Source organism: Myotis yumanensis, unplaced genomic scaffold (genome assembly GCF_028538775.1).
Source record: "Myotis yumanensis isolate MYYU_CA2020_CCGP unplaced genomic scaffold, mMyoYum1.0.hap1 SCAF_3, whole genome shotgun sequence".
Lineage (NCBI taxonomy): Eukaryota > Metazoa > Chordata > Mammalia > Chiroptera > Vespertilionidae > Myotis > Myotis yumanensis.
In genome coordinates this window covers 121,124,030-121,410,084 of record NW_027223754.1, presented here as the reverse complement: position 1 = coordinate 121,410,084, position 286,055 = coordinate 121,124,030, and the positions used below count along the sequence as shown (strand labels likewise).

The 286,055-nt window shown below is 48.1% G+C and overlaps 4 protein-coding genes and 1 pseudogene across 19 annotated transcripts; 3 read left to right on the top strand and 2 right to left on the bottom strand.

The window, feature by feature from the left end:
• The first annotated feature begins 21,545 nt into the window (after positions 1–21,545).
• Positions 21,546–67,284, top strand: LOC139006817 (putative ATP-dependent DNA helicase DDX11-like protein 8). Its single transcript, XM_070409526.1, is given in 27 exon segments — positions 21,546–21,702; positions 28,376–28,523; positions 48,365–48,613; positions 49,379–49,465; positions 49,795–49,952; positions 51,656–51,701; positions 52,660–52,767; positions 52,987–53,074; positions 53,430–53,638; positions 55,196–55,348; positions 56,310–56,356; positions 56,691–56,770; positions 57,556–57,600; positions 57,719–57,786; positions 59,376–59,414; positions 59,705–59,816; positions 59,968–60,099; positions 60,598–60,710; positions 62,947–63,019; positions 63,365–63,468; positions 64,333–64,482; positions 64,726–64,794; positions 64,888–64,988; positions 65,402–65,486; positions 65,780–65,858; positions 66,028–66,227; positions 66,229–67,284. Coding segments are annotated over 26 exon segments (2,805 nt in total). The 5' UTR covers positions 21,546–21,702; positions 28,376–28,379; the 3' UTR covers positions 66,295–67,284.
• Positions 67,275–87,281, bottom strand: WASHC1 (WASH complex subunit 1). 4 transcript variants are annotated; one of them, XM_070409529.1, is made up of 11 exons: positions 87,150–87,281; positions 82,332–82,485; positions 70,873–70,984; positions 70,513–70,659; positions 70,185–70,321; positions 69,796–69,931; positions 69,403–69,604; positions 69,166–69,330; positions 68,704–68,862; positions 67,876–67,944; positions 67,275–67,726 (listed from the first exon to the last, which is right to left on the bottom strand). In XM_070409529.1, the coding sequence occupies exons 2-11, from the start codon at positions 82,478–82,480 to the stop codon at positions 67,587–67,589; spliced, it is 1,416 nt and encodes a 471-aa protein (XP_070265630.1). In that variant the 5' UTR covers positions 82,481–82,485; positions 87,150–87,281; the 3' UTR covers positions 67,275–67,586. The 4 variants fall into 4 exon arrangements, with proteins under 4 accessions (XP_070265630.1, XP_070265629.1, XP_070265628.1 ...); XM_070409528.1 differs by lacking the exon at positions 87,150–87,281 and adding an exon at positions 86,918–87,033; XM_070409527.1 differs by lacking the exon at positions 87,150–87,281 and adding an exon at positions 74,660–74,765 and having other exon boundaries at positions 82,332–82,467.
• Positions 87,282–130,657: 43,376 nt separating this feature from the next.
• LOC139005257 (cyclin-C pseudogene) lies at positions 130,658–131,519 on the top strand (annotated as a pseudogene).
• Positions 131,520–134,381: 2,862 nt separating this feature from the next.
• On the top strand, positions 134,382–246,850 carry IQSEC3 (IQ motif and Sec7 domain ArfGEF 3). 9 transcript variants are annotated; one of them, XM_070409522.1, is made up of 15 exons: positions 134,382–135,031; positions 171,477–171,560; positions 193,809–194,073; positions 206,181–207,325; positions 209,347–209,508; positions 224,277–224,399; positions 224,899–225,065; positions 230,323–230,462; positions 231,627–231,752; positions 233,689–233,788; positions 233,932–234,093; positions 237,303–237,395; positions 239,824–239,873; positions 239,957–240,036; positions 243,279–243,360. In XM_070409522.1, exons 1-14 carry the CDS (start codon positions 134,478–134,480, stop codon positions 240,029–240,031), a joined length of 3,246 nt encoding a protein of 1,081 aa, XP_070265623.1. In that variant the 5' UTR covers positions 134,382–134,477; the 3' UTR covers positions 240,032–240,036; positions 243,279–243,360. The 9 variants fall into 9 exon arrangements, with proteins under 9 accessions (XP_070265623.1, XP_070265622.1, XP_070265619.1 ...); XM_070409521.1 differs by having other exon boundaries at positions 243,262–243,351; XM_070409518.1 differs by lacking the exon at positions 239,957–240,036 and having other exon boundaries at positions 243,262–246,850.
• Positions 246,851–256,866: 10,016 nt separating this feature from the next.
• On the bottom strand, positions 256,867–285,201 carry SLC6A12 (solute carrier family 6 member 12). 5 transcript variants are annotated; one of them, XM_070409513.1, is made up of 17 exons: positions 285,063–285,084; positions 284,632–284,731; positions 282,720–282,803; positions 280,474–280,752; positions 273,018–273,152; positions 269,562–269,702; positions 269,161–269,248; positions 268,117–268,249; positions 266,468–266,602; positions 264,814–264,917; positions 264,343–264,467; positions 263,687–263,799; positions 262,779–262,916; positions 261,935–262,037; positions 259,925–260,025; positions 259,240–259,410; positions 256,867–258,009 (listed from the first exon to the last, which is right to left on the bottom strand). In XM_070409513.1, the coding sequence occupies exons 4-17, from the start codon at positions 280,685–280,687 to the stop codon at positions 257,866–257,868; spliced, it is 1,845 nt and encodes a 614-aa protein (XP_070265614.1). In that variant the 5' UTR covers positions 280,688–280,752; positions 282,720–282,803; positions 284,632–284,731; positions 285,063–285,084; the 3' UTR covers positions 256,867–257,865. The 5 variants fall into 5 exon arrangements, with proteins under 5 accessions (XP_070265614.1, XP_070265616.1, XP_070265615.1 ...); XM_070409515.1 differs by lacking the exons at positions 284,632–284,731; positions 285,063–285,084 and adding an exon at positions 285,114–285,201; XM_070409514.1 differs by lacking the exons at positions 284,632–284,731; positions 285,063–285,084 and adding an exon at positions 284,019–284,180.
• Between the last annotated feature and the right edge of the window lie 854 nt (positions 285,202–286,055).

Below are 286,055 nucleotides of genomic sequence, written 5' to 3'. Positions count from 1 at the left end.
GGTGGGCGACTTTGGTTTAACCCCAAATAGGCAGTTTTGATCTTAGAAGATATAGTATATTCCTTGTTCTTTATCTCCCCTAGGGTACTGTTAGCTATCAGTATGCACATTTGTAAATAAACAGTACTTTTTCATCCTAAACAACATGGCTTCCATCCTAGTTTGGGGGGTTAGGGGATAAACCTGAGTGACAGCAACAGCTCTGGAAGCAGTTCCTTCTACCTTCAGGTAAAGTTTCAAATGGCAAAAGGGAGGAGTAGGGTGGTAGAATCACAGGGTACCTAGTTTTCAATCTTTCCCCCACCTCTGCACAGGTTGCAGGAAATTCACATGTTTGACACATTTCCACGGGTGTATTCAGGTTTCAGGTTAAAGCATAAAAGGCGGGCTTCGAGTTACATACAGTGGAGCAGCAATAACTCTAACTCTCACTCAAAAAGCACATCAAAAAGCTTTTAGGAGGGGAGTTAATGATTACTGAGTTAGTATCAATAATAGTTGCTTAGCACTTTTTATTGAATTCATTTGGCACTTGAAATGCATTCAATCACTCAAGGGTCCACTGTGTTAATATTTGCACCCTCAGATACTACTCATGATAAATGACTGAAAAATAATGATTTAATGATCTCAAATATTTCTACAAGATGATAAGAAGACAATCCTATTTACTAGAAGTGGTAGGGAGGCTTTTGAAATTGTTGATTGCTGTTGCATGATAGGTTGGCATTTCCTAATTCTAAACTTGAAGTTTTAATAAATTCCTACTAGGTGGACAAAGTCATGTGGGCCATGGCTCACGGTCTAAATAATGTACTTCTTCTAGGTGTGAGTAATTGAAAGAAAATCTATAATAATAAAAGTGTAATATGCCAGTTAGACCAGACGTCCTTCCTGACGACCTTCTGGACAAAGCCACAGTGGCGGGGGCTGAGGCAGAGGCAGCCACAGTGGCAGCAGGGACAAGCAAGCCCCTTGCATGGATTTTGTGAATCAGGCCTCTAGTATAACAATAAAAAACAGTGGGGACTGTAAGCCATGGTGATAAACATTCTATTCATTTTCTTATCATACTCTTTACAAACCTATGAAGTACATTTTTAGGAAAATTTTCTTTTGTGGAAAATTTTACACATATGCAGAAGTCAAGAGAATAGCATAGTAAGCCTTTTGTACTCATCACCAAATTTCACCATTTATTAACTCAGGATTAATCATGTGTCACATATACTCCACCCAGTTCCCCCCCTTTCTTACTATTTTGAAGCAAATCCTAGGTCTCATATAATTTCATTCATAAACACTTCAGTATATATCTGTAAAAGATAAAGTTGCTTCAAAAAAACATAACAGAGTATCATGATCACACAATCATTCGTTAACTAGAGGCCCGGTGCAAGAAATTCTTGCATGCATGCAGTCCTTAGGCCTGGCCAGAGATTGAAGCACAAGTGTCTGGCATGGAAGGACAGGTCCCAGCTGACCTCTGGGCCATGGGCCACACCTGGGCCTCCTGGGCCCTCACGTGCCCCCCTCTGCTGAGTCACAGTGCCCGAGTCCCCACGTGGAGACCCGCTGAGTGCAGCTGGACACCACAGGCCAGAGCACAGCGTGGGCCTCTAGGCCACCAGCGGTGCCATACAGAAGCTGGGAAGGCAACACACTCTCTCCTGGCCGGCCTCACAGACCAGCTCCTGCATGAACCCACAGGGAGCCCGACTGGCCCCAGTGGTCCCGCCGCTTGCGTCCCGGCTCACCCAGAAGAGGCCTCATGGGTGTGGAGCAGGCACCAGGCACCTGAGGGCAGGGGCTTCCCCAGTGTGTGAACCCTGGCATCTGGGTGAGGGCAGCAAGGGGATTGAGAGCAAGTTTGGCCTACACCCCGCATTCTCACCACACCTCTGTCCCTCTCACCCTGCCTGTGAGAGGTCGAAGCCCCCAGCTCGGGTACCTTGGGAAGTTGGTTGCTGCCACCCACCCCCAATTTCCCATGTCACCCTAGACCCCAGACCTGATTGGGTGATCAGGGCCTGCGGGCTGCTGGTTGCTGTCTGTTGAACAATAGGTCAGGCTGGTAGTGTCCTGGGGGGAAAGGTGGGGGCAGGGGGTGGGAGGATAGAGTGGGGAGGTAGAGGAAGGGGAGGCCCCCCCTTCGCCTGGCTCCCTCAGTGCCTGTAAGCTGGGCCGCGGCCCTGCTCCTTGCCGCCTCAGCTGGTTACCCTTAGCATCAAGATTGTGGCCTCAAAACCCCACTTTCCACCCGCCTTGGCCTGGCACCACCTGCTCACCTGTTCCACCATCCCACTGTGGTCCTGCTCTCATGGAGGCTCATGAGGGTTAGCACCGCCTCCATGGCTGCCCACTGCCAGTGCTGCATCCCTGATGCCTGCCATGTTCCACGCCGCCCCCTGGTGGTCAGCGTACATCAGGGAGTGGCGGAACTCCTGGTCGAGGGGACAATTTGCATATTATGCTTTTTTTTATATAGGATATCTTTAAATACTCTAGTATTCCAAATTTCCAATGGTCTTACTTATTTTGTACAATGTGTTTTTTTGAACCACGATCCAAATAAAGTCCTACTTTATGATTTTTAAATTTGTTTCCTGGCATTTTTAAAACAATTGTTTTTATTTTTAATTTTAAAAACTTTTAGAAATATGGTTTTATTGATTTTAGAGAGAGGGGGAGGGAAAAAGAGACATAGAAACATCAATGATGAGAGAGAGTCATTGATCAGCTGCCTCCTGCATGCCTCACACTGGAACCACAACCCAGGCATGTGCCCTGACTGGGAATTGAACTTTGACCACTTGGTGCCTGGGTTGATGCTCATCACTGAACCATACCGCCTGGGCTTCTTGGATTTTTTTGAACTTTGGTTTGTACTTTGATCTCTTGTTTTTCTTCCCTTACAATTTATTTATTGAAGAAACGAGGTCATTTTTCCATATTTTGGATTTTGCTAATTATGTCTTCATGAAGTTGTCTAACATGTTTCTCTGTTCTCTGTATTTACTGTAAATTAGTAGTTTGATCCAAAGGCTTGATCAGCCTGGCCAGTGTGGCTCACTGATTGAGTGTCAACCCATGAACCAGGAGGTCACAGTTTGATTCCTGGTCAGGGCACATGCGGGAGTTGTGGGCTCCTTCCTCAGTGGGGGGTGTGCAAGAGGCAGCTGATCGATGATATTCTCTCATCATTGATGTTTCTGTCCCTCTCTTTCTCACCCTTCCTCTCTCTGAAGTCAATGAAAACATATTAAAAATATTTTTAAACATAAAGGCTTGATCAAATTCAGGTTAAATATGGAGGGACAACAAATATTTTGCTAAATTCTTCTATCAGGAGGTACACAATGTATGGTTGTCTATTTTTTTTTTTTGGTGATATTAGCTGTTGATCCATTATGGATTGAAAAATAGTGGTATTCTTATATTATTTCTTCTTCATTGATTAGCTGGCATACTTCTATAAAGAGATACTGTCCCTTATAAACTGTTTTGTTACCCAGTGGTCAGATATATATAGAAAAGTCTGTATATAGCTTGATTTATTCTTTTTATTTACAATTTTTAAAATAATTGGTTGTTTCATACCCTTCAATTGCAATCAACTTTATTTTTTCTTAAGAATCATTATGAACTTTGAGATTTAAGCATTTTGTTTTGTTTTGTTTTTTGTTAATCCTTACCCAAGGATATTTTTTCATTGTTTTTTGGGAGAGTGGAAGAGAGAGGAAAAGCCAGAAAGAAACACATTGATTGGTTTCCTCCTGCACCAGTCCTGACGAGGGCCCGGGCCAGGGAGGAGACTGCAACAACGTACGTACCCTTGTCCGCAACCGAACCCAGGACCCTTTGGTCCGCAGGCCTACACTCTATTCACTGAGTCAGACCAGCCAGGGTGAGATTTAAACATATTTGATGTATTTCAATTGATTGCAATTACTTTCCTTATTGTGCAAAATGTCTCATTTTTGGCCAGGAGTCCCTTCAAATTTGCTCTTGAGACTTGTTGACATCACCCTGATAATCTTTGCTCCCTAGAGTGGCAATATGTTCCAGGCTCATCTCATATATCTTTGGCTCTAGGCCTGGAATCAATAATTTCTCCAAGTCCTGGTTTCTTTTAGTGGGAAGTGGGATTTGGAGGCCACAATCTTGATGCTAGGGGTAGATATGACCATTTTAAAACATTAAAAAAATTAACAGCTTTATTGAGGTTTGATTTACATATCAAAATGTATACACTAAAAACTATAAAACATTGCTGAAAGAAATTAAAGACCTAAACCAGCGGTTCTCAACCTGTGGGTCGCGACCCCTCTGGGGGTTGAACGACCCTTTCACAGGGATCACGTAAGACCATCGGAAAACACATATAATTACATATTGTTTTTGTGATTAATCACTATTCTTTAATTATGTTCAATTTTTAACAATGAAAATACATCCTGCATATCAGATATTTACATTATGATTTATAACAGTAGCAGAATTACAATTATGAAGTAGCAATGAACATAATTTTATGGTTGGAGGTCACCACAACATGAACTGTATTCAAGGGTCGCGGCATTAGGAAGGCTGAGAACCACTGACCTAAACAAAGAGGAACGCAGCACATATTCATGGATCAGAAGACTAAAATTATTAAAATGGCAATACTCCTCAGTTGGTCTGGAGCAGTGGTCAGCAAACTGCGGCTCGCGAGCCACATGCGGCTCTTTGGCCCCTTGAGTGTGGCTCTTCCACAAAATACCGACTTCTGTGCATGGGCCACAAAGTTTCAGTCGCACTGTACATGCTCGCCCACACGTGGTATTTTGTGGAAGAGCCACATTCAAGGGGCCAAAGAGCCGCATGTGGCTCGCGAGCCGCAGTTTGGCGACTACTGGTCTAGAGATTCAACACAATCCCTGCTCCTTTTTTCTTTTCTTTTTTTTGGCAAAAATTGGCAAACTGACCCTAAAATTCATATGGAAATGCAAAGGACCCAGAATAGCCAAAACAATCCTAGAAATGAATAAGGTTGGAGGACTTACACTTTCTGATTTCAAAACTGACTACTAAGATAATCAATACAGTGTAGTACTGGCATAAAAATAGACATATAGGTCAATTGAAGTCCAGAAATAAACCCTTATATTTAGAGCCCTGGTCGGGTATCTCAGTTGGTTAGAGCATTGCCCTAATATGCCACAGGTTGTGGCTTCGATTCCCCATCAGGACACATACAAGAATCAATCAGTGAATGCATAAATAAATGGAACAACAAATTGATATTTCTCTCCTCAAATTTTAAAACTTTGAACCTTATATTTATAGTCAACTGATTTTTTATAGAAGTGCCAAGAATTGTATTAAATATTCATAGAAGCGCTAACCACAAGAGCCAAACTGTGGCAACAATCAAACACCCATCAACTGATGAAAGAATAACCTAAGTGTAGTATGTCTATATAATGAAATACTATTCAACCATAAAAAGGAAGTACTAATACATACTACAATAATGATGAACCTTGAAAATGTATGTTCCATGAAAGAAGCCAGACACAAAAGAACACATATTGCAAACTTTCATTTATATGAAATGTCCAGAATAGTATATGTACTACTTGGTGTGAATACTGCACCATGTGGATATGTTACCATGTTGATGTATATCCTTCCAGTTTTTTCCTGCATTTCTGAATGATGATTGTCTTGTAGTTTAGTTGTAATTTTGATGTGGTTGTGGGAGGATGCGAGTACTGTGTTTCCTGTGCTGCCATCTTGACCATAAGCCCCTCTAACCTCTTTTTTTTATTTATTTATTTATTTATTTATTTATTTGTTTGTTTGTTTGTTTGTTTGTTAATCCTCACCCGAGGATATTATTTTCCCATTGATTTTTTATTTATTTATTTATTTTTTTTTATTTTTCGCTAAAAGTATTACAAAGTGTATTACATAAGTGTCCTTTTTTCCCCCCCGCCCTTGACAGACCCCTGCCCTCCCTTACCCCCCAGTGTCTTATGTCCATTAGTTATGGTTATATGGATGCATACAAGTCCTTCGGTTGATCTCTTAATCCCCTCCCTCCTCCCCCCCAACCCTCCCTGGCCTTCCCATTGCAGTTTGACAATCAGTTTGAGGCAGCTCTGCCTCTGTATCTATTATTGTTCAAAAGTTTGTAATGGTCTTTATTATCCATGAATGAGTGAGATCATGTGGTATTTTTCCTTCATTGACTGGCTTATTTCACTTAGCATAATGCTCTCCAGTTCCATCCATGCTGTTGCAAATGGCAAGAGTTCTTTCTATTTTACCACAGCATAGTATTTCACTGTGTAGATGTACCACGGTTTTTTAATCCACTCATCTGCTGATGGGCACTTAGGCTGTTTCCAAATCTTAGCTATGGTGAATTGTGCTGCTATAAACATAGGGGTGCATATATCCTTTCTGATTGGTGTTTCTAGCTTCTTGGGATATATTCCTAGAAGTGGAATCACAGGGTCAAATGGGAGTTCCATTTTTAGTTTTTTGAGGAAGCTCCATACTGTTCTCCACAGTGGCTGCACCAGTCTGCATTCCCACCAGCAGTGCACGAGTGTTCCTTTTTCTCCACATCCTCTCCAACACTTGTTGTTTGTGGATTTGTTGATGATAGCCATTCTGGCAGGTGTGAGATGATATTGAATTGTTGTTTTGATTTGCACCTCTCATATAATTAGTGACTTTGAGCATGTTTTCATATGTCTTTTGGCCTTCTGTATGTCCTCGTTCGAAAAGTGTTTATCCAGGTCCATTGCCCATTTTTTGATTGGATTGTTTATCTTCCTATTGTTAAGTTTCATGAGTTCCATGTAAATGTTGGAGATTAAACCCTTATCGGTAATATCGTTGGCAAATATGTTCTCCCATGCAGTGGGTCTTCTTGTTGTTTTGTTGATGGTTTCCTTTGCTGTGCAAAAGCTTTTTATTTTGATGTAGTCCCATTTGTTTATTTTCTCTTTAGTTTCCATTGCCCTAGGAGCATTATCAGAGAAGAAATTCCTTCGGCATATGTTTGCAATTTTGCTGCCTGTGGATTCCTCTAGTATTTTTATGGTTTCCCATCTTACATTTAAATCTTTTATCCATTTTGAGTTTATTTTTGTGTATGGTGTGAGTTGGTGGTCTATTTTCATCTTTTTGCATGTATCTGTCCAATTTTCCCAACACCATTTATTGAAGAGACTGTCTTGACTCCATTGTATGCTCTTGTCTCCTTTGTCGAATATTAATGGGCATAGTGGTTTGGGTCGATTTCTGGGTTCTCTATTCTATTCCATTGATCTATATGTCTGTTCTTGTGCCAGAATCAAGCTGTTTTAAGAACAGTGGCTTTGGCCCTAACCAGTTTGGCTCAGTGGATAGAGCGTCAGCCTGAGGATTGAAAGGTCCCAGGCTCGATTCCGGTCAAGGGCATGTACCTTGGTTGTGGACAAATCCCCAGTAGGGGGTGTGTGGGAGGCAGCTGATCGATGTTTCTCTCTCATCGATGTTTCTAACTCTCTATCCCTTTCCATTCCTCTCTGTAAAAAATCAATAAAATATATTTTTTAAAAAAAAGAACAGTGGCTTTGTAATACAGCTTGATATCTGGTATTGAGATTCCACCTACTTTGTTCTTCTTTCTCAGGATTGCTGCAGCTATTTGAGGTCTTTTTTTATTCCAGATGAATTTTTGGAGCGTTCATTCTAGATCTGTGAAATATGCCGTTGGTAATTTAATGGGGATTGCATTGAATCTATAGATTGCTTTGGGTAATATGGACATTTTGATGATGTTGATTCTACCAGTCCATGAACACAGTATGTTCTTTCATCTGTTTATGTCTTCCTCTATCTCTTTTTTCAGTGTCCTGTAGTTTTTTGCATATAAGTCTTTTACCTCCTTAGTTAAGTTTATTCCTAGATATCTTAATTTTATTGGTGTGATGTTAAATGGGATTGCTTTTTTAGTCTCACTTTCTGTAAGTTCACTGTTGGTGTAAAGAAATGCCATAGATTTCTTGGTGTTAATTTTGTATCCTGCTACATTGCCAAATTCATTTAATAATTCTAATAATTTTTTGATGGAGTCTTTAGGGTTCTCTATGTACAGTATCATGTCATCTGCAAATAAGGACAGTTTTACTTCTTCTTTTCCAATTTGGATGCCTTTTATTTCTTCTTCTTGTCTAATCACAATGGCTAGTACTTCCAGTATTATGTTGAACAGGAGTGGTGAGAGGGGCCATCCCTGTCTTGTTCCTGTTTTTAGGGGAAATGGTGTTAGTTTTTGCCCATTGATTATGATGTTGGCTGTGGGTTTGTCATATATGGCTTTTATTATGTTGAGGTATGATCCTTCTATTCCCACCTTGCTGAGAGTTTTTATCAAAAATGGGTGTTGGATTTTGTCAAATGCTTTTTCTGCATCAATTGATATGACTATGTGGTTTTTATCTCTCAATTTGTTTATGTGATGTATCACGTTTATTGATTTGTGGATATTGTGCCATCCTTGCATCCCTGGGATGAATCCTATTTGGTCATGTTGTATGATCTTTCTGATGTACTGCTGGATCCGATTTGCTAGGATTTTGGCATCTATGTTCATGAGGGATATTGGCCTATAATTCTCTTTCATTGTGTTGTCTTTGTCTGTTTTTGGTATGAGGGTGATACTGGCTTCATAGAATGGGCTTGGAAGTGTTCCTTCTTCTTGAATTTTTTGGAATAGTCTGAGGAGGATAGGTTTTAGTTCTTCCTTGAATATTTGGTAAAACTTCCCTGTGAAGCTGTCTGGCCCTGGACTTTTGTTTGCTGGAAGCTTTTTGATGACTGCTTCAATTTCTTCCATAGTTATTGGCCTATTGAGATTTTTAGATTTTTCCTGATTAAGTTTTGGAAGGTTGTATTTTTCTAGGAATATGTCCATTTCCTCCAGGTTGTCTAGTTTGTTGGAGTAGAGTTGTTCATAGTATTTTTTTTAACAATCCTTTGTATTTCTGTGGGGTCTATTGTTCTTTCTCCTCTTTCATTTCTGATTTTGTTTATTTGGGTCCTCTCTCTGTTTCTTGGTGAGCCTGGCTAGAGGTTCATCAATCTTGTTTATCCTTTCAAAGAACCAGTTCTTGGTTTTGTTGATCTTTTGTATTGTTTTTTGGGGTTTTTTGTTTGTTTGTTTGTTTTGGTCTCTATGTCGTTTACCTCCGCTCTGATCTTTATTATTTCTTTCCTTCTGCTTACACTGGGCTTTTCTTATTGCTCTCTTTGTAACTCTTTGAGTTGTAGGGTAAGTAAATTATTATCATTGTTTCTTGTTTTTTGCAGTAGGCTTGTAGAGCTATGAACTTCCCTCTCAAGACTGCTTTCACTGTGTCCCATAAGTTTTGGATTGTTGTGCTTTCATTGTCCTTTGTTGCTATGATGTTTATTTCTTCTTGATCTCTCTGGTAACCCATTCATTGTTTAATAGCATGCTATTTAGTCTCCATGTGTTTGATTTTTTTTGGATTGTTTTTATTGTAGTTGATTTCCAGTTTTATGCCATTGTGATCTGAGAAGAGGCTTGATATAATTTCTATCTTCTTGAATTTGAAGAGACTTTGCCTGTGACCCAATATATGGTCTATCTTTGAAAATGACCCATGTGCACTTGAGAAGAATGTATATTCTGTGGCTTTGGGATAAAATGTTCTGAAGATGTTAATTAATTACACCTGATCTAGTGAGTCATTTAGGATTGATGTTTCTTTGATGATTTTTTGTTTAGAGGATTTGTCCAATGGTTATAGTGGGGTGTTAAAGTCCCCTACTATGATTGTATTGCTGTCAATCTCTCCCTTGATCCCCTCCAGAAGTTTTCTTATGTATTTGGGTGCTCCTATATTGGGTGCATATATGTTTACCAGAGTTATTTCTTCTTGTTGGATTGCTCCCTTTAGTATTATGAAGTGGCCTTCCTTATCTCTTTTTATGTCCTTCACTTTGAGATCTAATTTGTCAGATGTAAGTATTGCTACCCCAGTTTTTTTTTTCATTTCCATTCACCTGAAAAACCTTTTTCCATCCCTTCACCATCAGTCTGTGTGTGTCTTTTTTTCTGAGGTGGGTTTCCTGTAGACAGCAGATATATGGGTCATGTTTTCTTATCCACTCAGGTACACTATGTCTTTTGACTAGGGCATTTAATCCATTTACAGTTATTATTTAAAGTTATTATTGATAGATACTTGTTTGTCACCATTTTTATTCTTTACCCCTGTGTTCCTTCTTCATTTCCTATTTTTTCTTTTTGCAGCAGACTCTTTCGGATTTCTTGCATTGCTGGTTTGGTGGTAATAAATTCCCGTAGTCCTTTTTTGTCCGTGAAGCTCCTGATTTCACCCTCAATTTTGATTGATAGCCTTGCTTGGTACAGTATTCTTGGATTCAGACCCTTTCTTGGCATGACTTTGTATATTTCATTCCATTCCCTTCTTGCCTGATGCGTTTCTGTTAAGAAATCAGTCGCTAGCCTGATGGGGGATCCTTTGTAGGTAAATTTTTGTCTCTCTCTGGCCGCTTTTAAGATTCTTGCTTTGTCGTTGGTGTTTGCCAATTTAATTATAATGTTCCTTGGCATTGGTCTTTTGGGGTTCATTTTGTTTGGGACTTTGTGAGCTTCTTGGATTTGTGTGAGCTTTTTCTTCCCTATATCAGGGAAGTTTTCTGTCATTATTTTTTCAAACAGGTTTTCTATTCCTTGCTCAGTTTCCTCTCCTTCTGGCACCCCTATTATGCAGATGTTGTTTCATTTTGTGTTGTCCCAAAATTCTCTTAGGCTCTCCTCCTGCTTTTTAATTTTTTTTTTCTAGAAGCTGCTCTGCTTGGGTATTTTTTCCTACCTTGTCTTCTAGCTCACTGATGCGGTCCTCTGCTTCTTCTAGTCTACTGTTGATGCTTTCTATTGAGTTCTTTATAACAGTGATGTCATTTTTCATTTCTTCTTGGTTCTTCTTCATTTCCTCTTGGTTCTTACACATATTGTTGAATTTGTCTTCCATTCTTTTCATCCATCTTATGACCATTTCTCTGAATTCTTTCTCTGACAGGTTGCTTGCCTCCATTGCCTTCATTTCGTTTACTTCCTTTTCTGGTGATGCCTGTTTTTCTTTCATATGCAGGCTGGTTCTTTGTCTCACCATGAACTCTCTTTTCCAGTTGTTTGGTTATGTAGTTCTCTCTCTGCTGCGTTGATTTAAAGGCACAAAATACAATACAACAAGGCACAAAGCACAAGGCACTGAACACAAATGTATTCACGATACTAATAACCCCAAATAAAGGTGACCACCAGATCAAAGAGAATTAGGGAATAAGGAAGAAAGAAGAGAAAAAGAAAAAAGAGGGGAAAAAAAGAAAAAAAAAGTGGTGCAAAAATGAAATTGGGAAAAGGAAAAAAAAGTAAGAGAGAAAAGAAAGAGAATGAAATAGAAGAGGGGAAGAAACTATTTATATGTGGAGAAAACTCCAATAGAACAGCCACTAATCCCAACAAATTCCAGCAACTGAATGCAAACTACAAACAACAATTGATATTAAGTGAGGTGAGGGAAAACAGGAGCAAATAAATAAATAACCAGAAAAGAAAACAAAAACAAACAGAAAAATAGAAAAAGCAAAACAATCTCACAAACAAGCATTAAAAAACCCCAATATACTGAACAATCAAGTAAACAACAACCAAATGACAGAGAGAGAAAAAAATTGGATAGTGAAGAAAGAGAAGAGAGAGGTGTATATGGATTTAGAGCAGGGGATTGGAAATTAGATATATAAGTAGGTTGAAATTTTAACAGGGGGGAAAAAGAAGGAATAGGGAAAATCTAAAGCAGGAATAGGGTAAAATAAACAGGGCAACGAAAGGGGTAAAGTGAGGAGGAGAGTTTTGGTGTAAAGGTAAAGTTGAGGTAGAGTAAAATGATGCTAAAGGAAAGATGAAAATAGAATTTAGAACACTAATGCCAAAATAGGATAAAGAGAAAATATAATGACACTTTAAAAAAAGATAAAATGGTAGTAGTAATAATAATGGTTAAAAATAAAAATGTAGTAATTAAAAAGGTAAAATCAGGTGATGAAAAAAGAAAAAAATTAATTTCTTAAGTAAAAGGTGAAAAAAATTTTTAAAAAATGTGCAGTAGTGAAGGTCCTTCAGTTCCTCTACTCTTCTGTTTGACACGCCTTAGTCCTGTCAGGTATTCAGGGGAGTGTTGAAGTTCCCTGCTATACACTGTTCCTCCGTGTTGTAAACCACAGTCCTGATTTTATTGCAGGCTGTATTTGTTTCCCAGACTGCCTTTATTTGTGTTTACAGAAGAGTCAGTTTGTGGTTCAGCCTCTGGGTGGCAGTGTTTCTGGAGAGGGTATAAGTCCTCTCTAGCCAGTAGTTTGGGAGAGCTGTTTCTGCCACAGAGCTGTTTCTTTGATTGTTACTCCCAGCTCTGATTCCCAGGTTCCACAAAAACAACTTTTCCCTGCAGTCTCTGCGAGTGACCCCAATTGGGCGATCCTATGTATTGGGTTTAATAATCAAATGCAAAGTTTAAGGGGGAGAGAGGGGGAAAAAAGGGCCTGAGGAGGTGCACAAGCTCTTGCAACACTCCACCGTCCAGCTCTGTGTGCAGTCTCTTCTGCACGTCCTCTCTCACCTGGCACTAAGCAGCCGGTACACTGGCAAAATTCGAGGTAGCCTTTTTGCACCCAGTCCAGCTATGGGCTTATTTTTAGCGTTCCCTTCTGGCGGCAGCCCTGTGAGATCCCTTCTGCACTCACAGATCACGCTGGCCCCAAGGCCGCGGACCTCGTGGGGCACAGACTACCCCCGCGTGTGTTCCTCTCTCCAACCTGAATTGCAAACCGCACCCTTATTAAGGCAAAATCTGACCTTTCCGTGAGGAGGAGCAGGGCTCCTCTGAGTCCACGTATTCGCACTGCTTTAGATCCAGTGTTTCTGAGTCAGTAGCCGATTCCTGGATGCCGTGGTAGCAGGGTCTCTGGATGTATACGCTTCCGAAAACAGCCACTCAAGATGGCGTGGACTCTGCGGCTGAGCCAACCATTCCGGAAGAGTTTTCAGCTGCAGTCTCCAACAACTTATGGAAGAAGCAAGAAGAAACAGATAAAAAAAATCAATACCGGGAGGAATCGAAGATGGCGGCATAGGTAAACACCGGAGACTGCCGCCGTAAACAACCACTTCAAAAATACAACTAAAAGTCGGAGCGGACATCAACCAGAACCACGGGAAGGCTGGCTGAGGAGAGTCTCTTCAACTAGAAGCAAAAACAACAGCATTCCGACGCTCAGCGGAGGCGCAGTGTGGAAAATTTAAAGGTACGGCGGTGCGGTGGTGAGGGTGCGCGCGCAAAGCGGGCTGGCGGCTGAGGGCGCGATTGTCGTTTTCAATCAGGAGCGAGTCTCAGACTCTGGGCTACAGATCCGGGCGAGTCACTAGGGACCCAGACTCAAACGGGAGGAGCGGGACTGTCTGGCTACGGCCCCTCCGAGGTTTGCAGCGATTGCTGGAACAGAGAGGCAGAGCCCCTAGGGACGGACTGAGAGCGGCCATAGCTGCTCCCTCCCCCCGCCCTGTTGAGCCCGCCCCGCCCAAACCCTGCGCACAGCCATTTGCCGATCGCCTCAGGCAAGGGCTGGACTAGCGCCTCCCCTGAGGACTGAAGTTTTCCCACAGCTGATTTCCACAGCCAGTCGGCCTGGTGGTCAAATCCCTCTAGTGTTAACTACAACAATTAAGGCTTGGCTAGAACAAGACTGCGCACAGAGACCACAAGGGGGTGCACCAAGAAAGCATAAAAGATGCGGAGACAAAAAAACATGACAGAAATGGAGGATATGGAGCTAAGAATCGCAATTTTGAGGGCTTGCCATAAATTTGTGCAGAGCCTCACGAAAACTAATGAGACCCTCGATGCTACGATAAAGAAATTAGAAAGTAAGCATACACGGACTGAAATAAAGAATATTATACCCAATAGCAGACCAGAGGAGCATAAGAATCAAACCAAAGATTCAACAAAAAACACCCAATTGGAAAAGCAAAATGAAAAAAGAATCCGAAAGTGTGAAGATAGTGTAAGGAGCCTCTGGGACAGCTTTAAGCGGACTAATATCAGAGTCATTGGAGTGCCAGAAGATGAGAGACAGCAAGATATTGAAAACCTATTTCAAGAAATAATGGCAGAAAACTTCCCCCACCTGGAGAAAGAAATGGACTTACAGGTCCAAGAAGCGCAGAGAACCCCAAACAAAAGGAATCCAAAGAGGACCACACCAAGACACATCATCATTAAAATGCCAAGAGCAAAAGACAAAGAGAAAATCTTAAAAGCAGCAAGAGAAAGAGGCTCAATTACCTACAAGGGAATACCCATACGACTGTCAGCTGATTTCTCAACAGAAACTTTGCAGGCCAGAAGGGAATGGCAAGAAATATTCAAAGTGCTGAATACCAAGAACCTACAACCAAGATTACTTTATCCAGCAAAGCTATCATTCAGAATTGAAGGTCAGATAAAGAGCTTCACAGATAAGGAAAAACTAAAGGAGTTCATCACCGCCAAACCAGTATTATATGAAATGCTGAAAGGTATCCTTTAAGAAGAGGAAGAAGAAGAAAAAAGGTAAAGATACAAATTATGAACAACAAATATGCATCTATCAACAAATGAATCTAAGAATCGAGTGAATAAATAACCTGATGTACAGAATGAACTGGTGACTATAATGAATCAGGGACATAGAAAGGGAATGGACTGACTATTCTTGGGGGAAAAGGGGTGTGGGAGATGCGGGAAGTGACTGGACAAAAATCATGCACCTATGGATGAACTCAGTGGGTGGGGAGTGAGGGTGGAGGGTGGGGTGGGAGCTGGAAGGAGGGGAGTTATGGGGGGAAAAAAGAGGAACAAATGTAATAATCTGAACAATAAAGATTAAAAAAAAATCAATACCTTATGTAAGAATCCAAAAGAAATGGATGAAAAAATCAATAACTTAGGTAAGAACCAAAAAGAAATGAACAGTGATATAGCTGCAATAAAAAACACCATTGAAAGGTTCAATAGTAGACTAGGAGAAGCGGAGGACCTAATTAGTGAATTAGAAGATAAGGAAGCAAAACACACCCAAACTGAACTGCAATTGGAGAAAAAAATTAAAAGACAGGAGGAGAGCCTAAGGGAGCTATGGGACAACATGAAACGAAACAACATACAAATAATAGGGGTGCCAGAACAACAGAAAGAGGAACAAGGATTAGAAAACCTATTCAAAGAAATAATATCTGAAAACTTCCCTGAGGTGGGGAAGAAAAAGGTCACACAAGCACAGAGAGCCCCAAACAAGGTGAACCCAAAAGACCCACACCAAGACACATCATAATTACCATGGCAAATATTCAGGACAAAAAGAGAATCTTAAAGGCTGCAAGAGAGAAACGGAAAGTTACATACAAGGGATCTCCCATTAGATTATCAAATGATTTCTCAACAGAAACACACCAGGCCAGAAAAGAATGGACAGAAATTTACAAAGTGATGCAAAACAAAGGACTGAATCCAAGAATACTCTATTCAGCAAGGCTATCATTCAGAATTGAAGGGGGAATAAGAAGCTTCACAGACAAAAAAAGGCTAAGGGAGTTTATCACCACCAAGCCAGCAATGCAAGAAATGCTAAAGCGACTGGTGTAAAAAGAAGAAATAAAAAGCTAAGAAAAAAAACAGCGACACAAAAAAAGAAATGGCTACAAACAAGTACCTTTCAATAATAACTTCAAACGTAAACAGACTAAATGCTCCAACCAAAAGACATCGAGTGGCTGAATGGATAAAAAAACATGACCCATACATCTGTTGTCTACAAGAGACCCACCTAAGAAGAAGAGACTCACACGGACTGAAAGTGAAGGGATGGAAAAATATCTTTCAGGCAAATGGAAATGAAAAGAAAGCTGGGGTAGCAATACTTATATCAGACAAAATAGACCTCAAAATGAAGGCCATAACAAGAGATAAGGAAGGCCACTTCATAATACTAAAAGGATCAATACAACAAGAAGAGATAACCCTGGTAAACATATATGCACCCAATGCAGGAGCACCCAAATACATAAAAAAGACTCCTGGAAGATATCAAAGGAGAGATTGACAACAATATAATCATAGTAGGGGACTTCAATACACCACTGACATCACTGGATAAATCCTCTAGACAAACAATCAGCAAAGAAACAGCAATCCTAAATGACTCACTAGATCAGACGGACTTAATAGACATCATCAGAACACTTCACCCCAAAGCCACGGAATATACATTCTACTCAAGTGCTCATAGGACATATTCAAAAATAGCCCACATATTGGGTGACAAACAAAGTCTCCCAAAATTCAAGAAGATTAAAATCATAAAAAGCATCTTCTCAGACCATGATGGCATAATATTAGAAATAAACTACAATAAAAACAACCCAAAATACTCAAACACTTTGAAGCTGAATAGCATGTTATTAAATATTTATTGGGTTACCAATGAGATCAAAGAAGAAATTAAAAACATCCTGGACACTAATGACAATGAAAACACAACAATCCAATACATATGGGACACAATGAAAGCAGTCCTGAGAGGGAAGTTTATAGCTCTACAGGCCTATCTCAAAAAAACAAGAAAAAAGGGTAGTAAATCATCTAATTCTACATCTCAAAGACTTAGAGAGAGGGCAACAAGAAAACCCCAGAGTGAGCAGAAGGAAGGAGATAATAAAGATTAGAGCAGAAATAAATGACATAGAGACCAAAAAAAAAAACAATACAGAAAATCAATGAAACCAAGAGCTGGTTCTCTGAAAGGATAAACAAGATTGACAAACCTCTAGCCAGGCTCACCAAGAAGCAAAGAGAGAGGACCCAAATACACAAAATCAGAAATTATAGAGGTGAAATAACAAGAGACCCCACAGAAATACAAATGATTGTTAAAAAATACTATGGACAACGCTACTCCAACAAACAAGACTACCTGGAGGAAATGGACATATTCCTAGAAAAATACAACATTCCAAAACTCAATCAGGAAGAATCTAAAAATCTCAGCAGGCCAATAACTATGGAAGAAATTGAAGCAGTCATCAAAAAGCTTCCAGCAAACAAAAGCCCAGGACCAGACGGCTTCACAGGGGAGTTTTACCAAACATTCAAGGAAGAACTAAAAACTATCCTCCTCAGACTACAACAAAAAATCCAAGAGGAAGGAACACTTCCAAGCTCATTCTATGAAGCCAGCATCACCCTCATGCCAAAAAACAGACAAAGACAGCACAATGAAAGAGAATTATAGGCCAATATCCCTCACAAACATAGATGCCAAAATCCTCAACAAAATCTTAGCAAATCTGATCCACCAGTATATCAGAAAGATCATACACCATGACCAAGTAGGATTTATCCCAGGAATGCAAGGATGGTACAATATCCGAAAATCAATAAACGTTATACACCACATAAAGAAATTGAAAGAAAAAAACCACATAGTCATATCAATTGATGCAGAAAAAGCTTTCGACAAATCCAACACCCATTTTTGATAAAAACTCTCAGCAAGGTGGAAATAGAAGGATCATACCTCAACATAATAAAAGCCATATATGACAAACCCACAGCCAACATCATACTCAATGGGCAAAACTAACACCATTTCCCCTAAGAACAGGAACAAGACAGGGATGCCCACTCTCATCACTCCTGTTCGATACAGTACTGGAAGTATTAGCCATTGCAATTAGACAAGAAGAAGAAATAAAAGGCATCCAAATTGGAAAAGAAGAAGTAAAACTGTCCTTATTTACAGATGACATGATATTATACATAAAAAACCCTAAAGACTCCATCAAAAAACTATTAGACTTAATAAATGAATTCGGCAATGTAGCAGGATACAAAATTAACACCAAGAAATCTATGGCATTTCTATAGACCAATAGTGAACTTACAGAAAGAGAGACTAAAAAAAAATCCCATTTACCATCACACCAAAAAAATTAAGATACCTAGGAATAAACTTAACTAAGGAGGTAAAAGACCTCTACTCAGAAAACTACAGGATGTTGAAAAAAGAGATAAAGGAAGACATAAACAGATTGAAGAACATACCATGTTCTTGTATTGGTAGAATCAACATCATTAAAATGTCCATGCTACCCAAAGCAATCTATAAATTCAACGCACTTCCCATCAAAATACCAACGGCATATTTCACAGGCCTAGAATGAACTCTCCAAAAATTCATCTGGAATAAAAGAAGACCCCGAATACCTGCAGCGATCCTGAGAAAGAACAAAGTAGGTAGGATCTCAATACCAGATATCAAGCTGTATTACAAAGGCACTGTTCTCAAAACTGCCTGGTATTGGCACAAGAAAAGACATATAGATCAATGGAATAGAATAGAGAGCCCAGAAATCAGCCCGAACCAATATGCTCACTTAATATTTGACAAAGGAGGCAAGAACATTCAATGAGTCAAGATAGTCTTTTCAATAAATGGTGTTGGGAAAATTGGACAGATACATGCAAGAAAATGAAACTAGACCACCAACTTACACCATACACAACAATAAACTCAAAATGGATAAAAGACATATATATACGACGGGAAACCATAAAAATACTAGAAGAATCCAAAGGCAACAAAATCTCAGACATATGCCGAAGCAATTTCTTCACCGATACAGCTCCTAGGGCATTGGAAACTAAAGAGAAAATAAACAAATGGGACTAAATCAAAATAAAAAGCTTCTGCACAGCAAAAGAAACCAACAACAATCAAGCCCACTGCGTGGGAAAACATATTTGCCAATGTTATATCTGATAAGGGCCTAATATACAAAATTTATAGGGAACTCATACAACTTAACAAAAGGAAAATAAACAATCCAATCAAAAAATGGGCAAAGGACCTAAATAGACACTTTTCAAAAGAGGACATTCAGAGAGCCAAGAGACATATGAAAACTAGCTCAAAGTCACTAATCATCCAAGAGATGCAAATCAAAACAACAATGAGGTACCATCTCACACCTGTCAGAATGGCTATCATCAGCAAATCCACAAAGGACAAGTGCTGGACAGGATGTGGAGAAAAAGGAACACTCCTGCACTGCTGGTGGGAATGCAGACTGGTGCAGCCACTATGGAAGACAGTACAGAGTTTCCTCAGAAAACTAAAAATGGAACTCCCATTTGACCCTGTGATCCCACTTCTAGGAATATATCCCAAGAAACCAGAAACACCAATCAGAAAGGATATATGCACCCCTATGTTCATAGCAGCACAATTCACCATAGCTAAGATTTGGAAACAGCCTTAGTGCCCATCAGCAGATGAATGGATTAGAAAACTGTGGTACATCTACACGATGGAATACTATGCTGCTGTAAAAAAGAAGAAACTCTTACCATTTGCAACGGCATGGATGGAATTGGAGAACATTATGCTAAGAGAAATAAGCCAGTCAATGAAGGAAAACACCACATGATCTCACTCACTCATGGATAATAAAGACCATTATAAACTTATGAACAAAAATAGATACAGAGGCAGAGCTGCCTCGAACAGACTGTCAAACTACAGCGGGAAAGCCGGGAAGGGTTGAGGGGCGGGAGAGGGGGTGGGGGGTAAGAGTTCAACCGAAGGACTTGTATGCATGCATATAAGCATAACCAATGGACTTAAGATACTCGGGGGTGGGGAGGCCGGGTGATTGTTAAGGGCAGGGAAAAAAGGAGACATATGTAATACTCTTTGTAATACTTTAAGCAATAAAACAATAAAATATCCCCAAACAAACCAATTTAAAAATGTGCAATGGACCCGATTAGACACTTATCCAAAGAGGACATACATATGGCTATTAGACATATGAAAAGATGCTCAACATCATGAATCATCGGGGAAAGCAAAATAATTAAATTTAAAACCACAATGAGATATCTCCTCACCCCTGTCAGAATGGCTATCATCATTAAATCAAAAGACAAATGTTGGCAATGATGTAGAAAAGGGAATCCTTGTGCACTGTTGGTGAGATTGTAAATTGGTGCAGCCACTGTAGAAAACACTAGTGAGGGTCCTCAAAAAAATTTAAAATAGAACTACTTTATTACCAAAAAATCCACTTCTGGATATTTATCTAAAGGAATCCAAGACACTAATTTGAAAAGATATATGCAGCCCTATGTTCATTGCACCATTATTACAAGAACCAAGAGATGGAAGCAGCCTAAGTGTCCATCCATAGATTGATAAAGAATGAATAAAGATGTGGTACATATATAATGGAATATTAATCATAAAAAGGAATGAAATCTTGCCACTTGCAACAACACGGATAGGCTGAGAGGGTATTATTCTAAGTGAAATAAGACAAACAACAAAGGATTTCATTCATTTGGGGAATTTACAAAACAAACGAACAAGCAAAACCGAAACAAAATCACATAGAGAACAAATTGTTGATTGCCAGATGGAAGGGGGTTCAGGGAAAAGGTGAAGAAATTAAGTACAAATTGACAGTTATAGCCCTATGTGGTCTGGCTCAGTGGATAGAGCATCCACCCTTGGACTCAGAGTCCCAGCTTTGATTCCCAGTCAGGGCACATGCCTAGGTTGTGGGTGATCCCCAGTAGTGGGTGTTCAGGAGACAGCCAATCAATGATTCTCATCATTGATGTTTTTGTCTCTCTCCCTCCCCTTTCCTCTCTGAAATCTATAAAAATATATATTTAAAAAATTGCCAGTCATAAAAACAGTCAAGAGGAAGTAAAGTAGAGCATACAGGAAAGTCAATAACATTATAATAGGTAAGTATGGTGTCAGATGGGTACTACATTTAATTGTGTGATCACTAGGTAAGTTACATAAATGTCCAGTCAGTATTGTTGTACTCCTGAAACTAATATCATATTGCATGACAACTGAAATTGGAAAAAAAAGACGTCCAAGTTCCTGTACAGCCCAGTTGAGGCGAGTACTGTTCATTCAGAGGTAGAAATAACACGTTCACATATTAAGGCCTGGCAAGAGGGAGAATCAGAATACTGGTTTCTCAATTCTCTGCTAGCCTTTTTGCCAGCAGTGCTTGGTAAATATGAGCCCATTTCTTCAAGCCAATCATCTGTGGAGGTTAGAACATCTGCGCCAATACGGGGAGGATCACACATCCTGCACCGGGCAGGACCGCGAGGGAGGTCGCAGGTTGGCATTAAGCCCAAAGGCTGTGTGTGGTTAGAAAGGCTGGCCCAGGGTCCATCACCTGCAGCTTCCCTACCGCCAGGAAACAGTCCCGCCCTGAGCCAGCCGCGCAAGCGCAGTGGTGCAAAAAGAGACCACGCCCACGTCCCCAAGTGAGCACGCGCAGTGGCGCGGGGCGTGGCAGCGCTGCACGCTCCTCTGGGGACGGGGCGCAGCCAGGCTTTTAAGCTCCGCGACCTTATCTCTCATACCTCAGCCGCCTGTCCTGAAGCGAAGCTGTCTCGCCCGGGAAGAGAGTGGTCACGGTGTCGCGTGGTAACAAAGCTAAGGACAGGAGAACCTACATGAGAAAGGACGTCCTCCGGTGTAAGTGCTAACCAGTGGCTGTTTGCGGAGGGGCGGGGGGCGTCGGGAGCGGGAAAAACCTTCGCGACTTGGAGGGGCGGAGCTAACGTGTGATTGATAGGCGAGAAACCTGTGCAAGGGCGAATGGGAGGTGAGTGAGGGCGGGATCTGCAGTTGAATTGGAGTGGTGCTTTGGAGTAATAATAACTAACACGCACCAGGGACTTCAGTAACCCATCTGTGCTAACCGCTTTTTATAAATTACTTATTTAGTGGTCACTGCAGCCTTATGGATATGCAGTTTTATCTGTCTCTCCTTTACGCGCGGGGAAACTGAGGGTTAGGGCTATTAACTTAGGCAAGAATACAGCTGGGGTCCCAAATTTAGAAGCCTGACCTCAGAGCCCATACCGTTAATGGCTCTGCCCTTCAGAAAAGCAAGGTGGAGTGGGGTCCAGTCAAGAGGGTTCGGTTGAATGGAATTGACCAGATTGTTGGAGGATGTGCAATGAAAAGTGGAAAAAACACCAAGTAGCAGGTTTTTCCTACAGGATGTGAGAGCTCTGAGGATGGAGGTGGGAGGCCGGGCCATGTCCCCTGCTGTGGGAGCATTGCAGCCCCGCTGGTGCTGTGCCTGGATTAACTGTAGGTGCAGAAAAGGTTTTCTTTTGTGGCTGTGTTGTCTCCCAGGTGTGTGAAGTTAAAGCATTTTAGGGGCTTAAAATGGGGATTGTGCTTTTAAATTGTTTCTGTCTTCTCTGGCTGCCATAACAAAACGCCATACATTGGGTGGCTTAAACAACAGAGTATTTTGTTTGTTTGTTTTTGTTGTATTTTAATTCTCACCTGAGGATATTTCCCCATTGATTTCTAGAGAGAGTGGAAAGGAAGTAGGAGGGGGGGGCGGAGAGAAACATCGTGGGAGAGAAACATAGATTGGTTGCCTCCCGCCCCTACCAGGGCTGGGGAACTTGCACCCCAGGTACCCTTGACCAGGAACCTTGGATCTGCAAGCTGATGCTCTAACCACTTGGCACACTGGCCAGGGCCAGAGTTCTTTTCTTTTTTTTTTCTTTTTCCTTACAGTTCTAGAAGCTGGGAAGTCGAAGATTAAGGTCCCAGCCATTCTGTTCCCTGCCCAGGACCCTTTTTCTGTCTTGCAGAAGATTGGTCCCCTTCTTACTAGTACTTGTCCTCACGTGGCTGGTAAAAAGAGAGCTCTCTGCCGTAACCGGTTTGGCTCATTGGATAGAGCGTCAGCCTGCGGACTCAAGGGTCCCAGGTTCAATTCCGGTCAAGGGCATGTATCTTGGTTGTGGGCGCATACCCAGGAGGGAGTGTTCAGGAGGCGGCTGATTGATGTTTCTCTGTCATCGATGTTTCTAACTCTCTTTCCTTCTCCCTTCCTCTCTGTAAAAAATCAATAAAATATATTTTAAAAAAAGAGAGAGAAAGAGAGCTCTCTTACTCCTAGAAGGCCACCAATCTTAATAAGGATTACGCCCACTGTTATGCCTTAATTTAATCTTAATTACCCTTTTCATTTTATGTTAATTGCCTCCTAAAAGCCCTTCCTCCAAATAAAATAGAGTCTCATGTTGGGGGTTAGGGCTTTAACACATGAATTTGAGGGAGGGTGGGACACAGTTCAGTTAGTAGCAATAGTTTATCCCCAAGTAAATAACAAGTGATAATTGAAGACTGAAGAAAATGAACACTTTCACATAACCTCTTACTACCTCATTTAATGAGCATGAGGTTTGTGCCTTAGCACTGGTGGGGAATTCTAGGGAGAACTTGTGTGGGAGATCATGGTTGTCCTTCAGGCAGCCAATCTGAAGAGGTCAGAAAAAGCTACACTAAGCATTCTTAAAGTGCGCATAGTGTATCTACTATTTGTGGGTTTATCTAAACCCTTCTTTAACTTCTGACTTAGCTTGTGCCGTTTCTGGAATAATGAAATCTATGATTACCGTCCATGGGGAGTGAAATAATTACTGCTTCTTCTTTTTTTAATTTTTATTAAATCTTTATTGTTCAGATTATTACAGTTGTTCCTCTTTTTTCCCCCCATAGCTCCCCTCCACCCGGTTCCCACCCTACCCTCTCCCCTTACCCCCCTCCCCGCCACTGTCCTCATTCATAGGTGTACGATTTTTGTCCAGTCTCTTCCTGCACCCCCCACACTCCTTTCCCCCCCAAGCATAGTCAGTCCATTCCCTTTCTATGTCCCTGATTCTATTATAATCACCAGTTCATTCTGTTCAGCAGATTATTTATTCACTTGATTCTTAGATTCACTTGTTGATAGATGCGTATTTGTTGTTCATAATTTGTATCTTTACCTTTTTCTTCTTCTTCCTCTTCTTAAGGGATACCTTTCAGCATTTCATATAATACTGGTTTGGTGGTGATGAACTCCTTTAGTTTTTCCTTATCTGTGAAGCTCTTTATTTGACCTTCAATTCTGAATGATAGCTTTGCTGGATAAAGTACTCTTGGTTGTAGGTTCTTGGTATCCATCACTTTGAATATTTCTTCCCACTCCCTTCTGGCCTGCAAAGTTTCTGTTGAGAAATCAGCTGACAGTCGTATGGGTATTCCCTTGTAGGTAATTGAGTCTCTTTCTCTTGCTGCTTTTAAGATTCTCTCTTTGTCTTTTGCTCTTGGCATTTTAATTATGATGTGTGTTGGTGTGGTCCTCTTTGGATTCCTTTTGTTTGGGGTTCTCTGCACTTCCTGGACTTGTAAGTCTATTTCTTTCACCAGGTAGGGGAAGTTTTCTGTCATTATTTCTTCAAATAGGTTTTCAATATCTTGCTCTCTCTCATCTTCTGGCACCCCTATAATTCTGATATTGGTACACTTGTAGCTGTCCGAGAGGCTCCTTACACTATCTTCGTATTTTCGGATTCTTTTTTTCATTTTGCTTTTCCGGTTGGGTGTTTTTTGCTTCTTCGCATTTCAAATCTTTGACTTGATTCTTGCGATCTTCTACTCTGCTGTTGGAACTCTGTATAATATTCTTTATTTCAGTCAGTGTATGCTTAATTTCTAGTTGGTCTTTTTTATAACCTCGAGGGTCTCACTAGATTTCTTGAGGTTCTCACTAAGTTTATTGGTGATTTCTAGAAAATTCTTGAAAAACCTTAAAAGTGTGGTTTTGAACTCCATGTCCAATAGTTTGCTTTCCTCCATTTCTGTCATTTGTGACCTGTTTCTTTGTCTCCACATTTTTTATGCTTCCCTGTGTTGATAGAGTGGCTTTCTGTGCTAGTTGTCCTATAGGGCCCAGTGGTTCAGCCTCCCCAATTACCTGAGGTGGACACTCTTGGTGCACCCCTTTGTGGGCTTTGTGCACAGTCTTGTTGTAGTTAAGCCTTGATTGTTGTAGGTATCACTGGGAGGAATTGACTTCCAGGCCAATTGACTGTGAGAATCAGCTGTGTCTTCAGTGGGAGAACTTCTGTGCTGGAGACACCCTTCTGGGGCAAGACTTGCTTCAGTGGGGCTTTGGTGCTCACTGAGTCTGCCCCCTGAGTATGTCCCTTATGGATCTGAGGAGTTGTAATCTGGATGGTCCCACTCTGACCCCTGAGTACACTGACTCTTGGATCTCTAAGGAGGTGCTAATTTAGCCTCTTCCTGAGGCTACCCAGCAGGAGCCCAGCTGTGAAGCAATGCAAGCTGCTGTGGGGCCTTGGGCCTTATTTTGGAAGGGTCTCTCTGACCCAGTTTGTTAGGTAATTTTCAGATTGCAAAGGGCCAGGTTTTTCATATGCAAAAGCCTCTCCACACAGCTTGGGTGCGACAGGGTTTCTGGGGATCAACAGGGCGGAGCAAGCAGCTATGGCTGCTTCTCAGTCCTACCCTAAGAGGCCCCGCTTCTCATTGTCCCGGTAATCACTGCAAGTACTTCTGAGAGAAAGCCGCCCTCGAGTTCTGACCGATGCCAGACAGTCCAGTTTGTCCTGTATGAGTCTGGGTCCCCAGAGACTCACCTGGAACTGGAGTTCAGAGCAGTCAGGAGCTTGAGACTCCCTCCCGATTGAAAAAGACAACCGTGTCCTCAGCTGCCAGCCCTTTCCACGTGCACCTCTGTACCTCTGCACTTTACTTCCACACCGCACCTCCTCTGAGTTTCAGTGCGCTTTTCTCTTTCCTTCTAGTTGTAGAATTTCCACTCAGCCAGCCTTCCTGTGGTTCTGGATGATGTCTGTTTTGTCTTTTAGTTGTATTTTTGAAATTGTTGTGTGAGGCAGCAATTTCCTGTGTTTCCCTATGCCACCATCTTGGTTTCTCCTTTTTTTTTTTTTTTTTAATCCTCACCCAGGAATATTTTTCTATTGATTTTGAGAGTAAGTAGAAGAGAGAGGGAATGACAGAGAAATATTGATGTCAGAGAAACATATCCATTGGTTGCCTCCTGCACATGCCCCAACCAGGGCCTGGACCGTGGAGGAGCCTGCAACTGACGTATGTGACCTTGACTGGAATCAAACCTGGGACCCTTCCAGTCCACGGGCTGGGGAAAACATTACTTTTTTTCTCTATTGTTTCCTGTTGTTATTCTAAAGTTTGGTAAACAAGTCTATTTTCACCTTACCCTGTTGAGAGAAGAGTGTGGAGAAATACAAGGCTTAGGGGCTTGAAGGTCTGGCAGATGTGTGTTCAAATCTTGGATTCAGGCAATTGTTTTATGACTGTGGGCAAGTCACTTAACCTTTCTTTTTTAAAAAAAATTATGTTGATTTCGAAGAGGAAGGGAAAGGGAGAGAGAATCATTGATAGGCTGCCTCCTGCATGCCTCCCACTGGGGATGGAACCTGCAACCCAGACATGTGCTCTGACCAGGAATTGAACCGTGACCTCCTAGTTCATAGGTCAATACTCAACCACTGAGCCACACCGGCCGGGGAAGTTACTTAACCTTTCTGACTGTCAGTTTCTTCATTTATAAAATAGAGCTAGTAATAATACTGACCACATGGTTGTTGTGAGGTTATATGAAAACAGTTTGAAACTACTAAGGAACTGGCCTTGCACTAGATATTTAAGTTATGGGACATCCTCCACTCACGCCTCTGAAGAACAGAAACCTCCACCTACAGTTCCCATGTCAAGCTGGCTGTTTATTTATGCATCAAATTTTTATTGAATCCCTGATAGTTGTCAAAGCACCTGGCATTTTGAGTGCTAGGGGCAGGGAAGAACAAGACAGACAAAATTCTTTCTTTTATGCAGCTTATACTGTAGTGGGAGGACTGGATGAATTGAGTTGAGTGCTAAAAACTATGAAGAAATTAAATGGAGGGTAATGACATCAAAGAGTGACCATAGAGCGGCCTGTGTGTGTGCATGCACACGTATTTGGAGGGAGGGTGTTTGACCACTGTAGGGTGGCCAACTAAAGGGAGAGACTTCTGCCCTAACTGGTTTGGCTCAATGGATAGAGCTTTGGCCTGCTGCGGACTCAAGGGTCCCAGGTTCTATTCCGGTCAAGGGCATGTACCTTGGTTTCGGGCACATCCCCGGTGGGGGTGTGCAGGAGGCAGCTGATCGATATTTCTCTCGCATTGATGTTTCTAACTCTCTATCCCTCTCCCTTCCTCTCTATAAAAAATCAATAAAATATATTTTTTTAAAAAAATAAAGGGGGAGACTTCTCTGAGGAGCTGAGCTGTCATTGAAGACTGGTCATTCCCTCTGGAGGGACAGAAAGTGCAGGGCTGATGAGATTAGGCTGGATGCCTTAGATGTCTGTAGGCTGACCAGTGATCTGTTTTAAAAGGGCAGGAGCCAGACAAAAGGCTCTGATTCTTGAGGCCAAAACTTTTTTTGGAGGCAGCTCTGGTTTGTACTGGAAATGGAAGGTAGGATGAACTCAGAAGCAAACTAAAGGTGTCTGTAAAATAAGGTTTTGTACATTAACCTGTGCCATGTCAGAGAAACTGTAATTGTACTTGTAATTCTCTGCCTGTGTGTCATGATTTTACTTACAGGTCTCCCAACAGGATAAAGTGGCATTTGACATGCACATACCGCCCTGTGCAGAAGTGAGGGAAGACTGCTGCAGAAGGGAATACAGGCAACATCTTTGATCCCAGGGCACAGGTCTTTGAGAGGAAATCTCCAAGCCTCTCAAGGAGGCATTAGAAGGCTATCCAGGCAGCAAAAGTACCTCAGGCGAAATGCAGGGAGTTTCTGTATAAGGGCTTTCGTATTCTGCATTCTTCTAGAGCAGTGATGGCGAACCTTTTGAGCTCGGCGTGTCAGCATTTTGAAAAACCCTAACTTAACTCTGGTGCCGTGTCACATATAGAAATTCTTTGATATTTGTAACCATAGTAAAACAAAGACTTATATTTTTGATATTTATTTTATATATTTAAATGCCATTTAACATAGAAAAATCAACCAAAAAAATGAGTTTGCGTGTCAGAGGTGACATAGGTTCGCCATCACTGTTCTAGAGCCCTTTGTGATAAATGTCGCTGGGTGGATTACATGATTTGGTGTGGCTTCATGGGATATGCACATGATGGAGAGAACCTGATCTCTGCTTGCCAAATAATGTAGAGCCTAAGGAGAAAATCCGTAATCAGTATTGAAACTGCTCTTATGAACTGTTCTAGATTTCAAGCCGGTTCTTCCTGGCTCATCAGAGAACTACCAGATATTTTTCTCCCCTTAGGATCATGGCTGATAAAAACCAGGAGATCGGTGGCATCCATTTCCCTTTTCCCTTCACACCCTATTCCATCCAGAAAGACTTCATGACAGTGCTGTACCAGGTGTTGGAGGATGGCAAGATTGGGATATTTGAGAGTCCAACTGGCACTGTAAGTATGAACAGTTGGCCCAACAGGGTTCTTGGGAGACCCTGATTACAACTAGTCAGAGGTTTATTTGCCTCTGCAGAGGTTTTCATGGTTTGGAGTTGGGCAAAGTAGTTCTCTCAGTTTACGTTTCTGAGTAATGCTCACTTCCCTCTATTAAATTGTTAAACACAACCCCGGGTTCTAAGGAAAATTAGGCTACAGGCAAAGGAGAATTTGAATGGCAGTAGAAGCATAGCACTGAAACTTTTAAGACTTCTCTGGGCACTCGCTTTGATATTGAGCAACATAGAAATTACTTTGGCTTATTCACAGATTTAACATGTTGATTTAGTCTCCGGGCACTTGGTTACTGAGAGCTGGAGGGATCCAATCAAGGGCCCCTAAGTTTTTTCTTCCTGGCCTGGAATGAGGGATTCATTAGACATTGGTTGTTGAGGTTGCTAGGGCTGTGGTAATCAGTTCCTACTTCTCTCTTGCAATTTACTTACTTTTTTATAGCAAGTACTCTGTGATAGTGAAATGCATGTGTTGCTGTGAAGATCCCTCAACTAGGCTGTGACCTCCTGGAGGATAAGGACTTTGTGGTCCTCACCTTTGTGTCCCTATCATCTAGCAGAACTTGGCCCATTTGGCCCATAGGAGGCTCCTAATAGGTGTGTGGAATGAGTGAATAAAAGTAAGTGACTCATTCTTTTTCTCTCACTTGCTGATGGAAGCATGTCACTCTCTCCTGAGATGACATGATCTCCTGGGACAGGAAAAGTGCAGACTGGGGTACTGTATTGTTTCGTTTTGTTCTTTCATATATGTGTAGTGAGTGGGAGAGAATTAGTCCTGCAATTAACAAAATGTGGGTCATAAATATAATGTGCAAAGGTATTTTTTCAGTAGTATTCTAGCATTTTTACCTTCCATTTAAACCCAGTGCAATATGACTTATTGCCCTACCAACCCACTGAAATCATTTTAGGGTCAGTAATGACTACCTGTTTAATAGATCTGGATATCTCAAGCCCTTATTTTGACCACTCTGTAACATTTGACATTGTTGAACTTATCCTCCTCTTTTGTTTAAAGCAATATAAAAATTTCAATCAAAGATAACGCATGTTATTTTAAAAGTCAAATTTATTGCCCTGCAAGATTGGGCTCCATTGGTTGAGCATTGTGTCATGTAGCAGGAGGTTACTGGTTTGATTCCCGATCAGGGCACTTGCCTGGGTTGTGGGTTGATCCCCAGTAGGGCCATGCAGAAGAAAACTGATCGATGTTTCTTTCTCATTAATGTTTCTATCTCTCTCTCCCTCTCCATTTCTCTCTCTGAAATAAATGAAAACATTATTTTTTAAAAAGTCAAATTTAGCCCTGACTGGTTTGGCTCAGTGGATAGAGTGTCAGCCTGCGGACTGAAAGGTCCCAGGTTCTATTCCGGTCATGGGCATGTACCTTGGTTGCGGGTACATCCCCAGTAGGGGGTGTGCAAGAGGCAACTGATGGATGTTTCTCTCTTATCATTGTTTCTTACTCTCTATCCCTCTATCTTCTTCTCTAAAAAAATCAATAAAATATTTTTTTTTTAAAAAGTCAGTTTTATCAAATTTGCTGTGATGGGCTGGTGCTTTTAATTCTTTTGTCTGTTTCTTAAGAAATGTACTTTTCTCATAGCACATTTTGAAATTATAACCTATGTACTCTTATTTCTTGATTTGTGGATTTTAGTGATTGGTACCTTCCCCTTGTGATGGATAAGATGTAGCTTTCTTACTATCCTTTTCCTTGCCTCTCCTGATGTAATTAGCTGTTTTTAGTCTCTGCTAAGTGATTATACTATGACTAGAGGCTCAGTGCACAAAAATTTGTGCACTCGGCAGGGGGTCCCTCAGCCCGGCCTGTGCCCATTTTCAGTCCAGGACCCCTTGGGGGATGTCCACCTGTCGACTTAGGCCCACTCCCTGGGGGATCAGGCCTAAGCTTGCAGTCAAACATCCTTCTGGCAGCCAGGGAGCCCTTGGGGGATGTCCGACTAAAGGCTTAGGCCCCCAAGGTATCGGGCCTAAACTGTTAGTTGGACATTCTTAGTGCTGCCACGGAGGTGGGAGAGGCTCCTGCCACCACCTCTGCACTGGCCAGCCATGAGCCAACTTCTGGCTGAGTGACACTACTCGGTCTGACCTAAACCCTAGAGATTAGTACTTCATTTTACAACTTTTTCTCGGTTTATAGGCAGCAGCAAACTCAGACCACACAGTCGGGTGTGCGAGAAATGTTGCTTTCTTTATTGTTTAGTAACCAAACCTAACTTCAACCTCAGCCCCCATTCTGCCAAGTGAAAAAACAAAAACAAAATATTATTTAACTTAGGTTCCCCACCCCCTTCTCTGGAGTTGTACTTCCATGTCAGACAGTTTATATCTCAGGCAGAGGTGCCAAAGAACCAAGCAGGGTCAAGAACATGTGGACCTCAGTCTTCTGTCTGGGCTGGTCCCCACCCAGCTGCCCTTGACCCTCACCTCAGAGCTCAAGTTCATGCTGATCTCTGTTATATTCTCCTCATCTGGGCCTTGAGGCCTCTTGAGTCCAATTCGCTCTCTTCATCCCTCCGGGCCACCTTCTCTCTCTCACACAAAGAGGTATTGGGCTTTCTGGATTGAGGTCCTCTGACACCTCCTCAGCCCCATTGCACGGACACCATCTTGGCGCCTGGGTCACGGCCACAATGCTGTGTGGCTACTCTCAGACCCTTCGTCTCCTGCTGCCTTAGGGAGTGACTCAGCGGGAGGGGAGGGTCACAGTGCTTTTGACATGGCCGCCAACAAACACTCAGTGTTCCTTTCCTCTAGTCCTCCTTCTCCTCCTCACCCCAGTCCCGGCACGTCTATGTGCAGGGCAGGGGAGGGTGGGAGGCAGGAGTGTCTCTGACCCAGCACACAGGCTTCCAGATCCACTGCTCCCCCAGGAGGCCTTCACGCTCTGGACCTTGACACCCAGAACCTGTCCCCTCTCAGCTGCAGGTCTTTGCCCACAGTGGTCAAGTCTGTTTAGAGCAGTGGTTCTCAACCTTGGCTGCACATTAGAATCACCTGGGAATCTTTTTAAAATTCTGATTTCTGGGCCTCATCCTCTGGAAATTCTTTCTTTGTTACTAATGTTGTGGCCCTACCCTATAACAAAGAAACAGAATTTCCGGAGGATGAGGCCCAGAAATTAGGATTTAAAAAAGATTCCCAGGTGATTCTAATGTGCAGCCAAGGTTGAGAACCACTGGTTTAGAGTCTTGAGGTCAAGAAGTGCCTCTTTGTTCTCTGCTTTCTGGAGGCGGTCAGCGTGGAACATTCCTGCCTGGGTTGGGGAGGGGTCTCTGGGTGTTAAGAATACCAGGAGGGGGAGCACAGACTCCTCCTAGAGCTCCAAGATGGGAAAGGCAGCACCCCCTCACCTCTAACCCCAGGACGTTTGTTTAGAAGCAGAAGCCTGGTCCCGTTCAGGGGCCTGTGCTGGCTGCCTCAGTTTCTCAGAGACAAAGAATTTGATGAACGTCTTTTCCCCACTGGAGTAGCTGCTTCATTTGTTCATTCTCACATTTTTCATTAGCTGCTAAATCGCCCCTGTGGCTGCAAACTTGTTGTGCCTGACTCAGCCAGTGGGGAGCTATGGGAGCTGTACAGGGACAGGGGAAGGGGGAGGGGGGCCCGGCCTGCAGGGAGGGTCAGTGGTGCCTACCAGGTGGTCTCAGAGGATGTGGCTTAGGTTAGGTCCTGTCCTTTGGCGACTTTAGGGGGGGAGGCCAAGTCCTCCGCTCCCCATTTTGACTCAGGAGTGGAAGTTCTCCTTGCTCTCTGGCCTCATAACTCAGTGGATCATGGTAGGATGCGGCAGGCAGGCGGCATCTGCAGCTGCACACGGGCGCGGGCAGGTGGCTTCCGCAGCTGCACACGGGCGCCAGCCTGTGGTTTCTGCGGCTGCACACGGGCGCGGGCAGGCGGCTTCTACAGCTGCACACGGGTGCTGGGCCACGGGCAGGTGGCTTCTATGGCTGCACATGGGCGCTGGGCCGCGGGCAGGCGGCGGTTGCGGCTGCACATGGGCACCGGCCCCTGGTTTCTGTGGCTGCACATGGGCACCAGCCTGCGGCCCGGTACCCGATCAGGTCACGGGCGTGGGTAGGCGGCTTCCGGGTCTGCGCACGGGGGCCGGCCTTCGGCCCTGGACCCGATGGGGTCACGGGCGGCGGGCAGGCGGCTTCTGGGACTGCCGCACAGGGGCCTGGATGGCGGCTGGCGCTGTCCCGCCCTGCCTGCAGTATGCAAATTAGCCGCTATCTTTGTTGGTGGTTAATTTGCATATCATGCTTATTAGCCAATGGGAGGCGTATCGAAGGTATGGTCAATTACCATGTCTGTCTATTATTAGATAGGATCGTTTTTTCATGGAATAATTTTATTTTTCTAGAGTTAATAATTGCCTTTTAAAAGTTTGTTTAAGTACCAGCTCAATGTTCAGCACCTAGTAAGGTACTCAATAGAGGGTGGTGTGAGGCTCCCACTGCACACGGCCCAGGCCCACGCAACTCGACATTTGAACCATCGGGAGATAATCAAAATGAAGAGACGACACAACACCCAGAGGAAAGACAATGAGGAGTCGCCAAGAAAGGAAATTAATGAAGTTGAAGCATGCAACATGACAGAAAAAGAATTCAGAATAATGGTTGTACAATTCATTCACCAGATGAATGAGAAAATCAACAACCTATGCAAGAATCAGGAAGAAATAAAAAGTGATATAGCTACAATCAAAAACACCATGGAAAGTTTCAACAGCAGACTAGAAGAAGCAGAGGACCGAATTAGTGAGTTAGAAGATAAGGCAGAGGAACACACTCAATCTGAACAGCAACTGGAGAAAAAAATTAAAAAGCAGGAGGAGAGCCTAAGGGAGCTTTGGGACAACATGAAACGAAGTAACATATGCATAATAGGGCTGCAAGAAGGACAAGAAGAGCAGCAAGGATTAGAAAATCTATTTGAAGGAATAATGACAGAAAACTTACCAGATATGGGGAAGAAAAAAGGTACACAAGTGCAGAGAGTCCCAGGCAAGATGAACCCCAAAAGACCCACACCAAGACACGTCATAATAATGATGGCAAATGTACAATACAAAGAATCTTAAAGGCTGCAAGAGAGAAACAGAGAGTTACCTACAAAGGATCCCCCATCAGATTATCAAATGATTTCTCAACAGAAACACAACAAGCTAGAAGGGAATGGAGGGAGGTATACAAAGGGTTGCAAAGCAAAGGACTGAATCCAAGAATACTATATCGAGCAAGACTATCAATCAAAATTGAAGGGGAAATCAGGAGCTTTGCAGACAAAAAAAGGCTAAGGGAGTTTATCACCACCAAGCCAACAATGCAAGAAATGCTAAAAGGAATGCTGTAAAAAGAAGAAATATAAAGGTAAGAAAGAACACAGGCACGAAAATAGAAATGAATCCAAGAACATACCTTTCAATAATAACTTTAAATGTAAACTGATGAAACGCTCCAATCAAAAGACATCGAGTGGCTAAATGGATAAAAAGACATGACTCATATATTTGCTGTCTACAAGAGACCCACCTCAGAAAAAGGGACTCACACAGACTGAAAGTAAAGGGATGGAAAAATATCTTTCAGGCAAATGGAAATGAAAAAAAAGCTGGGGTAGCAATACTTATATCAGACAAAATAGACCTCAAAGTGAAGGCCATAACAAGAGATAAGGAAGGCCACTTCACAATATTAAAGGGATCAATACAACAAGAGGATATAAACCTTATGAACATATATGCACCCAATGCAGGAGCACCCAAATACATAAAAAAAACCTCCTGGAAAATAACAAGGGAGAGATCAACAACCACACAATCATAGTAGGAGACTTAAACACACCACTGACATCACCGGATAAATCCTCTAGACAAAAAATCAGCAAAGAAACAGCAATCCTAAGTGACGCACTAGATCAGATGGATTTAATTGGCATCTTCAGAACATTTCACCCCAAAGCCACAGAATATACCTTCTTCTCTAGTGCACATAGGACATCTTCAAAAATAGACCACATATTGGGTCACAAGCAAAGTCTCCCCAAATACAAGAAGATTGAAATCATACCAAGCATTTTCTCAGATCACAAGGGCATAATATTCGAAATAAGCCACAATAAAAACAATCCAAAAAACTCAAACACTTGGAAGCTGAATAGCATGTTACTAAATAATGAATGGGTTGCCAGTGAAATCAAAGTAGAAATTAAAAACACCTTGAAAACTAATGACAATAACAGTACAACAACCCAAAATCTATGGGACACAATGAAAGCAGTCCTAAGAGGGAAGTTTATAGCACTACAGGCCTACCTCAAAAACAAAGAAAAAATGATAGTAAATCATTTAACTCTACAACTCAAAGAATTAGAAAGAGAACAACAACAACAACAAAAAACCAGAGAGAGCAGAAGAAAGGAGATAATAAAGATCAGAGCAGAAATAAATGATATAGAGACAAAAAAAAAAATACGAAAGATCAATGAAAGCAAGAGCTAGTTCTTTGAAAGGATAAACAAGATTGATGAGCATCTAGCCAGGCTCACCAAGAAGCAAAGAGAGAGGACTCAAATAAACAAAATCAGAAATGAAAGAGGCAAAATAACAACAGACCCCTCAGAAATGAAAAGAATTGTTAAAAAATACTATGAACAACTCTAACAATCTAGACAACCTGGAGGAAATGGACATATTCCTAGAAAAATACAATCTTCCAAAACTCAATCCAGAGGATTCTAAAAATCTCAACAGGCCAATAACGATGGAAGAAATTGAAGCAGTCATCAAAAAGCTCCCAGCAAACAAAAGCCTGGGGCCAGATGGCTTCACAGGGGAGTTTGACCAAACATTCAAGGAAGAATTAAAACATATCCTCCTCAGAGTACTACAAAAAATCCAAGAGGAAGGAACACTTCCCAGCTCATTCTATGAAGCCAGCATCACCCTAATACCAAAACCAGATAGAGATAAAACAATTTGTTTATGTGATGTTTATGTGATGAATCATGTTTATTGATTTTCGAAAAAGCTTTCGACAAAATTCAACACCCTTTCTTTATAAAACCTCTCAGGAAGGTAGGAATAGAAGGATCATATCACAACATAATAAAAGCCATATATGACAAACCCACAGCCAACATCATAATCAATGGGCAAAAACTAACACCATTTCCCCTAAGAACAGGAACAAGACAGGGATGCCCACTCTCACCACTCCTGTTCAACACAGTATTGGAAGTATTAGCCATTGCAATTAGACGAGAAGAACAAATAAAAGGCATCCAAATTGGAAAAGAGGAAGTAAAACTGTCCTTATTTGCAGGTGACATGATATTATACATAAAAAACCCTAAAGACTCCATCAAAAAACTATTAGACTTAATAAATGAATTTGGCAATGTAGCAGGATACAAAATTAATGCCAAGAAATCTATGGCATTTCTATACACCAATAGTGAACTTACAGAAAGAGAGACTAAAAAAGCAATCCCATTTACCATCGCACCAAAAAAATTAAGATACCTAGGAATAAACTTAACTAAGGAGGTAAAAGACTTATATGCGAAAAACTACAGGACACTGAAAAAAGAGATAGAGGAAGACATAAACAGATGGAAGAACATACCATGTTCATGGATTGGTAGAATCAACATCATCAAAATGTCCATATTACCCAAAGCAATCTATAGATTCAATGCAATCCCCATTAAATTACCAACGGCATATTTCACAGATCTAGAACGAACGTTCCAAAAAGTCATCTGGAATTTTTTAAAAAAAGACCTCAAATTGCTGGAGCAATACTGAGAAAGAAGAACAAAGTAGGTGGGATCTCAATACCAGATATCAAACTGTATTACAAAGCCACTGTTCTTAAAACAGCTTGGTTCTGGCACAAGAACAAACATATAGATCAATGGAATAGAATAGAGAACCCAGAAATCGACCCAAACCACTATGCCCATTAATATTCGACAAAGGAGGCAAGAGCATACAATGGAGTCAAGACAGTCTCTTCAATAAATGGTGTTGGGAAAATTGGACAGATACATGCAAAAAGATGAAAATAGACCACCAACTCACACCATACACAAAAATAAACTCAAAATGGATAAAAGATTTAAATGTAAGATGGGAAACCATAAAAATACTAGAGGAATCCACAGGCAGCAAAATTGCAAACATATGCCGAAGGAATTTCTTCTCTGATAATGCTCCTAGGGCAATGGAAACTAAAGAGAAAATAAACAAATGGGACTACATCAAAATAAAAAGCTTTTGCACAGCAAAGGAAACCATCAACAAAACAACAAGAAGACCCACTGCATGGGAGAACATATTTGCCAACGATATTACCGATAAGGGTTTAATCTCCAACATTTACATGGAACTCATGAAACTTAATATTAGGAAGATAAACAGTCCAATCAAAAAATGGGCAATGGACCTAGATAGACACTTTTCGAAAGAGGACATACAGAGGGCCGAAAGACATATGAAAACATGCTCAAAGTCACTAATTATACGAGAGATGCAAATCAAAATGACAATGTGGTATCACCTCACAGCTGTCAGAATGGCTATCATCAACAAGTCAACAAACAACAAGTGTTGGAGAGGATGTGGAAAAAAAGGAACACTCGTGCACTGCTGGTGGGAATGCAGACTGGTGCAGCCACTGTGGAGAACAGTATGGAGCTTCCTCAAAAAACTAAAAATGGAACTCCCATTTGACTCTGTGATCCCACTTCTAGGAATATATCCCAGGAAGCCAAAAACACCAATGAGAAAGGATGTATGCACCCCTATGTTCATAGCAGCACAATTCACCATAGCTAAGATTTGGAAACAGCCTAAGTGCCCATCAGCAGATGAGTGGATTTGAAAACTGTGGTACATCTACACAATGGAATACTATGCTGCGATAAAAAAGAAGGAACTTTTGCCTTTTGCAACAGCTTGGATGGAACTGGAGAGCATTATGCTAAGTGAAATAAGCCAGTCAGAGAAAGATAAATACCACATGATCTCACTCATTTTTGGAATATAGAGAACAACATAGACTGATGAACAGGGACAGATCCAAAGACAGAGAAACAGCGATCAGACTATCAACCCCCAGAGGGAAAGTAGGCGAGGGTGGGTGTAAGGGGAAGAGATCAACCAAAGGACTTGTATGCATGCATATAAGCCAAACCAATGGACATGGACAACAGGGGGATGAGAGCAAGAGTGGGGGGGGGGGCGGGGGGATGGGGGTTAATGGGGTGGAATGAGGACACATTTGTAATTCCTTAACTAATAAAGAATTTAAAGATAAAAGTTTGTTTCATTTTTAGTATGCTTAGGCTAGTTCCTCACAGATCATCCAATAGTCTCTCAATATGATGCAGATTTTCACATTGTCCAAAAGTACAGTTGGCCCTTGTCTGTGGGTTTTTCACCCAGGGATTCAACCAACTCTAGATCAAAAATATTGGGGGAGAAAAGCTACCTTATTGCTGACATGTACTATGTAGTTAGACCTATGACAATTGCTGAACATGTAGAGACTTTTTTCTTGTTATTATTCCCTAAACAGTGTAGTATAGCAATTATTTATATAACATTTACATTATATTAAGTATTATAAGTAATCTAGACATGATTTAAAGTGTATGGGAGGATGTGCATAGGTTACATGCAAATACTAAGTTATCTATATGTATAAAAGCCTAAGCAACCGGAATACCAGAACAACTGGAATGACAGTCACTATGACACCCACTGACCACCAAGGGGCAGATGCTCAATGTAGGAGCTACCCCCTGGTGGTTAGTGTGCTCCTATAGCCAACCTCCCATGGCCGGTCAACCTCCCTTGGCCCCTCCCCGCTGCTGGCCAACCACCCACGGTCCTTTCCCCTGGCCAGCAGCCAGCAGGAAGGCAGGCCCTGGCCGCAGCTGGCAGGAAGGAAGGCTCTGGCTGGCACCCAGAAGGCCCCGATTGGCCTTGATCACAGGCCAGGCCTAGGGATCCCACCCGTGCATGAATTTCCTGCATCGGGCCTCTAGTCCTATCTAATAATAGAGAAACATTGTAATTAACCATAACTTCGCTACCCTTCCCATTGGCTAATCAGTGAGATACGCAAATTAATTGCCAGCCAAGATGGCAGCCACGCAGCTGAAGCGAACATGAGGCTTGGTTGCCCTGGTGATGGAGGAAGCCAAGGTTCCCCGCCTGCCTTCACCCAGCTCTGAGTTCCGGATGCAACAATGTTGCAATTATAGAAGCTAAACAAACTCCAGATACCTGCTTTCAGCCTCCAGGGGCTCAGAGCTTAGAGCGCCAGTGATGGTAACAGAGTTTCAATTATAGAAGCTAAACAAACCCAGATACCTGCTTTCAGCCGGCAACAGCCTCAGAGCTGGAGCCAGCTCTCAGCTCCAATGACAGCTATAGAAGGTAAATAAATCCCAGAATAAAAAAAAGAAAAAAAACAGAGGCTGGGAGCTTCAGTCACCCGCCAGCCTGAAAACGGCCCTCAGCCCCTCACCCAGACTGGCCAGGCACCCCAGTGGGGACCCCCACTATGATCCGGATCACCCTTCAGGGCAAATCAGCCAGCCCCCACCTGTGCACCAGGCCTCTATCCTATATAGTAACAGAGTGATATGCAAACTGACCCTAATAGCAGAAGGACTGGGAATGACTGGTCACTATGACACACACTGACCACCAGGGGGCAGACGCTCAATGCAGAGCTGCCCTCTCGTGGTCAGGGCGCTCTCACATGGGAGGAGCTCTGCTCAGCCACAAGCCAGGCTGATGGCTGCCCGTACAGCGGTGGTGGTGGGAGCCTCTCCTGCCTTCTCAGCAGCGCTAAGGATGTCTGACTGCAGCTTAGGTCTGCTCCTCGCTGGCAAGTGGGCATCCCCTGAGGGCTGCCCGGCTGCCACAGGGATGTCTGATTGCCAGCTTAGGCCCAATCCCCCTTGGAGCAGGCCTAAGCCAGCAAGTGGTCACCCCCGAGGGGTCCCAGACTGCGAGAGGGCACAGGCTGGGCTGAGGGACCCCCTACTCCCGAGTGCACAAATTTTTGTGCACCGGGCCTCTAGTTTTATATAAGAGAAGTGAGCATATTCAGATTTTTGTATTCTTGCGGGTCTTGGGACTAATAGCTCATGAATACTGAGGGACAGCTGTAGAGCATGCCTATGAAACCTTTCATAAGCCCAAATGGCATAAAGTGGAGAGTATCTTCCAACTCCCAAAAGTTTGCTTTCTGGAAGTTTGTGTTATACCATTCTGCTTTTTCAAAGGAGCTCAGTTTGCCTAATGCAAACTTTCAGAAAGTGGGGGATACCTGTGTTCCCTATGTAAAATTATCATCTTAGTCTGCCAGAGTTGCTAGAACAAAATACTATAGACTGAGTGGTTTAAATGACAGAAATTTATTTTCTCACAGTACTGGAGACAAATGTCCAAGAGTAAGGTTGCAGCAGGCTTTGGTGTCTGGTGAGGATCCTCTTCCTGGCTTTCAGACGGCCATCTTCTTGCTGTGTCCTCACATGGCAGAGAAGGGGGGTGGGGGTGGGAGAGAGAGATTTGATGTCTCTTCCCCTTTTATAAAGACACCACCAGATCTATCAGAAGATCAGGGATACCTTTATGACCTCATTTTACCTTAATCGCCTCCTTAACGACTTTTTCCAATATGGTCATGAGCGGGTTAAGGCTGCAACATATGAATTTTTGGGGGGATAAGTTCAGTCCATAACAATCAATTCCATTTTACCCTGGAGACTTTCTTGAAGTCCTTCATCCATTTGTTCTAATCTGAATTAGTTGTTTCTTAGACCTACTTCACAGCGATTGCTGGAGGATTTCCCTTTGCTCCTTTTTTTTAAAAAAAAAACACAACGTTTTTGAGGACAATTGATATATAGAAATATGTACCCCTTTTAAGTCTACAATTCCAATGAGTTTTGAAACATGTGAACACCCATATCATCATTGCGATCAAGATGCAAAACATATCCATCACCACAGAAAGTTCCCTGTACCTTCTGGAAGTGGCTCCCTGCGGCTGCCCCTCCATTCCCACTTTATCAGCCTCAGCCATTGATCTGATTTCTGTAGATTAACTTTTCCACTATTCCACAAAAATGGAATGATATGGTGTGTACTCTTGTGTAGCTGGTTTCTTTTATCCACTCAGCATATTTTTGAGATTCATCCATGTTATGTTTATTTTTTTCCTTATTTTTTTCTGTAATGGAGTCTCTGTTTCTTGGACCCATATCTTCTTAGTTTATTTCCCTGTTTTGGTAGAGAATCTTCCTGAAAAGGGCTGTCTAGGAAGTAAGTGTTTAAGACTTTGCTGGTCTGAAAATGTATTAGTTCTACTTGGTTGGTATTAATAGTTTGGCTGGATATATAAGTGTAAGTTCAAAATAATTCTTCCTCATAGTTGCTTCCTCTATTCACTAGTTTCCATTGTTGCTGTTGAGAAGCTCAGTGGTAGTCTGCACTTCAGTCCTCTGCGCCCTGATCCCACCTCATCCTCCAAAGTTTTCAGGGTCTTCTCTTTATCCTTTGTGTCTGAAATTGCATGCTGATGGACCTGCTATGCGTGTTTAATTCCTTGTACTGGTTACTTGAGCACTTTCCATCTGGGACATGTACCTCTCATCCTGAGACATTTTCTTGTATCCTATTAAATAATAGACAGACATGGTAATTGACCATACCTTCACTACACCTTCCATTGGCTAATCAGTGCAATATGCAAATTAACCGCCAACAAAGATGGCGGCTAATTTGCATACTGCAGGCAGGGCAGGACAGCACGAGCCGCCATCCAGGGCACTGGGGCCAGCCTGCCTTGCCGCCCGGGATCCGATCCAGACCCAGGCGGCAAGGAAGGCTGGCCCCAGACACCTCAGAAGCCCCAGAAGCCCCAGAAGCTGCCTGATAATGGCAGTAACTCTATCAGTAAGCACTCTGAAAGTCAGTGGCATAAATGCACCAATTAAAAGACAGATTATGAGGGTGAATCAAAAACAAAACCCACTTTAAATATAAAGACACATATAGATTAAAAGTAAATGAATTAAGCTGCAGCCTGTTTTGCTCAGTGGATAGAGCATTAGCCCGTGGACTGACGGGTCCCAGGTTAGATTCCAGTCAAGGGCATGTACCTCAGTTGCTGGCTTGATCCCCAGTCCCTATCAGAGCATGTGCAGGAGGCAACCAATCAATGTGTCTCTCCCTTTCCCTTCACTCTCTCTAAAATTCAATGGAAAAATATTCTTGGGTGAAGATTAACAAAAACAAAGTAAATGGATTAAGTAACATTAAAGAGATTATAAGAAAAATATATTCCAAATTTTGTTAGTTGTATAATGGTTATGTTTAAATTATTAACACCTAAGAAATTGGGTGAAGGGTACATATAATATGCTGTAGTATTTTATAGTTTTTTTTACATGTATGAGATTATTTCAAATTAAAAAATTAAAAATTAATAAAATATTCATTGAAATGTATCTGCATTACATGAAAAATCTCCTAATTACTTCTAGCATAATTTATTAAATTGTACTAAAATTTACAAGGGTTCATTTAAAAAATATCTTAATTCTAAATGATATAACAAAAAATATATAATAGTGCAGTTATAAGCACTTATCTAAAAATAAAAATTTAAAGAAGTGAATTTAAAGAAGGAATTAGCCAAAGAAAATATATGCACAACCCATGGACACAGACAACAGTATGGTGATGGCCAAAGAGAAGTGGGGGGCAAGAGCTTGGTAGAGGGGGGAAAAGGGAGGAAATAGGGACATCCTATCTACACTAATAAAAGAGAAACATGGTAATTAGCGTACAACCGCTACCCTTCCCATTGGCTAATCAGTGAGTATATGCAAATTAACTGTCAGCCTAGATGGCGGTTAATTTGCATACTCGCAATGATGGGAGGCAAAAGGGGAAGGACTGAAGAATGGTGATCAGCAACCTAGGCGGCAGGCAAGAGCTGGGGGGTGGGCAAAGGCTGCCTTCCCCCCCCCCCCAGCTGGTGGTGCATAAACACACAGGGCTTCCATCAGGCTCTGCTGATCCCAGGCTGGGAGGCCTCTCGGCTCTGCTGATCCCGGGGAGCGACTGCAGAGGGAGAGGGACAGGCAGGAGCAGCGAGCCAACCAGGGCCCACGGGCTGCAGGCCCGGGGCTGCGGAAGTTGCCAGAAAAGAAAAAGAAGAAAGATGAAAAAGGACCCCAGCCCTGGATCTGCCCTCCACGGAGGACTTCGACGCCCTGGTCTCGGCCGCCATGAAGGCTGATAACACCTGTGGTCTCCTCAAGTGCCGGGCAGCTCGTGACTCTGGGCCAGCTCTGCCCACACTGCAGCCACCGCTACTGCCTCAGCCACTGCCCGCCTGAGATCCATGGCTGTGGGGAGAGGGCCCGCGCCCACGCCCAGCAGAGAATCAGCCAGGAGGCAGTGCTGTACGCCCGGCAGTGGGGCCAAGGACCGGTCCCTGGATCCCGCCAAGAGGGCCCAGCTGCAGAGGAGCCTGGATAAGAAGCTGGGCAAGCTAAGCAGCCAGAGGAGGAGCAAAAGGGAGAAGGAGATGTGAGCCATCCCTCACACCCTCTGGCCTTGTCTTTGCAAATGCAGGTGGGGGCAAGCGGCTGTCCCTGGTGCTTTCTGTGCCTTGTAGCTGCTCCGGTGACATGACCAGGGCTGCATGAGCAAGCGAGGGGCCTCTGGGAGGAGGTGGGTCCTCGGGCCCAGCGTGCCCTGCCTTGCGCTGGGGTGGGGGCGGGCTGCAGTGGCTGTTCCCTGGACCTTGCTGGGGAGAGCCGCCCCAGGTCTCAGTTTTGCTGGCACCAGGGCCCCCTGGGGCTCTCCGAGGTCCCTGCCAACTGCTTTAAGAGAACCTTTTTAAGAGGTTCCGGGAGTCCAGGGTTGCCGCCTGGCCTGCGACCCGGCCCTCCCGCCCTCCGATCGCCATGGTGGGGGTCCGTGGTTGCCGCCTGGCCTGTGGCCCGGCCCTCCCGCCCTCCCATCGCCATGGCGATTGACAGCTCAGGCCACCCGCCAACCCCGCCCCCAGGGGTCCGGGTTGCCGCCTGGCCTGCGCCGCCCTCCGATCGCCATGGTGGGGGTCCGGGTTGCCGCCTGGCCTGCGCCGGGCCCTCCTGCCCTCCAATCGCCATGGTGGGGGTCCGTGGTTGCTGCCTGGCCTTTGGCCAGGCCCTCCCACCCTCCAATCACCATGGCCGGACGGGTTGCCTCCTGGCCTGCTCCCCGGCCCTCCCGCCCTCCTATCGCCATGGTGGGGGTCCTCGGTTGCCACCTGGCCTGCGCCCGGCCCTCCCGCCCTCCAATCGCCATGGTGGGGATTGGGTTGTCTCCTGGCCTGCTCCCCGGCCCTCCCGCCATCCGATCGCCATGGTGATCACGGGCTGCAGGCCTGCCGGCAACCGGGGCTTTCCGATTGTAATCACCAGCTGGGGGGTGGGGAAAGGCGGCCTTTGCCCACCCCCCAGCTCTTGCCTGCCGCCTAGGTTGCTAATCACCATTCTTCAGTCCTTCCCCTTTCGCCTCCTCATTTTCAGGAGGAGACTGCTGGCTCTCTGACCAGGCATCTGTGCCTGGGACACTTATATTGGGGACGTCTCTCCTATTCCTCGCTTGATGACAGCTGAAGCGGATGGCTCCCCATTCCCAGGCAGCACAGAATGGCTGCCCCAGGTTTTTCTGGCATCTGCTGTCTGCAAGTCTTTGTCGCTCAGTCTCTATCAAAAATGGACAGAAATGGAACGTATGGGGCTTTTCTAAACATATGTGAGTCATCCATTCTTCAGAAGTAGCCATCATTCTCAGGGCCTTCTGAGAATTTGATGAAAACAAATAGATCCTCATCCCAAGTTAATAGTACTTTTATTATCTATACTAATAAAAAAGAAACATGGTAATTAGCGTATGACCGCTACCCTTCCCATTGGCTAATCAGCATATCCTTATGCAAATTAACTGTCAGCCAAGATGGCGGCTGGCAGCCATGCACTGAAGTGAGCAGGGAGGCTTGCTTGCTCCAGTGACGGTGGACTCGAACATTCCCCGCCTGCCGCTGCCGGCCTCTCCGCTGCAACTCTAAGCAACTATGTACTATGTTGCAAATAAGAAGCTAAACAAAACCCCAGAAACCGGCTTTCATTCAGCCAGGCTTCAGCCAGCCGGACAGCAACATTGTATCGATGTTTTCAGCAGCGAGGCCTCAGAGCTAAAGCTGGCCCAGAATAGAAAAAAAAAAAGAAAAAAAGGAGTGGTTGGGAGCTTCAGTCACCCGCTTCCTGAAAACAGCCCTCAGCCCCTCAGCCAGACTGGCCAGGCACCCCAGTGGGGACCCCCACCCTGATCCAGGACACCCTTCAGGGCAAACCAGCCAGCCCCTACCCATGCACCAAGCCTCTGTCCTATATAGTAAAAGGGTAATATGCCCCCCGGCACCGGGATCAGCGTGACGGGGCAGTGCCCAAACCCCCTGATCAGCCCTGCTCTGTGCCTGATAGGGGGGAGCTCCCCAATCCCCTGATTGCCCTGAGGCTCTGTGTTTGACAGGGTGCGGCGCCCCAACCCCCTGATCGGCCCTGCTCTGTGTGTGACAGGGTGCGGCGCCCCAACCACCCCCTCCCACGGGCCCTGCTCGGTGTGTGACAGGGTAGAGCCATAACCTCTCCATCGGCCCTGCCCTGAGTGTGACAGTGGCGGCGCCCCAACCCCCTGATCGGCCTTGCTCTGTGGGTGATAGAGGGTGGCGCCCCAACCCCCCTCCACTGGCCTGCTCTGTGTGTGACAGGGTAGAGCCATAACCTCCCATTGGCCCTGCCCTGAGTGTGACAGGGTGCAGCGTCCCAACCCCCTGATCTGCCCTGCTCTGTGTGTGACAGGAGGCGGTGCCCCAGCTCCCCTATCGGCCCTACTCTGTGAGTGACGGGGGAGCTCCCCAACCCCCTGATTGACCCTGCTCTGTGTGTGACAGGGTACAGAGCCCCAACCCCCCTGGTGGGCCCTGCTCTGTGAGTGACAGGGGGCAGCGCCCCAACCCCTTGATTGGCCCTGCTCTGTGAGTGACGGAGCAGCACCCCAACCTCTTAATCGGCCCTGCTCTGTGCGTGACAGGGGGTGGCGCCGAAACCTCGCCATCGACCCTGCCTTGAGTGTGACAGGGGGCGGTGCCCCAACCCCCAATCGGCCCTACCCTGAGTGTGACTGAGGGTGGCATCGCAACCTCCTGATCCACCCTGCTCTGTGCATGACGGGGTGGCGCCCATAACTCCCCAATCGGCCCTGCTCTGAGCCTGACCAGGGGCTGCACCTAGGGATTGGGCCTGCCTTCTGCCACCCGGGAGCAGGCCTAAGCCAGCAGGTCGTTATCTCCCGAGGGGTCCCAGACTGCGAGAGGGCATAGGCCGGGCTGGGGACCCCCCCCCCCCCCCCGAGTGCACAAATTTTTGTGCACCAGGCCTCTAGTCCTATGTAATAAAAGTCTAATATGCTAAGTGTCTGGTTGTCTGGTCATCCGTTCAACCAATCAAAGCGTAATATGCTAATGATATGCTAACGCAGCTCAACCGCTCACTGTGACATGCACTGACCACCAGGGGGCAGACAGTCGACCGGTCGACCGGTCGCTATGATGTGCTGACCACCAAGGGGCAGATGCTCCGACCTGAGGTTAGCTTGCTGCTGGAATCCAGGCAATTGGGACTGAGCAAGACAGGCAGGACATGCCCTGGAGCCCTCCTGCTGTCCCTCCTCGGCTGGCCAACTTTCCACGTTCCTCCCTGGCCTGATCGTGTACTGGTGGGGTCCTTCGGCCTGGCCTGTGCCCTCTTGAAATCTTGGACCCCTCAGGGGATGTTGGAGAGCTGGTTTTGGCCCCATCTCGCAGGCCAGGCTGAGGGACCCCAATGGTGCACGAATTCATGCACAGGGCCACTAGTTACTTAATAGTTGGAAAAAACAGGCCCTGGTTGCTCATTTATGTACCAGGTGTTCCCTCTAATCTTGGTCCAGGTATTACCCTTTATGTGTATTAACTTATTCAATGCTTGCAGCAACTTTGAGGAAGGTCCTACTATTACTGGTATTCCCATTTTGCATTTTTAGAAACAATCCTAGAGAAGTTAGCCTAAGGTCACAGAGCTGATAGGTGGAGAAGCCTGTATTTGACCCAGACAAACTGGCTGTGGAATCTAAAGCTCTAGCCACTGTGCTCTGCTATTTCCCCCCAACAATAGACACACATGCATTTCACCTGCAGTTCATTCAAGCCCAAATTAGGCTGAGAATCTCGCTCTGGATACTCTGAGATCACCCCTGGGTTAAGCAGGGTTGGGGGAATGATGGCCTGGACATGAAGGTGTTGGCCTTCCTGAGACTCACCTGAAATGACCTGCCCTTTGGATCCTAGAAGCAGCAGCTTTGTGAAACTCACGGCAGCAGCCTTTCTAGGAGGATTGTTATAACAAATCGTGCAAACTTGGGTGGCTTAAACAACATAAATTTGTTCTCTCCCAGTTCTGGAGGTCGTAAGTCAGAACCAAGCCTCCCAACAGTTTGGTTTCAGGGTTGGTTCTTCTGAGGGCCGTGGGAGAAGGATGTCTCCCACGCTCCTTAGATGTCTCTTTTCCCTGCTGATCACCTTCCTTTGTGGCCTGTGTGTCCAAATTTCCCCTTTTTATAAGGACACCAGTCATATTGGATTAGGGCCTACTTCATCTTGACTAAATACACCTGCAATGACTCTGCTTCCAAATAAGGCCACATTCTGAGACACTGGAGGTTGGGACTTTGACGTGGATCTTGGGGAGACAAGATTCAACCCATAACACCGACCCACAGGGAGAATTCTTGTCTTTAAATCAAGAATTGATTTAACTGAATCTCTGAATATGCTTCATCTTATTCAACTAGGTGTGCATTCCTAGTTGAAACTACAGTGATAGTTTGGCTCAGTGGATAGAGCGTCAGCCTGCGGACTCAAGGGTCCCAGGTTTGATTCCTGTCAAGGGCATGTACCTTGGTTGCGGGCACATCCCCAGTAGGGAGTGTGCAGGAGGCAGCCGATTGATGTTTCTCTCTCATCGATGTTTCTAACTCTCTATCCCTCTCCCTTCCTCTCTGTAAAAAATCAATAATTAATATATATATATATACACATGTGTGTGTATATATTTATATATATATATATATATATATATATATATGTATATATATATATATATATATAAAGAATTGTGTTCTTTTGCTTCAACAAAGTTATGAATGCCGGACTACAAGACTGGTCATGTTCTACCTGCACACCAGCTGCTTGAAAGGTGTCGCTCCTCCTCAGCACGTGGGTGGCATTTCATGCTCCACATGTTTTTTGCCTTAATTCTTTTGGGGGCCATTTATCTACTTTCTCACTTCTAATTATGTTGACTTACAGTAGTTATGTGAAACCTGATAAGCCACTTCAAATTCTTTGAGGAGCAGTGACTTGTATAACTAAGCTAAGAGCTTCGTTTTTATTCCTTCCTTTGTCCTACTTTTCCTGGCTATTTTTCTTGCTAATTTCCTGTTCTTTCTTCCCCAGGCTGGTCTAATATTTAAAGTCAGACTCTTTTTGAAGCTTTAGTAAAACGGAAAGGTCATTTGGGAAGCTTGGTTTGTTCTCTATTTCTGAAAACATGTTTTTCCTGTAGGGAAAATCCTTAAGTCTTATTTGTGGGGCCCTTTCCTGGCTTCGTGACTTTGAAGAGAAGAAACGTCAAGAGGAGGCACGTCTCCTTAAAACTGGAACTGCCCCCTCCAATGATGGGAAGGACCAGCCCCCATGTATTTCATCCTCACGTCAAGAGACTCCAGACACCCTGGGGCCTACTGGAGAACCTGACTGGGTTACTCAGTTTGTGCAGAAGAAAGAAGAAAGGGACCTGGTGGACCGACTAAAGGTGAGATCCAGGGTAAAAGAAGTGGGAGTGATCTAGGAAACAGCACTTCAGTGATTATTTTGGGTTGATTCCAAGATTTAAATATGTGTTCTTTGGCTTTGCAATGCCTCTTAGTTCTCCTGGCAGCTTTGTTGAGTTAATGGTGTTGCACCCGTGCTGTCTTTTTTGTTGTTAATCCTCACCTGGGGATATTTTTACCATTGCTTTTCAAGGAGGGTGGAGAGAGAGAAACACCTATGTGAGAGAGACTCTTACATCAATCGATTGTCTCCTCACACATGCTGCCCTGACCAAGGGCGCATAGTGAACACACAACCCAGGTACATGCTCTTGACTGTGACCCTTTGGTGCATGGGCCGGCGCTCTAACCACTGAGAAACATTGGCCAGGGCTTTGCTATCTTTTTAAAGCTGATGTCAACAGGCCTTCTCTAGATAAGGGGTTGGCAGGTCCCATTCATTACCCACCTGGGAAAGGAACCTATCTCACTGTTGCCATTGGCAACATGGTTTCATGGCTGCAAACTCAATAAGGTATGCATTTTATTGTGAGAGTATGTGGCTTTGGCAGGGGGTATACAGACTTCCTGCAGTGAGCAGCGAGGCGGGGACCTGGCGAGGCTCCGGGTCTGGTGATGGGTGCTGGCCAGGGGAGGAGAACTGCCTTGTGTGAAGAGGCACTAGGCTGAGCAGCCCCAGACTCTGTAAGAAAGTCTTGGTTTGGGCTTCCTGCAGGAGTCTCCTTTACGGCTTCTTTCCTCTTTAGAAGGAGCAGATCAGGAGGAAGAAGCGAGAAGAACGCCTACAGCAGCTCCGTCACAATACACATCTCAAGTATGCAGCCAAGCGTGAGGTGAGTGTCATCTCCCAGGGTGGCTGCTTGGGGCCTCGAGGTGTGTAGCTCCTTTGGGTGAGTGGCCAGGTTTTCAGGTTCCTCTCCCTGACCCCCACTCCCTAAGTCCTTATGACCCAGTGGATGGGAACTTGAGCCGAGGTAGTGATACCTAGGATATTGATGCCAGTAAAGCAGCAAGGCCCAAGTTAATGGCGTGTGTGTGTGTGTGTGTGTGTGTGTGTGTGTGTGTGTGGTCCTTGGGGATGGCCACACTGAGGCTGACTCTGTCGAAGGTGGGGGCATCAGTACTGAGGTTATCTTTCCCCTCCTGCACTGCTCCTGTACAGAGACAGGAAGAAGAAGAGACAGAGCGTCTCCTCCGTCTCAGCAGGGACATACTGGCAGCAGGAACAGAGGCTGAGCCCCTGGAGCAGCTGGCATCTGGGGAGGAGGAGCTGGTCCTCTCAGAGTACGAGAGTGATGAAGAGAAAGGAGCCCCTAATGGGTAAGATAGCACTTCTGTTCCACCCACCACCCTGCTGAGCCCACATGGGAGGCAGCTCCTTCCTTGTGCCAAGAAAGAAGCAGGCTTCCTTGTCACTCTTCGGGCATCTGAAGGGATGGAATGCCAGCCACTGCCTCTTCTCTCAGACAGGCTCCTCTTTAGGGTGCGTAAGTGATAATGGCAATGATAGTCGGCCCTCTCTCTCTGCCGGGCACTGGCTGCATGTCTGTTAATGCCATTATTCTCGCATCAGTATTTGTGTCTTCCCTTTACACCTGAGGGAGCTGTGGCCCAGCCAGGTGTGATGCCTTGGCCAAGGCCACAAGGCCAGGTAGCGGGGAGCTGAGACTTGAACCCGGTCACCCAACTCTAGATCTCAGACTCTTAAGTACCAAACTGCATTGGGTTCAGGTGCTTACCCACACCACCATCTTGGTTCCTGTGGCCTGTAATTTAAATCCAGGCCTTTCAGACAAAGCTGACTGAACAGTTCTTTATTGACCAAGAAACTAACACTGTAACTAACTCCTTTTCTAATAGCCCAAGGCAGTGAGCATTTCTGCTTTTTAAAAAAACTGAATTGCTAGGTGAACAAAAACAAAAAAATCCATCTGATGTCCCCACCTTATATACAAGGTAGAGTATATCTGAAAAAGGATTTTGTGTTTTCTAAGAAGCTTAGACTAATAACGTTGACTAAACAACCAGCCAAGTAATGCAGGTTGACTTACAGTCCCCAGTGCTGATGGGCTCCTCATTCATTCCCAGGAAGGGCAGACTTCGTTTATTCACACATCCAGCCTTGCACCCAGATCCTGCTGAGTCTGTGCACTATGTGGCATATGATTTATTTATTTAGTTTTTTAATTTAAGTGGTTTTTTTTTTAATTCTGAGGGGAGAAGAGATTGATATGGTCATGAGTGACAGCATCTTTTATTCCCTCACCCTGTCATTTGGGGCTTCACTTAGGAAATGTGCGTGGAGTTGCTGCTGTTTGCAGGCTGTGGGGGTGCTTCGTAGAAACAAGACACACCCAGATCCACCTGTGGACAGGATAGGGTGGTTGAGGAGACAGAAGAAGAAATGGTTTTTGAAAGAGATGAATATCACAGGGACCATGGCAGTGTGTTACAGGGCAGGCAACCCTGCCAGGGGAGATTGAGGAACGCTGCCCAGAGCAGGTAATGTTTATGAGGAGGTCTTGAAGTTGACTAGCAGTTGGCTAGGTAAAGGGAAGAAGTGAGGGAGAGAGCATTCCTGGCACAGAGCACAGCATGCCCAAGCTCTGATAGAGTGGTAGAATCAAGTTCTCTTGGTGAATTGAGAGAAGTCCCATTTGCTGGAGGTTAGACAGTGAGAGGAGAGTAGCCTTGGATGACAGTCAAACATTGACCCTAGGGTTTTGGGAATACCATGTCCTTTCTCTCTCTGTCCTCTCCTGAGTGGCAGTGGGAGGATGGCCTTGGTGTTAGCCTGGGGTGTCTCCCTGACCGAGAGCGCAAGCGACCACCTGCTGCTTTGGTGGAACTTCACTGCTGGGATGTGTCCGTCTCCTAGCTCAGAGCTCAATCTTCAGTTTGGTTCTTAGTTGTTTAGGTCTAGGGCTGATCGCTGGCACGTGATAAGATGCTCAGTAAGTGTGTTTCTAGTTGGCCTGCGTTTGCTGAGAAGAATGTTTTTCTGTGTTTTGTTTTTCTCTCAGATTAGATGAGGATGAGGATGACCTGGAGGAAGAACATGTAACTAAGGTAAGATGCCATGTCCTAAGCTTTGTGCTGTGATTGGCCTGGAGTCCAGGGAAAATTCGAGGGTCCCTCCTGTAGGTGAGGAGCCTCCAGCCCACTGACTCCATCTCCCCAGACCCAAACCTGGTCTCTAGGTGTTCACCTGGCAAGTTGGTCTGGGCACCTGGGGAGACATCTCGTGGGAGCGATGCCCGGGCTCATGTGCCACAGGACTTGGGAGAACAGCCATTCTGGGCCAAGGACCCTGGATCTCTCTCTGCATTAGGAGTTGGGGAAGGCCAGGGCAGGTCAGAGTGAGAGTTCTTTGTCCTTTGGATGTTCTGATGGCATGCTCCTCTTTTGTTCATATTTTCATTTGCATGGAGAGCTATGAGGCATATGTGGTGCCAACACTTCTCAAATTCAAATCATTTTGTTTCATTCATGTAATACCTTTGTTTTCTCTGTTGAAACTAGACACCCCCCACCCCTTTCTCTTTTTTCCTCTCCTCACTCTTCTAAATCTTAGCGGAGTTCAGAGAAAGAGTGTTCAGCTCAGCCTCCTCCTGCTTTACTGCCAGCCCCCCCCCCCTCCATGCCCTTGGGAGGTGTGTGTGGAACAGCCCCTCACCACTCCCCAGAATCTTAGGGACCTTTTCCATGTCAAGAGTCACCACCCAGGGAAATACTTTTCCTAAGGTGTCCAAGCCCTCCAGAACAGTTGGATTAGGGGCTGAGCATGACTGACGGGAGGAGTCCCATCTTGTGGGCATTCTCTTGAACTTTAGGAGTTGAGGGTGAAATGGGGAACCCTGGTATTTCGGTAAGGTCTTCTCTGGGACAGTTACCTTGCTGTAGGTTTGTATATTTGTGACCCCTTTCCCCATTCCCTCAGCCCATCACCCATGGCATTCCTTGATGTGCAAAGAATACTTGAGAATGTTATACCGTCTTTGAAATCCCCTGCTTTTCCTCGGCGCAGATTTATTACTGCAGTCGGACCCACTCCCAGCTGGCCCAGTTTGTGCACGAGGTACAGAAGAGCCCCTTTGGCAAGGACACCCGGCTCGTCTCCCTTGGCTCTCGGCAGGTAGACAGAGCAGGGTGCCTCAGCCCTGGTGCCCTCTACTCCCTTCCCTGTGCCTTCGTCTTCCTCTTGCAGGCAGGCTGAGGAGGGGAGAATCGCCCCTATCGGGCCTTGCTGACCCTTGGAAGGAAATGGGGGAGGGCTGGTCTGCGAGGCCCTGGTGGGCTGCTGTGTATCATGTAGCAGCACCATTTCTTTACCTCTTGTTCCTCTGTCTCATAGAATCTCTGTATAAACCAAGACGTGAAAAACCTGGGTTCTGTGCAGCTGATTAACGACCGCTGTATGGAGCTGCAGAGGAGCAGACACGGTAGCCACCTGCACCCTTGAGCTAAAGAAGCAGCCTCTGGGACCATCCTTTGGCCTCGGGCAGCTGGGAGTGTGGCGCGGGAGGGGCAGGGGCCAGCACAATACAGACAGTATCTTAATGGAAATGATGGTTCTTCCTAAAGAGCCTCTCCTTGGGAGAAGGTGTGTTTGCTTTCTGGGTCAGAGTTAATTCCGAAATCCGGGTTTTGAACACAGAGTAAAGTACCAGAGTGTTATGATGAGACCAGAATAAATAGTTCACGTAAGGGTTTTGTAGACATGACCTTACTGGCCTGCTCCTGGCCACAGGCCCGTTACTGTTCTTTCTGCCTTTGCCCCTGTGCTGCCACCCGCAGAGAGCAAGAGCAGAGCTGAGGACCAGGAACCCAAGAGGAGAAGGCAGGCACCCCAGGCTGCCTGTCCCTTCTACAGCCATAGGCACTTGCAGCTCCTCCAGGACCAGGTGCTGCTGGAGGTGAAGGACATCGAGCAGCTGGTGGCCCTGGGGAAGGAGGCTGGGGCCTGTCCCTATTATGGGAGCCGGTTTGCCATTCCAGCTGCCCAGGTGAAGACCACAGAGGGTTGGGCGGTGGCTCTTGGCTTTAACTGCAGCCTAGGCCGTGAGGGAATTCCTTACTCCTCTTAGTTTGGGAAGATGTCACTGTCCACGGTTGGACTGACCGACATACTGCACATCGATGACATGTAACCCACTCTCCTAGGGCACAGGGTCACAGGAGGCCCCAGGTCCCTTGGTGGCTGTTCTGCAGGCACTGTGGCATTATGGGGGGTCAGGCCCAGGAGAAGGTGTGCATTCCTAGTTGAAACTACAGTGAGAGATGCCAGGGCAGACACCGGGAGGAATGGGAGCTACAGAACATAAATCTATTTTTAAATGGCCATTCAGAGTGACTGTCCTGACTGTGCACTTACTGCACCATTTGAGAGGACTGTTTTCTAGACTGGGCATATGGAGTATTATTTAAACAGAAAAGCTACCAATTTAACAGGTCAAAAATTATACTGTTATTTGGTTGTAATGATTTGACATTTCTTGCTACTTCCTTCATTTGAGTGACTTTTGGAAATAGGATATTATTTGTGGAGAATTCCATATAATCAAGAAAAGGTTAAAATTGATTTTAAAAGATGCAGGGAACTAACTGTGTTAGTAATAATTTCATGTGGCAGTAATTGCTCATCAGTCTATTTCCCTGGACTGCGTGTGTGGTCCTCGGAGCAATGCAGCAGCGCTCCCAGCACTTTCATGTCCTTCCCAGGGCCTGCCACAGCGAGGGTCAGCGCTGTAGACACTGTGTGCCAGTGCCGTAAAATGTCCTGAAATTCTTATGATCTTGACTTTTTAAGGCACTTTTCACCTCATTTTTGCTTTTATGGTATCCCATTGAGCTAGCTAAGGCAGGTATTTTCCATATTCTACACCTGGGGACAGTGGGGTCCAGAAAGGTTAAGTGTTTTATCTGTTTTCTCACAGCAGGTGAGTAATGGAACCATATTAAAACTTGGGTCTTAAGTTTCCAGTTTTCTGAATTTTCACTTAGTTTTTCAGTATTCTTGTAACTGGAAAATCGTCATAACACCAAAGCCACTAAAAAATGTACAGAATGTTTTTATTTTTGTCACCCAAGCCCACTTCTTAACCCTGTTTTGACAGTTTATCAAGCCCATTTTGCAGATGAGGAAAATGAGGCTCACAGGCCCCAGAATCACACAGATAGGAAGTGACAGCTCCTGGACCAGAGCCCTGGGCTGCCTTCTGCTATGCTGGTGGTTTTCACCGTTTTTTGAGGAAATTTAGGTGCCTCAGGGCCTACCTTGGGGGCATGGACAAGGCTAAGCAACTGGGGTTCCCCTCCCCATAACCCCACTCTTGGTTCAGTCAGAAGTCAGATCAGCTTCACTTTTGTTTCATATATTTGATGTTACACATAAAACTTTTGAGGAAAGAGTCTGTTGTTAAAAGCACATTACGATGCTGTCCTTTCTCTACACCTGTTCTGGGCAGGAAATGAAACTGTTCACACCAGGAACTTAGAGCAGGCTGGTGACCCTGCTCTAGGAGGGAGTCCCGCCCCACTCACGTGGCCCCATCTCCTCCCAGGTGGTGGTGCTGCCCTACCAGATGCTGCTGCACACGGCCACCCGGCAGGCCGCGGGGATCCGGCTGCAGGGCCAGGTAGTGATCATCGATGAGGCGCACAACCTGATTGACACCATCACAGGCATCCACAGTATGGAGGTCAGTGGATCCCAGGTAGGTCAGCCTCTCCCTACCGGAGCCAGGGTTTATCATGGGGCAAAGGAACATTTCTCTAACTGCCTGGACCCGGGATTCCTCCAGAAATGGCGCTTGGTAGTGGTGCACTGTGGCAAGGTGGCAGCCTCGTGAGAGGTGGCTGCTTTCTAGCAGATCGCAGAACTGGGGTCTAGCTCAAGCAGAGGAACTGGTGCCTTGGTCTTCACTGGCCTGTGTGGTCTTGAGTCCCTCCAGCCCAGGATGCTACTAACCACTCCATGATCCAGGGTAATGGCTTGAGAGAAGTAGGGTCCTCGTGTAGTTAGATGTCATTATTATTGATATTGCTTTGAGAGGATTTAACTGAAAAATGCTCAAGATTTCTGAAAGCTATTTATTTATTTCCTATTATGTGCCATGCACTGTAAGAGTTATCTCTGATGTTCACGTCTATTCTACATTGGGCTGGTATTCCTATTTAACATTGAGAACTCAGTCAGAGAGGTTTAAGCAGTACCTAAGGTCACATAGCTAGTAAGTGGGAAACTGGGATTTGACCACTGGTTTCTGACCCTGAAACCCACATGACATTCCACCACCTCTACTGAGTAATGCATGGGTTGATCTTAGGCCAGGACATGATGGTTACCTTGAACTATCACTCTTAGTAGGCAACACATCTTTTCCCAGCCCAGTAAAAACTAGCAGGGAACTTCATTATGGAGATTCAGCCTCTTGCTTTTTCCCTGGCACAAAGTGGCCACTGCAGCAGAACCTGCCTTCCTTCCCCTCTCTCAGGTCCCACCAGCCCATGGGCCTTTAAAACCCACACCTTTAGTCTGTAACCAGCCCCACTCTCCTCACCTTGATTGCCTCCTGTGTGTCCTGGGCTGGCATTTTCTAACCACAATCTAGACAGTTGTCACAGCCCTATGCCACTTGCCCAGACCCTAGTCATGCCCATTTCTTCTCTCCTTAGCTCTGCCAGGCACATTCCCAGTTGCTCCAGTACATGGAACGATACAGGTGAGACACTACCTCCAGAGGGGAAGGGAAAATCCTGCTCAGCCTCAGCACCCCAAGCCAGCCTCCAGAGGAGGCACTTAGGTTGGCATCTCTGCGGGCTGGCCTAGCGTGCTGCTGTCTCCTGTGTGTGTGCACCCACATAGGCCAGGGGTGCTCAGGACACAGCACCTGGCTTTGAAGGCCTTGGGCCACAGCCAGCCTATTTTTCTAGGGGAGTATTTGTAGCTTGTGACCCAGTTTGAAAGACACCAGCCAGAAGGGCCTCAGCTTGGGGCACTTAGAAGGGAAGGTGCTGTTGGAGTAACCCACTTGCTGTCTGTTGATTTGTCCTCAGGAAGCGTTTGAAGGCCAAGAACCTGATGTACATTAAACAGATCCTGTACCTGTTGGAGAAGTTTGTGACTGTGCTGGGTGGTAAGGAGCCTCGCGACCCCTAACTCCATCCTGCTTCCGCTCGCCAGACTCGGCTCCCTGGACGCTGTCAGGACATCTAACTTAGATCTTTTTTAGGACCCTGATTTATTTCACCGTTCTGAGGTAGTAATAGCACTACAGTACAAGTGAATGCCGTTTTACATGATAGAGTGCTCCTGTGAGGACGGCAGCATGGGTGTGTTGACCCTCAGTGACCTGAGTGAATGAAGCTAGAGCCTCTGGTTGCTGAGCCCAGTGAGAGGAGCTAGAACCCACTGGCTCCAGGTCCCGTGCACCTTTCCAGCATTCTGTGCAGAATGGACCTGGTGGTTTCATTCTTTTGTTGAATGAATGAACTGTCCTTCCCGGGGACCCTTTTGAAGGCTTTCATGGAAGCAGAAGTCCAGGACGCCAGCCCGGTGGTTCTGAGGGGATTTTGTCTCATATTGGTGTTCTTGGCTTCCATCTCTGCCTTGCCTCTGTCACCAAGCAGCTGGGCGTGTCCTGTTGGCACCTGCCTAAACTGGGGTGACTACTCTGTCCCTGCCTCCTTAGAGGAGGTGTGAAAAGAATGAAACCACCAGGCTTTGGGCTCCATATCACATGTGGGTCAGACTTTGAGGCTTCCTGGAACATCTGTTCTCAGTAGGGGGTCTATGGGTATTAAAACTATCAAAAAGCCGGTTCACAGACAAATGTTCTTATTTGACTAGTATACTGTGGAGTGTGAGAGGATGGGGCCAGAGGACCACCATCTTGACCTGTCTGTTTGAATTCTCTTTTAGGGAACATTAAGCAAAATCCCAATACACAGAGCCTCTCACAGACAGGTAAGAAGATGGCCCTCATGGGCCCAGGGCTGGTCTGAGCCAGTTCTGAGCTTCCCTCTGGGACCCCAACACCATGGTCTTCAGAGCAGGACCCCAAGGCTTGTTTGTTTACCCTTAGGGACAGAGCTGAAGACCATCAATGACTTTCTCTTTCAGAGCCAGATCGACAACATCAACCTGTTCAAGGTAGAGGTTTTACTGGTTCATGTTAGCTCATCAAATCTTATCCTACCCCCACCTGTGGGCAGAACACTGTTAACACTGTGGAATGAATAAAAAGGAAATTCCTTCAGTCCTCAGTCAGTCCAGAGGGCTGAGGATCTACAGCACAGACATGCCATTAACCCTGAAAAAAAAGAAAAGAAAAGTAATGTCAGTAACAAAAGAGGATCCTGGACCTAGGGTTGAAGGGTCAGAGAGATTAGGGGGAGATTAGATTAATAAGCACAACTAGAGATGCCCCGGCCCTCCGCTTTACGCCATCTTTCTTGGGGCACGGTCTTTCCCCTGGCTGCTGGGTAGAGCTGGATGTTAATGTTGTGAGTGTGATCCTGCTGTTGGGCTGAGGTGAGTGAGCTCACAGCTGGGCCACTCTGCTTGTCCTTTCTCTCATCTTTCCACTCCAGCCATAGTTTATTGCAGCCTCACATCTTTGCTTGCTCCAGGCCTACATATCGGTGCTCTCCCCGGAGGCCAGGAGGGGTGGGGCGGGGTACAGCCACTGCTACTAGACTCACAACCTTATGATTCTCGTTTACTAACAGTAACGGAGCAATTACTGTGTTTGAGGCAGTGCACCAGGTTCTGTGACTGTAGAGTAGGGTGTGCCATCTCCATTCTAGAGCAAAGGAAAGCCGAGGCTCAACGAGGTCACCATAGGAGGACACCACGCACAGGCCACACGAAAATGGTACATGCCGAGCCAGTGTGCCAGCCCAGCCACACAGACTCAAGACCCTGCTTTCTTTCCATTGGGCCTTTCCTTTTCAAACCAGCTGCCCTGACTGGTTTGGTCATGGTTACTGCCATCACCCCCTCAGACAGGCTGGCAATCCTGTCATCTTTGAGTCCTTTCTCCCATTGCGTCTCACATCCAAACTGTGGCCAGGCCCCACAGCCTGGAACGGCTGTTGAATTTACCCCACCTTTTCATCTCCACAGCTGCTACTTCAGTGCAGTCTTTTCCTTTGCCTCCTTTTTGGTCTTCTTGATTTCATTCTGTCTCCCTTCTAATAACTTTTACAAACTATAGTCTAGTGAATCTTAACTGAAAGATACCATTCTTATGAGAATTTTTTAAAGGCTCCGAAGTCATCGTCTTGCATTCCAGCCTACACGCCAACCTAACTGCACTCCAGGTGTCCCTTGAACAAGTCCCAGGCTTTACCTCCTTTATGCCTTTGCTCATAGGGTTTTTTTTTTAGGACTAACTCTTAATCCTCCAAGGTCTAGCTTCGGTGCCGTCATGGTGAAGGAAAGCAGAGGGACACAGCCATCACCCAGGACCTTTAGGAGGGGTGGAGCCATGCAGACTTGCGAAGGCTGTGCCTGAGGCCTGGCAGAGGCCCTCTCGTGGGAGAGCACTGTGTGGTGTGGGGACAGTGGGGGCGGAGTGTCCTCAGAAAGGAGGGTGACATGGGTGGCCTCAGGAGGCTTTGGGCTCCTCGGAAGGTGGTGGTGACTGATGCTCCCGGGGTTTTGGAGAGTGGTTATCTGTTTTTGTTTTCCATCCTGATTAAGTTTTCCATGTACCTACAGCGGGTTTGGTTTTGCAGGTGCGGCGCTACTGTGAAAAGAGCATGGTCAGCAGAAAGGTACGGCTGCCCTTCCTTGGGGCCTGGGTGGGGTCCAGCTGCACCTCTGCTTGCTGCCCTCACAAAGCCTCTCTCTCCTGCCCTGTGGAAACTCAGGCACCCTCATCTCTATTGTCCTCACTGGGGAGCATCCTTGCCGGGTTGGGGAGGGGCTGCCAAGATGCCTGGTGTTGGGGTGGCGGGAGGGTGGGCCCTGGTTGAGATGCAGATGAGAGATGGAAGCCTCTTGTCCACCCTGGCCTCCCTCTCTGCTGCCCTCATTTGTCTCTGTTGCTCTTATTCCTGCTTAGCTCTTTGGCTTCACAGAAAGGTATGGGGCGGTCCTCGCACCCCCCAGGGAGCAGCCCAGACTGACAGGGTTCCAGCACTTCCTACAGAGCCTGCAGCCCGGGGTGACTGAGGGTGAGTCAGGTGGTGGGGGCTGGGCTGCAGACCCTGGGCAGGAATGTTCCTCACACGTGGACTCTCCCCAGAGAACCCCGTTAGTCCAACTGAAAGGAGGCTCTCTGCTCTCGCCTGTGGTCCCAGACTCTCTCCCTTCTACTCTGTGCAGCTCCCACAGCCCCTGTGGAAGAGGGGGAGGCCAGGGTGCCTCGACCTGCTTCTCCACTGATGCACATCGAAGGCTTCCTTGAAGCTCTCACCACTGCCAACCAGGACGGCAGGGTCATGCTGAGCCGCCAAGGTAATCCAAGGGGGAGCTAGCCTGGAGCTGGAGGCCAGAGCATGAGAGGGGCCTTTACTTCCATCCCAGCACCTCCCAGGGTCAGGACAAAGAAACGTCGTGATGCCAGCCTCCTGTGACCTGGGCAGGCAGTGGGGGTAGTGAGGAGGGATGCAGGTGTGTAGGATGGTTGGTTGTCTCAGGCAAGGATGTGAGGAGCCATGTAGCCTAGTGGTTAAGGCAACATGGGCTTTAGCTTGAGCCTTGGTTCCACCCCTACAAGCCGTGTGTCTTGGACCAGTTTCTTTGTCTCTGAGCCTCATTTTCCTCATGCAAAAAGGGAGCTAGTAGTACTCTACCTCATGGTTGTCCTGCAGATTAATTAGGATTTGATTTAAAGAGAAAGTGATTATCTCTCATGCCTCCTACATGGACCCCTTTGCCTCGGAGGATAGAAGTGTTTCTTGGGCCTGTACCTGCCCCCTTCCCATGTAGCTCTTTTCTTTGTCTTTTTATCAGGCAGCCTCAGTCAGAGCAGCTTGAAATTCTTGCTGCTGAATCCAGCGGTGCCTTTTGCCCAGGTGGTGAAGGAATGCCGGGCAGTGGTCATTGCGGGGGGCACCATGCAGCCGGTAAGGACACCGGGTCCAGACTCTTGTGCCCAGGTGTGGATGGGACGGTGACAGGAATGGTGCACAGTTAGGCCTCTTCATCTCATCCCTTGGGTTCCCAAACCAGAAAGGGCTTGACTTGAACAGGCCAAACAATGTCCACCGGGTGGCACTGCTGTACTGTCTCACTGCTGGGCCTTGTAGGCTTGGGGACTGAGCATTGCCACTGCTCCTGTGTGTCTGCAGCGGTGGGATCACACTTCTCCAAAGAAAGTCCTGTTGGAGTTTCTTCCTCACACTTAGTGCCTTACTGCCACTCCCTTCCTGTACCCACTATAGATATAACTTTCTCTCTTTTACAAATTTAAATGTATTTTTAGGAAAGTATTATATTTTCATTATAGAAATCACAGATAAACAAAAACAGGAAGAAGGTTCATAATTTCACTAGCAAAAGATTCATTTGGTGCATATCATAGTTGTATGCATAATTTTTACAAATATACATACGTATTTTTAAAACAAAAATATGGCATTATCTGTAAATGCTATTGTAATTTGCTTTTTCTTACTCAGAAACAAAATGTCATACACATTTTTCTTGTCAGTAAGTAAGCACTTATTTCGCCATACTTTCGCTGTAACATGAATGTATTATATTTTACTATATATAACCACTTTTGTTAGGTATTTAGGTGATTTCTAGTTTTTCTCTAGAAAACAACAGAGTTTAAACAATTGAGTGGTAAATGTAACCAGTCCCTGCACAGTGGTTATTTCCTGAGGAGATGTCCTACAACAGCGGTCACCAACCGGTGGTCTGCAGACCACTGGTGGTCCGTGAGGTCCGAAAGGTTGGCGACCACTGTCCTGGAACAGGACTTCCTGCATGAAGAGCTACTTGGCATCCTCAAGCAGTCTGTTCCCAGCCTCGGCTGCCTGTTCGATCGCCCCTGTAGCTTTATTGTTTTTCCATTCTTTCATGTGTCTAGACCCGTATAGTTTTTTCATTCGTGTATTAAAATAATTGGTAGTCATTATGGGGCAGTGCTCAAATCCATTGTGGCCTGTGGGAACCTCCCTGCTGCTGCTGGTCCTTGTGATGTGGCCCCCTTAGTCTTGGGATGCTTTCCTGCTGCCTGGCACAAAAAACACCCCAGACCACCTGGTGCTTTTTTTGCCCCAGATCTGGAATCATTCATGTCTCCAAGATGCCCTAGTTTCTTTTACTGGGGATGGGTACTTAGAAACCAAGATCTGGGTGCTGTGTGCATACAGTGGATGATTACTATTTGTGGGTCTTTTCAGTACTGACCTGGGAAATATGTTTTCAGACATCATGAGACCTTATTGATATTTCTGATTCAAAAATCATTTTATTTGACCTTATGCTGTATCTCATTTCTCAAGCTAAACTTCTGTTTTTTTATCCTATACTAGAGGCCCAGTGCACGAATTTGTGCACGGGTGGGGTCTGGCCGGCCCACCCCAATCAGGGTCAGTCTGGCTAGGGGGAGAGGCCGCAGGTGATTGGCCAGCAGGCCCCGCCCCCAAATGGGGGCGGGGGAGCCGATTGGGGGTCAGCAGCCAGGGGAGGGGCCATGGGAGGTTGGCTGACCACCCCTACTCCCTATTGGTATGTGGGGGGTGATTGGCTGGGGAAAGGGGCCGCAGGCCGATCAGGGTGGTGGGGGCTGATTGGGGGTGGGGCTGGCCAGGGGGAGGGGCCATGGGAGGTTGGTCACGGCCCCCCACTCCACCCCCCGATCTGGCCGGTCATTCCAGTTGTTAATGGTGTTCCAGTCGCTGGCTTTTCATATATGATAGGTAAAAAACTTGGATGGAGCTTTTAAAAATACAAAAGCATATAGTCCTCATGCTAGAGATTCTTATTCAATAGTTTGGGCTGGGCCCTGGCCATGTGAATATATATATTTTTAAATTCCCACTGGTGATTTTGTTGCATATCCAGGGCTGAGAGCCACTGTGCCAAATTTCCTGTGCTATTTCCCACAAGTAGTTAAATGAGACTGCCAACACTGGACACCATTTAATTGTTTTATCCTTTTGCTAATTTCTTATCAGCTTTTCTTTTTACCTCTTCTCTGTTCTTATGTACTTGCTGCCTCTCACCCAGACTCTGTCTTTCCAAGCGATTCTCTCTTCCCTTCTCTGTCAAGACCCCTGCCTGCTCAGACCTGAGGTCCCGTCCCCGGACCTCAGGGAGGTCACAGAGCCTTGACATTGTGGTCTTCAGGTTTCTGACTTTCGGGAGCAGCTGCTGGCATGTGCTGGGGTGGAAGCCGAGCGACTGGTGGAGTTTTCCTGTGGTGAGGATCCATGTCCCGGGTTGAATGGGCCACATAGTCAGTCATGACCCCGTGTTGTCATAGTTGAACCATGTGCTGTTATCAGTCCTCCGGGGCTGAGGAAACACGAATGGGCATCTCATCCTTTGCCAGCTCTCTCTGAGCTTGCCATCTCCATGCTTCATGCTCTGTGCCCCCTCTGTCTACCTGGGAGAGTTCTGAGCATTGCTGTTTTAGTGTGGAAACTGGTGGGTGGGTAAGTGATAGAAACCACTACTCCTGGTCTGGAAGGCAAGGGTTGAGCAGTGCTCCTTTTGGACTCAGCCTTGCACTTCCAGTTCTCAGCCTCTCTCTGGGTCTCCCCAGGTCACGTGATCCCTCCAGACAACATCCTGCCCCTCGTCCTCTGCAGTGGGCCCTCCAACCAGCAGCTGGAATTCACATACCTGAAAAGAGAGCTGCCTCAGATGGTTAGTACCAGCCATCCTGCCTCACCTTGGCCTTTGTTAGGGCAGGAGAGAGATTTCTGGGGTGGGGATATGCTGGCCAATCCCAAGTGTTGAAGCATTGTGGAAGTTAGTACTGGTCCTCATCACAGCTGTTACAGGATGAATAGTGTCTAGGTGTTTATCAGGAAGGTCTGAGTTTCCCCGCACCCTTCACCTCTGAGGCTGCTAAATAACTTTTCTTGTCCTGGCCACTGTGGCTCAGTTGGTTGGAGCATCGACCTATGTGCCAAAGGGTCCTGGGTTCGAATCCCGGTCAGGGCACATACCCAGGTTGCAAGTTTAATCCCTGGTGGGGGCATGTATGGGAGGCAACCAATCAATGTTTCTCTCTAAAGAATCAATGAAAGGTATGTCCTTGGGTGAGAATTTTTAAAAATAGTTTTCTTGACACCTCCAGCCATCTCTTTAGGATGAAGTTCATGAGAAACCATTTCCTTTTGCCATTGGGTCATATCGAGCCCTGCCTAGCAGGGATGCCAGTACTAGGGATACTTCTCTAGTGGCATGCCTGGGTTTCCAGTGCCCGATTTGTCATAGATGGTGCCTAATCTCCAGTTGCCCACAGGACGTTGGGAGTTGGGGAGGAGGACTTGGCACACCAGTAACAGGTGCAGCTCAGTGTGCTGGACTGCGGTGTGTCAGATGCTGCCAGGCACCAGGAGCAGCAGTGGAGTGTGTTTGGAGGGAGGGTGGCACATTCCAATCTGTGATTCCCAGCCAAGGGGCGCCACCTGGTGCTTGGTTCTGAGCCCTAAGGTTAGGAGATTTTTTTGGGTGTGGCTTCAGGAGTGGCCCCATGGAGGGGCTCTTGTCTTCCTTTCTTAGATGGACGAGACAGGTCGCATCCTCTGTAACCTGTGCAACGTGGTGCCTGGAGGGGTGATCTGTTTCTTCCCCTCCTATGAGTACCAACGCCAGGTCCATGCCCACTGGGATAAGAGTGGCCTGCTGGCCCGCCTGGCTGTCAGGAAAAAGGTGAGTGACCCCTCAGCTGGACCTTCCACTCTGGGGATGGTGACCCAGAATTCCCGTGGGATTTCTCCTGCACATCAAACTGGGTGGTTGGGCCTCCCATATGGGGGCGTCTCCCACCACTTCTAATCCCTGATCACTTCCCAGAGGAGTCCCCAGAGCCCAGGATGGAAAACAAGGTCTGGAGCAGATCTATGAGCCAGGCATCCTGAAACCCTGTTCTGGGAGATGTCTGTTTACTTTCAGATATTTCAGGAACCCAAGCGAGCAAACCAGGTGGAACAGGTGCTGACAGAGTATTCCAGGTGCATTCAGGTGAGAGCTGGAACCCAGGCCTTGGGTCCAGACCTGTGGGGTTGGCAGCTGAAACCCTCTGGATGGCGTCCCAGCTTTGCGCTGTTCCTGCAGTGCCATGGCCAGGCAGGAGGCATGGTGAATGGGGCCCTGTTGCTTTCGGTGGTTGGAGGAAAGATGAGTGAAGGCATCAACTTCTCTGATGACCTCGGGCGGTAAGTAGTGGGCTTCCCATCTCCCGGGACTCTGATCCCCACCTACCCCTCCCTCCAAGCAGCCCTCCCTCCCCCTGCAATCTGCTGCCACCCGAGTCTGCACCTGGGCTGACTGCACAGTCAGCTGCATGGGGAAGTGATTCCGAAGCTTTGGGTGTGGCCCCTTGAGGCCAGGTGGAAAATTAGGCAGATGGTAACTTTATCAGAACTCAATTCCCTGGCCTAGATTGGCTCTCTTAGCTGAAAAACCCCTTTCCAGGTGGTATAGGGTAGGGAGGGAGAGGGAGAGCCACTGAGCACAGTTGAGAACTGGAGTGGTAGGCGCAGCAGCTGTCATGTGGGTGAGGACCCGGCCCTTCGCCCTGGGCCTTGTGAACCCCAGGTGCCTTTGACTCCTGTGTGCCTCCACCCAGATGTGTGGTTATGGTGGGCCTGCCCTACCCCAACATCAAGTCTCCAGAGCTCCAAGAGAAAATGGCCTACCTGGACCACACCCTTGTGAGTACCTTCAGGTTCTGGAGGATGGGCGTGGGAGCGGGGAGAGTGCTGTAGCCTCTAGGGCTAAGATAGGCTGTCACTTCCCCACTGCCCCTGCTGTGTGCTCTGGAGGGAATGGCAGCATCCTCCATACCCTCTTGAGCTTCTCAGGACATCTTCCATTCTATCAGCTGTTGGCATTGTGCCCCTGAAGCCGACTGGTCTTGCTCAGAGCCTGGCAGTGTCGTTTTCTCAGAACACTAGGCAGGGGACAAGAAACAGTTCTGATAGGTCATCTCCTTTGCGCTTCCCAGCCCCGAACCCCAGGTCAGGCCCCCCCAGGAAAGGCTTTGGTGGAGAATCTATGTATGAAGGCTGTCAACCAATCTATAGGTAAGTCGGAGACTGGCCCTGGATGAATAGTTGGGGAGGGATGATGAGGAATGAGGTGACAGGATGGGATTTTACTTACCATCTCTCTAGTCTGAGGTCTGAGGGGGGGAAAGGGACACAGTAGAACGTACTGTCGGGTTTAATCAGAGCCCCAACCTGTCCCATCCAGGGAGAGCCATTAGGCACCAGAAGGATTTTGCCAGCATAGTGCTCCTGGACCAGCGGTATGCCCGTCCACCTATCCTGGCAAAGCTGCCAGCCTGGATCCGAGACCGTGTGGAGGTCAAAGCTACCTTTGGCCCTGCCTTTGCTGCTTTGCGGAAGGTCAGTCCTGCCTTTTCCTTCCTGAGAACACTTCCACCAAGATCCCCACCTAGTGTCTCACTGTCTTTCCCTGTCTCCCCAGTTTCATCACGAGAAGTCTGGCCTTTCCTGAGGGACGGCTGCACCCATCTAGAATGCAGACCAGCCCCTGTGGAATCCCTGGTTGCAGGATCCAGGAACAGGTGCTGAAGCCAGTAGGCGAAAATTAGGTCGATCCTGAACAAGCAGTGGCTCCTGGCCATCCTTGAGCCCGTCCCAGGGCAGTTCCCCTCCCTGAAATTGGGTCTTTCTTCCTGTTCACCACACCCAGTTGAGCCGCCCCACCCCCCACCCCCCCGCCCCCAGCCACTTGGGCAGCTGTGGAAGCTGCACCTTCCACTTCAGCATCTGCCCGCGCTCGTTTCTCAGCACCCACTTTCTCAGAGGCAAGATGGAGCAGGCCTCTCCTGCCTCTCCCTTTTCTCTCCCCTTTAGCTAAAATTGTGTTCTAGACCTTTACTTTTCCCTCCAAATTAAGAATATTCCCCATTTCCAGCCCCTGGTGTCCTGGGCTCTTCCGCCCTCTGGCTTCTGGTTACTTTGACCCACTGCCACCTGGGGATTAAGCACCATCTCTGACAAGTCAGGCACTGAAGTCATTTGGAAGTGGGAGCAGAGCCCTGTGCGGTGCTCCCCGCCTGCTGGCCCCTAACCTGTCCCACAGCCCTCCACAGCATGCTACCTCCTGGGCTGGTTCCAGGTCCCTCCAGTCGGTGGGGCCTCACTCCCTCTCAGCCACTTGAGCAAACTCCAAGATACCTCTTCCCCTGGCATCGGCAATTACACCAAGGGCCATTAGGCTCTCAGCAGGACTATTTTTAGATACGCTGTCTGTCACTGAGACACTTTTTCTGTGTGAAAATATCCCTCCCTCCATCTGCAACAGCTGCCCTGTTGACTACACCTCTCTTCCCTGGTCCCAGAGAAAGGGGGCTTGGTCCACTCGGCACCTTGCCCCATTGCCTGAGACCAGGGGGAGCAGGACAGGCCTTGGCTTGGAGATGTTTGCATTTCTGCACAGCTGTAGTTCCATAATTAAAAGTGCACTGTTGGTTGATGCTCAGTTATATTTCTTTATTGATTTGTGTACTGCTGTACCTCAGTCTCAGGGAATAGAGGAGCATGCTAGTGAAGGAGGTGGGTGGGGCACAAACAGAAAGCGAAGGCCCCATCCCACCACCCTCAGAAGCCAGCCTCCCTGCTCCTTGAAGATGGTCCAGGCACAGACCTGGGTAGTCCTCTGTGACCCCCATCCCTCCAAGGGCAGCAGGGGCTGAGAGATCTGCAGGCCAAGGAGCCCATCCCAGCTGTTTCCATGTGAGGGCAAGAGCCTCAGCCTGGGTTTGGTGAGGAGCTGTTGAGCCGCTAGGATTCCCAGTCCTCCTCGTCCTCCTCTCCAGGTGGCTGCTGTGGTGGAGGCAGAGGCGGGATGGAGTCTGACATTCGGGCGAAGGCTCCTCCTGGCCCCTCGCTGGCCTCGGCCCCAGGTCCTTTCCCAGAGATACCTGGGAGGGAAAAGGTGGAGGGTGAGGGGGGTTGTTTGGGGAACCAGTTCACTCAGCCCCTAAAAGTCTTAGAAACAGGAAGAAAAAGGCAGAGTGTGTATGACACACCCCAGTCCCTGGCCTTGGGAAGCAGTAGTGCTTTGTCCTACCTTTGCGCCTCATGACCAGCTTGTTAAAGAGATCCGACATCAGGTCGCCACCTTGGCCTGTGGCTCTCACTGCAACAGGAAAACTATGGGTGAGGGAGGAGGAAGGGACCCGTGTGAAACCTGTTCCTGGGTGACAACCTCAGGGTTTAGTCACATTTGTCCTCTTTTTCTTCACGACTGACACACCCCAGCCCCCCACAGCCATCATGTTACCACCAGCTCTTGGACCCAGCACCAGGGCACTGATGAGAACATGGGTAACATTTGAGTAACACTGTCACAGCCACCCTGTGAGACAGGGCGTGAGTTAGCAGCCCACAGTATGGATGAGGAAACCAGCTCGGAGACGTTAGGCAGTTTGCCTGGGTCACAGTGCAAAGCTCAGAAGCAAAGCGAGGACTCGAGCTCAGGACTGTTGCCATCCAGGACACGGCAGCTTTATGCAGGTGTTACACTGATGCAAGCGTCAGAAGTAGTCTGTGGCCCCAAGGGGCTTGGAAAGCAGGACTGAGCCATCGGTCCAGGTCCTCTGTCTCTCAAGTATCTCGGGTCCTGACCGTTTCCTCAGACAGCTGGCAGGGTAGATTTTCTCTTGTTTGGGCCCTACCAGCTTAGAGAGGAAAGCAGGCTCCAAACCCCAGCAGGAACCCTCCCCCAGAGGCAAGGACGTTAGGGTGGCCACCCAGGGTTTACAGCAAACACCCTGGGGAATAGGGGGCAGGAGTTTGGACACTTGGGTGGCAAGGAGCACCCTACTGGAGTCTGGTGGTGGTTAAAGAGGCGGCCCTTTCCTTAGAGCCCTACTGGAGGGGTGTAGGGTCCCCTCACCTTGCTCCTGCTCCTTCTGTTTCTTCTTTTCCAGCTTGCGCTCCTTGACACTGCGGAGCTTGGCCTTGCCGATGCCCCCAGCCTGGCGGATAGACTCCAGCAGGGTGGCCCGGCCACTGGAGGGGTCCACTACTTCCTTGGGAGCCCCCTGGACTGGAGCTGGGGGTGGGGAAAGAAGGCTGCTCAGGCAGGGCTAGGCTGTGGGACAGCCCTGCCCAGCCCACAATTCTAGGGTCCAGAGAAAACCTCAGCAGCTGGCTGTGAGGAGGGGCTGTTCCTGAAGAGGAACCCAGCTGGTGGAGCCGGGACTTCGGTGAAGCCTGAGCTCAGGAGGTCCTGGGTCCAGGCACCGGTCCCTCTCCAATCCCCACCCAGCTTAGGTGCCACCCTGCAGAGGTGGACCCTGGGAATTACTCATGTGCTGAGGATCTAAATGTGACACGTGCCCGCTGCTGCTCCTACCTGAAGGAGACATGCTGCTGTCATCCTTGGCACCTTGACCTGGAGAGGGCACAGTCTGCGGTGGGGGTGGGGGCGGGGGAGCGCTGGCCAGCACCGCTGGAGCTGGGGGAGGTGGGGGTGGGGGAGGTGGTGGCGGAGGTGCTGTTAGGACCCCATCTTCTAGGTCTGAAACAAGTAAGAAATGTGAGGTGGCTGGGGAAGAAAGAGGCCCAATTCCCATTCGTGGTTCTCACTCACCTGGCTTGAAAGGCCCAGCCACCTCTGTGTGGAAGGCGGGCAGCTCTGGAATGGTGCCAGGGGCAGAGGGGGCAATGCCAGGGCCCAGATCAGCGCTGTACATGAGGTCATCAGCGATGCCTGGCAGGTCGGGCAGGTAGGACGGCACGTCGATCTCAGGTACTTGGCCCAGGTCAGGTACATAGAAGTAGTTCTCTGGAACCTGCAGAATTAGGTGGGGGTACGTGAGTTGGGGTGCTGCAGGGGTCATGGGCCCTGCAGTTTGACCTTGGAACAGTCAGTGGGGCTCAGGTGGGATAAGGGGCTCCATAGACCCCTTGCCTAGAAAACCCTAGCAGGGCCCCACATCCTCAACCACCTATATCCCCCACCCACCCAAACAGTCATCTCTACCTGTTGCTCCAGCTGCTCTCTCTTGCTGATGGACAGAGGGGCATCGAATAGCTTCTCCTCTGTCTCTGCCCCCAGCATCACATGGGTCTTTGTTACAGCACCAGCCAGGGGGTCCAGGAAGACATACTTTTTGTACCTGGAGAGGTGAGGTGGAGGTCAGGCGATCTATCATCTGTTCTAGGCCCATGGCCCTGACCTACCTTTCCTACTTCATCAGGGACCACAGTTAGTTTGTACGGTGGATTCCCAGGCCTTACAAGGCAAAGCAAACTGGTCCTGGCCTTGCAGGCTGCAGACTTTTGCTACATCTGAGTCTGATGTCCCTGGGGCCCCCCACTAAGCCAGCCAGGACTCCCACCACCCCTTTGTAGCCCCCCTTCTGGCCATACAGGTTCTCAGTGGTGTTGAAGAGCAGCAAGGAGCTGACGGAGTTGATGTTGCTGGGAAGACCCCCGAGCCCCTCCTCAGCCTCATCCTCAGGTTCCAACTTGGTGTTCACACACACAGGGAAGTATTTCAGCTTCTCCTGGGGGTAGGGCAGAAATGTGACGGGGATGGTGGTTACAGGGCCAGACCAGTGACCTCCACCCCATCCCGTCAGAATCCTCTTGGGGGACGAACCCTCTGGTGGGCCCTTAGTTCCTCCCCCACATCCAGTACTGCCACTTGCCACTGGTCACACCCTGCAAGTGTGTGAGCTGGGCGTGCCCATCAGACCTGCAGGGCCCGCTCATCCAGGGGGCGGTGCTTGCTCTGGATCCGGTGGCGGGGGTGTCTCTGCAGGCCAAAATCCTGGGCACCCGTAAAGATGGAGCTGTACTCCTGCAGGTGCTCTGGAGCGGGGTACTTGGCACTGGAGAACACCTGTGGACATGGAGAGTCTGACATCACTTTTTCAGGGGCCCCGAGAATTTCCAGAGAGCCTAGGTTTGGGATGAGGGGATTCTGAAGAGAAGGAAAGCTTGAGTTGTGGCTGGACAGTAACGGTAGGGATGTGGGCAACCTCAGAGGCACAGGGATATGGTAGAGAATGGGATATCTGTGATGGGCCGTCAGCCACAGGGATATATGGGCTACCTTGATGGCCTTCTTGCTGCCTTTGATCTTCTCAATCTTGGCCTGGGCCAAGGAGACCCTCTCCCCAATGGCCTGCAGCTGGCTCCGGCTCAGCTCTACTCGCTGGGAGATCCTGTCACGGAAAAAAATGACAGGTCCAGGGGCTGCTCCTCAAACCCCTGCAGCCTCCTGCATACCTCCTGCTTCTAACCTGCAAAAACCCAGGGACTTAAGCAAAGGGTCTTAAAAAAAAATGTTATCTGCTTATCAGGGTCAATCTTGGAACTCTCAGGTGACCTCCCAAAGATCATCCAAACTGAAGGGTCTAGAATGTACTGCATTATGTTTCTTGGAGCTCTGGGGAGGGCTGGGCAATTACCCTGGTGCCTACACATGTCACCTGAAGGGACATTGTTCCTGCCTTCCAGAGTCTGCAGCCTCAGGCTGGGGCAAGCAGAGACAGAATCTTCATGAGTGACATGGACACAGTCACCTATTTACAGACAAGGAAACCAGAGTTCAGCAAGACTGAGTGACAAGGCTGGACCTAAATTCAAGTCCTCGACCTGTTCATGTCTCTTGTGAGTGCATCCCCAGTCCACACCAAGGTTTTCAAGGCTATGGTCTGGCTGCTCATGGGCTTCCTCCCCTTCCTTCCTACCCCAGTCAGTTGGCTGCAGCAACACCCGCTGCCCGGGTATTCCCCAAACATGCCAAACTCTTGTTGCGCGGCGTTTGCATCAAGTGGAATGCTGTCCCCCAACATCCACACACTGGCTCCTTCACTTCACTGCGCCCCCTCACGAAGCCTCTCTGACCACAGAATCTGAAAATGCAATGTCACTTCTCAACTCCCACCCACTCTTTCACACAGTCACTTGACATTATGTGTCACTTGCCTACATGTGCTCCGAAGGACTGAGGACTCTGCTTTGTTCCTGGGTATTCCCAGTGCCTAGGGCAGTGCTGGACCTCTCAGGCCCCTCTGTGGTTCCTGATGACTGACACCCATGTGCCCTAAATGTAAGTGCACAGGAGCCCCACTTTCGCTGTCCCCACGTTACTCAGCAACAGCAAGGGTCTTCTCACTGCAGCGTTAACCCTGGCTCTCGTGTGCCAGTCTATCCTTCCTCCATAGGCTCCCCCACCTCCCAGAACACCAGTTCCTTCCATGACCACCACGTTCCACATTCAGAGCGGCCACATCTCTGCATTCACCTGGCAGGAGTGAGCACACAAGTGAGGCAGGAGAAATGAGGCAGAGTTGCAAGTTGAGTATCTGGGGAAAAGTGGGGAGGATATGGTGGGTGGCAGAGTGGCCTCACTGCCTCTGCGGTGGGGGACTGCAAGGTTAAGGACTCTGAGATTTCTCTAAAAGTTGAAAGGAGCAGTCAAGACTGGCCCAGCCTTCGTAAAGCATCCCCACCCACTCTAAAAGGGTCTTGTCCCTCCAAAGAACCCACCTCTCCATCAGACAATTTCACAACCCAAGGGTCTCTGTCCTGACGAAGTCTCCCTGATTATGCCTGGCTCCTCAAGTGCCAGAGGTGGAGTGGGGTGGAGGCTGGGATACAAGCAGGCACCAAAGCAGCTTAGTTTTCCTTGACAGACTAGTCTGAGTGGGGCAGCAATGCAGACAGACGGGCAGTTTCCTTCCAACGAGAGAACGTAAAACCACCCATCTTTCCAGCATGGGCTCCCTCTTTTCCGCAGGGAGAAAGGTCTTCATCCACTGGGAAGGCATACTTGATCAAGCTGTTTCGTCCAGTTCCTTCCTCTGTCACTCTGGCCCTGGGTGCTGAGGCACCTTAGTGGTTATGTAACCACTCCTCTTGGAGTCAATGTGGAGAGGGAGGGACATGAAACCCGGAGAGAGGCTACTCTGTTCTGCTTCTTCCATTAAGGAGAGAAGGGCCAATTCCTTAAAATTGTAAACATCAAGCTTAACAACAAACCCTGGCAAATACCCAGAATGGATTATTAAATAGAGTGTCTGTAAGCACTTAGAAAAGGAAGAAGCAGGTCAGGGGGGCCAGCACTGTTCTAAATTCACAGCATTTCTTACTTAGACAGGGTTATTAGACTCGTGTATCAGGGGGAAACCTTAAACACAGTGCCTCTCGAGTCAGCAAGGATTTCAATGGCTTCTCACAAAATCCTGCAGACAAGATGGAGCTATGGGGGTTGGGGGAGAGAACACTTGAGAAAACAAGGCCAGATGAACAACAGTCTCTGAAGGGCACTGCAGAGAATGGGCTGATTTCGGCTGCACCAAGGTATCTGGCAGGGTCCGGTCCAGCTCAGTCAACACTGGGGATATCAAACGGGGGATGTCAAACGGGGAGGGTCAAAAATGGTCTGCATGGTGGAACCTAGGCTCACATAATCTTGCGGCCAGAAGGATGAAATGCAAGAAACAAGATGAAATTGACAAGGCGTGAACGGGAAGCCCAGCATTCAGGTTAAAGTCAAGCGCACAAATACAGAAGGTGGAGGCTGAACAGTAGCTCAGATGAAGAAAGGCCTAAGGTTTTGGTTAACTATAAACTCAGAATGGGCTAAAAGAATGTTAAGCAGCTTAAAAAGGAAAGACAGCCCTGGCTGGTGTTTCTCAGTGGTTAGAGCATCGGCCCGCCCACTGAAGGGTGTGGGTTCAATTCCCAGTCAAGGGCACATACCTGAGGTGCAGATTCAATCCCTGGCCCGGTTGTGGCACATGTGAGAGGCAACCAATCGATGTGTCTCTCTCACATCGATGTTACTCTCTCTCCCCTCCCTCACTTCTACTCTCTAAAAATCAATGGAAAAAGTATCCTCGGGTGAGGATACATAGCTCCTGGTCTATCTTCTCCATTTTTAATTTTTTTTTTAGAGACGAGAAATATTGATTTGTTGTTCCACTTATTTATGCAATGGCCACCGTAAGGGTGGGGGATGGTGGCAAAAGGGCAATTGTTTGCCATTCCTGATCTACAGCCCCTGGCTTGGTGGCAAACTTCAAAGTAGGTCGGTTTCCAAGCTTATGACTGAAGCCTTGTACAATGTCCCACAGACATGGGTTAACATCTACTTAGTAGCAGAGTGACCTTGGGCAAGTCAATAGGCCTATGCTTCAGTTTCTTCGGCTGAAAAGTAGGAGTAGCAGCTTCTATATTATGGAATTATCATAGAAGTTAAAACGAACAAATGTAAGTCCAGTGTTCCTGTATTAGCTGACATATCCTAAGTACTTGGTTAACATTTGCTCTTACTAAGATGCAGAGAGGGATGAGAGACTCCAGAAACTCAGGGGAAGCCAGAAGAGGCAGCGATGGGCAGACAGAGAAGAAAGTCCCAGCCAGGAAATAAATACTTTGCAAGAGACCACCATGGAGGGCAGAAGGCAGAGCAACAATAAGTCGCTCTCCGGGCTGGGGTGGGAGGCATCAAGGAGGCACCTAGGGACCACTCTGCTCCTGGTGTGACAGAGGGAGGGTGTTAGGTCGGAGGGAGCCCGGGATCGGATACATGCGGACATGGGATGAGACAATGGACTTCCTCTGGAATTTCTCACAGATCTGGAATCTCTCACGGGTCAGCGTGCCAGACACAGATACCTGCTTCTCCTTGAAGTTCACAGAGATCCCCGCACAAGATACTGACCCATTCCTGAATGTGCCGCCCACCCCCTGCGGCCGAGACTCCCTCAGTTGAATGTGTGATGATCCCTGCTGCGGGCACTTCCTCAGTTCAGGCCCCCGCCCTCACCAAACACCTGAATAAAGAGATGTCCCTCCCTCCCTGAAGTCGCGAAATTCACTGGCCCCACCTTTTGGGCCGGTGGGTCTCGCCCGAGAACGCAAATAAACTTCTCCTTTTTCTTTCTGATTCACTCGATTCTCTTTGCTTTCCTCGCCGCCGCTTTCCTGGGTCACCTAACAGAGGGGAGACAGATTGGCCAGGGCAGTGCTTGGGCTCCCTGTGCAGACTCTTCCAACACTGACTCTCCATCCCCCTGTTTATGAAGCCAGGCAGGCCCCTGGCCCCTGCAGTGCTGCCCTGGCTACTCACAATAAGATCAGCTCTTCACAATCAGATCGCACGCCAGTCCGCAGAGGCAGGCTGCTGAGGGGAAGGAGGCACCCACTCCTCCATAATTGCTGCCTCTCCTGCCCTGCCTGCCCTATCCCCAGGCGCAGCAGACCCTGAACCTGGGCTCTTGCCTTAACCTTTATCTTCTCTGCTCACAGGGATAATTTACAGGGATAATTAAGAATGATCTGCTAATTATGCAGGCAGCTGATTGAGTGCTTCCTAAGCTGGAGAGTCACCAGGTGCCAATCAGTAGAGAGAAACTGGGGGGCGGGGGGGGGGCAGGCGCGTTAAGAAGTAGAAAGACAGAAAAGGAAAAGGCTTTGCAGAGAAAATGGATCCTTGCCCAGGAGGAAGGGGCTGCAGCTTCCCTGGTGGGCTGACAGGAATGGCAAGTGACAGCACCCCAACTTCCACTGCAGAATCTGCCCAGCTCCTCTTCCCCATGCCACTGCAGCACCCTCTGCCTCGCCACCTAAATCTTGTGAAGAAGGTGACATCTCTGGGCAGATATTTTTGGCCTGGCTTCTCCCAGGTGAAAAGGGCAGAGAAGCCAGGGACTGGGCTGGAAGGAGAGGCTCCAGGAGAGCCTGTAAGGTACTTGTCATTCTCTCCAGTCTCTGCACAGCTCCCACTGCGGCAAAGCAGGAGAAAGGAACACCAGCTTGGAATGCTAATTTGCCATGAGCTCACCTACCTGCAGAAGTGCACCCAGGTTCCACTGGGCCAAGGGGCCAGGTCTGGGCCTGAAAGGGGAGAGCAGTGGGGAGGAGAGATAGAAAGTGTCTCTTTTCTGCAAGGTTTACAAGCAGGAGGAGCATGTTTAAGGGGGGAAATTTCTAAGCTGGGGTCACATCCCACCACAAAAGCCCATTAGAAATGAAAAGCCCCCTTGCCTGTTGATGGCTACAGGATGGGGTGGGGCAGAAGAGAGAGGTTAGGCCTAGGCACTCCCACCCCTGTCCCAGTCATCCCAGTCATCCCTTTCCCTCATCCTCATTCCCATTTTGTCATCATTGTTCCCTTTGAAATGTCTCTTATCCATCCCTCCCTGTCGGCAACTCCCCTGGACTGCAGCCTTATCCCTTCCATGCCCCAACCACACAACAGTCCCAGAATCCACTCTCGCCTCTTCTTGTCCACTCTGTGACCACTGCTTGACGAACCTTCCCAAAACTCTTCTGTCCCATCACTCTGTGCTCAAACCTATCCAGGCTCCCTAAAACTCCTGGATCAAGCTCAAAGTCCTGCCTTGTTCAGAGAAGCCCCCGTGGGCCCTGACTCACTTATCCCAACTTTTCATGCACACAACCTCTCCCCTCCCACCCCACTGCATGGAGCATGCCCACACTGCAGAAAAGAAGCCGGAAGCAAACTCTCAAGGGCACGAGATCAGAGGGGGAAGTGAGACCCATAGACCCACGGCAAGTTGAGTTCACACCCTGTTCTGTTCTGACTGTATGAGACAGGCAGCAATGTCTGTACTCTGGGAGCCAGGACACACCACATTCTGGCCTCTAAGCCTTTGGCACACATTTCTAGACCCTACCAAATGGCCTGCAGGCTCACATTCCCAGTCCTGCCCAACCACACACCCTGTCTTTCCTGTGGCCTAGTTCATGCCCCTTTCCTTCAGGAGGCCTTTCCTGACCACATGTAGTAGGCATGTGATTCTCCTCGCTACCATCTACTTTTTCTTGTTCAAGTAACAGCCTCTGTTTTCGTGGCAGAACCCTTCACTCCCACAGACTCAGTCCATGGACTTCAGGGGGGCTAAACCCAGGGCTTAGGATAATGGTAATACATGTGACAGGTCGGAGCCAGTCAGTGTGTCATGCCCCTCTCTCCCCAGCATTCAGCTCTGGCATAGACAAGAGAACCACGCTGTGCCAATGGGACTTCTGAGGAAATGCTGGACTGGAACTAGAACCTGGGAGCTCTGACCCTACTGGGGTGACCTTGCCACCACAAGAGCAAGGCCTGTCTGGGAATGGGGCCAACCCAGAGGCAGAGAGCAGAGATGGAGTGAAAGCAATTCCAAGTCCTGATAACAGCATCACACCCTTCGGCTCCAAAACCTGCTCTACTGATGGGTTACTTTTTACCTAAACTACTTTAGGAAGTTCTAATTGATAAATATGCCATCAATTCTTATTTATTTCTCTCTTCTCTAGATCCCGGGAGGCCCACAGTTTATGCTATGTAATTAAGAAACAGCCAAGACCTACTGCTTTCCTATTCCAAAATACAAGATCCTTGAGGACAGGAACCATGCCATACACATCTTTGGTATCCCTCAAGATCCAGCAATAGGGTGACCTGAAACCTGGTTTTGAGGGCTCCTCAGAGACATTCTCCCCTCCTTCAGATACTTGGAGGGCCCATACCCACTCTCAACCAACTCACCATCCCTGCCCTGGAGATCATCCCACTAAATTGTCTACAGGAGCCAAATACCAGGAAGGGAAATTAACATATGCTAAAAATCCAATGCCCTCCTTAGAGAAAGGCAAGCATGCTGTCACAATTCCAGTGAGGAACACAAATATTCAATCACTGGGCATGGGGCAGCCATAATCTCCGACTGTCAGCTCTTCAAGGCCTGTGTCCTCTTGCTTATGTGTTCCTTGAAAATATTTAACACAAAAATAAGCTCAAAAGGGGCACCAAGCACTTTCTATAACTATTGATAGCAGCTTAATAGAGGACCACCATAGGCGGCAAATGAGCAGAGATGATATTGAGAGTGAGCACTGACTGCATACTTACTATATTCCAAGCCCTGTAATTTCTTTGCAAGTTTTAATTAACTTAATCTTTACAATAATCCTATTTGTAAGATGCCATTGTTATCATCACATTATAGATGAGAACACCGAGGCTTAGGGAAGTTAAATAACTCTCCCAAAGTTACAGAGCAAGCAAATGGGGAAGCCAGCTGGAGCCCAGGCAGCCTGCTCCAGAGTCAACCTCCTGAACCACTTGGGCATCATCCCCTGATTACATTTATATTCTGGACAGGCTCGGGCAGGCGGGCACATCGGTGGGAAGGCAGCATGCAGAAGAGTCCAGTGGATCTGGTGTTTATACCAAATCCAACTGAAGACGATGACGCCATTCTCTGTTCCCACTGGGGAGGACTTTAGGAAGAGGTGGACTCACAACTGATGGAGGAGGAAGAGGTCACCTGGTGATGCAGAAGGGGATTCCTGGACTGGAGTGCAAGCAGGGTGAGGGTTGACTTGGACCATGAAATCAACCTGAATCGGGCAGTCAAATACTTTACACTGGGTGCAATAAAGGGTTCCTATGTGAGGCATAATGTGGGCACCCAGGAAGATCTAACTAAGCCCATCTCAGGTTGCTTATGGCCAGAGAAAGACAGGACAAAACCTGGGACCTTTGCAAGGAAATAGCAAACACCAGTGACTCATGTTAAATAGACATTGAGTGAAAAATCTTAATAGCTTAAAAGGATTGTGCTAGATTAGCACTGGAATAAACAAAAAGCTGCCACTCACCAACTCAAAATCGCCGAACACCTCTAAGGCTCTGCCTCTTCACCAGCTTCATGAGGTGACCCCCCACCCCCTTGCCCCAGCCACACTGGCTTCCATTCAAGTCCTTCCCACCTCAGGGCTTTAGCTCATGTACTTCTTTCTTTCTGGAACATTCTTCTTCCCAACCTACCCATTCACAATAACTCCCACTCACCCTTCAGATTTTACCATGCATCTTCTTCCCTTCATATGCCTCCTCTGATTCCCCCAAGCCAAGTCAGGCCTCCCGTTAAATAACTCTCAAGGTAACCTCCTTCCCAACACAGAAAGACAGTAAGAACTCCAGTGTCTGGAGCCATAATACCTGGGTGTGACCCCTGGCTCTGCCACTTGGGCAAGTCTCTTAGTCATTCTGTGCCTCAGTTTCCTCATCTATAAAATGGAGGTAACAACAGTAGCTCCTCATAAAGTTGTTGTGAGGGTTAAATGAATTAATGCACTTTGGATCAATGATGGTACATGGTTAATGCTATATAAATATTACAAAATTATTTAAAAATAGATCTTATTGCATTCGACAAAATCCAACACCCATTTTTGATAAAAACTTTCAGCAAAGTGGGAATAGAGGGAGCATATCTCAACATGCTAAAGGCCATATATGACAAACCTACAGACAACAGTATACTTAATGGGCAAAAACTAAAAGCATTTCCGCTAAGAACAGGAACAAGACAGGGATGTCCGCTTTCACCACTCATATTCCAACATAGTACTAGAAGTCCTAGCCACAGCGATCAGACAAGAAGAAGAAATAAGAAGCATCCAAATTGGAAATAAAGAAGCAAAACTCTCATTATTCACAGATTACATGATATTGTACATAGAAAACCCTAAAGACTCTACCAAAAACTACTAGATTTAATAAATGAATTTGGCAATGTAGCAGGTTACAAAATACCCAAAAATCAACGGCTTTTTTATATACCAGTAATGAATGCTCAGAAAGAGAAACTAAACAAATAATCCCACTTACCACTGCAACAAAAAAATTAAGATACTTAGGAATAAACCTAACCAAGGAGGCTAAAGACCTGTACTCAGAAAACTACAGGACGTTGAAAATAAAAGATAGAGGAAGATATAAACAAGTGGAAGAATATACCGTGTTCATGGGTTGGTAGAATCCACATCATTAAAATCTCCATAGTACCCAAGGCAATCTACAGATTCAATGCAATCCCTATTAAAATACCAACGGCATATTTCACAGAGCTAGAACAAACTCTTCAAAAATTTATATGGCATCAAAAAAGACCCCGAATAGCTGCAGCAATTTTGAGAAAGAAAAACAAAGGTGGAGGAATCACAATAACAGATTTCAAGTTATACTACGAAGCCACTGTAATCAAAACAGCCTGGTACTAGCACAAGAACAGGCATGTAGGTCAATGGAACAACAGAGAACCCAGAAATCGACCCAAGCAATTACGCTCAATTAATATTTGACAAAGGAGGCAAGAGCATGCAGTGGAGTCAAGAGAGTCTCTTTCAATAAATGATGTTGGGGAAATTGGACAGATACATGCAAAAAAAAAAAGAAACTAGACCACCAACTTAACAGCATACAAAAGAATAAACTCAAGATGGGTAAAAGACTTAAATGTAAGATGTGAAACCATAAAAATCTTAGAAGAAACCATAGGCAGCATAATCTCAGACATCTCTAGTAGCAATATGTTTACAGCTACATCTCCTAAGGCAAAGGAAACTAAGGAAAAAATAAACTAATAGGACTACATCAAAATAAAAAGCTTTTGCACAGCAAAAGAAACCATCAACAAAACGAAAACAGAGCCCACTATATGGGAGAACATATTTGGCAATGATACATCTGATAAAAGGTTAATATACAAAATATATGAGGAACTCATATAACTTAACAGAAGAAAGACAAACAATCCAATTAAAAAATGGGCAAATGACCTAAATAGACACCTCTCCAAAGTGGACAAAGAGATGACCAAGAAACATATGAAAAAATTCTCAATGTCACTGATCATCAAAGAGATGCAAATTAAAATGACAATGAGGTATCTATCACCTCACACCTGTCAGAATGGCTACCATCAACAAATGACAAGTGCTGACTAGGATGTGGAGAAAAGGGAGCCCTAGTACACTGGTGATGGGAATGCAGACTGGTGCAACCATCATGGGAAACAGTATGGAGTTTCCTCAAAAAATTAAATATGGAACTGCCATTTGACCCTGTGATCCCACTTCTAGGAATATAGCCTAAGAAACCGGAAACACCAATCAGAAAGAATGTATGCACCCCTATGTTCATACCAAGCACAATTTAAAATGGCTAATAATTGGAAACAGCCCAAGTGCCCATCAGTAGATGAGTGGATAAAAAAAGCTGTAGTACATTTATATCATGGAATACTATGCAGCAGTAAAAAAGAAGAATCTCTTTACCCATTGAGACAGCATGGAGGGACCTGGAGAGTACCATGCTAAGTAAAATAAGTCAGTCAGAGAAAGACAAATATCACCTGATCTCACTCATATGTGGAATCTAATTAATAAAATAAACTAATGAACGGAGTGGATCCAGAGACATGGAAGCATGGAACAGAGTGTGGAATTTCAGAAGGAAGTTGGGGGGTGGGGGGGGAAGGGGGAGAGGTAATCAACCAAAGACCTTATATGCATATATGCATAATTCATGGATACAGACAATAGGGTGCTGAAGGCCTGGGGCGGAGGGGGGTGTGGGCTGGAGGGAATCAATTGGGAGGGGGGGGGGAGGGGATATATGTAATACTTTCAACAATAAAGAATTATCTATAATAAAAAAAGCATAATATGCAAATCGATCAAACAATCAAACAGTAGAATAACCGTCCGGACGACCACGCTATGACACACACTGGCGCCAGGTCAGCCAAGGTAATGCAATGCGATTGGTGGGGGACACCGCCATCGCCCCACAATTGCCCTGCAGAGAGAGGTCCAGGCCACCCTCTGTGGGGCAATCGATGGGGGGGGTTCCACGATCGATCACCCTGCAGAGGAAGGCCCAGGCCACCTGGCTGGCAGTGCTGCGGGGGGTGGGTGGGGCCTCCCTCTGTGGGGTGATCAATCTGGGGGCCCCGCGATCGATTGCCTCACAGAGGGAGGCCCAGGCCACCAGCCAGCAACACTGTAGTGGGTGTGAGGAGCTAGCCAGCAATCACCCTGCAGAGGGAAGCCCAGGTCAGCCAAGCGATTGCACCCCACACCTGTCACCCGCAGAGGGACCCTACCAGAGGGGTCCTGGATTGCAAGAGGGCACAGGCCAGGCTGAGGGACACCCCCAGGTGTCCAGGCTCTGCTCACCCGTGCACAAATTTCATGCACCGGGCCTCTAGTAAAAAAATAAAAATAGGTCTTATTACAATTGTAATTTAAAACTAACACATAATTATTAATTACAGTCTATCTTTCCTGCCAGAGCATATCCTCTAGTTGGCCAGGGACGCTGCCTTATTCACCACTGTGACTAAGGAGAGTAGCAGTGCCTTGCACACAAGAAGTATTGAATATGTATTTGCTAACTGCAGGAATAAGTGAAGGAATAGGGCCCCCAGTGGGGGAAGAGGATGAGTTAGGAGAACAGTGTCACCACCAGGGTCTGTGGGGCCACAGGGAACCCAGAGGGCTAAGTGGAACATTAGATAGCTCTTATGAGCACTTAGGAGAACAAGCTTCTAAGCTGGGCCCCTTGGGCACAGGGAAGCCACCTGGGTGCTCCCAGGGCCAAGAATCACCAGAAGGGCTGCTTCTAGAGGATGCCTTGAGAATGACTGCACAGGGTAGGGAGAAGCCCCTGATCAGGTGAGGATGGGTGGCAGCACCCACCTGCTAAAGATGTCTCCGGAGATCTTCTGTAAGTACTGCAGGGCATCTGCTACCTGCTGGATGGCCTCTTCCCGCCGCAGGTCTGGCTGGATGAGGGGCACTGTGTAGGTCTGCCCTGCCAACGAGTGCTGGGTCCTCATGGGAGTCATGATGCCTGTGGGTGGGAACCAGAGCATCAGGGCCGCCACACACTCACCCACCCCCACCTACCACAGGGCAAGGTACAGAGAGAAGACAGCACAGCCCCACCCCACAAGTTCAGCCTGTACAGGTGGGGAGTTGGGGACAGCATTTGGTGGGAAGCCAGGAACCCCACAGGAGCTGGTCTTCTGTGCTTACTGATGAATGAAGAAGGGAAATTGGTAGGGACAACAGAGGCTGATGAAAAGGGTTCTGAGAAGGTGCAACACTGACTGACCCCATAAGGTGCTAGGGACCCTGCTACACACCCTCATTTTACGTTATGTCATTCTAACCCCCTCAGCCTGGAAAACAAGAAAGAAACCCTTGTTGCAGAGTGAAAAAAAGCCTGGAAGCAGGAGGATGGATTTGGGTGGGAGGAGGGGGGATTGCCACAGTTAACTACCAAATGGTACCCAGGTCCGGAAAACCACAGAGAAGATGGACTCCTGGGTTCCTCTCACTTTAGCCTCTGAGGGACTGAGGGTCTGTTCCTGAGATAGGACAGGCAATGGCTCATGACTCTAGGTCAGTGATGGTGAACCTATGACACACGTGTCAGAGGTGACACGCGAACTCATTTTTTTGGTTGATTTTTCTTTGTTAAATGGCATTTAAATATATAATATAAATATCAAAAATATAAGTCTTTGTTTTACTATGGTTGCAAATATCAAAAAATTTCTCTATGTGACACGGCACCAGAGTTAAGTTAGGGTTTTTCAAAGTGCTGACACGCCGAGCTCAAAAGGTTCGCCATCACTGCTCTAGGTATAGGTGTCCAGGCTCTGCTCACCCAGGCTAGAGCTAAGGGGGGCCAGGAAGAAGAAGGGGCATGTGGGGGTGGGAAACAGGAAGGAAAAACACTCCTTCGAATTGTAAGACAGGGCAGAGTCTATTTATACTGGGTTTAATTAACTCCACTCCCTGGTGTCACTAAAGCAGCAATCACACTGCAGACAGCACGGATTTGATTGGCAAGAGATGCACCAGGCAGAATATTAAGGCAATGGGCCCCTATAAATAGGCCTAATCACAGCCCCTTGGTAGAAGATGGTGAGGAAGACACAAATCAGGCCTGGCACTGTGCCCCAGACCTGTTTTCCTAGGCACCATGTTGGAACCCCTGGTTGCAAGGGGTGTGAGTGGGGCTGAGTGAATGGCAGGGAGGGCTTGAAGTGCTATGTGACCTTGTGTAAGTTGCTTGCCTTCTCTGAATATCTGATTCTATTTCCCATTCTACACATGGAGAGGGTCACTGCTAAGTGGTTAGTCCTAATGTATCACACCAACATCTTCAACAAGCAGGTGTGCTCACTCCTTTGCTCCCTCTGCCCGCTTTCCTAGCCCTTCCTTCCACCCTACTTGTTCTCTCCTACCCTTCCCAGGCCAGCACTTTTCGTCATCTGAGATGATCGTTCTGCTCTCCAACTTGTTTTCCAGTAATGACATCCTCAGCTTCTCAGACCTGAACCTGCCTTGAATCCTTATCAGAGCCCAGTGTTACCTCCTCATCTCCTCACTTCCCTCCTATCAAATGACCAAAGTGGGGCCAGTTATTCTTATCTGAAGAATCTAACCCGCTGAGACTCCCCCCACTCCTTTCGAGGAGAATCCTACCGTGTGTGTGTGTGTGTGTGTGTGTGTGTGTGTGTATTTTAAATCCTCACCTGAGTATAATTTCCCATTGATTTTACTAGGGCCTGGGCTGGGAATGAGCTTGCAACCGAGATATGTGCCCTTGACCAGAATCGAACCCAGGATCCTTCAGTCCTCAGGCTGACGCTCTATCCACAGAGCCAAATTGGCTAGGCTAGGGCCTTTGTATTTATATTGATGCAAATTTGCTGGCCATCCTAACAGTTCTGCACTTCAGTTTTCCCTTCTGTAAGATGGGGAGGGGATTAAAAGCAGAAGACACTTTTCTGTGCACATCTTTTTTGTTGTTGTTGTTAATCCTTACCAGAGGATATTTTTCCCATTTATTTTTTTAGAGAGAGTGGAAGGGAGGGAAGAAAGAAGAGAGGGCAAGAGGGAGAGAGAGAGAGAGAGAGAGAGACAGAGAGACAGAGAAGTATCGATTGGTTGCCTCACACACTAGGTGCTGGGGATGCACGTGCAACCCACGTACGTGCCCTTGACTAGGAATCAAACCTGAGACCCTATGGTGTATAGGCTGGCGCTCTAACCACTAAGCACACTAGCCAGGGCAGTGCACATCTTGAAATGCATTCCTTGTGGTTGTTTATCACATGTCTGTGAGTATGTACACATATGTACAAGGGGGTGATTCAGGCACAAATCTCCCAAACAAGAAATTAACAGATCCATTCAAAAATTTAAAAAATGAGTATAACTGGCAGGTAGTTTACTCATTCTGTCTGCAAACATCTACTGATCAACTATTAGGTGCCCGCCATGATCACCACAAAGATGAATAAGACAGTTTAGTAGCTATGGAGATAGCCTCAAGAACAATTCAATAGCATAGGATAAGTGCTCTAATCCAGCCATGAGTAACACTGAGGAAGGTGTAATAAACCCCTTAGGGGCCGTGGGAGTCAGGAAAAGCCTCTCAGTAGAAGTTCTACGTCCCTAGTAGGCCCAGAGAGAGCATTCCAGGTAGAAGGACAGCCTGAACAAAGGAAGTGGTTTGGTGGTGAGGGTATAACTATCCTTGACCAAGTAGCAGAAAAAAGAAAGATAAGGAGGGGCCAGATTGTGAAAAACACAATACCATGGCAAGGAGTTTGGACTGAGATCCCCAGGCTTGTGCTGTCCAACATGGTAGCCACTAGCTACATGTGGCTTGGAGCACCTGAAATGTGGATAGTCTGAACTGTGCTGTAGCTTAAGGGTACAATATACATAGAATTTAAATACTTAATAGGAAAAAAGAATGCAAGATATCTCAAAGTATTTTACAGTCCTCATTCATGAGGGGTATGTTTCAAGACCGTGGATGCCTAAAACCACAGATAGTACTGAACCCTTATATACATGATACTTTTTCTATACATACCTGTGATAAAGTTTGATTTGTAAATTAGGCACAGTAAGAAATTAACAACAACCATGAAACAATTACAACAAGATACTGTAATAAAAGTTAATGTGAATGGCTTTGGGGCAAAATAAAGGTTACTTGAACTCAAGCACTGTGGTACCTGGCAGGTGACCTGATAACCTAGTCAGCTGTTAAGTGACTAAGGGGTGGGGAGCAACCACAGAGTGGGACACCTGCGAGGTTTCATCAGGCTCCTCAAAATGGGGTGCAACTTAAAATTTGTGAGTTATTTCGGAATTTTCCATTTAATATTTGCAAACTGTGGTTGACCCAGGATAACTGAGACCATAAAAAGCAAAACCGGGGATAAGTGGGGAACGACTGTATATATAGCAATTACATGCTGAAATGATCATATTTCAGCTATACTGAGTTAAATAAAACATATTACTAAATTAATATCACCTGTTTCTTTAACTTTTATTTTTATCCTCACCCAAAGATAAGTTTTTATTGATTTCAGAAAGAGGGAAGGAGGGGCGGGGGAGGGAGGGACAGAAAGAATAAGAGACCCATCGGTTGCCTCCGGCGCGCGCCAAGGGATCGAACCCACAACCTAGTTCGGTGCCCTGACCGGGATGACGCTCCAACCAGCCGAGTCGCCGGCCTGGGCTCTTTTTACGTTTAGAATCACATTTGTGGCTCACATATTCCTAACGAGCAGCACTACCTTGGAGAATCGGGTAAGAACCACGGACTCTTTCAGAACATGAACCTACACCATCCCGTCTCTCCAAAGCTGCTTATAATGTCGGAAGCGCATGGATCCTCCCGCACACCCTCTCGGAACACCGGCCCCCAGGCCAGGAACCCGTGCGCGGGCAGCGGGGACCGCGCGGAGGGGCCAGGAGGCAGGGCGAGCCCGCCCGCGGGGCCCGGGAGCGGCAGAAGGTCCGGGGACTCGGCCGCCGCTTCCGGAGCCCCGCCCGCGGGCGGAAGGGCGCGTGAGGGCGGGCGGGGCCCGCAGAGGAAGTGAGAGCGCGGCCTGCAGCCCGGCCGGGTCCCCGCGGGGCCTCGGGCGCCGGCTCGGCCTCACGCCGGGAAGGGGGGCCGCGGGGGCTCGGCATGCGGGGAGGGGAGCCGGGGCCCACGGCGGTGCAGACCCGTCTTCCTGGTGGGCAGAGCCGGGACGCCGCTCCCGGGCGGGCAGCAGGGCGAGCCGCACCGTCGGTAGTCCGCTCGGGCTCAGGGCCCCGGTCCCACCCGCCTCTGGAGGACGCCCGCTCCCCTGCGCCAGGCCCTGCGCAGCCCCGCCCCCCGCCTCCCCGCCCCTCGCCCGGCGCCCGGCGGCCTCGCCGTCCCGGAGCTCCTGCGGCGGATGGGCGGCCCCGCTCCTCACCTGCGCGCCGCGCCCGCCGCCGCCGCCGCTCTGGCCCCCGAGTTCGGGCCCCGCTAGCGGCCCAGTTGCGCAGCCCGGCACGGAACCCGCACTCGGCTGCCGGCGGACGGCCTGGCACCGCCCCTGCCCCCTCCCCGCCCTCCCTCCGATGGGGCCGGGCTGCCGGCCGCCCGCGCTCCGCGCGCTTCCTGTGCCCGACCCCCAGCCCCTCCTCTCGGCCCCACAGACTCACTGGTTTGAAGCGTCTTTTATTGTCTTCAATTCTGTGGGCTGTTCTCCCCATAGGATTCACTTCGTTTCCATCCCCCTTTAAAAATAAGATAATGTCAGACACAAAAGGAAAAACTCTGTATGACTCCGCTTATAGACGCGGTAGCGGGAGTAGTCAGGTTCGAGGAGGCGGAGGAGAGTGGTGGTGGCCGGGGGAAGCTGTGTGGGGTGGGAGGTGTTGTTGGACCGAACTGAGTCCGGCTCCTGTGCCCCCGCTTCCAGAGAGAGGCCTCTACTTGCATCTCCGAGTTTTAGCGAGAACCCCCCACCCCCCGCATCCAGCATAGCTGACCAAATCCCCCGGTGATACCTGGTCGCCCTGGCCCGCCTTCAGCGAGAATCCCGTCAGGTCACTTCTGCAAAAAATTACTTCATGTTCTTAGTATTTCCCATCCAGAACCACTGCCCCGGCTCTTGGCTATAAATCCCCATTTATTCACGTTATATTCAGGATCAACTCCGGTTCTATACCGAGGTCTCTTTTCCAATGTTGCAAAGTCCTGACAAAAATCCGTTTTCACCTCTTTAACTGCTGTACAGCTCTGGTTTTCTTTTTCTTTTTTCCTTTTTTTGTTTTGTTTTTGTTTTGTTAGCTCTGATTTTCTTTGACATGCCATCTTGGGATGATGAAAAAGTTCTGGAGATTGGTGGTGATGGTTGCAAAACAATGTGAGTGTACTTAATGCCACTTAAAAATGGTTAAAATGGTAAATTTTATGTTATGTAAGTGTTCCCTCAAAAGATCAAGCTAGATAGTTTTAAAAAACAGGATTTAAAATGTTTAAATATATAAAGGAAACGGTAGTGCAGAGATCCTGCAATAGTTCCTCCTTAGTTCATTGGCTTGTCTTAGAGTTCTAGGCCTTTCTTTTAGGGTTGCCAGAGAAAAATACAGGACACCAAGTTAATTTGAATTTCAGATAAAATTTACATTCTTATAATAATATATATTATAATTTTACAAACACCAATATATACATATGTCCAAAACTAAGTATTAGGTTTTATGCCGCCGCAAGGAAAAACCGTGAGTCCAATCAGAGACCAGATTAAACAGGCTTTATTGGGAGCACACGGGCGGGTTCACCAGCTCGGAGAGGGGAGCTGGAGAAGCCGCGCCACACCGGAGCAGGGGCAAGTTTTTATGCTGGCAGAAATTGGTGGCAGTGGGGGTTTTCCGGGGTCAGGTGAAACCTGCGGTCTGTCCTGCGGTTTTGGCCATTTCCAGGAGCCGTTTGTCCGGCCGGGACTTTCCACCGGGGTGGGGCAGTTTCTGGACGTCAGTGTGGTGAGGTCAGTTTCTCACCGGCCCAAGAGAGGGAGGGGGTCTTTTCGACCCCGGGGGCAGGGTGCCAGCGAATACCGGACACTAAGCACAGGACATACTTAAACTAAAAAATTATTTATTACTTATTTGAAATTGAAAATCACATAGACATTTGATATTTTTATTTGTTAAATCTGGCAACCCTACTTTCTTTCTAATACTCCCTGAGTTTTATCCTCCTTCCCTGCCCCTCCTTCTGGGGGAGTTAGGTTGAATAGTCTTTTTTTTTTTTTAATGTATTAATTTTAGAGAAAGAGAAGAAGAAAGGGAGGGAGGGAGAGAGAGAAACATTGATTTGTTGTTCCACCCATTTATGCATTCATTGGATGCCTCTTGTATGTACCTTGACTGGGGATGGAACCTGCAGCCTTGGTGCATCGGGATGATGCTCTAACCAACTGAGCTACCCATCCAGGCTTGAATTGTCTTTTTTTTTTATGGTTTTTAAAAAATTGATTTTAGAGAGAAAGGGAGAGGGCAAGAGAGAGAAACATCAATGAGAAAGAGAAACATCAATTGGTTGCCTCCCTGGGATCAAATCTGAAACCTAGGTTTGTGCCCTGACTGGGAATCGAACCCTCAACTTTTTTGGTATATGGAACGGTGCTCCAACCAACTGAGCCACCCAGCTGGGACCTTTGCTTCACATTTTAATTTAGGGACCCAGGTTCCTTCCATTAATGGCTCTACTATCTAAAACATAGGGTTTCCGCCCTGGTTGTTGTTTTTTTGTTTATTGTTTGTTTGTTTGTTTGTTCTGTTTCAGTGGTTAGAGCATCTGCCATGCACCCAAGAGTCACAGGTTGGATTCCTGGTTCCAGCTCCAGCCCCAGCCCCTATCAGAGTGGGTGCGGGAAGCAACAGATTGATGCATCTCTCTCACATCGATGCTTCTTTCTCTCTCTCCCTCCCTTCCACCCTTCTGCTCTCTCTGAAAATCAATGGGGAAAAATATCATCGGGTGAGGATTAACAAAAACAACAACAAAAATAAATAAAGCCCTAGCCGGTTTCCCTTGGTCATTAGAGTGTCAGCCCAACGACTGAAAGGTCCTGGGTTTGTGCAGGCTCGATCCCTAGCCCTAGCCCTAGTTGGGGCACATGTGGGAGGCAACCAATCAATATGTCTCTCTCCCATTGATGGTTCTCTTTGTCTCTCCCTCTCCCTTTCACTCTATATAAAAATCAATGAGAAAAATATCCCCGGGTGGGGATTGATAATAAACAAACAAACAAAACATTGGGCTTCCAAGGTTGGAAGGGGAAAGAGCATGAAGAGGATGTGGGAGGTTCGCTGGAACAGGCCTGGAAGCAGCATATAGCAGTCCACTCCATTGGCTAGGTGAGGCTGGGAAAGATAGCCTATCTACATGCCCAGGAGGAAGAGCTAGCCAGTTTCTGCAACAAGGTCAGGAGGTGAGAAGATGTACAGTTCAGTGTGTAGTGGGGAATGAAGGAGACCATAAGCAGGTTGGTGTTGCTGAAGTTCAAGGCAGAGAGGAGTGAGATGAGATTAGAGAAGTAAATAGGAACCAGACCACAATACTAGGTACCATTTTTGGAGCCCACATATATAATCTCAGTTATGACAGAGTGCCTGAACCATGGAGAAGAGGCAGGAGATCTGTGTGTATTTGTTTTACATAACAATCCTATTTCCTAACAAGTGTATAGAGTTTCATTGTGGAAAATACATGTACATATACAATAGTTAATGCTTATTAAAATTGGTGAGGAGAAGATTCTGTCATTTATATGTACAGTTGGAAAAAAATGAGGCTTTGGGAGATTTAAGACCTTATCCACGGTCAGATAGGTTCATCTCTTTCTAAGCACTCTTATCCACTATATTATATTACCTCTCTAAGAGGGTCTCATATGTCATAGTAAAGAGTCTAGACTTGAGCCATCTCTTCCTGTTGCCAAACTTGGGCTCCCTCAGATTTATGTCTAAGCAGTGGCATGGAGGGGCAGGTAGGGAGGGGCCAGGAAGGACTTCATGAAACCATAACTGAATCCTTTGGTCAGCACCTGCCTCACCCAGGTGCGGAAGGTCTCCATTTTCACAGGGAACTTTTGTGCCCTTCTCTGAGCCCAAAATGACCCATGTGAGGACCTTACAGCTCTCCTCCTCCCTCTCCTTCCCCCCCTTAATTCTGGCCTCCTCTACAGCCAGGAGGACCATGCCTGGGAAAAGAAGGGGGAGCATATACGGGACCATGACTTATCCATTAGTCACAGTAGACACAATATTTTAGGGGCCCACAAAAATATTTTAATTAAAATCAGAAGAAGAAAATGAACTTTAGATTGAAGAAGATATTTTAATATAGAATCCTATATAATAAAGAGGTAATATGCAAATTGACTGTCATGCCCTTGCACAAGATGGCTGCCCCCATGTGGTCACAAGATGGCCGGCAGGGGAGGGCAGTTGTAGGCAACCAGTCTGGGAGGGGAGGGCAGTTGGGGGTGACCAGGCCTGCAGGGGAGGGAGTTAGGGGTGACCAGGCCTGCGGGAGAGGGCAGTTAGGGGCTATCGGGCCGGCAGGGGAGCAATTGGGCATCGATCAGGCTGGCAGGGGAGTGGTTGGGGGTGATCAGGCAGGCAGGCAGGTGAGCGGTTGGGAGCCAGCAGTCTCGGATTATTAGAGGGATGTCCGACTGCCAGTTTAGGGATCGGGCCTAAACCGGCAGTCAGACATCCCCCGAGGGATCCCAAATTGTAGAGGGTGCAGGCTGGGCTAAGGGACACCCTTCCCCAGTGCATGAAATTCGTGCACTGGGCGTCTAGTATTAACATATTCATCTGTGAGCCAGCATAAAGTATAATTTTTAATATTTTTTTAATAGAATAAGGTTGGCCTGGCCTAGTGGCTCAGTTGGTTGGAGTGCCATCCTGTTACCTGAAAGGGGACCTGGCCCATATGTGGGTAGCGTGTGGGTTCTTGTCTTCGTGCAGGAAAATTTCACAACGCAAGTCCAGATGACTATGAGGGAGTGCTTATTAAAGCTGGGGCTATGAAACAAGAAAGGGCTTAGCATAGAGGAAGCAGCAGGAGAGCCAAGGCTGGGCTGCTCGAGCTCTCTGGGAAGTCAGAGAAAAGGGTCCTTGGGAACAGATTCAGGGGACAAGCTGCTGCTGCCCATTGCTGCCTGGTTGCAAGTCGAATGGGGTCCCTTAGGGTTTAGGAGATGCATGTCTGTGGGGAAGAGTGGGGGAAGAAGAGGGGAAATGGAATGGTGGGGGTTCCCAGAGGCAGAGCAAACACTAGGTCCTTTGTCTTGAAGCTTTATCTCTTTCTCAAAGGTGGGAATTGTAGGAGAGGTCGCAGGGCAGGGTTTCAACAGAGTATTAATCAGTTTTCTAAGTGTGCTCCTCCCAGGCCGTGGTCTTCACTGATTGGTCAGTGTCAGGGCAAGGGGTCATCAGCCATCGCAGCTGGTCCTGGTATTGCCTACCTGGTTTTGCTGCTTTTCTGGGTCTGGATCTGAAATACTATTGAGGCCTACATGATATTTCTAGGGAGGTGACCTTCTGTAGCTGCTGTAAATTGCTCTGTCAGTTTGTTCAACTGTTTGTCTCAGTTTCCCTATTCCACTTGCCCTGGCTTACCAGACTGTCTCCATCCCCTACACCAAAAAGGTTTGATTCCCAGTTAGGGCATACACAGGTTGCAGGTTCAATCTGCAGTTGAGGCACACATGGGAGGCAACCCATATTTTTTTTTTCTATCACACTGATGTTTCTCTCTCTCTCTCTCTCTCCCCTCTCTCCCTTCCTCTCTCTCTAAAAATCAATACAAATATATCCTCAGGTGATGAATTAAAAATTAGAATAAAGTCCCCATGAAGGCAAAGTCTATAAAAGTCATAATGAGGTTTGGTGTGTGAAAGTAAAGGGTGAGCGGGAAAATAAGAGGTGTGTGTGCGTGTGTGTGTGTGTGTGTGTGTGCGCGCACGCGTGCGTGTGTGTGCATGTGCGTGTGTGTGTGTGCGTGTGTGTGTGTGTGTGTGTGTGTGTGTGTGTGTGTTTCAAGGCCAAGAGTGAAGACCCAGGATGGCTGGTTCTCAATTCTCCAGCTCTTGGATTTAGGATCCCAGGCTGCCACTGAACTCCACTGACCATGACATGCTCCAAGGAACCTGGAACCTCCAGCCCGGTGCCCACGGCCCTTGTATGTGCATCACAGAGTCGTGCCCCTCCCTTGGTGGCATGGTGTCTACAGCGCTGAAATCCCAGTAGTGTGGGAGCTGGGGACAGGGCAGCAGGACTTATCCTTGAAATAGCTCAGGGAGGATTATCCCAGCCTCTCAGCGGCAGCACAGCAGGCTCATTCCCAGGAAGGGGGAGGCCAGAACTGGGCGGGGGGTGGCGGCGGGGGGTGGGGGGGGGGGTGGGGGGGGGGGGTGGTGTGCGGGAGGCTGCCAAAGTGGGAGGACTGGGGAAGGCAAATGCCCAGCAGAGGCATATGGGCAGGGCATGGCAAGGAAGGGGTCCTACGGGGTGGGGCTAAGTCTCAGAGGTGGGGTTGTGCAAATAAAGCCAATTCCCTCCAGTGATCTGAAGCTTGAAAAAAAAAAAAAACAGCTGGAGGGAAAGAATTTAAATTATAAAAAATTTAAAATATGACTGTGAAATAATTCTTTAAGGTGTTTATTTAACTACCAGATCATTCCAACAAATGAGCCATATGTGAAACATCCTCCCCACTCCCACAGCCCCCACACAGGCACCCTCTCCCCCACCCACACTACTACCCATGCTCAGGTACCTTTTCTGGTTCTTCCCATCTCTTAAAACAAGCAAATACTGAAATCCCACCTCCTCCAATAGGTGACAGGAAGACAAGATCCAGCTTCCTGGGGCCTCATTCAGTGAGGGGAGAATGCCTCCTGATCCTGAAATTCTGTGAATTTGACCAGGGCAGAAGTAATTAGTATGCAAATTGGCTTTCCGACATGCTAATGTTTATGCATAGAAGTGTTAATCTAGCAAGGAGGAACAGGTCAAAAGTGGGCCAGGGGAACCAGGGATGGGTATGAGTCATGGGTGCCTCCTGCAGGCTGGAAATGGGGGTGCAGGGAAGAAGGGGAGGCATTAGGGTCCTGTGTGTCTGGATAGAGATGCTGGGCATAGCAGGATCTGGGTGAAATGGGTGACTAGAGAAAGCAGAAGCTGAGTGGTGACCTGGGGCCCAGAGAGGAGAGGCCGATGTTCTGGTAGCTACTAGTCACATGTAGGTATTGAGCACTTGAAATGTGGCTTGTGTGTGTTACCGAGGAACTCTTAAGGCGCTTAATTTTAACAAATTTAAAAGTAAATTTAAAAATTGATATTCTATTGGAAAATTCAAGTATGTATGAGATAGCTTGGGGATGTGAATTTACTTTTTCAATCTAATTTTTTGAAATCTAAATACAGACCACATATTCCCAATAAAAATTCAGAATCCAAATTGAAATGTGTTTCTAAATTAGTATGAAAAAAAAGTTTTCAAGTACCACATTAATCATTTTTCTGTTTTTAAAATATTTTTTATTGATTTCCGAGAGGAAGGGAGAGCGATAGAAATATCAATGATGAGAAAGAATCATTAATCAGCTGTCTCCTGCACATCCCCTACTGGGGATAGAGCCTGCAACCCGGGCATGCGACCTGATGGAAATTGAACCGTGACCTCCAGGTTCATAGGTCAATGCTAAATCACTGAGCCACACCAGCCAGGCTACATTAATAATTTTATATAATTACATGTTGAAATGATAATATTTTGGATATGTGGGTTAAATAAATATATTATTTAAATTAATTTCACTTTTTAAAAAATGTGGCTATTTAGAAATTTTAAAATCACACATGTTCTCACATTATATTTCTAGTAGACAGCTCTTCTCTAGATGTAAAGGCTGCTAAGAGGGACCTAACTCTGGCTTCTGGTGGAAGCAAAGAATTAGAAAGGTGGGTGCAGAAGGTTCTCTGGGGTAGGGCCAAAGGTAGCTTGGTGGTGGGGTTGGGGGTAGGAAGAGAGTGGAGGCTGGGGTGGGGAGGTAGAGACTACTCAACCTGCCAATGTTAAGAATGTGTTTCATGGAGCAGGCTATGTCTGTTAGTTTATATCATGGGGCTTAGGTATCTCTTAGCTCCCCCTAGGTCAGTGGTCGGCAAACCGCGGCTCTCGAGCCACATGCGGCTCTTTGGCCCCTTGAGTGTTGCTCTTCCACAAAATACCACGTGCGGGCGCGCACGTACAGGGAACGTTGTGAAGTGAACGAAGATGTAGTGTCGAGGACTGAGAAAGGTATGTTGAGATGGTTTGGACATATAGAGAGGATGAACGAAAGGAGATAGACAAAACAAGTATACAAGACGAGTGTGGATGGGAGAGTTGGAAGGGGTCAACCTCAGCGAACGTACCTCAATCAGATTGAGGACGTTTTTTGCAAAGGCCAGCTTAGGAGTACCCTAATTAAGTTAATAACAATGTACCTACTATATAGCTTAAATTTAAAAAATTTGGCTCTCAAAAGAAATTCCAATCTTTGTACTGTTGATATTTGTCTCTGTTGACTAATGTGTTTGCCGACCACTGTCCTAGGTCTTCACCCCTGAATAACCCCTGCATCCCCCATCCTTGTTCATGTGCTGGCAGAGTGTGCTCACCTACAGTGGCATAACCATCACTGGACCATAAACTTCTCCAGCACATAGATCATGCCTTATTTCTCCTTGTATTTTCAGTATTAGCACCATGCTATAGTTACTTAACAATATTTTGCTGATAGACGGAACAGCAGTTCAATTGCAGTCTGCTTTAGTGGGCTTGTTAGTGTGTGCGATGGGCTGAAGAGACCTTAAAGAAAGAGGGGGCAAATCCCTGAGAGAAGGCTAAAGCCTGCTGGGGGAGAAGAATCCTCATCTCCTGGGGAAACGCTGAGGACCCCTAAGGCGTGGAAGAGAACTTTGTCTGTGTCAACCCAATAACATCCCCTCACCCCACTTTTCATCTGTATTATTTTTTACAGTAGCTTTCTAACTCTTGCTTCCTGCTTCTACTCTTGGCACCTTCAATCTGTTCTCAACATGGTAGCCAGAGATGTCCTTTTAAAACATGTCAGATGATGTGACTCCTCACCTCAAAACCCTCATCTCAGAGTAAATTAGTCTACATGGCAGCAGACTCTAAGGTGACCCCCACACCCCCACTACCTGGTATTCACACCTTTGCACAACTCCCTTCCCTTGAGTGTGAGCAGAACCTAGGACTTGCTTCTAACCAAGAGAATACAGCAAAGGGGACAGGTTGTGGTTGCATATACGTGACTATGCTACATAAGACTGTAAAACTGTAATGCCCACGGGCAAGCCCTTGCTGCCTTTGAAGAAGCAGGCTGCCATGTTGTGAGCTGCCATACAGAGAGGGCCATGCAGAAGGACCTGTGGAGGCCTCCAGTCAGCATCCAATGAGAACGGAGGCCTTCCTCCCAGCAGCCTGCAAGGAACTATTGCTGCCATGTGAGCTTGGAAGCAGATCCTGCCCCAGTCAGGCTCCAGTGAGAACCCAGCTCTGGCTAACATCTCTTTGTAATTGAGAAGTAGTTCACATACCATAAAATTTTCACCTTTAAAGTGTATAATTCAATGTTTTTAAAATATATTCACAAAGTTAGGCAACCATCACCACTATCTAATTCCAAAATATTTTTATCACCCCCAAAAGAAACCCCATACCCATTAGCAGTCATTCCCCATTCTTACTCCCCCAACCCCTGAAAACCAAGCTATTTTATCTCCATGGACAATGTTATTGCAGCCTTTCAGAAGCCCCGTCAAGCCCTCCCCAGACTGCTGACCTACAGAAGCTGTGAGGTTCTCACTGTGTGGTGTTTAAAGCCTCTAAGCTTGTGATGAAATTATTGCATGGCAATAGATAATGAAGATTTTGGTTCCTGAAATGGGGTGCTGCTATAACAGGTATTAAAAAGGTGGGAGTGGCTTTGGAACTGTGCAGCAGGCAGAGGCTGGGAGAATTTTGAAGAGAATGAAAAGAAAGCCTAGATTGCTTTGCTTAGACCAGTGGTCAGCAATCTGGTCCCTTGGGTGTGGCTCTCCCACAAAATACCACGTGTGGGCGCGCACGTACAGTGCGATTGAAACTTCGTGGCCCATGCCACGGGGCCAAAGAGCCGCATGTGGCTTGCGAGCCGCGGTTTGCCGACCCCTGGCTTAGACTGTTAGCAGAAATGTGGACTTAGAGGACTTGCCAATGAGGATTCACAGACAGTGGGGTTTTATTAATAGCAACTGGAGGAAGGGGACCCTTGTTGGATAGTGACAGAAAGCTTAGAAAAATTGTCTCCTGCAGTTATGTGGGAACAGAATGTGTAAGTGATAAATTGGTTAATACTCTCAGGAGATTTCTAAACAAAATGTTGAGGTGCTGCCAGATTTCTTGCTGTTTATAGTAAATGTGAGAGTAGAGAGATAAAGTGAGGAGAAAGCTCACTTAAAAACTATTGAAAAGAAATCATGACTTGATGATTTTGAAAATTTGCAGCCTCTCCACATGGCAGAAGATGCTAAAATTAGGAAATGGCCCTGGTCTAGAGTGTGATACAATCTTTTGTTAAAACATCATGAAGATGAAAGGATCAGAGTAGAATTGAGTCAAAAAGAGGACTGTTCAAGAGATTAAGGATATGCCTCCCAGAACCTCTTAATCCACCACAGCCTCAAGGAAGCTTAAGTGAGCTATCACTCAGTGATTTCGGGAGGAGCTTCTCACAAAGATCTTGGGTGTGGCTTTTGCCTAATGGAGTGAACCCCGCTGAAATCAACACTAGACACACAAAGCCTTTTTAAATGTTATCTTTATTGTTGAAAGTATTACAGAAGTTCTCCCTTTTTTTTCCTTCCCATTGACCCCCCTCCACCCTGCACCCGCCTCTCCCAGGCCTTCACCACACTGTTGTATATGTACATGGGCTATGCATATACGCATGTAAGACCCAGGTTAATCTCTCCCCACCCCCTCCTTCCCTCTGAGATTCAAAGTTCTCTTTCAGAAAGAGCACTGCTATCTTGAACTGTGAGGGACAGAGAGAGTGCACAATTAAAGGAGGCTTTAGGATCTCCCAAATTCTACTGGAAAGAAGAAAGCTGATAAAACTACTCAGCTGCAAACATGTGCTACCTTTTATGAAAAAGGAAGGATGAGCTTTATGGAATCTTGGGAGGTGGGGTGATAATTGTATTTGGCAAGTCCAATGGACATCAGTCAATGGGGGACAGAGGGCAGAGTGGACAGACTCCAAGCTGATACCAATGACCCCCACCTCATATTCACACCCTTGCATAATCCCCTTCCCTTGAGTATGAACAGGATTTGTGACTTGCTTCTAGTCAATAAAGAACAACATAGGTTACAGTATACAGGGTGTCCCCCAAAATGTATACATACTTTGAATAATTATTAATTCCAATGGGTTAAATCTGAAAAGAAAGAAACATCAATTGAGCTTTCAGCTGTTGGGACACCCTGCATATGTGATTATATGTCCATGATCACATTACATAAGATCATAACATCTGTCTTGCTCAGGCACTGTCTCCCTGGCTGGCTTCAGAAGCAGGATGCCATGGTGCAAGCTGCCTTATGGGGAGGACCATGCAGCAAGGAGCTGAGAAACACCTCCCGCAGCCTGCAAGGAACTGCATGCTGCTATGTGAGCTTGGAAGCAGACCCCTCCCCAGTCAGGTCCCAGATTAGAACCCGGCTCTGGCCCACACCTTGATTACAGCCTTGCAGAGGACCCAGTTAAGCTATTCTCAGACTCCTGACTTATGGAAATTATGAGATAGTATGTGTTGTTTGAAGCTGCTAAATTCATGGTAATTCATTGCACAGCAATGGGGAACTGATACAGCCTGCAAGGCCTTTCTCAATCTGAACTTCACCCCACCTTTTGGACTTTGTCTGATGCTGTTCCATCCCTGGCTCACTCCACTACCACCACACTGGCCCCTTGCTGATCTTCAAAACCACCAGGCTAGCATTTGTACTTGCTGTCCCTCTTCCTGGAATGTTCTTCCTGCACATAGCTGCATGACTCATTCCCTTACCTCCTTCAGATCATTGCCTACATTTTGCCATCATAGTTACCTCTTTCCTGGGTCACCCTTAAAAAAATTGCAACTAATCTCTATTCCCATTCCAAACACTCAATATCCCCCTTTCTTCTTTATTTTTTCTCCAATGTTGTATCATCATTTTTGCTTTTTTCTTTTTTTACTGCTGCATCCCCAGATCATGGGACGTGTTCACTAAATACTAGGAGAGAAAATAAATGAACCGTGGAGGTTTGTGGATGTTGGGGATGGTTAGGATAATGAAGAGGAAAAGACTTTTTCTGGAGACTTTTTCTGTCTGGCAGATTTCTATAGAGTTCAACTTCTAAAAAACTTTTTCTGGACACGCTCCTTTTTATAGAAAACACAATCGTGCAAGTGAGGAATGGACTGTGGATCTATTTCCATGTTCTACAAAATAGCAATGACTGTATACATCTAATTACTTGATGTACATAGAAAAATAACATAATATTATACCTTGTGAGTGGTCCACAGTGAGGAATACCCTCTCATCTGACCCTCACTATGCACATGAGGACGGCCAGATCCAGGAAGTCAGCAAACGTCACCAAGGTCACTCAGTTATTTATTTCCACATCCAGGAACCAGAAAGGAGGTCTCTTGCCTCCACCCAGTGCTGGAGAAAGTGGCTCCTGGAAAAGCTCCCCTAGGAGCATCAGTCCCCCAGAGGGAGAGGCAGGAGCTGTAGATTCAAATCCATCTCTGCCACCAAAGTGCCAGAGGTCCTAGGCCAGCTTTCTCCACCCAGGCGAGGAGCTGACGTTGCCCACGAGCTGAATGCTGGTCACTTTCTGACCAGATAAAACATGAGGGAGCTGCCATTTGCCAGATGCTAGAGGCCCCTGGTGAATACACAGAAGGGAGGACAAGAAGCCCTGAGCCAGAGTAGCAGGGCAGAGAAGAGACTAGGGAACCACAGTGGTCTCTGTCTGGCCCTCCAGCACACCTTCTTCTCTCCCCTTCCTTCCCTCTTCTGCCTTCCTTCCTCCCCTGTCCTCTGCCCTTCCCTCTCTCTCCTCTCTTTCTTGCCTCCATCTCTCTGGGTTGTTCAGTCCCTTTTGGTATCCATCTCTGCCTCAGTTTCTGTATTTCCCACCTTCCACTTACTGCACTCTTCTTCCCGTCTTTCTCAGCCTCTCCTCCAAGCCCAGGTTCTGCCAGGGCAGCACGACTTCACCCACTCAAAACCCTAGAGCTGGGAGGGGTCTGTGGGAAGCTTTGGCAGACTCTGTGGAGAATGTATGTATGGACTGGAGTCATTTCTATACATGGGGAGCGCTTTGCTCAGACCTCTTTCTGGCCAAGCCAGTGCCTGAGGAGTCTGCACTGGGGTCCACACTCCAGAGACCAGGTACAGCCAGAGGTCAGGATTGGTGTGGGAAAACTGATTGACTTGTTCTATTCCACTGTTCCACTCCTGAACAAGCTGTGTGACATTGGGAAAGTCGCCTGACTTCTCTGAGCTCCACTTTTCTTATGTGCAAAATAGTAATACCTGCTTCATGGGGTTGTTTACGGATTCATTTTAATTGAATAAGCATTGTCCTAGTCATTGCAATGTGTCAGGCACTCTGTTAGTTGCATTTCTAGTCAGTACATAAGTAAACACATATATGTATGAATATGTAGATCTAACTGAATAAAAAATTTCAAAAGATAATATTTAACCTTATCACATGGGATGCATTCTATTTTCTTTTCTATTTTATTTCATATTTTTAAATGGCCCATTATATTGACATTATGATCTACTACTCCCTTTGTTTTGCAAAGCACTATTTAGGCAACGGGGAAACATTGATGATGTTTTGAAGAACACAGTGACACAAAATGAGAAGTGAGGTGGGTTGGGAGTCAGAGTAAGCGATTGTGAGGCTGTGGTAACAGTCCCAGGGAGAGATCAGACCCTGAGAGCTAGGATTGATCAAATGAGCCAGGGCTAGGAGAGGGCTCATGCAGTTGTCTTCAGTAGATATTTCTGGAGTTGGAAAATATAAAGAGCTGTGGCAATGTGGAGATTCCTGGCATGACGGGGCAGGATATGAATTTTCCTTTGGAGCAGATCTCACCCTGGCTCTCTGGGTGTCTGGCAGACCCAGGCAGAACCCCCAGTCCTGGCCGGTCATTTTGCTAGGGCTCCCGTTGGGTACAGTGAGGACTGGTGCAGTGAATCGTGATAATCCTCATACCCTGTGCAGTGAGTTGGTGATGGGTGAGGAGCATCATCTTCATATAAAAGGACAGCACGTAGCTTTCCAGATCCAGGCCCAACCTTCACATCCTCTCTCCCTCAAAGAGTAGGAGCTGGGGTCTGACTCCATACTTGGCTATTATGCTCAGCCATGGGCCCAGCCTGGTTTATGGGAGGGACTGAAAAGAACATGCACCTTAATACAAGATGGCTCTGGCTTTGAGCCCTGGCCTTACTACTTAACAGCTGTGTTCTTGGGGAAGTCATGTTGGTTCTCTGAGCCTCGTTTGTCTCATGTATAAGATGGGGATAACACCTCTGACCTGCTGATGAGATTAGCAGCCCCTGGTTCTCTTCTCACTCTAGCCTCTTCACTTAGTGAATCTTATATTTACTCATGGCTTCAATTAAAAAATATTTTTTATTAAGGTACTAGAGGCCCCATGCACGAATTCGTGCACCAGTGGGGTCCCTCAGCCTGGCCTGTAGGATCAGGCCGAAACTGGCTCTCCGACATCCCCCGAGGGGTCCCGGACTGTGAGAGGGCACCGGCCAGGCCGAGGGACCCCAATAGTGCACGATCAGGGCCGGGGAGGGATGCAGGAGGTTGGCCAGCCTGGGAGGAACTGCAGAAGGGCTCCAGGGCATGTCTGGCCCATCTCGCTCAGTCCCAATTGGCTGGACCCCAGCAGCAAGCTAACCTACCAGTCGGAGCGTCTGCCCCCTGGTGGTCAGTGCACATCATAGCAAGCGGTTGAGCGGCCTTAGCGTATCATTAGCATATTACGCTTTGATTGGTTGAATGGATGACTGGACGACCAGACACTTAACATATTAGGCTTTTATTATATAGGATAACTCACATGTAGTAAAAGTCATGCATTTTAGTGTACAGTTCTGCTAGTTTTAACTCATATGTGTAGTGGGGGAACCAGCACAATTAAGGTATGGAAGGGTTCCATCACCCACAAAAGTCTGTGTTCCCACCCCTCCTTTGCAGTCAGCCCACCCCAACAACCACTGATCTGATTTCTCCCCACAACTATTGATCTGATTTCTATCATAAAGATTAGTTTTGCCTCTTCTAGAATGTCAGATAAATTGAATTAAACATATGCACTCTTTTTTTATCTGGCTTCTTTTACTCAACATAATATTTTTGAGATTCATCCATGTTACTGCATGTACCTATAGTTTGGTTCTTTTGAGGAATAAGCAGGGTTCCATTGTATAGATATTCCACAATTTATACATTCCTTCACAATTGATGCACATTTTGGGTTGTTTTCATTTGGGAGTTATTCTGAATGAAGCTGTGATGAATATTATTTTCCAAGTCTTTGTGTGGATGAATGTTTTATTTCTCTTGGGTAAATATCAGGAGTAGAGTTGCTGGATTGTATGTTTATGTTTAACTTTTGAAGAAACTACCTGTTCTCCAAAGTGGTTGTGTAATCTTATGTGTCCACCATTAATGTATGAGAGTTCTGGTTTTTCCACATCCTGCTTTTGTCACTCTTAAAATTTTAACCATTTTAATAAAATGATATCTCATTATGGATTTAATTTTGCATTTATTTAATGACTATTGATGTTGAGCACTTTTTATGTAGTTATTGGTGATTTGGACAATCTGTTTTGTGAAGTGCTCATTTAAGCCTTTTCCATGGTGCCAATTTTTATTAGCCAGTTTACTTCTTCTGTCCAAACCTTACTCCAGGGCTCTGGATAAATATGCCAATGGCTTTTTCTTTAATTTAAAAATTTTTACATTTAATATTATTTTGTATTAGTTTCAGGTGTACAGTATAGTGATTAGATAATCATATAACTTACAAAGTGGTCTCCCCAATATTTCAAGTACTCACCTAGCACCATACAGTTATTACAATATTATTGATTCTATTTCCTATGCTGTACTTTACATCCTGTGACTATTTTGTAACCACTGATTTGTACTTCTTAATCCCTTCATCCTTTCACCCAGTCCCCCAACAATCCTCCTCTCTGGCAACTATCAGTCTGTTCTCTATCTATGAGTCTATTTCTGTTTCATTTGTTCATTTATATTGTTCTTTAGATGCCACATATAAGTGAAATCATATGGTATTTATCTTTCTCTGACTGACTTATTTCACTTAGCATAATATCCTTTAGGTCCATCCATGCTGTTGCAAATGGTGATATTTCATTCTTTTTATGATCAAGTAATCTTCCATTGTATATATGTACCACAGCTTTTTTATCCACTCGTCTTTGATGGGCACTTAGGTTGCTTCCATATTTTGGCTATTGTAAATAATGCTGTAATGAACATAGGGTGCAGCATTTTAAATTAGTGTTTTGGGTTTCTTTGGCTATATATCCAGAAGTGGAATTGCTGGGTCTTAAGGAAGTTCCATTAAAATTTTTTTTTTATTAATCCTCATCTGAGGATGTTTTTCCATTGATTTTTAGAGAGAGTGGTAGGAAGGGAGGAAGAGGAGAAAGAGGAGGAGGAGGAGGAGGAGGAGGAGGAGGAGGAGGAGGAGGAGGAGGAGGAGGAGAGAGAAACATCAGTGTGAGAGAGACACATTAATTGGTTGCCTTCCGCCCACAACCCGACTGGGCCAGTGATTGAACCTGGGTGGAGGTACTTGCCCTTGACCGGGAATTGAACCCTGGGCCCTTTGGTATGCAGGCCAACACTCTAACCACTGAGTCACACCAGCCAAGGCTCTATTTTTTTAATTTTTGAGGACCCTTCATACTGTTTTCCACAGTGGCTGCACTAATCTTTATTCTCACCAACAGGGCACAAGGGTTCCCTTTTCTCTACATCCTTGCCAACATTTGTTTGTTGATTTATTGATGATAGCCACCAATGGCATTCTTGAGACCCATGCTTAGATGTCTCAAAGGGACCTCAACTGAGCATAAAGGTCAACTCATAACCTTCTTCCTCACTCTTCCTCCTCTCTCAGATGTTGGCCTCCACCATTGATATATGTTTTAGTAAATGACCTCATAATCCACACAGTGGCACAGACCAGAACTCAGAAGTCATTCCTGATACCTCTTCTTCTCTAGTCTCCTCACCCCCACCCACTCCATCACTTTGCCTCCTACCTATCTCTTCAACCCATTCAATTCTCTCTCAACCCACCATAGCCTAGGCCAGTGGTCAGCAAACTGCGGCCCCTTGTGTGTGGCTCTTCCACAAAATACCACGTGCGGGCGTGCATGTACAGTGCGATTGAAACTTCGTGGCCACACTCAAGGGGCCAAAGAGCCGGATGTGGCTCGTGAGCCGCAGTTTGCCGACCAATGGCCTAGGCCACTAGCATCTCTCACCTGGATTACTGTAATAGCTTTCTTTCTACCTGGTCTTGCTCTCTTCAGGTAGTTCTAACATGTAATAGTCAAACTTTTTAAGAAACACAGACTTTATCACATTACTTTCATGTTTAAATTCTTAATGGCTTCCCATAACTTTTCAGATAGAGATCAATTCCTTAATGTGATTTAAGGAATCCTCTGGGCCATGAGTCCCTCAGCCAGTTGGTTATCTTTTAGCTGTAATACCAGGCTTTCTCCTGTCTCAGGACTTTAGCACTTGCTGTCCTCTCTGTCTGGAACACTCATTTCCTTTTCTTTACTCACTCGCTCATTCTTCATACCTCAATTCAAACATAACTCCCCAGACCCCAAGGTTAGAGTGGGTCCTGCTACTATATGCCTTCAGATAACCCTATAATTTTATAACTTGGTACTTATCAGTTTACAACATATATTTCTGGGATTATTCAATTACCATGTTTCTCTCACTAGACTAGTAGGCTTTATGAGGACAAGGACTGTATTTTGTTCATTATGATCATAAATTTTACCATTCATCTTTATATTTTATGGTGCAAATTTAAAATGGAAATATGAGCATTTAACTCATATGTGGAATCACCAAAATGACACAATTCACAGTTTGTAGCTCATCCATGTGTATGTATTTTGTGTCTAACAGAACAGTGGAAATGCTGCACAAAATAAACTCAGATGTTCTATTTCACTTCTTGACACACACACATTCTACCCACACACTCTACCTTTGAGGTACAGATGAGTGAGGAAGGAGTGAAGGGAAAGGAGCTATGTATTACTCTAGGCTTCCTTTTCCTTCTATGTAATCATTTTGGCATATGTGTTGGTTAATACAGGGATTATCAACAGTAGGAAAGGAGATGATAGGGTTCCTTGGTCATTTCTGTTTCTTTAAATGCCATTGTCTTCTTCCTGTGAGCAGAGTAAATTCTGGTTTGAATGGGAAGCATGGCTTCATAGGCTTTTGAGCATCCCACTCAAAAGCCTATGAACCAACACCCTTGTTCTCAGTTTGAGTGTCCCAGCACTCCCCTAGAAGCCTGTGCTCGTGGGATATGGAGAAGGCTATATGTGGATTGGGCGGCAAGGAGTGGCGGACACTCACTTGACCTGAATCTCCTCTATTGGTGTAACTGCTCCACTATCCCACTGGACTTCACTTACAAATCACAAATATAAAGGTAAATTTATTAATAATCTTGATATGGTAATAGCAGAGCATTTAAACCAAGTGGTGGGCCCTTCTGAGCACAGGACCCTATGTGACTGCACATGTCCCACACTCATGGGGGCAGCCCTTCCTAACACGTATAGTAGATACTTAATACATGTATTAAATGAATAAATGAAGGGTTGTTACTTGATAGAAGATAAAGCATTCATTTGGTTTTGATAAAAGCCAAAGGCCTCTCTCCTCTATCACCTTGGAGATTCATCATAAACACCACTGCTTATAATTGCATGTCTTGGGGAGAGACACTTCCTCCAATATTTAACAGCGAGAGTGAGAGAGAAGGAAGTGAGGGGGCAGAAGAAACCTGTCAATTAATCACTGCACTTTGCACATACAGCATGTAACACCTTGTAGCCTTAGCTCTTAAGACATGGCCTAAGTGTGAATTAAGCTTCACAGCTCACTGCCTTCATCCATACCCTCTCACCCCATTCAGCCTCCACCCCGACTGCAAGATAGAGCTGAGGTTGCTACTTCATTAGCAGAGGACCTCTGGGACCCACCCTGGAGGGAAAGGCAAGCAGGGCAGCTCAGCCAAGGTCAGGCCACTGGTTGCTGGGGGATGCTCAGATTCCTTGTCTCTGGCCTTGACTTCTGGTCCACAGTTTGGCACACACAGAAAGATCTCTGAGAACTGCAAAGGCCAAGAGTTAAGAGGCCTCAGCTCAGGATCTGGCTTTACTATACACACTCCATTGTGACCTTGGGCAAATGATGTTCCCTCTCTAGGCCTCATTTTTTCCTCTATTAGATGAGAAAGTGAACCACATAACTGGTTCATAAGTAGTGTTCCCAGGCTTCCCATGTCTCAGGAGTCACAGTAGTTGAAGCAAGGGGAGTCTCCCCAACTTTAGTCATTGGTGGTAATAATAATAATAATATAATAATAATAATAGGAAATACAGAGCACTCACTGCTCCAGGTGTTTCATAAGTGCTTGATATACACCAACTCATTCAGTAGTCACAATATTCCTATAATATAGTTTTAACTATTTGTCCATTTTCAGATGAGGAAACTGAGGAGTTAAATGGTTAAGTGACTTGCTCATGGTCGCACAGGTAATAAATGACAGCTGGAATTTGAAACTTGTAGTCTGGCTCTAGAGTACATCTTCTCAACTACATTATCCCCATTTTATCTACCTACTTATCCATCCATCCACCCATCCATCCACCCATCCATCCATTCATCTGAGTTTCATGTAAGAGTTTATTTGATAAAAGTATTCTTCTAACAAATAATAAAAATTTAAAAACTACTATTGCCATTCAAATTGGAAAAGCCCCAAGGGGTGGGGTGCTGTGACTGCTTCCCATTTCCTGGGTCATTTATAGAGCAATTTCTGTGGTGGGGATGAGGAGGAATTGGCAGCAGTCAGAAAAAGAGAATATTTTAAACCAATTTGTCAAACATGATACCTTCAGCTCGTGTGTAAACATGCTACATAAGAAAGCTCAGATGGCTTGGATCTGTCTTCCTCTCTGCTTCCCTTTTTCTTGTCTTTCCATCTCTTCCTGGAAGGCAGAGCTGGAAGGAGTTTAGGAATTGACATATAGGATGAGACTTCAGAGGGCTGACCTCGGCCAAATGGGAGAAAGGTAAAAGAAGGCAGATCACAACTCAATATAACAAAAATCTCCCTAGCCCTTTCATCATCCTAAAACTAGATAACCATCCTGTGACGCAGGGACCTGTTTGTCCTGGGAAATGTTGGCAGAGTCTGGGATCAGGAACGATGTGGTGGGGATGCTGGCATTTGGGTGGCAGGATGTCCCGTAGGTGAGCTCCCAGGTCCTTCCTTCTCCTCGGTCCAGGGATTCTGCCCAGCCCCGGAATCCACTGTGGGACTGCAGAGAAGGGTGGGCCTTGGCCCCAGCTCATGCAGCTTGTCAGGGGCAAGAGGGCAGGTTAGAACCAGTAACCAGGGTTCCCAGACCTGTGGCTCCAGCTTGAAACTTTCTCATGTACTCTCAATGACAACCCACAGTCCTCCCTCCCCTCATCCCCCCAAAAAGAAGGAGGAAAATTCTCTCCATGCCCTTTTCACTACAGGGCTTTCTGGATGGTCACAATGTGCCTGTGAAATTTGTAACCTTTTCCAAATTTGAGGCCGGCTTTGAATGGGGCTGGAATGGGGGAACCATGAGGAAGGGGAACTCTCAACTTCACCTGGGCCCACAGGTTCTGTGTGGATCTGGGTTTATGCCTCCAACACTTTCCTGTTCACATGGAACATTCACAGGTGTGAGTTCAGGGGATTCCCATTTCACAGATGAGGATGGGGAAGCTCAGAGAGAGTAGGTGACTCACCCAGGTACCATGACCAGCAGTGTGAACTTTGTCTTCTGACTCTAGGGAGATATAACAGCTCCTATTAAATGCTAAAAACAAATAAGCATGGATATTGTTCTACCATAACAACCCCATGATACCCATTGCATAGGTGAGGAAACTGAGATTCAGACAACTTAAATAACTTCCCCAAGGTCACATAGATAGGGAGGAGCAGAGTGAGGGTTCAAGCCCATGTCTGCCTTTTCTAAAACCCATGTTCCTTTTCTAGACTCTATTCCATTCCTAAATCCAGAGACCCCCCCCCCCCCCTAGGAAATGGTATCTTGGGAGAAGGGGTGTGAGGACTCTATTCAAGCCACAAAGCTCAGGGTGCCTTCAGAATACCCCCAAATCTGGTAGGACTGGCTTGATCCATCAGGTGGGCAATTAGGTATGAATAGGGCTTTCCCAATCCAAAATACGACTGTGAGACAGCCTCAGAGGCTCCTTCTGAGGCCCATGCCATGAACTGTATCCCTTCAACAGACCTTTGCTAGGCAAGGTGTGGAAAAGTCACCTCCACGGCTGCATTTAAGAGGAGCTCTGGTTGAAAAAACCTAGAGCAGCCTTGCCTGAGTGGGATTCTGCTCTATATTTACTAGTCTTGCTGTGTCACTTCTTTGTGTGTCCCTGTTCCTTTTTCTGTAAAATGGGGTGAGTCAAAATACACCATAGGCTTTTGGTGAGAACTAAATAAGATCATGGTTGGCAAACTGCTGCTCGCGAGCCACATGCGGGTCTTTGGCCCCTTGAGTGTGGCTCTTCCACAAAATACCACATGTGGCGTGCACGTACAGTGCGATTGAAACTTCGTGACCCATGCGCAGAAATCGGTTTTCGGCCTGGGCGAGTCTATTTTGAAGAAGTACTGTTGATATTTGGTTCTGTTGACTACTGAGTTTGCCGAGCACTGGTATAGCCTTAACCACTTAGGAATAAAGCTGATTTTTACCGAACATGTGTTCTTTGCCAGACCATTGTTCTAAGTAAGGTAACTGGAGTTACCTCATTTAATCACACACACACACAAGAATAAGGCCATTGCTGCCCCCCATTTCTGTCCCCAGCTTATCTGCTCCATGTTGGATGTCCTAACATGTGGTGAAGAAGAAAAGACAGTGGGGGCTTAGGAGATTTGAGTTCCAGTCCTGGTTCTGCCTTTGCCGGCTGTGTAACTTCAAGGAAGCTATCCACCCTCTCTGAGCCTCATTTGGCACATCTGAAAACATACACGTCTTGCTCACCACTCACCAAGAATCAAATACAATGAAAATGTGTGACTGTGCATTACATGCATTATTTATTTATCCTTACAGTAACCTGTGATGTGGGCTCATGTCTGCCTTTTCACAGAAGAAACCAATGCCTAGAGATAAATGCTGGCTAGGAGTTTCATCACTATTATTATATAACAATAAGGCAAGTTTATGTGAAAACAGATCCGAAAGGTCACAAGGAGAGACAGTATTTGCTTTACTTCCCTGTAGGCGGATAGCCTGATTTAGTTCTAGTCCTGGAAACAGAGTACAGAAAAGCATGTGTGAGCAAGGAGTTCTGGCTGTGTGAGGGCAGAGGGCTGGACGAAATGATCCCGAATGCCCCCTCTAGTCTAGTCTAGCATCCACCAAATCTTCTGGGCAGGAGCAGAAACAGCCACTTGCTTCCCCGGCCCCACATGCCCATCTGGACAACTGTCCAGTCAGAGCCAGGTGTGAAACCTGTGAGCCTTCTGTGCTGAAGTGAGAGGGTTTCCCCTCAGGGTGATGCAGCTGGTGGGCAGAGGTGGCAGCACCTTCTGTTCTTATCAGTTTGTTGGGGGAGAAAAGAGACTGAATTATTAACCCGAGCCAGAAAAAAGAAAGCCTTGCTGTTCCCGCAGGTGGTTATTAGACATCAAAGCTCTCATCAGTATCCCTTCTGCTCCCATCAAATTACCCCAGGATTACAATTTTACAAATATATATGTCGTAGCTAAGAGGAAATGCAGAAATGACCTTGCCCCATAGTGTCAATTTTGAAACAATTTATTGTTGATTATATATATACACGTGTAAACAAGTACACATACACGAGTCCCACCAGATGTCCCACCATGTCATTTTATTTTGTTTATTTTCCTATGTAGCTTCCCTTGGCCTGGATTTTGCTAATTACATTCCCTAGGTGTTTTTGACATGTTTCTGTTTCTTATAAAAATTTTTGGTAAATTAATAATTGAATCTAGAAGCTTGATAAGGTTCAAGTATGATTTTTTTTCACCATGTTATTTTAAAAGAGAGACATCTGAGACCTAAATGGGTAAAGTGCCATTTCTATGGATGAATTCTTCTCTTTAGCTAAGCATAACTGTTCATTGTCCTCTTTCCCCCTCACTTCCATTTGCTACTTTATTCTTTCCTTGAATACTTATTGTGTCCAAGGCCCTGGGATAAGGCACCAATTCTTGCCCTCAAGGAGTCTGCAGTCCAGGAGGAAAAGGAAAAGAGCGACACAGATAACCACACGACAGTGATGAATGAGAGAGAGAGAGAGAGAGAGAGAGAGAGAGAGAGAGAGAGGAATAAGGTGCTATGAGAATCTAAAGAAAGAGAAAATGGAAGATACTCATGGCGTAAGTGGCATTTATACTGAGCCTTGATGGGACAGGGTTTGACATGTAGGGATTCAGGAAGAGCACCTAAGACAGTAGAAAATACTTTTTCAGGATAGTGAGAAGCTAGGAAAATTCTAGGGTAGGAGGAATAGGAAACTGAGACAAGAAAATTAAACAAGGCCAAACATGCAGCCAGCTTGCTGCAAAACCTTATCTTGAAAACAAATGACACCAAGGAATGCCAGAAAGCAAGGGAGAAGGGAAGGAGAGAAGGGGAATTTAATACTTCTTCTCCGCAACCAGAGTCTACATAGCGTAAATCACCCTGGAACTGCCAAGGTTGGAAGGAAAGAAGGAAGAGCCTATCTCACTAAACAAAGAAGTCAGCCATCGTGGGGAAGGAGAGAGAAAAGGGAGTGATTGTGTCACTGTTTAAACAGTAGAGCCAGCAGACTCTGGGCTTGTCAATATAAAATTGCCAGGTACTTCTCATAAATTCTAGGAAAGCCATAACAAAATAAAAGAGGAGACCTTGAGAGTTAATCTGTACCAAGATATTTGGCAGAGGAATTTTGAAACCTACAGGCAGAAGGATATATAACCCATCGAATCCCTCCTAGACTCACTCCTCAAATTAGCTGAGAGAGCCCATCCCCGCCTTACAGGTCGGATGTATTTTGATAAATTTGCTTGCCTTGCTTCTTTAATAAAATTATTTGCTTTATTTCTTTAATAAGTTACCTTTGTTACAACACTGCTGCCACTAGTTTGAATTCATTCCTATGAGACTAACAAGAACCGAGGAGGGAACAGCCCTCTCCCTTCAACTCAGGGGCTGTCTGATAGCACCTTTACTGGTGTCTGTGAGGTGCCTGTAACAATATGAGAAAAACAGAAGAGTGTGGGTGGATCTGAAAGGAGCAAATGGTCCCATTTGGTTGAAAGCTAATATTCATTGGGAGGCGCGCGGGCGGGGGCGGGGGGGGGGGACGGGGGGGGGGGCACAATGCTGGAGGAGAGGCTGGCATGCAGTGGCAGAGAAAGGCAGAGCAGCCAGAGTTCTGGGAAGCAAACATGGGGCATGGCTCAGGGAAGGTGAATCCCAAGCTCACTCGTAGGCCTTTTCCTCTAGGACTCCTCACTTCCTCACTTCTGACAATGTGTGGGAGACAAGACTGCATTAAGGTCTTAAGACTAGAGTTCCAGTTCCAGCATTCCACCTATCTACAATTCTGTTTCAGGAAAGTTAAGATTTCCTTGGGCCTCAAACTTTGTGTCCTAAGAGGGTAGTAATAGTTTCTTCCCTGCCTTCCTCAGAGGGTGGATGTGAGGGTTAAATAATAATAAATATGAAAATGTTTTGCAAACTGGGAGGTGCTACACAGATGTAAGTCATTAATTTTTTTGCCCTCTGTCTAGCTCAGGAGTGCACAATATTGAGGTGCATCATAATCACTTGGGTGCTTGTTAAAAATGTAGTTGTTGGGGTTCTGGTCAAGATGGCAGCATAGTTAAAGATGGTACTCGCCACCTCCCACAACCACATCAACATTACAACTAAACTACAAAGCATACCTGAAATATAGCTGAATGGAAGTCCTACAACTAGGGAATTAAAGAAGAAACACATTGAGACTGGTAGGAGGGGCAAAATCGTGGAACTGACTGTCCCCACACTCACATGTGGTGGTTTAAAATCAGGAGGGATGTCTTGACTGTGGAAGTTTCCCTGAGGAGTGCCACACTCAGGCCCCCCAGCCCAGGGTTCCAGTGCTGGGAAGGGAAGTACCCACAACTTCAGGCTATAAAAACCAGCAGAGATTGGTTTAAAGGGCCCATGTATGGACTTACTTGGACTCACACCCTCTGAGCTCCAGTACTAGGGCAACAGCTTGAAAGGATCCAGGGACATACAGGAAGGACTAACTTATCTGGAATCAGGGCAAGAGTTGTAGGGGCAGCTTTCTTCTACCAAAGTGCTGACAGAGACTACTGTTCCTTTGCTGAACCCTCCCCACCAAAGAACCCAAAAGTAGGAGCCATATCTGCATCTCCATCAACCTGGCTCACACTTTTTGCCCCACCCTGGTGATTCCCTGAGACCTCTCCCCTTTCTGCTTGCCAGTTCATCCATGCCATTTCCAGTGGCTTTCCCATACAACTGGCCTCTATTGCCTCATGCTTCAAACTTTCCTAAAATCTCTCAAACAAATAGCAGATGGCCTCAGCATGCCCTGTACCTCTCAATAAGTGGCCCCACGCTGGGCACTAGTGGCAGCCCACCTAGGTTCATAGCTCCTGCTAGACACCTTCAAGCCCAACACAAGTAGAAGCCATCTGTAGATTGCTCTGTGGCCCGGGGTAGGGCACAGGCAGTGGCTGACTTTGTACCTCCCGGGAGGCTCCAGAGCCAGTGCACCCAGTAGTCAATTTTGACCACACTGGATTACAACCCTATCATCTTCATGAGTGACACACTCAAGGGTGGACTTTGTGAGCACCAAAGCCACACTGAAGCAAGTCCTGCTCCATAGGGTTGGATCCTGAACAGCAGCTCTTCTGCTGTAGTTGCAACTGGTCTTCACAACCAATTGGCCTGGGGGTCAGTGTCTCTCAGTGAGACCAACATCAACCAAGGCTCAACTACAATAAGACAGTGCACACAGCTTACACAGGGGAGCAACTGGAGTGCCTAGCTCAGGTGACTGGGGAGGCTGAGCCACTGGGCCTTACAGAACACCTACTACACAAAGCCACTCTACCAAGTCTAGGAGACATAGCAGATCTACCTAATACATAGAAATAAACACAGGGACACAGCCAAAATGCAGAGACAAAAAAATGTCACAAATGAAAGAACAGGAGAAATCTCCAGAAAAAAAACTAAATGAAATGGAAGCAAGAACAGTATCAGATGTGGAGTTTAAAACAATGGTTATAAGGATGCTCAAGGAACTTACTGAGAACTTCAAGGAATTTAGTGATAATTCCAAGGACCTTAGTGAGAACATCAACAACATAAAAAAGGATCAGTCAGAAATTAAGCATACACTAACTGAAATAAAGAATAATTTACAGGGAATCAACAGCAGGGTAGAGGACACCAAGAATCAAATCAAGAATTTGGAATATAAGGAAGCCAAAAACACCCAATCAGAATAGCAAAAGGAAAAAAGAATCCAAAACTATGAAGATAGTGTAAGGAGCCTCTGGGACAAGTTAAAGAGTACCAACATTCAGAACATGGGGGTGCCTGAAGAAGAAGAGAGGGAGTAAGAAATTGAAAACCTATTTGAAAAAATAATGACAGAAAACTTCCCTTACCTGGTGAAAGAAATAGACATACAAGTCCAGGAAGCACAGAGAGTCCCAAACAAGAGGAACCCAAAGAGGCCCACACCAAGACACACCATAATTAAAATGCAAGGGTTAAAGACAAAAACAGAATCTTAAAAGCAGCAAGAGAAAAACAGTTAGTTACCTTCAAGGAAGCACCCACATGACTGTCAGCTGATTTCTCTACAGAAACTTGGCAGGCCAGAAGGGAGTGGCAAGAAATATTCAAAGTGATGAATAGTAAGGACCTACAACCAAGATTACTCTAGTCAGCAAAGCTATCATTTAGAATTAAAGGTCAGATAAAGAGCTTCACAGACAAGAAAAATTTAAGGAGTTCATCACCACCAAACCAGTATTACAAGAAATGTTAAAGGGTCTTCTTTAAGAAAAAAGGGAAAAAAGATTAAAAATATGAATAATAAAATGGCAATAAATACATATCTATCAACAATTGAATATCAAAATGAACAAAAAAGCAGAAACAGACTCACATATACAAAGAACATGCTGATGGTTGCCAGTGGGAGAGGAGTGGGGGATGAGTAAAGGGATTTAGAAATACAAATTAGTCATAGCTCATAGACAGACAATAGACAGGTGAAGGTCTGGGATAGAGTGGGAGATGGGTGGGTGTAAACAAAGGGTGGGGGAGGGGATATTTGTAATACTCTCAACAATAAAATAAAATTTTAAAATGTAGTTATTAGCTTCTGGCTTTTAAAAACTAGCCAGAAATAAAAAATTGGGATTACATTTGCCCTCCTATTATCAACAACTAGATATTGTTATATGCCAATATAGTCACACTAGAGGGCCTGTGCATGGATTCATGCAACCGTGGGGTCCCTGGCCTGGCCTGCACCCTCTCGCAATCTGGGACCCCTTTGGGGAGGTCGGAGGCCTGGTGCACGGATTTGACCCGATCCCCACAGGCCAGGCTGAGGGCCCCCCCGGTGCATGAATCCATGCAGCAGGCTTCTAGTATGCATATAAGATCTTTGGTTAATCATTTCTCGCTCTCCCCCCCTCCCCACTTCCCTCTGAGATTCATCAGTCTGTTCCATGTTTCCATGCCTGTGCATTGAGTGTCTGCCCCCTGGTGATCAGTGCACATCATAGCTACCGGTCGCATGGTCGCTTAGGCTTTTATATATATAAATATTTTTAAACCAATTTTCTGACATTGGAGAACTAGCTTCATAGGACTATGATCCCTAAGAAAAGGAAAACTAGGAGAGCCCTACAATCCCCTTGGCTTACTTACTGCCTGAGGACTTTCAACATTGCATTCAGGGGGAGGGAACCAAAGCAAAGCATAGCAGACTTTCTGAGTTGAAGTCACAGAGACTGAAGTTTGGGGAGGCTGAGGTAGCTGGAATTTATAGGCCTGGGTACCAGAGAAGAGGAATATAAAGAAAGAGCTCTCTCTACAGAGAGCCCTCCTTTAATCTGAACACTAAACTGCACACGCGTAGTATAGAATTCCACAAGCCAGAGCAAATAATGACTGAGGGATTTAGACTCACACAAGGCTGGAAGAGATTAGAGTTCTAACCAGCCAAACTGAAAAGACATTGATGTCATTCAATCAGATGACAGAATGATCACACTATAGTAGTAGAAATAAATTAGTCTTGGAATAGTGATTACTCTAGACTTGCCCTAAAAACAAACAAAACAACAACAACAACAACAACAACAAAAAACCTTAAAAATAAGTCTTTTGAAAGTATCAAGTGGATCCTTAACTACTTGCAAAAACAAAGTACAAGTCCAACACTCTTTAAGGGAAAACAACAAAATACAACATTCAATAAAGTCACATGCAAAATGCCCAACAGAGAATAAAAAAATTACTAGACATGTGAAAAAGCAGAAACATGAGAGCCCAAACTGGGAGAAAACATAAACATAATGAAGTGAGAAATGGAAGATACAAAAAAGAAGTAATTGAAAATTCTAGAGGCGAAATTATCCAAATTGAAGCACAGAGAGAAAAAAGACAGAAAGGAAAAAAATGAATAGAGACTCAGTGACCATAAAGCAATATTAATCAGTTTAGTTTATGTTGTATCTTTAAGTATACTGACTTTTTTAAAATTCTGCAATATGTATCTGCTCTTTATCCCATCCAGTAAAACTTTCATTTCAGATGTTATAATTTCACCTCTAGAAGTTCCATTTAGTTCTTTTTTGTATCATCCATTTCTCTCCTCATTGTGTTCATATATTTATTTAAATCTTTAAACATACAGGGTGAGACAAAAGTAGGTTTATAGTTGTTTGTATGGAAAATAATACAATAATTAATAAATAATAATACAAGAATAAACTGTGTTCCACGTACTCAAAACTATAAATCTACTTTTGCCCCACCCTGTATTTATGATAGCTATTTTAAAATCTTTGCCTGCTAACTCCACCTCTCTGTCATTTACCATTTCATTTCTATTAATTCCTTTTCTCTTCATTCTAGATCATAACAATGGTAAGAATGATTACAAACTTCCTGCCAGAAAATGCAAGCCAGAGACATTGGAACAGTATCTTTAAGTGCTGACAGAAAACACAAGTCAACTTAGAATTCTATACCCAGAAAAAAAGAAATTTCAACAATTAAAAGGAAATAAATATTTTTTTAGCATAGAAAAAGACCTAACTTGCCAGCAACAGACCTGACTATAAGAAATGTTAAAGGAAGTTCTTTAGGTAGAAGGACAATTAAACTACATGGAAACTTGGATTTACAAAGAAATAAAATGACAGAAATGGTGTGTATGTATGGGTAAATATAAAAGATATCTTTTCAATTTATTGAAAAGATAATTGATTATTTAAAACAAAAATGATAACAGTGCAGCCCTTACCAGTATGAGTGAGTGGTTAGAGCATTAGCCTGCAGACCAAAGGGTCATAGATTTGATTCCCAGTCAAGGTCAAGTACCTGGGTTGCAGGTTCCTCCCAGGCCTAGTCAGGATGCATGCAGGAGACAACCAATTGATGTGTCTCTCCCATATTGATATTTCTCTCTCTCCCTCTCTCTCTCTCCCTCCCTCCCTCCCTCCCTCCTTCCCTCCTTCCCTCTTTCCCTCCCTCCCTCCCTCCCTGTCTTCCACTCTCTATAAATCAATGGAAAAAATATCCTAGGGGGAGAATTAACAAAAAATAAAAAAAGGATTACAATGCATTGTGGGACTCATACATAGATGTAAATCTATAATGATAATAGCACAGAGGATGGAAGAATGGAAATAAACTGTTGTAAGATTTTACATGCGAAATGTTATCATATTTGAAAGTAGAAAATGAAAACTTAACAAGTATTGTAAAACCTAGAGCAATCACTAAAGAATAAACAGGTATTGTCAATATGGCGATGAAATGGAGTACCAGAAAATACTCAATTTAAAAGAAGGCAGGAAAACTGAACAAGAACAAAGAACAAATGGGACAAATAATAACAGCAAGATGGTAGATTTAAATCTAACCATATTGATAAATTAAATGAAATGTAAATGATCTAAGCACCCCATTAAAAGACAGATTATTAGGCTGGATTTTCAAAAAGCCAGATCCCACAAAATGTTATCTATAAGAAAAAAACACTTTAAATTTAAAGATTTAGGTTAAAAGTAAAAGGATGGGGGAAATGTAATGTTCTGTATTAGTTTTCTGTTGCTGCCATAACAAATTAACACAAACGTAGTGGCTCAAGCCATTCAAATGAATTATCTTACAGTTCTGTAAGTTAGAAATCCAACATGAGTCTCACTAAGCTAAAATGATGGTGTCGGCAGTGCTTCATTTCTTTCTGAAATGCTCGGGGAGAATCAGTTACCTTGCTTTTTCCATCTTTGAGAGGCCACCCCATGCCTCATGGCCCTTTCCTCCATCTTCAAAACAAACAAAGTAAGTCTAGTCCTTTTCACATCACACAACTCTGACCATTCTTTTGTAGTCACGTCTTCCTGTGACCACAACCAGAAACGTTCTTTATCTTTAAGGATCATACAGTTAGGTTGGACAACCTGTATAATTCAGGACAATCTCCCCATCTCAGAGTCTTTAATTTTTTTCTAGTATCTGTGAATTTTTTTGTTAAATTTATTGGGGTGACATTGGTTAATAACATCATGTAGGTTTTAAGTGTACATTTCTATGATACATGATCTGTATATTGCGTTGCGTGCCCACCACCCAAAATCAAATCATTTTCCATCACCATATATTTGGCCCCCTCTACTAACCCCCATACTGGTAACCACCATACTGTGGTCTGTTGATGAGTTTCAGTTTAATATCCCACATATGAGTGAAATCATATGGTTCTTAGCTTTTTCTGACTATTTGGCTTAGCATAATATTCTCAAGGTCCATCCATGTTATCGCAAATGGCAGTATTTCATTTGCCACACTGTCCAGAGCGATGTTAAGCTCTTTACTTGGGATTTTTCTTGTTTCTTGAGATAGGTCTGTAATGATAAAAAACTTTCCTCTTATTACTGTTTTTGCTGTATCCCAGAAGTTTGGTATGTTGTATTGTTATTCTCATTTGTCTCTATATATCATTTGATTTCCTCTTTTATTTCTTCTTTGACCCAGTAATTTTTTAGTGGTATTGATAGTGGGGAAGGGCACATAATAAGAATAGAGCCACAGTTGTTTAATAATTATTCACCTTACTAACTATAGATAAGAAGTTTTCTTACAGACCCTGGGAAACTAGAGGATGAAACAAGGCTGTAAAAAGATAAGATGCCTCGATGAGTCCATTACTCAGAAAGGAAATACATTTGAGAACAGATCAAGGACAGAACATGCTTTGATTTGGTTGCTATGCCCAGACCCTGACTCCCTTCAGGAGTGTGCCTCAGGAATGGTGACCACTCTCCGGTCCCAGGAATGGGCTGAGCTGTTTGTAACATCATAGAAGCCACCTTGTTATTGGACTTTTAGCTACTGAAGTAGCTACTGAAGGCCGGACTGCAGACCTTCCTCTCCCCTTTCACTGTGACACTCGGAGCTCAAAGCTGCATGTAGTTATCTTCCCCCTTGCCCGTATATATTCAGCCAACTGGCGAGGGGGGTCAGAACTGAATTTCCAGGGTGACTGACTGCTCTCTCCCCATACTGCCGGCATTATTGGAATAAATGCTCATTATGATTCAACCCTGTCTCTGCTTAATTTGGCTCAAGTAGTGACAGTGGCCTCAGACCCACAGTGTCCAATATCAATATGTTGTTTAATCTCCACATATTTTTGCATTTCTATGCTTCCTTTTTGCAGTTGATTTCTAATTTCCAAGCATTGTGGTCAGAGAATATGCTTGGTATAATTTTAATCTTCTTGAATTTGTTGGGGCTAGTTTTGTGACCCAATCCACATATGGTCTATCCTTGAGAATGTTCCATGTGCGCTGGAGAAGAATGCATAATCTGATGCTCTGGGATGAAAGTCTCTGTAAATGTCAATTATGTTCATTTGGTCTAGTGTGTCATTTAAGGCCAATATTGCTTTATTGGTTTTTCTGATTGAATGATCTATCTAGAGCAGTCAATGGAGTATTTAGGTCTCCAACTATAATTGTGTTTTTGTCAGTGTCTCCTTTAGTTTTGTTAGTAGTCTGTCTTATATATTTTGGTGCTTCCTGTTGGGTGCATATACATTGAGAAGTATTATATCTTCTTGATATATTGTCCTTTTTTAATTATAAAATGTCCATCTTTGCCATGGCCAGTGTGGCTGTTGGTTGAGAGTCATCTTGTGCACTAAAAGGTCGCTGGTTTGATTCCTGGTTGGGGCACATGCCCAGGTTGCTGGATCAGTCCCCTGGTCCAGGCTGTGTGTGGAAGGCAATCAATTCATGTTTCTCTCTCTCTCTCTCTCTCTCTCTCTCTCTCTCCCCCTCCCTCCCTCTCCCTTCCTGTTTCTCTAAAATCAATAAAAACATATAAAAATAAAATGTTCATCTTTATATCTTTTTACCTTTGTTCTCTTGAAATCTATTTTGTCAGATATGGCTATACCTGCTTTTCTGTGGATGCTATTTGCTTAGAGAATCATTTTCCACCCTTTCACTTTTTAGTCTATCTTTGTCTTTGCAGCTTAGATATGTTTCCTGAAGGCAGCATATTGTTGGGTATAGGTTTTTGATCCAATCAGCTACTGTGTGCCTTTTTATTGGTGAATTCAGTCCATTTACATTAAGTCTTTAATTTTAATGGCATCTACAAAGTCCCCTTTGCCAAGTCAGGTAACATACTCACAGGTTTCCAAGATAGGAACCATTTGGGAGCCACATGCAAACATTATGTATTATTCTTATTATTCTTTAATCCTCACTCAAGGATATGCTTATTAACTTTAGAGAGAGAGAAAGGAGGAGGGGGAGAGAGAGAAAGAGAGAGAGAGAGAGAAAGAGAGAGAGAGAGAGAGAGAAACATTGATGTGAGAGAGAAGCATCAATCAGTTTTCCTCCCATATGCACCCTGACTGGGGGTCGAACCCAGAACCTTTTCAGTGTATGGGATAACGATACAACAGAGCCACCTGGCCATGTGATGCGAACATTATTAATGAGCAAGCTGGAGTAGATATCAGACAATTGTACATGAAGCATTCAGCAAAATGGACCATAAATTGCACCATTTAAAAGTTCCAAAATAATGTCAATAAATTTAAAAAGATTAAATTAGAACTCAATAATAGAAAAATTTGAAAGTAATGGGGAAATTATTAAATATTTGGCACTGAATGAAAATGAAAACATTTCTGGAATGCATCTAAAACAATGCTTAGTGGTGACTTTAAAACTTTTAAAGTGTTTAAAAAGAAGAAAAGTCTAAACTCAATAATGTAAGCTTTCATCTTAAGAAGATGGAAGAAGCCCAGCCAGTGTGGCTCAGTGGTTGAGCATCGACCTATGAACCAGGAGGCAGGGCACATGCCTGGACTCAATCCTTAATATGGGGTGTGCAGGAGGCAGCTGTTCAATGATATTCTCTCATAATCAATGTTTCTGTTTCTCTCTCCCTCTCCATTCCTCTCTGAAATCAATAAAAATATGTATATTTTTAAAAGATGAAAGAATAGCCCTGGTCAGTTTGCTCCATGGTTAGAGCATCAGCCCATGGACCAAAGCATCACAGGTTCAATTCCAAGTCAATGGCACTTACTTCAGTTGCAGATTCCCCAGACCTGGTAGAGGTTCATATGGGAGGCAACCAATCAATGTGTCTCTCTCACATCAATGTTTCTCTCTCATGTTGATGTTTCTCTCTCTCCCTCCACCCCTGTCTCCCTTCTACTCTCTCTAGAAATCAATGGGGAAATATCCTCTGGTGAGGGTTTAAAGAAGAAGAAGGAGGAGGGGGGGAAGAGGTAGAGAAGGAGGAGGAGGAGGAGGAGGAGGAGGAGGAGGAGGAGGAGGAGGAGGAGGATAAGCAAATAGACACAAAAGTAGGTAGAAAAGGGGGAAAATATAAAGAAAAGATATTGGTGAAATAGAAAATGAACAAACAATAGTGAAAAATCAATGACACCAAAAGCTGGTATCATAAAGATAGATAAATCTCTACCCAGTATAATTTTAAAAATACACAAATTAGCAATATCAGGAATGAAAAAGGAGACATCACCACAGAGACTACAGACATTAAAAAGCTAATAGAAAACAACTTCATGCCAACAACTGTGACAACTCAGATGAAATAGATACATTCATGGAAGACACTTGGACACATTTCCTACTACTGCTATTCAATTACTATAAGCATAGTGACTTAAAACAACACAAAGTTATTATCTTACAGTTCTAGAAGTCAGAAGTCTAAAATGGGTTTCACCTGGCTAAAATCAAGGTATTGGCAGGATTAAATTCCTCCTTCTGGAGGTTCTCAAGTAGGATCTGTCTATCTCCCTTTTCCAACTTTTGTAGGCTACCTGCATTCTTTGGCTTCTGTTTCCCAGATAGCTATTGCTTCACTCTAACCTCTGCTTCTGTTGTCACATCCCCTTTCTGACATTCTCACCTCACTCATAGACTCTTGTGATCACATTAGACTCATGCAGATAATCCAAGATAATCTTCCCATTTCAAGACCTTAACTCAACCATACATTTAAAGTCACTTTTTCCTAGTAAGGAAATCTATTCACAGGTTTTGAAGATTAAGGCATACACATTTTGGGATGTCATTCTGTCTACCAGCAACACAAATGAACAAAATAGATACACAAAGAAATAAAATATTTTAATAACTCCATATCTGTCCAAGAATTTGAATTTGTAGTTAAAAATATTCCCATAAAGAAACCTCCAGAGATTCCAAAACGGCAGCAGAGTAAGTGGAACTTACTGACACTAACACTCCAAGTTCCAAACTAGAAATACAACTAAAATTTGGAAAACCCACCCTGAAAAATCAATTGAGGACTAGCAAGAGAGAACCCTAATAACCAAGGATGGAAAGTGGAGACTGCATAAAGATAGGTAGAAGTGTGGAGGCACGAAAGGGCTGGTTAGGCTCCCACAGACAGCAGCTGAAGTTTGGAGCGATATCTCAGCTGTGGGGGTTCCCACTGAGAACTCTACAGTCTAAACCCAAAGTTGGGCTCCCAGCCCAGAGCACCTGAACTGAGAAAGGTGCCCATATAACATCTGGCTGTGAAAAGCAGCAGGGTTGCTGTCTGCCAGGGAGAAACAGCTAAAAATGCAGGCACCCTCTTAAAGGGCCAACACACAAAATTTTGTGTGCAGCCACTCATCTTGGGCCTGACAGAGGTGGGGCATAGTTGACTGGAGCTGTGCAAACAGAAGCCAGGGTTGGGGGCTATGAGGTTGGAGCTTGGAGGAAAGCTACCCATTTCCTGTGCTGAGCCATTCCCTCACACTGAGGAGTACATCTTTCTCCTTGGACATTTGCTATCCAGGTGGTTTTTGCCTGGGGAGAAGGCAGTTGCTCCACCCTATTGGAAGACCTCTCCCACTATGCTGTGGTAGCTGGAGGCTAATCAAGACTGAGTGTCAATTGAACTGCAGGCAGAGGAGGACCTCTGTAGGCTCTGAGTCTTTGCCTGATCTCCTTCTGGGCCCAGGGCTAGGAAAAGCAGACCATGGTGCACATCTTGGTCCTTTCCAAAGACACCCAGACCCAGCAGAGGGAGCCATAAGCTGTGGATTGCTGATAGCTCCAAACAGGGTACTCGGGGCTAGTCACAAATAGTGTCTGACATTGTCCTGCATTAGAGATTGGGAGTCATAGCAGATCTACCTAACACATAGACACAAACCCAAACAGACAGCCAAAATGGAGAGACAAAAACACAACCTTCAAATGAAAGAACAAGAGATTTATCCAGAAGAAGAGCTAAACAAAATGGAGATAAGAAATTTATCAGATATAGAATTAGGAATCATGATGGCAAAAATGTTCAACAGCATGCATAAAGATATAGTAACTATGAAAAAAAGCCAGTTGGAAATAAAGAATGACATAGCACTAATAAAGAACACATTGGAAGGAATACACAGTAGCCCATACACAGAAGGTTAGGGGAAGCTGAGGATCCGATCAGTGAATTAGAAAACTGGGTAGAAAAAAAAATCATTCAGTCAGAGAACCAAAAGAAAAAACAATTAAAAAACAGAAGGACAGCTTAAAGGAGCTATGGGACAACATGAAATGTAACAACATTCGCATAATAGAAGTGCTAGAAGGGGAAGAAAGTGAGTAAGGTATAGAGAATATGTTTGAAGAAATAATGGCAGAAAACTTCCCTAACCTGGTGAAGGAAAAAGTCACACAAGTCCAAGACCCACAGAGAGTTCCAAGCAAGAAGAACCCACACTCAGACACATTATAAGTAAAATACAAAAAATTAAAGACAAAGAGAGAATCTTAAAGACAACAAGAGAAAAGCAATTTGTTACCTACAAAGGAGCTTCCATAAAGCTGTCAGCTGATTTCTCATCAAAAACTCTACAGGCCAGAAGGGAATGTCATGAAGTAGTCAAGGTAATGAAAAGCAAGGATCTGAAACCAAGATTACTATTTCCAGCAATGCTATCATTCAAAATAGATGGTGAAATAAAGAGCTTCCCACACAAAAAAGGCTAAAGAAGTTTATCATCACCAAACCAGCACTGCAAGAAATGCTAAAGGGCCTGCTGTAATGAGAAGAAATATATACATGTATACATACTAGAGGCACGATACACAAAATTTGTGCAAGAGTAGACCTTCCTTCTCCTGGCTGTCAGCACCAGTTTCCCTCTGGTACCCAGGACCTAGGCTTCCCTTGCAGTCCCGGCCTCATCCAGAAGGTCATCCAGAAGGACATCCGGTCTAATTAGCATATTATGCTTTTATTATTATACTAGAGGCCCGGTGCACAAAAATTTGTGCACTCGGGGGGGGGTCCCTCATGCCGGCCTGTGCCCTCTCACAGTCTGGGACCCCTTGGGGGATGACCACCTGCTGGCTTAGGCCCGCTCCCCAGGGCATTGGGCCTAAGCTGGCAGCCAGACATTCCTCTGGCAGCCCGGGAGCCCTCGGGGGATGTCCACTTGCCAGTGGGGAGCAGGTCTAAGCTGCAGTCAGACATCCTTAGTGCTGCTGAGGAGGCGGGAGAGGCTCTCACCACCACCACTATACTGGCAGCCATCAGCCTGGCTTGTGGCTGAGTAGAGCTCCCCCTGTGGGAGCACACTGACCACCAGGGGGCAGCTCCTGAATTGAGTGTCTGCCCCCTGGTGGTCAGTGTGTGTCATAGTGACCAGTCATTCCCAGTCTTTCTGCTGTTAGGGTCAATTTGCATATTACCCTTTTATTATATAGGATAGAGACCTGGTGCATGGGTGGGGGCCAGCTGGTTTGCCCTGAAGGGTGTCCTGGATCAGGGTGGGGGTCCCGCTAGGGTGCCTGGGTGAGGGGCTGAGGGCCATTTTCAGGCTGGACACACCCCCTTCAGGGTGGGGGGTCCTGCTGGGGTGCCTGGCCAGCCTGGGTGAGGGGCTGATGGCTGTTTACAGCCTGACCACAGCCCCTTCATGGTAGGGGTCCCTTTTAGGTGCCTGGCCAGCCTGGTGAAGGGCTGAAGGCCATTTTCAGACTGGACACACCCCCTTCAGGGTCGGGGGTCCTGCTGGGGTGCCTGGCCAGCCTGGGTGAGGGGCTGATGGCTGTTTGCAGGCTGGCCAAGCCCCCTAGCGGGGACCCTTACCCCATGAGGGTGTGGCCAGCCTGGGTGAGGGGCTGATGGCCATTTTCAGGCTGGCCACGCCCCACGGCGACCCAAGCTCCCAGCTTATCCTTTTTTTTTTTTTTTTTTAGCGCCTCCTTGAGAGAAGGCCAGGGCAGGCTGGAAGCAGGTATCTGGGATTTATTTATCTTCTATAATTGAAACTTTGTAGCCTTGAGCAGAGCCCAGGGCCTGCCAGGGCAGGCGGGAAGCTTGGCTTCCTCCATCGCCGAGGCAACCCAAGCCTCCTGCTCGCTCCAGCTCCATGGCCACCGCCATCTTAGTTGGGTTAATTTGCATACTCACTCCTGATTGGCTGATGGGTGTAGCAGAGTGGCGGTTAATTTGCATCTTTCTCTTTTATTAGTGTAGATGCATAACATATGGATTTAGACAATAGGGTGATGAAGGCCTGGAGCTGGGGGTGGGGCAAGCTAGAAGAGTTCAATTGGTGGGGGGAAATGGGGACATTTGTAATACTTTGAACAATAAAGATTTAAAAGGAAATGTGACATAAGTGTTTAACATATCATCCCAGCCCTCAAGGAGTTTAAAATCCAATAGGATTTGGTACTAAAAGAGGAGAGATAGGTAGATAAGTGGATGGATGGATGAATGGAAGGGTGGTTGGGTGGGTGAATGGATGGATAGATAGATAGATATAGACAGAGTGACCATAAAATAAAGAAGGCTGCTCCCTACAAGCCACAGAAGAAATGTCTTGTTCAAATCCCAGACACTGACAAAGAGTAGCTCCTAGAGCACCAATATACATATCCCAACATTTTATCTGGAAAACTAACGAAGCAAGCTAGGACGTATGTCATCACCTCTGAAACCTGTTCAAGAATAACCCATCAGTAAATATCCCCAAGACAGGGCACCCATGTTTGCCCAAGCCTGTGATGTCCATGAAGCTCTGTTCTTACCAGGTCATAAGTCCATCAGTACATCTTACATTTAGGAATGCCTCTGAGTTACCACTTGCAGAAAAGTTCCCCTGCTCTTCCAAGATAAAGAAAGAGGGTAAACAATCCTATTTCCATCACTAGATCATTTTATTTTTCAAGAGAAAAGAACAAGTTTTACACAGCTCTCCATCCTTAGAGCACAACACAGTGCCAGAGTTGGTACCATGCTAATGAACAGCCAAATAAAGCTTTCAGAAGAATGTTCTAGTTACCCAAAGTAAAAAAGGGAAATAATATTCTCATGCCTGGGAAGCTAGAACTCCTTACTGGAAATGGCTTCTGAAGAGAATACAATCTGAGATACATGTACCTGGTCAATGGACACGTCTCCCATGGAAGCTAGCATCCCTCTTCTCAGTGCCTCCTTTCTTCATGCAAATTCATGCACAAAAGAGAATAGCAGCAGACAAGGTAGGTTGCTATTCTGAAGAGAGGAGAAAGTAAAAAATTCAAGGAAGGCTGGACACTGGACAAAAGAAAACAATAGCTGGAAGGCAAATTGTCTTAAAGAATCCAAGTGTTATAAAGTGACACAGAGAGACATCTGTAATACTGTCAACAATAAAAATAAATTTAAAAAGAAAAAAGAAAGAAACCTCCAGGTTGATGTGGCTTCAATGATTAATTGTCAAGCATTTAGGGAAAAATGAACTTCGACTGTTTATAGCAAACACAAAAATTACACTGAAATGGATCATAGACCTAACCATAAAAGCAAAAGTGATAAAACTTCTAGAAGTAAACATAGGAGAATGTGCTTTTGGCTTTGGGATATTCAAAGAATTTTTAGATATGGCACAAAAAGCACAAACTATAAAATAAAAAATGGTAAGTTTTTCTTCATCAAATATAAACCTTTGCTCTTCTAAAGACAATGTCAAGAAAATAAAAAGGCAAGCTACTGACTAGAGAAAACATTTGCAATGTATACATGTGACCAAGACTACTTTCCAGAATATATAAACTACACTTACAGCTCAATAAGAAGAAAAACAATTCAATAGAAACAGTGGGCAAAGAAATTATACAAATAAGTAATAAGCATATGAGAAGATGCTCTACAGCATTAGTCACCAGTAGTATATTAATAAAGCCATATTAATATACTACTACTTTCTTAAGTTAATAAAGATAAAAATAAAGTTTTAAAATATCAACTGTTAGCAAGGCTATGAAATAACTGAACCTCTCCTACATAGCTGGTGAGAATAAAAAATAGTATAACCACTTTAGAAAATAATTTGGCAGTTTCTTATTAAGTTAAATATATACTTTGTATATGATTCAGCAATTCCAATTCTAGATTTTCCTCCAGATAAAACATAAAAATACATGTTCACACAAAACATATTAAACAAAACATATGTTCACATAAAATCTTGTCCATTAATGATCATAGCAGTTTTATATCCCATACCATAGAATATTACTCAGAAATAAAAAGGAACAAACTATTGATACCTATAACAGAAAAGATGAACCTCAAAAGCATTATGTTGAGCAAAAAGGAAAAACACAAAAGAGTATATTCTCTATGATTGCCATTTATATAAAATTCTAGAACACAGGCAACATTTATTTATCTTGTCAGAAAGCAGATCAGCAGTTGACTGGGGCTGAGAAAGAGAGTAATTTACTTTCTGCAGTGATGGAAATTTTGACTACATGGGTGTATATATTTATCAAAATTCATTGAACTGTGCACTTAAAGTGGGTGCATACTATTACATGTAAATTGTAATTCAACAAAGATGATGTTTCTCATAAAAGAAAAAAATCTATAATAATAAAAGGGTAATATGCTAATTAGACTGGGAGTCTTCTGGACGTCATTCTGGATGTCCTTCCTGACAAAGCCAGGGCTGGAGGAAAGCCAGCCCAGGTCCCGGGTGCCTGCGGGCAGCCTGAGGAGGGAAGCCTGGGTCCCGGGTGCCAGAGGGAAGCCAGTGCCGGCAGCTGGGGGAAGGAAGGCCTACTATTGCATGAATTTTGTGCATCAGGCCTCTAGTTAAAAATAAAAACACTTGGGCCCCATCATAGCAGGACTCATATGGGGCCTATAATCTGCATTTTAAACAAGCCCCATGGATAATTATATTGCAAGATGTTTCACTTATAGAAATTGTATTGGTTTCCAAGTACCCAACTCTTGGACAACAAATCAACCTTGCAAGCAAAGAAAATTCAGAAGAAAAGTAAGTTTTTGTGTGCCCTCTTTCCATCCCCCAACCTTTACTCTAGCTGGAATACTGATCACTACCAAAGTATCCTACTGGGTGCTCTATTCTCCCAACTGCTGGCTCAGCTGTGAATAAGCTTTCTTCACTCATTCTTTACAAAAGGAAGTTTGCTATGAAATTAAGTGGGAGAAAATAAAAATAAAAACACATTACAAGATGGAGGAGCATGTTGGTGCGGGGAGGGGGGGGCTGGGTCTATGGTAGCTCCACTGGCTGGTGCTTTTATTTATTTATTTATTTATTTATTTATTTATTTATTTAAATTTATTGCTTAAAGTATTACAAAGAGTATTATATATGTCTCCTTTTTTTTCCTCCCCTTGACCTTCCCCTAGCCTCTCATACCCCCCAGTGTTTTGTGTCTATTGGTTATGCTTATATGCATGCATACAAGTCCTTCAGTTGATCTCTTACCCACCCCACAACCCTCCCGGCCTTCCCGCTGTAGTTTGACAGTCTGTTCAATGTTGCTCTGCCTCTGTATCTATTTTTGTTCATCAGTTTATAATGGTCTTTATTATCCATAAATGAGTGAGATCATGTGGTATTTTTCTTTCATTGACTGGCTTATTTCACTTAGCATAATGCTCTCCAGTTCCATTCATGCTGTTGCAAATGGTAAGAACTCCTTCTTTTTTACAGCAGCATAGTATTCCATTGTGTAGATGTACCACTGTTTTCTAATCCATTCATCTACTGATGGGCACTTAGGCTGTTTCCAAATCTTAGCTATGGTAAATTGTGCTGCTATGAACATAGGGATGCATATATCCTTTCTGATTGGTGTTTCTGGTTTCTTGGGATATATTCCTAGCAGTGGGATCAATGGGTCAAATGGGAGTTCCATTTTTAACTTTTTGAGGAAACTCCATACTATCTTCCATAGTGGCTGCACCAGTCTGCATTCCCACTAGCAGTGCACGAGTGTTCCTTTTTCTCCGCATCCTCTCCAGCACTTGTCGTTTGTTGATTTGTTGATGATAGCCATTCTGACAGGTGTGAGATGGAACCTCATTGTCATTTTGATTTGCATCTCTCAGATGATTAGTGACTTTGAGCAAGTTTTCATATGTCTCTTGGCTTTCTGAATGTCCTCTTTTGAAAAGTGTCTTTTTAGGTCCTTTGCCCATTTTTTGATTGGATTGTTTATCTTCCTTTTGTTAAGTTGTATGAGTTCCCTATAAATGTTGGAGATTAAACGCTTATCAGTGATAACATTGGCAAATATGTTCTCCCATGCAGTGGGCTTTCTTGTTGTTTTGTTGATAGTTTCTTTTGCGGTGCAGAAGCTTTTTATTTTGATGTAGTCCCATTTGTTTATTTTCTCTTTAGTTTCCAATGCCTTAGGAGCTGTATCGGTGAAGAAATTGCTTCGGCATATGTCTGAGATTTTGTTGCCTTTGGATTCCTCTAGTATTTTTATGGTTTCCCATCTTACATTTAAGTCCTTTATCCATTTTGAGTTTATTTTTGTGTATGGTGTAAGTTGGTGGTCTAGTTTCATTTTTTGCATGTATCTGTCCAATTTTCCCAACACCATTTATTGAAGAGACTGTCTTGACTCCATTGTATGTAGAAGGATCATACCTCAACATAATAAAAGCCATATATGACAAACCCACAGCCAACATCATACTCAATGGGCAAAAACTAAAACCATTTCCCCAAAGAAAAGGAACAAGACAGGGATGCCCACTCTCACCACTCCTGTTCGACATTGTATTGGAAGCATTAGCCATTGTGATTAGACAAGAAGAAGAAAGAAAAGGCATCCAAATTGGAAAAAGAAGAAGTAAAACTGTCCTTATTCGCAGATGACATGATATTGTACATAAAAAACCCTAAAGACTCCATAAAAAACTATTAGATTTAATAAATGAACTCGGCAATGTAGCAGGATACAAAATTAACACCAAGAAATCTATGGCATTTTTATACACCAATAGTGAACTTACAGAAAGAGAGACTAAAAAAGCAATCCCATTTACCATCACACCAAAAAAATTAAGATACCTTGGAATAAACTTAACTAAAGAGGTAAAAGACCTCTACTCAGAAAACTATAGGACGTTGAAAAAAGAGATAGAGGAAGACATAAACAGATGGAAGAACATACCGTGTTCATGGATTGGTAGAATCAACATCATTAAAATGTCCATACTACCCAAAGCAATCTTTAAATTCAAGGCACTCCCCATTAAAATACCAATGGCATATTTTACAGACCTAGAACAAACTCTCCAAAAAGTCATCTGGCATAAAAAAAAGACCCCGAATAGCTGCAGTGATCCTGAGAAAGAAGAACAAAGTAGGTGGGATTTTAATACCAGATATCAAGCTGTATTACAAAGCCACTGTTCTCAAAATGGCCTGATACTGGTGGCACAGAACAGACATATAGATCGATGGAATAGAATAGAGAACCCAGAAATCGACCCGAAACAATATGCTCAATTAATATTTTGCTGGTGCTTTTTTAAAATTTTTTATCAGGGAAAGCTGTGTCCCATGGCAGGCAACTTTCAGCAGAGCTCCCATCATTTGCAATGGATTTTTGATGAAAAAGATCTGTGGATGGAATGCCAGAAGGACTTAACGTTTCTCTCAGAAGAAGAATACTGGAAATTACAAATATTTTTACAAATGTTTTACAAGCATTAGGTGAACATTTTAAATTAAGACAAGTTATTGCCACTGCTACAGTCTATTTCAAGATATTCTATGACAGGTATTCTCTGAAAAGTATAGATCTTATATTAATGGCTCCTACATGTATGTTTTTGGCATCCAAAGTAGAGGAATTTGGAGTTGTCTCAAATATAAGACTGATTCTGCTGCTACTTCTGTATTAAAAATTAGATTTTCATATGCCTTTCCAAAGGAATTTTCTTATAGGATGAACCGTATATTATTAGAATGTGAATTCTATATTTTAGAACTAATGGATTTTTGCTTGATAGTGTAACATCCTTATAGACCTTTGCTCCAGTATGTTCAGGGTATAGGTCAAGAAGACATGTTTCTTCCCCTTGCATGGAGGATAGTGAATGATACCTACAGAATGGATCTTTGCTTACTGTCTTCTCCTTTCATGATAGCTTTAACTTGCCTACATATAGCCTGTGTTGTACAGCAGGAAGATACCAGATAGTAGTTTTCTGTGGATATGGAGAAGATTTTAGAAATAATCAAGGTTATTTTAAAACTATATGAATTGTGAAAGAATTTTGATGAGAGAAAAGAGATGGCAACTATTCTTAGCAAGATGCCAAAACCCAAACCTCATCCGAACAGTGAAGGAGAGCACAGTCCAAATGGAAGTCATAATTCTAGCTATAGCCAATCTTAAAACATTCCTAAGAATTCCAAAGTGGACCAGTTGGAAATAAAACATTGGACGGATTTCAGTAATGTCTTCAACGGAACACAAGTAAATATGAATAGCTTGTTTCTATCAAGCATATTGGGAAGTGGCTTTATTTTTGCAAAATAATTTTTTCCTTATCTAATTTGATTCTAGTATATAAGTGACTAAAGGCACTTGATCATAAAAGTTTGGAAAGGTTCTAAGGGGACCTACAGACAGACATTTCAAAATTAATAGCTTTTGCCTAGTATAGTTTTTTCTTAATCTGGATAACAGTAATTGTAGTCTTTTATTAAGCCAGGAAACATGAAGCATAACTTGTTTAAAATTCTCTTTGGACAAAAAAAAAAAAGGACATAAAAAGTGAAATATATGAGGGTGCTTCCCCTTCCTTACGTTAAATTTTGAAATGTATTTAAGAAATCAAATCCTACAAAATCTTGGAAGATTTTGGCAATGATGTTGATAATTTCAGGGTAATTAATCAAGTACCTATTGATTTTAAAGTGTATTTTATTCAGTAGTTTTAGTATCTTGCCATGGAAGATACTAGCCCAGCCTAGCAGAAGAGTGTAATCTGGATAGCATACTTTGACGTTTTTAAATTTTAAAAAGTTATATTAATTCTGTAACTATTTTGAAATTCTGAGCAAACTTAAAAAAAACCTATATGAAGTTATTTGCATTTGATTCACAGTTAAATCAGGCATTAAGAAAGATAATTGGATAAAACATAATATGGTTGAAATTTGGTAACATTTTAATATTAATTTATACTCTACTGTGAAAAGTTTTTGTATGACATACACACTCTAGTTTATTTTTATGTCTTAATGTGGATCCTGAGCCAGAAACACAATCAGGTTTCAGACCAGTTTGATACTGGCTATTCTTAATTCTCACATGAGCACAGGACTTAAGACTAAATGTTATGTCAGTGGGACTGTGCTGTCTGTGGAACTTAATACATTAATCATTTTCTTCAAACTTGAAGAAGAATGATAAATAAAATTTAGAGTCATAGGATACTGATGTACAATTTAAGGATTAAATTTTTTTATAAATCAATTGTGAACAATGAATTATGAAATTAAACATTGATTTCCTAGTATAAAACTACAAAAATAAAAGTATATTCTCTAGCTAACAAACAAACACACAAACACATAACAAGTGAAGAGAAACCAATATATTTTCAGAACACAGATCCCTTCCCATAAGGTCATTCAAGATGGGCTTGGCTGGCCAGGTCACTAGACACATGTTATCTATGGCTATACCTACCCTGGGGAACAGCAGATAGCCAGGGAGCCTGATGGATACCTGTGTGGAGAACAGAACAGTACTACAGTAAATATGCTAAGAGAACTCTTAGCCCAGAGGAAAGGGTCATTTCCCTGCCAAATTAAACCTGGGTGCTCAGTTTCCATTCCTTAGTCTGTTCCTGCTATCTGACATATCTCCAGGCCCCTATTTAGTCTATCCTTCTCAATTTCCATGGCCCAGCTTGAATAACACCTTCTCCTTATTAGGCCCCCATGGTCAAGCTCTCCTTCCCTGGAACTTGGCCTCAGAACTCATACAGAAATTTTGATTTGTATTTTAGTCATCATGTGCATACCATATCTACTCTACCAGACTGTAATCTTGTTGATTATAGAAACTATAACTTATTATCTATGCTAGGTGTAGCCTGCCTACTTCCTAGTACATTACTTCGAACTTGGTGGGTGTGTTGTGTACATTTATTGTAGAAATTAATGAATTATTCAGTTTATGCTGATTCATATCTCTGAGCTTTTGCTCACACTGTTCCCCTTTTCTGGAAAATCCTTCCCACTTCAAGTGTTATTTCCTCCAATAAGCGTCCCTAGATCCCTAGGCTGTTGGGCTCCTATAGCACTTTGAGCATCTTCTTATCTTATCACTTATAACCACCGTTGTATATTAAAATTAAATATTGATTACCAGTTTGACCTACTTTACCATAAGCTTCAAGAAGTAAAAAAATTCATCCTAGTCATCCTTATTTTAGCCCAGTGTTGGGTAGTAGCATGCACTTTATAAATGTTTTTCAAACATTTATATAATCCCTCCAGAAGTTTCTGGAAGCATTAGCCCATGACACAGAGGCTCCGGTTTGTTTACTTTGTGTTCCTATTAGAGTGGGCAAAATTGTCCTGAGCTCCAATTCCCAGAGAAAACCCAGCATAAACAACCTTGCCATTCTAAGTTTCCTTTTGGCTGAATGAAGGAGTAGGACTAGGTGTTCTCTAGGGCCTCTTATAATCCCTTGATCCTTGTGTTCCAGGAATTCCCCAGCAGAATAGGTTGTTGAATACAAAAGAGGCAAGTGTGGCCTCTCTTCCAAAGGTCTTTAAGATGACCCCCTGCCTCTGGGATGGCTGGACATAGGGAAAAGAATTCGTGACTCTTCAGAGTACCCATGATTCCTCTTTTTAAATATATCTCTCTCTCCTTTTGCCACCTTCCCTTTTCCTCATTCTCCCAGCCTCTCTCTCTTTTTCCCCTTTTTCCTTATCTGCCTCTCTTCTCCTACCCATTCCACTGCACTTTCCCGGCACCTCTACTTCTGCCTCTCCCGCTTTCCCTTTCTCTCCAGATTTACTTTATCCATCTCAGTTCTCCTTCATTTATCCTGCGTCTCTACCCACTCTCTCCCTTGCCTCCCTCCTCTGCTGTCAGCCCTGCAGGAAGCCAAGACTCCTCACGACGCCTGGAGGTGGGAGGGTGAGTGGGTGGGCCCCGGTGCAGCGGTCCCGCCCCTCGGTGCGTGTGTGAATGTGTGGTAGTGACGCGGCACAGGCGGCGGGGAGGGCGGCTGGGGCGGCGGAGAGGGAAGCGAGCGGATCGCTGCGCGCCCTCCCGCTCCCTGCCGCCTGCCGAGGCGAAGGCAGGGCGCAGGCGGCGGCGGGCGGCATGGAGAGCCTGCTGGACAATCCGGTGCGTGCCGTGCTCTATCTTAAGGAGCTCACGGCCATCGTGCAGAACCAGCAGAGCCTCATCCACACCCAGCGCCAGCGTATTGATGAGCTGGAGCGGCGGCTGGATGAGCTAAGCGCCGAGAACCGCAGCCTGTGGGAACACCAGCAGCTGCTGCAAGCCCAGCCTCCGCCCGGGCTCGTTCCTCCATCCCCAGCCCCGCTGCCCGCTATCCCAGTCACCGCCGCCACCGCCACTGCTGTCGCCCAGGAACAGCTCCAGAACCACGGACAGCTCCCGCCCACCTCGCCACAGACTGTACCGGAGCAGCCACCGATTCAGCACCACGGACAGTTCCTGGTGCATCCCTCACCGGGCCACAGCGGCAGGGCGCACGCACCCCAGTCGCCCCACCAGCAGACAGGGGCGCCAGGGGCCGTCGCCAACAAGGAGAAGGAGCGTCCCCCGAGTTGTTGCGCTGCCGCTGGAACCCTCCTTCAGCACAAATCCCCCGCTGCCCTCGGCAAGGGCGTCCTGAGCAGGAGACCCGAGTGAGTGGGGAAGAGGGTTTGCGGACAGTTGAGGTGGGAGAAAGGGAAGCAAATGGGTATGAGGAAGACCCAAGGGGGAAATGGGCGCACTTAAGAATCTGAAGGACTAAGGTAACGTGAAGTGAAGGGGCGAGAAGATGCCTGAGGGTAGAAGTGTGTCAAGGAGATTTGGGGAAAAGGAGGAAATGATATCAGTGTTTGAGAGGGTTTGGGGGTTGTTGGAGAAAAGGGGAATATCCAAACCATCATTGGGGGCAAAGAAGAAAGAAATTTGGTTTCAGTGATTGGAGATGTTGAAAACTAGCAGTTCTTAACGGGGACAAGATTGAGAGAAAGTTGGGGTGAAGATTAAACTGAAGAAAAGAGAACAGTTGGAGAATGTATTTAAGTTAGAAAAATCTTAGAAGAGAGTTTGAGTGGTAAAATTATTTCAATGAATAGTAAGATATGAAAAAGATGGAGGCTTGGCAAACAGGCATGTTAAGGGCATTAAAAAGGCTAGGGTCCAGAAAGAGAAGACTTGGGTCTGAGGGAATTCAGGAGGCAGAGGATAAAGCAGGAATGATGTAAAAAGTCGGGGGGGGGGGCTGTAGATAGAAGATGAGCTGGCTCTTTAATTGATGCAGTGGGAATCAAAGCCAGGAGTGGCTCATTTGGGGAATCTTAAGCTGCTCTGACCTGAGTGACTGCCTTTCTTATGAATCCCCACAGAACTAAAGGGGTGCAAGGTAACAACCCACCAAGCTAATGGAGGACTGAGTTATAGTATGAGGACTCAGTCTGGTTATAGCTTTCCCTCTGACTCAAAGAGGATTTCTGTGCAGGGTGGTTGGCAGTCGTACAAAGGGAACAATGATGAGAGAGACAGTTGCCAAACGGAGTTGGTATTTCAGTGTAATTCCTGTTTAAATCTCTCTGTTAGGTCTAGTGACTGCCAACTTTCTTTCCCTTTGGATTTTTGGTGATAACTGAAATCTCATGTTGAGTTGTGAGAGAAATAGTAACCCCCTACGAGGGACTCTAGGACCTTGAGCTCTTTCTTCACACACAATATTCATAAACTAGGAATATGGAAAGAAGAGATGAAAGGGGACTGGAATATTCTCCCCTGAGTATTGAGAAAGCTGTGATCATGTCAGTTTCCTTTCTCTGATTAGAGGTGATGGGATAGCTGCATGGAAGAACAGCTCTGGGGAAATCAGCACCTGGTCAGCACCTGATCCTGACAATGATGACGCTAACGGAATTGATTAGGGGAAAGAGGGGAAAGAGCCAAGAATCTCATCTTCATCCAGTCTTGGTGTGCTTTAGATCTGGGGATACTTGTGAAGATTTTTATATATTTCTTAAAAACCCATGTTCTCCTCACATCTACTGTAGGTTAGAGAAGTTGGGTCAGGACATGTTAGCTCACAGGGTAGATTTGACCAAAACCATGAGACTTAAGGGGGAAAGGTCTAGGCCAGTGACGGCGAATCTTTTGAGCTCGGCGTGTCAGCATTTTGAAAAACCCTAACTTAACTCTGGTGCCGTGTCACATATAGAAATTTTTTGATATTTGCAACCATAGTAAAACAAAGACTTATATTTTTGATATTTATTTTATATATTTAAATGCCATTTAACAAAGAAAAATCAACCAAAAAAATGAGTTCGCGTGTCACCTCTGACACGCATGTCATAGGTTCACCATCACTGGTCTAGGACCATCTGAGTTGGCTGACCTAAAGCATTTGATTTGAGCCCCCAAGAAGATGGTTTTCTTAGCTCCCTCAGTGGTCCAATTGCCCACCCTTCAGTTTCATTGTTTTCTTTCCTTATCTAGCGTAAAAAGCAGAAAGTCAGTTTTCCCTCATGCTCATAGCTAGTTAAAAGGCCCATGATACTATGTGGCTTTCTCCCCAAATAGGGAGATAAAAACTATTTCATTCCCTTTTCCTGAGGGCAGCCATGGCTTCATAAAAATGATGGTTCTTCACCTGATTCCTTTCCTCTTGTTCTTTATTGTCTCCTTCTCTTCCACTGCACCCCACATTGTTTGCATCCCTTCAGGATACTATGTGGGCCAGAGAGGTTGAGAAAAGATCCTTTTTCTTGAATAATAACTTTGCTGTGACCCCCAAAGTGGCTTAGAGAGCCCCAACTCTCCTGCCCAGGTGCTCTTGCTGGGAATTCAGGGGTTTAGGAATCATCTGGATTCCATCCAGCCTCATATGGCAAAACTGGAGAGGAAACATCGTTTTTCCTTCTCCCTTGTCCTGCTTCTGCTTCCCAGGAAAGCAGAACAAAAATAAGAAATAATTAGAGTGGTGGAAGAGAGTAGAGATTGTTGGAAATCACGTAGGAAGTTGTGCCAGGCACTAAAAGGTTGATATCACTGGTAGCTCCTTCATTTATCCAGATCCTCCAGCTTTTTCTCCTGCTCCCCACGTCTGAACACCACGAGACTTAGAGAGCTTGGGTATGGACATGCATGGCTCACCTCCCTCCCAAGGCACCCTCTCTTCCATAGATGTGAAATGTTGGCTTGCCGGATGCCTTTGGACCACTCATTTCTCCCCACTGTTTTGCTTCAACCCAAATTTCCCCCACAGGACTTCAGGAAGGGATTATCTTTGTTGACTAGATCTTTGGCCTCAGACTGCTCTCTACCCATGACACCCTCCTTGTATGTCCATCCTCCTCTCCATACCTCTCAATGGTGCAGAGCTAGATGCAGCCAGCAGGCAGGGAGATATCTCCATGGATAGAGTTAGGGGAGGAGAAGAGCAGAGCCAGCAGCTCTCTCCCCAATTTCTCCTAGGGAACTCCCTGCTGAATCAGTTCTCTACTGGGGGTGCTGAAGTAGAGGAAGAGATGACAGAGGGAGGGTGTCTTTGGATTGTAATTTTGCTGAACTCTTTTCTAATTTCATACTTTCCCTTCCCTGGCCTCATTATAGTGAAAATGAGGCCCTGGTGAGGTTGCTGAAGGGTAGGCGAGGGTTACGAGGGGCCAAGCACTGAGTTAGATGCGTTATTTCATCATACAGTTGTCTCTTATCCACAGAACTCCTCTTCCTGCCCAAATCCAGGAGAAGCAGGAGCCCTAGGGAACCTGGGACTGGGAAATAATGGATTGTTTAATTGTCATCAGATCTGCATTAATATGCAGCTTGGCCTCGCTCCCTCTTTCAGCTGAGGGAGATAAAATAATGGTGGCCTTGGAAATTAGGCCAAGGAAGTGACATTATGGAGATAAGTGATTGCAGAGACATCATGGAAGAAGAGACTTCAGGGGTTAAAATTCTTTCTTTGCATGTTTCCTGGCTCTTGCTACGCTTCAGCCCCCACTGCCTTTGCCTCTTAATGAAAGCAGCAATCTTAGCTTCCTCCTCTTTATTTTTTCAATCAAGGCTCACTACATCTACAGAATTGATTATGCTCTTCCTGGCTGAAGCCAACGCCTCAGCCTGACCTGGCAAAGTCTCCTCCTTGCCATGGAAGCATATGGCCCTGCTTGAAGCTACTGGCTTCAGTATGACCACAGTTTCTCTGTTTGAGCACAGGTTTGCCCAGCCATCCAGCTATGCATTTAGAGCACCTGGACCCCAGGGCTTGCCAACATACCTAAGCCCATGGGCAGAGGATTTTTGGAGGCTAGGTAAGATCCTTGCATTATAATTCAAATTTAGCTCCTACCCCAAACTCCCCACCTCCAAGTGGCCATGAAGTCTGAATGGCTCAGTAGCGCCTGTCCTCTTTTCTCTTCCTTCCTCCTTAGTCTTTTTTCTATACACTTCTTCCTCACTATCCGCCCTTTCTCTTTTTTTTCTTCTTTCTTCCCCCATTCTTCCTGCCCCTCACACACTTTCTCTCTCCCATATTTTCTTCTTTCTATAGTTTGCTTCTACTTAAGCTGCATAGGGAAGTCTCCCCCTCTCCACTCCCATCCTCTCAGCATAAAATAAATATTGGGTCATCTTTTGAGTTCTTATACCAACTGGAGGTTGGAGGCTGGTTAGAAGATCATTGGAAGTGCTTTTTACCCTGTTATCTAAGGTGCTGGTTGGAGTAGGTGTCTCTGTTTGGAGGTGCAACTCATGACCGACCCATCCTGAGAGCTATTAAAAGAGTATGAAGGTCTGTCAGTCAGTCAACTCTGTTTTATCAATTGTCCAGTTAATTCAAAACCCTGCATTCTGTGCTGTGGAAAGAGGAAATAAGCAAACAGTTGTGGTTCAACATGCAGGAGACACATATCTGGAAACTTCCAAACAAGTGTAAGCAGATTGCAGCTGCCTAGAGCTACCCTCTATCAGAACAGAATGGTGAAAGGGGTGAGCATACAAATCACATTCAGAGTCCAGAGAGAAGGTTTTATTGGTTTGACTCAAGGGTTTGTGTTAGGAACAGTAAGAGTCAAAGCTAGCTGGATGGAGGACAGGGCTCAGAAGATTCAGTGCATGGAATCACTACCGCATCTGCATATATCCTGTCTTCTGATGGTATAGTTCCCCACTGCCCTAATCCCCTCCCTCCAGGCAAAACCCTATCCACAGGGGAAGGAAATCCCTGGGACTCGGGCTCCTTGTCTATCGCATGACAGAAGGCCTGGTTGCTGAGGCCAATGCTCACCAACCTGCCTATCCCCCTTCTCTTCCTCTGTCTGCTGCAAGGAGAGGACTTGTAGCTGGTAAGCTGGAAAATGGGGCCAGAATGAAGGCTCACTGAGAGGAGGGAGTGTGTGGCTTTTTGCTCACCTGGAAGCTGACATGGAGTGGGCACTTGTAAAGATTTTCTGTCCCCCTCCTTTCCAATGGCCCAGACTGCTACGCTTCCTTCCCATTGAGCCAAAAAAGAACACAATTCAAGAGAAACAAGTCATCCTGCCTTCTGGGAAATGCTGATGGCCTTTCTCCTCCTCACCAGCCCCTTTTGCCTTGCTCTACCCCTACTCTTTCCTTCCTTACTCCTGAGCCCTTCCCAGACCCACATAGTCAACACCGTAGGGCTTCACAGTGGCAGCCTGGAGCATTTTTCCGTTGGCCCAAAACCAAGCAAGAGGAGCAGCAGTTGGTGCTGCTGATTCAGCAGATATCTGTGCAGCCTGAGTTTCAAAGGTCACTCATGAAAAAAGGTAGATGGGGTCAGGTCTGGGTGGAGAACCAATGAAAGGGAGGGTGATATGAAAAGGAAGGGGGGAGCTGGGACAAATAGCTCCACTCATGATCTGGAAAGAGATTCAGATCCTGAATTTAAATCCTATGTAAAGATTTTCAGACAGACTGGCTTTGTTGGGAAACTTAAATATTTTTCATGGGGGCCCAAACATACCCTCAGTGACCGGGACACAGGGCAGCAGCAGCTTAGTATGGGGTTTCTTAGTAAGAGTTTCTGGGGACTCTGATGGCACCTCACAGGTCCCCAGACACAAGGCCATCTGGCAGCTTTCCAAGGCTTTGGGCACTGCAGCTCATTCCTCCTCCGCAGGTTCCCACAGGGGCTGCAAAGGGCTTCTTGTTTCAACAGAGGGAGAGGTAGTCATCTCCATTTCGTGCAATGAGAAAATAACAACCAAACGAAAAAGGATCAGGAGTGAGGGAAAAATTAGATTTTTCAGGCTGAAAGGAAAACCAGAGAATCACAGAATCGTCAAGATCTAGGGCAATGGTCGGCAAACTGCAGATCTCGAGCCACATGCGGTTCTTTGGCCACTTGAGTGTGGTTCTTCCTAAGCCTTAGGAGTACCCTAATTAAGTTAATAACAATGTACCTATCTATATAGTTTAAGTTTAAAAAATTTGGCTCTCAAAAGAAATTTCAACCGTTGTACTGTTGATATTTGGCTCTATTGACTAATGAGTTTGCCGACCACAGATCTAGGGGATGAAGAACATGAGCTTTGGAGTCAGGCAAAGCTAAGTATGAATCCTTCTCTCCTACTACCAGTGTGAGATCCTACATTCATTACTTACCTTCTTTGAGCCTGTTTCCTCATTTATAAAATGAGAAGTAGTATGTGCTTTGAAGGGTTGTTGTAAAGTTTAAAAGTTAAATAGTATCATTTGCTTAGTATTGTTCTGGGCACATAGTAAGTGCTCAATACATTGTAGTATTTCTAGAGATAGAGAACCCAGGGCCCAGGACTCATCCACAGTCAGACCATAGTTACAGACTGGGATCCAGGCAGGATTCCCTCCCTTCTTACAGGCCAGCTATCCCATCTGCCCTTATCCCATCTGCCCTTTCCCCATCTGCCCTTCTACCTCTGGACAATGTGCACCCAAGCGATTCTAGATACATGAATGTAGAGCTTACACTGAAATGCAGCCAGGCAGGCCAAATCCACCATCCATTAGTGATCTGTGTTGAAGGCTCACAATTTGATAGCTGAGAAATGTTTCCTTAAGCCCAACTTAAATCTCATCTGTTGTATTTGGGGATTTGTACTTAAGGTCATTGAAAGGATCTGAGTTATCACCCAATGCCCCATGGTAATAAGGATGATCACCCATTTTCTAAATGTAGAAACTACAGTCTCATTGAGTATACAGACGTACGAAGGACAGAAGGGAGGGTGGGAACAATGGGGCCTGAACCAGGAGACTGCCTCCCACCTGAAATGAATGAAAACTAAATCCACTCCTTCAAATTCTTCCAGCCCGGGGATGGAAGGGTAGACCTGCTCTTTTCAGGACTCTGAGGTCAGAAAGCTGAAAAGAATAGCAGGATGAACCGAGGAAAGGAGAGTCCTGGTGTGTTGTTGTGGGTTTTTTTGGCGGTGGATGGGGGAAGTAGAGGTTAGGGGAGGATTCTGCTTTATCTGGTCAAGCATAGAACGTAAAAGAGTTTCTTCTCGAGAAAGACTTTCTTAGATGAAATACCTCCTAGGAAAAACAAAACAACTGGAAAAGTAGAGATGTTGGGCTTCTAAAATTCTCTCCCAGGGTGGTTGTGGCTGTGAGGCCACCATAGGCAAAGGCTGCTGCTGCTGCTGCTGGGGTGGGTGTGTGTGTGTGTGTGTGTGCGCGCGCAGCGCGCGCTGTTTTGCTGTTGCTCTTTGTTTGGAATATCTCATCTGGGAGGGTTATGTAACACTGCAAGACTGGTGTATGCACTGAATGGTGCCTCTTGTCTTCAGCAAGTGGGCAGGCTACTGTGGACAGAGAGCACGCAGGCCTGTCCAACTCCCTGCCCACTTTCTGTACTGGCATCAGGCCATTCCCTCTAAGCCATAGCTACAGGGGATGGAGGGCTTTAGGAAATGGAATAGGGTCCCTCAGCCCCTCTGAGGAGTCAGGTGAATGTCAGAGCTAGAAAGGTCCTATTAAAGGTCATTTGATCCAAACTTCTCGGCCCAAGATACAAGTGACTGGTGCTTCCAAACTAGTTAGTGGCAGAACTCTTCATCAGATATTCCACAATTAGGGATTCCTTGGTACTTCAAGGTTATCCCCTTGTTAAAATGTAAACTCTCTGAGGACAGGAGAAAAACAACACATTTAGCTATAGCAGCCTTTTACACTTCAGCATGAAAGAGTGTATTTGAGCCACGTCTGAGAACAGGTTTGATAAGGGAGGAGGTTGCCATGGTTGACTAAGGGCCAGGTCAAGAGGCTCAGAAGGAGTTGAAGGGCCCATGAAGGGGGCTGTCCAGAACTTACATGATCTTTATCACTGCTATATTTTGCATGGAGTTGGAACTGCCTTGCCTGGACCTGGCAAGCAAAGGGGAGGGAACTGGGCACTCCCTCATGGGCTTGTCTTGGAAAAGTAATTATCTGAGCCATAGAAGGGATACTGTTCCAATGAGCTTCATGTGTAAAGTCATAAGGCAGGAATTTAAGGAGCACCTGGTGCTTGGTAACCTCTTTTGATTCTCTCTAGCATCTTAAAATAATATTTTGGAAGGAAAAATTTCACACAACTCTATTGGGGTTAGCTATGGAGCAGGAAGATGTGGGCAGGAAGGGCTAGCAGACAGTAGAGGCTGGTGTTGCATAGGCCTGAAGAGAATGGGGGATGAGAGGCTAAGTCAACATCTAGGAGGTATTTGATAAACACTGCTTGAATGAATAAACTCTCAGTGTGTAGGGCTCAGGCAAGCTCATAGGTGGTTGAGTGGAGGGAGAGAGGTCAGCTGGAGGGAGGCCCCACTGGGCAAGTAAGTTGTGCTTAGGCCCAATAGCAGTTTCTGCAGCTGAGCATGTGTGAAAAGCTGGATCTGAGGCTCTTAAGGATGTTTGGGGAGTGACGGGGACATGGGTGCTCCTCCCAGTTAACAACTCTATCCGTGTGAGCCCTCCTCTCTCTTTCTGTGTCTGCTGCTGACAAGTCCAGTCCTCAGCCTGGGAAGCTGCATTATTAAGCATGACAAAGCACTTGAGCGTTTCATCTCAGACACACACACACACACACACACACACACACACACACACACATACCCTCATCAGCAGGTTGAACTAGAAATGTGTAATGGGTCTATGATAATGGGAGGGAAAGGAAGCTTAAATTGTGGCCATGTCTCTAGGTAGAAAGAGACAGAGAGTGAGCTGGATACTGGGATCACCCTTTGGCCTGGAAACGCAGCAAAAACCAACACCCAGGCTCTATCGAGGACTTTCCTTCCTATTTCTGCATCAGGCAGCGTCAGGTCTGTTCAGGGAAATGTTAGGGCACTGACGGGGGGTGGAGGGGTAAGTGGGGGTGTGTATGGTATGGATGTGTGTGTGGGACTGAGTGGATACAGCTGCGCATGGGTGAGTGTATTACTGACTTGGGCTGGGGGAGACTGACGTCACCCACACCATGCAGAAGATGTGTGGGCCTCACAGCAAAGCTCAGCAGAGGTCTTCTTCCTGCCTCCCCATGACACCCTGGTCTGTCACCCTGTCAGGACTCGCGGTTCCTTCTTCTTTCTCTGCATGGCTTGTTTCATCTCTCTTGGCTGGCCAGTTCCTTCTGTGTCTTTTCCTCTACAAAATGGGGTGAGTCTACAGTGCCTGGCTCTAGGCTTTCTCTGTCTCAAGGGAGCCTGGGGATCAGGGGATTTGCAGTCTCTGGAGGCTGTAAGCTCCTGGGAAGAAGGCTATCTGGAGGGTGGATGGGTGCAGGGGTGGGCGTCTGGGACTCTCTATTGAGCTATTATATTTGGAAGCTCATTAACCCGGCAGCAGGGAGATGCCAGAGATGCAGGGAAGGCTGCAGTGTGGGGTTTCCCTGCACCTGATTTGGCCTAGCTGTGGCCATGGCCTTGCACCATATGACCTCTCAGGGATCTGGATAAGTCAGGTCAAACCACTGTCTCCCTGCCTACAATGAGGAATGCACCCCACATACCAGGCAGAGAGGCAACGTAATTCCATAATTTCTTGATAAATGATTTGAATCGACCACGCTAATTCATTCAACCCATCAACTCAACACAATGATTATTTAAAAACAGCAACAGCAACAAAAACTCTACATAGTAGTTGGGAACCCCTTGCCTGCATCTAGTTTCAGTGATTCCTGTACACAGCCTGGGCTTTACAAACAGATGCCCAGAATGCTTCCAAAGTGGCTATTTGCCATCTTTGACATTCTTAGAGCTACTTAACTCATAAGATCCCATCAGGGAAGGCCAGAGGGAATTCCACGGACAGGTAAGGGGGACACTTTCCTTCCAAGCCGCTGGTCTCCACCAAGAAGCCAGGACTCCTGAGTTCTGTGCCCACCTTCACAGAAGCCAAGTGTAAGTTTGGAGCAACCCCCTCCCTTTCTCTAGGCCAATAGGAACAATCACTTTTGGCCCCTCTCTCCACTCAGCTGACCAAGTCTGTGGCAAAGCAGAGCTCTTTAGAGGTTGCTGCAGCACAAAGGGCCCAGCCTAGATGTGAAAAGTGATTTCCAAATGAGAAGAGCCTTAGGAAGGGAGCTCAGGATGGGGGACCAAGAGAGAATGAATTCACTCGTCCTTTCAGAAGAGAGAGAAGAGAGAGAGAGAGAGAGAGAGAGAGAGAGAGAGAGAGAGGGGAAACAGACACCTGTGGGCTCTAAGTATGGCGGCCTTGCAGGTCTGCAAGGATGACGTGAATTCTGCAGGGCCTTCCAGCTCTACATACCCCAGGAATTTCCACTGGGCTCCTTCAGGTCATTACTGCTGAAAATCCGGGAGCAGCTGGAAGGTAGAGATTAGGTCCAACCCTCTCCCCACCTGGGGTCCCCTCTCCCGCCTCCGCCCGCAATCTCGCTCCGAAAGCCTGGGGAAAGCCCTTCCTCCTCCGTGTCCCGGGGGCTTCTCGGTGGGAGGGAACGCGGAGTCAGGCTGGCTGCTGCGTGGGCGGCCGGAGCTGCTGACACGCAGAATGGAATCTCCCAGCCCACGCACTCCTCCGCCAGCCCCGCACGGCGGGCCCACGCCCCCACCGGGTGAGGCGGTGCTGAGTCACACGCAGGGAAGCGCAGCCCTGGCGCCGTCCCCGCCCCGCACCCCCCCGCACCCCCCCCCCCCCCCCCCCCCGCGCGCGCCACACCTGGGAGCGCAGGCTCTGGCGGCCCGCGGCGTGCGCGGGGGCGGAGGAGAGGGAGGGGCGCGGCGCCCCCGCCGGCTTCCCGAGTCCTCGGTGCTCCCCTGGGTTCCCCGCCCACCCAAGCTACCCCGGCCCCAGAGGAGGGCGGTCTCCCGACTGTGGCTGTTTCCCTGGGTCTCTCTCCGCCCCAGCGCCCTCGCCGGCTCAGCCTGGCGCGCACGCCGCCCGCCCACGGCGTCTGGGAGCACCCCCTGCGCCGCCGCCGCCGCCCCCGTCTGCGTCACCGCCCAGCCCTGCTGCTCCAGCCGCCGCTGCGCCTGGGATCCCGGCGGCCTCCGGCTTCAGATCACGACCCACTCACCCTCCACTCAGGCTGCTGCCCAGGGTGCGGGCCCGCCGGGCTGACGTGCGCTCCTTTCCCCGCCTCCGTAGGCCCAGCCCAGGCTGCTGTGAGTGGATTCCCTTTGAAGAAGGTGGTAGACCAGATGGCTAAGAAGGTCAGGGACCAGGCTGGTGTCACCGAGGTCCAACTTTTCAGTATCCACCTTCCATAACCGTCCTTGTTCCCAAGACACCTTTTGCAAGAAAAGCCCAGCTCTTAGTACCCCCATATTTATATTTTAATTTAATGGATCACATAATCTTAGAATTCTAAGCCAACCTATGATGAAGGATAATAGCTCAGAGTGTGACACTGGGTTTGAATCCTGACTCGGTCATGTATTTACTGTGTGATCTTGATCAGCGACAGCCTTGGTTTTCTTATCTGTAAAATGTGGACACAATTAGTACTAACCTGGTAGGATTGCTGTGAAAATTGAGAGGTGATGCCAGCAAATCACCAAGTAAGCCAAGCACACAGTAAGGACTCCAAGTAGAGTAGTTGTTATTATTTTGGGATCCTTCTGGCAAGAACTGGCCAGAAAGTGCTTTTGAATGTAGAGCACACTTCTTACCTTTCTGTGTCTCCCAGGGGACTCAGAACAAACTCCTCTTTCCTCTTTGGCAGCCCCTCACGTATTTGAAGAGAGTCATACCTCCTTCCCTGGCCTTTCTGTCCACTATCTCCCCACCCCAGCCTTTTTTTTCTTTAAGGGGAACACACCTAAGCCTACCACTTCCTGCTGCAGTGGTTTGTGGGTTGCTGTGCTTCTTATCACTGCTCTCCTAACACAGGAGCCAGAAGGGAGCCCTTCCGTCCAGGGGGTATGGCCAGACCACCCCTTAACCTCCTGCCTCAACCAGGCAAGTTCTGACCCAGCCTGGCTTTGAATGGTGATTGGTGCCTAGGAACCCGCTGGCTTTCTCAGCCTCAGGCCAAGAAGGGACCGGTCAGCTAAAAGCCCCTGGGCTCCTTCTGCTTGAAGGACTCTGTTCTCTGACTCCAGGCCCCTATAGTTTTGCAGGTGGCTTGCATTTTAACATCAAAAAAAGGTGGAACTGTTTATAAGGACCTATTGATTTTTATTTTGTCAATCTGGTTGTGTTCTTTTTAAAATTTAATTAACTCTTTTCAAGTAGGTAATATATTGACATACTACAAAAGTTACAAGATTCCAGAGTTTACAATGAAAAGTGTTTTCCCACCCATTTCCAACCCACTCACCCCCCACTGTCACCCCACCAGCAACCAATGTTAGCAATTTCTCATGTATCTTTTCAGGGAAGTCTATATACATTTAAGTGTGCATGTGCAGGTACACACGCATGTATTTCCTTTTACAGAAATGGTAGTATATTTTACACTGTACCTCACCTTGCTTCCCCCCCCCAATAATCTGTCTTTATTGTTGAGAGTATTACAGATGTTCCCCCTTCCCCCCCCCCCATTGCCCCCTTCCACCCCGTTCCCACCCCACCACTTCACCACTCTACTGTCTGTGTCCGTAGGTAAGATCTTTGGTTAATCTCTTCCCGCTCCCACTCCGCCTTCCCTCTGAGATTCATCAGTCTGTTCTATGCTTCCATGCCTCTGATTATATTTTATTCATCAGTTTATTTTATTCATTAGATTTCTTGTTCATTTATTTTGATTTTTAGATTCAATTGTTGATAGATATATATTTGTTGCCATTTTGTTCATATTTTTTAATCTCTTCTTCTTCTTCTTCCTCTTCTTAAAGAATACCCTTTAACATTTCATGTAATACTGGTTTGGTGGTGATGAACTCCTTTAGTTTTTTCTTGTTTGTGAAGCTCTTTATCCTTTATCTGACCCTCAATTCTAAATGAGAGCTTTTCTGGATAGAGTAATCTTGGTTGTAGGTCCTTACTATTCATCACTTTGAATATTTCTTGCCACTCCCTTTTGGCCTGCCAAGTTTCTGTAGAGAAATCAGCTGACAGTCATGTGGGTGCTGCCTTGAAGGTAACTAACTGTTTTTCTCTTGCTGCTTTTAAGATTCTGTTTTTGTCTTTAACCTTACATTTTAATTATGATGTGTCTTGGTGTGGGCCCTTTTGGGTTCCTCTTGTTTGGGACTCTCTGTGCTTTATGGACTTGTAAGTCTATTTCTTTCACCAGGTAAGGGAAGTTTTCTGTCATTATTTTTTCAAATAGGTTTTCAGTATCTTGCTTTCTCTTCTTCTCCTTCTGGCAGTCCCATGATGCAAATATTGGTATGCTTGAAGTTGTCCCAGAGGCTTCTTACACTATCTTCATATTTTTTAATTATTTTTTTTTTTTGCTCTTCTGATTGGGTGTTTTTTGCTTCCTCATATTTCAAATCGTTGATTTGATTCTCTGAATCCTCTACTATACTGTGGAATCCTTGTAAATTATTCTTTATTTCAGTTTCTGTTTGATTAATTTCTGACTGATCCTTTTTCATGTCTTTGACATTCTCACTAAGAACCTTGAAAGTCTCATAAAGACCCTTGAATAACCTTATAACCATGGTTTTGAACTTTGTATCCAGTAGTTTGCTTGCTTTCATTTCATTTATTTGTAACATGTTTCTTTGTCTCTGCATTTTGGCTGCTTCCCTGTGTTTGTTTCTGTGTATTAGGTAGAGCTGCTATGTCTCCTGGAATTGGTAGAGTGGCCTTGTGTAGTAGGTGTCCTGTAGGGCCCAGTGGCTCAGCCTCCCCAGTCACCTGAGTTGGTCACTCTAGGTGTGTCCCTGTGTGGGCTGTGTGCACAGTCTTGTGGTTGAGCCACCATCTTCAGTATAAAAATAACTGCCTCATTCTTTTTAATAGCTGCAAAGTATTTCATCGTACAGCTGTGAATCTAGGTTCTTTCTTCTTGTCTGCTGAGAATTTGGAAGGCTTGCCTCTGTGTGATCATTTAGGGTGGGTTTTTCTAAAGGTCCAGGGGTGGGAGTGGGCAGATATTATCAAGGGGCTCCATTTGAACTTGGCCCTGCAACTGCAGACTTGCTGCTTTAGTGTCCTACAGGTAAATTACGGTAGAAATAAGATTCATGGAGTGTGCTTCCCAGCCTGAAAACTTTTCAACACTCTTCTAGCTTGGCTTACTTTTGTTCCCTGGGGGTGGGGGAGCTGCCAGGGTGTTATAATCTGGTTCAAAACAAGCTGAAGGGGAGTCCCCAAAACCCATCTCTTCAGGAAGTTTTCCTGAACTGATTTGAGAAATAAACTGAGGTTCTTGTAACCTTTCCCCCTACTTACCACCCAAGCTGAGCATACTCCAATCCTTTCAAAGAATGAAATTAATTATTTATTCCTGTGACTTAAAAGTGCTTGTTTTCTTCTCTAGGTAAGTTTATGTTCATAGCATCTATATATTTTCTTTCACTTAACAAATATTAATTGATTGTCATCTGTGTACCAGTTACTGTTTCAGGCACTGGGTACAGCAGTGAACCCCAAATCCCCAAATCCCTGCATGAAGCTTACTGACAAAAAATAAGCGAGATTAATAATAAACACATATAGTACACCTGATGGGCTAAGTGCTCTATAGAAAAATAGAGAGTGGGGCGTGGGAATCAAGGGATTTGCAATTTCAAACAGGGTGCTCTGGGAAGGCCTCACTGAGAAGATAGTGCTTGAGCAAAGACCTGGAGAAGGGAGTTATCTGCAACGAGAGGTACTTTCCGGGTAGAGACCACAGCCAGCATGTAGGCCTAGCACAGGAGCCTGTCTGGTTGGTCCAGTAAAATAGCAGAGGACGTGCAGGGAGAGTAGTCTGAGGCCAAATCAGAACCATCAATGGGATGTAGGGGAGGGTTGTCGAGGACAGGGATGCAGCAAATCTTGTAGAGATTCTCAGCTGGGATTTCCAAATTCACAGGCAGTGTTTGGAAATGTATGGGGACATTTTGGTTGTCACAGTGGCTGGCAGGGTTAAGGGAGAGGGCCTAGGTACTTTCATGATAGCATCTTTGCCATAGTCATCTTTGCTAGCATTTTTGCTGCAAACATTTTTGCCATATAACTAATTGGCTGAAAGTTATAAAATAACCCTTGGACATTTTTGTTTTGTTTTGTTTTGTTGGGATGAGGTGGGAGATTGGTCAGATTGGTTTCATTTTTCCATTGAGGAAATGGTGGAGAAAGTAGTTACATATAGTGGTGTTTTAAAATAGTTAATATTGCCCAGCTGGAATGGCTCAGTGGTTGATCATGAACCAAGAGGTCACTGGTTTGATTCCTGGTCAGGGCATATGCCCAGGTTGTGGGCTCCATCCCAAGTAGGGGGTGTGCAGAAGGCAGCCGATTGATGATGTTCTCTCTCATCGATGTTTCTATCTCTCTATCTCTCTCCCTCACTCTCTCTCTAAATAATCAATAAAAACATTTAAATAAATAAATAAATAAATAAATAAATAATAGGCAGCATTGCCCTAGCTGGTTTGGCTCAGCAGTTAGAGTGTTGGCCTGTAGACTGAAGGGTCGTGGGTTTGATTCTGGTCAAGGGCATGTACCTCAGTGGCAGGCTTGATCCCTGGCCCTGGTTGAGGCACATGTGGGAAGCAACCAGTCGATGTGTCTGTTTCACATCGATGTTTCTCTCTCTCTGTGTCTCTTCTCCTCTCTTCCATTCTCTCTAAAATAATAATAATAAAGTAGTTAGCATTTCTTCCACATGAAGATTTTTGCCCCAAGAGTTCATTGGTTTCTTATTTTGAAACACACTATACTGGGAGGAGAAAGAGAGGCACTGAGGGGCCTCTTTTAGGGTACAGAGTTGAATCCACCTTTCCTGTAGAATGAAGACAAGTGCTTAGATACAATCCACAATATAAAATCAATTATTTGCACAGTATTATCATGAATCTACACACATTTTAAAATTCAAATATTCTGTATTTCACAATAAAGTCTTTTTCATTTTGTTACTCATTTTTAATGTCCCTCTATTTGTTGTGAATTTATCTTTTTTTTTTTATAGCAAAATTGTCTCACAGCCAACTAGTTATGGGGTGAAAATGTTTGTGGTGAATATGTTTGTGGCATAGATGCTACAGCAAAATAATACTTGACACATGCAGGGAAAGTGGTGTTCTACAGGCATTAGGGGACAAGGGCTATGTTAGACCTATACTGTCCTATAGACAGGATAGTACCCACATGGAAGAATTTTCCTGCCCCAAATAAGTATTCCTTGTTGAGAAACACTGGTAGGGCCTGGGAGTCTGTTGTGAAGAGTTTGGCTTGTTGTTAAGACAAACAAGTGACAATTGGATAGTTTGAGCAGAGAATGCTTAAAGAGAACTTCAGATGCTTGGTTGAGTTTGGGTTGAGAATAGATGGAAGGTGGAAGAAAGCCAGAAGCAGAGAGATTGGGTAAGGGGTTGTTGCAAAGTCCAGGTAAGAGATGGACGTAGCAGTTGAAGCAACAGTACTTCCTGGGGGATTAATGTGGGGTGTGAGAGAAGGAGGAGGGGTTGAGAGTGATTCCAAGAGTTTGGGTCAAAGTTATTGGAAAGATGAGTTGGGGGAGTCTGTGGGAGGGAAAATGAGGGTGGAGTTTTAGACATGGTAAGTTGGAGATGCCTGTTCAATATTCAGGTGGAGACCACAAAGGGACTGGAGATACAAATTTGGGGTGGCTTTTAAAGCTTTGAGACTGGATGACAAGTGCTGTAGAATGAAGCACCTAGGAGTGAGTTAAACAGACTGAAGAGGAGCAAGGATGGAGCTTTGGAGCACTCCAATGTCAAGAGGTGGGCATAGAAGCCAAGAGGAAGGGGAAAGCTGGAGGACCAAGAGGTGTTTCAGCGAGGAGTGCAGGAACAGAGTCAAACACTGGAACAGGGTGAGGAATGAATACTGTCCACTGACTTTAGCAACACTGAGGTATTGGGTGAGCCTGAAAAGTTTGGTAATTTCTGCTATGTACTAGGCATTCATGTACATTTATTATCTAATTTTATCTACACATCCCTATTTCACAGATGTGGTAACTGAGGCTCAGAGAGGTTAAGATGACCCACCCAAAGTCACACAGCTAAAATGCATCTTCAAGCTTTAGCCTCATATACCCTGACATAGCTATCCCCACTTTAGAAGGGGTCCCTGTGGGAAGTGCTTGCCCTAGGCAAGGCCTGATCCAGAACATGGCTCACTGTTCAGAGACAAAAAGGCTGGAGGCACCATGTCCATGTAACAGTTGTTCATGTTGCTGCAGCTCAGAACTTGGCCCTTGGCCCACTCATCTCTTCATGCCATGCAAGACTGGACTAGAGGACTGCCAGAATGCCATCCACATATAGCCAGAAGATGGATGATTTACAGGTCCTTAAGGGACATGACATCCTTCTATGGCCCACGTACTCTGGGGGCTCACATAGGGATAGAAGATTCTTGGTCTCAGCCTTGTGTGTGTGTGAATGCATGTGTGTACACACACCTTCACATACAGAGTTGTATGCAAAAATATGTATAAGTGTATCTACATATCCAAGAGTGTGTGCACACTCATGTGGATGTGTGTGCAGGATTGTGTGTGCATAGGTTTGGGAAGTTTATATTGAGTGTGAGACTTGGATTACAGTCGGCCCTCCATATCTGAGGGTTCTGCATCTGTAGATTCAGCTAACCAGGGATCAAAAATTTGCAGGGAAAACAAGTTATGTTGTTGCTGATGTGTATTATGTAGTTAGGCCTACATGTTTGTGTCTGTACTGAACGTGTACAGACTTTTTATTCTTGCCATTATTTCCTAAACAATACAGTATAACAGCTATTTACATAACATGTACATTGTATTAAGAATCATAAGTAACCTAGAGATAATTTAAAGTATACGGGAGGGTGTGTGCCAGTTATGCAAACTAGAGGCCCAGTGCACGAAATTCGTGCACGGGAGGGGGGTCCCCTCAGCCAAGCCTGCACCCTTTCCAATCTGGGACCCCTCGGGGGATGTCCAACTGCCAGTTTAGGTGGGGATTGGGCCTAACCCAGCAGTCGGACATCCCTCTCACAATCCTGGACCGCTGGCTCCTAATCACTCACCTACTTGCCTGCCTGGTCACTCCTAACTGCCCCCACTCCTGATAGCCTGGTCACCCCTTACAGCCCCTCATGCCAGCCTGGTTGTCCCAAACTGTCCCCCCCTGCTGACCTAGTTGCCCTTCACTGCCACCCCTGCCAGCCTAATCGCCCCCAACTGCCCCCCCTGCCAGCCTGGTTGCCTCCAACTTTACCCCACCCCCACCCCCGCTGGCCTGGTTGCCCCTAACTTCCCTCCCCTACTGGCCTGGTCACCCCTAACTTCCCCCCCTGCTGGCCTAGTTGCCCTTCACTGCTCCCCCTGCCAGCCTGGTTGCCTCCAACTGCACACCCCCCCCCCCCCCCCCGCTGGCCTGGTTGCCCCTAACTGCCCCCCCCCACCAGCCTGGTCACCCCCAACTGCCCCCCCGCCGGCCTGGTTGCCCCACGCAGCCTGCTTGTTCAGTCATTTGGTCGTTCTTCACTATCCCCCCCTGCCGACCTGGTGGCCCCACACAGTCTTCTTGTTCAGTCGTTTGGTTGTCCCTCACTAACCCTCCTGCCATCCTGGTTGTAGGCAGCCATCTTGTGAGGGCGTGAGGGTTAATTTGCATATTACCTCTTTATTATATAGGATACTACATATATATGAGACTTGAGCATCTGCAGATTTTGGTATCTTTGGGCGGTTCTGGAACCAATCTCCTGCAGATACCAAGGGACAAGTATATATTCAGGACCTATGTGCATTTTTATTTATTTATTTTTTAAACAATCTAATCTTTTATCATATTTAAGTGTTTATTTAATATCCTCTTTCTCTGATACTTTGTAATAGCATATGTTACATTTTCAAGGCCCTAGTGAGAATTCTGTGGTCTGGCGACGTTTCTTGAAGGTTTATATATTAGGATACTTTTTTTGTTTGTTTGTTTTGTTTTGTTTTGTTTTTAATTAATAACTCTTTATTGTTCAGATTATTACAGATGTTCATCTTTTTTTGCCTCATAGCTCCCCTCCACCTGGTCCCCACCCCACCCCATGCCCTTACCCCCTGCCACTGTCCTCATCCATAGGTATAAGATTTTTGTCCAATCTCTTCCCGCACCCCCAAGTCCAAGTATATATTCATGACCTATGTGCATTTTTTAAAGAGCTCTGGATGTGTTCATGAAGTGAGGTGTGCATATTAAGGAGTGTGTATGTGTGTGTACACCAAGAAGCATGTCTATATGTTTATGTGTATTAATATTTGCACATCAAGCAGGTGTAAAAAGCATGTTGCATGTTAGCATGTAGCTGGTTTACCAGAAGTAAGAGATATTTCTGCAGGTATGTGTGTTGGGTGGGTACACATGAGCAGGTGGCTAGGAGGTTGGTTGAAGCTGTGAGATTGGGGATTGGCTGGATGAGGTTTTATGTTTTTGTTTAACTCCAAGAGTCTGCCTGTGCTATGGAAGGCAAGATCAAGCCTTTTCCATTCACAGCCCAGTGGCCACCTCACATGCAGATGCCTGCTGTGGGCTTGAGTGGCGTAGTGAGAGTACGTGCTGGGGGCAGCGCACAGCAAGGAAGGGAATGGGCTAGAGCAGGGGTGGGCAAACTTTTTGACTCGAGGGCCACAATGGGTTCTTAAACTGGACCGGAGGGACGGAACAAAAGCATGGATGGAGTGTTTGTGTGAACTAATATAAATTCAAAGTAAACATCAATACATAAAAGGGTACGGTCTTTTTTTTTTTTTAGTTTTATTCATTTCAAACGGGCCAGATCTGGCCCGCAGGCCGTAGTTTGCCCACGGCTGGGCTAGAGTCTCAGCTGTGGGTTCTCAGGAGGTCATCAAACCTTGCTCAAGTCAAGTGGTATTAATATTAACATTAATTACTATAATATCTACACTAATAAAAGAGAAACATGGTAATTAGCGTACGACCACTACCCTTCCCATTGGCTAATCAGCATATCCTTATGCAAATTAACTGTCAGCCAAGATGGCGGCCAGCAGCCAGGCAGCTGGAAGCAAACATGAGGCTTGCTTGCTCCAGGGACTGCAGACTCCAACGTTCCCTGCCTGACTTGCCGGCCTCTGAGTTGCAACTCTAAGCAACTATGTACTATGTTGCAAATGTAGAAGCTAAAATAAACCCCAGAAACCAGCTTTCAGCCTGCCGGGATCTCAGAGTTGAAGTTATACATTGTTTCAATTATAGAATGGCAAACAAACCAGATACCAAGCCTCAGAGCTAGAGCCAGAGCTAAAGCTGGCCCAGAATAAAATAAAAAAAAGAGAAAAAAAAGGAGCGGTTGGGAGCTTCAGTCAACAACCGCCAGCCTGAAAGCAGCCCTCAGCCCCTCACCCAGACTGGCCAGGCACCCCAGTGAGGACCCCCACCCTGAAGGGTGGGTGACCAGCTGAAAACAGCCATCATCCCCTCATCCAGGCTGGCCAGGCACCCCAGTGGGGACCCCCACCCTGATCCAGGACACCCTTCAGGGCAAACCAGCTGACCCCTAGGCCTCTATCCTATATAGTAAAAGGGTAATATGCCTCCCAGCACCGGGATCAGTGGAGCCTCGAGGCCTCCTGGCACCGGATCAGCGTGACAGGGGGCAGCGCCCAAACCCCCTGATCGCCCTGCAGCTCTGTGTGTGACGGGGTAGAGCCATAACCTCCCCATCGGCCCTGCCCTGAGTGTGACAGTGGCGGCGCCCCAACCCCCTGATTGTCCCTGTTCTGTGGGTGATAGAGGGCGGCGCCCCAACCCCCTGATCCGCCCTGCTCTGTGTGTGACAGGGGGTGGTGCCGCAACCTCCCCATTGACCCTGCCTTGAGTGTGACAGGGGGCGGTGCCCTAACTCCCCTATTGGCCCTACTCTGTGCGTGACAGGGGGGAGCTCCCCAACCGCCTGATGGGCCCTACTCTGTGCGTGACAGGGGGCAGCGCCCCAACCCCCTGATCGGCCCTGCTCTGTGCATAACAGGGGGTGGTGCCTCAACCTCCCCATCGACCCTGCCTTGAGTGTGACAGGGGGCGGTGCCCCAACCCCCCAATCGGCCCCACCCTGAGCGTGACTGAGGGTGGCATCGCAACCTCCCAATCCGCCCTGCTCTGTGCATGACAGGGGGTGGCGCCCCAACTCCCCAATGAGCCCTGCTCTGAGCCCGACCAGGGGCTGCACCTAGGGATTGGGCCTGCCCTCTACCACCCAGGAGCAGGCCTAAGCCAGCAGGTCGTTATCTCCTGAGGGGTCCCAGACTGCAAGAGGGCATAGGCCGGGCTGAGGGACCGCCCCCCCCCCCTCCCCGAGTGCACAAATTTTTGTGCACCGAGCCTCTAGTATAATAATATTACTACCATTTTCCATAAATCAGAACTACTACACAAATGCAGTCATTATTATTGATTGCAACTTATCTTCACTATTCCTGGAAATGCAATGCATGCTCACCATTGATTAAGGGTGTGGGAGTGATGCCATGTGGGCTGCTGCTCTGGCATCCTGAGGTAGGCCACAGTGTGAAGCAGCCTCTGAGGCTGCATGGGCCAGATGGCCTTGATCTGTCCTCTCAAGCTGGCTTTGCCCAGCAGCCAGGTACCCGCCTGCCAGGTAATAAAGAGATCTCTTGTGAAGGAAGCTGGCAAAGTGCAGCCAAGCTCCAGTCCTGTCATTCACGCTGAGCCACCCCTGCCTGGTGCCGGCACCCTCCTGGCTGCCTACAAAGGTGTTGGACTTTACACAAATAGGCTTGATCTAGGCAGCTAAAGGGCTCCGAGGTTGCTGGCAGTGCCACCCCTGGGCAGGAAGGGGAGAGGGCAGCATGCAGTGTGAGGACTGAGGAAGCCTGGCAGCTCTAGGGCTGGGCTGGGGTGGTGAGTGTAGAGAGGAGGAGCTCTGGGCCTCCTGACACACTCAAGTTACACGCTCAGTTTCCTGGTCTGAGTTAAGCTTCCCCAAGACTGCCAGGTTGATGCCAAAGCTGTGTGATATTAAGCAAGTGTCTTGGTCTCTCTGAGTTTCCTCATCTGTAAAATGAGGATTAAAATGAGGGAATGTATGGAAAGGGCTTGCACACTGCTTTGCACATATGATGATGGTGTCTCTGTGGTAACATACTTGGGCTTTTTCCATGCATGTGCCTGTTTCATGCATGTGCATGTTTAATCACCATTTCTCTCCAGAATCCTCAGAAATAGAGACTTCTTCATGCATTGAGTTGATAAATGGCATCTACTGCCATGAGCCAAGCTACATCTGTACTGGATGTACTTAGACATGAATTGGTCACAGTGCTGGCTCTGAGCTGGAAAGCTCACTCTAGTTTAGGGAGGTGCAAATGCATATAGACATTGGCAATACGATGTTTTAGCCTGTGCTAAACACTCACCACCCCAACCCAGCCCTAGAGCTGCCAGGCTTCCTCAGTCCCCAAACTGCATGCTGCCCTCTTCCCTTCCTTGCAGGGAGGCCGCTGTGGGAGTCCAGAGGTGCGTGCTTCCAGCCTGGGCAAGGGCAGGGGCAGGGGCAGGGGCAGGAGGGGTGGGCATGGCATGAGCGAGGGAAGACTTTGCAGGGGAAATGTCTTTGGCTGGGCCCTGAAGAGTGGGCAGAATTGGGAGATTTGGAGATTGGGGCAGCCAGGGATCTCTGGCTGAGGCTTCCATCCACGGTAGCCTGTTTCTTAATCATAAAATTCAAATATAGATGGAAGCTGTGCCATCCGCACAGCATTGTTGTGAGGCTTTTGAGTACTCACCTCCAGGGCTGAGGGCAAGGGACTCCGGGTCTAGAAGCAGCAGGGGCAGAATAACTGGGCCTGGCACAGTTCTAGGCACTTTAGATAAATCTGCTCATTTAATCCTCAATCACACTTGGAGGTAAATGCTAACGGTACCCTGTTTTAAGGTAAGGAAACTGAGGCTCAGGCAGACCAAGCTGTTAACTAAAACTGGCTTTGAACACTGAACTTCCTGTGCCCCATACCAGTGCATGTTCCAGATGTTCTATGTTGCCCTGCTATGTGCTAAGCATTGTACACTAAGCAAGTATGGATTATCTTGTTGGACCTTCACAGCAACCCTATGAGACAGTTTCTTCTATGACCTCCCCTTTACAGCTGGGGAAACAGAGGCTGAAGAAGGTCAGATAATCTGTCTAAGATTCCAGAGCCATCCCAGTGGCCAAACCTATATAACCTGCCGGCTTCCCGTGGAGCTGAGCTACCTCCTATGGTTTGAGAAAGAGCCTGATGAATGTCCTCCTTCCAGTATTTGTTCCTTCCTCACTGCTCCATGATGGAGCACTCCTAGGACCAGAGGACCTCAATGCAATACTGTTCCACCCTGTGTGGCCACTGGAAAACCAGGTCACATCTTTGCCAAGGGGAGTACCTAGGTGTAACTCACAAGCGGTACAAAGATGAAAAGGAGCTGTGTGAGAAAATGCTGTATAAACGGTGAAGTGCTGTAATGGAAGGAAGAGGCAGCACTGTGTGCCCACCACTGTGGTGAATGTGATAAGGAATGCAATAGGCCACAAAAGCATGAAATCAACAAGTGGGACTACATCAAACTAAAAAGCTCCTGCACAGCAAAGGAAACCATCAACAAAATGAAAAGGCAACCGATGGAATGGGAGAAAATATTTGCAAATCATATATGTGATAAGGGGTTAATATCCAAAATATATAAAGAACTCAGACAACTCACTAGCAAGAATAAACAATCCGATTTAAAAATGGACATGGTGGTGGTCCATGGGATGGGCCATTGCAGTAACAACCAGCAACCCCATGCTGCCTGCACGCTGCATCACCCACAGAGTTTCATGCGGGTTACCTCTTACGACACTCAAAGCAGCGCAGTGAGGTAGTGGACTTCATAGGGAAGGGAATAGGCCAGCCGTGGGCAAACTACAGCCCGCGGGCCGGATCCGGCCCGTTTGAAATGAATAAAACTAAAAAAAAAAAAAGACCGTACCCTTTTATGTAATGATGTTTACTTTGAATTTATATTAGTTCACACAAACACTCCATCCATGCTTTTGTTCCGGCCCTCCGGTCCAGTTTAAGAACCCATTGTGGCCCTCGAGTCAAAAAGTTTGCCCACCCCTGGAATAGGCTCAGAGAGCTCAAGTGACCAGCCCCAAACCGCACAGCTAGATCTCTCTAGAATTTGAACCCAGGCCTCTTATTTGGCCCACTGGACACCAGAGCCTCTTCTGTGGGTGTAGAATAATGTGGGGGCTGGGACCAGGCCTGGGTTCAATTCCTACCTCAGCCTCTACTTAGCAGTGTGCCTTTGACCGTGTTACTAAATTTCACTACTCATCTGTAAAACTCTTGTGTTATAGTTGCTGTATGTCAAGTTCCTGGCAGGCAGTAAGTGTGCTCAGTAAATCATTGGACAAGCAAGCAATTATGGAGTGTTCATTGTCTTCTGAGCTCTGTGTGGAGACACTAAGGAGGAGAGATGATCTTTTCTGTGGGAAAAGGGTGCCTTGGCGCCTTCTTAAGGAATTGTGAAAAGGGGATGGGGCCCACTGTTTGCAGTTTGAATAGAGCCACTTCCTTTCCCTCAGCCTCAATTTTCTTATCTGTAAAAAGGGAATAATGGCAACATTGATACCTACCTCGCAGGGCTAATAGGTGTCAATCAATATCTGATGCAGAGATGTCTCTCCCTGAAGCAGCTTAGAGTCTAGTTGGGGAGACAGGCCCACAACTATCATCCACTATGAGATGCATAATAAAGCACCCCAACTTAGTGTCTTCCAACCATCCCGGAACTTAATACATCAGTAAGTATCTGTTTTGCTTAGAAATCTGCTTGTTAGGGACAGTTCTTTTCTGCCCACGTGGCATCAGTTGGAGAGGCTTGACTAAGGCTGGAAGATTCGTTTTCAGGATGGTCACCAAATGGCCGGTGAGCTGGTGGTGGTTGTTTGTTCCTTCCCACATGGACCTCTCTGTGGACTTGTTTGGGCTCCTCTCAGCGCGGTGGCTGATTTCCTCCTATCACCATGAAAACAAGGAGGAGCAGGCAGAACACTTCCCTGGAAGTCAAGGGAGGAGGTTTACAAGAAGGAAGGTTTGGCCAATCAATAACTAAGAAAAGTCAATTAGGAACTGACAAATTCCACTGGGTTGGGCAACTAGATCCTTGGGGGCTTCCCCAGTGAGAGTTCTGGGGGAAGAACTGTATGCCAGCAAGTTGGCAGGAGATCGAGATGAAAGAAGTCCCTGGACACAGACAGCTCTTCCTGAAAGGCTGGCTGAAGAACGAAGGGAAGAGTTGTAGGGAAAAACAGTAGTTTAGGATGAGAGATCTGAGCATATTTATATGCTGAAGAGAAAAGGCCTATGAGAATGACAGCACTGAAGACAGTAGGGGACCAAGGACGAAGAGCAGGAGAGACTGGATGGGGCTTGGAGAAGAGGAACACCTCTTCCCTGAGATCAAAGGGACAGAGGCAAGACTGGCAGAAATAAGATATGAATAACAGCTGACATTTATTAAGCATTCACTATGTGCCAAGTTCTGTTAAGTGCTTTACATGTTTTAACTCATTTCATCCTCAAAACAACACTGTAAAGTTCTGTTACTAACCCCATTTTACAGACGAGGAAACGAAGGCAGAATTTGTACAGAGGAGTTAGGTAGGAGTACTTAAGGGGTCTTCCTCCAGGCAATGAGAAAGAGAGGGCAAGGCGCCACTACCCAAAGGGCTGCCAGCAGCTCCTCCCCAAGAGGAGCTGTGATTGGCTGCGATCTAGGGAGCTGCAGTAGCAGGCTTTGGGTTAGAACAGTGGTTCTCAACCTTCTGGCCCTTTAAATACAGTTCCTCATGTTGTGACCCAACCATAAAATTATTTTCGTTGCTACTTCATAACTGTAATGTTGCTATTGTTATGAATCATAATGTAAATATCTGATATGCAGGATGGTCTTAGGCGACCCCTGTGAAAGGGTCATTCGACCGCCAAAGGGGTCGCGACCCACAGGTTGAGAACCGCTGGGTTAGAAGAATCCTTTCCCAGCTGTTTTGTGTGTTTTTTAAACAAAAAACGAAAAACAACAGGAAACTTTTATCCCCAAGTTAAACCTAAGGGGCATCCCTAGTAGGTAAAACAGACCAAATCAGAGCTGCGTGGGTTGCAGTGTAAGGTTCTATTGCCCTGCCCTCCCTCTCCACTTTCCTCTGATCTCAGAGTGTCCCCTGGGGCCGCCTCTGGGGCAGTGGGGCTCCTGAGAACACAGGAGTGAAACACAGGGTACACAAGACCAAAGGCCTTCTCTTCATATGAACATCTGAAGAGCCTGCAGCGTGTTTTCAGGGAAAGGCTCTCTGAAAAGGAGAGGCAGGAACTCTCTCTAGGAGTCTGTAACCTTCTATTCCTTGTGGGCATGGACTAAGTGACCTTTGAAACTCTCCCAAAAGAAAGTGAACAGAGAATAAAAGAAGCAAATCCAAGTAAGTGTGAGGTCCCCACCGAGATTCAGACTTTGTCAGGACTGAACAATGAACACTGAGCCAGGTTGTCCTCCCGGACCTGGATACCACCAAGGTGATATTTTCTGTTGTCTTTTGCTCCTAGTTGCTGGAACAGCTGTAATCACCAGCCTTGTTAAAATCTTTCCAAAACTTTTCGTGGAAGACCATGCAGTGGCAGATTCTACCAATGAGCAAAGGAAATCTTCCCTCACAGCCCCCAGGCCTTCCTGGAGGAGGGGGGTAGGGACTAGAGAGAAGGACTTCAAGATGACATCCTGGGAGATCTCTGCTGAGTTCCATGGTGGCAAAGACTAATAATATCAGTAATAGTCACAATACGATTTTGCATCTATGAAGGGTTTTATTATGTTTCTCCCAAGGCAGTTTCACATTCAAAGTCTTACTGAGTCCCCACAACTCAGTGAAAGAAACCAGGCAGGAATAAGAGCCCCATTTACCAAGACTGACCCAACACTCCTGAGGGCCAGCAGTGGTGGAGTGGGGGCGGGGTCCCCATCTCCTCAGCACTGTTACTACTGCACTTTCAGGCCCTGGTCCACATTTTCCCCATTCAACCATCCCAACCCCTGATTTTCTCATTGTCCTAGTTTCTGGCCTCCTGGACTCCTTTGGCTCAGTTATAAGCCATCTGGTCTCTGAAAATCCAATCTAGCAGTTGGACGGAAGGGAAAATACAGTGTTTTCCCCTGCTGCTTGGAGGGGAGTTAATAATTAGGTGATCTGGGGAGAAATGGGAGGAGGGAAGTTAGGAAAGAGATTATTCTAAAGCCTCTTGGAGTATCAAGAAGTGAGAAGGGGAAGAAAAAGATTTTGGTTTTTTAAAAATGTCAGTTGTATTAAGGTACAATCCTATCTAATAAAGAGGGAATATGCAAATTGACTGTCACACCATCACAAAATGGCAGCGCCCAGTCCCCTCAGCCCCACCGGAGTCCCCAGTCCTTTCAGCCCTGCCGTGGGGGGTGGGGGGGGAGGAGGGGTGGCAGGCACACAGTGCACCCGGACCCGCCCTCAGACCCCCATCCACCCAGGGCCGCCTGAGGTGCAGGCAAGCCTCAGATGGCAGCTTCCCAGGGCCACCCAAAGTGCAGGGAAGCCTCAGATGGTGGCTGCCCAGCTGCCCAGGGCCGCCTGAGGCTCAAGTAACCAGGGCTGGCTGAGGTTTGCACTGCTGGCAGTGGCAGCAGCAGAGGTGTGACACGGGCTTTGCCTTCCCCTGATCACTGGGTCACCTCATGCCCCTGAGGGCTCCCAGATTGTGAGAGGGGGCAGGCTGGGCTGAGGGACCCCCCCCTCCAGTGCATGAATTTTCATGCACTGGGCCTCTAGTTATATATAATAAAATTTACCCATTTTAAGTGTATAGTTTGATAAGTTTTGACAAATGTCTCCAGTTGTGTAACCATGATCTCAATCAAGTGATAGAAATTTTCCATCACCCCAAATGACCCTTCTTCCCTTTTGTAGTTTGACCCCCCTTATACCAATAAAACTGATCTGCTTTCTATCACTATAGTTTTTTCTATTTTAGAATGTCCTCTAAATGGAATCATACAGTGTGTAGACTTTTGTGTCTAGCTTCCTTCACTTAGTATAACCCTTTTGAAATTCATCCATGTTGATGCATGCACGTGTAGCTCATCCCTTTTTATTGCTTACTAGTATTCCATTGTATAGATGTACTACAATTTTATCCATTTACCAATTAATGTTGTTTTATAACATCAATCTTTATTTTGTTGATACTAATTCTTCTGCATCCATTTAGAATACAACATCCTTATGTGTGCAGGATATATCACTAATTTACAGACAATGCTTGGTGTGCATAAATGTTTGTGCACTCCTTGTATTAACTCAGAACCAGCTACCTCTCACTCCTACTCTCCTGGCAGGGCTCAGGTGCTCACAAGGTGGGAACCACTCATTTCAGTCATACAACTGAAAAAACAAATATTCAAACCAAAGCATTGATGTTTAACTTCTTAATTTTATTTTATTTTATTGTGGTAGGAACACTTTACACAAGATCTTCCCTCTTAACAAACTTTAAGTGTACAATACAGTATTGTTAACTACAGACACAATGTTGTACAGCAGATCTCGAGAACTTCATCTTGCATAGCTGAAAGTTTATGCCCATTGATTAGCAGTTTCCCATTTTACCCTCTCCCTTGGCCCCTGGTAACCGGCATACTAGTCTTTGATTCTATAAGTATGACTATTTTAGATACTTCATATCAGTAGGATAATGTAGTATTTGTCCTTCTGTGACTGGTTTATTTTGCTTAGTATGTCTTCAGATTTTATCCATATGATGACATATTGGAGAATTTCCATTTTTAAGGCTGAATAATATTCTATTGAATGCATATACTTTTTAAAAATTAATTCATCCATCAATGGACATTTAGGTTGTTTGTGAATCTTGGCTATTGTTAACAGTGGTGCGATGATCCTGGGATGCTAATATCTTTTCGAGATCCTGATTTCAGTTCTTTTAAATAAATACTCAGATATGGGATTTCTGGATCATATGGTAGTTCTATTTTTAATTTTTGAGGAACAACCATACTGTTTTCCATAGCACCATTTTGCATTCCCAGCAACAGTGTACAAGGGTTCCAATTTCTCCACATCCTTGCCAACACTTGTTGTCTTTTATTTGTTTATTTTCATAATAGTCATCCTAACAGGTATGAGGTAATATCTTATTGTGGTTTTGATTTTCATTGCCCTGATGAGCAGTGACTTTGAGCATATTTTCATATACCCGTTGATCATGTGTATGTCTTCTTTGGAGAAATGTTTACTTGAGTCTTTAGGTCATCTTATAGATATAAAAACCTAAGTGACCATTCGACCATTTGGCTGGTAGCTATGATGTGCACTGACCACCAGGGGTCAGACGCTCAATGCACAGGCATGGAAACATGGAACAGACTGATGAATCTCAGGGGCAAGCGGGGAGTGAGGAGGGGAGGAAGAGATTAACCAAAGATCTTATATGCATCCTAGAGGCCCAGTGCGTGGATTCGTGCACCAGTGGGGTCCCTCAACCTGGCCTTCAGGGATCAGACTGAAACCAGCAGTCCAACATCCCCCAAGGGGCCCTGGATTGTGAGAGGGTGCAGGCCAGGCTAAGAGACCCTGGGTCTCTGGTGTAAAATAATAGTGAATGTCAACAATAATTGAAAAATGAAATTTAAGAAAGAATTATTTATTTTTCTTAATAGTGTCTTTCAAAAAGAAAATTTTAAAAATTTTTGATGAAGTCTAATTTATGGATTTTTTTCGTTTATGGTTTGTGCTTTTCATTTCCTACCTAGGAAATCTCTGCATATTCAAAAGTCCCAGATTTTATTCCATGTTGTTGTTTTTTTTAGCAGTTTTATAATTTTATCTATATGGTTGTTTTTTTGTTGATTTTAGAGAGAGGAAGGGAGAGGGAAAGAGATATAAACATCAATGAGGAGAGAGAATCGTTGATGGGCTGCCCCTCCTGCACACCCCCTACTGGGGTTTGAACCCGATCTGCCAGGGAATTGGGGAATCCAACCATGACCCCCTGTTTCATAGGTTGATGCTCAACCACTGAGCCACACCGGCTGGGTTATCTGTTATTTTTTTTTCATCTATAATCTATTTTGTATTAATTTTTATACATGGGGCAAGGCATGGGTTAAAGTACTTTTTCCCCCCCTATGGAGACCCAATTGTTTCAGCACTGTCTGTTAAAAAGGTTATCATTTTCCTTTCAATTATCTTGATACTTTTACCAAGAACCAATAGAAATTTTTTTTTTTCTATTTCCAGCCCCTCTGTTTGATTCAATCACTCTGCATGTCTGTCCTTATGCCAACACCAAACTGTCTTAATTTTGGTAGCTTCATTGTAAATCTTGAAAGCACACAGTGTGTCCTACAAGTTGTTCTTGATTTTCAAAGTTGTTCTGTAGATTTACCCTCTCCCCCCACCTTCACCCACCCCCTGTAATAGCAGTGATTTCTGAGGAAATGAGGGTATCTTTTCCTCCTATTCATCACTTTTAGCTAGAGAAGGCTTCTTAGAGGAGGTGAAAAAATTAAGAGAAAGTGGGGGGAAAAGGAACTCAGTCTTCAGGCTCTCCCAGCACTAGTGATGGGGGGTACCAGGATGAATGGGGGTGGGGAGGTGACTGGAAATGATTTTCGGTTTCTCCCTTTTACTGGAGTTCAAGACAGCGCCTGTAGAGACATTCCCTGCCTGTTTTCCTTTCAAAGACTGGGGTTGATCTGCCTTCTTCTACTTGGTGAAGGGGAGGGTTTGTTGTTTTTTTTAATTCAAAGTTGCCTCACTAGGTCCCTGGCTTTTCCTCCTTGATTCTCCTCCAGGGAATTCCCTTCTCCATCCCTTTGCCAGCTTCACCCAGGCAGGACTGCACACATCATCAGTTCCTCTAAACGACTCAACTGTTCTCGTGGCCCAGCAGTGGAATCCTGAGCCTCAGACTAAATATAGATGTGGGAGTTATAGGTGCGCAGCCCCCATAGTTTCCGACTGTCCCTGGCAGAGCTGTAATCAGCTCCTTGTAGCTCTGTTTTCTTCCCCTTCCAGCCACCACCTGGCCCTGCAGGTCTCCGCAGCACCACCACTCTCTTGCCAGTTTCCTAGTTAAGAAAAGGGTCCTTTTCTGGCTGAGCCTGAGGTTCCCCTCTGCCTTCAGGTCCACAATGCCTTCTTTTGAGGACCCTTAACCCCATCTTACTTGGGTGATGCCTGAAGTTCCCTCAGCCAGCTGCTTCTCGCTTCACTCCTCTCCTCCCCAGCCCCACCCCCAGCATGACCAGGGATAGAACACACATCACTTTCCTCTTTGTGGGTCTGGGCTGCCCCACATTTAGGTTTCACCACATCCGCCTACAATCCAGCTATCCCTCAATATTCATCAGTTTGGGGCACTTGAGATCGCTAAAACCAGGAAGGACTGGATTCTGCCTAAAAGCATGGGCCCTGGAATTAAGAATCCAAGAAACAAACTTTTGGCCTGGATACCACAAACTTCCCTCCTTCGGAATTTCAAGAGCCAAGAACTCAGAATGGGTCGTGTTCCTTCTTCAGAGGGGCTCTTCCATTGCCTAAATCCTTGGGTCCCCTCCAGCTCCAGAATTCCCAAGGGCCACAGCCTTAGGCTGTGAACCCCACAGACTACAATGTGGATGATGCTTCCAGAACAGTGGGACATGGGGGCTCTGAGAAAGCCCTTCCCAGTCTCCTACTCAGGGGTGAGCTGAGGGTTATATGATTCCAAAGCCTGACTGGGGTTTAGGCTCTCCTACTAACCAGTTGTGTGACCTTGGGCAAGTCACTTACCTCCTCTGAGTCTTGGTTTTCTCAATTGTAAAAAAAAAAAAAGGGGGGGGACTATAAAACATACCCTAAGAGTAGCCATAAGAAATGAAACATATGTTGAATGTATAATATTTCATCAGCAGTTCACAAACTCACTATGCCTCACTTTCCTCATCTGCATAGTGATGAGAATGTTTTGTGAGAATTAACTCAATACATGAAAAGTGCTTAGAATTATATGTGCCATATAGCAAACATTATAAAGTAGTAAAATACAATTATTAGTCCTGCCAGTGTGGCTCAGTGGTTGAGCGTTGACCTATGAACCAGAAGGTCTCGGTTTGATTCCAGGTCAGTGCACATGCCCAGGTTGTGGGCTCGATTCGCAATGGGGACGGCATCCAGGAGGCAGCCAAACAATGATATTCTCTCATCATTGATGTTTCTATCTCTCTCTCCTTCTCCATTCCTCTTTGAAATCCATAAAAATATAGAAAAATACACAATTATTAGCATTTTGCTGCCCCATCTTTATCATCTATTTATCTATCTACAAAACTCTAGACTTTGTTTTTATTAGTTTTGTCACTAATATCCTTTTCTTGTTCCAGGATTGCATCCAGGGTACCACATGACAGTTGTCATGTCTCCTTAGTTTTCTCTGGTCTGTGACAGTTTGTAGCTCTTTTTGGTTTTCATTAACTTGACAGTTTTGAGGGGTATTGGTCAGATATTTTGTAGAGTGTCCTTAATTTAGTTTGGTCTGATGTTTTTCTCAGTTAGAAACATCAATGTTGCCTCCTGTACTCGCCCTGACTGTGGGGATGGGACCTCCAAGCTAGGTATGTGCCCTGACTGGTAATCTAACCCGCAACCTTCGGGTACACAGGATGATATTCCAACCAACTGAGCCACACTGGTCAGGGCTCCAATTTTGTTTTTAATGGCAATTAATTCTTTGGGTCCCTTTGTTAGGTTTCTTCTTTAGGGTGGAGAGAAGGAGAGTCTGGGAGGCTAAAAGCAATATTCAGCCAACTTAAGCTAAGACTTGCCTAGGTCAGGGCACTTGGACCATGACTTTGGTCAGGAGAGGTGGCCAGACTGGTCAGAGGTGGGCAGAATAGGACTTATAATTCATCATGAACGAAACCCCAAGTGAAGGCAAAAAGGGAGGTTCCACGCCCAGGCTTAGGAGGCTTATGGGGCAGGAGGTAGATAGAGGAGAAACTGGAGAAGGGCTGAAGGCAAGCTTCTCCTCTCAGCTGGACTGTCCTCAGGGGCCCCATTAGCATGAACCACAAAAGAGAGTACAACCCCAATAGCACTGCCATCCCAAGCCTGAGGTGTGGACAGACTTGGGGACATCCAGGCTTATGGCACCCATTGCCTGGGCCCACACAGCTGAGTCTGGGGACCTGGAAAAACCATCTGGAGCCTGCCTCAGTGCCTGGTCTGAGGAGCAGCTCCCAGCCTGGGAGGATGCTTCTCAGAAATGGGCAGGATCAAACATCTTGTGACGGTGTCTGCATGCGCTCTCTTTCCTGAAATGGGAGTGTGGCGGGTGGTGAACAAGCTGTGCCTCTCTGCCTAGGTTCTCACAGGCTTTTGCCAGATTTCTGAACCTGTTCTGGCACAGAGGTGCACTTAGTGGTAGGAACTGGGGTGAAGAGGTAGGTTCTCTGCATTAGCTACACACCTGGGTCTACCCCTCCATTGTTTGGCCTCTGAGCCCATCTGCCCTGTCTCCACCTTCCTCCTTCCCCCTTTTCTCATGCCAGGTGGCCCTCAGGGGGTATCACAAGACAATTCTCTAAAGGCTCTGTTTTGCCCCAGAATGCCTGGGCTGGGCGGGAATGGTAGGGTTGACTGGAAGATTGAACTTTGGTCAGGGAACAACTCTAGACAAATCACTTCCCCAACTCTAGGCCTAAGCCTTCTCAATTGTAAAATGAGGGGTCAAATTCAATTATTGCTTCATTGCCCTTTTAAAAAGCTATATTAGTTATAATAAATATTAATCTATAATTTATAGATTATTCATAATCTATAATCACTAATTTATTAAATTAATAAAAATCCAACATAAAATCGCCCCTGCTTCATTCTGAAGTGACATTAATATTTGTGTTGGTTTCTAACACTTGCTAGTCCTTGTTCAGGTACATATTCAATTTTAATGTATTTATAGTGTAGGGAGCGGCTCTAGGGTCAAGCCTCGGACTGACCTGTGGCAGGGCCACAAACAAGTCCCAGCTTGGAGCGCAGAGCCCTCTTAGTGTAATTAAGCTTAACCTCACAGCCCTCCCTAGTTCCTTGTAGGAAGCTAACGGGCTGTGGGAGATGCAGCAAGTGCTGCCAAAACAAGTGAAACTCACAAGAAGATTGTAACTATATTGACCACTGCCTTGTTTTTCTCTGACTATAAAATAAAGCTTCAGCTTGCCGGCTGGGTTTTTTCTGTGTTCTCATCCAGGCATGGGATATCAGCCGAGCCCCAGCTATATTCTTTTGTCTGTCTTTTCTTTAATCCTTCACCGCCCCTCCTGAGGCTCACCGAACCCTTGGCTGTGCTGGCATGGCACATATAGTAATAGCATAAGTATATTTAACATTTTCAATTAACATTACACTATTTTTTTCCTTTTCCTTTTTATACCTACACTCTTTTTTCCCCATTCTAATCTTGCTGAGGTAACCAATGTTAATAGCTTAGTTATGTATGCACACATATGTGAATATAGCACAATGTATAGAATTTGCATTTGGGGGAGACAGGTAAATATTTATTTTACAAAACTATATAATTTCTCTGCAACTTTCGTTTCTCATTTAGCCATATATTGTGGAAAATCACACCAGGCCAAGAGACAGTACATAATTCCATAGTATGGATGAAGCTATCGCAGTTTACCCAGCCACCATTCCCTGATTGATTGGGATTCGGGTTATTTCTAGTGGTTTTATTTCTCTCCCCCTCACCCCCCACCCCCAATCCTGTAAAAATAAGGCTGTCACAACATTTTGTACAAAGACCTTCATAAATTGGTACTTGCTTATCTAGGGTATAAAATTCCAGAGGTGGGATTGCTGGGTCAGAGGATTTTTTATGTTTGCCAGTCTGGGGGATGGGAAATAGCTTCTCTGTGTTCCCTTAATTTGCATTGGCCTGTTTAATATAAGGTGGAGCATCTTTCCATATATTCACCAGCTCTTTGGATTTTCTCTTGTGTCAACCGGAATTCATATCCTTTGCCCATTTTTTTTTACGGGGTTTGTCTTTGCACTATGAATTTGTGGGAGTCCAAAGTAGGATATTAACGTGCTTTCTGTCACATGTGTTGCAAATATATTTTCCCATTCTGTCATTTTTCTTTTGATTTAATAGGGTATCTTTCTTCATACTAGATGTTTTTATTTTGTGTAGTCAGATATGTTTATCTTTTTCTGACTGGCTTTTCAGTTTCCTGTTTTGTTTTGAGCCTCCTTAACACATAGGCTATATTCCTAAGGTTCCTTCTTTATTTCCCCTTGTTTTATATTCTCATTTAAACATGCAGTCTCTCTGGAATTTATTTTTGTCTAAGGTAGGCTTCAACATTATTTTCTTCCATGAGGATAGCCAGATTTAGCAGCTTCCAGTACAGACTGGGTTTGGACAACGTGTCCTGAAGCTAAAGAAGTTTCAAATCCCTTTCAGGTGGTCTCTGGGGGCCCTTCCAAATCTGACATTCTCTGACTCCATAACGCCCAGTACAGCGACTGCTTGCTAAGAGAGAGAAGGCAATGCACAGCATTACTTATGAAAAAGTAATTTCAATATTAAACCCCAAGTTGACTCAAAGTGGATATTAGAATCACAACATTTTAGAGGCGGAAGGGACCTTGGAAATTAGGTAGTCTAATTGCTCTCAATTCTGGCTGAATTACCTGGGAACCTATAACAAGTCCTGGCGCTCCCCCTCCCCCCACCCAAGCCAGGCCAGACCAAGTGAGTCAGTCCTTGGGGATAGGGCCCAGGCAGGGGTTGATTTTAAATCCCCTGGTGATTCTAATAAGCAGCCAGGGTTGAGAACCACTTCTCTAGTTCAACTCCCTTATTTCACCAATGAATAAACTGAGACCCAGAAGAGGTGAACTAGGTGTCACACAGCTGGCTAGCTGGCGCTGGAGCCCAGGTCTCTGCTCCTGGATTGCTTTTCCATCCGTGTCAAACAAATCCATCAAGCACCATACCTTGGATTTTCAGCTGGCAATGCTAAGATCTCTGTGTGAGTGCTTTGAACCTTTGCATATGATCAGCTTTAAAATGTTTACTGTATGCAATTCTGTGCATCACAGGTGGGTAGACTAGTTCTGCCTTGCCGGACCTTAGTGGGGAACAGGGTTATAAAGAACTATGATAATGATAAAAGACAGAGGAAACAAATGGCTCATACAACTGGAGGAGCCTACTGAGGGGATGGGGGTGCAGAAGTAGGAAGAGTTCCCTTGGCAGGAAGTCAGGGGCACTGCAAGCAGGAGGTGGTATTTGAATTGGGCCTCGATGGCAGAGCATCCGTGCTGCACTTCTTTCCCTGGAGCTGTGCTGGCGACCTCAGTGACACAGGGGCAAGGTTTCAGGGCAGAAAGGCCTTGGGGTGAGAGAGCCGTGCTGGGCCCAGCCTGTCCAGGCCGAGCTCTGACCTTCTTCCTCTGCTCTGCCCTCAGGAATGAGACCGTGCTACACCAGTTCTGCTGCCCAGCCGCCGATGCCGAGCAGAAGCCGTCCTGCGCAGACCCGGCCTCCCAAAGGTGGGAAGTCATTGGTGGATGGTCCTCCCCTGCCCACCCACTGTCCTTCCCCTCGGAGCAAAGCACACACCACTGCACCATTTGGCCTCTTCCTTGAGTCTTGTGCTGTTACTTGTTTGTTTTTACCTCCTTCCTCATACTTCCATTTCCCTTTGCTTCCTCTGGACCCCAGATGAGCCATTCCCAACTTTTGAGGTCATTGTGCCCTTTCCTATACTGCTCCCCTCTAAGTGACCCGTGTAAAATACATTTTTAAACATCAAGGGAAATGAATGTGGCTGTAATTACAGAGCACAGTAGGATGCTGGCACTCAGTAGTTGTTCAACCAATGAGAGTGCCCATCTTTCCTCTTCTATCAAATATTTCCATTTGTCTTCCTGATTTTTCTCCTTCCATAACGACGACAAGATGACTGACTTTAATTTCAGGGATTTTTCAACCTTTGATGAGTTAGCTGACAACTTGGGAAGGACGGGGAGTAGTGAAAAGTCAAGGTTTGGTGTCACTGTCCCAGGCTTTCTCCTTCATCTTGTTTTGGGTTATTCATACGCCCTCTTTCTTCCTGTCTCCTTCCCCTGTGTTCTCTCTCCATCATGCTTTCATCTTTCTCCTCCCACATTCATCTATCTGGCTGCCCTGCTGCTCCTCCATTCCCGTCTTTTCCACCCACATCAGTTTCCGCTCCCTCTCATCTTGATGTGTGTGCCGTCAGTCTCTGTCCCTTATTCCACTTCATTTCCTTCTCTTTTCCACCAATTTTTCTGTCTCACAGTTCTGCACATTTCTCTTGTTCTTTACTTCACTCAGTCATGATCCTTCGATTTGGGACAAAAATTTCCCCCATGTATAGTCTCCTGTTGTCAGAATGAATTTGGGCAAGTGACAACTCCCCTGGGCCTCAGGTTCCACATCAGTATAATGAAGGGCTTGGTCTGTCTGGGAAATGGCACTTACATGTAACCTCACTGAGCTGCTCGCCTGCTTAGGAGAACAAGACCAGGCAGGTGTTATAACCACTGTCTTACCTGAAAGACGAGTGAGCTCAGAGACTCAAGGGACTGGCCCGCAGTCACACAGCCAGGAAGTATCGACGCCCAGATGCACCCTTACGGCGTTTGACTCCCTGCTCGCCACTTCCAGGCTTAAGATTTAACAATCCCATAATCGTTCCCTTTCTTCCTTGGAAAATAACTAGATGATAATCAGAGATGATGACTGTCAAGCTAAGGACAGAAAATAACCGCCTGGAAGGTGTTACTATTCATTTCCCTTAAAGAAGTTAGAGGGGCTGGGCATGAGGCAGGACACTGAGGAGGGAACTATGGCAGTGGGGCCACAGTAACACCTCCAGACCCTTCAGTCCAGGGCTTCAGGAGGCATGTGTTCCCTGCAGCCGACCACGTTAGAGGATGGAAGGCAAAGGGAAGGACCAGGCCCTGTGCCATGCCCTGGGCGGTCTCTGTGCCACGTTCTGTGCGGGGACACAAGGAGCTCCCCATCTAGTGGGACATCGCGATGCCTCCAAATGGGAAATGGCTCACCTGGAAACTGAAAGGAAGAAGAGAAATGGGAGAATGAGAAAGTGGAGAGAAAGGAGAGAGGACAGAGGGTGGAGTGGTGTGAGGGTGGTCTGGGGGGAAAGAGATAGGGAGCCCTGGCTCCTTCCATGAGCTGTCACTGTTCAGACACGTGGCTGAGTCTTCTTCCTGAAAGATGTCCTCCCTGGCAGTGAAGGAGAAGCAAGGAAAGCTGTGTAGTCTGCCTCCCATCCCCTCAGTCCAACTCATTTCAGTGGACAGGCAATTGCTGCTCCCTGAGCACCAGGCATTGGTGAGGATGGGTAACTTCATACCCTCACAAAGTCAGCGCCACGGGCCCCAGCAACAGAAATCTTCCCTTGAGTTTTCCTTGGTCCTTCCTCTCTCTTGCACTCACCCCTCCCACTCTTTCACGTGCTAACACTCTTCTGCTGGACCCACCCTGCGGTCTGGCTCCTGGTAGGAAGGGGTGAGAGAGAGGCCGGTGTATGTGGAGGCGGGGAAGGGTGCTGCCCCTATGGGACCTGGGCTCCAAGGGAATCGGGTTCTTTTTCAAGATTTGGGGTGAGATGGTAGGAAACCTATTGAAGGGCAGGCCCCAAGGTTGGGTGGAGGTGCTCTAAGGAGGGAGGGAGGTGGGTGGAAGGTTCAGGGAGGGGCTTGTAAGTGCTGCCTATGGCAGCCCTCCCCTCGGGGTGGGGCAGGGAGGCTTGCACCCAAGTTGGTCCAGCTGTTGTCTGTCTCCGTTCCCAGGTATTCCAAGTTGTCCTGTCTGTCTGGTTTGTAGTTTCCTAGAGTGTGTTTCTGTCTGTCTGTCTGTCTGTCTCTCTGATGACAGTTTCTCGGCTTCTCTGGAAGAAGGCTACCTCGATGTTTTCTGACAGTGTATGTGTCAGTCAATCTGTCTATTCTTGGATTCTTGGGAGAATTGCATCCTGAGATAAATTTTCTCCCATCAGACTCCCAACATCCCTGCTCCCAACCCTATCCGTGACTCCTTCACAGTTCTGAATCCGTCCCGCCTCCAGTGTAGCTCAAGCTCCCCCCGCCGCCACCACCCCTTGAGTTTCTCTACAAGGAAGTAGAGGTCAGAGAACAGGCTGAGGGCCAGCTCAGGGTGGGCGTGTCACAGAGCCTCCAAGACAAGCCAGGCTCCTCCCCACTGGTCAGTCTGGTTTCCCACCAGCTCAGCCAGCCTCAAGCTCCTCCGAGAATTTCTAGGAATTAGCCAGTTGATCTCTACAGAGGGCACCAATATAAGGAATCCAAACCAATCATCAGATCTAGGGTCATTGGGGCCTTTCTTGTATGACCTCAGAGTTGGCCACAGAGACCCCCTTACCTTCTTCTTCTGTACTCTGACGCCAGTGGTGACCAAGGCCAGCACAAGTGTGAGGGGGTGCCTGTCCCCTCCCTGCACCCACCCCAAGCTGTGGGACTGAGCAAGAATCCCTTTCTATGAGCCACTGGGCTCATGCCCTGGGGGCTGCAGTGGCAGCTGATCTGTGTAAGCCTATCACCCACAGCTGATCCTCGTAGAGAGGAGCTGCTGCTGCCGCCTGAGGCAAACCCTCAGCCCAGGGGAGAGCCCCAGGGCCCCAGATAGATCCTCACTTCCTTCCAAAGAGGGGGTTGCTCCAGCCTCTTAGTGTGTGCTAGCACAGCCTCCCCCGCCACCTGTAGAGCAGCCTTTGGGGGATGGGCTCAGGAGAAATCTCTCTGGGGACCTGGAGCCTGCCAGGAGGTGATGCTCCCAGAAGTGGGAAGAGCAGGTCCGGCAGCTGCTGTCTCACAAAGGGGAGGCTGAGTGGTAGGCATTGTGTCCTGGGTACAATGGAACAGTTATGGGGCTGGCACAGAGTTATCATGGGCTCCATTGTGCTTAGGCACACACATCCCTAGGCAACAGCTTATGCTTACTAGGGTAATAGGCCCTCAGGTGAGAACTGGGCCCAGAGCCAGCCAGGGGGCAGCAGGCCGTGCCAGCCTCTTTCATCCCCCTTCCCAGCTCCTTCCCGCTGCTAGCTGACGGCAAGGCTTTATTCTGGGGAATTGAATAGACTAGTAATTGCAGCCCTACTTTTTATGGGGCGGGCGGGGGGCGGGGGGCTCCCTCGGGGGGGGGGGGGGGGGCTCCCTCTCAGGCTCTCAGTGACATTTGGAACAACGACCCTGGCGCTGGCCAGCTGCCTCCCGGCATCTAGCCCATTTGTCTCCATGGGTGGCAATGAGGCAAGATGAGGAAGACTGGCTTCTATGAGGGCAATTTCGGGAGGTTGGAGGGGTGGAGATCAGAGAGAGGAGGTGCTAGGGAGGAAACAGAACAACCCCCAGCCCTGGGGACGAGGAGGGGATAGGAGTGTGGATGATGGCATTCCGGGCCTCAGCAAACGAACTGACTCACCCCCAATATTTGGGCCTTCCTTCTCAACCACCCTGTCCTGCTCCAGGATGGAAGAGAGACTCACATTTATTCAACACAATATTTATTGGACATGCCAGGGTTGTTGCACTGAGCACGCTCAATATTTTGTCTCATCGAATTCTTTGAGATACTGCTACTCCCATTGACAGATAGGGAATCTGGGAAGGAGAGAAGTTTGGTACCTTGATAGAGGGACCACTGCGAATCAGTCTGGAGCTGGAAGGTGAGCCCAGGTCTAACTCCAAAACGTAACCTCTTTGCACAGAGCTGCTGCTAGGAGTTTTTTATTGAATAGCATAGGAGAAGTTCTTTGAGACATTTCATTAAATCCTAAATAACATTTATTTTCTCTGATTACAAGTTACACACTTGCTAGTTGTTGGATATGTGGAAAATACAGGAACATAAAGAAAATAAAAATTGAATCCAGTCAGATAGAATTAACCACTGTCAATATGTTAGTGCACAAGCTTCTGGGGTTTTATTTTTCTCTGTACTGAGTTTTTCATGTGCCCCCGTTAAAAAATAAGGATACTGTGGCCTGCATTTCCCACTGACTGCAAACATTCATTGAGAAAGCCCCCTGCCCTAACCAGAACCTCCTGGTGCCTCCACCCCTCTTGTCTGTCACCTGCTAACCAGCCCGAAGAGTGTGAGCGGCAGAGACTGAGGCCCCTGAGGAAGGGACACCCTTCCAAGGATGGCTGTCAGGGGGAGCCCTGAGTTAGCTGGCGCTGTCCTTTGCATCTGGGGACTTCCCTCTATCCCCAGCCTGCCTGAGGCATGATCAATAGACCCTCCAAGTTTACTCAGCCTTTATGGAGCAATTAAATTCTCAGTCAATACAGTTTAGTCTTCAAACCGCTGGGCTTGGGAGCTTTGGTGTCAGTGCCTACTCTGTTTGTCACGTCCGAGGCTGAGAGGCTGCTGGGAAACCTGCCCACCCACCAGTAGGAGGGGGTGGGTCGTTCTGAGGCTGCAGAATTGTGTGCTCCCAGTCCCTAGAGGTACAGAGAAGCCTTAGCTTCCCTCCCAAGCCCTGGGGTGAGGGCTTGCTGGGGGCAGGCCAGTGGTTAGTTCCCAGAAGCCTTTGCAAGCGTTGAGATCATGGGACCTGACCCAGGGCTGTAAACCTTTCCATGCCCTGCCCTGGAGTGGGGCGCCTGCCTGCTTGGCCCATGTGGGACTCTGGAGACTGAGGACTCTGTCTGGTGTGGGACACAGCAGGGTTAGGGGAGGGGCTGCTCCTTCTTATTTGGGCTTTTTGAGCAAATGTGCTCGCCAGTCTTCTGAGGACCTCGTGTAGTTAAGCAGAGTCCACCTTGGCTGGGCTCCTTACCTGCGGGTGCCACACAAGATGGCAGAATTTGATCCGAGAGCTAGCGAAATCTGTCCCCCAGGGAACTGTGTGGCCTGTCACTTCACCTCCCCATGCCTTTTGCTCCAGCTGTGTCTTCCCTGCCAGACTCAGTAGGCACAAAAACAAGAGATGTCAAAACACTGTGATGCCTTGCAGTGGGCACCCACACTACTTCCAGCAAGTGTTCGGGAAGCTTTGTCTTGTCATGATGTTTGACCTTTTGTTCAGAGGACTTTCCTCAGCCGGGCTGTGAAACTCGTGTTCGGAGTCAAGTACTTGTCCAGCCAATTTCCTTGTGTATCTTCCCTCCCAGGCCTTGAGCCTTCTTCTACAACTGGTCTCCTCATGAGGCCTAGGCTGCCACCGGAGGGTACTTAGGAAACTGTGGGGCTGAGCAGAGGGCTACACCGTGTGAGTGAGGCTAGGTCGGGCCCACCTTCAAAGAGCTGCTAGTGAGGACAGACAACTTCCTGTCAGCGGCATTTGGAGATGATCGGAGAATTCCTCCCACTAGTTGTATTTTGTGTCCCTCACCCGTGGGAGAGGGAAGGAGAATACAAGCTGTCATTAGTGAGCACTTGCTTAGGTGCGGCACAAGTATTATGTCATTCTCACTAAAAGCTTATAAAATGTTATTATTATTCCCATGTTAGAAACAAAGAGACTGAGGATCAGAGATAATGAATGACTTATCCAAGGTCCATACGTCTGGTAAACGGCAGAGTGAAGATTTGAGCCAAGCATCTGTTGCAGCTTCTACACTGGAGTCAGATAACCAAAGGGAGGTGTTTTAAAAAGACAAAGGGAGGTGTTTTTAGGCACAGGAAGTGAACGTGTGGCTGGGGCGTGAACAGCTGGCTCCCGCTTCCCAGCCACAGGAAGCAGGCTGCTCAGGGCCAGCTCCTTGAGAAAACTTGGCTTGTCGTCAAGAGTTGAGAAGGCCTGGCCTTTCTTTCCTGCCGGTCCACCCTGTGCATGAGGCTGTTTTCGGACTCCAGGCAAATTAGGTAAACACGTCAGAGCAATCAGACTACGGAGAGAGATGACCCAGATGACATTTTTAGGGATAAAAAAGCTCTAGACTTTATTATTTAAAGAAATAGACATAACTAAAGATAACACTGTCAGAACAACAAAGTGAAATATGTCACAAGGAATGTCTGGGTATATCTGTTCAGTCAGCCTTCATTAATGTAGAGTTTTGAACAATTTTCTGGGAAAGAAATCCTTGTTTCATTAACTGAAAACTTCCTGTTTGAGTTTCGTGGCTATATATGTTTCTCTCTTTCCCAGAGAATCACTTCTCTTCGCAGGCCTAGAGATTTTTCACCATCTCCTGTGCTTTTCTTGTCTGACTTTTCTCCTCCGAAAGGGCATCTTTACTTATTCATTTAACCAATACTATGAATTTACTTTACTTTTAACCAATACTATGACCATGAACATAATTTACAATTCCAATAAGTGTTTCTGATGTATGAAAAAAAAGGGTTTAAATTTGTTTTATAAAATAAAAAAAGGGGAAATAATCTTGATCTATAGCAAGAGTGATTTAATCACACCAGGTATCCTTGAAGACGTCACTGCCTCTCAGGGGCCTTGGAACAGCTTAAGAAAGGAGATTTTCAGAGATTTCGTTTGTGACAATTAAAAAGCAAAACGGGGAAGACAGCTGTGTCTGAGGGAAGACTGGCATGTGTTGTTGTCTCCGGCAAGGACAGGTGCCAGCGGGAGCAAAGAGAAGCGTCTGTTCATTTAGAACCTCAGGATGTCATGGCTGGAAGCGAGCCAAGGCGTGCCGCGGCCCTCTATTGGACAGAGGAGACCGAGGACCCGAGAAAGGTGCCTTGCCCAAGGTAACAGCCGGTCAAGTGCAGAATGAGGTAGAAGTCCTGATGAAGCTGGGGCTTTGCACCACCTCACTTAGACCAGGAACTCCCCTTCCCTGTGCCTCAGTGTCCTCAGCTATGACACGATGGGGGGAGGGGGGCTGTCTAAGCCCCAAGGCCCCTCTGGCAGCGATTCCATAAGCAGGCACTGTGCCCAGGCCAAGGATGAGACATACACATGGGGAGACCAGGAACATCCACAAGCAAAACAAAGGGCAAGTGATAGGACACAGACAATAGACCCAAGAGGCAGATGAGAAAGGCAACGTGCAGGCTAGGATGAGCACACGTGAGAAAAAAGCCTTGGATAGGCTTTTCATTTTTCTGTTTTACTTATTGTTAAAACACAAAAAGAAATTTTAAAAAAGGAGAACAACCTCACCTCACTCATAACCTACAGTCCTTGTACAAGCACCTCCTCTCATTTCCCCTGTTCTCCACACATTTGAGCGCTGCGGTCTGGACGATGTGCCCCCAGAATGCCACAGAGAGAGCATGGTACCCCCTCACCCCTCGCCACCCCGGTGCTGGCGGCTTCAGCATTGGTCCTAGACCCAGGTGCACTCTGTTCACTCCCAGGGCAGAAACGATGGGATGAAGGATGCTGAAGTGCACAGTCAGCATGACCTTAACACTCCAAGGACAGAGGACTGAGCACCAGAAGATTTTCACAGATTCTCCCTTCTAGGTTGGAAAGGAAGAGAGGTGAGGAGGTGGTAAAGGAGTGCCCTGGGCTATGAGACCAATTCAGAATGACTTCAAGGAAGCACTAGAATGTGGAGCAGCTGAGAACATATGACAGAGCAATTCAAATCCCAGTTTACTTATCTGTAAAATGGGGCTCACAATACCACTTACCTCTTAGGGTGGTTGGGAGAGTTCAATGAGATGATGCATGGCAAGGTATCTGGCATATAGTCAGCATATATATATATACTAGAGGCCCGGTGCACAAAAATTTGTGCACTCGGGGGGGGGGGGGTCCCCCAGCCCGGCCTGTGCCCTCTTGCAGTCTGGAACCCCTCGGGAGATAACGACCTGCTGGCTTAGGCCTGCTCCCGGGTGGCAGAGGGCAGGCCCAATCCCTAAGTGCAGCCCCTGGTCAGGCTCAGAGCAGGGCCGATTGGGGAGTTGGGGTGCCGCCCCATCATGCACAGAGCAGGGTGGATCGGGAGGTTGCGATGCCACCCTCAGTCACGCTCAGGGTAGGGCCAATCAGGGGGTTGGGGCGCTGCCCCCTGTCACTCACAGAGCAGGGCCGATCAGGGGGTTGGGGCGCTGCCCCCTGTCACTCACAGAGCAGGGCTGATCAGGGGGGTTGGGGCTCTGTACCCTGTCACACACAGAGCAGGGTCGATCAGGGGGTTTGGGAGCTCCCCCCTGTCACGCACAGAGCAGAGCCGATCAGGGGGTTGAGGAGCTCCCCCCTGTCACTCACAGAGTAGGGCCGATAGGAGAGTTGGGGCACTGTCCCCTGTCACACACAGAGCAGGGCGAATCAGGGGGTTGGGGCGCTGCACCCTGTCACACTCAGGGCAGGGCCAATGGGGAGGTTATGGCTCTACCCTGTCACACACAGAGCAAGGCCCGTGGAGGCGGGGTTGGGGCCCACCCTCTATCACCCACAGAGCAGGGCCGATCAGGGGGTTGGGGCGTCACCACTTTCACACTCGGGGCAGGGCCGATGGAGAGGTTATGGCTCTACCCTGTCACACACAGAGCAGGGCCGATTTAGGGGGTTGGTGTGCTGCACCCTGTCAAACACAGAGCCGCAGGGCAATCAGGGGATTGGGGAGCTCCCCCCTATCAGGCACAGAGCAGGGCTGATCAGGGGGTTGGGGCACCTTCCCCTGTCATGAACAGAGCAGGACGGATAGGGAGGTTGTGGCCCCGCCCCCTGTCACACACAGAGCCGCAGGGCGATCAGGGGGTTTGGGCGCTGCCCCCTGTCACGCTGATCCCGGTGCTGGGAGGCATATAACCCTATTACTATATAGAATAGAGGCCTGATGCATGGGTAGGGGCTGGCTGGTTTGCCCTGAAGGGTGTCCTGGATCAGGGTGGGGGGTCCCCACTGGGGTGCCTGGCCAGTCTGGGTGAGGGGCTGAGGGCTGTTTTCCAGCTGGCGAGTGACTGAAGCTTCCAACCGCTCCTTGTTTTCTTTTTCTTTTTTTTTTATTCTGAGCCAGCTTTAGCTCTGAGGCCTCACTGCTGAAAACATCGATACAATGTTATGGTCCGGCTGGCTTTCAGTCCAGCTGGTTTCTGGGGTTTTGTTTAGCTTTTTATTTGCAACATAGTACATAGTTGCTTAAAGTTGCAGCTGAGAGGCCGGCAAGTTAGGCGGGGAACGTTGGAGTCCGCAGTCACTGGAGCAAGCAAGCCTCCCTGTTCGCTTCAGTGCATGGCTGCCGGCCGCCATCTTGGCTGACAGTTAATTTGCATAAGGATATGCTGATTAGCCAATGGGAAGGGTAGCGGTCATACGCTAATTACCATGTTTCTCTTTTATTAGTGTAGATATTTTATTGATTTTTTTTTACAGAGAGGAAGGGAGAGAGATAGAGAGTTAGAAACATCGATCATCTGCCTCCTGCACACCTCCTACTGGGGATGTGCCCGCAACCAAGGTACATGCCCTTGACCGGAATCGAACCTGGGACCTTTCAGTCCGCAGGCCGACGCTCTATCCACTGAGCCAAACCAGTTTCGGCAATGCTAGCTATTTTAAAGCTGGATTTTCAAGAGCAGAGAGGAGGAAGTCAGTTAAGATCTAGGAGTCCCAGGAGAAGGGGTCTAGAAACTCAATTTAGAGAGAATGGCTTGAGTACTTCAGTGCGTGGGAACCTAGTGGCAGAGCCCCTGGTATGGCAAGCAGCAGGGGATATACTACCTTGCAGTTGTTTGGGGTCATTGAGCCACGCCCTTCACAGAGAGGGTTCATTCCCTCTTTGGATGGTGGGCAATGGGCATGAACGAGGAGGAGGAAGCAGTCTCAGATGTTTCTATTCAAACCCAGCCCAGGAAAGATAGCGTGTTGGCGGGAAAGAGCCCAATATCAGAGAGAGAAAGCGGCTCTCAGAACTGAGAGACTAATTGGGGGGAGAGACCAGAGAAGCTAATGGCCCAGATGAATGCCAATCGAGCAGGGCCACGGCTGGGAAAAGAGCTTTTCTAGACGTCAGGGCAGGAGAGGAAATGATTTCTCCCTGCACCAGGCCATCACAGTGCAGGCTGGGATGAGATTAAGAGCAGAGGCACTTTTATCAGGAAAATCTTGCCGGTTTGACTGTGTTCTCCTAAGAGAAGGAGGCCGTTTAACCCCTCAGGGAGAGGTTTATGGTCTGGCCCTGACGCCTGCCCTGCCTGTGGAGGGCTCCCCAAGCTGGGATTTCTGGGGCTTCTTCCCAAAGCCAGTGTGTCCTGCAGTGTCCCTTTCTCCTAAACACTTTTGAAACCCACAGACATGTGGGAAATAGCAGGGCCATTCTCGTACTGTAAGCTGTGAGTAGTTTCTACTGCAGCAAGGAAGACGGAAGCTAGACTTTAGGAAGGACTTCGAGTAGGAAAGGTGAATATAAGGAAGGTGACTGTAGGGAAACAGATAGGAATCTTGCGACATAGTAACTTAATGAATGTCCAGAGCTATAGCCTACGCTACAGGTAATTCTGCCATTTCTATCTCTTGTGTCCTGTTTTGGCAAGCACCTGACCACCATAAACACCTGTGGGCCATCAGAGACCCTTTCCCCTGGCATGTAGGAATCTTGCGACATAGTAACTTAATGAATGTCCAGAGCTATAGCCTACGCTACAGGTAATTCTGCCATTTCTATCTCTTGTGTCCTGTTTTGGCACACACCTGACCACCATAAACACCTGTGGGCCATCAGAGACCCTTTCCCCTGGCATGTAGTGAGATTGAGCCTGTGAGGAGCTGGAAGGATATCCTTCCCTGGAAATGGCTCAAGACCAAAAAACATCTACTCTGGGGTGAGGTAGGACTGATCTGGGTTGCACGAGGAGGAGGGTGAAATGAAGGGACTTTAGGTCTCATGCCCTGCCTTTGGGTTGGGCTGTATGCACATATGGTTTGTGTAGGTCAGCATCACAGGGTTCTACGAAAGATTCAAGAAAGACAAGACCAGGTCTTTGTTCTCCAGGGAGCACTTGCCCGTGAGCCAGGAGGTGGGGAAGCACAACTGGCCCAGATTAGGGTAGGAAACCTACCTTTACCGAGCATCAAATTGGTACCGGAGGCTTAATGGACATTATTTTGCTAACTCTCCCAGCAAAATCATGTGGCAAGCATCTTACCTTCACACATGAGGAAAATAGGCTCCGAGAAGTTAAGGAACTAGGCCAATGCCACACCGATAGGGAGTGGCCAGGTTTTAACCACAGTGGGTCTGTCTGGTTCTCAGTCTCATCTCGTTACACTCTGCTGCCTCTCAGCCCTTACTGCCTTCTGGTGAGCTCCTCTTGGCATCATCTCTAGCTCAGAGCTTCAGTAATTACACCATAGAGAAAAGTCCAGTACTTCTCCATTTAAAGAATTCTAGCACAAAACACCAAGAACATAAAAAATGATAGTTCAAGATAAAGGACTGTTTTTTATTCTGAAACTACATCCTTCCTACTTTTCATATTCTTTTATAATATATATAATATTACTAGAGGCCTGGTGCATGGATTTGTGCACCAGTGGGGTCCCTCAGCCTGGCCTGTGGGGATCAGGCCGAAACCGGCTCTCCGACATCCCCCCAGGGGTCCCGGATTGTGAGAGGGCGAAGGCCAGGGTGAGGGACCCCACCGGTGCACAATCAATTGGGGCAGGGGAGGGACTGTGGAAGAGCTCCAGGGCATGTCCAGCCTGTCTCGCCCAGTCTCGCCCTGTCCTGACCAGCTGGACTCCAGCAGCAAGCTAACCTACCAGTTGGAGCATCTGCCCCCTGGTGGTCAGTGCACATCATAGCGACTGGTCGAACAGTCCACCGGTTGGAGGGACGATTAGCCTATTAGGCTTTTATATATATAGATAGGAAAATTAAAGAGTACTTCTAACAATTTCTCATATTTAGCAAAATAGCATGTTGGAAATCCTAAAAAGAAAAAAGATAGTTACTACTTATATAGGGCTTACTGAGTGCTTGACATATATCACTACCCAATTCTTTCATAGAAAGGAAAATGAGGCACAAGGAGGTTAAGCAACATGCCCAAGGCCACACAGTAGGTGAAAGGCAGAGCCAGCATTCAGACCCAGGCAGCCCGGCCCCGAGCTCACACTTGGAGCTGCCATAGTACTGCCCCTGATCATGAGTTGGCCAACACTGCCCGAAGCCTCATGTGCTCCCTCCTTGCAGGGACCCCTGAGGCTCTCACACCCTGGACCCAGCTCCCAGATGCTAAACAGCTGATGTCTCTCTTTAGCACACCTCTCCCAGCCTCACCTGTGTGGCTCCCGACAGTCACCATGGTCCATTTGGAGATCATTACACACCCAGGCCACAAAGGGACAGCAGGGGGGTGGGTCCTTAAGGGACAAGTCCATTTTCTTTCCTGAAAGTCTTCCTTGCTGAAGTAATGGGCACACCCAGCTGCAGTCAGACCCGGGCCATCTCTGCAGTCCTGCCACCACAAGGAGGGGCTTCCTGACCCCCTTAGGGTCTGCAAGACCAGGAGTGCTCCTGAGCCTCCCACCCAGCACACTGTGCACACGTGTGCTCCTGCCAAGCAGCCACCATGCTTACACAGAGACAGAAGGGACTCTGCCCCAAAGGGAAAGCTGGGAAATGATGAACATGGATGCAGGACAGGGATCCATCTGAGGAGGGAGGAGGAACACACGGGCATTAAGGCTTCTGATGGGTGATTTCTCAAGCTGGGTGCAGGTGTATATTTTCCTTTATACCTCGTATGTTCTTCATATTCGCATTATAGACTAGTTCATAGTAAAAGAAAAAATGAAATGAAAACCAGAGTTCACTGGGCTGTAACTATTAGGTCAGTGGTTCTCAACCTTCCTAATGCCACGACCCTTTAATACAGTTCTTCGTGTTGTGGTGACCCCCAACCATAAAATTATTTTCGTTGCTACTTCATAACTGTAATTTTGCTACTGTTATGAATCGTAATGTAAATATCTGATATGCAGGATGTATTTTCATTGTTACAAATGGAACATAATTAAAGCATAGTGATTAACCACAAAAACAATATGTAGTTATATATGTGTTTTCTGATGATTTTAGGCGACCCCCAAAGGGGTCGAGACCCACAGGTTGAGAACCGCTGTATTAGGTGCTGCCTGTACCAGTTGTTGCTAACTTAGGTCATGTGTCCCAGGAGAGTTTGAAGGGGAGCCGTTCTGGAGCTTCATCTCAAGGTTGGTGAGATGAGAACGTTGGGAGGAGGAAATATCCCACCTTAGGGGTAATCACACAGCACACATAAAAGTGCACCAGGTACAGTCGGGTGCCCACTGAGCCTGTCTGCCCGGGTGAGAGAAGCACGCATTTGTGAAACTGTGTTGTGTGTGTGTGTGTGTGTGTGTGTGTGTGTGTGTGTGTAGGGGGCAGGGAACAGGGACGATGTCCTTAGAGCTTGATTTTGCTACCAGATCCATGCCTATTTGTGAGAAAATAAAATACTCAAAAATATGAGGATTCCGGGGGCAATAAGATGGCATTAGTCAGTGTGACCAGCTGGGGCGCCTGTGAGGGCGCTGTCCTGAGGAAGCTTCTAGGTAAGGCCTCTCTGGGGCGTGCCAGGTTCTGACATGCCCAGGGGCTAATGTTCCACTGTGGGGTGAGCTAAGCAGGGGTGCTTCCACATTGGACGTCTGGGCACAGGCTGCCCACCTGGAGTGAGCCCCTTGGTATTGTGGGCCTGGGTGTGGGGCAGGCACAAGCTCAGGGAAGTGCTAAGATCCCTTTGACAGAAAGCCCTACAGACAAACCAGACTGGCCAGCGCCTTCTGGAACAACCGTGAGACCAAAGGCGGGAGTCTCCAAGGAGCCGACAGGAGAGAGAATAACTTACTCTCTCAGGGCCCTTGGGAGGCGGGAGGGAGGCTCTTCTGTCAAAACCGATGAAGTCAGGGCAGTGTTTGCAAGTGGATGAGCCCAGAAAGCCACAGCTGCCCTCCTCCAGGGGTTTCTATTCTGAGACCTGGCTTTCAGCTCAAATAATGGAGGTCACGGAGCCAGGGCCGGAGGAGGTGCTGGTGTGGATTAAATGACGTAAGGAGGCAGGGGAGGCTGGTGCTGTGTCCTTGGATGTGGAGGGCTGACTGGTGGGCGTAACAGGGAAGGTGCGTGTGGGCCCTGGGCCAGCGCAGAGGAAGGGGAGAGGGAGGAGGCTGGCCCTCCTTCCTTCCAGATGTCACAGCAACTTGCTCGAACTGCCCATTTCATGGTGAGGAAAGAGGTCCAGAGAGAAGACGGTACCTAAGGTTATGCGAACGCTGCGGAGCGGAGGTGACTGGACCCCGACTCCCAGTGCTCTCTCCACCACCTCGAGCAGCATTTCCAGCCTGTGCTTTGAAGCAGCCCAGAGTGAATTTGTTTTTAACACTGGCCCTTGGTTCACCTCAACCCTCCCCAGTACCACCTGAACCTCGAAGGGTACCTGGCTTCCCTTGTTCCCTTATTCTGACCACCTACGATCACTTTATTGATTCGGACAAGGGAGAGAAAGACGTGTTTTAGTAAAGGCTAAAATATCTCGAGATGTGAGGCATGTTACTAGCTTTTTGTCTGGAAAATGCCTCGTTTCTTCGTCCCGGAAGAGCTTTAAGAAGAGCTGGCCGAGTCTGGGATAATCTAGTGTGGGGGAATCTTCCAGCCTGAGGAGGCCTGTGGCCTTCAAAACACCATAGCAAGTCTCTAGTAATTACTGTTCTAGCCACTGCGCCCATGGGAAAGCAGCCCACATCCTACCCACCACCATTAGTACCAGCAAGCCTCAGAGCTGGGCCTATAGTCCTCCTCATTCCTTTCTCCACCTTTGTGCCCAGGGCCACCACCACCCACGCCAGCCTCTGGTATGGAAGCATGAGGCTGGGGCCCCTGCCCCTGACACCTTCTCTCCAAGCAGAGCCTAGACCCTCTCCTCGCCCTCACACAGCCCTTTAGTTCCGGCCCCTCCAGCTCCTCGCAGGGACTCAGCTTCCTGGCAGATGCCCTCCTTCTCCCTCATTCCTCTTACAGAAAGGCTCCATTTCCCCTGGTGGCCCACATGCCAATCTAGGAAGTCATTTCCCTTCATCACTCTTTTGGAAGAGAGATATTTACATCCCCATGTTGCAAATGAGAAAACTGCAGAGCAGAAAAGGAAGGTATCTTGCACAAGGTCACCCAGTCAGTAAGTTGCAGAGCCAGGGGCCTCCTGCCACTCAAGTTTTCTTACTTGTGAACGAGGATTCCCTCAGGGTTGAGGACAACAGTGGCCTGTGTCTGAAAGCTCTGTGGTATGTGGTACAAACATTTTCTTTGTATGGGCAGAGCTGCCTGCAGCCCTTGGCACTGCCCTCAGCATATGGAAGATCATCCATGATCATCTCTCCAGAATAGTGTTTTTAGCCTGGGTCCACGGAGTCTGCTAGGCCTCTGATCGTGGAGGTAAAATTTGGCATGTATGAAATAATGTGCACTTTTCTGGGAAGAGAGCCCAGAGTACTTACCAAAGGTATGTGAACCCAAAAATGTTCACAGATCTGGGGGTAGAGAGACCAGGGTAATCCTGTTGAGGAAAAGGAAGGAAATGAAAAGCTGGGTATCCGTCACTGACTGGGCTCTTCAGGAAGCCGACTCTGAGCTCAGGGTGCCCAATGATTACTAGGGGATGCACTTGGGATCAACACGCATGGAAGGGCGGGGAGGAACTCAGCGTGGGGCAAAGGGAGAACGCAAATGCAACGGAGGTGCAACAGAAGACGTGGCCAATCCTCTGCGAGCTCTGGAACAAGAACAACCTATCAACTTACTCCATGTTGGGTTGCAATGGCTGAGCCTTTATATCACCACCTCAATTAGTCATTAAAGGCAGACAGCCCTGGACGTGACTTTGGGCCAAGTAGCTCTCTGCAGCTGAGATAGTCCTGAAGTAGCAGATGGGGCTGACTACTGAAGGCAGGCTCCAGCAGCACTCCCAAAGCCGAACAGGAATCACTTCTATTTGTTCATTTATTTTGTACTTTAGATTTCATTCTTTTTTTGTAGCTGAGTAAGGAAGTCATTCTTTGAAGGAGGGTCTGGGTGGTGCATCACCAAACCCAACCCAGTAACTCTGCCCTTGGGAAAGTAGTACAGATTAAATGATATTCATCCACCCACATATCCATCCATCCTTTCATTTAACATTTATTAAGCATGCTTCATGAGCCAGCCCACTGTGATAAGCACCTGTGAGAAAAAGATGTGTATGGCACAGTCTAGTGGAGGAGAAAGACAGGCACTTCATTGAAAAATTAGAGTGCGAAGTGGTTGTTGCTGGAATAGAGGCAAGTGCCTAGAATTATTAGAACACACTAGAGGGTGGATGGATTCTTTCTGGGGGCAATGAATGAGTCAAAGAAAGGAGTAGGTGGAAGGGTAAGGGCATGAAGAGGAGAAGGCATTTCAAGCAGAAGGAAGTCATGTGAGGGGCATGGTGGTCTGAGAGGGCTTGGCAGATTTGGGGAGAGTTTCAGTGTGGACAGAGTGGTTAGTCACTCAGTGGAGATAAGGCTGGAAAGGGAGGTTGTGATAAGATCATGAATGCTCCTGAGTGCCGCACAGGTGGACTTTATCCCAGCAGTACTGCACTGGAAAGTCTCAGATGGGTTTTGAACAGAGAATTGATATCAAAGCATCTGCATTGTAGGAATTCAACTATGGTCGCAGACATGATAGATAGGCTGGAGTGGTCACTGGAGCCCCAGGGCAGTCGCATATGCGCCAGGACTAGCATGCTCAGCAGGCACCCAGCATCCTTCTGAACATGAGCTGGCTTTCCACATGAGTGGCCCTCCCCGGGTTCAGCTCCAACGTACATATTTTTCTGAGCAACTCTTGTTTTCTCAATTTCTCAAAGACTTTCATTTCCCACACTCAAATCCGATGTTCTCATGCATAGAATAACCTCCATGGATGGCCTGGACTCCTGTATATGTATCAGCCTAATATCATGTGGGCACAACCAAAGCCTTCTAAGAACCTCTCACTTTGGTGCCACTCACATTTTACTTTTCACCTTCTCAAATGGGTGCCTTAACCCAGGGAAGAATCTTGTGACTAGCATCCCCCATATGTCAGCAGTGACCTTAAGTGTCCCCAGGCTAGTGGGCTGCCATTCGAAGATTCTGTTTCTGGAGATGGACATGGAGCCCAAGACAGCTATGATCACCAGGACCCCCCTCCAGCAGCTCAAGGGAGGGGCTGCAAGAAGCTATGCAGGTCACAGAGTAAATTCCAAATGATGATTGTTCAATTGCCAGGCTGCCTGGAATCTGACCCACTGGGATGGCAGCTTCATGATGTGAGATCAGCCCAGCAAACTCTGGAAGCTTAAGGGACACACAGACTGGGTCTTGGGAGGAATGATGTTCCAGGAGCTGGAACAATGGGCTGCCAATTCCATAAGAGACTATGGATTGAAGGATAGTCCTTCCAGCTATGACAGCCTAAGATGAAGATTAAAACCTCTTTTCTTGGACTATTTTTATAGGTGGAGTGCAGAGAGGGAAATAGAGGCTGGGAACATTCTACTGATGCTCAGTCTTTAAATGGAGGTACTGATTACTCAGGCCTCCACTGCTCTTTGATAAAGTGACCAAAGCACAAATCCACACAATAGGCACTGGACAAATGCCCCCCTAGGGGATGCCCACACTGTGGTGGCTACAGTTAAAGGGATGACCTATAGGTGGTGAATACAGACAGATTCCTCAGAGGCCATGGAGTTTCTATGGGTCCCATGACTTGGTGACATTCCAGAGCAAGGCCCTTCACTATGTTGTTGCTCCCATGGATGGAGAACAGAGGTGGGAGGAAGCCTCAAGGAAGCCAGCCCATCTTCAGTCTTCTCCCTAAACACCCTGGGAGTTAGTCTGGAGGGCTGGGAAAGGCCAGGAGGTGTGATAAAAAACACACGAATTCTATTGTTTCTGTTTCATGAAAGTTGACAGGTAGACTAAATGTTGAGAACCCTTTCCACTTAGGAATTCTCATGCTATTTTTCTGGGATTCTTTTGAGATTCCATGCTGGAGGGTTCCAGCTCAGAATACAACTACCACTGCCATCACCACTTAACAAGGACTACTGTGTGCCAGGCACTGTACTAGGTGCCTTGCAAACTATATTTATTTCTCACAGAAATCTTGCAAAAGAGTTATTAGGATGCCCATTTTGTAGATGAGGAGGTTAGATAACTTGCTCAAGGTCACGTAGTAGGTAGCAGACCAGGGTTCCACCCCAGGTCTTCCTGAAATCAAAGCCAATGTTCTTTGCCTTCCATTATATAACCTTAAACTTTGCCATACATACTGATGACAGCAGTCCTGGGTTTCCATAGTCAGTCACCTTCTACCACACAAGTCTGTGGAGGAGTTTAAGGAAGGAAGGCAAGGACAGGGTCCTCTTTCTACACTCTTAGTCATATACCTGTGAGGAACACAGTCTCTTAGGTCCCTGTGCACATAGGTGGGAGTTGGTTCTACCAGCTAGAGAGCCTGGAACCTTAGAATTGGTGGGCCTGGCTGGACAGGTCTCGGCACTGCACCCCAAGCTCCCCAAATGTCTGAGCTGGAAGGTCCTGAGAGAGGAGTAAACTCCCCTCATGTGACTGGTGAAGAAACTGGCCCAGGAGGAGGACATGAATTACTCAAAGCCTCACAGCTATTTAGAAACATTGTGTGTACACGAGTTTGTGTGTGTGTACGCACACACATGAGTGCACGCATGCACACACACATGCATCTGTGCACATGTGTATGTGCTGGAGATGGCAGTGGAGGCAGCCTAACTCCTAGGCCCTGTGAATGAGCTCAGGTGAGAAGGCCTCAGAGCCCTTGTCTATATCCAGAGGGGTGGCCCACACAGAAGGCTATTTCAAAATTTTGTTTTGTTTTAACATAAGTCGTTTATTTGGGGCAAGGTAACTTTATAATGTGTCAATAGGAGAGTTGGGAATGAGACACAGAAAAGAAGGAAACAAATTCATTAAATGATTAGATCATTGCTTTGGCCAACCAGAGCTCCATTGCACTGGGCACTTTGGGGAGATGGCATGGAATGCGCCTCAGAGTTGTTTAGCCCAAGGGAGGAGGAAGCTGGTATATTTATCTACCAGCCTCTAGTGTTGCTGGTTGAGGCCTGCTACTGAGTGGCATCAACTCCGCAGAACCTCTTGCCAAGCACACTCTAGCAATCAGACAAAACAAAGGGCTAGTTTTAAAGAAATCTGTAGCCCTGAGTAGCCACCAGTCTCTAAAGCAGGGGTGGGCAAACTTTTTGACTCGAGGGCCACAATGGGTTCTTAAACTGGACCGGAGGGCCGGAACAAAAGCATGGATGGAGTGTTTGTGTGAACTAATATAAATTCAAAGTAAACATCATTACATAAAAGGGTACGGTCTTTTTTTTTTTAGTTTTATTCATTTCAAACGGGCCGGATCCGGCCCACGGGCCGTAGTTTGCCCACAGCTGCTCTAAAGAGTTGAAACCTTTTGGGGTGGAGAGACCTTGGCTGTCAGTTCCAAGGACAGTCGTGGGGGAGATGGATGTTGGTAGAGGAGATGGAGGAGACTGAATGTTGCCGTTCAGAACCTGGAGACAGGCTGTGCTCACAGAGGGAAAGGGCTGTTTCCATTTGCCCTGAAGGAAGAACGGGCATATACTTTAAGCAAGAGGAGTTGAAGTCAGAGCTTTAAAAGAACCTCCTGGTGATACTAATTAAAAAGAAAACTGTATCAGATATCTAGAGCTCATCCAACTGTGTAGCTTCATTGGTGGCCACACAAGAATTGACAGAGCAAAGGAATGCACAGTAGCAAAGAAGGGTACCTTAGGGAGTTTGAGGTTCCTGGTTCCAGGGCAGGCCAATGAGCTCTCCTTTATCTGGGGGATGCTGGGAGGACAGATGGAGGTTTAGTGAAGAGAGGCTTCTTCACTCTGCCCCTGGTTATTCTTAGCACCAGGAGGCTCCAACATTGGGTAGAGGCAACAGGAAGAGGTCTCCTCTCTGGTACGATTTGGGGCATTTTAGATGGAGGCAAAGCCATGGAGGGAATAAGCAAGTCCTGATGTTGCCTAGCTCTCTAATTAGGCTCATGCCACCTCCCTGGGCACCTGCTCCTCATCTGTGAAAAAGGGAGACTGGAAGAATGAACTAGATGACCTAAGGGTCCCATTCAGTCCTGGCCTTCTGACACTGTCCACTGCAGAGGTCATCCTCTGGTCCTTGGATTCTCTTTAATTCTATAATCAGCAAATATTTATTGAGCACTCATCCTTTGCCCAGAACTAAGTGCGGGAAGAGAACCAGGTGGAATATAGGTCCTGGCCTCTGGGAAGGGACAGATGGGGAAAACAGGAGTTGATGTTTATTGAACACTTACTCTGCCAGGAACTGTGCTAAACACCTTTCATATACTGACTCTTTTACACCCACCCCCAATAACTCAGTAAGCTAGGTACTAGTATCTCCACTACACAGATAAGAAAAAGCAACTTGACCAAAGCCACACAGTGGAAGAGCTTGGATTTGAGCCCATACTGTGAGCCATGATACCTCTCCTCCTCTGTGAAATAGACACTGACTCTCTAAGCACAGCTCCTAGTATTCCAGCAGATAGGGCAGTGAAAGCTGGAGTCACCTGGGAAGGCTTCATGCAGGAGGTGACTTAGCACTGGGCCTTGAGGGAAGGGAAGAACTTGGAGGCTGACTGGGGAAGGGAGAAACCTAACTGCATTAACACTCCAGGGCAGGCTGGGGTGTGGCTGTCCAGCTAGCAGGTGTCTTCTTATAGTGGGCAGGCAGGCAGCAGCTACAGCTCAGCCTGTTTGGTGGCTTCACGGGAGAAGAGGAGGGACCCAGAGAACAGATGCTTCGCAAACCCAGCAGGGCAAGAACCCTCCTCTTCACAGATACAGCCCAGAAAAGCTGGCACCCGCCTGCCCTGAAGGGGCTTTTGCCCCAGCCAGGCCTGTAAGCATGACTCCTTCCCCAGACTCGTTTTGGACAAAAGAGGGAGTTGGTCCAGTGTGGGCCAGCTTTCTCCTCACTATCTAAGCCAAGTATCTGATAACTATGATAGCTAACACTTACACAACAATTACCATGAACCAAGCACTGTTTTAAGAATTTTAACCGCCCTGACCGGTTTGGCTCAGTGGATAGAGCATCGGCCTGCGGACTCAAGGGTCCCAGGTTCGATTCCAGTCAAGGGCATGTACCTTGGTTGCGGGCACATCCCCAGTGGGAAGTGTGCAGGAGGCAGCTGATCGATGTTTCTCTCTCATCGATGTTTCTAACTCTCTATCCCTCTCCCTTCCTCTCTGTAAAAAGTCAATAAAATATATTTAAAAAAAAAAAAGAATTTTAACTAACTTAAGCCTTCCAACATTCCTATGAAGTAGATACTATTATTATGCCCATTTTATAGATGGGGAAATAGGTACAGTGAGGTTAAGTAATCTGCTCAGAGACCCACTAGCTACTAAGAGGCAGAGCCCATATTTTAACCCAGACAATCTACTCTTTGCCACTCTGCGCTACTGCTCCTAAGTAGAGGTTCATGAGCTCTGGCCATAGCTGCTTCTTTCCTCGATGTGGGATACCCTCCTCAAGTTTAGGTCCTCCTCCTTGCCTGGGGCTATTCCATGCCAAGATAGCCCCTCCCCAGAAGGGACTGCAAGAGACATCTCCACCAGCCCTCACCACTAGAAAGGCCCATTGCTGCCAGACTGCCCAGGTTCTCCCCCTACCCCTGCACCCACATGCACCCTGTCCCACTCTCCGCCAACCGAGCACCGTTGCCTTTTGTTCACAGTGACGGCTCCTGTGCCCAGGCCAGTGAGGGCATGGAGGACTCCGTGGTGGCAGCCGGCAGACCCAGTGCCCATGCCCCGAAGGCTCAAGCCCAGGAGCTGCAGGAGGAGGAGGAGAGGCCAGGGGCGGAGGGTGCCTCCCCAAGGGCTGGCCCCCACCGCAGGGCCTCCCCTGGCCGGCAGCAGCCTGCCCTGGCGACAGCGCTCTGCTCCCACGCCCCTGCTGCCTCCGATTACGAACTCTCCCTTGACCTAAAGAATAAACAGGTACCCAGGGCCTCTAAGGGGGTGGGAAGGGTGGTGAAGGGCCCCTGCCTTTGGGAGCTGTCCAGGGTACCAGGGATCTCCCCATCTGGGCCCACCTTTGATGCAACTGCATCTTTTTTGCCATGAGTTCTCTCAAAAAGAGCTAAGTAATCTGCCCTTCCCCGCAGCCCAGTCTCCAATGTAACCAGCCTCCACATGGTAGGGTCACACCCTTGCAATGCCAGGCCCTTAGGCAGTGTGTCCAGGGCTCTGCTCCTCTCACCATATGGAGGAAGCCTAAACTGCCCCACACAGCATTAGGCAAGTGGCCTATTGTTCTCTGGGGAAATCCCACCTCCACTCACTACTTAGAAGAGATAGCCCAGCTTATATGCCCACTCAAGGGGCAATCCCATGCTTAGGCACACACAGGCTCAAATGAAGTTCAAAGACAGTGGTCTCCTGGTAGAGTGAGGATTCCCAAGGTAAACCCAGGTTGGGGGAAGTCCACAGCTTCCCTGCTGGAGAACAAGTCCCTTTGAGGGGTTCTAGGCCTTATCTTCTGTTCTGTGAAGCAGGAGGAGAAATTCATCAGTTATGGGGTCCCAGCTGAACCCCTAAATGATAATGCCACAGTTTTTCTTGGTGGACAATTAAGAGACCTGAAGGGAGATCTATAAGTATGTGTGTATGTACGTGTGTGTGTGTGTGTGTGTGTGTATGTGTGTGTCCATATGCACACGTGTATGAATGTGCTTAGAGAAAGACATTATGACTTGATGTTGCTATGCCTTGTTCTTGCTCTAGTAATGCTGTGACTTCAGGAATGCCAGTTAAGCACTCTGGGTATTGGTTTCTCATCAGCAAAATTGGGAATCAGATCTTGAATCATCTCCAAGGTCCCTTTTGCTCTGAAATGAGTAGGTCCTAAAGAACCAATCTTTAATACAGTGGACAAGGTGAGTCTCAGGAAAGGAAGCTAATAGAAAGGTCAATAAAACTGAATCAAGCGAAACCAACCTATGTCTTTCTTTAGGCATCAATGCAAAGCTATTGTCCTGGACCGGGGCCAGCTGCAGTTCGGTGCACCTGGCTCTCAAATGGTATTTGATAAAATCTCTTATTATAGCTATGCAGACATGATAGAAAGTGGATTAGATCACAATATAATCAGGTGGGTTGTTCTCAAACAGAATTCTCAAAACCGTTTATTTTCTATCAGTGCCATTTCCAAGGTGAGTGGGGCACTATCCTTGGTCCTGTCTGGTTCAATCATTGTAACGAGGCAGAACTTTCTGATGACACAGCTAATAGGGGACAGCTAATACCTTGATGATAGAATCCAGGATAGAAAGATGGTTTATGTGAAATAAGTCAAATTAAATAGAAAAAAAAAACGAAAGTTCTGCTCTTCACTTTGAAAAGCCCACAGCACTAGTATAAGATGGGCAGGCTTGGTCCTGGGAGAAAGGCCTTAGGGCTTTAGTTCACTGAAAGCTTAAGATGAGTCAACAGACGGTGAAGCAGCAGCCAAAGAAGTGAGCACAGCAGCCTTCACAGGAGGGTAGGTAAGGCCCCAGAATAGGGAGCAGCCGCGGAGCCCCACGGTGGCTACTGCTTGGGCCTGTCTGGAGCCCGTGCTTGGCTTTGGAGCTTCTTTTAATGGGGAAACGAGAATTCTGTAGGATTCTCCAGTATTGGCTAGAGACATATGGTGAAACTGTAGACATGAAGATAAGCTTTAAGTATGGAAGAGCTGGCATGTGATAAAGGGATTAGTTGTATTTTCTGTCATTCTAGGCAAAACTAGTGGTACTAATGTATGAAAGCTATAGGAGAGGAAGATTTTAGCTTAACAACTAGAGCTGTTACAAACTCAGAATGTCTTGCTTGTGAGGTAGTGAGTCCGTGCAGTGGCTGGAGCACAGCCCATCTGAACACCACGGGGTGATGGGAGTGGCCAGTTGGCCCGGATGAGGGAGTCCTCTCAATTCCCCGTGACTCTGCTCCTTGGGCACAGAGACCATCTCTTATTCATCTTTTTACCCTCCCCCTAGCATCTAGCAGCATGTCTTAGACATAGTAAGGGCCCACTGAGTGAATATTTTTTAATAACTATGATGTGCAAAGCAACAAGGAAGGAGGGTACGAAAAGAAAAGAAACATGGTCTCTCCACAAAGAGATTACAGTTCAACTTAAGGAGTGTCCAGTTAATAACAGCACAGAAAACTCATGCTTCAGCTTGGGCAGGAGAATTCCTTTAATGCTGATGACGAGGTGGGAGATAGAGTGCACAGGTTCTGATTAGTACCATGGACACATTTTTAAAAATATATTTTTATTGATTTCAGAGAGGAAGGGAGAGGGAGAGATAGAAATATCAATGATGAGAGAGAATCATTGATTGGCTGGTTCCTGCACGCCCCGAACTGGGGATTGAGCCTGCAACCTGGGCATGTGCCCTTGACCAGAATCGAACCTGGGACCCTTTAGTCCACAGTCCGACGCTCTGTCCACTGAGCAAAACCAGCTAGGGCCCATGGGCACATTTTATAGTGGACATGACATAATTCTAATAGATGGGCTTGCACATCAGGCCAGCAGGAGTGGGGCAGGAAAGGTGAGGGTTAGTAGAGGTGACAGGATCCTCATGCTAGGTGGACCCAGCCCTGGGAAGGAGCTCGCCTCCCCTGGCTCAGGTGTCTCTCTGGGCCAAGCATATCTGGAGGTAGGAGAAAGGAGCGAAAGGGATCGACAGGCTAGAGCAAAGTGATTAAAAACATGGCACACATTTACTAGAGACTGAGCTCTGCTCCTCTCTCTTCTGCAAATGAACTATGTGACCTTGGAAAAGTTCCTTAACTTCTCTGGCCTCATTGCCTCACATCTCTTTGGGGCTTTGTACATACTGTTCCCTTTGCCTCCACTGCTGATGCTCCTACTCCCTCCACACTCCTGCACTGGGCCTCCACCACTCCTCCTCTTGCTTTGGGACTCACTCTCCATGCTCCTTCTCCCCCTGGCAGCTCTCCCTGCCCTCCCAACACTGCACTGGATGCCCCTTCTCAGCGCTCCCATAGCCAGGGGTTCCCTGTCATAGCTGTCCCGCCCTATATCATCGTTTCCTGTTTACTTGACTCCCTCTCGAAAACAGGGCACCTGACTTATATCCCCAGTGCTGGCCATGGTGCCCGGATGAAGAAGATGCTGGACAGATGAAAAGGGGAAGATGATAACTCAGTGACCTGAAGGGGGATGGGGATGGGGATGGGCATGAAGCCTTCAGCCAGGACCTGACTCTAGTTTTCTTTGAGACCTTGGTTTTAGTATTCTGATCCCATGATTTGCACCAGTCACACAAATCCTATAGTTCTTGGGCTGGAAGGAATCTTGGACAAGCATCATTCCCCCAGGCCCCAAACCTGCCAGCCCTACTCCATCAGCCAGTCTAGAATCCCAGTCACTTTCTGTGGCTCCTCTCTCTCCCCTGCATCTGCTTCAACCCCACACCCCACTGATGCTATCTCTCAACTATTTTCCAAATCCCACCCTCTCCTGCCACCTCCTGCCTCTACTCTAGGCCAGCCCATTACCATCTCTGGCCTGCACCCCTGGACAAACCCCCACAGAGCTCCCTGAAGGCTGTGCCTCTCCCAACCTATCTCCACACTGCAGCTGAGTCCTCCTTATGAAGATCATCACACTCCCCCCATGGTACTTCCATGGCCCCTCATACATGTAGGACAAACTCTTCTCCAGGCTCTTCTATCACTCCATGTCCTGGCCCACTCAGGGTTCCAGCCATTCCTATGTACCTTTCTCTGTCTCCATGCCATCCTTTGCCTTTGGGCCTTCACATATTTTGTTTGCTGGGAATACTCCCCACCTGTCCTCCAATCATCCTCACCCGGGTGATCTCTCCTCATACTTCAGGTCTCAGCCCTGCTCCCCGAGCCTGACTGTGTGCTTTCACTGGGTGCCCCACAGCTGGTGCTGCACTGTCTGGTGGCTGTCCCACTCTAGGGCAAGGACAATGTCATCCTCAGGGTTATCACGGAGTTCAGCAGCTTGTGCACTGAACACCTCCAGGGGTGCTATTCACTTCATAGTCTGTGTGAGGAGCAAACACTCCCTAGAGCGGGGCACTAGGTGCTGCCATGCTCTTTCCTACCATTGTTTTCCTACACCCAGCACAGTCTCTGGTGCCTAGGAAATGCTCAGTATTGGAGGAATACATGAATGAGGCCTGCCCCAGGCTTCCCTACTCTTCCCGCCTCCCAGTACCTTCCCCATAGTCACACAGGGAGCAGGCCCTCCTGCAAGCTTCTCTCGTCCTCTGCTCCCTCTCCCTTCACTCACTTCCCTCACAATGAACCTTGGCATTACGACCTTGAGGGACATGCAGGTCGCTTTGGGGGGCCTTTTAGGAAAGTGGCTGTGGTGATTTCCAAATTCATTGAGGCTCTCTAGAGAGTTGCATCCTGTTCCTGCCACTGTTGGAGCCCATCTCAGATGTCCGTATCACATAGCTCTCTGTGCTGTCCAACCAGGGCCATGGAGCTGTAGTCAGCAGCATCCAGGTCCTGTTCCCCAAATTAGGGTCCTGGATGGGAGCCATGTCTCTTCTGGAAAGCAGCCCCTTCCCCAGTGGGTCCCCTATACCCAAGGCTCAGGGTCTGGCCTCACTATGGGATAACAACTCTCAAGGGGAGAAGTGCTGGCTTCCAATTCTCTGGGCCCCAGTTTCTTCATTTCATCTTAATAACTATGATGTGAAAAGGGGTTTACCAGATGTATCTGAGGACCTGCTCACTCTGAAGGTAACAGCTCTACCATGGGAATGAGGGGGGTACCCAAGGGACCAGCTGATGGTGAGGCACATCAGGGTTCCCTCCGCTCAATTGCATCCAGTGCAGCTGCTCTGTTCAGGGCCTGTGAGAGGCCTGGGGACACCACGATGCAAAAGACACAGTCCCTGTGCTCAGGGAGCCCACAACCTAGTGGTGGGCACTGACATGTAACCAGTACTAGCTGGCATTGAAGGGCACTATGTGTTGGGCATAGTACTAGGCATTTCCCATGCAATATGTCCTCAGCTCTGCACCATATCCCAGTGAGTGAGGTACTATTACTCTCCCCATCTAAGAAGAAGACTAAGGCTTAGTGATAGAAAGTAACTTGCCCGAGGATACATCCCAGGTATGGGTCATCCCTCGTGCAGCCACGACTTAAACTTCACAATCTAGGAATTTAACACAGCACCTGCCACTATTTCCTGTTACAGTGAAGGATAGTTCCATGGAAGTGGCACCCAGTGCACTGTGGGAGCACCGAAGAGGACAGCAGCCCAGCTGGGGTTCAAAGCAGCTCACCTGAGGGCGTCTGTGACCTAGAAGTAGCTGAGCTGCAGCGCCCACTAACCCTACCGGATTGTAATCAGGGAAGGTCTGCAAGGGTGGCCCCGCTGGTGGACAGGTCTCAGTGCCCTGCCATCTTGAGCATTTCTGTATTTTGGGCAATGGGCAGGGGGATGAGCACACAGAGAAGACACAGGGGCCACATCCTTCCCAGTCAGGCCGACCTCTCCTGGGCTGCCCCAAGCATCTCCTAGGTTCCTCTGCCCTCCCCCGACTCTGCTCCTCAGCCTCAGTAAGGTTTGCTTTGCCAAGTCCTGCAGGCTTATTCCATGTAATGTCTCAGTGTTCTCAATTGAGAAATCTTGGATCAGAGGAAATCCTTGCTCACATCAGAAGAAAGCACCCCCATCCCCATCCCCACCTCCCTCCCCCACGTTCCTCAGCACAGTGGCTCTCTAGCTAGCTGCTTCCTTCCCCACCCTGACTTGGCGGCCATCTCTCAGTAGCAACCTGAAAAGAAGAAGCATGTTCTAATTAACACTGAGAGGCTCATTAGAGAGTCTGAGCCCAGAGCCCCCTCCATTGCTTCTTCTGGCAAAGGCAGAGAGATTGCTCTCTTGGGATGAAGGAAGGCCACAATTACCCATGATTCAAGGGGTTTAGAGAGAAGTGAGCAGAGCTGCTCCTTGGCCCAGAGGCCCCTCCCTCCCACATCTATCTCTCAACTCTCTGGCCTGGCCCTGCTTAAGAATAGGGTTAGGGTGGGTGGCACTGACCTAAGGCACTGTCAAGACCCCAATCCCTATGGGAAGCGCGAGGTGGGGGGCGGTGTGTAGCATTTAACTCCAAGCCCAGACCCGGAAGAGAGCCTGGATTTTTATTTCCCCTGGGACATAAGAGAGAGTTCAGTTTAGTTCATGCCTGCAAACATTTATTAAGTCCCAACCATGGCCCTGGCTTAGTGCTGGGCACCAGGGATGCAGAGACTGTAGGTCCAGTCTGTAGGTGCAGAGAGAGCATTGAGGGTGGGGAAAGGAAGTAGTGGGGAGACATGCAGGCTGGGGGGTGCAGCAGGCACAAAGCTGGAATAAATGGGAGATGGTTGCATTCAATACATTGAAACAAATGGAGAAGAGCCAACAACTGAATTTAAACCTGACAGTGATGGGTTGTTCCATGCCAGGCTCTGTGCCGGGTGCAATACATGGGTGAGGCCTCGAATAACATATGCTCTGTTGGAGTTTGGGGGGAAAAGGAGGGATTAGACAAATATCACAAAGATTAATGGAAAAAAAAACATTCTCCATGGGACCCAAGGCAGGGAGACCTGTTCTATTGGGGGACTGAAAAGGCTTTGTGGATGAGGCACACTGGAGATAGGTATTAAAGAAAGGAGCCAAGTTTTACCTGGAGGGAAAGGGACAAGAGTAGGATTTGAGGGTGGGGAGAACATTGCTGAGCAAATGCTCAGAGCGAGAGAGCTGAGCAGAGGGGAATTGCTGTGTACATGGACTCTGTGTAGTAGACTTTGGGAGGTAGGCTGGGCCAGATTGTCAGGGGGAAGCATTTATACTTCTTTTGGGCACTGGTCTCAAGCAACAGAAAGCCTGTCTTTATACCTGCTTTTTGAGAGCAGTGATCAGGACAATCGGGTGTAAGGTAGATAGTGGGGATGAGGAGGAAGCAGGGAGGCAGTGAGGAGACTGCTGGAGTGGTCCAGGTGGGGAGTCAAAGAAAGCCCACATGACACCAGTCTGGTGGAAAGGTCAAGGTGATTGCAAAAGATATTGGGAGGGGGAGTGGCTATAGAACTTTGAGGCTGATATATGTGGAGGATGGGGCAAAGGAGGACCCAAGGACAAATGAAAGGTTTCCCAACTGGATGGTATATAGTCAAGGTGCTGTTAGGCAAATAAGGAAGTCATTGAAAACTGGTTTGGGGAAGGTGGAGAAAGACAATGGCTTTGAATAGGTGGATAGTGGACCCATGGGCTGTTGGAAATGCAGGATGAAGGCTAAGAACAGAGATTTGAGAGTCACTCATAATCATCATTGTCATCATCAGATAGCTACCACTTACAGATCACCTATTATGTGCCATGTGCTATGTGAAATAACTTAAGCCTCACAACAAGCAACAGAGTCCACAGGATCAGCCTTATTTAACAGCTAAGAAAACTGAGAGACAGAAACATGTCCAAAGTCAACCAGCAGGGAAGAGGTAGATCTGGGACCGAGTGTATCCCCTACAGCTTTCTCAGCAATCCATTAAAGTAGAGTGAAGTTATGGTAGTGTGGACGAGGTTCTCAGGCAAGAGGTAAGAACAGCCTGCAGAACATCTTTAGAGTTGCCACAAAGGCTCTGCCAGAGATAGTTTCCCTCGTAATTACTTGTTAATTATCAACTACCAGGAGCTTCTCTAATGACTTCCAACATAGAAACATAGAAATCATGGAAAATGTCCAGAAGTGCATAGAAAAATAATTAAAATGTGTCCGGAGAATAGAAGATGGCACATATATGACTTGTAACTAACATGCTTAGGGATTTGGTGGTCAAAATGTAGGATTAAGGAGCTCTATAGAGACAGGAGAGCTGAGGATAGAGTTTCAGGGTGATAAAAATATCAAGAGCTGCAGAAAAGAGGGAGGAGGAAGATTGAGGATGGGCCATTAGATTTAGTCACTAAAGATCATTTTAGAAGACTGGTGGGGGCAGGAGGCAGACTGCAAGGAGCCAGGGCATACAGGGTTGGATCAGCAATTTGGCATCTGCTTACAGAGTGAAGCAGAGGGTGTAGACTGATTCTCCAAGAGGTTTGGTGGAAATAAAAAGAGATTGAGCTAGTGCCCCAGAGCAGGGGAGCCACGCAGAATTGTGTTTTTGCCTGGGGAGATCTGGGAGTCTGTAGGCTGGTGGAAAGGGGCAATGGAAGGGTAAGGGTGGGAAATACAAGTAAAAGAGAGCCTAGAGGATGAAGTAAATGCACAAAGGAGGCAAGAGAGGGTGAGATCATCAGTTCTAGGAGAGGAAAGTTGCAGGGCAGATTAGGAGGGTTTTGGAGAGTCACAAAGATAACTTTGGAATTAATTCTTTAATTTATTCAATAAATATTGATTGAAGTCCTACTATGGATTAGGCATTCTCCAAGCATTGGGGATAGAGCAGTGAACATGGCAGGCAAAGTTTCTGCCTTCACGAGGCTTATAATCTAGTGGAGGACTTGATGGAACAGATTCAAGAATTTAAAATCAGGTTTTCTTCTCTACTTTGATGAAGCATGGACAGTGGCTGGTAGAAGTCTCCAAGGGCAGTGGTCAGCAAACTCATTAGTCAGCAGAGCCAAATGTCAACAGTACAACGATTGGAATTTCTTTTGAGAGCCAAATTTTTTAAACTTAAACTATATAGGTAGGTTCATTGTTATTAACTTAATTAGGGTACTCCTAAGGCTTAGGAAGAGCCACACTCAAGGGGCCAAAGAGCCGCATGTGGCTTGCGAGCCGCAGTTTGCAGACCACGGTCCTAGGGTCATCCCAGCCAGCCTCCTGCCTCCTTGATACCATGCAAGGAGGATGGGACCCCTTTACTGTTTTGGAAGCATTTCAGGCAATGGGATTTCATACTTTCCCTCTATTGTCAATAGCATCTCATAACCTGAAATGAATGCTCTTGAGTGTGGGGTTTCCCTAATGAATAGACCAGGTAGAAAAGAGGTGTAATTTCCACCTCGTGTCAGTTTCTCTTGGGGTGCTTGAGGAGGGGTAAGAGGGAGACAGAAATTGAGAGAAGGGAGCAGATAAGTGGCCAGTTCCCCTCACTCTATACTTCTCCTTCTCCTTGGAGGACTTTCCTGCCTAAGCCAAGGCCAATCTATATTCCAGGCCTCAGGAAACTTGCCAGAGTTCTGCAGGGAGAACAACTGAGCTACAGTACTCTTTCCTTTCTGGCACGATTTCTGCAAAAGCAGGAACTGAATGCCTGGAAGGCAGGTGTGTCTCTGGAGCTCCTATGTACATGAGGTCATGCTCAGATCAAGACCCAGTAAGCAACTGTCAAATTGGTATGGTGGCAGAATTCAAAGAGGGTCCCCAGACTCCTGCCCCCTTGTGTATACATCCTGCACAACACCCACCACCAGTGTGGGTGGGACTAGAAAATGGAGAGAGAGAGACCACTCCTATCATTAGGTTACCAATCTGTTGACGCTGAGTTCATCAAAAGGTTGGTCATCCTGGATGGCTTGACCTGATCAGTTGAACCCCTTAAAACAAGGTGAAGCCTCAGAGAGACTCTCTCCTATTGGCCTTGACAGGGCAAGCAACCCTGCTGTGAAGAGGGCCCTGTGGCTGAGAACAGCAGGCAGCCTCTAGTAACGGAGGCCTCGATCTCAAAATCTCAAGGAGCTGAATTCTTTCAACACAGTGAGCTTGGAAGAGGACTCTGAGCTTACATGAGATTGACACTTTGGCTTCAGCCTGGTGAGATCCCATGGACAGAACCCAGCTGAGCTGTGCCCAGACTACTGACATGCAGAACTGTGAGAAAACAAATGGGTGTTGTTGTAAGCTGCTAAATTAGTGGTAACTTGCTACGTAGCAATAGATAACTAATACACTTAGTATGATTTTTTAAAAGAGCATATTAAAGGCCCCTACAATATGAAGATCATGAGGACTGGGAGAGCTTTCTGCCTTCTGGTTAAGCTCTTGTACTTTATAAAATGCAAATACTTCTGGGAGGAGTCATATAGGAAGCCTTTGGGCCATTCAAACCTTAATATGAAGTTTTCCAACTATCTTCAGAGAAGAGGGTTGGATGTGGGAGAGAGACAGGAAAGGGCACTGCCACTAGGTTTGAGGATAAGTAAGGGCACTGGGTGGTGGGACTAGGAGAGAATCTTGAAGACAGGACTGAGGGCATTCATTTTAGCTGAGACTGTTCCAGAGGATTGGGATTATATCTGTGAGGTCTCCTAGGGCAGGAGGGTGCCTCCACTGGTCCAGCTGTGGGGTACCCAAAGGGTGGGAACAGAGAGGACTGCTGGGGTTATGGGGAGGCAATCACGCCAGCTGCAGTCCCTGGCCGGTTGAGTGGAGCAGGAAGTGAGTAGAATGATTCTTCCTATTGAGGAATGAAATTTGGCCTACCTGTACCCCTCCCACCCCTGGTCCTGGGGGAACATGGGAGGGATAATGCTGTTCTTGCCGTAAGTTGTTTATCTCAGTCCACCTATCCCGATTTTTAATTCAGGGATGACACTTCATGTATGTGGAGTGTATGGTTGTGACTAGGACATAATTCCGGGGCCTCGGGACACTTTCTCACTTTCTAAACTTCCCTAAGGACTGATTGGAGCCCACAGTGCTACCATTTGTCCATCCCCTTAACATAGTCCTTGTCCCTTATTTAAATGCAAAAATCTCCAGGAAGGGGCATGAGTAAATGTTACTGGTCATTCACATCTCAGTGGGAATATCTTTCAAGTCCTTTTCTGAGAAGTTCTGATAAGAGAGAAGTAAGAGCATAACCTAAGGGGTAGAAAAGACCGTAGACTGGGGTCGGAGCTGAGAGGATGTAAGTAAAGTAGGACAGATTGGCCCCTTGGGACATTTTCCTGGGTTCAGATCTACCCAGACGAGGCCGTGTGCCCCCACCAGCAGCCCCACCAAGCCGGGCCCTGGTGGTAGAGCTCCCATCGATGAGCACAGAGTGATGGGAATTGTAAAGCAGGGCAGCCTGGGGGGCCTCCCACTCTTGAGACAGCCATCCATCCTCCATCCTCCACCCATCCATCAACCTTGTAATTAAAGTAACATTTATTCAGCACCTACTATGTGCCAGCCCTTGGGCTGGGTACTGGGAACACAGAGATGATCAAACCCCAATCCCAACCCTTATGATGCCCGAGGGACTGCCCCAACGCAGGGACAGGAATGCTGAGAAGGAGGGCAGAGAACAAGGGTAGCAGCAAATTTTTAAAGCATTTCTGTTTAATTTTTAAAAATTATTTTTAAATGTGCACTAAAGTAGAAAGAATAAACTGCCTTACAACCATCACCCAGCTTCAACAATTTTTATTAATATTGTTTCATCTAACCCTTCCACTTTTTTGATGGAGTATTTTAATACAAATTCAAGATATTATGCATTTCACCCATGGATACTTCCATATGCATCTCTGATAGGAACATTTTATTTTGTTAATCCTCACCCAAGGATATTTTTCCATTTATTTTTTCTTTCTTTAGAGAGAGAGAGTGGTAGGGAAGGGAAGGAGAGAGGAAGAGAGCGAGAGGGAGAGCGAGAGCGAGAGTGAGAGAGAGAGAGAGGTCGACATGAGAGAGACACATCAATTGGTTGCCTCCCGCATGCACCCGACCCCGCGGGGGATCTAACCCGCGACCCTAGCAGGTGGAGGAGTAACACTGGCCAGGGCTGATAGGAACATTTTAAAATCACCCCCAAACCGGCAATATCTTACTACAATCATCAATGCCTCTCCCGCCTGCCTGAGACCTTACCAAGCCCTGGAACCCATTCCTACATCCTACACTTTTGAGGGTCTTGCCAAGGACCTGGTATCTCCTGCGGACACGCTAGTTTTCAGACCTGAGCCCCTCAGTGTCCCCCCAGTTGTGCAGTCTGGGTCCCTGCAAAGCCTAGCCAGGCGACTCCCTGCATTGATGGACAGCCATCAGCCCCATCTTTTGGAAGGGCTGTAACACCCCTTCCCTAACCGTGTTCTTCCTCCTCTCTGTCCTTGCAGATTGAAATGCTAGAACACAAATACGGGGGCCACCTGGTATCCCGGCGCGCCGCTTGCACCATCCAAACCGCCTTCCGCCAGTACCAGCTCAGCAAGAACTTTGAGAAGATCCGCAACTCGCTCCTGGAGAGCCGCCTGCCGCGTCGCATCTCCCTGCGCAAGGTGCGCGCCCCCACCGCAGAGAGCCTGGCGGCCGAGAAGGCGCTCATGGAGGGCTACGGCCTCCTGGGGCTGCCGCTGGTGCGCTCGCCCTCCCTGCCGCCCACCTTCGCGGGCACGCTCACCGAGCTGGAGGACTCCTTCACCGAGCAGGTGCAGTCCTTGGCCAAGTCCATCGACGACGCCCTCAGCACCTGGAGCCTCAAAACCATGTGCTCCCTGCAGGAGAGCGGCGCCTACCAGATCCACCAAGCCCTGCACGCGGGCGCGGGGCAGCCCGGCCGGGAGGCGGAGATACGGGAGCAGGAGAGCGCCTGCCCGGGGCCCGGGGAAGAAGCCGCCGAGGCCGCGGGCCTGCCCCAGGGCCACAGCAGCACCCTGATGATGGCTTTCCGGGACGTCACGGTGCAGATCGCCAACCAGAACATCTCTGTCTCCTCCTCCACCGCGCTGTCAGTAGCCAACTGCCTGGGCGCACAGACTCCCCCGGCCCCAGCGGAGTCCCTGCGGGGCCAAGCCGAGCTGGGCGAGGCCCGGGGTCAGGAGGCTCCAGTGACCCCAGCCGCGGGCCAGGGAGACGCGCCCGCCGAGACCACGTGTGCAGAGGCGGGAGTTGGGGAGACCCTGCGCGCCAACTCGCCTGAGGCAGAGGATGGGGCGGCGGATGCGTTGGTGGAGGAGGCCCCAGCCTCGCAGGTAGAGGAGAGAGAGGAGGAGACCGGGAAGGTGGGGAAAGGGGCCGGGGCCGAGGCCGAGACCGAGACAGAGGCCGGCGACAACTCGGAGCAGCTGAGCAGCAGCAGCACGTCCGCCAAGTCGGGCTCGGAAGTCTCGGCGGCGTCGGCCTCCAAGGAGGCCCTGCAGGCCATGATCCTGAGCCTGCCGCGCTACCACTGCGAGAACCCTGCCAGCTGCAAGTCACCCACGCTCTCCACTGACACCCTGCGCAAACGCCTCTACCGCATCGGCCTCAACCTCTTTAACATGTGAGTGTGCTCCGGCTCTGGAGCTGCAGTGCGTCCTCGGGGTGGGGAGGGGGGTGGGGGGAGTAGGGGCCCTGGAGGGAGGGAAGACGGATTAGCGGGGTGCCGGGTAATTTAGCCCGTCATCCAGTGTCCTCCCAGATGGCATCTGTGCCATGCCTGCTCCTTGAGATACTGTGTACAAATACAGATATTACTTTTACTTGTTATTCATTTATTTTAAGAAAAATTAGGAACAAAATAGCATCTCAAACCCATGCTTTCACCACTGTTACTGCTTAAAATGAAGCTAGAGTTAAAAAAAGTCAGAGACTTTAAAAGAAAATACAATATTAAGTAAATAATAGTACGGGTAACATGAGGATTGAGCAGAAATCCCTCGGGTAAGATATGAAGTTAGGGACACACAGCAATCCCCTGGGGTTGATGAAGAGAGAAACAGTGAGCAAAGGAGAAAGTGAGGAAAGGTGAGTGAGGGACTGGGTGGGGGAAAGAGAAGAGGCCTGCTTTAAGGAGTACAGGGAGAAAGCGGAAGAGGGTGTGGGACAAACGGGGTGGAGGGAGACAGAAAGAGAATGCGGAGCAAGCAGGGGTGTAGTACACAGAGAAGGGGAATGGAAGGAGGGAGAGAATTGACTGTCAGAGCCCACAGCCAAAACCCCCAACCTTTTCTTGCAACCAGAATGTATAGAGCTGGTGGCAAGCAGAGGGCACACACATGGAAATTTCAAGTATATGAGGCACTGATCTCCACCCTCCACTTGGCCCTTTCGTCAAAGACCTGAGCCAGGAAATACAACATCCCTCCTGCCCACATGCATTATTTTTTGAATGCCAGGCACCATGACCACAAAAACGAGTAAGACATCCCCTGGTCTCCAGGAGCATATATCCTGGGGAGCACAGTTACTGTTCATAAAGCATCTGCAATCTTCCCAACAGTGTTAGAGAGAACATTGTTATGCCATTTTACAGAAAGGAAACCGGCTCATAGAGTAAGGTGAGTTGCACACTGACACAGCTAGTAAGCAGCAGGCTTAGGTAAAGCCAGATCTGTCTGACTCCCAATCCGTTGCTTTTTCTTTTACCTCAGGCTGCCGTCCTGGTGAGCAGCCCCCACCGGACACACCCCAGCATCACTTCGGCATGCACACAAATGCTCACACAGATACTTGGATCCCTCGAGACAGTGGTTCTCAAACTATCTGTGGAGAAGGACCAGTTTGGGTTTTTACCCAACACATTGTGGGTCAATACTTTTATAAACTACAATAAAAATGAACTGCTAGAAAAACAATCACATGCTTGGTTGTCCTGAAAATGTCAAAGTGCTATAAAAGGTTCTAAATGCTTACCCTCTATTTCTGTACTTATATTCTCCTGGGCCAGTAAAAAACAGTTCAGGGAGCAGCGTTGATTTGCAGACCAAACTGAGCACAATTGCCTTAAGACACAGCACCCACACCTGCACCCGCACCCACACATAGACTCAAGCCTGAGAAAGTAAATGCTGGGGAGCAGGATTTTTGTGTATCCACCATCCACAGGGAAGAGGGGGTGTGGGGGAGATCTCACTACTGTTTCCCAATCTCATCCTCTCCAGATTCCAGGGTGGGTACTGCATGTAGACAGCAGGATGCAGGCAGAAAGGACTTTGGGGACCTCTTGGCTGGCCTTGGGGACCTCAGGATGAGATCCATGGCAGTGAGGCCAAAAGAAAGAGGACACCTCTTCACCTGCTCTGGAATTCACTTTGCTTGGCCAGACTTCCCCTCCCCCCGTTCCTGCCCCACACAACCTTCACTCCTGTGTGGGGAGGTTCAGGAGAGTGAGGCTCAGGTGGAAGGTGATTCTGATGGAGAAGCCCTCTGTGGAGGAAGGGATCCTGGCATTTCCTGAGAATTCTTTCCAAGGACCTCCAGGCACTATTTTGGGTTCAATTGGCTGGAAGAACAGAAAAAGAAGTCATGGATGGCCTTGGCTCACTCTCTATTCCTTCTCCCCACCCCCACCCACACCCCCAGAAACCCGGACAAGGGCATCCAGTTCCTGATCTCACGTGGCTTCATCCCTGATACCCCCATCGGAGTGGCCCATTTCCTGCTCCAGCGTAAAGGCCTCAGCCGGCAAATGATTGGAGAGTTCCTGGGCAACAACAAGAAGCAGTTCAACCACGATGTGCTAGAGTGAGTGCCCTGCCCTCCTGGCACTCTCCCTCCACTCCACTCCACCCCCCGCCCCTTCTCCCCACAAGGATGTCCAGAGGAGTAAGGACATCTCAGCTGGGGAAGGACTCAGGGAAGAGAAAGGGACCTCTGAAATCTTGGTCATTTCCAAGAAATCCTCTCCCCAGTCCTAGCAGCTTCCTGATTGGCCCCAGGAACCAGAATATCCATGACCTTTAGCCAGTCTCCACATTTTGACCAGCCAGTTTCCCCTAGAAAGTCTTCTATTTATTGGGCACATTGTGCACAGAAATGGTCAAGGGTAATAAAAAGACCACTCTCTCTGCCACCCTCAGGGGTAAAAGAATGAGTCTGGAAGAGAAGAGGGCTGTCGGTGCTGGGGCCATCTCGGCCTGGGGAACAGGCCCTCAGCCCGCCCTCTCCCTGCCACCTGTTCAGACCCCAGACCCCCCACAAGCATCTGTCTGCTCCCCAACCAGGGTCGTTTTCATATCAGTAGAGGCAAACATGAGGCAGAAAAAAAAGGGGGGTTAGACTGAGGGTTTTTAGAGCAGGAAAACACTGACCACCCGAATCACAACAAAGAAAATTGCTTTAAAGTCTAATAGATAGGGGGTAAGGTGAGGGGCTGCTTTTGCCAGTGCTCAGCTTTGTTGGTGTGGACGGGCGAGAGTCTCTTCACACTCGCTCCCCTTCTGGAGATGCAGGGCAGAGGTGGCATTACTTGGGGCTGAGGAGCAGGGCCCTGGAGCACCCCTCCCCTGGCAAAGAGAGGGTGAGGTCCTAGGAAGTCTGCTCCAGGCACCCACCACTCCCTGATGCTCTTTCTCTCTTCTACTAGGCCCCTTAGGCTCAGGTGTTCTTGAAGGTCATTATTCTATAAGGAGCCACCCCCACTTCCCTCCCCTCTTTCTCCTTGGGTACAGTCAGCAGGAGTTTTTCCCTGGGGTGCTAGGAGTACCTCTCCTTTTTGTCCTTGCTCTTGGAGCAGCAAAGGTCTGCTACAGAGGGGCAGAGGGCTCCTGATCGAGTCTTTGGAAGCATGGAAGTCACCCAACCTGTCTGGCAAGGTTGTCAATGTCAGAGACCTGGCTTAGTTCAGGGGTGGTCTTGGTGCTGTGTCTTCTGGTAAGTCACTGCCCTCTGGGCCTGCGTTTCCCTGCCTGTAAAGTAGGGATGTTGGATTATGAGGGGTAGACCAGTTGCCCTCTGGAATCCTTGTCACATTCCTAAATCCACTGATAGGGTGGTTGTCTCTAACTGAGCACAGTCAGAGAGCGGGGGCTTGGATCCATCTGAGGGACCATGAAATCCCCAGATGGCCCTTAGTTGGCAGAACCCAGCCCCTGCCTGTGACTCTCAGTGGCCTTGGACAACTTGCTGTCCCTCTCAGATGGTTGAGATGCTCTGAATGCCTCCCAAGGAAAGTAAACCAATGCATGTGCAGCATTTCCCTGCACCCTCCTTTCCTCTCCCTCTGCCCCTGGCTCCTCTTCCCCTTTACCACACCCCTGCTGTGTAGGGTGCCCCGGAAACAGGAAAATAGAAAGAGAAAGATCGAGTTTTCCAGGTGCCTTCTTTCCCCTGTTTTTCCTCCATCTGGTTCACCTCTCTGGCTTTTTCATTGGCTTTTGCCCCCCTTCCGTTTTGTAGGGGGGTGAGTGGAGGTGGTGTTCCCTATGGCTTTGTTCTTTCAGATGCTCCAACCCCCTGGGTGACCCTGCTTTGTCTCCAAGCTTCACTCACAGTCCCTGACCTTCTGTGTCCCAAGTCCTGGGATTGCCTGGTCCTGGGATTTTAACCTGTCAGCCTCACATTGGCCTAGAGTATTGGGAACACAGGGTTTTTCTCCAGCCCAGGTCATGCTGAGCAGCACAATGGAAACTAATTGCCACCCTCCCTGGGAGACGAGTGTGTGGGCTGGAGACTCAGACCAGCCATGCAAGCTGTGCTATCAGGGGACCTAGGCTAGGGACTGGGCTAGCAGCTGAGGCAGAGCAAGGCCTGGGATGAGGAGGGCAGTGTGTGTGGCGGGGGGGGGGGGGGGGGGGGGGGGGGGGGGGGGGGCGGGGGGGGGAGGCGGGGGAGGAGAGATGGCTGGACCTGAGAGAAAGAGCCCTCCTCTGAACCTGGCTCTGCTTCTAACAGGCTGTGTAGCTTTTGGAAGGCACTTCGCCTCTAGGCCTCAGTGTTCTCATCTGTAAAGTCAGAGGGTTTGGCTGTGTGACCTCAGAGGTCCCTCCAACTATCTGTCATTGTTCCCATTGCATTCGTAGCACACTGGCATCGTGCAGAGTCATCTGCCCTGAACATAAAGGTCAGGCTCTGTCCTCCTGCCAAAGCATCCCTCGGGCTCCAGGGCAGCGTTGGCACCAAAGTTCATGGAAGAACCAGATGACCATTCATCATTCATTCAGTAAACATTGAGTGCCTACCATGTGCTGGAAATGGGGCTGAGCCAGCTGTCCCCTGTGTGTGGGCAGGGTGGGGGGCGGAGAATGGGGGAGGAATAGGAATGGCTCATGGCCTCAGGGAACTTACAGACCCAAGTGTCAATTGGGAGAGAAGAATGGAAAAGCGAGGCATGGAAAGGGAGGCAGGGGGTGGATAAGCTCCCGCGGCCATTGTGGGTTTGGGGAGGACTGAGTACAGAGCTGAGCCCCAGTTCAATGCCTCGGTCCCTGGTGCTTTATTCTGCAGCCATGCCGGCTTGGGCTCTGAGGTCTCGGCACACTAGCCTCTGTACACAGAAAGGAGCCCTCTTCCCCCAAGTCTGCAGTGTGCTGACCTGCAAAGTGCCAGGAGAAAGAAGGTGGAGAAGCAGGAAGAGGCAGGCACTAGCAGGGGAGCCAGGCGCTGGGGGTTTTGGCATTTCTCTGCCACTCAAGCCAACTGTCCTGGTATCTGTCGGATCCTCTGCCTCTTCCTTACTCCCACCAGGGAGAACACACAATAACCACGTCACCGGTGCCATTCCGCCCAGGACTGAAAGGCTTCATTGGGATTCCACACGACTCCCCTGCTCCCACATGGTGACATTCAGCAAGTTGCATTCATTCTGTACAAAGCTGTTTGCTGAATAAAAGGACATAAGTTACCCATCCCCTTGGAGACTAAGAGCCTAAGCCACAGCATTCTCCAAGAAGCAGCCAGACAGGAAGGAAGCCTCTGGGAGGGGAAAGGGTGGGACCCCCAGCCCCTCCTCCAGTCCCCCCCCCATTGTTATGCCTGTGGGGGACAGGAAGAGGGGCTGAGCAGGCTGCCTCAGCGCTGCCCTGTGTCTGAGCATCATAGATGCAGTAACGTTTGCCTCCAGAATCAGGCCCTCGGGGCTCTTAGAAGCTGACCTCCCCATCCCTTTGTGTCCTACTTCCATAGAAGACATATTCCAAGAAGGAATGTATTCAACCGGGCTTCATTCGAGTAATAATAAAAGGCCTTCTGAGCTCAAAAGGTCCTGGCCATTCGTGTTTACCTGGAAAGGGCAATTTTGTGTTCTCTTAAGGAGAAACCAGCCACACTTTCCTCCTTTGTCCAAAGGAGATTATAGTATCTACCTCCTATGAATTAAATATTTTAGATGCATATAAAGTGTTTAACTCAGCACCCGATGCTTAGTAAATTCTTTTTTAAAAGTTACCTATTTCTGTTTTCTTTCCTACTTGAAAGCACAAGGCATTAGATACGCCCCACCATGAACCTACCTACCCCCACACACCCCACCCCCAACACAGGGACACCGCAGACTCCTCAGGTCTGGTTTGAACAGCAAGAACTTGTGGGCTTCTGGGGAAGGAAGGGACCATGCTGTGCTCTGAGGAAGTCCTCTGGGTACTGAGGACACAAGGGCAGTGGCCGCCCAGCAGCGGGAGCGGCAGTGGGAGCGAGAGAGCCCCAGGGATTGGGGTCCTTTGGGGCTGATAGCTTCTCCTGCTCAGTGTTCACATGGCTGGGAAACTCAGCTCTGCTCTATTTCCTTTCTGAAATGTTCACTTCAGCAGGTGTGAAGGCTGGTGAGCGGGGACGAGGGGTGCTGGCTGTCAGTGGTCTCTTCTCTGGCCCGGCCCGCGTGATCTTTGCAATGTGAACCTCATGCACATGGAGGGCATCGGTATCTGTCATTCCCAAGGAAGTGCCCGAAAAGGGCAGCTTTCGGTTTGAACTGCTAGAAGGAAGTTTCCTGAGTGTTCCTTCTCTCACTGTGTCTACTTCATTCTTTGTTAGATATTAAGAGTTTGACATTTCAGTTGGATTTCATTATTTAATTCCCACAGAAATGTGTTGGCCAGAGTGTAACAGATTTGTTCTTAGGGGACATTCAGAAATGAAGACAAGCTGTCTGTCACACTCAGCAGTCTGGAAGGCTCTGGCCTTTCGTCGCCAGGAAGGAAGGATTTGAGGACTTCCTGCCCTTAGTGCCCTGTGCAACCTCAGAACCGAGGCCTGGTCCCGAGGAATTCCACGAGGAGAGCCCGCAGGGCCCAGGCAGACCCTTATGTGTCTGGAGAAGGGTGGAGAGAGGCCTGGGGCAGAAAGGGACAGAGACTTTGGGGTGATCGCCACTGCTCTGAAAACTTGAGGCTGTCACCACCACAGGAATGGAAGGAGGGGGTCTCTTCTCAAAGTGATGTCTTGGGGTTTTATGGCCTTGACCTCTTACCTCTCCACTGCCTTTCCCCCATCCCCAACCACCCTCCCCCGCCCCACACACACACATAGATGAGAGATTCCCCCTAAGAGTAAAGAGTCATGAGCATTGAAGAGCCACTTACCCGTATGGAGATCTTGGGATCCTAAGTGTGGGGTGAATGAGTCCAGAGTTGAGACTCCTTTGGCTTGGCCACGTTATCACATAAACTGGGCTTTTACACAAAAATGAATATACCTACCACCCAGTTCCTTTCTGATTAGTCAGGCCCTAGCCCTGGAGGGGTCTCTCTTAATCTGTGTGTGATGTTCAGGTGTGGCGTAGACTGGCTACTCTGATGCGGGACTTTAGAAGAGGCTTCCTGGGAGTTACGATCTCCTGGGGTTTTAGGAGGATCGGCTGTGAATGAGCAGGCCTCAAAGCGTAATGATCACGGCTCACATATATGTATTAAGCATTTACTGTGTGCCAGCAGGCACTGTTCCAAGACCCGTACCATGCAAAACCTCATTTCATCTTCACAGCAACTCTGAGAGGTGAGTGCTGTCAAACTGTGCAAATGAATGGCCCGAGGAGCAGAGGGTGGGTAGCTTGTCCACAATCGATGGTTGAGATCTGAAGCCAGGCAGGATGGTTTCATAACCTGAGCTCTTAAGCCTACAACGTCCTACCGCTGCACTGCACCCCAAGAGAAGTGTGGGCCCCATGCCTTTATAGTCCCCGTCACACCCAGGTGTGACTCGTTGTACCAGAAGACCCCTTGCATGGTCAGGTAGTCCAGCCCCCTCATTTTACCAGGTGGAAATTGAGACCCAGAGAGAGGAAATGACTAGTCCCATGGCCAGTGGCAGAGAATTGAATGGAATCAGGTACTGTCCATTGACTCACCTTTATTTGCTATGCTCCGACCCTCTCATCTGAGAAGAAAGCAGAGCCGAAAAATTGATTCATAAATCTCAAGAAGTCTGAGCTAGATTCAGTTTCCTCTTTCTGGTATACGTATATTTTAAAGGGTCAGTGGATGAATGTCTGATGGTGTAATTTCAGGCAGAGTGAATTGCTGTTGAGGGGAGGGGTCTTAATGCCTATGCTAGAGGGAAGGAACTTCAAGTCCACTTAGTCACCTGGCATGTCAGTTCACACTTGGTCTCCAGGTACGTAATGGAAACTACCTTTATTAAGCTCTGTTATATACCAGGAACTCCCTTAAAACTCATAACCACCCTGCCCCTGAGGTGTTATAGGTATCAGCTCCATTCTACAAGTGGGGAAACTGAGGCACAGAGCGACTAAGTGATCGAACAGCTAACTGATAGAAACAAGATTCAAACCCAAGGGCATCTGACACCGAAGGCCTGGCTTCTCATTCCTCCCACTGTGACTGGCATAGAGCAGTGGTTCTCAAAGTGTGTTCCCCAGAACAGCAGCAGCCCCGGACACTTGTCAGCAACATCAGTTCTCAGACTCCACCCAGACCCAGTGCATCCGAAACTCTGGGGGCAGCAATTTGTGTGTTAATAAGCCCACCAGGTGATTCTGATGCCCACTCAAGTCTGAGAGCGACTGGCAAACAGATGCTGCCAGGCCCAGCAAAAGGGAAATCATCTCAGGCATCCACACTGGCTTCCAATGTGTTTGGATAGTTTATACTGAGTTCTGGTTCCTGAATCCTCAAGGTGTCACTGGCAGCCATCTCTTCTGAGGCCCCTCAAACGATTTTCTTTGTCCTCGTGTCATCACCAGGAGCACGGCAGATCCTCCTGCGTCCCCTTCCTTCTGCTCCATTTCCTTAGCCACATCGCACTTTCCCAAAGAGCCTTGACCTTTGTTGGGCACGTTGTGAGTTCCGTTAACAGAAATAACTCTCTGTGGATGGGGATATTTTTAATTGAATTGTGTGAGCCAAGAACTGCAGAAATAAAACCAGGGTTCCTGCATCCGTGGCTGTGGGTGGATTCGTTTCCCACCCTCATCCTGGAACCTGAAAGCAGTCTCCACCGGGAGCGCAGGTCCAGGTCTGCAGCTCAGGCAGCTCCTCCCCGCCTCGGCCTGCGCCTCACCTGCCAGATCTCTGCTGTCTGTTCTGCTGTCATTACCTAGTTTCAGCTCCCAACCAGTTCCTTTGTCTGTCAGACACTGTCTTGCTGTCATTAAAAAAGAAATCATTTTTGCCCTGGCTGGTTTGGCTCAATGGATAGAGTGTCGGCCTGTGGACTGAAGGGTGCCAAGTTTGACTCTGGTCAAGGGCACATGCCTGGGTTTCTGGCTCAATCCCCTATGGGGGACATGCAGGAGGCAACCAATCAATGATTCCCTCTCATCATGGGTGTTTCTATCTCTCTCTTTTCCTCTCCCTTCCTCTCTGAAATGAATAAATACATATTTTTAAAAAAGAAATCATTTTTGATCACACATCATGTGGATCTCCCTGTAACACAAACTGATTCCTGATTCCACGCATAGATCAGGGCTGAGCCATTTTATGTATGACTGTACCTCTTTACACAGGTGCAGGGGACATCTGTGCTGAGGTCCCCCCCCTCTTGTGGGCTACTTGCTGCAGCCCCTGCAGATACCCACAGGCGAGGGAGGCCTGCCCAGAAGGAGCCCCGCACTACTCCCACCGCACCGCCCATCAGCAGCACCTGCGAGGCAGGTCCAGACAAGCTCTGCGGGAAGCCCTCTAATTGCCCCCGGTGCCCTATCATCACTCACTCACTTGCATGTGCAGCTGACGGGGGAGGGAAGGACCTACACTCCACTCTGCCGCACTGCCTGCCGTATGGAACCCACGGGGCCATTTCCCTGGCAGCTTTTTCAACTGTCAGATCAGCTGCAGATGATTTTGCACAGCAAGCCGGTGAGCCCAGCCATCCTGGGTCACAGGGCAGAGCTTCCAAAGGTGCAGGCCACTGAACTCCTTCCCCAGCTGATCATGTTGCTCGAGGTCTTGTTCTTTCACTCAGTTGGTCTCTTACTCATTCACTCATCTTACAAGTGTTTGTTGGATTCATATTTGGACAGGGATGCCGAGATTCAGAGCACTGCCTCCTCCTGCAGGAGCACGTAGCCTGGTGGGAAGACGGGCAGCTAAATGTTAGGACATGGGCACAACTGCGGTGGTAGACAGAAGGCGTGCCCAGGGCCCAGTGGTGGTGGAGGAGTACTCCTGGAGAGACTGACAATTAAGCGGAGACTGCAAGGTTGGGGTTGGGTGGCAGGAAGGAAGAGCAGTGTGTGCAAAAGTGTGGAGGCATGATAGTGAGATGGTGCCAGTATGCCGAAGGGGCAGGGGAAGCTGGGAAGCTAACAGGGCCTGGCTTGCTTTGCTGAGAAACTCGGGTTTCTACAAGTGATGTGGGAAACCCGTGACAAAACGCAAGCAGAGGAGTGACAGGGCCAAATGATGTCCTAGCAGGATTGTTCTGGGAGATTATTTGGAGGCAACGAGTCTGGTTAGGAGGCTATTGCAGTCACGCTGTGGAGGGAAATGATGCCCTAAATCTCAGCAGTGGCCTTGGGGAGGGTAGGAGTCGGTGCAGCCAGAGGCATGGCGAAGCAGGGCCTGGTGGCAGTGTAGAGGGACGAAGAGGCCAGATCCCAGTGGACAGCCTCCCGAGCTGTTGAGAATTCAGAACACTCAGTCTTTGATATGAATATGTTTGTGTACAGTACAGTGATATGTGCAAATTATACTAAATAACGTGCATGTAGTTTCAGTTTTGGGGGGAGGGGAATGCTGAGTTTGGGACTTTAATCTGAAGAATTCCTGAAATCAGACATTGTCAAATATTTACTGGAACAAGTTAAAATAATAAATACCAAGTAAAACATAAAACATATACAACCTGACTTCTCTGCAAGAGATGCTAGCACAACCTCTGGCCATGTGAGTACTGCCCATGACTGTCATTCAGACAAGAGCACCCAGATTCAGACAGCAGGCAGGACTCAAAAGGGGGCTGGTTACGCCCTGGCTGGTGCTGCTAGATGGTTAGAGCTTCGGCCCATAGAGAGGAAAGAGTAACCTGAGGGAGGGTGGTATGGTGGAAGCAAGAGAGGAGTGTTTTAAGAATGGAGTGATTAACCATGTTGATGCTGCCAAGAGGCTGGTGGAACGTGGACAGAAGTTGGTGCCATTGGACATGGCAGCACGGCGGCCCTGACAAGAGAAGTGTTAGTGGAATACTGTGGGTAGGAGCGTGGCTGGAGCCGGGCGAAAGTGAATGGGGTTGAGAAAGTGGAGACAGCATGGAAGGGACGCCTTCTGGAAGTTCGGCTCTAAAGAGGAATAGAGAAAAGAGTAGTTTCTAGAGAGCAAAGAAGGGTCAAAGCAGGGCTTTAATTTGTAAAATAGAAAATAAAATAATTTACTAATGAGAATCTAGTAGAGAGGGGAAAATTGATACTGTATGAAAGAACATCTCAAACTTAATGTGTCCAAAACTCCCTGTCTCCTCCAGCATCTGTGTCACCCTGTCATCAACTCATCCTAAAAAATGAGCAACAGGCCCCCGGGTGCCAAGCCAGAGCTGAGACTCATCATTGACTCCTGTTCCCTCACTTCCCACATCCCCTCCATCACCTGGTGCATCTGTTCTGCCTCTACGATGTATCTCAGGTTGTCCATTCAGCGTGTCTCCCCTGCTTCCGCCTCAGCCCAAACTCTACCCTCTCTAACTCAGACCTCTGCAGTAGTGTCCTAGCTGAGCCCCTCCCTTGTTCTTGGTTCCCTGCCCTCCTTTTGCTGTTCATTCTCTTCCCAACAGCCAGAGAAGCCTTCTTACAGCAAACTGGATCTTATCAGACCTCTGATCATACCCTTCCATTGTCTCCTATAGCGTTCAGTATAAACTCCAAAATCCTTCTTGCAACTCACAGAGCTCTTAACCGGTCGGGCCCCTGCCCATCTTCCCAGCCCCACAGTCTGCCATTCTCCATTCTCCATTCTCCCCTTTACTCTCCACATTGCAGCCGCATTGACCCTTTCTAGGTCCTTGAGACTTCTTTCCTACCGCAGGGCCTTGGCATGTGCTTTCCCCACTCTGCCTCCAAGCTCTCTCCCACCCTCCTCTTCCCTTGGTCAGCTCCTACTCATCTTCCAATCTCAGCTCAAATGTCATGTCCTCAAGGAGGCCTTTCTGAACACACCAGTATAAAATATGTCTCCTTCGTCCTCTCATGGAACCTGTCTTTACCTACATACGACTGATCACAATTATAATGAAATAATTATTTCAAACTCCATTTGTTTCTTTCATCAGGACAGGATCTGTGTTTGTGTTGTCTGCACTTACATCAGGTCCTTAGCACAGTGTCTGGCACACAGGAGACACTCAATGCATATTTGTTGGAAGGAAGGGAAGGAAAAGAGGGAAGGACTGAGGGAGGGAGAGAGGGGAGAAGAAGGGAGTGAGGGAAAGATGGAGGGCAGACCAGAAAGGGGAAGGTGGGAGGGCAAGGATTTAGCCCCTGCAGTGGGGCTGTGTGCCCAAGCGAGCTCTGAAACTGCAGGGTAGTCACACAGCCTCATGCTGACTGCATGAGAAGTGGCTCCTCACACATGACTCTATGGCTGTGGCCAGTTGTCCCCCCTGGTCCCGTCATAGCTCCCATCAGGCACCTGGGTAAGGGAGCAGCCCCAAGGGAGAGACACATTAGCATCAGACATCGGGAGGGGGAGGGGCAGGTTTGCCTGGCCCTGGAGATGCTGGCGAGGAATTAGATGCCAGCTCTCCTATGAGCGTCACTTTCCTGTATGTAATAAAAATGACAGGATAATTAACATCGCACAGGATTGAGGAGATTGTCATTGTGCACTTAGTGAGGCACTGAGAGCAGTGCTCAGTAAGTGAGAGCACAGAGGCGCTTCTCCACTAGTGTTAGGACCCCCTGTGAAGTGGAAAGGGCCCAGGGGTGCGGAGAGGCTCACAAGCAGGAAGCCAGACACCTGCTCTTCCTAGTGGTGGGAGCATGGAGCAAGCCTCTTTGGGGTCTCAGTTTTGCCTTCTGTAAAATGGGGAGATCATACATCAAAAAATACCACCCAGAAACATGTGATATTTTCCACCTTAAAGATGATCTAAGAGAAGAAGTGGTAGTTGGTTGTCCTGGGTGGAGGCAGCAGAATGGATTTGGAAAACTGTCAACAATCTGCTCCTCACAAGAATTCGAGGGTGGCAAAGAGGACAGGGAGAGGGAGATTCTAAGTGCTGATAGATACTGCAAAATAAGAGAAGTGATGGAAAAGGTGAGAGGAGAGGAGAGATAGCAGAAGTCAAGGTGCAGGCCCACGCTTCTACTTTGGAGGTGAGAAAGCAATCAAACTGTGGGGACGGGCGAGGATTATGGGCAATCCCAGGATGACAGAGACCCCAGAGGTGAGGTCCCACCAGAGCAGGGTTGTTAGAGAGCACAGCCACCTGCCCCAGGAGGCACAGGCCCACCAGGAAGGCAAGTGATGGTTCTCTGGGAGGCGTGGGGAGAAGTAGTCATCCTGAGCTGTATTCCAAAGCCAGCCGGAAATGGTGCCTCTCCTGCCATCCCAGAGCTTCTGCAGAGCCATAGAGACTGGCTGAGTCCTTGTCAGAGATTGTCAGATTGGGAGGTCACCTGGCCCCACGCCAGCTCCGCAGAGAGGAAAACGTTTGTCTGCTGGAGGTAATAGCGCCTTTCCCCCCTGCAGCACGGCTTCTTGCTGCCATCTGGGGGTTTCGCAGAAAACACTGATATTTCCCCCCCTGGGATCCGAGAATGCCAGGACACGAGCTACCCATTAACCACTGCGGCCCCGTGGAGGCAGCGGCAGGGAGGAAGCATGAATGTCTGTGTGGTGGGGACTGCCTCTGTCTGTACCTCCATCGTCCCCCCTCAGCACCCCCACTGCAAAGGCAGCCCCTGAGAACTGATGGGGACACATGTGCCCCCACGAGCTGCTGCCTGTTGGCCTGTGAGTTGCTGGACTCACATTTTAAAAGCTTCTACATGGGCCAGATCCCCCTACCCGTGCACTCAGCTCAGCTATTAGTTTTAATTTTTAAAGAATCTTTGAAGGATGCTGATTCCCAGGCCTTGCCTCCAGATATTCTAGTCGGTAGATCTGGGGTAGGGTTCAGGGATTGACATTTAACAAGCCTCCTTCCGCGGGGTTTTCAAAGGTGTGAGATACAGAGACTGTCTGCCCCACGGCCCAGGTGTCTTCTGAAGTCATCATCCCCGTGGCAGTGACTGATTTATGTAGCGCTCCCCATCGTGGCTGGTGTTTCCACCAGCTGCGTCTCTGTCCCAGTCCTTGACTCGCAGGCTCTGGGCTCATTACCGGAGCTTTTAGCTGCAGCCCTGAGAGCGAGTGAGCCGGCTTCGTGTCACCTGAGTGAAGGGCTGGAAACTAGGCCATCGTGCTTGGCTGAGCAGATCCCACCCTCTCCCAGCTGCTCCACCGCCTCCTCTGTCCACTGCGCACAGTGCCTGGGCCTCTGGGCACCCACCCTCCTCCTCAGGGGTGAGGCCTGGACCAGAGTGGGGTACCAGAGGACACATGCACAGAGGCTCTGGAGGGGACACTGTGAGGGGTGCACTGTGCCAGGACCTCAGAGGCCTGCAGAGAGAGGTCAGGGCCGGGTGAGGAGTAGGTAGATGGACCACAGGGACAAGTGGTCCTGGGGGGCACCCAGATGCCAGACCAGGGGAGCCAGGGGCCATTCTGGGGTCCACCAGGGAGGCAGGCCCCACAGGCAGGGTTGGCCAAGCTGGGGTTCAGTGCCCTTCCCCTTGGCCTTGCAAGAGTCAGGATGGGAGTCCCTGGCGAGAGAGGCTGCAATGTGTCCCGCCCCCCTGTCCCCCACCCACTGCCACTTCACACCGAGGCCCACCAGGTCCCGTCTTTGCTGTTTTCCTCCCCTCATTGCCTCTGTCTTGTCCTGTCGTTGTCTCCTCTTCCTCCTCCACCTCCACCTCTCCTGCCTCCCTCCCCCCGCCTTCATCCCCCTCCCCCTCTTTTTCTCCCCTTGCTTTTGTTTTTCTCTTGTTCTCTCTCTCCCCCTTGTCTGTCTCTCTCTCTCTTCATCTCCTTGCCTCTCTTTGTGTGTCTCTCTCCCTCTGCATCTCACTCCTTGTTCTCTCTGTCTCTCTCACTGACTCTGTGTCCTCTGTATCTCTGTCTCCTCCCTTCTATTCCTCCCTCCCTGTCCTGTCTGGTTCGCCTCTTCCTGACAGCGGCATCCCTGTATGGCTCAATCGTGCTGGATTTATAACACCTGACCAGGCGGGGCTACAGGGACATGCAGATGTGGGCCCCATGATGCTGATCTCAGAGCTCACGTTCCACTGGGTAGGGATCAGGGAGGAGACAACAAGAGCTGCCAAGAAATCAGGCTGAACCTGGAGGGCCTACTACCCAGTTGTCCGTCTCAAATGCTCAGACACTGACGTTGCCAGTTCTCATGCTTGGGCCAAATTCTTGCCTCCCGCTCCCAGCCCCACCCTCTGACTCACTATCCAGATGGACAAGCCTGAGAGAAGGCTGGGTTTGACCAAGCTGAGGACAGGCTCCCAGCGTGAGATGGCCATCCTCCTTGCCCTAGAGGGTGGGGGAAGGACAGCCCCTACCAGCCCTTCCCTCTGGGGAAGTCCTTGGTGCTCTCTTCCCTTTGGTTCCCCTGAAAGGAGTGGGGGGAGCCAATCCATGACCACCACCACGTGGGCATCTCCCCTTTCTTTCTCCTAAACATTGACAGCAGAGCCGGGGTAGGCGGGATCTCTGCACAAACATCAGACTCAACACCGGAGCCAGGATGATGGTGGGAGTGGTGTCTGCTCAGGGCTCATCCCTCCGCTCAGGCAGCCACTCTCCTGAGCCCTTTGGCATGCTGGGCCCTGAGCCACACACTGGACTCGAGCCCGCCATGGACTGGCAGACAGCAGTGAGGGGACATTGATGCCTGGGGTCCTGACCCTGTGGCTGGGTCTCCAGGGGCTGTGGGAGCAGAGAGAGGGCTGCTCACCTCCAGAGGGCAGCGAGGGGCTGGGTATAGAATGATCGGGAGAGAGGATTGGAGTAGAGCATGGGTGCCGAAGTGGAAGAATCAGCTCCAAGAGCCTTGTTAGCATGTGTAAGCTCAAGGAGAATTAGGTCTGCGCTGAGCCAGGCCTAGATTCCCGCCTTGCTCTCACAGCCCAGGGGACAGGCTCCCCAAAAGAGGACAAGCATGACCCAGTGGACAGGAGGCATGACCCCAGGAGCAGCCCAAGTCAAAAGATGAGACTGCCTCATGGGGGTGATTGGCACGTGCCCCCCCTCACTTCCTCCTCTCCCACACACCTAAGGGGAACATCAGAGGCAAACTCTCCAAGGTTAGAGGTGGCATTAAGAGATGGGGGGGCCCTTGGGGAGCAGGACTCTGACCTCCTTCTTCTCAGAAGAAACTGAGGCTCCAAGTGGTGAGTCTGTGAACTAAAGTCACAAAAGATTCAGTGCGGGGCCCAGGCCCAGGGTGGCTGTGCTTTCCACACTGTCCCCTCCCACATTAAGATGATATATCATTTCCTCCCAGTGGCCACAGCTCCCCTGAGCGCTGGGGCTCCTTGGCTGCAAAGGAAGGACCTGGGAGCGCATGGGAGGGCGGTGCAGGAGAGGGTCCCCTCACCAGAAACCCCAATGGGACCTGGAAGAGGAAGCGAGGGAGACATGCACGCTCCCAGCAGGTCTCTGAAGACTAGGAGAGTGAATTGCATGTCTTAAACCTTCATCTGCGTCTGAGACGCTCTGAGTTTGAGAAGAAAGGACCTGGGCTTTGGAGGTTCAGCCTCTTCCTAGCTCTGTGGCCTTGGGCAACCTGCTGCCCTCTCTGGGCCTCAGGTTCTTAGCTGTGAAGTGGAGACAACAGTCAGCCATCTGCCTCACAGACCATTGTGTTAGATGAAGGTCTGGGAAAGCGTCTCAGGTTATTAAAGGGAGCCCCTCAGGGTGAGTAAGGCCTGGGAGGTCCCAGGGAGCAAAGTGGCTCCCTCACCCCAGCAGGGTGGGGTCCTCCAGCCACTGGTGGCTGCACCTTTCTCAGCTCCAGTGCGAAGGGGGAGTGTGGGGCCAACCTTTCCTCATGTCCTCCTCCCGCCGCCTCAGCTGCGTGGTGGATGAGATGGACTTCTCGGGCATGGAGCTGGACGAGGCCCTGCGCAAGTTCCAGGCGCACATCCGCGTGCAGGGGGAGGCCCAGAAGGTGGAGCGGCTGATAGAGGCCTTCAGGTAGGACCCCCTCTGCAGCCCCTCCCTCATACACTTCAGAACACACACCTGGGGAGGTTGGGTGGGGAAGGAGAGCTGCTGTGGGCCTGGGGGCTGGGAGAAGCCCTCCTGGTGAGGTGGGAGAGGTGGGCTAGATAGAAAGGAGGAAGGGAGAGAAAAGGGATAGAGCCCTCGAGCTCTCCAAGCTGGAACAGCGCTGGACTCTCGGGGCCTGCGTGCATTTCACTCATCCCACAACAAGCAAATCTTTAATGAACATCAGTGCAAGGTTGGTGTGGTGGGATCTGTGGCTGTTTGACACCTGCCCTGTCCCCTCAGAGGGGAAGAGGACCAGGCTGCGGGGTGTGAGGGGCTGTGGGGTGGGGGGCGGGGGGCGAGGGGAAGGGAGCTGCCCGGACCTAAGGCCTGCAGAGAGCCTAATTCCTGCCCCCACAGTCCCCCTTGCTGGAGGGAAGGTTGGGGAGAGGCCTCAGCCCCCGCTCTGTGTCCCCCACCACAGCCAGCGCTACTGCATGTGCAACCCCGAGGTGGTGCAGCAATTCCACAACCCTGACACCATCTTCATCCTGGCCTTCGCCATCATCCTCCTCAACACCGACATGTACAGCCCCAACATTAAGCCTGACCGGAAGATGATGCTGGAGGATTTCATCCGAAACCTTCGAGGTGAGGAGGTGGGGGCAGTAGGGTGGATGAGGCCACTGCTCCCGCCTGTCCTGCTCAGTATTAATTCTGTGAGTCTGAGCCCAATTGTAGATTGTCACTCAGCAGCCAAGGGCACTGGACGCTGCTCTCTGGGCCTGGTCATGCATAGCAGGGAAAGTTGCCTGCATGCCAGGCACTGGGGAGTTTCCAGGAGGCACTGCCACTGCCCTGTACCAAGCAGCAAGGGCCCGTGGGCAATGTCCCTTGCCCTGCATGGACTGTCCTCCATTGGTTGACCTCTAAGCCCCTGGCACCAAAGCTACTGCCTAGGTGGCACCAGCCCTTCCCACTTCATAGCTTCTGAGGTCTCTTCGGCCTTGGGTCCGTTTAAGTCAGCCCTGCAGATCGGGAATGGCATCTGCCAGCCAAGTCCTCTTCTAACTGATGCGGTACCCTACCTGGCAGGGTCTGGTGGGCGCACAATTGATTTTTTCTTTTTTTTAGCATTTTAAAAATAAAAGTTATGCACAAACATAATTTAATAAAGTCAAATAATTCTACAAGGCTTACTAAAAATATCAGTCCCTGCTCCTATCGCCACTCTCCTTCCTTAGGGGCAACCACTGTCATTTCCCCCTCTTTCTTGTGTTTCCTGTATGTCAGTGGTCGGCAAACTGCGGCTCCCGAGCCACATGCGGCTCTTTGGCCCCTTGAGTGTGGCCACAAAGTTTCAACGCACGTGGTATTTTGTGGAAGAGCCACACTTAAGGGGCCGCAGTTTGCCGACCACTGCTCTATATCATTAAAGCACATGCTTCCTTCTGCTTCTTTTTCCTTATTCCTTTTTTTATTGGTAAAAAATGCATACTGTAAGGCTTATACCAGTAAATCTAAAATCTTTATGAATGTTTATATTCCTGTACAGCTATGTAATCACACCCAGATCTAAATATAGATCACTGTCCTCACCTCGGAACATTCTCCGATGTTCTGTTCCATTCAATACCCCTGCCCTTGAGTAACAACTCCTCTGACCTCCCATCACCATTGCCAAGTTGTGCCAGTTCTGGAATTTCATATGAACGGGATTACACAGTACATATATTTTGGTATGCGGTTTCTTTCACACTCTGCTACTTATTCATTTTAGAAAAAATTTTAAGTGTTATCTATTAATTTCTGTCTTAGTCTGTTCAGGCTGCTAAAACAAAATACCACAGTCTGGGTGGATTACAAACAACAGACTTATTTCTCACAGTTCTGGAGACTGGAAGTCCAAGGTCAAGGCACAAGCAGACTCAGTGTCTGGTGAGAACCCACGCCCTGGTTCTAGCTGATGCTTCTCGCTGTGTCCTCGCAGGTGGAAGGAGCAAGGGAGTCTGTGGGGTCTCTCTCATAGGTGCACTGATACCGTTCATGAGAACTCCAGCCTCGTGCCTTAAGCACCTTCTGAAGGCCCTGCCCCTAATACCTTTGGGCATTAGGATTTCAGCATATGAATTTGACAGGTTCATAAACATTCAGACATACAGTGGAATAAAAGGAGTTAGCCCTCTTTCATTTACCTTCACTAACCCATTCCCACTAAAATTATGTCACAACCCCATGCATCATTTGTAGCATCATATTTGTGATGTCATTGTTTATATTAAACACAACCCAAAGCTGAGTAAACACAATACAAAGCTGAGTTTTGAAGTATATAATGATTACAAATCCTTTCTATTTCTATTTTCCTTGGAGTGAATACTTGTATTCTTTGTCCATTTGTTTAGCTCTTCGTGTACCTGCCATTAATTCATCTCCAAACTCTTCACCTCAAGTGTCAAGTTCCTCTAAACACATTGAGCCCCAGCAGATATTCCCTGAGTTTCATATTCTGGGAGCTGTGTCTCCTGGGGCCTCTAGTTCTGTTCTAGTCTGGACAGCTGCACGGCTGTCATTCTGATATCTCTTTTCACCATCGTCTGGGGATCCTCACCTTGCTCCTGTGTTAGATTTCTGTTGCCTAGATTTCATAGCTTCCTCTTTGAGAGAGAAAAGGTACACTTTTTTCCCCCAGAAAAAAGGTACACTGGTGGCAAACTTTTTGAGAACTTGTATGTCTGAATACTAGTATATCTTTTTCTATCTTTACTCTTTTTTTTAAGTAAATAGGATTAACTCCAACACTTTTTTAAAAAATATATTTTCATTGATTTCATAGAGGAAGGGAGAGGGAGAGAGAGATAGAAGCATCAATGCAGAGAGTGAATCATTGATCGGCTGCCTCCTGCATGCCCCACACTGGAGATTGAACCCACAACCCAGGTATGTGCCCTGGCTGGGAATCAAACCATGACCTCCTGGTTCATATGTTGATGCTCAACCACCGAGCCATGCCAGCCGGGCTTCTATCTTCACTCTTGATTGGCAATCTGCTTGGGAATAGGATTACAGATTGGAAACATTAAACGCTGAATTTTGAAGGCGTTGCTCCATTGTCTTTTTTCTCTCTCTCTCAGATTATATTTTTATTGGGATTGTTTTAAAAATCAGAGATGACAGTGATGTTAGACTCCCAGTAAGTCCCCTTCCAATGAGGAACTATTAAGAACAGAAATTGACATTTCTAGAAAGCAGCTTTATTTTTATTCCATAAGAAACTTTTAAAATTTTTTTTCTTTATTGATTAAGGTATTATATATGTGTCCTTTAACTGACAATGCTAACACTGCCATTCCAATTCCTGACCTTTTGCTATTATTTTTTCTTGCTCTCTCTGAAAAGTTATAGGTTCTTCTCTTTGTCCTTTCTGTTCTGAATTTTCATGAAGGTGTACCTTGTGGGGTGTGTGTGTGTGTGTGTGTGTGTGTGTGCGTGTGTTTTAAATCTATTGTACTAGGCACTGTGTTGTTTCTTCAATCTAGAAACACAAGCCCTCCACTTGTGGGAAGTTTTCTAAATATTGTATTTGCTCATTTCACCATCCATTTTCTCTGTCCTCTTTTTCTGGAATTCTTATTACTCAGATGTTAGATCTCATACTTTGATCTTTTAATGTTTATAGTTTTCTACCTGCCATCTTTGTCTTCTAGTTGACTTTCTTGAAGATATCCTTACCTTTCAAGTCTCTTACTAAGTTTTCCGTTTCTGTTGTCATACTTTTCATTTTAAATAACTCCTTTTTTGTTCTCTAAATGTTCTTCCTCCATAGCATTATATTCTTGTTTTGTAGATGCAATATCTTCTTATATATCTCTGAAGACATTAATGATATATTTTTATTTGCTTGTTTCAGTTTCTTCCTGCTTGCCTCTACTTCTTCTGGCTTCTGTTTTCTGCTTTCCCATACTTCTTTCTCATATATAGTTGATGAATGGTTGTCCATTTATATTTAAGAGTGAGCCACTAAACAGCTGATTAAATATTCTGTGAGTACAGGCGGGCTGCTGAATGGTGGACTAATCATAGGGTGCTTTAGTTGAGCTGTTTCATTGGGGGACCCCTACTGCAGTACCTTTAGATGTTTTCTCTTGTGCTGGTTGGAGAGAAATGTCCCATCTGTTGTCCAAAGGCTATGAGTCTGGCTGCCAACATTCTGAGATCTTTGTGGATGAATAGGGTTGAGGGGATCTTTTAATATATAGACATCAGTTTTACCCCCCAGTTTTCAGCACAGACTCCCCCCTTTGGCTGGGCTTAAGGAGGAACTTGCAACCCAGAGTTCCTGGTTCATCCCTTTCAGAGGATTAACCTTCAGTGTTCTGCTGTAGTGGAAGGGATAGGAAAATCTAAATGTTTTCTCGATTTTCAACCTATTTTCCTGTTTTCAGCCCACCTTCACCTCCACTTTAAGTGATCTTATTGCTGCCAACTCTAGAGCCCTTCTAGGTTCTGTGGTGCTTTCGTGTCCACTTTCTTAGGTTTGCCAATCCAGTCACTCCTTCATCTGCCTTCCAGACCCCATGGTGCCATCGCCTCTTCCCCCTCCTCTTCATCTTTGTGGGTGTAGCCTCTTTTAAAAATTTGTTTGTACAAGAATATTCAGAAAGAGAAGATGTACAACCTTCCATCTTTACCTGGGGGCCCCTGTGTATTCTGTCTTGATCCCTGCTTTGTCTTGCAGCAGCCACATTCCTTTCAGGCCCCCAGGGGTGCTGCATGGCCCATTAGCCCACCTTTAAGGACCAGATACAGATATGGAAGAAACAGGGTCAATACAGAGAATTGCTCATAGAAGGTGAATGTCCTCTCAGTTGTAGGAAAACTCCTTTAAGGACACTTGCTGAAGTAGATTAATTTTCAATTTTTTCCTCTTATCAAAGAAGTGTGGTGTTATTAAAGATTTGGAAAAAGTAGAATTTTTTATTGCATCTGTTTCTGCTTCTAAAGAAATATGTTTTCACCCTGGCTGGTTTGGCTCAGTGGATAGAGCATTGGCCTGCGGACTGAAGGGTCCTGGGTTCGATTCCGGTCAAGGGCATGTACCTTGGCTGCAGGTACATCCCCGGTGGGAGGTGTGCAGGAGGCAGCTGATTGATGTTTCTCTCTCATCGATGTTTCTAGCTCTCTATCTCTCTCCCTTCTTCTCTGTAAAACATCAATAAAATATATATTAAAAAAAAAGAAATATGTTTTCATGTTGATATATTTCCTGTTAGAAATGTTTGTTACCAGAGTTTTACCATTACTGTGAAGTAGGAGATGGGTACAGGGTCTCCTGACCTGCATTGCACACAGGGCTGCCTCTGTCATTCGATGTCTAACTACCTCCACCTTCCCAGTGAGGGAAGAATCTTGTCACCCATTCAACAACTAATCACTGAGCACCATTCTCCCTATTGGAAGGGAGGGGAAAGCCCGGGAGGGGGGAAATTCTAAAGGAAACAAGACAGAACATTAGCCTTCAAGATGCTCTCATGGTGGATGGGGGAGGGGAGGTGGACTGCAGAAGCAAGGCACATGGCAGGAACAGGGAGGCTGCATTTGGAGAGGAGGGAAAAGGCCTGGGAGGTGGGAGTGCAGGTTCTGGAACAGCAGGACCTTGCCTCATTGCCTCATTCCAGGTGAGGCTGGAAATGTGGGGCCCTATTATAGCAGTTCTGGTGTCTGGCTAAGGAGTTTGTCCTTAATGTAATGGATATGGGTGCCAGCCATTGAAGGCTTTGGAGCAGGGACAGGGCAAAATCAAGGCTACCCTTTAAGGGCATCAGTCTGGAAGAGGGCTTCCCCTCTCTGGCTCCAAGCCTCTGACGCCCCCCTCCTCCACCTCCCCACCTCCTTTCCCTCACCGCAGGTGTGGATGATGGCGCAGACATCCCCAGGGAGCTGGTGGTGGGCATCTACGAAAGGATACAGCAGAAAGAGCTCAAGTCTAATGAGGACCATGTCACGTATGTCACCAAGGTGGAGAAGTCCATCGTGGGCATGAAGACAGTAAGTGCCCGCTGTAGAACAGTACCCCTGGGGGATCACACCCTCTCCTGTGTCTGCTAAGCTCCCTCATCACCTCTCCTCTCATTTCTTTCTTCCTGACATCTCCTCCCATTCTCCTCCTTGCCGTTCAAGAACACTCTTCCCTTACTCTTGCACTTAGTAGTTACTGAGTCCCTGCTGGGTCTCGTAGACTGCACCCTCTTTTTTTCCTTGTGTCATTGCCTCTTGCTCCAGCTGCTGCAGCAGGAGAGAGAGAGGTGAGATGTAGGGCAGACTGCCCAGTGCTCTAGGGTTGAAGCATCTGGATGGCTAAATAGGGAGGTTTAGGAAGGGGTGGATCCTGGGCATGCCTAGCTGGTCCTACTGGATAGACAGAGAATAGGCTAACGTAGGCTTGGACTGTGGTGTCTTGAACCACTGGGGTCACAGGAAATATGTTGTGGTTTTGCAGTGATTTTTATGTTGTGGTTTTGCAGTTCTCTGTAGTTTACTGCTCTACTTACATGCCAGCGGGGGCTCTTTATGCCATAAATACAAAGGGTGTGGAGTCAGTTCTGGGATCTGTCTCCAGTTCCTCCTCCCTCGATTACTGGGGGGCACTTCAGGGACCTTGTGAGGCTGTGCACTGGGTCCGCTGCCCAGTCTGTGCAGGGAGAGCCCTATTCTGCCCAGAGCCTATATGCTGAGGTTTTAGCGTCTCTCTGATCTGCAGATGCCACTGGAGTGGATAGTTTTGCACCCTGGAGCAGATTCAAGGTGTCCCTATAGTCCCCTCCCTCTTGCACACTTGCGTTTAGGTGTGCAGTGGAAAGGGGTGGGGTGCTATCCTACAGGCCACAGCCTGGGACATGGGGTGCCCTGAAGAAGGTCTTGGAGGGAAACAGTTGACAGTGACTGGATATGAACAGTCTGACAGTGCTTATCAACTGTCTTTCCCATCCCTTTCCTTCCTCATTTACTCCAGCATACAGAGCCCTTCACCCCAGCCTTGCTCCCTAAGAAACGTGATGAAGGGGAAAGGACCCAGTGAGGAGAGAGGGGGTTTAGGGTCAGCTCGGGCCTGTAATAGAGCCCTGGCCCTCCATCTGCTGGGAAATGGGTGCTGTGGGGCGGGGAGGGCCGTGAGCTCTGGGCGGCTCCTGCTGAGCACGTGCCCCTCTCCAGGTGCTGTCAGTGCCCCATCGCCGCCTGGTCTGCTGCAGCCGGCTCTTTGAGGTGACAGACGTGAACAAGCTGCAGAAGCAGGCCGCACATCAGAGGGAGGTGTTCCTCTTCAACGACCTGCTGGTGGTGAGCAACCAGCCCAGGGCTCCTCTGCCCTGCTCAGCCTCAGCAGGGACCCCAGAGAGGAGCGGAAAGGGCCTCCCAGATTTCACACCGAGTGCTGTGTGCTTAGTGGCTGATATACCTTGTTCGTGGCATTTTCACTTTGTGGGTGTGAGGTAGCTCAGGTGGATAGGATCATTTCTACCTTATAAGTTATGAAACCGAGGCAGCGAGAGGTTAAATCATTTCCCCGGTCACAGTGGAAATGAACTAGATTCTGATCCTCCTTCTCTCCATTTAGCGGAAGCCTGGGGCAGGCAGGGTAAAGGGATGCACTTCATGTCCCACAGCCAGGGTGTACAGTGCTGGGCGGTGGACCTCAGCGGGGCATGTGCTGTCCCTGGGCCTGAAGGGATGCTGGTGTGTGTGTGCGTGTGTGTGTGCGAGTGCACCTACATCTGTATGGTACTCATTCTTTGGTCTTTGAAGCCAGGTATCCATTCCACACATGTTCAATGAGTGCCCACTGTGTGCAGGCATTGTTGTAAGTGCCAACAGTGGTGAACAGGATTTGGTTTCTGTCTTTCCTTCAATCCCCACATCCCCTCTATCCATGAGTTGTGTTGGCACTAAATCTAAAACTATCCCAAATCTAATGCTCACACGCAGGACCCATCTGCCACAGCCAGGAGTGGTCCTTCCAGAGTGCAGATCAGGCCTGTCTGCCATGCTTCAGACCTGACTCTGGCTTCTGGTGCAGGAGAAGGAAGTCCCACGGCCCTCCAGGACCTCTGACCTCTGACCTCATGCCCCCCCTCTCTCTTCCCTGGCTGCTCTGGCACCTTGGGCCCCGAAGGCTGCCTCTCATGGGCGGGGCTCATTCCATCACTGGCCTTTGTTCTTGCTGCTCCATCTGCTTGAAAAGCTCCTCCCCTCACCCCACCTCCCGGACCTGTGCCACCACCCTCCCTGCGTTCAGTTCGAGCATCACCTCCTTACACAGGCCCTCCCTGCCCACCTAGCAAGGGAACCTGCCAGCCACTGTCTAATCCTTACTCTATTTCATTTTCTTCAAAACACTTCTCAGTTTCTGAAATTACCTTATTTATCCATTTCTTCACCTTTTTTTGCTTATTGTGCATTATTGACCCAGCTGATCCTCCTCCGCCAATAAGCATCCTGAGGGCAGGGCTCTCTGTCTCCCATTCTCCTGTGTCCCCAGAGTCCAGCTCAATATTTTGTGTATTGAGCAACTGGCTTACAGAGTTTTCATTTTAGTAGAGAAGAAAGATTTAAAAAAATAATTAAGAAGACAAATAAAGAAGATAATACCAAATTGAGAGGAAGGTGCTATGAAGAAATAAAACAGGTGATAGGCTCAGGAGGACTTCTTTGTTTGTTTATTTTGTTGGTTTTTTAGGTAGGATGCTCAAGGAAGGCATCTCTAAGGAGACACATTTCATTTCAGATCTAAGTAATGAGAGTAACCCAGCTGTGCAGACAGCTGCAGGGAGAGCTGTGGAAAGGAAATAGCATGAGCAAAGGGCCTGCGGTGGACTGAGCCTGCCCTGTTCAAGCTACAGAAAGGGCGAGAGTGTGGCTTGAGCATAAGCCAGAGTAAGGCAGGGACCAGATCAGTGGGGCAGGAAGTGTGGCTTGGCTTCTTCTAAGTGCAGAGGGAATAGCCACTGGAGGGTCTTAGGCAGTAAACACACACACACACACACACACACACACATTTTGATGCAGGGAGTGTTTATATACGTGGATATGTGTGTGTGTGTACATGTAGATGTATATGTACGTGTGTGAATCTATCCTAAGTACATAAGTGTGTATGTGTGTGCATGTATCTTTGCGTGCATCTGTTTGTGTGTTCAGGGCTGTCCTGGGGGCCCATGCATCCGGGCACACGCATGTGAACACCCGCCAGTGCATCTCTGTCTCCCTCTCCTGACAGATCCTCAAGCTTTGCCCAAAGAAGAAGAGCTCCTCCACATACACCTTCTGCAAGTCGGTGGGCCTGCTGGGCATGCAGTTCCACCTCTTTGAGAATGAGTGTGAGTCTCTGTGGGACCCCGAGATGCCGCAGAGGATGGTTGGGGGGAGTTGAGGGCTGTAGGGAGGGGGTGGCAAGCATGCCGGCTGACTCCAGCCTCGCCTGCTGCTGCTCACGGCCCATGGGCCTGGGTCTGGTTTCCAGATTACTCTCATGGCATCACCCTGGCGACCCCGCTCTCGGGCTCTGAGAAGAAGCAGGTGCTGCATTTCTGTGCCCTGGGCTCAGACGAGATGCAGAAGTTTGTGGAGGACCTGAAGGAGTCCATCGCGGAGGTGACGGAACTGGAGCAGATCCGGAGAGAGTGTAAGGACACAGTCAACCCAGGCTTTCTGAGGTGGTCGGCAGGGAGGGCGGGCCAGCTCCCAGTCGGCAAGGGACAGAGTGGGCTTGGAGACAGACATGTTCTACCTCCTTCCCCCACTTTGGACTGAGTGTGGGGTGAGCCAAGGCCCCTCCTGCCGTCCTGAACCCTCCCCGGCCCACTGCACATCACAGCTCCGTGTGGCTGCACTGCTCTTCTGTTTCTTCTCGGGTAAAGCGAGGTCGGCCAGAGCTGCGTACGTGTGTGTGTGTGTGTGTGTGTGTGTGTGTGTGCACCTGGCCAGGCGGTGGGGCAGCAGATGCGCCCCTTGGAAGTGAGAACTCCCTGTTTGGGCGGGACACTGAGCGAGCTGGCCAAGGCAGCCTGTAAACCAAAGAGGTCCGGGACCCAGCTTCTCTCCCATCAAATTCCCTGTTCAACCTCTTCCCCTGGATCCAGTCCAGGTTCACACACTACATCTGGTTGTTTCATTTCTTTCGTCTGTTTTCATCTCAAATAGTCGTCCCACCTGGTTTTTCATGGCGTGTTTAGAAGAGCCAGGCTGGTTCTCCGACTGCCCCTCGCTTGGTCTTTCCGTCCCTCTAAGGAAAGCCTTGGTTCTTGACTGTTCCAGTTCAGGCGGTTAGAACACATGGGACTCTGCTTTACTGGTTGCTTTTTTACTTGTGTCCATTTGCAAGCTTTTACTGTTGAAGCACTGCTGTGGCTTCAGGTAGCCTTTCAGACAAGAATGGATTCAGAAAGTAAAACAGAAATAAAACTAAACTTCAGGTCTGCCTTATACAGCCACTTAGTTGAAAAGTATTTCTAAAATCATAAAAATCTACCCTGGCTTGGTAGCTCAGTTGGGTGGAACACTGTCCTATACACCAAAAGGTTGCAGGTTTGATTCCCAGTCAGGGCACATTCCTAGGTTGTGGTTTCAATCACTAGTAAGGGAGGCAACCAATCAATGTTTCTCCTCTCTCTCTCTCTCTCTCTCTCTCTCTCTCTCAAAATCAATAAACATATCCTCTAGTGAGGATTAAAATAAAATCATAAAAATCTACACAACAGGAGAGGCAGTGGAAGTTTTTGAGCCAGAGCTGTATTACATAGTATTGCTTTTTAATCAGTGTTTGGGATCACCTACTATGTGCCAGACAGTTTCTTATGTTCCGCTAATCCTCACACGGATGCTGCACAGTGGGTGCATTGTCCCCATTTGCCTGATAAGACAGAGACGTTAAGGGGATATGTCCAAGGTCATGCATATTAAAAGCAGAGGAGCTGGAATTTGCATTTGTCTGATTTTGAGGTACTTTCCACTCTGGGAGGGAGAACAGAGGTTTTGTTGACAATTTCCTAAGAAAACAACCATAACTAAATCAAGTTAAAACAAGAAAACCGCCCTAGACCAGACTATATAACTGGAGTCACTGGGTGGAGGGAGGGTGTGTAAATTCCCTTTCTGCACTCCATTGCAATGCTGGAGCTCACAGTGTAACCAACAGACTCTTTAAAGAGGCCTGGGCGCCGAAACTGGTTTGGCTCAGTGGATAGAGCGTCGGCCTGCGGACTGGAGGGTCCCAGGTTCGATTCCGGTCAAGGGCATGTACCTTGGTTGCGGGCACATCCCCAGTGGGGGATGTGCAGGAGGCAGCTGATCGATGTTTCTGGCTCTCTATCTCTCTCCCTTCCTCTCTGTGGAAAATCAATAAAATATATTTTTTAAAATAAAAAAATAAAAATAAATAAATAAATAAAGAGGCCTGGGCTGCATGTTCAGAGATGCTACTTCGGCCGTTGATCTTGAACATTCTCGAGGACAAACCCTGAAATGGCTTCACTTCTCTCATCATCAAAATGTCACAGGTGGCTCCACACAGCCCCGAGGAGCCACAGTGGGCCCATGGGCACCAGCCTTGCTGGGAGAGACACCTTTTCCCATCTGCCTGCGAGCAGCCCATCGTGTATCTCCCCAGAGTACAAAGGCGTAGACATCGCCAGAATCTGTATGCCAGGAGCTGAATATCCTCTCCTGCTGTCTAGAGGGAAGGGACTTAAGGAGAGACATCTAGCTCTGATTCTTCAGATGAGGAGGAAGGAAAGGCGAGTTGAGGGAAGATGCAGGGCTGGGCAGGGAGGCAGGGAGGCAGGGAGAAAGGAGGAAATGAAAATCAGCCACAGCTACTGCTTACTGAGCACCGATTTCCCCAAAGCTGAGAAAGCCCCTCTGCGGGGAGAGGAACGAAGCTCAGTTCAGTAACAGTATTTCGTATTGATTGATGCTGTGATTCAGGCAATCAGGACAAATGGTCTTGGTTCGGGGCTTTGCAGTCTGTGTCCCTGGATTATAGACAACCAGAGAGGCAGGAAATGGGACCCAGGAGAATAGCTTTAATAAAAGAAACTTGAGTTGTGTCTCCTGGAAGAGAGAAGCTGGAGTGATTTAATAATGACTGTCAAATCTCCAAGGATGGTAACTGGCAGTTCTCTAGCAGCACCCAGAGAACAAGGAGGAACAGGTTTACAGTCTAGAGAGAAAAATTGAAATTGAATACCAAGACTCACTTGAGTACCAAGACAGATGCCCTGGCCATGCGGGCTGTGCAGCACTGACAGACCCCCTCCTCCCCGGGCACGTGGGTCTCTCCGCGGAGACTCAGAAAACACTGTGGAAGCACCGCAGGCTGGGGGCTCCGAGCCCTGGGGAGCATGGCGGGCAGGCTAGACGTCACCAAAGTCTGCTTGCCAAGTGATCTTACACACTGTAATGAAAGATATTTACTGAGCACTTGCCACCGCCAGGTCTTGTTCTAAGTGCCTTAATATATTTCCTCGTATAAATCCCCTTAATGATGCTTTGAACTGGGCACTGCTATCCCTCAGGTGAAGCATGGAGGAGTTCAGTAACTTGCCTAAAGTGACACAGAATGTATCAGAACCAGGATTCAAACCCACACAGCCCACCTTCCTCTTCTTAACCTCTTCTACAGTCAAGCAGATATTTCATCCCCATATACAGATGAAGAAACTGAGGCTCCAGAGGGTAGTAATTGCCATGAAGTGGGGTGCCAGACCCTGCTGCCCACCTTTTGTAGCATGTGTCAAGGATTCGTTCTCATCCTGCTCTCTCTGCTTCTTCATTTTCTTTTCTTGTGGTTGAGGTTAGGGTTTCTCTCTGTTCATGAGCCTCTCCATTCCCTAGGGGAGCTGGAGAAGCAGCAGGGAGCAAAGACACGCTCCTTCAAGTCTGGAGGAGCCCAGGTGGATCCGCAGTTGAAGCAGGGATCGCCTACAGGTGAGCCTTGGCCCTGCTCTGGAGTTTCAGACCCCAGGCCTGGATGGCTGGGCCAGGGAGGGCATGGAGGCCACTTACCGCCCCTGGGCGTGGGTTCCTGGGGGATTGGGGATGAGGGAAGTGCTCATTTCCATGGCCATTTCTCCCTGCTGAGGAGCTCCAGGCTTCCTCTCATGGGGCCTTCATAGTGGGAGTGAGGAGGAATGAGAGAGACTGCCCAGGGCCCGGCGTCCACCTGCTGCCCACCATGGGGAGTCAGGCCCGAGTGAGGACACCTTCTGCCCTCACACACCCAGGCTCTCGGAAGACTGCTGGTTCATGGGGTGTTGAATTATTCACTCCAGACTAATGAAGCCAGCTCTCGGCTTTATACCCCCATTGGCCATGCTCCTAGGTCTGCTTCCTTCCTCCCACTGACACCTCTACCTACCCACACCTTGCTCTCCCCTCACCCCCACCTTCAGGGAAGAATTACTCCACCTTCACAGTCCCAAAGGAAAAAGAATTAGGAGAGGTGGCATGAGAATTAAACCCCATCACATCAAACCCCCAGCAAACTACCCAGAACTATGCGCTCATTAATTCATTCAGGCACCTATTCTTAACGTGTAACAAACATTTACGAGTGCCTGCTGTGTGTCCCGCGTGAAGCACTGGGAAGCCAGGGTCCTAGCAAGACATCGGCTTGAGCCTAGAAACTCCATGCTGGTCCACACCCCCCAGTGACTGGCCAGGATGCCATGCTGCTGCAGCATACGTGCTCACAGGGCGGGTCACACCAGCTGGGAGATGTGACTCATTTTCTAGGCAGGACTGAGAGCTCTTTGAGCTGCATGGAGCTCTTTGAGATGCTCACTGTGATGTCACCTTCTGTACTGGAGTTTGACCTGCCATTATGCATTCGTGATTCTCCCCCACCTCTCGCCCCCGCCTGCTTTTCAGACGGCCCCTTTCTTTCTGTCAGGTCACAGCTGCTTGTTTCCGCAGCTGTTTATCCAGAGCTGAATCGCAGCTGTGATCGACTCCCTGACAGCTCACTGCACACTCTGCAGCCCAGCTGCCTCTTTGAAGCTGCAGCCCTGGTCAGACGAGCCCTGTCCCCCCAGGCACTGTCCCTCCAGGCCCTGTCCCCCAGGCCCTGTCCCTCCAGGCCCTGTCCCCCCAGGCCCTGTCCCTCCAGGGCTTGTCCCCCAGGCCCTGTCCCCCAGGCCCTGTCCCCCAGGCCCTGTCCCCCCAGGCCCTGTCCCTCCAGGCCCTGTCCCCCGAGGCCCTGTCCCTCCAGGGCTTGTCCCCCAGGCCCTGTCCCTCCAGGCCCTGTCCCCCCAGGCCCTGTCCCTCCAGGCCCTGTCCCCCCAGGCCCTGTCGCCCCAGGCCCTGTCCCTCCAGGCCCTGTCCCCCCAGGCCCTGTCCCTCCAGGCCCTGTCCCCCCAGGCCCTGTCCCTCCAGGGCTTGTCCCCCAGGCCCTGTCCCCCAGGCCCTGTCCCTCCAGGCCCTGTCCCCCCAGGCCCTGTCCCTCCAGGGCTTGTCCCCCAGGCCCTGTCCCCCAGGCCCTGTCCCCCCAGGCCCTGTCCCCCCAGGCCCTGTCCCTCCAGGCCCTATCCTCCAGGCCCTGTCCATCAGGGGCCTCCACATGGAGTGCTTCTTGATCCCAAACACTGGCCCAGCTCCCTTTTGTGCTACAGAAGGCAGAGGGATGAGTGCAGCGTGGGAGCTGACAACCTCCCCCACCCCAGGGGTGTGAGAAATAAGAGGGGTTCTGGCAGAGGAGCCCTGGAATGCCTGCTGGGTGGGGTGGGGAGGGCAGGAAGATGACTGAGCCAGAAAAAGTCATCAAGTTGTCCCTGGGGTCCCCAGGGTCTCTGGTGCTGCGCCAGGCCAGTCAGTCCACCGCTGTAGCAATTACAGAGCCATCTCGGGCTCTCCCGTGCCAGGCCCTGTGGTGAGTGCTTGGAAGCCTCACTTCACTGAATCCCCACCAGTGGGCCAAGCAGCGGGGATGGGAACAGAAAAGGAACTTGGCCCCTCCTCACACAAAGGAGCCTGTGTTTGAAGGAGGCCGATGAACGTGGTGCCCACAAATTCCCAGTAGAGCCTCCTTGTGTTTCTGGGAGACAAGAACCAATGCCAGCTCATAACCAGCCTGCACAGTCCATGTCGGGAAGGCTCCACAATGCCCACATTAACAGAATCTCAGAGGTCTTCTGGTCTGTGGAGGCTCAGAGAGGTGTGGCATCTTGCCCAGGTCACACAGCTGGGCTTCCCTGCCAGTCCACTCGCCTGGCTGCATCTCAGTCAGGAGTGGCGTGGCACCCAGAGTCTCACCAGCCACGCCCTCTCGTTGTAGGCATGCTCAGTTTGAGGGGTCGGAGGGGGTAGGGGTTTGTATCGGGAGGGTGGAGAATGAGCCCTGTGCTCTTTGCATTCAAAGCCAAAAGGGAAGCTGCGCTGGGCGAGAGGCCTTCGGAGAGCACGGTGGAGGTGAGTGGAGGCCTGGTTGCCCCGGTGAGTGGTTCTGTGCCCCCGCTTGTCCTTCTCACTGTCTCTGTTGTTTCTCTTCTCAGGTATTAATCAATGCCTCCCCAGCCCGACTCACCATTTTACCAATTTCAAGAGATACAATTAAAAGTTACTGCTAGCATGGGTAATGCCACTGTTCAGCACCTAGTTAAGCTGCAGCACTCCCTCCCACCCCCAGCCTGGCCCAGCTGATTGCCCTCCCAGGCCCAGCTCCCTAACTAACACCTTACAGATGAAGCCCTCTCATACACCCCCAAGCCCACACCACCAGCACACTGCTCACCGATCCCCTAACACCTGCTGTATCAGAGAACCCAATATTCTCACCCCCCCCCCCCCCCATGCCTCTTGGACCCTGCCCTCCGGTGCCTCTTGGAGAAGCTGGAGGACAGAGCTTCCCCTGGAACAGCTGGTCCACCTGGAAAGTGGGCCACAGGGTAGGGTGTGTGCAGGAGAAAGTGAAGCAGAATAGATTGGGGTTGTCTTAGGGGTTTTCTGGGGGGAGAGCGGATCTCTCTGAAGACTGTCCCTGTGAGAGGGAAGCCCATCCTCAAGCCACATGGGAAGGACTGGGGAGTAGCAGCAGCAGCCACTCCTTCCCAGGCACCAAGAGCGTCCCCTGCTTGCCCTGCGAGCCTTGCTGGGCCCCTGTCCTCCTGCACTGGCTCCCCTCAAACCCCAATGAGCCTCCTCACTCCTGTTCTGCCAGGCCTCCAGGGACCACTAGCTGCTCACACAGACGCCTCCTTTCCCACCCCCCCCCCCTTAAGCTGGAGGAGCCCCCACGTAGAGATCTGGGGGAGGAGCCCTGCCACCTACCAGCCTGACTAAGCTCAGGGAAGCCCCCGGATACCCAGGGGAGCCCAGTTTCTTCTCGCTCCCCACGGCCCCCATCTCCCACACACCTGTGTCTGGAGGAGGCACCTTTACACCGAGGAGCTTCCTGCCCCAGCAGCTGACAAGCCCCCAGGGTGGGTATTCCATCCCCTGCCCCCTCCGCTCCCCATCTTCCTGCAGCTGCCCATTCTCTAGCCTTGCAGATAAACACACCAAGTTACCAGCCCTCGGGTTTGTTCTGCCAGCCCTGCCCGCACCTTAGCCGGACCTGCACAGGGAGGACAAGCACTCTGATGGCCCGTTCTCCCCTCCAACCCTCCCCAGAGGGCCATGTGGCTATCTGCAAGGCTGCCACCCCAGCTAGCCCCAGGGCCCTGCCAGCCTCTGTTCCCCGCACAGAGGGCAGCCTTGCTGCCCCACCCTCTCAGCTGGACCCTGAGCTCCCTTGTCCTCTGCCCTCTCTCTGTCATTTCCTCATTCCCTGGCCAAGCCCCTCTGGCAGGCGCTTCTCCATCTTCGAGCTGCTACTCATGTTCCATCCTCAATCAATCTCTCTCTCTCTCTCTCTCTCTCTCTCTCTCTCTCTCTCTCTCTCCTTTCTTTCTTCAGCAGGGGGTCAGAATGAGAAAACGTTTTGCTGTCACTTCCTGCTTTTCACTTACTATTAAAGATAAGGGATCAGGCTGGGGTGGGGAGGAGGGAGGTGAGGCAGTGGAGGTGGCATCAGAAAGGGGAGGTGAAGAGGAGGGGCAGGATGAGGTCCAGAGCTGTGGGCTACAGGGGGCAGCTGAGGAGGAGGAGGAAGAGGGCTCGGTGAGTGTGGACTGGGCAGCTAGGCATTTGCCTGGGGAGGGGCAGCCATAGAGTCTTGGGGGGTGGGGGGAGCAGAAGGGACACAAGCCTGCCCCTGCTGTCTTGGCCACTTTTCTCCTGGGAAATAGGTCAGAATATGAGCAGGTGGGGAAGGGAGCTTGTCCCCGCCACCCCCAGCCCTGCCCCCAGCAGCAGTGGACAGAGGCCTTCTGCCCAAGTGAGGGCCACAGAGGGCTCCCCAGGAGGGAAGTGGCCCAGCCACGCTCTCTGCCCACCCTGTGTCTTGGCAGGGCAGTGCAGGGCTCAGGGGCCCCTTCATTAGTTTGGGGGAATCTCAGGCCTGGAAAGTGCTGCCAAGGCTGGAGGTTGAGAATGAAGAGTAAAGACTGCAACATGCTGAGCATGGCTGAGGGCTTGTGACTATGGAAGGGCAGACAGATGGGGCTCGGGAGCTGTGGAGAGGGACAGGCCACTGGGAGAGGAGACCCTGGAAGTGGGGCGGGGGATCCCTGAAATTGCACCTTTTGCCAATAATGGGGTTAAGATCTTCTGGTTAGGGCCCTGAGATCCTTTTGGGCTGGGCCTTCCTGGTCTAGGCCTGGGGATAAGGTCCCCTCCCTGTAGCCTGGATCCTCCTGGGCTTGGAGCAGGCTGTCCTGGGTGGTGGTTCCAAGGACAGTAGAAAACATCCCCAGAGAGAAGGGGCTCAGCCACCCCCTAGGGCTCAGGTGTCAGGAGGGGGTTGTAGTATCTAGAGACTTTCGGGGTGAGAAATTAAAGCCCTCTCCTTCTAGAATCCTCTAGCCGCTCTGTCACCCATTTCCTCCCCTCCCCCTGCTAGCAAGAAGAGGCCAGACTGGTTCATAGTGACCCCCATGGCCTGAGGGAGGGGGCCACCTCCTCATGCCCCACCTAGGAGATAAGGATTAGAATCCTTTCTGGGTACCCCCTCCTGCAGCAGAATAAGTTTAACCAGGATCCAGGTTGGGCCATAAAGGCAGCTGGGGATCAGACTCTGGCCTTTGCTCTCTGGGCTGCTCTTGAATGTGTGGTCATGGCCTTGGGAGTCTGGGGGAGCGAGGGGAGTTCCAGATCACCCCTCAGGGGTCCCTGGCAGTCTGGGGTTTGGGTGCCTTCGTGATGTCTACAGTGACAATGAGGCTTCCCCTCTAACAACGCCAGAGGAAGGAGAGGGCTGGAAAGTCTCAGGTGCTGAACCCTGTCCCTGAGTCCTCCCTTGGCTCTCATCATACCCTGGGAGGCAGGGAGGGAGCAAAGACCCTTACCCCAGTTTTTCAAGCTCAGAAGCTGGTAGAGAGGAAGGTGGGGAGAAGTTTACCCATAGCCCAAAGCCATGAAGTCAAAGCAGGGCCATGAAGTCAGACTGCAGAGCTATGCAGAACCTGAGTGAGTCTATGGTCCAAACGCCCATCTCACAGATGAGACTGAGGCTGAGAGAACTGAGGCTGCTCATGGTCGGTGGCAGAACACGTCAGTCTCTTGATGGCAGGGATGGAACCTCTGTTGGCTGCCAGTTTTCCTCTGTTGGAGAGATGGGGAGTGGGTCAAGGTGAGGGCTGAGAGCCCCTAATGGGCACAGGAGCCAGGGAGGGGAGAAGGGAGGCTCAGGGTAGCCAGTCCTAGTAGCTGGGAATTAGTCTTGTAACATTTCATGCTTCTCTGGCTGTTTCTAAACTAGGTGTCAATTCACAACAGGCTTCAAACGTCCCAACACAACTCCGGGCTGGGGGCCCAGAGGAGAGCTGCGGTGCCACCGCCAGACCCGCAGCCTAGCCCCCTGAGAGAGCAGCCCCCGCCGTTGCCGCCATCACCACCCACGCCCCCAGGGACCCTGGTGCAGTGTCAGCAAATTGTCAAGGTCATTGTCCTGGACAAGCCCTGCTTGGCCCGCATGGAGCCCCTGCTAAGCCAGGCTCTCTCCAGCTACGCCTCTTCCTCCTCTGACTCCTGTGGCTCCACACCCCTGGGCGGCCCGGGCTCCCCGGTCAAGGTCATCCACCAGCCCCCGCTGCCCCCGCCCCCGCCCCCCTACAACCACCCTCACCAGTACTGCCCCCCAGGCTCCTTGCTGCACCAGCGCCGCTACTCCAGCGGCTCCAGGAGCCTGGTGTAGACTGTTTCCCAAGATGCTGCCCCAGGAGGCTGCCACCAGGGTCCCTGGGCTATACCCAGGAGCCCCGGCCGCCCCTTCACCGCTCCCCACACCCTGGCACGCTGTGTTCCTGGTCACCATCACCATTGTTTTGGAAAAGAACCTCGATCCCTGGCACCTGGGTTTGCCTCACCTGACATGCTTCCCATACTCAGCTGAACACACACACACCCCACCCCCCAGCCCCCTTCAATCTGGAGACTCCACCACACTCCCCTGGGCCCTGCACAGTTGCATGGCCAGGCCTCCTCCTGCTGCCATCACTCACCACATGGACCATGGACTTCGGAGGACAAGAACTGAGGGCCTACCCAGCTTCTGGGTCCTGAGTCTGAGTCTGTTGGGCCCTGGGCCTCAGGCTGGGAGGGTGGTACAAGGGGAGCCAGCACCCAGCACTGGACAGAAAGTGACCTGGCTCCCCGCTCAGCTCTAGGTGCTGCACTGAGTGGAGGAGAGTTGGCCCTGGATCCCTGAAGGGACCAGGGAAGTGGGAGTGTGAGGAGGGGTCTTGCTGCACCTGCCCCGCCCCCCACAACTGGCAGACGCAGGAGGTCTGTCTGTCCCCAAGGATGTTGGCTGTCCTGACCACGTCCTCCCCCTCCTCCCAGGGCCTGCCCTTTCTCTGGAGCTGGGCACTGCCTGCCCAGGGCTGCGCAGACTCCAGGAAAGCTTTGAGAGAGGGAGGGAGGAGGGGGACCCGTCTCAGCTCTCTCTAGGTCAGTTCAACCAGCTGTGGAACCGTGAGGTCATTCATCTAAAATGAATCTTTTTAGGGTTTAGTTCCCCAGCCCCAAATAACACCCGGCCAACGCGAAATGTGCACTGGGGCCTGGAATAAGGGGGCCTGGGAATAGAGTGGTTAGTTCCCTCCCCTGTGGCAGTGGAGACAGGGAGGAGGGGCAGTGGTTTGCCCAGAGGAGGTGGTTGGGAGAGGCCCGGCTCCCTCTTGCATGGTTTCCGTGGCCTCTGCGAGGGATTTGGATGCAGAAGTGGGCGGGAGAAGCAGGTGTTCCACAGGCACGTGCCTTCCCCCTGCTGCCATCCCAAACTTGCCCCTCAGCCTTTAAATCTCCCACCTCTCCACCTCCCCCAAGAAGTGGCCCGCCTCCTGCAGGGGGCACTAAGAGTCCCTGCCCCCTCAAAATTGCAAAGAGCGCAAAGTGGGTCTCACCGACCCCCTCGGGGCCAAATAGCATTGGGGAGTCAACCTTTAGGTGACCCCACAGAGCCTGGGCAGCCCCCTCAAAGACCCCAGAAGATACCCGGGCCCCAGTCATGCCCTTTCAGGAAGTGTCTGTCCAAGCCGGGCCAGGTTCCAGTCCTGGGCTGTCATTCCATTGCTGTCCTTCATCGAGCTCCGCTCCTACTTGGAGCCCGTTATCAAAGTGTCCCCAGAGGTGGAAGTGAACGTGGGCCAGGTCTAAAGTGAATGTGCTTCTCCCTGACCCTACCTCACACCCCAAATGCAGTGCCCTGGGCCAGCTAGGAGACCCTGATCCTTGTCCCGCGCTCAGAGCTTCCAGATGACCTGGTTTCATTTGTATGTGTGGTCACCAAACGTCATTATGGCGTCACCCAGCGAGTTTATTTCTAGCTCTGTCTTTGTCATCCTGGGATCCGTAACTTGTGACCAATTTGCTGTCTCCTCCATGTGGCTCCCCAGCCGAGCTGCTTTTGTCCTTTTTGTCTTGGTCCCTCTCTTGTGTCTGTACTGTAACAAGGACATGCCAATAAGAGGCTTTCAGAACAGAGTGGCTGACAGATGGGGCCACAAACTACGACATTTCTGATGCCCGTGGCCAGGGCAGGCATCGCCCGTGAAGAGTGCCAGCGGGAAGCAGGAGCAGAGTTGGGGGGGGAGGGGAGTGAATGAATCTTGAATAAGGGGGCCTGGAAATAGAGTGGAAGTTAATGGGTGGGCAGCAGGGAGTATGAGTTATGAAGGAAGGGGTGGGGGGTTGAGGTGGCTAAACCTGATTATGGGGTGGGGACCATGAATACCAGGGGCTGGTGACGAAGCAGCAGCCCCTTACTGTCAGGCCCCTTGTCACCGCCCACATAGTGCTTCTCGTTGAAAAGTGCTCTCCTCCCTGTCGGTGGGCATGGCAGCCCCGGCCCCTTCCTCCCACCTCTGCTGCAGCCCTGACTCTGCAGACAGAATCTCAGAGGTCTTGGGGATGGAGCACACAGAGCCTTCCCTGAGGACCCGGATGCTCGGGGACTGGGGCTTGCCCCCGGGCACTGCGGTGGCTTCCCTGGGACCCTGGCAGCGCTGGGAGTCCCGGCCTGGGAAGCAGACCAGCCTGGGATCTGCAGCACAAGAGCCAAGCCTGAGCTGTGAGGCTTTTCACCCCAGTGGCCTGGGCAAGGGGCAGTTGGCCCTCCTCCTGTTAGGGAAGCAACAGTTCCCAGTGTCTGCTGTCCTGTCAGCAGGCTAAGGCTGGGACCCCCTCACCCCCACTCTAGCCCCAGAAACCTTGGACAAGCCTCCAGCCCTTGCAGAGGCCCCGCTGGAGATGCTCTTGGGGCCCCCTGCTCTCCCAAGGCTGAGGGCACTGGAGTGCTGACTGAGCCCCGGACACAGCCCCAACATGGCCCCACTCTGTCAACTCTCTAGGCCTTACTTTGGGGGACCTGAGCCCCTTTCTCAATTTTATCCATTTGGCTCCAGCTCCAGAATCAGGAGTGGAGATGAAATGAGCTTTCCCACCCACTCTTGGGCAAGTCCCACCTCCAGACCTGGAGCGAGACCTGCCGGGGCAGCTTGACCTGGAAGCCTGCCTGCTTGTGTCCAAAGGCACACGTGTCTATCAGCCCCGGGCCCTTGACCCCACCCCACCTGTTCCCCTGTAGCCTGCCAGAATGTCTCTTGTACCCGATAGCTGCTCTGATAACCATCTGTCTGTCTGCCCTGTGTTCTGCTGTGCGTACCTTCCTGCTGCACCTCCTCCCCGCAGGCACCCCTCACCCTGTTGGAGAGAAACCTCTCTAGGGAAGGCAGGGTGGCTGCACCCAGCGACTAATCCAAATGGCAAATATTTTGTAACAAAATAGCCCAGAGGTATTTTATCTGTTCAATTCATAGAGTTTTAGAGATTATATTGAAATATGTCACTTGAGCAAACTGTCGGTTGTGTTTCTTTTGTTCTGCAAGAGGGAGGGTCCACCTTCACTCAGAGGGTCTAATTGGGGAGGGTCCAAGCAAGAGGACAGTCTGATGTTCTTAGCCCTGGGGTCTTTCAGGGGCAGCTGGGCTGCCAGGCTGTTCTTCTCTGGCCATAGTGGCGTCACCCCTTTACCCCAGAGTGACACCCTTCTGAGCCACGCTGTGACAAGACTAGGAAGTCCTGTCTTAAGTTAATGAGGTTTGGATATGTGGGGGAGGGGTCATCTGATGGGTGGGCACAGGGTTGGAGCTAGGGGTGCAAGGCCCACTAAAACACACACACAACACACACACACACACACACACACACTCAGCTTTGAGCCAATTGAGAGAGCAGGTTATAACGGGGACCAGGGGCACTTTTGGAGGAGGGATCACCATGACGGCCAGCGTGCACCCAGCAGAGTGAGAGATGGGGGCCAGGAGCCCAAGGGCCCTGCTTGACTTTCTGTCACGGGAGTGAGGGACTGTTGGGAGGTCAGGGTCCCACTGACCATGCTGGGTCATCACCTTCAGGTGACTCACCAGACATCAGCTCCAAAAGCCTGACCTAATCACAGCATGTGCTGCAACAAGCCTTAGGGTGTGCTATTTGCAGTGGAGGGGTCGGCAGACCCAGGTAAAAGGATTGGGGGAATATTGTTGGGAAAAGTGCACGGAGCCATAGAGTGCAATGGAGCAAACGTTTACCGAGCCCCACAGTGTGCCAGGTGCCCTGTTGGTTGCTGGAAGGGAGGCCAAGGTTCTGCAGAGGATACAACAGCAGCCAAGTGGCTGTAAACCAGGAGAGCAGGCTGACACAAGGTCGCTTGGCGAGCGTTCACAGCTGCGTCAATACTCAGATCAGGCTCCACAACGGGCTTGACACAGAGTGACCTCTTCTGGCTGCAAGAGAGGAGAGCCTTCCAGCCAAGCTGAGGCCAGAGGCGCTGCCTGTGGGAGAAATGCTACTGGCCACGATGGCTGGTCCAGGGACCCCTGTGAAGACACACCCAGCTCCCCTGGCGACTGGAACTCTGAACACCCCCAAATCTCGATAGCTCTGCAGGCTGGGTCCCCTTATTCCTTTAAAATGAAAGGAAACCTGACCTCACCCTCCTTCTAGAAAAAGGGAAATTCCAGGAGAAGCCTGGGGCCAGCTATGACCTGTCACATCCTGGGAACTCGCTGACCCGGGAAGCTGAGGACTAGCCCCTTGAGAGCACCCCTGAGGGGACCAGCTCAGCTCAGGCCTGGGAGAGGACTAAGGCTCAAAGGACCTGCTGCCGTCTGTGCCGGGTGTGGAGTGCTGCCACCATCCTCCCAGCCGCTGCCCCTGACAGAGCCCCCTGGGGTCTCAGGCCCTCTGTTCCATCTGCCATAGGAATGGAGAGCTATGGTTCCTTATAGTGACCATTTAGATGGGGAAACTCAGCTGTTGACTTGGAATGTTTCCAATAAGGTGCTTGGAATTCCCAGGTTTCTGGCTGAGAGCGATGGGCCAGAACATGAGGCCAGTGTTAGAAATCAGGGAAATGCAACTAGCTCATGAACACCTGGCGTGTGCCAGGTGCTGGTCTAGGTGTCGGGATAGGCCCAGAACGTGACAAGCCATGCCTCTGCCCTCGAGTTCCCACTGGGTAGTGCCCTCAGAAATCAACAAGCAGACCGGCTACTTTCACACAGATGGTGGTGCAGCAGGGGTGCTGCAGGGGGGCGGCTGAAGAGCCTTCAAGGAAGGCCTCTCCGAAGGGGCAGATTCAACAAGGCGAGGTCAGGTTCCAGGGCAGGTGAGCCGTTCAGACACCACCTCTAAGGGAGAGTCTGTAAGGACTATTTCCTGGTGTGTGAATTTACTTACGTGAAAATTCTTATTAAACCTTACTGAGGTGCATTTTGCAATCTCCTTTATTAAGGAAATCATGAAACTGGGCTTCTGGGAAACCCAGGGCAAAGGGTCACCACAATCAGTGGGGAAGGAGGGGCTGACAGCAGCAGGCTGGCCGCTGGAGAAGGCAGGCGGGTGAGGTAACATCAAAGGCTGGGCCGCAGCAGGAGGAGCCAGACCCCCAACTAGACCCCAGAGGACAAACCCCAGCCGTCAGGACAAGCTGTCAGGGCAGCTCCTGATCAGGAGGCACCACCAGGGCCTGGTGGGCCTGCAGGAAGCCCTCTGTCCACCTCCTCCCATCACCCCAATCCAAGCAGGTCAGGTTTGCTATCCTATATATTAAAGAGCTAATATGCAAATGGTCATCACACCCTCTCGCCGTCACGCCGTGATGCCCTCATGCCGTCATAATCCATCACCAGGAGGCTGCGTGCACAGCGTGGAGGCGGGGTCCCAGCAGCTCCGTGCGGTGAGGCCTGGGGGTCCCGGCAGCTCCAACCTACCTCTTTGGGGCAATCAATCATGGGGCTCCCACACTGTGAGAGGGCACAGGCCAGGCTGGGGGACCCCCTGCCCCCACCCCCGAGTGCATGAATTTCGTGCACCAGGCCTCTAGTTTAAAATAATAACAGGGTGGACTTCGTAGCCTAGTTCCCATGGGTTTCTGGGGTTGACAGCCCTTCACAGCTCAGTGGGAACAACATGAAGCTGTAGTAAGACTGACTTGCCCTGCAGCAGGCCTGGCACCCCTTCTACCCTCCCCAGCCTCCACAGGCATGCCTAATGGATCAAGCTTTCCAGGAGTCACCATCAATCAATGTACATCGACACCCAGCATGAAATTAACTTGCCACCTGGCCCTGTCACCCTGTCATCCTCCTTGAGCCACCTTGAAGGCAAGCATTTCAGAAGCTGTGGGCTGTGAGACCACGAGCCTGGGAAGGAAAGCGAGGAATGGCAGCAGGGGCTGCTCAGGCCCGGCCCACTGTTCTCAGATTGCTTGTGGAAAGTGCTTTGCTTTGCTCCTTAGCTCAGCAATGCTCTGCCCCAGGGATGCTCAGGGCTGCTTCCTTCTAGGACTCACCACTCCGGCAGCTCTAGCTCACCTCACTTGCACCACTCACCTCCCACCAGCTCCCTCTGCTCTGACCAGAGACGGAGCCCCTGAGGTACAGATGGCAGCCGGTCACAGCTGCAGATTGGGAATGCCAGGGAGAAGTCACTCAGGGGCTCTCCATCCCGGGTCAAAGCATGGCCTAGAGAGGCCACACCCAGGCACTGCAGGCCTTGGGAGAGACCCTTCATGAGGCAGGGGAGGTGTTTCCTCCAGGACTGAGGTGAGGCCCAGACAGAGCCCAGTGGCCTGGAGTCGCAGGCTGAGTCCTTATCTGCTCCCACCCCTTCCCAGAAAGGTAGTTGATCCCAGCTCTGAGCCAGAACTGCTCCTACTGGGAAAATTCCACTCTGGAAGAGGCTGGAGGATGAGGGAACTGGGCTCAGGAGATGGGGAGGAGGGATGGGAATTCTTTCCTCCCTGCAGGTCTGGATGGCTTCTTTCCCTAGAGAACCAGGCACCCTAACCCCACTCACCAGCCCCTAGCACCTCAGTGCTTCCTGCTCCCATGACCCTAACAAACCTCAAGGCAGGCTCTGGAAAAACTGTGGGAACCAGCTGCAGGGAAGGCAGGGGACCACCAGGAGAGCAGGCTCCTGTTCCCATACTCTCAGCTGCCCTGGACAGACTGCTGCCTCCCACCCTGCCATGAACCCCAACCCCCTTTCCTTCCAAGACATCCGGGCTAGGAAGTAGCCTCGCTCCCTACCTCCACAGAGAGCAGAGGCAGGGCATAAGGGAGCCCTTTCCACTAGCATAGGAGCCACCGAATCCCTGAATGCCAGACTTGGAAACAGACTGGTCAGTCAGTCCTACTGCTTCCTTTCATGGCTAAGGGGACTATTTAACTTAAGAAGATACAAAAAGAACAGCAGAATAATCCCAAAGTAAGTAAGTAAAGAAATAACAAAGATGAAAGCAGAAATAATGAAATGGAAGATACATATACAATAGAAAAGATGAACAAAACTGAAAGCTAGTAGTAAGAAATGACTAATAAACTTACAAGCCTCTGATAAGACTAATATGAAAATAGAATCAGCACAGATAAGTAACAGGGGGACATGCTACCTATATTGCAGAGGTAAATTTAAATAGAATACTGCAAATAAACTAGAAACCTATGACAGTAAGTTTGAAAACCTTCACAGAATGAACACTAGCCTAGAAAAATATCTTACCAAAACTCACTCAAGAACAAATAGAAAATTTGAGATGTAAACCCCCTAAAGACATTTAAATGTGTAGTTAAAAATCTACCCACACACCTCCCCCCTAAAAAAACTCACAATACCAGTCCAGATGATTTTACAAAATTCTACTGTACAGTCAAAGAGCAGATAGTTTCCATCTCTTATTAACTCTTTCAGAGAAAAGAAAAAGAAAGAAAACTTCCAGACTCCTTATAGGTTTAGTGTAACCTTATTAACAAAAACTAAATCAGGCAAGGACAGTGTCAGAAAGGAGCATAAATACAAAATTCTAAACAAATTGTTAAGAAACTGAATCTAGCATTGAATGACTAGCAAGCAAAAAATGATGCACCATAATCAAGTTAGGTTTGTCCCAGGAATTAAAAGATAGTTAAATATTAGGAAATCTATTAATACAGCTCACCACATCAACAGATTAAAGGAGAAAAACAATATGATCTTCCCAATAAATGCATAAAAAGCAATCAATAAAAGTCAACACTTTTGAAAACTGAGATATAATTGACATATGCCATTAGTTTCAGGTATTCAACATAATGATTCAATATTTGTATATATTGTGAAATGATCGTCACAGTAGTCTAGTTACCATCTGATTAACACTTATTCTTTTAAAAAACAAAAAACAAAACAAAAACAGAAACTTTGGGACAGAAGAAAACTTCATAGCCTAATAAATGATATTTTTCAAAAATCTACGTCAACTATTACCCTTAGTAATAATTCTAATAGTTAAATGTTAGAATTCCTTTCAAAATTAGGAAGGAGACAAGAATGCCTCCTACCACCACTTCTAGTTAACAAGTGAAGGAAGTCAAGAAAAAACTGAAAGGAATGATGATCAGAGAAATTAATTCCGACAGTCTGATTATCTATGTAAAAAGCTCTAAAGAATCAAGAGGTAAAAGTGTTAGAATTAATACAGAGGAGAGAGAAGCCTGCAGCGGTCTAGGAGCTGTTCCTCTGCCTGGTGTGCCCTTCTGGCCTCTTCCCTGCCTCCTCCGTGAACCTCCTCTCAGCAACAGACCCCGATTCCAACTGCACTTGCCGAGCACCCACTGGACCAGGGAGGGTGCCGGCCACCTTCCCAGACCCCTGCGGAGTGGAGACAGGGAATGAGTGGCGCCTGGAGTGACAGTCCACTGCTAGTAACAGCGTTGCTGACGTGGCACTCGGGAGTTCCGGCCTCGGGCCCTTTGGCTACACTGCAGTGGCCCTGCGTGGGTGGGTGACATGGTGTGTGCAGAGAAAGCCTCGGAGTGCAATTGCATCAGGAGTATTGACTGAACTCTTGCTGCAGCCGTGGGGTTGGGCACTGACCCTGTGGAGGAACCCAGGCCATCAGAGCCTTCCTCTCTCTGTCTGTTGCATCACCTAACAATGATGTGCTCGCCTCCCCACCCTGTCAACCCATCAACTCCTCAGACCCCAGGAGCAGCCACCTGACTGCTGGTCATCACACTGGAAGTAGAGCGTGCTGGCAGGCAAGGTGCCAGGACCCAGGACACCAACCCACTTCAGCCTCATTTGACCTGCCAGGCTTGGCCCCCACTGTCCTCTGCTGTCCTCCCGCCACCTTCTGTATTGATGGGTAGTTAACAAGCTTTCACCCCTGACAAGTCCAATCAGCCCTTGTTACTTCCCTGAGCAGCTACACCCGCAGGGAAGCCAGTGCGCTGGGTCACCAGGGAGCGGGCATGTGAGGCCTAGAGCAGCAGGGAGAGAAGCAGGCAGTCCTCACCTGCCTCAGGGCAGGGAGGAGAGGGCAAGGCCCAGGGTCCGGAGGGCTATGGAGGGTCAGAGTGATAAGGACGTGGGAGAAAGGCGAAGGGCTCACACAGGACGAACACCAGCGAGGCCTCCCTTCCTGCAGTGCTGAGGGACAGTGCTTTGAGGGGCATACCCCACCCTCAAAAAAGGTGATTCTTGTACTTAGGGAAGCCAAGGACCCATATTAGGTATCTACTGGTGCTGAACAAACTACTGCAGAACTCGTGGCTTACACAATATACATTGATTATCTTTCATGTGGGTCAGTGATTCAGGGCCCACCTCGTGGGGTGTTTTCTGGCTCAGGGCCCTTCATAAGGTTGCAGTCAGCATCAGCCAGGCCTACGGTCATCTGAAGGCTTGACAGGGGCTGGGGGATCCACGTCCACAGTGGTCATTCACCTGGCTGACCAGTTGGTGATGGCTCTTGGCCGGAAGCCTCAGCTCCTTCCACACGGGCCTCTCTCTGGGGCTGCCTGAGTGTCCACGTGGCGTGGCGATCGGCTGCCACCAGAGGCAGTGACCCAAGAGATCATGGAAACCTTAGTGCCTTCTAGGACCTAGCTGCAAACGTCCCTCACTCGTCCTCCATCTGCGCTGTGGGTCAGGGCATGAACAGCAGGAGGTGAGGATCTGGGGTCCTGGGGGAGAAGGAGGCAGGGGTGGGCTGAAAGGTTCATCCAGGAGCTCCTTTGTGCTCTGGCTATTTCAGGGCGAGGTGCTAGCCTCTCAGGTGAGCTGAGTGTAGTCCTCTGACTATGATGTTTCCCCACCAGTCTGGCTCCTTCCTCCCAAATCCACACCTCTCTCCTCCTGGCCTCCTAATCTATGTCCCTGTGACTCCCAGATGATTCTGTTCCTTTCTCCTGCCCCAAATCTTATTCCCGTAACCTTGCCCTTCACCACGGCAGCTAAGGGCTCACAAGGCTGACAGGCCAGGCGGCTTACATTCTCTTTCTGACAGGGTGGGAGGACCAAGGCTGGCATCCCCAGACAGCTCTAGGATAAAATAGGTCACAGTGGATGCTTCCTTTCCATGGGAGCAGGAGACATGAGACCCACAAGGTGGTCTGGACCTGGAGGGTGGATTGGGAGGTCAGCTGGAGGTGGAGCCCAGCAATACCTGGAGGCCCCAAACCAGAGCCAGGCCCTCTTTGATGGGGCCCTGCGTGGAACCAGGTGGGAGAAGCTGTAAAAGTGGGATGCTGGCTAGATAGGGAACAATCTCCCCTGGTCAGGTGCCCTTCCAACCTAATCCTCACAGACCGCAGTCTCGCACAAGGGAAGTCCATTCCTCAGGGGTTGGGGCTCCAATCTCAGTGGAGTTCAAGGCCCTCTTCGGCTCCCTGAGCTCTCCTGTCTTGGGGGAAGGGAGTAGGGAGGGCACAGAGCATACCTTCGCTTACTCCTCAGCTCCCACACAGGCAACCCACGTGCTGGATGGAGAAGAGGCTCCCAGTTGAGACAAGAGGGGGAGAGTCTAAACCCAGGTTCAGCCTGGCCAAGGGGAACAGAGGGAAGAGCCAAGGTGAGTGGCTGGGGGCTGCAGCCCCAGGACCAGCAGCCTTGGCAAGTCAGCTCCACAGGGAGCCCAGCCTGGGAGTGGCGGGGGGTGGTTCCCAGGATGAGCTCGGTGCCGGGTGCCGAGAAAAGACTGTCTGAGCGAGACAGTCTCAGCCTCCCATGTGGAGGAGCACCACAGTCAGGTTAAATGCTTTTGCCTAAAATAAAGGGAAATTGCGGGGAGGGTGTTCCTAAGCATATCTGGGTGAACTGATGGGGTTGGGAGGCAAAAGTGATCCCAAAACCCAACAGAGGTCTTTGTGGCTGGGCCACTGGTCTAGACTTCAGGTCTAGCTTTGAAAGTAAACTTGGCCACCACCCTTCTTTGGGAAAGGGAAGAGCCTGGTGGGAAGGGCAGAACTGACCAGGATTCAAGGGTTACCGAGTGGGAGACCCACAGATGAACAAGCCAGAGTGTTGGCTGTCCCAGAACTGCCCCCTTCTGAGGCACTGGGACCCTGAGAGCGCTGCCCTTGGTTCCCCTCCCCTCAAGCAAGGGTTCTGGTTCCCTGCCTGGCCCACAGGTCTCAGTCCTTCTCTTGGGGCACAGGTTAGGAAGTCAAATGCCTTTAGACTCAAATGTGTGAAAAGCTCAGGTTTGGGTAATTTGGAGCCGTGGAGTCTGCAGCAAACTGGAGAGTACCTAAAAGCATACACTTAAAAAAAAATTTAATATCATACTGGCCAAACAGACCATAGCTGCCAGATTAGGCCTCTGGCCACTAGTATGAAACCCAGCCTAGGAGATGGAAGCAAGCCCAGCTAACCCCATACCTGTTCTGTGTGCACATATGTGCATGTACATGCACACACACACGCACACACACACACACACACACCTCTATCAGTGCTCGGGGTACTTTAAAGGGTCCAATTGCTGCTCCTTGCCCATGCTGTGAGTGGGCTCCTATGAGCTATGAAGTTGGCTGGAAGTCCCTTTCCCCAGCGCCCTGTTTCCTCCAGCCCTGAGCCACCCCTCCAGATACTTTGGACTCACAGGCCATGGGGGCTCTATACTGAGTGCTCCCAGCAGTCCCAGAGCCAGAACAGAGAACTTCTAAGACAGCCTGTGAGTTTAGAGCCAGGGGGTCTGGCGGATTTATGTGAGGTGAGGAAGGTGGGAGAGGATGATGGTGTTTGTGAACAGTCTGCAGAGACAGAGAGACAATTCAGGGCCCCCGTGAGCTGGGGAGAGCTTGTGCCCCACCACTGTGCAGACCTGCCCACAACAGAAAATGCTGTCCCCCAGGCTGACAGGGCCGAGGTGTGGGTGGCAGCAGGTAGCTGAGAAGCCTGGCTGGCCGCCCGTCTGTCCACTGCAAGCTGTCTCTCTAGGAGAGCCCCACCAGGACCATGGGGAGAAGGATGAGGGAAGTGTTTGGGTTCCAGATGGTGAAAGCTGACAGGGAAGGAGAGCTGCTCAGCTTGTCCATGCATCCTGAGGACGGGGTGAGGGCGCTTCCCTCTGGTTTGTGAAGGGTGCTGAGGAGGCCCTGCGGGGAACCTGGGGAAGCGGCACTGTTCCTATTGGCCACCAAGAGGCAGCAGAGAGCACTGTGCCAGCCTCCACTAAGGCTCCCCAGTCTCATCAGTGAGTGTGATCTGACTGAAGCTCTTTCTCTCCATCCCTTCCTCCTGTACCCACTTTTTGACTCACTGACTAGTCCAAGAAAGGTGAGCACAGGTGCACGGAGCGGTCTAGAGGAATGCAGAAGCAGACTGCCAGAACCCAGGAGTCTGGACACCTGCTCGTGCCCAGTGTGACAACGTACTTGTTCTTACAAGTGAGAAGCACCTACCTATCTGGGCAAAGGGTGGTGAGTGATCTGAGGATGGCCAGGGTTGTTGGAGATGGAACTCACCATGGCCAGACCATATTTTCACTCCAGCCACTGGGCATTGGCTCTGGGTGACATCTACCTACACATAATTCTCCCCAGGTGACTTCCTTTCTTCCAGCTCTCAGGTCCTGCCCCAGGAAACTATCCTGAGTGGCCTACCCCACCTCCACTCTCTCTCCTCGCTTCCTTCTGAACACAAGTCCTGCCTTCCACCTCCACAAAGCCTACTCCGGCCAGAGAAGGACCTGCATGATCTGGTAGGGAGGGGAAAGGAGCACCCCCCGACACACACACACACACACACACACACACACACACACACACACACACCTCCCTCTCTGTTTGAGACCTGAGGGCTCTTGCAGGCCCCAAGCCCACCCCTGTGGGAGGAGAGACAGAAAGTGTCAAGAATGAGGGGTCTAGAGAGGAAATCTGGTCAGATGAGTAGGGGCTGGCAGAGAAAATACTATGGTGAAGGCACCACTCTAGGGAGAGCTGCTCACTCCTTCACAGAAGCGACCTCTCTCCCTCCTACCCCAAGACAGCGTAACTGAACAGGCATGGGTGAGGTAAAGAAGGCAGCACACGGGGCAGGCGATCCACACAACATGCTTGGTTATTAACGCAGGAGGGGGCAACGGGGGGGCACACTGGCCGAGAAACAGAGGACCAGGTTCCAGTCGTCTCTCTGGTGCTGAGGAACTGTGTGAATTTGAAAAAGCCGCTTTGTCTCATTGGTCCTCATTCATGAAGTCAGGGATTTGGATAAAAGCAGGATGGCAAATGAAGCTGCCTGGAGCACTATATTTGGAAGGACTATGAGGTGGGAAAGAATTGGTAATCGATTAGCATTATCTGTCGTGGACATAGGACACAGTCCAGGCATCATCTGTAAGTCCCTTCCATTTGAACGCTCCATGAGTTGATAACATTTGAAGAAGAGTGTAGAACTAGCACTGGCACTAGGAACACTGGGAGAGACTGCCTCCTGGAAATGTCGATGCAATGATGGCCGGTGAAGATCTGCCTCCTGGCTGATTCTCTAGTCCCCTCCCCCTGGACTCCAGAATGCTACGCCTAGTGAGGGGCCCCCTCTAAAAGAATGTCAGAGTCCAACATGGTGTGTTCAGTGCCACTTCCAGCACAGTGTTCCATCGCGCTCTCTGGATCAGATCATGATGTGTATTCTAATTGGCACTATCTTCCAATGCACAAATATAGTAAACTCTAACAGGAAACATCCCTGCCGTGGGAGATCCCTCACAATATAATCAGATGGTGAACTCCAAAAAGACCACCCTCCTTTATAAATAAGACAGTGGGTTCCAGCAGGGAGTCGCTTCACAGCGTGGCATGTTCCAGAGGGACTGTCCTGAGCCCACCAGGAGAAGCTGCTTCCGCTGAGAGGAGAGAGGAGGGAATCTTGCCTTCGCTGGGGGTGCCCCAAACATCGCAGGCTGGGGGTGCCCCAGACATCGCAGGCGTTCTCAACAGGGCTGTGGTGGGACAGAGGCAAAGGCTGTCCACTGGGGGGAGAGGTGGCCCTGACCCCGGGTTCCTGGCTCAGGAGCCCCCTGGCTTTCAGCCACATCCTATAAGTGGGTCTCTTTCTCCCCAACTATCAGTCCCTCCTTCACTGGGGAGGGTCCACAGTCCTGGCTGGTGCCACCATCCAGACACAGGTGTTGCTTGGGCTGTGGCAGGCTGGGGTCAGGGGTGATGAGCTGTCTCAAGCGCTGTGGAGAGAAGAGGGAATAAGTGGGTATTGTTGGTGAGAGAGGCAAAGATGCTTTCTCCTGTCTGTATCTTCAAGGCCCAACACAGAGCCAGGAACATGGGGGCAGCTCAGTACCATATGAGTGAATAAATAAATAAATATTTTGAGAAGAGAGAAGAGGCAATAATATGGTGATTAAGAGTGTGAATTAGGTTCCACTTCTGGCTCTGTTACTTGTGCAATCTTGGGCAACCCATTTAACCCCTCTCTGCCTCATCTATAAAATGAGGATTATAAGAGTACATACCTCATAGAAGAGTGTCTGACACAGGGTAAGGCGGCAATAAGTATCTATTTTTATTCTTATTATTACTAATTTTCTTACTATTATATGCTCAATAAGTATCTATTATTATTTTTACTAGTAGTAATTCTGCATTACTATCATTATTGGGATTTGTGGTATCATCTCCCTCGCCCTTCTTGCCTTGATTGCTGATGTGATGGCTGGAGTCATGACAACCTTCTTGTAATGATGAGTGATAAGCTTATAATGAACACACAACATGCTCACGATGGCAGTGCAGGAATATAGGATGAGTCTGGTCCCTAATGCCCTCTTTAAGCAGCTGAACAAAATGCCAGCAACCCCTGTCTCTGATCTCCTTGATATGTAAGAAAAAAAATAAACCTATTTGCTTATTGCAGGTTGAGTTTTCTGCTACTTGTAGGCCAGATAGATTTCTATAGTGTAATGTCTTTGTGAGACACTGACTATATACTCTTCCAGGAAGGCATGTTCCAAACTCTAAACAGGAACCCTCTTGCACATGTTCCCCACAAGGTTAAGATAAGAAAAGACGCCGGAAGACTGTATGGAATGAACCATGATAGCCAGTTATCAGTTTCCTGAGAGCAAGGAATCTGTGCTCTGTAAGCCTCTGTGTCTGGGCCCATTTATGTTCTCCTTTGTGACTTAGTTTTCCCCTTAACCTTTGACAGTTGACCATTGGTTAACCTTCCTAGATGATCTTTTAGAGGTCAGGTTCTAAAGGTCTACAACTCTGGGACTTTCTAATGTTTCTGGACATGAAACTATTAGACTGATCTTCAAAGACCTTTCTCTTTAAGGTTCTATTACACTGAAGGGCTGCCCCACACTCATAGCTGGGCCCCAGCTGTAGTGTGCTGCCCAAGACCCACCTCTCTCAGTGCCCTCTTGAATGCGTCACTTCCCTCAGCCCCCTACCTTCTTGAAGGTACCCTGGGTCTTCAGGAGGGTAATGATGATGAAGAGTGGGACGCAGACCATGGAGGAGAGAGCCAGGAACCAGCCAATGGAGTATCCCCAGGGAGGGTACACATAGATGTTGTTGTATTTGAGAGGTGTGTACTTGCTCAAGGAGAAGAAGAAAGTGGCCTAGAAAGAGTGGGGCAGAAAGCAGGGTGGTCAGACACAGATGAGATAGAGCCAATAAAATTCTCTCCTCTCTACTTAAATACACAGTGATAGAGGACAATTTAGATACACTGTGCTACATCTATGAGGCGGGAAAGTAAAAGCCATTTGCAAATCGTGGGCCTAGGCATCACTCACATCAAAAACTGAGACAGGAGGAGATGTAAAGGAAAAGAAGAAACGGAGGAGCTCTAAGCAGACAAAGAGACCAATAACTGGGAAATCAGGCAGATGGTGGAGATCCTGCGAGAAAGGAATGGAGAAGGAATAGGAATAGATGATAAAGACAGTAAAGCAAACATATGGAGAGATAGCCCCAGACAAGAAGGGCTGAGGGAACCAATACATCAGAGGGAATGAACCAGCCTCCCAAGATCACTGGACAGGCAGGGACTCAGGCAACCTGTTCCTCATCCCCCCGAGTCTGCTGCAGGCAGGAGGGAATAAAGGGGTAGGTAGCTGGGTGGGCACATACCAGGCAAAGTCCAGGGGTCAGGAAGAGCCAGGAGATCTTTACCAGGGGCCATGGCCGGTAGCCAATCATGTCCTCAATGTTGTCATAGAAACGGTCTGCCCCTGCCCAGGCACAGTAGGGGAAGAATGAGATCAGAAAGGTGAGGACAGCTCATGGGTGTTTAGGAAGGACTCACTTGGTAGCTCTTCCCCCCCACCCTGTGAATGAGATGGGTCCCTGGCACCCCAGACACAGTGCTGGGAGTTGGGGAGGGAGAAGGAGCTGCCACCAACAAGCCAGGGCCCTGGGGTCACCCAAACTCTGGGTGCAGTCTCTGTCCCCCTGTCATTGGATGAAGACTCCACTGTCCTAACCACAGAAGAGGGTGTGAGCCTACAATGGGGCTCAGTGCTATATATACAGATGCTTATTTGTCTGCATAGCAAAGATGAACTCGGTTTCAAGTCAAAACACAAAACAGCAAGTGTGCCACTGCTCAAGCAGATCCTTTCTGCTCTGATAGAACCAGATCTCTACAGGAAGGGAGGGGAGGGGAGGGAGGGGGAGGAGAGGAAAGGGGAGGGAAGGGAAGGGAAGGGGAGGGGGAGGAAAGGGAAGGGGAAGGGAGTAGAGGGGAGAGATAAGAGGATGGAGAGGGAAGGGGAAGATCACTACTGGGAAGCCTAATTCTAGACACCAGAGGAACCCCCTGCATTCTGTCACGCATGGGGAGAGGGTTGACTAGTGCACATGAAAACACTGGTGTTTAGTTTTGTTTAATGTCCTCAGGTTTTCACATTTGCTCTATCTTCTAAGAAGTGAAGAGCCCCTGATTGGTAAAGACACTTAGAAGACCCCTCTAGCCGCCCCTCACCAAAAAAAGATTTTCCCTCTGGTCACTAAGGCAGGAAATGCCACCATTAAAGAGTCATTCCTTTGGCTTGTAAATTTCTCCCCAGTTAGAAACCAAATACTCTTGAGTAGGTTTAACATATTAAGACTCATCAGCCATGTACACCTCACTGTGGTTGAGTTCATCAGACCCTCTCTGAGAACAAGTTTTGAAAAGGAGGAAGGCACAATCGGGAAGACATCGGGTGCTTGAATGAGAAGGGAGAGGACATGTCCAAGGAACGGAAAGGACACCACATAGGAAGGCCGAGGGTAGCAAAATGAAAGCTTTCCTCCTCATAGCTGGTTACAAGGCCCCAGTACATGGCACCCCTTACCCTCTCTGCCCTGAGCTTTGTGACTTTGGCAATGTGTCCCCCCCAACCTGGTGCAGTGGAGCCAGACAGACCTGGGGTATGATGATGGCTCCTCCACTTAATTGCTGTGTGAGCTCAGGAAAGAGCCACAACTCTCTTAGCCTCACCTTCCCTGGGAAAGGGTTGTTGTACAGGTTGGGAGGTAGCAAGTGCTTGCACATAGCAGTGCACTGGCTCAGTAGCTAAGGGTTTCTCCCCTGTTGTCATGAGGCACAGTAACAGCGTGGGTATGACAGCACTCAGCACCGTGGGTTAGTTATCTCGCAGCCGAGGGGCTAGGGCTGTGGGAAAAAGTCAATGGAAGGCACAGTTCACCTTCGTGTAAGAAAGAAATGCCCAACAGCCAAAAGGGAAAAGGAATGGCTTTCCTGTTCGTGGAAGAATTCAAGCAAAATCTGGGCGATAACTTCGAAAGGGACTATGGGATCTGCACAGGATCAGAAGAAATGGCCCAAAGGTCTCTTTTAACTACAACTCCCGCCGGGGAAGGATCTCTGGCAGCCTCTGTAGCAAAGAAAAACCAAACCGTCCACTGATATTTATAACGGCCCTCACCCCTCAAGGAACTCGGTGTTGTCATTATCCCCACTCTTCCTGCATAATGCGAAATGCCTGGATTCCCAGCGATGGATACACTTACCACGTGAAAAGAACCAGGACAGCAATACAAAAACACAGAAATCAGAGGCTAGCACACCCTGTCCCTCATCCAGGCAAGTCCCACCCTTAGCTGGGTTCCAGAGGCTCCTCCCAACACACTTACCATAGACCCAGCTGATGCAGATTACTTCTGACATTGCGAGGAAAAGCAGGCATATGCCGCTGGAAGCGTAATAATCAAACAACTGGAAGACGTACATCCCGCCCTGTGGAGAAGGGCGGGGAGCTGAGAACTTGGCCAGTGGGGGCAGGGACCACGCTCCACCACACAGCAACAGGGCAAGCCTCTGTCCGTGGCTTCCTCCCCGCCCCCCACCCCGCCCATGGGAAGTTACTCCTTGCCTCCAGAAGGAGTTTGCTCTACCTCTCCCTGCCTCCTGGCCCCTCACTTAACATCAGGGCAACAATTCTCACATCTGCAAGGACGCTGAGACTGTGGTGGACATACTGTGTTTGCCCAGCACTCCCCTCCCTGAAGCATTCCCCAGGCCTGAGGAGAGTCATGGCTGGGCGCTGGCCACGCTCTCAGGAAAAGGGTGCTCTCTCCTGTGGGGTGGTTGGGTGGCAGAAGTTACCTTCTTTACTACCAGGAGGGCCATCTGGCTAAGAATGAAGTCACCAGAGGAAAGGGAACTGGGAGACAGAGAGGGACACTTCTGACCATGTCATTAGAGCAGCTGGGTCCAACCATACAGAAAACTAAATATTTCTACTTGACCCCCAAACTCCCCTTTCTGCTTATGCCAGCTTGTGTTTGGTTTCTAAAACCAAAACAGAGCTCACAAACAGAGATGGGTTCTACTATGTGGTCCCTACAATCTCACTGTGAGGTGTCAACACCCCTGATCAGCAGATGAGAAAAGTGTGGCCCTGAGAAGGGTCAGCGGTGTCCCCATGGCTCCCTCACCCTGGAGCTCAGCCGCAGGCGCCGCCCCGCCCCCGCTCACCTCAGTGACCAGGAGGAGCCCTATCAGGTAGCACAGGATAGAAATGGCAAGGATGAGGAGCTCTCGCCGCCCGCTCCTCCGGAGCTGCCTGGGGAACATGTCCACGGAGGCTGTCACCAGGCACTCCACACAGACAAACTGCAGGCCAGGAGGGAAGCTGAGTGAGAGGGGCCCCTGCCCTTGGGCCTTCCCAGCACCGCCTTGCCCCGGCCACCTCTCACCCCGCTCCCCCTGCTGATGCACAGGCATGCAAGGGAGGGTACAAAGGGCAGAAATGGGTGGTGGCCAGGGGTGAGGCCATCTCTGCCCTTGGCCACATATCCACAACAGAGGGTCCCAGCAGTGACACTTGGAGAGCGGATATGTGTTCTGTCCCCAAAGCTATGGGGCAGGATGGGCAGCTTGAGCCAAGTATCTGGAAGGAGGCAGGAGGGACACTTGGGAGGGTACATCCAAGCGTGGGGAAGGGTCATGTGAGGGGGAACAAAGCAGTGGCCCCCTTACCAAAGAGGGTCTCGAGATCTGGGGTCACCCAACTAACCCCAAGGACAAGCCCTGGACAGCGGAAAGGGCCTTCAAATGTATGGTCAGGGGAAAGGGAGTTAGAGGGAAGGTAATGCAAGGAAATGCAGAAGCTGAAAAGACAATCACCAGGGCAGCACTGGCAGGGCTGGGCAGAGCAGGACTGGGTAGGGCAGGGCTGGCAGGGCTCGGCTGGGCAGGGCTGGGCAGGGCAGCACTGGCAGGGCTAGGCAGAGCAGGGCTGGGCTGGGCTGGGCTGGGCAGGGCTGGGTAGGGCAGGGCTGGCAGGGCTCGGCTGGGCAGGACTGGGCAGCTGTGCTGGGCTGGCTGGGCTGGGCTGGGCAGAGCAGGGCAGGGCTGGGCTGGGGCTGGGCTGGGTGACAAACCTGGCTGTCCAGCCCTAGGAAGATGAGCATGATGAAGAAAAGGCAGGACCATAGCTGGGATAAGGGCATCATAGTCACAGCCTTAGGGAATGCGATGAAGGCCAGACCAGGACCTGCCAGGACACAACACAATCAGGTGAGCCTAGGGCTCTCACTGCCCTCAGGGAAGGGCCCTCTCCAGAGGCACTATGTATGTGCATGTGAGTACGTGTGTGTGCATGAGTGTATGTGTGCGTGTGAGTACATGTGTGTGCATGTGAGTACGTGTGTGTGTGCATGTGAGTACGTGTGTGTGCATGAGTGTGTGTGTGCATGTGAGTATGTGTGTGTGCATGTGAATGTGTGTGTTTGTGTGTGTGTGTGTATGTATAATAGGGGATGGTTCAAGAGAGCAGGGTGATTCCATTCATTATTCTGCTCTTCCCAGGTGCTGGGGAGCATGCTGTCCCTCCATCCACCCATTTCTCCATCCATGCATGCAACTGTGGGTCCATCCACCCATCCTGTCCCCCTCCCTCCCAGGGTTATGGAGGCCCTGCTATGTGCCAAGCACCACCCTCAATGCTAAAAGCTTCATAGGACCCTGCTTTCCTGTAGGAGGATCTGTGTTCTGACCCTCCTTCCCCTCAGGTCCCAGACAGCAATGTCACACCTACCAGACTCAGCCACTTCAGAGATGGGCACCGCCTGCTCTTGGGACATGAAGCCCAGGATGGAGAAGACCACAAACCCAGCCACAAAGCTGGTGGCACTGTTCAGGAAGCAGAGGGCAATGCAGTCCCTGCAGGCGGGCAAATGCAGATAAAACAAAGAAAAAGGGGAGAATGAAATTCAATATTTGAGGAGAGATCAGAAGACAGTAAGAGTGTAAGAAAAGGAAGAGTGAACGGGAAGAAAAACAGAGGAAGAAAAGGACAAACAAGGGGTCTCAGAAGGCGAGGAGAGGGAAGGGAGACAGAAAAGGGAGGAAGAGAGAAATTCGGTCTGGGAAACGAACCCAGAATGGCAATTCCACACAACCTGTCGCTCCCGATAATAAAGAAGGAAGGTCTGGGCCCACTGCAGGACCCGCCCTCCTCAGACGCGGGCAGGCAGGGTCCCCCAGGGCCCCTCACCCATGCCCCTACCTGTAGCAGTTGTTGTGGTACTTGTTGTAGCTGCCCAAGGCCGTCAGGCACCCCTGACAGATGGCAAAGGAGAAGAAGATCTGGGTGCCCGCGTCCATCCACACCTACAGGAGACCCCAAGAAAGTGGTGAGGGAGAGCGGAGAGAGCCGGGCAGGCCTGCTCCGGGTTCCCAGAATCCCTTAATCCCAACTCTTCGTGAGCACACCCTCCTCTCACAGGCAGGGCCCATCTGTGACTTGGTTCTGCGGGCACTAGGTAAGCACCAAATAAGAGTGCGTTACTTGAAATGCTTAGTCTGTCACCCATGGCAATGCCCCAGAGAAGGTGAGGCCCTCCGTAGGGGAGACAAGAGGCATCTGCTCAATTCAACAAGCAGGGTGTGCCTTAGGCAGCCACGCTGGGCAGAGGGGCCACGGCGTTGAAATAGAGAAGAAACTCCAAGCATCTTGGGGGTGGAGGGAGTGGAGACAAAGAATGTGCTCAGACAAGTCCTAGAGCAGGAAATACAAATGGTTGATAAATATGTGGGGAAATGTCCAACCTTGCAGTCATAAATATTTTTAAATAAACCAACAATATGATGTTATTTTGACCTATCAAATTATCAACAATTAAAATAAATCATAATTGACCTCTCGAGGGCCCTGCGGAAATGCTGGCTGTGGAAGTCTGCATCTCTGCAGCCGGGACAGTTCAGGAACCTGAAAATGTGCACACTCTTTGACTTAGTGTTTTCACGTCTAACTACAGTCAGGAAATGATGATCAGAGATGTGGTCAGAGATTTAAACACAGGTGTTCACTGCAGCCGTACATACAATCGTAAAAAAATACATGACCTATATGCCTCAAAACAGGGGAAGAGGTGAGTAAAAGACAATACTGGCCTCAGGTGTGACGTTCAGAGGCATGGAGCCCACCCTCACCAGCGCTACAGCGCTCCCAGCACTTCCTGGGACCTCAGGACATGATGGGTGAATGGATGGATGGATGGATAGATGGATGGAGGAACTATTATGCAAGTGTTAAAAATGGCATTTACAAATGAACTTAATAACATGAAAACTGCTTAAATATAAGTGAAAAAAGATATATCTCTATATATAATTATCTCAACTATGTTATATCTCTCTTTCTCCTCTCTCTCTCTCTCTCTCTCACACACACACACACACACACACACACACACACCATCCAGCTATGAAAAAATGATGGAAGGAAATATACTAAAACGCTAACAGAAGCCCTGGCCAGTGTTCCTAAGTGGTTAGAGCATCAGCCCAGCACCAAAGGGGTGGGTTTGATTCCCAGTCAGAGCACATGTGGGAGGCAACCAATCGATGTATGTCTCTCACATCAACGTTTCTCTCTCCCCTCTCTCTCTCTTGCCTTCCCTCCCTCACTCACTCACTCTCTTCCACTCTCTCTGAAAAGCAATGAAAAAAATATCTTCAGGTGAGAATTTTTTAAAAAATCAAAATGCTAACAGAGATTGTAGCTGAGTGGTGGGTTTTAGTTCCTTTTCATGTTATGTTTCTCCAGTGGATATTGACTGCCTTTAAAACAGGAGGAAAGCGATCGAAGATTTTCAAAAGTACAGATCTGGTTTGGAATGAGAGACTTTTGGGGAAATGATCCCCAGCACAGTTCCTACCTGGGGGTCCTTCAGGCGAGACAAATCTGGCTTCAGGTAATAGATGATGCCCTCATAGGCTCCGGGAAGCGTGATGCCTCGAATCAAAAGGATGATCAGCATCAGGTAGGGAAACGTGGCTGTGAAATAAACAACCTTGGAGGAAAGCAGGTCAAAGTCACTTCTGGTGCCGTCACAGCAGCCGGGAGGTGTCAGGGACCTGCAGTGGTCTTCCTGCCACACCTAGCTCAGTGTCCAACACCTGAGAGGCCTCTAGAGGGATGGACACACACACTTTCTGCACCTCTCATTCCACGTTCCTGCGGGTGTTGGGTCCCCAGCAGAGTGTGAGATACACATCAACAGGGCAAGGGGGAGGAGGAAGGGCAGGGAGGGGTACAAGTTTCCAGCCTTAACATTTCAAAAACTATTTTAAAATCCAGAATCTGGTCTCCCTTAACCCCTTATTCTGGCTGTTCTCCGCATGTCCCCTGGGGAGGGTGGCCTCCCTTCACGGGGGAGGGAGTGGGAGTGGGGGTGGGCAGGCAGTTTGTACAGTGACCTGTGAGGACACGGAGACTGCATTTTCCAGGCTGAAGGCTGGGAAGAGCAGTGGCCTGAGCTCCAGGTATCCTGGAGACACTCAGAGAGGAATCCACTCTGCCCTTGGCCAAGCTCAGGCCTTACCAGGTGGTGGCAGAGTCCTTGTTAGTATTATTACTATTACTATGTTGTCATTACTATCACTGTTTTATTATTATTCCAACAATCCATGGAATGGGGGGTGGTGCTGCAGGAGCAGGTTAGTCAAAGAAGTCGGGGCCTGTCTGTTCCTGGCTTTAAAGAGCACGAAGCATCTGTCTCTGCCTCTCTGGGTTGGAGATAACGCTCAAAGCTGAACTGCCTCAGTGCAACAGGTACTGTGACCCATTCTTGGCTATAACCCCTTCAGTGATTGAAAACTCACCACCTCAAAGACAGGTCTGTGTGCTAGCTCAAGCTAAACATTGTCTTGATGTGTTTGCTGTTAAATACAGAAAGCAAGTCATAGGAGTGTCTGATCCAGCCCGGCTCAGTTGGTTAGAGCATCTTCCCATGCCTCAGAAGGCTGTGAATTCAATTCCTGGTCAGGGCACATACTCCAGTTGTGGGTTCGATCCCCAGTCGGAATGTATACAGAGGCAACCAATCGATGTTTCTCTCTCCTCTTATTCTCTCTCTAAAATCAATAAAACATATCCTCAGCTGAGGATTAAAAAAAGAGTGTCTGATCCTAACTGTGTGATATACACACGTACAAGATACAGCTACACACATTCACACGTATAAAGGAAACTAGAAGGCAACACAGCAAAAGGTTAACAGAAGGGAATAGTAGATCTAACCTGCCATCGCGCTGATGGCTTGTACAATGCTTAGCTCTGACAGTGGGCCTTTTATGTTTCTGATTTTGCTCTGTATATTACTTACGTAAAGAGGCCTTTTTAAATCATATTGGAAAAGGAATCCTTTCCTTGTAATGAACTAAACTCTGCCTTCCTACGATTTCCCATGTTCTCACCGGGCCTCTCCTTAGACTATGCTTTCTTTCAGTTCTCCAGAGGGATGCTGTGAGTGTCCCTGGGGGCTCTGGGGACACAGAGAGCTTACCAGGAACCAGAGCACCTCACCTTGCCTGTGGTCTTGACCCCCTTCCAGATGCAGAAGTAGCAGATGATCCAGGCAAGCAGGAGGCACAGGGCCAGTTCCCAACGCAGGGCTCCCAGGTCGTGGATGCCTGCAGTGATGCCCAGAACACGTCTCCTAATGAGTGGAAAAATAAACAAACAGGTGAAAGGCTAAAGGGGACAACTTGCCTCTGTCATCAAGTCTCCTGATTCTTAGAGCTGACCCCACAGATCTTATATTCCAGGCTTCCCCTGCCCCCACCCACTCCACCTTCCCATGGCCCTGCCATGTTCCCACCTGTTGTCTGTATGCCCCTGGCTGTTAGAAGACCAAATCACGTAATACCATAGGTATCTTTGTCTTTCTAACTCATTCAGATCTCTCTGTTGGAGAGAGAGAGAAAGAGAGAGAGAGAGGGAACGGTGAGGTAAGGAATGTATAAATGAGTATGTGGAGAGTAAATATTTATACGTGCAGGTTGATGAGCAAGTATGTGGGTATCAAGTGGAGGGGTCGAGTGTATAATAGTGCCTGAAGATGTGTACAGGAGTGATGGAAATGTGTGAGAGTGTGGGCACAGGTAGGTGTGAGGGTATAAGGGGTCATGTGGGAAGGTGAATGTGTGAGTGTAGAGTCTGCCAATTTCTGTGGTGTAAATGCTCTCACGTTGGCCAATGTGACTGAACATGGAGTTGGGAAAGGATGCGTACAATCAGCTCTCCTAAGTGGGTCCAGACTGTTTCCAGGAAACTAGTGGACATGTGTGGGTAGATGGCAAGTCTTGGTGAGTGTGTAGGGTACAGGGGATGTGAGGGTATAGGGTGGATAAATGTGTGAGTCTGGGTGAACATAGGTGGATTTGGGAGACGTAGGTGAACAACCGTGAGTAGATATGAGCGTCCCCTCATCTCTCAGTGATGTGTGGGGTGGGAGTAAGTGCTGGAAAACATGCACAGAGAGCCTTAAACTTGCACCCCAGGCCTTAGACATCCAAATTTCCTCTGCTTGAGGCCCCTTGGCCCGTGGCAACCAGGCCCACCACCTACTCCCAAAATTCTATGACAGGTGAGGTGAAGTTCTCAGAGGATGTCACTGTGTTGGCTCCTGAGTGGTTCAGAAAGTCCATGCAGTGCTCTGTTGGGGAAAAGGTGAGGAGTGCATTAACTAGGGATGAGATAGGAAGAGATGCCCTCACACCCTAGTACCTCTGACCCCCTGGTCTTATGGCCTGGTGGTCGCCAACATTCCAGATCCCAAGAGCTTTCTTTGAAACCCCCACCTCCAGAGTGTCAGGAATTGGCTGCTCAGGTGGTTCATGGGCTCAGCCCCCTACCCCATGTGCCTCACTCTGCTCTTGTTCCAGCCCACCAACCTCTGACACAATCCAGCCACCACAAGCCCAGCCTCTAGGGAGAGACCACATCCCAGGAGTTGAAACGATAGATACCTGTGTTCCAGGTATTGGTACAGGTTGTCCAGGGCAGCTCAGAGGTGAAGGAACTGAACAGATAGAAGAGGGCCCAGGCGAGAATGATGATGTAGTAGATGTTCAAATAGGACTCGATGACCACAGATGCCAAACCAATGCCTTCCGGAATGGGGAGAGGGGCAGGAAGCAATAAGAGAATCCATGAGATCAATGCCAGCCCAAAAAAGTCACCTAGAAACTGCCAGTTATGATTAGGATACTAGGTGCTACACAAAGAGAACCAGGTTTTATTTATTGGCCTGAGAAGCCATTTACAGACTGTTTTTCTGAGTAAGAAAAGTAGGTTACAGAACACTATCCTATGCATCCTGCCATTTTTATAATATACTAGAAGCCTGGTGCACGAAATTCATGCACTGGGGGGGGGGGGGTGGTGGTCCCTCAGCCCGGCCTGCGCCCTCCTGCAGTCCAGGAGCCCTTGAGGGATGTCAGTAGGACATCCTTAGCACTGCCCTGGATGTGGGAGAGGCTCCCACCACCTCCGCTGCACGTGAGCCAGCTCAGGGCTTCTGGCTGAGCTGTGCTCCCCCTGTGGGAGTGCACTGAGCACCAGGGGGCAGCTCCTGTGTTGAGCATCTGCCCCCTGATGGTCAATGTGCATCATAGCCACCGGTCCTTCTGCCATTTGGTCAATTTGCATATTAGCCTTTTATTATATAGGATATTTGAATGTGTTTTTTTATGAGAAAAATTCTGGAAGGACGGGAATCCAAAAGTTAACAAGTGGTTCCCTAGGTCAGTGATTTTTCAATCTTTTCCATTTCATGATGGCTAATTACTAAAATTCTGCAGCACACTAAAAAATATATTTTTTGGCCGATCTGACAAAAAAAAGTAGGTATAATTTTGATTCATTCACACCCAACAGCTATTGTTGTGCTGGCTGTTGTCACTTTTCAAGTTGACAATCTAAGGGAAAAGAGGTCAGTGTCCCTGACTAAATAGTCAGGAATTGCATGTTTTAAAAATTCTTGTGGCCCACGAGTTGAAAATCCTGCTCTAGGTTATAAGATTTGAGTTCACTTCTTACAGTTTTTTCTTTTTGCCTATCTGCATTTTCTAGTTTTTCTAGTACAATCATACATCACTTGTAACATTTTTAAAGGGTGGGAAGAACACAGGAGTAAGTATGGATATTTTGGTAAGAATCTGTCTCAAAATAAGAGCCAAAACCAGAAGAAAGCAAGGAAGAGAGCGCGGTCCAGACCTGTAGAGCCTGCTCAGCCTAAATGCCATCTCCCCCTGGGGGGCAAGTGTGGGCTGCCGGTGAAGCGTGTCGTTTGGACACCTAGCCTCAGTGGGGGCTTAGGGTGCAGCCAGTCACCTGGGCCGACCCTAGGAGACTGGGGTGGGAGGGCGGAGATCAGGAGCAGTCATCCACCCCGCCTTTGCCACGTTGGGTTAAAAGTAGCACTGCGCTGGCTGAGGTTAGTCTCGAGGTGTGAGAGCCAGCGGGGAGGAAGGGGGGCGGGGGCGCTCCAGCCCAGGAGAGGAGCTGCTTGTTCATCCTGCCTCCCGTCCCGGAGGATGTCAAACTCAAGAACTAACTAATGAAGAAGGTGGGAGACCTAGAGAGCCCAGGGCTGGTGGAGCAATCCACGCTGACGGACAACAATGCCCCCCACCCCCACTCCGTGCCAGGCCCAGATTCCCACTGGCCCATTGGCCTGGCAAACTCCGGGGTTGGGGTGGGGAGGCGGGGATGGGGACAGAGACGGGGCAGCCTCGGGTTGGGCCACGGGAGGGGACGTGGCGAGGGCTCCGATAGCGAGGGGGTCCCCGGGGAGCTGGCAGCCGCCAGGCGGGGTATTCAGAGCGAACAGAGCCGCACAGCAAACAAGCAGCCACTGTGCGCGGAACGCGCTGTGCTCCCTCTGCCGCCCACCCGGGAGCCCCACCCGCCCTGGGAGGCCGCCGGGCTGGAAGGGGCCCGCCCATCTCTGCGGGTGGGGAGGGGGTGGGCAGGAAGCAGGCGCCTGCGTGTAAGCTGAGGGAGGCGGAGGCTGTGGGTGAGCTGAGGGGTGAGTTTCCTCGGTGCCTCGCCCTTGCACTCAGGCTCCCCGGGAGGGTGGACGTGGGGCGGGGCTGGGCGGGGGCAGTTAGGCATGTACAGGGCAGGTAGTACCAGCCTGAGCCGTCCCACCAACATAGGCGCACACAACTGAAGTGAGCCTTTGCCTGAGACCTTAGGCCTTGGGGTCTCTTCAATTGGGAAAATAAGAAGGGAGCAGCAGTCTTCCCCGCCCCCCCCCCCCCCCCACCCCCGACCCCCAACCAATGCTGGTTCTGCTGCCCTGCCCATGGAAGTTAGTACCTGTGTGCTCCAGAGGCCAGCCCTGCTTGTGCCACCCCTGAGCTGGCGTGGCCCCGGATAGAACCCAGCTGTGGGCTCTGGCTGAAGGCACAGCACTCCTGGAGCCCCAGAACTCCGGAGCAGAAACCTGAGCGGGCCAAGCTCCACCCTGCCCCAGTCCCTCACTGCTGCCCCCACAGGGCCCCATGAGGCCGCAAGAGGAATTGGCCAGGCTAGCCTACCTCCCCTCCCCCAGTCAGTGGTCAGGTTCCCAGCCTGCTCAGGAGCTAGTGTCCCTCACTATGCCCACTTCTGTCCAGCCTACCAAGCTGGACCGCAGCCCCAGGCAGCCCAGGCCCCGGAGCTCCCTTAGGGGCTGACATGAGGGAGGGAGAGTCCTCTCTCCATTTCACATATGCAAGGACCCTCTCAGGGAGGAGGAGGACCCTGGGTTTCTCTCCCGCTGGCCCGCAGGGGACTGGCCCAACCCACTTTAGAGGGGCTGGTGGAAGGACACCCCAAGCTGCTCACATTAGTGCCAACCGATGCAGAGAGAAGAGGGCAGGGGTTGTCCCTAACATCATCCCTAACATAGGAAAGAGCATGAACCTTCAGCTCAGGTAGATCTGGGTTCAAATCCTTGGCAAATGGCCTCATTTTTCACATCTACAAAATGAGGTGACTAGAGTTATTATTGGAGAATTAGGTGAGGAACTGCAGGGAAAGTGCTGACATGAACCCTGACACACAGTAGGGCTCAACAGGTGTTAGACATCATCATCATCACTATTATTATATACTTTGGAGGCACGTCTGGGACCTCACCATATGCACAGCAACACGTTTTCTGTGAAGCTGGTGAAGATGAAGCTTCAGGGTCCCCCATTTGCAAGGCTCTGCTACTGATCTTTCATTTGTGACCTTTCATTTGACTTTCTTGAGGAGTGCCTTCCTCCTCAGCATGTATACGCCTGATTGTATCTCCTAAGTCCCCCACAGCACTTAGCACAGTATGAGAGTGGTTGAATGACAGGGTAGTGAGCAGATAGGAACGGAGAGTCAACAGTGAGATGGAGGCAGGCTAGTGGCCTGCGGGGAGGTGGGCCCGGGAGAACACTTACCTTGGAGAAGGGGGCAGATCTTCCTCCAGGCTGTGACGCTCCCTTGGCTGGTGTACTGGCCCAATGCCACCTCCAAGAAGAACACCGGGATGCCACAAGTGAAGAAGAAGATGAAGTAGGGGATGAAGAAGGCTCCTGCAGAGGAAGGAGAGGTATGGGCTGAGCCTTTAGCCTAGGCCTTCATCTCCCTCCTCACCCCTCCCAAGGGCACAAGTCGGCTTCCTCCTATCTGTGCCCAAGGACAGGCAGAAAATTTTCCAGTCTGAACCTTACTCAGGACAGGAAAGCTCTTGGAAGGGAAATTTCGGTGGAAATCCTAATGTATGCGCTATTTATTTGCTCAGTGTGTTTCACAAATCTAGTCAATTTATTATTTTTGGAACAAAAACATGTGTTCTGTATAATTTGATATGCTTATTAAATTATCACGTTTGTTACATTTTAGAGAAAAACAAATAAACAAAAACACCTCGGAAAAATTATTTTCCCTCTAATAATTTCAGAGGGATTTTTCCCTCCATCAGACTCTGATCTGAACTGGGCTCTCAGCAGAGAAGGCCATTCCTCTGCTCAGCCCCACTCTCAGGAACGGGGGTGTCAGCCAGCCAGGTGGTCCAGCACTGACTACAGGCCCTGACAGGAGGCGGGGCCTAACAGACATCCAGCAAATTACCTATGAGTGAATTTGAAGGCAACCCTAAGCCCACAGTACCCACTTTGGTCACAAAGACATACCCCACCTCAGAAGTATACCCATGGGCCGATGGATTATTGTTTATCGCACAATAATAACATTTAGCACTTATTTGGTGCTTACTGTATGTTAGGCACCCTTCTAAATGCTTCACCAACATCAAAATCCTCGCACAACAACCTGCCATTATATCCATTCTACAGATGAAAAACTGAGGCCACTTTAAAGATTCAAAAACTGAGACACAGATGAGAAAAGTGAAGCACAAACCCAAGTGGTCTTAGTCTGCGCTCTTAACTACTACATTGTAGTCCTAGTCAGTTGGCTCAGTGGATAGAGCATTGGCCTGTGGACTGAAGGGTTCCAGGTTTGATTCTGGTCAAGGGCATATGCCCAGGTTGCAGGCTCGATCCCCAGTAGGGGGCTTGCAGGAGACAGCCAATCAATGATTCTCTCTTATCATGGACTAGAGGCCCCGTGCACAGATTCATGCAACGGTGGGGTCGCTTAGCCTGTCCTGTGCCCTCTCGCAATCCAGGACCTCTAGGGGGATGTCAGACTGCCAGTTTCGGCCCGATCCCCACAGGGCTCAATCCCGCTCAATTGGGCCCCGCTGCGCCTGCTGTGGGAGCGCACTGACCACCAGGGGGAAGCTCCTGCATTGAGCGTCTGCCCCCTGGTGGTCAGTGTGCATCATAGCAACCGGTTGTTCCGTTGTTCGGTTGATTTGCATATTAGGGTTTTATTATATAGGAAACTAGTGGCCCAGTGCATGGATTCATGCACATTGAAAGGAAATTAATTAGAAGGTGGCCACTGGGCGAGACAGGCCAGACATGCCCTGGAGCCAACCTCCCGCAGTCCCTCCCTGGGTGGCTGCACCTGGGGCAGCACTGCAGCTCAAAGGGCATCTGTAGAGTGAGCAGGGTCCCTCTGGTAGGTGGGTTCCCTCAACCTGGCCTGTGGGGATCGGGCCGAAATCAGCAGTCTGACATCCCCTGAGGGGTCCCGGAGTGCGAGAGGGCAGTCTGCAAAGTTGCTGTCACTCAGCAGCTTCTGCATTGAGCATCTGCCCCCTGGTGGTCAGTGGGCATCATACCTACCAGGTGGTCGGCTGGTCAGCCAGTCACTTAGCCTTTTATATATATAGATAAATGTTTCTATCTCCCTCTCCCTTCCTCTTTGAAATCAATATATTTACTTATTCATATTTTTATAATATATTTTAACTACTACATTATAATGCCTCTCAAGTAATCCATATTACTTTGTAGAAAAACAGAAAATACAAAGAAAAAGAAAGGAAAAAAGCATTATATATCCTTCCAATTTCTTACAAACATACAGACAGATATATATATATATATATATTTCTTTTTTGGAAAAAATGAGACCCTACTATGTATTATTTCATAACCATTTTAAAATGTATACCATGAACTTCTTTTGATATCAGTAAATACATCTCTATGCCATCATTTACTGGCTGTATAGTATTCCACCTTAGGCATCTGTCCTAGTTTATTTTATCAGCATGACCTTTGGCCTTTTCTGTTGCTTCCTGAGAAAACTGCTATGATGCAGACCGTCATCCACATCCTGTGCACTTGTCTAATCTGCTCCTTAATATCAATTTCAACAGAGGAATTGGTGGGTCAGAGGGTATACACTTTTTTTATTTTTGCTTTTTTTTTTTGGTAAAATATATATAACATAAATTTTACCATTTTTAAGTATACCCTCCAGTGGCATTAAGTAAGTACATTCACACTGCTGTACAACCATCACCACTATCCATCTCCAGAACTTTTTCAGCCATCACAAACTGAAACTCTGTACCCATCAAACACTAACCACCCATTCTCCTCTCTCCCCAGCCCCTGGTAACCACCATTCTTTTTCTCTCTGAATATGCCTTTTCTAGGCACCTCATATAAAATGAATCATACAGTACTGATCCTTTTGTGACTGGCTTAGTTCATTTAGCATAAGGTCTTTAAGATTCAGCCATGTTGTAGCATGTGTTAGAATGTCCTTCCCTTTTTTTAAAAAAATTTTTTTTTTATTGATTTCAGAGAGGAAGGGGGAGGGAGAGAAAGATAGAAACATCAATGATGAGAGAATCATCAATTGGCTGCCTCCTGCATGCCTCACACTGGGGATCAAGCCCGCAACCTGGGCATGTGCCCTTGACCAGAATCGAACCTGGGACCAGTCAGTCTGCAGGTTGACACTCTATCCACTGAGCCAAACCAGCTAGGGCTGTCCTTCCTTTTTTTAAAAAAATAATTTTTTTATTGATTTCAGAGAGGAAGGGAAAGGGAGAGAGAACTATAAACATCAATGATGAGAGAGAATCATTGATCAGCTGCCTCCTGCATGCCCCCTACTGAGGATCAAGCCTGAAACCTGGGCACCTGCCCTGACTGGGAATCCAACTGTGACCTCCTGGTTCATAGGTTGATGCTCAACTGCTGAGCCACACTGGCCGAATTTATATATATATATATATATACTAGAGGCCCGGTATATATATAAAATTTGTGCACTGGGGGGGGGGGGGGGGGTCCCTCAGCCCAGCCTGCACCCTCTCGCAGTCTGGGAGCCCTCGGGGTATGTCCGACTGACGCAGAGGCGGGACAGCCTCCCGCCATCGCCACTGAGCTCGCCAGCCGTGAACCTGGCTTCTGGCTGAGCGGTGCTCCCCCTGTGGGAGCGTACTGACCACCATGGGGCAGCTTCTGCATTGAGCGTCTGCCCCCTCGTGGTCAGTGTGCATCACTAGTGACCGGTCGTTTCACCGTTCGGTCGATTTGTGTATTAGCCTTTTATTATATAGGATTTGAGTTTTTTCCACCTTTCAGGTATGAACATTTTTTAAAGATCTTTCACGTGCATTTCCAAATTGCCCTCCAAAATTTGTGTACCAATCTGCATTCCCAACAGCAACACATGAGAAGGATTTGTGGGTCTTCAGGCCCCAGGGAGCCACGGCCAGCCAGTAACTCTCCCTTAAGTTCTGAAGTCCTTTACATCCTGAGTAACGCTAGAGCATCAGTCACCCCGGGCTAATCAACACCACTGACTCTGGTTTCCTGGCTTAGGGAGTTGCAGGGATTCGGCTGGGAGTGGTGCTCAGGAGCAGGGATGTGGCTGGGAGACTCCCCAGGGGGCACTTTACAGGAAGCCTGTGGGGGCACATGACCCAGAGGCTCCTTCCCACTTGCTGCGTGGTGACCCTTCCCCTCTAGTCAAGAAAATGGCTTTAGTTCTATTATTGAAATGGAGACTTCTGCCCCACAGAGGAAGGGGTGCCCTCAGGGGGCCTGGAGCTGGCCTGCCTCGGGTTGAGTCCACCCAGGAAGGGAGGGACTAGGCTTGGGCCTTTGGGACACTGGGAGGAGGTTGGGTCTAGACCAGTGACGGCGAACCTTTTGAGCTCGGCGTGTCAGCATTTTGAAAAACCCTCACTTAACTCTGGTGCTGTGTCACATATAGAAATTTTCTGATATTTGCAACCATAGTAAAATAAAGACTTATATTTTTGATATTTATTTTATATATTTAAATGCCATTTAACAAAGAAAAATCAACCAAAAAAATGAGTTCGCGTGTCACCTCTGACACGTGTGTCATAGGTTCGCCATCACTGGTCTAGATGGACTATAGGGGTGCTTTCCCTGTGGATTTCCAACCATGAACACTGCAAACACCCTTCCCTCCACCTCCCTTGGCTGAGTTTTATCGGTACCTGCCCAGGCCATGGGCACAGGCAGTCTGTGATGCCACAGGGATCTGTGCACACGGGTGCCCGGAGGCCATTGCTCCCTCCCTCTGCGCTAAGGTGCGCCTGCGCCTCAGTATCCTTGCCACGCACTCTCCCCTGAACTGCTGACAATCAGGAAACTCAGAATTTCCTAAAACTCTCTTTTGGAAGAAATAATTTGAGGATGATCTGTTTTTGGTGACTCCCTGCTTTTTTATAACCAAAGACATTATTAGACCAATAACTTTATTACTCTTTCATTCCTTTTGAAAGATTGTTCTCTACAGAACTAGAGAAAAATAATAATCCATCGACAACCATTTTAACTAATAATTATTAATAATTCTTTTTAATTAATATATTAGTAAAAACTATATTTAACTGCCACCCAGAGCGAATGGTCAGCTTGAGGTAAACCATATTACCACACAGAGTTAGTACTATTCTAGTCTAAAGCAAAAAACTGACATTTAGGTCAGCCTGTGGAGTTCCCACATAGATCTATTATAAGTCGTCTAGATAAGGAAATTACTCCCTGGGCCTTCACTACTACCTTCCTAAAGCCCCAAAGACCAGTGACCCCAGAAGGAGATCCTGACCTCGCTTAGTCCCCGCATTAAAGGGAACATGATCGAGGCAGCATGTCTTTCCCAAACAGTTAGGTTGGGACAGAGCTAAGCGAGAACTTGGGTGACAGAAACGAACACAGAACCTGCACAGTACATGTGATCTGGTCTCGCCATTTCACAGATGACCTGGGCTCAGCCTGTCCCTGCATGCTGTCATAGGTGCTTGTCTCTCACCCCACCCCATGGTCAGTACAGAGGTCACGGCCACAGCTGCAGCCACCAGGCAGGACAGAGGTGGGGTGGGCACTGGAACCTGGGCTGGCATCATCCCTTCTTTTCAGATGGCAAGGCGAGGGGCATGCAGCGCTGTGGGAGCCAGCGAACCTGGCTTCCGGGACCTACTGCTGCCATCCAGCTCTGTGGTTTGGGGTGCCCTCTATGAAATGAGGGCTCTGCCTAGCTCATCTTTAGCTCTAGATCTAACATCCTATGTGTCCATGAAACTGTGGCTTGGGATAAAGAAGTAGGTCACTGCCTCTACCTCTTCTTCCTGCCACCCCTCATCTCTGGTCCAGCATTAGTCCCCCACTCCCAGTTTTGGCTCCATAGCCCTAACCTTCCCAGGAAATCCTATTTCTATTTCTTTGGAGTCATTGGTTCAAGCAGTTTGTAATAATAACTGAGCAAGATGCATGGTGGATACTCAGTGAAAATGTGTCAAATTAAATATAGATAGTGTTTCAAAGGATTTTCTAAATAATGGTTACCTGTACATGAGAATGTTTCTTGTTTGCTTGTTTGTTTGTTTTTTACCTTCCAGAATATTTCTAATGTTCACTATTCTATATATATAAAAGTCCAGTGACCGAATAGCAGAATGACCAGAATGACCAGTTGCTATGATGCACACTGCGGCAGCCAACTGGCCCGATCCGGGCCCCAGTTGGCCCCCCAACCTCCCTCGGCCCCTCCCTCTGGCTGGCCTTTCTCCCAAAAGCCCCCACACACACACCCTGATTGGGGGCGAGGCCAGACAGCCAACTGCCCACGGCCCCTCCCCCCAGCCAGCCAACCTCCTGGTGTCCCTCCCCCTGGGCAGGCCCCCCTGATAGGCCTGGATTGCTGGCCAGGCCGAGGTACCCCACCTGTACATGAATTCGTGCACCAGGTCTCTAGTAAACATATTATTTCCACAAGAGTGCAGGTATTTCAAAAGGCAAGCATGGATCTGGCCAGTCACAAATAAATTCATGGAAATATGAAACATTCCAAATAGGTAAATCCATAGCACAGAATGTAGATTAGCAGTTGGCAAGGACTAGCGGGAGAGGGAATAAGAAGTGACTATAAACAAGTACGGGGTTTCTTTTGGGGATGATGAAAATGTCCCAAAATTAATGGTGGTGATGGCTGCACAGTTCTGTGAATACACTAAAAACCATTTAATTGTGCACTTAAAAGGAGTATTCTGGCCCCTCCTTACCAAGCCCCTGCTCATGTTTACTACCAGTGCTGAAAAATAATAAAATTATATTTCTTTAATTTTAAAAACTCATAGACAAGATAATATTACTCTTTCATTCCTTTGTCTAGATAAGGAAATTACTCCCTGGACCTTCACTACTACCTTCCTAAAGCCCCAAAGACCAGTGACCCCAGAGGGAGACACTGACCTCGCTTAGTCCCCGCATTAAAGGGAACATGATCGAGTTTCACCGATTGAAACTCCTCAGTGGTTCCCACCTCACTCAGAGCAGTGCCTGCGAGACCTGGGCCGCTGCCCCACTGTTCAAGTGTTCTGCACCTGGTTTCCATCCATGAGAGTCGCTCCGTCACCTCCTTCAACTCTTTATTCTAATGTCTCCTCCTCAGTGAAATGTTTCCTGGTATCTTAGTTTATATTTCAAACCCCACTCCCCCACTCTGTGGCCCAGCATTCCCTCTCCCTCTTCCCGGCTTTGCTTCTCACCATTTCACTCATCACCATTTGACATATCACATATTTTACTTATTTGTCTGTAATCTGCCACCCTTCACTAGAATACAACATGTGGAATATGTTTGTTTTGTATCTAGAACAGTGGCTGGCACATACTATGCCCACAACAATATTAGTTGAATAAATGAATGACTCCTGTCAACACTGGCATGTGTACAGAGCAATGAAGGAGCTTATTAAAAACCCAGATTCCTAGGTCCTGCTGTTGCTCATTTAATCTTTGCTGTAGCCCTGCGGGGTGTCATCGCCATTTCACAGAGGGGGACACTAAGGCCAGTGGTGGAGCTAGAACTCGAACTCAAGTCCTCTGCTCCATCCCAGCCTCCTTCCATTTTACCACAGTGCCCAGGCAGGAGGCAGCCAGGTGGGCACTGCCTGGTTATCAGGGCACAGCTCTCCCCACCGCGCCTGCCTCAGAATGAACTCACCACCTCCGTTTTTGTAGCAGAGATAGGGAAACCTCCAGACATTGCCCAGCCCAATGATCTCCCCGGCCACGGACAGCACAAACTCCATCTTGTTGGTCCATTGGCCCCGATCCTTCACCTGGTCCTCGCCTTCCTGGTCCAGCTTCTCTCCCTCCTCAGGGACCCAGGTGACCATAGGAGGCACATCCTCGTGGACTGCCACTTTCCTGTCCATAGCCCCGTAACGGATCTAGAGGCCGCCGAGCTGGGAGTGGGGCCAGATGGTGAGAGAGGCACAGCCTGGTGGGAGGAAAAGGAATGAGGTGTGCAACCCCGACACATGCCTGCCATCCCTGCTTTCCCCATCCCAATCTTTCATTATTGTTGGAATATTGCTTTAATATTGTTGGAATGTTGCTTTAATGTTGTTGGAAGGTTGCTTTAATATTGTTGGAATGTTGCTTTAATATTGATTTTCTTCTGAAGCTCTCAATGGCATTTACACCTAAAGTTATGCTTTGCTCTCATGACTCTAAAAACAAATAGGGACCAAATCTTAGCTTGCCCATTTTGTCGATGGGAACACCCAGGCCTTGACAGATGAAGTGACTTGTCTAAATAAAACCAGTTAGAACTATATTTAAACCCAGGCTTCCTGCCTTTTATTCCAAGTCCCTTTTGATCTTCACAGTCAGCCACCTGTGTGCCCCAGCTCCTCAGCCTTCAGGCCAGAAGGGATCAAGGCTGCCAGGGATAACAGGTCAAAGGGCAGATGTGGCAGAGGTGACGGCATGGTTTTCTGCTGGCCAGCTGTGTGCTCGTCCCTGTGCCAGGGTGATCGACCAACTCAGGGTAAACATGGGAGCCAGCTAGCTCGAGACATCTGATTGGGAGGGAAGGGGAAGGTGGGGCCTCTGAGCAAGGCCAGATGAGGACTAGGATTGGTGCCAGGACCGAGGGTAGGACTTCAAAGGAACCCTGGTTCTTTTTCTCTGTTGTACCTCTGTCCTGAGAACAGGGTGGAGTCCTGGTGATAGAAGGGATCACCAGAGCGATTCTCACTTGGGTGGTGGTCTTCTCCAGATCAGAGTGACCCCTCAAGGAATGGGCTCGGAAGTAGCTGCATATTATAGCAGGTCGCTGCCCTTCCCTACTCTTTGCTCTGCTAATGAGCCCAAAGCTCCCTGGACTTTCAGGAAAATCACGTGGGCCACTCAGTTTTACTCTGCCCTCTTGTTGTCTGTTTGTCAATTGCCACGACACAGATGGCTGGTGTTGTACCTACAAATCACTATTTGCCTCCCCTTCTCTCTCCCCCACCCCACAATCTCCCTGAGGCTACCTCTTGCCTCTGTTTCCCTTGGGCTGCCGGGAGGAGGTGCCAAGAGTGCAGAGGGGAACACCTTGCCTACGAAGGAAGGGCGTTGGGGCATCAAGTCACTCAGAGCCACCGAGTGCTCCATGCTCCTCCATGGCTCTGGGGAAACACAGGGTCCTTTTTATTAAAAGAAGAGTCTGTGTTTATTTGTTGGTCCTTTTAACCCAGGCAACAGCCCAAGTCCAAGGTGTGGCAGGAGCCATTCGAGGTTGTGGAAATTTTTGAAGGTGACTTGAAGGGTGCAGGTTATCCCAGGAATGGGAACACATGTCAGGGTGAAATTCCGGTGTTGGCACCTACTCAGAGGCTGCTATTGCAAGCTCAGCCTAGGAGGGGAGATGAGGAGAGAGGCACACAGTGGATATAAGGGAGGGTGAGTGGAAGAAGGGAATGGAGCAAGCTCCGGGTTCAGAGTAAGCAGCAGACCTCAGGGGCCTTGGGAACCAGAGCCTCAGGTTGAAAGAGCAGGGTAGTCTAGCCCCAGGGGGAACGTTGATGATACCTGAACCAACTGTGGATGCTGCTACAGAATTTCAGCTGGGGCACCCTGAGGATCGGCCCTTGAATCATTATCAAACAAATGAATGGATGGATGGGTGGGTGAATGAATGAATGGACTAAAAAACTGATGAAAAAAGCACCAGACAGAAACCAAAGTTCTAGTCCAAACCTAGCTAATAACAGTAATCAGTTAACATTTGAATAAGCTCTGTCCTAAAAACATATACATCTTTATATACATTTTTAGATTTCATCTTCATCAGAATCTTTGGGTATTACTATTAACTCCATTTTATAAATGAGGAAATGCTCAGAGAAATTAAGGACGAGAACTGAGCGCATCAGGTGCTCAGTAAAAGCTTTTTTTTAATGGTTTGCATAAACTTACCAAAGTAGTAAGTGGTGGAGCTGAGTCTCTAACTTGCTGTGTGACCTTAGGCAAATCACACCTCCTCTCTGGGCTTTACGCCTCCTGGAAGAGAGAATAACCTTTGCTCAGTAGGGGTGCTGGGAGGGCAGGGGATCAAAATCAGATCCTTAAAAGACAAGGAGAGACGATTGCCTTTGCTTACCAAGCCATAGGGTAGCTCAGCTCAGGGTGAGCTCAAGCATAAGAGTCGACAAAGGGATGGTCAGGAGACAAGCCTTACTGCTCCCCAACCAGAAGCAGCTATTTCAGGGCTAAGCTGTCCTCAGCAGTTAGAGGTGGGGAAGGAGTACATGAGTGGGAGCCAGAGGAGAGAGTGGGATCAGAAAGCAAATCTCAGAACCCAGTTTGGCCACAGGATTTGGGTTGTATCACAGATGGGATGGGGAGAGAAGAGAACATGAACTCATGAACTGACACTAATGTGACTTTTTTTTAGTTAAAAAAAATGTTATTGGGAGGACCATAACTTATGGGTAAGAATGAAAAACCGGAATGGCAGAAGGAAGGCGAGGGCATGTGAAAAGGAAAGCTGGCCCAGAGCCAGGGTAAGTCAGGGGGAAACAGGCTTCATTTGAGCAACCGGGATTCAGGTTAGACTCGGGGGAGAAATGTCCAGGAAGATGTTAGGCATCAAAACAAGCTGTACAGAGCTCTCCTTTTTGGGATACTTTCAAAAGCCAGAAGGACAGTATACCTGGCCCTCCTTCTACCCTCACCCCACCCCACCCCCGTGCCCTTCCACCGAAGCCCATTTGCTAAGGATAAACAGCAGTGTTATCCACAGTCGGGATGACTTCCAGAGATCTCCCCCTTCCCAAGTCCACCCCAGCCCTGTCACCTCTCCAGCCCCTAGCATCATCTCCCCAGGCTGCCCACCTGCTCTGCCAAGCTGCGGCAGGGTGTGGGGGCATGCAGTGGACCTCACCATACCTCAGTGCCCTCCAGAAGCAAAGAACCAACGGCCACACCGGGCTGCGTGCTGCCCATCGAGGAAATATTCAAAAGACAGCAAGTCCAAAATTAACTGTTTGTAGGAGGCAGGCATGTGGACGGAGGCCTGGACCAGGTCTAGCAGAGGAGCAGACAAGTGTGGAAACGCTACTCCCCGCATACTGCTGGGACCCCAGCTCAGCCCTGTCACACCCCAGGCCGGCATGGGGCACCCCAGCTCCCACCTCAGCCCACACCCACATACCAGTTGCCGTTTCCGTACACACACTGGTGCCATTCCCGTCACGTCCCTTTGCACACACATACCTGTGTGCATGGCACCAAAACCTGGCTCCCGTCTAGTCCTTCATACCCCGGGGGCTGCTTGGCTTGGCTGGTAGCCGCCTGCACCTTCCGTCAGCCCCCTCACAACCCCCTTCAGGCACCAGCATGCCCATGCCTTCCCTGAGCCAGGCAGCTTCCTCCTCCTGCTCTGCTAGTAGGGGGACAGGAGTCCCTCACTAGTGGGGTGGGGGGGCAGGAGCCCCTCACTTGTGATTGCTAACTGCAGACCATGGGCCTTCAGGAATGGCCGAGGTTTCTCCTGTCTGCTTCTCCTCCCACATTGCTGGGCACCGTCTGCTTCCCGCTCCCTCTTAGTCAGGTGATCACCCCCTCCTTCACTCACTCCCTGTGGCCGTCCCCCATCTATGGACTTGTCTGCTCCCCAGGCTTATTCCGGAGCAACTCAGATGCCGTGGATGGTGAGGGGGAGCTGGGACACCCCTTGTCCTGGGATCCTGGGCATCAGACTTTGCTCTGGCCCAGTGCATGGCATCACAGACACACACAGTCTGCCTCTCGGGTCTCCTGATGCAGCCCCTCTGAGGACCCTCTCAGAGGCTGTGAAGACAGATCCAGCCCCCCACCTCCTGCTCACCTCAGCCCCGATCCGGCTCCTGTGGTCAGCTCAGCTCCATGCCTCAGGTCCCCAGGAGAGCCCAGGGAAGCCACTACGGGAATACCCAGAGAGACAGGACCTGAAAGGGAAATTGTCCTCCACCTTCGCTCCTTCTCCTGTTCTCCCAGCTCAGAATCGCATCTGAGCTGTGTCCTGGGCTCCCAGACAGAAAGTGACTGGCGTGTGTGTGAGTGTATTGGGAAGTGAAGGGGCAGAGAAATACCACGAGCAACAGGAGGGATTGAGGTCAAAAGTTTGTGAACCAGGATTACAACATCTAATCTCAGTAAGTCAAGTCCTCTGTCCCCAGTCCCCCACCCCCACTCCCTCCCTCCGCAGCCCCTCCCGCCCTCCCAGCGTGCTGTCCCAAGAGGACCCCTCAAAGCGGGGCTCAGAGACTCAGATCCGACCTCAGCTCTCTTCCTTTTGTTCCTTGCCCTTTCCCTCGTCCCCCTTCTCACCTTGCCCGATCCTGGTACCAGCCCCTTCCTAGGGGTGAGGAGATGAGGCCAGCCTCCTCTCGCCAGAGCTGAGGATGGAGCACCAACTCCCAGGCTGGAAACCGAGAACCTCAGAGGGGAGTTGGCCTCAGTGACAGAGTCCGGGAGGAGGGTGAATCACATGCTGGACTTTTCCACCAAGTACTTGCCCTCTGTGGTTTCGAGGCAGGCTCCGGACCTGCACAGCAACTACCCTTTTCCTTGGGATTTTCCTAGAGAAAGTGCCCAGAGCACACCTCAAGGAACCCAAAGGACACAGGTTTGCAGTCACACCTGAGTTTGAACTCCTCCTCTTGTCATTTGCCGTCATGTGAGCCTCCGTTTATCAGTCTGTAAAAGGTACCAGTATATTACAATACCCACTTTGTAGAGTTGCTGTGAGGGCTGAAGCAATAGGGCAAACTGCTTGGGATAACATAGGTGCTTAAGGGGAGCTGTAGGTGTTTGCTGTGGGTCCTCTGAAGGCTGGGGCTGGGGTGGTAGAGTGTGTGGTCCAGGCAGCCCTAAGGCACACAGCTGTGCCTTGTCTGGTTGCCTGGCAGCTATGCGTGGTGAAACGCGCTGAATAATGTGTATGTCCCATGCTGTGCGCCCGGGGAGCTTATCCAGAACAGGGTCCTGTCTCTATTCCTGAGCGCACCCTCACGGTGTTGGAGGACTGACCGAGGCCCATTCATTCAGATTCATTCAGAACAGCTGGTGTCTCTTTCAAGGCAATGAAGATGCTTCCTCAGCTCTAGATGGTACGGAGGAGGGGAAGTTGTGGGGAGAAAGGGAAATTTCCCTTTGCAGGAGCTTCCCCTACATAATTTAGAACTTCCCAGCAGGGCTGAGATTGAAGTGAGAATCTCTGTTTGTAATTTTCCATCAAGCACCCCCGTCGCTGTATCTCAGGCCCCTCCC

What these genes read in the sequence shown, in the direction of transcription:
- SLC6A12 (XM_070409515.1), bottom strand. Translation starts at nt 280,687, where the DNA reads ATGGACAGGAAAGTGGCAGTCCACGAGGATGTGCCTCCTATGGTCACC. An exon ending in GGGTCAAGACCACAGGCAAG is followed by an intron (nt 266,603 to 268,116) that starts GTGAGGTGCTCT and finishes CTTTCCTCCAAG; the next exon opens with GTTGTTTATTTCACAGCCAC. An exon ending in CTCTGAAGTGGCTGAGTCTG is followed by an intron (nt 263,800 to 264,342) that starts GTAGGTGTGACA and finishes GTGTCCTGGCAG; the next exon opens with GTCCTGGTCTGGCCTTCATC.
- IQSEC3 (XM_070409517.1), top strand. Translation starts at nt 134,478, where the DNA reads ATGGAGAGCCTGCTGGACAATCCGGTGCGTGCCGTGCTCTATCTTAAG. An exon ending in TTGACCTAAAGAATAAACAG is followed by an intron (nt 194,074 to 206,180) that starts GTACCCAGGGCC and finishes CTGTCCTTGCAG; the next exon opens with ATTGAAATGCTAGAACACAA. An exon ending in CCACCTCTTTGAGAATGAGT is followed by an intron (nt 233,789 to 233,931) that starts GTGAGTCTCTGT and finishes TCTGGTTTCCAG; the next exon opens with ATTACTCTCATGGCATCACC.
- WASHC1 (XM_070409527.1), bottom strand. Translation starts at nt 82,377, where the DNA reads ATGCCCTGCAGTACTTACAGAAGATCTCCGGAGACATCTTTAGCAG. An exon ending in GGCTGGGCCTTTCAAGCCAG is followed by an intron (nt 69,331 to 69,402) that starts GTGAGTGAGAAC and finishes TACTTGTTTCAG; the next exon opens with ACCTAGAAGATGGGGTCCTA. An exon ending in GCTGGTCATGAGGCGCAAAG is followed by an intron (nt 67,727 to 67,875) that starts GTAGGACAAAGC and finishes TTTCCCTCCCAG; the next exon opens with GTATCTCTGGGAAAGGACCT.